This window comes from Muscardinus avellanarius (genome assembly GCF_963383645.1).
Source record: "Muscardinus avellanarius genome assembly, chromosome: 8".
Taxonomy (NCBI): Eukaryota; Metazoa; Chordata; class Mammalia; order Rodentia; family Gliridae; genus Muscardinus; species Muscardinus avellanarius.
Genome location: NC_137794.1, coordinates 34,410,487 through 34,696,528, shown reverse-complemented (window position 1 = coordinate 34,696,528; position 286,042 = coordinate 34,410,487). Strand labels below are relative to the sequence as shown.

The following is a 286,042-nucleotide window of genomic DNA, read 5'->3' as shown; positions in this document are numbered from 1 at the left end:
TTTAATTCCTAACATGTTAAGATTGTATTTCTATTTCAAATACTGTGTATTCTTCTTTGCTTAGTTGTCTGCTGGATGGAAAATCTTGTTTCTCTGGTTCTGGTGTGTATTACCTATTTCTTTTTGGTAGTTACTCTCTTTGAGTGTTTTCTCTAGCACTGGTTTTGAAGACATAAATTCCTGCAGTTTCTGTTTGTCATGGAAGCTTCTTATTTCCCCATCTAATTTGATAGATATTTTTGCTGGGTAGAAAATTTTTGGCTGGAAGTTGTTTTCTTTCAGAGTTTGGAATATGTTACTCCAAGCCCTTCTGGTTTTCATGATTTGGTTTGGGAAGTCTGGAGTGATTCTAATTGGTTTGCCTCTGAATGTCACTTGGTCTTTTGTTTTTGTTGCCTTTAAGATTCTCTGCTTGGCTTCTACATTGGTCATTTTGACAATTATGTGGTGTGGGGGACCTTTTCTCTGATCCTTTCTAAAGGGAGTTCTATAAGTTTCCTGGACCTGTGTATCAACCTCTTGCTCTATGTTTGGAAAATTTTCTGCTATTATTTCTTTGAAGAGATTATTGGTCCCTTTGGTTTCATCTTCTTTTCCCTCCTCTATTCCAATTATTATTAGGTTAGCTCTCTTAAAATGGGCCAATATTTCTTCAATGTCAGATTCCTGCTGTCTGATTTTTTCCCCTAAGTTATAAATTAGTCGTTTTTGGAGTGATCTTCTTTAGGAGCAAGATTCTATTCTCCATATGGTCTAATTGATTGTTTATACTTTTAATTGATGCCTTTACTTCAATGATTGAATCCTTTATGTCTTTTAAACTCTCTCTGAATTCTTTTCGAAGGTTCTGGATTATTTCTACAGTTATATTCTTGATTTGATCTTCTGGAGATCTCTGAATTTCTGTGTTATCAGGTTCTGATATTATGGGGTTTGGGGCATTCATTGCTCTATTGTTGATCCTCTTTCCCATGATATCAGAAGTTTTTGCCTTCTCTGGGCTCTTCCCTGGGTCACCATGACTTCACTTAGGGTACTCTGGATCTCAAGTTTGTGGTAATCTCAGCTGCCACTACTCCTTTACTGGGTTGTATTGCAAAATCTCAGACTCAGAGAGTTAATCGAGGTTGCACGAGACCATGGGGGTGCCGGGCTGGGCGTTTTCCCACAGGAAGCTGCAACTAGGGTGTGGCATCTCTGCCACCGCTACTCCTTCACTGGGTTGGTCTATAAAATTTCAGACCCAGGAGATTATCAAAGCTGTGCAAGTCCCTGGGCATGCAGTGCTGGGATTTCTCCTGTAGGGGCTGCAATTCCACTTACGGTTATTGTGCATCCCGATCTGGAGCTGTCGCGGGCCTAGTGAACTCACTGCCACTGCTGGCAATACGGAGCCGCTGCCACACCCTTGGCTGTGAGGCTGGCATATTTCTTTTCTGGTTTTGAGCTCCGTTCTGAGTCTCTCGGAGGCGTGATGATCTTGTCCACTGGGAGATTTAGACATTCTTAGCTCTGGAAGAACTGGTGAATTACACCTGAATGATCCACAGCTGCTCACTTCAGTTCCTTGTTTACCTTTCTTCTCTGGAGCCTGGTGCTGTGAGGGAAGATGGCGCTGGCGCGGCTCTGCCACCGCATTGCGGGCTGGTTTCTTTTCTGGTCTCTGGTTGTTCTTCTAGTCTTCTTTTTCTCTGTCCTTGTGTTAACATTTTTTATCTCTCTGATGATAGTGTTTTCTGGCTATGAAAAGCGCTGATTTTGTGGCAATAGAGATCAAGTATTAGCAGGACTCATAAACACTGCTTTTCTCAGTCGCCATCTTCCCAGAAGTCCTGACTGTCTCATTTTGCATTCCTCCCAACAGTGAATAAGCATTCCTGTTACTCTTCATTCTCACCAGCATTTGGTATTATGAATGTTTTGAATTTGGGCCATTTTAATGTGTGTAGTGACATCTCATTGTTGTTTTAATTTTCAATTCCCTAATGACATATGAAGTTGGAAATCTCTTCATATGTTTAATTTCAATTCCTATAATATCCTCAGTGAAGTGCCTATTCACATGCCATTTTTAAGTAAGACTTTTATGACATCTATCATCCTATGCTATCTTTGACTCTGCTTTTAAAACTAAAAACAGGCAATTCCAACTCTCTCATTTTACAAACAAGGAAATGAAATCAATAGAGGTAAAAAAAAAAACTGATCCATGAAAGTAGCTATAAACTTAGAAAAAGAAGCAAGCTGAGAAGTCAGCAAAACATACAGAAAAGAAGTGAGTAGAGAAGAAAGTAGAACAAGAGAGTAATAGGAGTCAGGGGTGCTAGGGATGAAGTAGATTTTTGTTGTTGCTGTTGTTATTGTTGTTCATTTGTTCTGAGAAAGAGCTTTGCCTGTAGCAACAGGCCCTTGATATAGTACAAATAATCATTGGTCACTAGGAGGCAGCATGTGAGAGTAGAAAAAAAACAGGCATAAGATTGGCTCTGCCATTAAGCTGGTAAATGAGACTGTTAAAATGTTCTGGGTTCAGCCGGGCATGGTGGCATACACTTGTAATCCCAGCATTCAGGAGGTTGAGATAGGAGGATCACGGTGAGCAGACAGCCTCAGCTACTTAGTGAGGCCCTTTGCAACTCAGTGAGACCCTGTTTCAAAATAAAGAATAAAAATAGGGATAGGGCTGTAGCTCGGAGGGAGGTAGAATGCCCCTGGGTTCCATCTCCAGGACCATAAACAAACAAATAAATAAATAAATAAATAAATAAATAAATAAATATTCTGGGTTCTAGTTCATCTAACTATAAAATGAGACTATGTGTCTTTGAGCTTCCAAATACTATGTTTTGTTTCCTCTGTATTTCCTCCTACTTTACTCATTTTTTTGTATATCATTTTTTTCATTAACAATTTTGCTAATTTATTTAGCATCTATCTCTGTATCCCGGGTAGTTGCCAAATTATTGGTAATCTACCAAGATTTATTTTTTTTTCTACATGCTTAGAGAGTTATAACTACAAAAATCTAAAATATCTAATATAGTATTTGTGAGCAGAAAACATAATTTGTATAAATAATTCTCTCTGATTTGCCACAACTTCACAAAATGCTGTAGTATAAGTTGACTGTTTATTTTATATAAACTCATGAAATTAAATAAGATTCCTTCCCTAAATAATTTATTTACTTGTAATATACTATCAGCTTAAAAATACTAGAATTTGTAATTTAAGTTCTGGAAGTTAAAATATCTAAGGGCAAAGATATCTCTAGCCCATTGCTTTCAAAGAGAGTTAACATCAAAAAGCTGCCTTTACCCAAGTAAGAATTTCACAATTTAAATATGCAAACAAATTGTCAAACATTTCTTATTCTCTTGCATACAAACAGTGTAAATCTGTTAAGATATAATTACAACTAATGATTAAATTATTATTATACTAGCTTCATTTATAAAAAAAATTACTTCTTTCCTAATTAAATGAAACATTCAGTGCTTTGCATAAGCAATTAAAATGTTAAGTAGTTACATTATACAGCAAAAATACATGAAAGCCAAGAATAATAAGCTAGGTAATACAAAAGAAAAAACAGTGACATGAAATTAATTGGGGAGAAATGGAGCAAAGTGAGAAAATAAGCCAAAAGCTTACCTGAAAAATAGAAATGTCCAAGAGGTCAGTCGAGCATGTACATAAAATCAGATGGTATCGAATCCAGTAGCAAAATATAGGGCAGAACAGTCTAACAAGATGATATAGTGGTAAGCTGACTCATGTTTATTTTCCCTCAGAGAGCAGAGATGTACTTGAGAGTACTTTTTCTGGGTGAAGCGGTAACTTTCAAGGTGAAGATGTTATCATTCGACTCAAATTCTGTGTATGTGCAAGGACAGACAAGTAAATAAGCCTGACTGGCAAGTCTCCCTGGTCCACACAGTGCATGCTATGCCGACTATCCTGTCCTACCTACATCATTTAAAGTACCAGAAGATAAATGTCTGAAGCCCAAAAGCAAGCAAGAAGCAAACCTGAAAATAATGAGAAAAGTCAAGGAGAAGAGCTATTTAGAGTGCCTAGGGTATTTGTGAGATAAGATGGGATGTTATCTCACTTCGTTTCTAGAAAGTCTGAATCCAATTACTTTTTCTTTTAAAAAAAAAAAAAACACTGTAGACAATATTAACAAATATTTATCTTTCTCCTTTTTCCAGTCACTCATTTATTTCTTAACCCTTTGAATTCTACTTTAAAGTAAAACTTTTTGAAAAAATCGCTAATAATATGGTCAATATGTCAATAGGCAAGTCTTCAGCCTCAATTTTTTTTACCTGTCTGTATTATTTGACATTATGGATAACTTTTTTTCCAAAAATTTTACAAACTGTGGTTCTACATTGTATTATCTTAGCCTTCTCTTGTCTTTGTGAGCCTTATTTTCTGTTCTGATTTTTATTTTTATTTACTAATATATTTTTATAGATAAGTAACTATAAAATAACAAAATTTAAAGTGATTCAGTACTTTTGGAATTTTTTTTTAGCAAATCAAGGGCTTTAAGATGCTTTCATCAAACTCAATGAATATCATTCCTTCCCTTTTGTTATAATTGTCTAAAATTTTTAATTTCATTTTTTAACCTCTCACACACATATAAAAATTACTTTTGATAAGTAGTTAAGTTAGATCTCTGTGTTTATTTAACAGTTTCTAAGATTGTCATTGCTTATTCTATACCTTGCCTTCCTTTTCAGCTCACAGATATTACAAAGGTATGTATTAGAGTCATAGCTTATGAGAGTCTGCAGGTAGAACACTCCCTCCCATTTTTATATATTCAAAACTGACAGGTCCAGCCCATCAGCGGTGGGGCTGAGAAAGAAGGTGAGTGCCGACAGCCCGAACAGAAGCACATGAGCCGGGAGTCGAGTCAAGTAGGATCTCGTTTATTTTTCTCAGGCAACCCAATTTAAAGCAAATAACCACAAGGGGGATTTCCTACAGGAAACTATTCTAACCTATCATGCTGTAGGTCACTCTTGCATGCGCAAAGCATATAATTTGTAGCCAATCATTATACAATACACGAGGGGTTCATGAGCACGGAAGCATTATATGAGCCAATAAGGCTCAACATTACCAAATTGGGCTAGCGGGGGCAAGGGGAGTAGTTATGCCCTCCATATCCGCCTAGCACTACATGTAGCTGATTCATCAGAAGTTCTTGTGGTTTTGTCAGGTGGTTGTACAGACCCCAATATCTCCCCCTTCCTTTTTATATATGAGGGCGAAATGCATGGTCCCTGTCTTAGGTTGTCTTCTTTTGAGGATCTTACCCATCAATGGGTACTCATGCTTGATAGCCACTCATAAGCCACCCCAGCCCCTGTCTTAGGTTGTCCTCCTCTGAGGATCTTACCCATCATTGGGTACATGGGGAGCAGAGGAGGGATGGTCATGGTCAGAACGCCAGTCATACTGATTGGGCTCTCTGTGAGCTTTTGATATTGGATCTCTACTTGATGTATTTTAATTGCCTACAAACTGAACTAATCTATTGAGGATACAGGGGCCCAGGGTACAAACAATCAGGAGAGACACAAGAGGGCCCAATAGAGGAAAAAAATAAGGCAAAAGCCCATTGAAGCTTGTCCATAATGGGTTGTCTTGTAGATCTTGCCGGCGTTTTTTAATAAAAACAGCATTTTCCCTATAAAAACAAGCATATGCCTCCCTTTACGGGCATTAACAAATTTAATCCTTTCCCGTTTTGTAACACTACATCTGCAAGGGAATCTAAAGGTGGCTTGTAAAATGGATTACTCTGGATAGCCTGTCCATCTACTGGGAAGGTACCCCCTCCACAATCACAGGCCCGCCCCATCCTTTTATTAAGAATCTCTCTTACCTTACCTGGGTCTCCAAATCCTTGTATACTATACCTTATTTGTTCTAATAGGATCAGACTGATGAGGATTTTCGTCTCCATTTTGTATCTTTTTGCAACTAAGAAGAGAGAGCTTATCTCAGGGATCTCTTTCCCTGGAATCACAATTATTAGTACATGGCGGAAAATATTTAATGTCCCTTGCTGGAACCCACAGGGGTCTTTTTTCATCTGGAGGGAAGACACATTCAAATCCCCTTCCAGCCATAATCAATAGGTCTGGCCCTCTCCATATGCCTGTGAGTGGGTCTTTCCATTTCACCAAGACAGATGTATATGTGATTGAGGATGACCAATGTTTCTGGAATGGTGAAAGTTCTGGGCTGTATTTCAAAAAATTTAATATATTTAGAGTAAGTAATGCTTTTCTAAGCTGGTCATGTGGGGGTAATGAGTCCCCCCTTTGTTTTTGTAATTCAACCTTTAAGGTATGATTAAATATTTCTACAATGGCCTGTCCTCTAGTATTATACTGAATGCCCATAGTATGGGAGATATTCCAGGTTTGGCGGAAAACAGCAAAGGCCTTGCCAATAAAACATGGTTTGTTATCCATTTTTATCTGGTTGGGCAACCCGAGGGTGGCAAAACATTGTAGCATATGACTAATAGCATGTTTGGTCTTTTCTCCCATGTGGGCTGAGGCCCAGCATGCTCATAGACTGATACAAAAATGTATATTAATTTACCAAAGTGGGAATAATGGGTTACATCAATTTGCCAAAGATTTTGGGGGTGCAATCCTCGAGGGTTGCTGCCCGAGATTTGTAGGGGGGGGTATTTGAAGGAAGGGTTGGCAGGATCGACAGCTCCGTACAATTTTTTTCAGATCTGTTATTGGTATGTGTGGATACTTGTGTTTTAACCCCCTCCAGTTTGTATGAGTAAGCTTATTAAAATGAGTGGATTTCATTAGGGTAAAGATAGAGGAAGAAAATTTATCAGTAAACTGATTTCCTTTGGAAAGGAGGCCAGGTAAATTTTGATGGCAAGGGAGGTGTTGAACAAAGATTGGGTTACTCTTTTGTTTAAGTAAACATTATGATTGTATCATTAGAGGGGTAATGGGATTGGCATCCAATTTAATGTAAGCTTTCATCAAAAGAGGCAACATGTTGACCACATATAGGCTATCTGAAAATAAATTTATAGGTTTATGTATTGTTTGTAAAATCCTCCTTTAGGTTATCTTGTTTGCGCCTCTATAGGATTTTCTTTTTCAAGAGTTCCTCCTATGACCCATTTCTCCCTAACTCTCACATATTAGGGAAAGCATCTGATTTCTTACTTTTTGTGACTGACTAATCTCACTTAGCATAATGTCCTCCAGTTCCATCCATTTCCCTGAAAATGATGTAAATGAGGTGTTTTTTTTATGGCTGAGTAAAATTCTATTGTGTACATATCCCACAGTTTTGTAATCCATTCATCTGTTAATGGACATCTTGGCTGGTTCCATAGTTTGGCTATGGTGAATTGTGCAGCTATGAACATAGATACACATGCATTAGTTTGGTAGTTTGGTTTCTTTTCTTTTGGATAGATACCCAGAAGTGGCATTGCTGGATCAAATGGTAGATTTGTTTCCATTCTTCTGAGGATTCTCCATACTGTTTGCCAAAGTGGTTGCACTAATTTGCAATCCCACCAACAATGTCTTAGAGTTTCCACTTCTCCACATCCTCGCCAGCATCTGTTGTTGTTGGTGTTTTGAATGATTGCCATTCAGTTGGAGTTAGGTGAAATCTCAGGGTAGTTTTGATTTGCATCTCTCTGATTGCCAGTGATGTTGAGCATTTTTTTTCATGCATTTATTGGCCATTTGAATTTCTTCTTTTGTGAAGTGTCTAGTTCACTTGCCCATTTTGTTATTGGATGCTTTGTTTTCTTAGTGTTGAGTTTCTTGAGTTCTCTGTATATTCTAGATATTATTCCTCTATTGGAGGAGTAGGTGGCAAAAATCTCCCATTCTGTTGACTCTCAATTGAGCTTCTTCACAGTTTCCTTTGCTGAACAGAAGCTCTTCAGTTTCATGCAATCCCATGTATTGATATGTCTTTTAATTTGTTGTGCCTTTGGGATCTTGTTGAGAAAGTGTTTATCTGTGCCTATGTGTTGCAGTGTTGGACCTATGCCCTCTTCAAGAAGCCTCAAGGTCTCTGGTTTGATTTCAAAATCTTTGATCCATCTTGAGTTGACTTTTGTGCAGGGTGAGAAAGTGGGATTAATTTGCAATTTTCTGCATATGGTTAACCAGTTTTGCCAACACCATTTGTTGAAGAGACTGTCTTTTTTCCAGTGTATGTTTTTGGCCCCTTTGTAAAAAATCAATTGGCTGAAAGTGTGTGGACTTGTTTCTGGGTCTTCTATTCTACCATGCTGTGTTTATTACAATGGCTTTGTAGTATAGTTTAAAGTCAGGTATTGTGATTCCTCCAGCATGGTTTTTGTTGCTGAGAACTACCTTGGCTATTCTGGGCTTTTTGTTATTCCAGATAAATTTAAGGACTGATTTTTCTATGTCTGTGAGGAATGATCTTGGTAGTTTAATGGGCATTGCGTTAAATCTGTATATCACTTTTGGAAGTATGGCCATTTTAATGATATTTATTCTGCCATTCCATGAACATGGAAGATCCTTCCATCTTCTAAGATCTTTTCAATTTCTTTTTTCAGTGTTTTATAATTTTCTTTGTAGAGATCTTTTACCTCCTTGGTCAAATTTATTCCTAAGTATTTTATTTTTTTGTGGGAGATCCTGAGTGGAAGCGTTTCCTGAATTTCTTTTCAGTGGATTTATGGTTGGTGTACGGGAAAGCTTCTGATATTTTAATGTTGATTTTGTATCCAGATACTTTGCTGAATTTGTTGATCAGTTCTATAAGCCTTTTGGTTGAGTTTGTTGGGTTTTCTAAATATAGTATCATGTCATCTGAAAATAGTGAAAGCTTGAGTTCTTCTTTTCCTATTTTAACTCCTTTGATGTCCTTGTCTTGCCTTATTGCTCTGGCTAGAGTCTCTAGTACTATATGGAAGAGAAGTGGTGATAATGGACATCCTTGTCTCATTCCAGTTTTTAGGGGGAATTCTTGAAGTTTTTCCCAATTTAATATAATGTTGGCAGTGGGCTTATTGTAGATTGCCTTAATAATGTTGAGATATGTTCCTTCTATTCCAATTCTCTGCAGTGTTTTTATCATAAATGGATGTTGAATTTTATCAAATGCTTTTTCAGAGTCTATTGAAATGATCATGTGATTTTTGTCTTTGGTTCTCTTTATGTGATGAATTACATGAATTGATTTTCATATATTGAACCAGCCTTGCATCCCTGGGATGAACCCTACCTGGTCATGGTGTGGATTTCTGGATGTGGTTTTGAATGCGTGTTGCTAGTATTTTGTTTAATAGTTTTGCATCCAAGTTCATCAGAGATATAGGCATGTAGTTTTCCTTCCTTGAACTGTCTTTATTCGGTTTGGGTATTAGTGTGATATTGGTTCATAGAATGTATTTGGGAGAGTCACGGTTTTTTCTATTTCGTGAAATAGTTTGAGGAGTATTGGGGTTAGCTCTTCTATAAAGGTTTTATAAAATTCACTTGGGAAACCATCTGGTCCTGGGCTTTTCTTTGATGGTAAGCTCTTTATTGCTGTTTCAATCTCTTTGGTTGTTATTGGTTGGTTTAAGTGTTCTATATCTTCTTGACTCAGTTTAGGAAGGTTGTATTTATCTAGGAAGTTGTCGATTTCCTCCAGATTTTCCATTTTGTTGGAGTATAGTTTTTCAAAGTAGTCTCTGATAATCCTCTAGATTTCTACACTGTCAGTAGTAATTTCTCCTTTTTTATCTATTATCTTCATAATTTGGGTTGTTTCTCTCTTTTTTTTAGTTAGATTGGCTAGTGGTTTATCTATCTTGTTAATTTTTTCAAGAAACCAGCTTTTGTATTTTCTGTATTGTTTTTTATTCTCTATTTTGTTAAGTTCTGCTCTAATTTTAATAATTTCCTGTCTTCTGCTGGCTTTGGGGTTCAATTGTTCCTGCTTTTCAAGGTCTTTGAGGTGTGTCATTAGGTTATTTATTTGAACATTTTCTGTTTTTCTTATATGAGCACTCAGTGCTATAAATTTTCCTCTTAATACTGCCTTCAAAGTGTCCCAGAGGTTTTGATATGTTGTATCTTTATTTTCATTTGTTTCTAGAAATTTCTTGATTTCACCTCTTACATCTTCTATGATCCATTCTTCATTCATAAGTGTGGTGTTCAGTCTCCACATGTTTATATTGTTTCTCTGGATCTTCTTATAGTTGATTTCTAGTTTCATACCTTTATGGTCTGAAATGACACAGGGAAGTATGTAACATTTTTTAAAATTTGCTAGTGCTCATTTTGTGTCCCAGGATGTGATATTTTGGAGAAGGTTCTGTGAGCAGCTGAGAAAAATGTAACCTCCGCTGTAGTTGGGTGAAATATTCTGTATGTGTCCAACAGGTCCATTTGGTTAAGGGTGTTCTTTAGTTCTGAGGCATCTTTACTGACCCTTTGTTTGGAAGATTGGTCTAGTGTTGTGAGAGGTGTGTTGAAGTCTCCCAGTATTATTGTGTTGGGATTTATGTGTGATTTCATGTCACAAAGAGTTTGATTTATGAAAGTAGCTGCACCTATGTTTGGGGCATAGATGTTGATTATTGTTATTTCCTCTTGTTGGATTATTCCTTTTACCAGTAAAATATGACCTTCTTTGTCTCTTCTAATAAGTTTGGGTTCAAAGTCTAACTTTTCTGATATCATAGTTGTCTTCGAGTACCATTAGCATGGATTACCTTGCTCCAGCCCTTGAGTTTGTTCCTATCTTTACTTGTCAGGTGTGTTTCTTATAAGCAGCAGATGGATGGATTCTGGTTTTTAATCCATTTTGCCACTAAATGTCTTTTTATTGGGGAGTTGAGGCCGTTTACATTCAGTGTGATTATAGAGAGATAATTTTTAATTCCTATCATGTTAAGATTTTATTTCTGTTTGAGATTCTGTTTATTCTTCTTTGCTTAGTTGTCTGCTGGATGGAAAATCTTGTTTCTTTGGTTCTGGTGTGTATTATCTATTTCTTCTTTGTGGTTAATCTCCTTGAGTATTTTCTCTAGCACTGGTTTTGAAGACATAAATTCCTTCAGTTTCTGTTTGTCATGGACACTTCTTATTTCCCCATCTAGTTTTGTCACATCCCTAAGGCTCCGTCCTGCAGAGCCCTGGGAAAGAACACACAAATGCCGAGTCTGTTGATGATGCTTCCTTCCTTTAATGCGCACAGCAAGCAAATATATATTAGTATCATAACCCCTCCCTCATCACCCCACCAACCCCAAGCTTCCCACAGCTAGGGCATGCACATTTCTAACCCTCTCATAGGTGAGCTGGTGGTAGAATGGGGCGCTGCGTCACTGATCATCCATAGGGTGCCTGATAGGGCACACTGCACAGGTTCAGGGCACCGCCAGCCTCGTGAGCCTTGTGACTTGGCAACATGCCTAGGCACCATCTTGAGCCACCACCCCATCCCGGTCTAGCCGAGTGTTGGGAATCCAGTCCAACAGCGGCGGGGCTTAACGAGATGATGAGTACCGACGACTCGAACACAAACCCACGAGCCGGGAGTCAAGTCAAGCAAGATCTCATTTATTTCTCTCCAAACAATCATATATATAGCACCAAGCCACGAGGGGAATTCCCATGAGAAATAGCCTAGCCTATCCGGGATAAAGATGACTAGCATGTAGTTTACAGCCAATCCCAGGCCAGTACATGAGCCATTCATGTGTGCAGAAAACTCCTTTAAAGGTAGAAAGGGAAAAATCACTCAGTCTCCCCACCCATAATGAATGGGGAAACCACGCCTTCCTAGCTTTCTCTAGGCGCCATCGTTGCCCCTTTTTTGCTGAATCACTTTACTTAAAGTTTTGCCTTAGGCTGTAGGCCACTCAGGCCGAGGAAGGCTGCATCTCCTTAGGCACTGTATGGACACACCCCATCAGCCGAGCGGGGTCCCGACATAGTTTGATCTATAGTTTTACTGGGTAGGAAATTTTTGGCTGGAAGTTGTTTTCTTTCAGAGTTTGAAATATGTTACTCCATGCCCTTCTGGCTTTCATGACTTGGTTTGGGAAGTCTGGAGTGATTCTAATTGATTTGCCTCTGTATATCATTTGTCCTTTTGGTTTTTTTCTTGCCTTTAAGATTCTCTCCTTGGCTTCCACATTAGTCATTTTGACAATTATGTGGTGTGGGTATCCTCTTCTTTGATCCTGTCTAAAGGGAGTTCTATAAGTTTCCTGGACCTGTGTATCGACCTCTTGCTCTATGTTTGGAAAATTTTCTGCTATTACTTCCTTGAAGAGATTATTGATCCCTTTGGTTTCACTTTCTTTTCCCTCCTCTATTCCAATTATTCTTAGGTTAGCTCTCTTAAAATAGCTCTCTTAAAATTAGCCGGGCGTGGTGGCGCACGCTTGTAATCCCCGCGCTTGGGAGGCAGAGACAGGAGGATCGCGCAGGTTCGAAGCCAGCCGCGCACGCTGGCTTAGGAGACCCTGTTTCCAAATAAAAATATAAAAATAGGTCTGGGAGTGTAGCCCGGAGGTAGAAGGGCTTCCAGGAACCCCAGTACCACCAAAAAAAAAAAAAAAAAAAAAAAAATGGGCCCATATTTCTTCAATGTCAGAATCCTGCTGTCGGATTTTTTTTTCTAATTTAGAAACTATGCGTTCATTTTTTGGAGTGATCATCTTCTAGAAGTGAGATTCTATTCTCCGTGTGGTCTAATCTGTTTTTTATACTTTGAATTGAAGCCTTTATTTCAATGATTGCATCCTTTATCTGTTTTTGACTCTCTGAATTCTTTTCGAAAGTCCTCTATTATTTCTACGGTTATTTTCCTGATTTGATCTTCTAGAAATCTCTGAATTTCTGTTTTATCGGGTTCTGATGTTGTGGGGTTGTGGGCATTCATTGCTCCATTGTTATTCCTCTTTCCCATGATTTTGGAAGTTTGTGCCTTCTCTGGGTTCTTCCCTTGGCTCCCTACGACTTCACTTAAGGTGCTCTGGATCTCGAGTCTGTGGTATCTCAGACCCCACTACTCCTTTACTGGGTTGTATCGCAGAGTCTCAGACCCAGGGAGTCGATAGAGGCTGCTTTACACTATGGGGGATGCCAGGTTGCGTGTTCTCCTATGGTGTGATATCTCTGCCACCGCCACTCCCCCACTGGGATGGACTGCAAAATCTCAGACCCAGGAAGACTATCTGCATAAGTCCCTGAGAATACAGTACTGGGATTTCTCCTCTAGGGGCCACAATATGACTCACATTTGTTGAGTGCGCTGATGGAGCTGTAGTGGACTCGGTGAATTCACTGCTGCTGCTGCTGTCAATATGGCACCACTGCCATGTCCTCGGCTGTGAGGCTGCAGTATTTCTTCTCTGGTTTTGAGCTCTGCTCTGAGTCCCTGCAGGATGTGCTCAGCTCGCTGTCCTCCCCTCCTCTCTGGAGCCTGGTGGGTTGTTGAGTGTGTTGGTCTGAAGCCATCTAGTGAACTCGCCGCTGCCGCTGGAAGTAAGGCACTACTGCCACGTCCTCAGCCGTGAGGCCAGCATACCTCCTGTCAGGTTCGGAGCTCTGTTCTGAGTCCTCCTCTTCTCTTTGCAGCTTGGTGGGTTGTTGCTGGAGCAGTCCGGTAAACTCGCCGCTGCCGCCGTCAGTAAGGTGCTGCTGCCGTGTCCTCGGCCATGAGGCTGGCGTACCTCCTGTCAGATTCTGAGCTCCATTCTGAGTCCCCCTCTTCTCTGGAGCCTGGTGCTGCAGGAAAGATGGCATCTGCACAGCTCCGCGCCGCAGCTCTAGCCACAGCACTGCGAGCCGGTTTCTTTCTGGTCTCCCATCTTTCCAGCCCTCTTTTTCTCTGTCCCTTATATTGACAGTTTTTGTTTCTCCGTTGATGGTGTTTTCTGGGTATGAGAGGTACTGATTTTGCGGTAATAGAGATCGATTGTTAGCAGGACTCGTAAGCCCCGCTTTTCTCCGTCGCTATCTTCCCGGAACTCTATAAATTTCTTAAGGCTGAAAGTTTTTCAAGTCCATTTGAATGCTTCATTATCTCTTTTATCAATTAATACTCTTAGTTTTAAGATAACAAAACTGAATCAAGCACCTTGTACAGAAAATAAGGAGAATTTATGGTAAGGATAACAAGAAAATTTTATTAAGCCCAAGGACAGTTATAAAGCCAGGCCTTAAAAAAAAATTCTTAAAGCAGAAACTAGAAATGTATCTGGGCCTCCCCCCTTTTTTTTCAGTTCATCTCTGTTCCTTTCTCAATGTATGCTTTTCTTTTTCTTTCTCACTCTACCCCTACCCCTGCCCCTTTCTTTTTCTCTATACACTCCTTCTCTAGTAGAAATCATATGTGAAAAATGGCCTATCTCAGGGACACATATCATGGTCCAGGTACTTGAAAGATTAAATTTTCAAAATTTAATGTAAATCTAGATTCTCATATCAGAAATTCTAACTGACCCTGATGTCTATTCTTGGTACAACCAACTTGGTAGTCATCTTATTCAGAATGGTTGCTGGGGACTCTGTCTTGACTCTGAGGTTACTGTGAGCTGCCCAAATAGATACACTCAATCATTCTTATTCTTCCCTTAAAACCTCATAAATCAGGTTAGGCATATTTACTTTTATTTACTATACAGTTCTGTCACAAGAACTAATCTACCCTTCTTTTCTTTGAAGATTTAAATGAGTTTATTATTACAAAGATAGAAAAAAAGAAGATAGTTCCAGCCCTATACCATCACAGGATGATATAGGGGTGGCCCAAAACAAAGTCACCCTAATCTTCCCATCTTTAAAACTTACTTTTATCCTTTCTTTGTTCTGATTTTATTAAATGCCAAAATGATGGTTCAAAAGAGATATTCTCTGTGATTAAATTTGCATTTCCTTATTCATGAAAATAAACTTTTTTCATATGATAGGCTATTTGTACTTCTGCTGTTTTGATCTGCAAGAACTGAACTGTGTCCTCTGCAAAATTAATATGCTAGCTGGGCATGGTGGTGCACACTTTTAATTCCAGTATTTGCTAGGCTAAGACAGGAAGATCACAGGGTGAAGACAAGCTTCAGCAATTTAGTTAGGCCCTCAGCAATTTAGAAAGACTCTGCTTCAAAATAAAAATTAAATAGGGTTGGGAGTGTACTCAGCAGTAGACGATCCCTGGGTTCAATTCCTAGTGCCAAAGGAAAAAAATGCTGGGATGTGAACCCCAGTGTGACCATATTTAGAGATAAGGCCTTCAAAGAGGTAAATTCAGTCAAATGAAGTCATAAAAGAAAAGCAAGGCCATATGAAGGTAGTGTTCTGCAAACCAAAACAGAGCAACCTTAGGAGAAACTAAACCTGCTGATATCCTAAACTTCAACTTCTAATCTGAGAAAATAAAGTAGTGTGTTTAAGCCTCAAAGCCTGTGGTAGTTTGTCATGACAGCCCAAGCATACTAAGACAGTTTACCTCTCCATTTCTTGTTTTGATTTGTTTCTTCTGGTAACAGTGCTATAAATATTATAACTTTTGACCTTTACACATGAGAAATGCTATAAATGTTTTTCTAATTTATTTCCCCCTTATTATACACTGTCTTGGTTTTCCTTTGCTTTACTTTTTTTTTAGTGAAGTTAAAATATTCAGACTTTGCTTTATGGTTGTTGCATTTGAAATTATGCTTAAGAAATACCTTCCCATCTCAGAAAAAAAATATGTGTATATATATATATATTCTTTTTTAGTACTGAGGCTTGAACCCAGGGGCATTCTACCTCCAAGCTATACCCCAGCTCTATTTTATTCTTTATTTTCAAACAGAGTCTCACTAAGTTGCTGAGGCTGGCTTCAAATCTGTGATCCTCCTGTCTCAGGCTCCTAAGTACTGGGATTGCAGTCATGTGCGACTATACCTGGCCTTATATTTATTTTCCCAATTTTTTTTCTTGTTTTCTTTTTTCCTTTTTTCCTTTTCTTTTCTTTTTCTTTCTTTGTGTGTGTGTGTGTGTGTGTGTGTGTGTGTGTGTGTGTATGTTGCTGGGGATTGAACCTAGGGGCATTCTACCTCCAAGCTATACATCCAGCCTGATTTTTTAATTTTTTTTTTTTTTGTGTGTGTGTGTGGAATTGGGGTTCCTGGAAGCCCTTCTACCTCCGGGCTACACTCCCAGACCTATTTTTACATTTTTATTTGGAAACAGGGTCTCCTAAGCCAGTGTGTGCGGCTGGCTTCGAACCTGCGCGATCCTCCTGTCTCTGCCTCCCAAGTGGGGGGATTACAAGCGTGCGCCACCATGCCCGGCTTATTCTTTATTTTGAAACAAGGTCTCACTAAGTTGTGGAGGGCCTCACTAAGTAGCTGAGGCTGGCCAAGAACCCAGATCCTCCTGTTTCAGACTCCCAAGTACTAGGTGTACAAATGTGCACCACCATGCCTGGCCTTTCTTCTTGTTTTCAAATGAATGTTATTTTCAGTGTATGATATAAGATACAGATTAATTCTTTTCAATACAGCTAACCAATTAACCCTGTCCTATTTATTCCATAATTTTCCCACTGATTTGATATACTTAAATTTTCTGTTGCTTTTTGCTTATGTTATGGTTTGGGATGTCACTGTGGGTTCTTGTTCTTAGATAGTTTAAAAAAAATAGCTAGTACTACTGCAAGCTTACGCAAAGTTTTATTATTACAGGCAATGAAAGCACCACATCAGAGAATGACACAATGGAGTGCCTTGAAAGTGAGACATTGATGCCTTCGAGAATACAGTGTGTGTGTGTGTGTGTGTGTGTGTGTGTGTGTGTGTGTGTATTTATTTATTTATTTATTTATTTATTTATTTATTTTTTGCAGTACTGAGGATGGAACCCAGGGACATTCTACCTCCAAGCTATACCCCCAGCCTAATTTTTATTCTTTATTTTGAAACAGGGTCTCACTGAGTTTCAAAGGGCCTCACTAACTAGTAGCTGAGGCTGTTCACGAACAGTGATCCTCTTTCCTCAGCCTCCCAAATGTTGGGATTACAAGCGTGTGCCACCATGCCCAGCTGAATAAAGTATTTTTATAGGAATTTATTATCTTATCCCTCCTATCCTGATAGCCAATAGTATTCTTTTACACCAAAATGCAGGTCCTGGCCCGTTAGTTATTTCTGACGTGTAAGCCTTTTTGTGTTGTTCACCTTCTTTGTTAATTCTCATATTACTCTTAAAGTTTAAAGATTCTATTGTCCACCTGTGTTCTTAGCAAGTTCTCAACAGCCTCTTATTTCTATCTGCTAGCTGGGTCACTTACTATGTTAAAAGATTGTTTTATAATAAAAGAGACACAGGACTATAACCTTGTAAAGTATGGGGTTTGGGGGCTATATACATTTTGTGTTATTAATAATTAATATTGGGTTAATACACATTGCTTTTCCATATTTTAAATTTAGTCTAAACTTTTGTGAGTCTGCATAATTCTTTTCTAAATGCAGGCATCTGTAAATTTAGCATGCAGTGTTTGGCGGGACTAACAGCCAACTTTTAGCTGACCAAGGTCAGCATGGCCGGAGCTCTTGACTAATAACTGAGAGACAGAGAAAAGGATCTTATTGTTCTTTCTAAATATGAAAGCTTGTTTTTACTAGCAATTAATACTGCTCTTATTAACAATCAATACAGGCTCAATCCTCATCACTTATAAAAATAATTCATTTAATAATTCATTCTGAGAAATATTGTACCAGGTTAAAGAAACATTTTGGATGACTCAAACTGTTTAAAACAATAAAATTTTTATTTAGTTTTTAAGTTAAAAAAGTACATTTTCATCTAACAGTAACATCAAAAATCAAACAAGATTAGCCACACAGAAAGCAAATAGTTATATTTTATCTCATCTCTCATTTTTTTTCATCTCTTGAAAGCGAAATAGAAAATGGAAAAGAAATCTCAGATAGAAGAGCAGAGATTCCAATGGAGTGATGGAGGGCATTTAGGGGAAGAAGGATGGTGGATAGAGATGTTAAAATTGCATTCTAAATCATGCTGTGTAGATATATAAAATTACAAATGCCAATCTCAATGATATGTACATTGAGAGGGAAGGAGAGGGGTGGGATGGGGGAATGCACCAAGTGTTATGTGCAAGTATTTTGCTCTCTATACCTCGGTATGATGTCTAATGACAATACACTAAGAAAAGTATAAACAAAATATGAGACAAATAAACATACTCTCTGATGTAGATGAATTATCATACTAATGAAAAAAAACAATAATGAAACTACATGATGATTGTTAGTTATCTCATTCAGGTTTTTTTTATTTTTTATTCACTTATTTATTTTTGCGGTACTGGGGATGGAACCCAGGGGCTTTCTACCTCTGAGCTACACCTTTAGCCCTCTTTTTTATTCTTTATTTTGAAACAGGGTCTCACTAAGTTGCAGAGGGCCTCACTAAGTAGCTGAGGTTGGCCGGGAACCCAGGATTCTCCTGTCTCAGCCTCCCAAGTACTGGGATCGCAAGCATGTGCCACTATGCCCGTTGTTCAGGATCTTTTAAGAGAATAGTTCATATTGTTTAAAAAAATTACTAGTTATTCAGCCACTACTCCCCCACATAAGTCTCTTGCTAAAATTACAGTAGTAATGAGGGGCAAGCCAAGAAGGCTATTTTCACAAAGATCACTGTTTAATGGTAAGAGAGCTCTTCTAGTAATGGGCATTGGAAAAGAGGAAAGTTGAGGATAGTGTTATAGACGCTTTTTCAAGAAAAGGGTATAACTAAGAGCTAAGTCCATATTGAATGTGCTTCAATACCACTTGGGCTTCCTGTTTCCACATTCAAGGCCAGAACCCTTCCAAAAATTTTGGAGAAAACTTGAGAGACTGGATAATCATTGCAAAAGCTTTAGTTATTATAAATATCCATTATTGTTTTCCACATGCCAAAAAAAAAAACCACTACATAAAACAGGAACCTTATACCCACGTAGAAAATGTGGAAAAAAACCTTAACATCTCTTTAGAGAAACTAAGATTAAAGGAATTACAAACTGCCCAAATTCAAAGTAGCAAAAAATAGTTCTCCTAACAAGAACTTCTCTCAAGTCAAACAAAAAAATGGAGGTAGGTCAAACTATAAGGCGCGTGTGTGTGTGTGTGTGTGTGTGTTGAAGTGGGCAGTTAAAGAAAGCTGGAGTCCGAGCAGGGCCAGTACTTGGGAGTCTGAGACAGGAGAGTTGCAAGTTCTAGACCAGCCGCAGCAACTTAACTAGGCTTTCTTCAACCTTGTGAGACCCTTTTTCAAAATAAAGTAATAAAATTGGGCTGAAGGTGCAGCTCAGAGGTAAAATGCACCCGGGTTCAACCCCCAGTACCAAAAAAAAAAAAAAAAAAAATGAGAAGGTGAAAGGGAGTAGGAGAAGGAGGAGGAAGAGGAGGAGGAAGGAAAATGAAAGAAAGAAGAGGAAGAAGATGTTGGAGTTCAAGCTAGGTCAGAAAACTCAGCAAAAATGAGGTCGCAGGCAATCGCGGACTCAAACAGAACCAGGAGGTGAGGCTAGTCGAGGCGAGGTGTGGACAGGCAGGCGGACCTCAAGGGGAGCAAAGTCACACAAAGCTGGCTCTGACTCTGGAAGGCCATAAGGTAACACGGAAACTCCAGCTAAGCGCTGGGTTGCCCCCGCAAAGCAAGCTGCTCGGCGTCGCCTGGCGCAGCGCCCCGCCCCCAGCCCGGCTGCGGCCGGTCCCGGCGTGCCCCGCGCCGCCCCGCCCCCGGGCGTTGCTATGGGAACCCCGTGGCCTAGCGATGTCGCTGCAGCGGGCGCCGCCGACCCGGGTGTTCGCAGAGCTGGTGCCCTGGGCGGACCGCGGCCGGGAGAACACCTGGGCGTGCGGCGGCGAGGAGCGGCCCGACCCCGGCCCCCGGGCGCCGGCGGCCACCCGCGAGGTGCGCGTGAGCGGCGCGGCCGAGGTGTCCGCCGCCCCCGACCGGGCGCAGGTGGCCGTGCGGGTCAGCAGCACCAAGGCCGCGGCCGCCGAGGCCAAGGCGAGCGTGGGCCGCCGCCTCGACTACATCACGCAGAGCCTCGGGCAGCAGGGGCTGCCGGTGAGTCGGGCCGGGTGACTCGGCCTCTTAAAATGCCCGCCAGTCGGGCAGGCCACGGTTGTTAAAGTAGAAATAAAGGGGAGAAGTAAATACTTGCCTAAGGAGGATTCCCCACCCTAAGCTGGGGGGGTGGTGTCGTTGTTTGGGTCGTTTTGATTCTACCTGGTGGAATTCTGTGCGTGGTTCTTTGGTACTATTTGCAAACAGTCATGTGAGGATGAAATGGGGGGAGGTAGCATCCACTTTGGGCTTATAACGCTCCCTCAAACTCTTCAACTTTTTAAATTTAGTTTTGGCTCTCATATTGTAGATGTCACACCCATGAAATACTTCCACCTACCAGAGATGGACGTGAGACATATTATTAAATAAATCTTACCGGAAGCCCATTTCTAAGAAAAGAAAAAAGTACTTGCCTTAATTCACACAACCCTGTTAGACATGTCTTAATAATCTCACTTTCAGATATAAAAGGGTAAGTAGTTCTCTGAACTTAGGCAGGACTGTTGCGGGAATATGTTGGGGGGGGAGGTGCATGGTGTGTGTGTGTGGAGAAGTAACCCCCCCCCCATCACACAGACAAACAGAAAAACCGTAGATTCTTGTCCTAAGCTAAGAATAAGTATTCATCGCTTGGACAGCTGCTGAAGATTTAAAGAAGTTTATTAAAAAGATAGAAATATAGAGATAGTTACAGCCCTGTGCCACAGAGGGGGACAGGGGGGCAATTCGAATGAAAATGCCAAGGAACTCCAGTTTACTGAGTTTTTATCCTGTCTAAGTCCAGCAGGTCCCTCTGATTTTTGGAGATCATGTTACCCCTTATCTCCAGCCGCATTTATGGCCTAAAGGGGGAGACATCTCTGTCTCCAAACACAGGCCCAGATTTATGGCCTGAGGGGGAGGCATCTCTGTCTCCAGACACAGGCTTTTACCTTTTGTCTTCTCCCCCAAAATGTGTTAAATTGTTCTTAGGAATGCAAGGACATGTTAGCTAACCCTGGCTTTCTTAGTAAAGAAGACATATTTCAAGATTGGACATCTTTCCCAGTATTGACACATTAATACATTTTAAACCCTCTTCCCAATACCAGTACATTACAGGACAGCCCTTGAGTTCATGTGTCCCTGAAACCAAAATCGAGGTTACTTCCAACTATGCCAGGATCCAGATAATGAAAGAAAATTAGAAACCATTGGACATTAAAATTTTCAGTTTCATCATTTTATAAAGCAGGACCCTAAGGTCAAAGTTGTGAATTATCCAGGGTAACACTGAGTTTGTAAAAATACAGACATTCCACCAATTAAAAAAATACATTCTTGCTTCCGGTGTTTTGCTAGAAATGGCATACACCCAAAACAAATCTTTAATAAGAAAATATGTTTGTATTGCTTTTACAAACATAAGAGTTACTAAAAAGTCATTTGGAAAAATCCTCTAAGTGATTTCACAATTTAGAAGAATTTAAGCCAGGTGTGGTGGCACATGCCTGTAATCCCAGTATCTGGGAGGTTGAAACAGGAGGAACTCAGGTTCTAGGACAGCCTCAATAAGAAGTGAGACTCTCATCAACCTAGTGAGACTTTGTTTCAAAATAAAAATAAAATAGGACTGGGAGTGTAGCTCAGATGTAGAATTCCTATGGGTTTAATCTCCAGTACCAAGTGGAAAAAAAATGCTAATTGTTATTAATGTCACTAAAATGGGTTTAGTATATAGAAAAATATTTTGTGTTGTCCTCCTATTTGAATAATGTAACTAGTTCTTAAGTCATTTATATAAAATGTAGGCTGAGCTCATGTGTCCCTAACTCCTAATATGTGAAACAAAATAAATTCTAAATCCAATTTATAGTAATTACATTGATCCAGTGTTCAAAGCAAGACAAGGGACAATAATCTCCCAATTATCTCTGATAGTGGAGAAAAGCAGTCATGTAGATAATTTGTTCAGTAGATAATATAGAACTCATTTATATTACTTATCAGGATGAATTATGGGTATTTACAAACTTCTTATTCATTTTAAACCTCAGAATATTGGATTTTGAGGTTTATAGACATCACTCCCTGCTTTAAAGAGCTCCTCAGAGTCTAAATTCTTACTATATTGAAACTTCATTTCCTGTCATCTGTCTTCCCAGTTTGTCTTGCTGACCCCTCCTTTAAGAACCAAATTGAGCTCACCTCTTGCATTCTTTTCCTAATATAACAATAATTCCTACCATACCATACTCTGTTCTTCACTTGTAATGACACTTATCACACTGTTATAATTCTTGGTTTACTTGTCTCTCCTGTGTATTCTAAATCTTTGCAGAGCAGAACTCATTCATCTGTTTTGCATTCATGAGTTATGCTCATATATGTAACAATGTATAAGTCAAAAAATTTTTAAAAGCATGAAATTCTAAATGAATAAGCTGTTACTTAGCTATATTATATAGATTTATGAACTACAGAAAGGTATAACTCAGTATTAGCATTGTTTTAATGGGAAATGTTTTAAAGTTCTAAGCAGTATGTACTCATTCAATGAACATTTATTAAGCATTCTCTATCACTGCTCATTTTTAAATAGCACTTGACATAATGTCTTAGTTCACTGCTGCTGTAATTAAATACCATAGACCGAGTAGCTTATAATCATCTTTTCTTATAGTCCTGGAGGCTAAGAAGTTTAAGGCACCAGCATATTTGATGTATGGTGAGGGCTCACTTTCTAATACATAGATGGCACCTTCTTCCTGTGTACTTGATTAGAGGAAGGGACAAGGTAGTTCTCTGGCACCTCTTTGATAAGAACACTAATTTCATTCATGAGAGCCCCACCCTATGACCCAGGCACTTCCCAAAGGCCATCTATTGATATCCCTCACTATAGATCTTTTAACACTTTTACTTCTCTATGCTTACAGTCCAGCTTCTATCTGCCAACATATGTGAATTATTTGCCTAGAAATGAAATCTTTTCCTAGCTGCCAAAATACACCCTGCCTGTATTGGGGTCAGACGATATGCCAGGAAATTAGCACCCCCATTCCCAGCAGCCTTTAGCTAAAAGCTAATGTGGAACTGAAATGACTATGGGGAGTGAATGGAAGGAAGACCCCAGCTTTCTGACCTTTTTAGCAGGAGAATATATATGAGGCATGTTCCACCCCACTCACACTTCCTCTTCAGGATTAAACATGAGCTGCCCATGGTGGTGATTTGCTGAGCACAGCTTCCTTTCCTTCTCTATCTCATTTCCCAGTCTCTTGGGAAATTCCCAGGTGTTTTGGAGGATCCTTATCTCAGGATCTGTTCTAATCAAATTAAGATACAGAACAATAGGAATAGATTGAACCTATGTATTAGCTATTGTTTTTAATTAAGAATAGTTAAAAATGAGCAGGATTGTAGTAATGCATGCCTGTAATCCTAGTACCTGAGAGGTTGAGACAGGAGGATTGCAATGTTCAAAGACAGCCTCAGCAACTTACCAAGACTGTTTCAAAATAAAAATAAAGATGAGGGAGTAGCTCAGAGGTAGAGCAGCCCTGAGTTCAAGCCCCATTCCCTCCAAAAATATTTTAAAATGAGTATCCTTGTAGTTACATATTTATACCAGCCCTTAATGTTCTTTGGAAATTAATTCCTAGGTTATATATATTTAAAGGCTTATAAAAGATTATATATATATATATATATATATATATATATATATATATATATATATATATTTTTTTTTTTTTTTTTTTGGTGGTACTGGGGTTCCTGGAAGCCCTTCTACCTCCGGGCTACACTCCCAGACCTATTTTTTACATTTTCATTTTGGAAACAGGGTCTCCTAAGCCAGGGCGCGCGGCTGGCTTTGAACCTGCACGATCCTCCTGTCTCTGCCTCCCAAGCGCGGGGATTACAAGCGTGCGCCACCACGCCCGGCTAAAATATTATATTTTTAGAAGGTTAAGTTTATACCTTCACCAGTTAAGATTATCATTAGCTGTGTTTGTCATATATTTCGAGAAATTTGTCACAGTTTCTTATTTGCCATGTAACTTAACATTCATAATTTGGAAGTTTTATTTAGTCAAATTCATTAATTTCTATATGTTTTCTGCCTTTAATGTGCTTATTGGGTCTTTCTTAAGCCTAAGGTTATAAGCCATTAGATGATAATTGTGGAATTTGTATGGATCCTTGATAGTACATAAAATATGCTGTGTTGGAATTTACCTTGATACAAAGTACAAGACTTTTGTATTCTTTTAACTAGGTAAATAGCTGAACTGAGACCATTGAAATCTTTTCCTGGCTGCCAAAATACACCCTGCCTGTATTGGGGTCAGACAATATGCCAGGGAATTAGCACCCCCATTCCCAGAAGCCTTTAGCTAAAAGCTAATGTGGAGCCGGGCGTGGTGGCGCACGCTTGTAATCCCCGCGCTTGGGAGGCAGAAACAGGAGGATCGCGCAAGTTTGAAGCCAGCCCCGCGCGCTGGCTTAGGAGACCCTGTTTCCAAATAAAAAAATGTAAAAATAGGTCTGGGAGTGTAGCCCGGAGGTACAAGGGCTTCCAGGAACCCCAGTACCACCAAAAAAAAAAAAAAAAAAAAGCTAATGTGGAACTGAAATGACTACGGGGAGTGAATGGAAGGAAATATGTCTTTTTTTAAATATGTCTTTCTCTTACTACATTTGTAAAAACCTATCTTAACTGCCTTTAGAAATAAGTTATTACTTTACATAACTAAAAAGTCAAGTCATAATATGTGTTATTAGGTATGATAACAGGTTCTATTTTGATGCAGTTCCCTTGGCTTTACCTGCATCTTCCTGCATGTTTCAAAATGGCTATGACAATCTCAAGCCAATATCACATACTGTATCCGAAGAGAAAAACAACAGGGCTAATTTATTGCAATCATATTGTTTAAAAAAATCTTTCATTCACTATAAAGGGTCTATCTAAACTTGTCTGAATGGCCAGGGAAATGCCATAGACTAAATAGCTTAGATCTGAATATCTGCTCATCTTTTAACCTATTCCTGTGGTAAGTCACATGTAATGTCAGGGTAATAAGGACCAATCAGGGTTTACCTTGAACTACAGGATTGCTGCTCCAAGGGAGAGGAGCAGGACATATGAACTGAGTACTTTGTATTGCCTCTTTTGCCTATTGCTTTGAAATATTCCAGGTTATATTTTACAGTTTTCATATGTTCTTGAATCAGTTTCAGAATAATGGTTCATTTTATCCTGATTATATTCCTGTAGTAGTGCCATACTGTTTAAATTATTACATCTTTATAAAAAATTTTCCCTTACCACTGTTCTGTTGAAAAGATTCCCTGTCCATCGGGTGTAGTGGCACACACCTGTAATCCCAGTACTTGGAGGGCTGAGACAGGAGGATCCCAGGTTCATGACTAACCTCAGAAACTTAGAGAACACCTCAGCAACTTAGTGATACCCTGTTTCAAAATAAAAAATGAAAAAATAAAAATAAGGCTGGGGGTATAGCTTGGAGGAATAAGGCCTAGGTTTAACAAACAAATGAATGAATGAACAAAAAATATTTCCAACTGCAAAGAACAGATGGGGATACAGTCAGAAATTCCTGATAGTAGAAATTCTGTAGGACAAATAAAACTCATATTTGGCATTAAGTGAGACACTTTTAAAATTAAAAGGGCAGGGATGTTCTCACCTCACTGTTCAGTAACACACACACACACACACACACACACACACACACACACACCTGCATATATTGAACCTATTCAACTCTAAACAAAGAAAAATGCACAAAAGTTCTGTTCAGACAGTTCATCAAAGTATATATACAGATGAAAAATAAACGCATGAAAAGATATTCAGGGAAACTGAAGCTAAAATCATGAGAGACCATTATGTACCCATTATAATAGCTAAAGTCCAATAACATTGATGATACCACATGCTGTTAAGAATGTAGAGCAATATTAATACTCAATCATTGCTGATAATACTGCAGAATGACACAAATGCTTTGGGAGTCAGTCTTGTGTTTCTTAAAATTTATCATAGAAACCAGTAGCCCTGGGTAGTTTACCCAAGTGAATTAAAGACTTTAAACAAAGTCTCACTAGGTTGCTGAGGCTGGCCTCGAACCTGCTATCCTCTTGTCTCAGCCTCTCAAGTACTGATATTACAGGCATGCACCATCACACTTAGCTTAAATGCATATTTTAAGTAAAAATAGCTAGACCTAAAAGACTTTATTATTCCATTCCTATGACATTCTTAGAGGCAAAACTATAGAGACAGAAATCAAATCAATGGTTGACAGTTGTTGTTGGAGGAGAGAGTGTTTTACTATAAAGGGTGTACAGAAAGGAACCTTTCAGGTGAAAGAACTATTGTTCATGGTGCTGGAGTGGCAAATACATAACTGCATTCATTTATCAAAACTAATCAAGCAGCCGAGCATGGTGGTGCATGCTTGTAATCACCATGCTTGGGAGGCTGAGACAGGAGGATTGCATAGGTTTGAAGCCAGCCTCAGCTACCTAGTGAGGCTCTCAGCAACTTAGTGAGACCCCATTTCCAAATAAAATATAAAATAGGTCTGGGAGTGCTGAAGCCAGCCAGCAAAAGTACAGGTTCTGAAGAGAGGCGTGAGGATGAAGAATTTAACTCTTTAAGAATTTGATTCTCAGAATATTTAATTTATTTTGACATGGGGGAGCCACCAGCCTACTATCTCTACTGGCTGACCCCTGTTCTTGGGTCAATATTTCCTACTGGTCTACGACTATGCTTGGGTCAGTATTCTCTATTGCACCGATGCCTACTTCTGGGTCAATCTCATCTCTATTGTGCTGACGCTGGGCTTGTTTTTCCAGAGGTATTTATACACAGTTACAGGTCAATCAACATTCTCATGCTATCACCACCGGAATACAATACAGACCAATCCAAAGCACATACATTACAGATAGACCAATCAATACCCTCATGCCATCACCACCTGTTCATCTCCTAGACGTTTTTGAACTTTCCATAACCCCAAACCTTGTTGACTCTGGGCAAAGGACAGTCTGTTGAGTCAGAAAATTTAATCTAGGGGAAAGCCTTAATGGCTCCCCACATGGGAGTATAGCCCAGAGGTAGAAAGTCTCTGGGTTCCACCCCTAGTACCACCAAAAAAAAAAAAAAAAATCAGGCTATAAATCACAAAGTGAACATTAACATGTAAACTAGGAAAAACAGGTATCAGGCTGTAAGATCAATCTCAGGATTGAATTCAGACTGACAAATGAACTTAGTTCTCTTACTGACATAACTGAAGGTGATGGGGGAAAAGAAGTGCCTCCAAAACTTTGGAAACTGGTGTTTTACCTGGATGGTGGGGGCCACATTTCTCATTATTGGAGAGGGACATTACAGACAAAAAGGGAAAGTAAGAATGAACTCTCTTGGTTTTGACTTAGAGCTGAAAACATCAGCAGGAACCCATGTTGAGCTTCCTACAGATAGAAGATACAGAAACGATGATGGTCACATATGTATGTGTGAATTAGTATATATTACCTACCTCTTCCACTAAGAGGGTCTAGAAGGAGTGATGCTCAAGTAACTGAGTAGTCTTAGCATGCAGATCTACTTCTAAAAACCAATCTCAAAAGGTGCTATGTTTCTTGGAGAAATGGCTGATTCTAGGGCTGATGCAGGAAAACTACATGAGTCTGACACATTGTACCATAAAGTAAAAAATGCTTAAACCAGTTTTGGTGGTACATGCCTGTGATCCTAATACTTGGGAAGCTGGAACAGGAGGATTGAAGGTCAGCCTCTGCAACTTAGCCTGAGTCTCAGCAACCTACTGAGACTCTGTTTCACAATAAAAACAGAGTCTGGGGTTATTATCAGCGTCTGGCTGGTTTTTAAACAGAGTCTGGCTGGGGTATAACTTAGATGTAGAATGCCTCTGAGTTCAATCTCCAGTACCACACACCCAAAAAAGGGGTGGGGGTGGGAATGTGGAGCCAACCTCAGGGAAATCCCAAGGGCCAAAACTAGGATAATTTGAGCAAACAGTAGTGCTTATTGAGTGAATTAGTGTCTTGCCTCCAGTTAATAAAGTATGAAAAGGGATAAGGAGTAACTAATTACAGTGACTGACAAACACTACCTTCACCAAGTGATCAAGGCTAATATGAGTAATGTCTTGTGGATGTGTTGTGATGAGAACCTCATCACGTCCATAATATTCTTTCCTAAGATGTATAACTTGTCAGTCATGAAAAAGAATCAAACATAATTGAAGTGCATTCTGAAAAGTACATGATCAAAACCTTTTACGGTCATTAAAAACAAGAGAATATTGAGAAACTATCATAAACAAGAGGAGACTATGCAATGAGTTAATGCAGTGCAGTGTCATGGATTTGATCCTGGAAAAGTAAAAAGGATGCTTAGTGTAAAAACTGATGAAATCCAAATACAGTTTGCAGATTAATCACCAAATGGTCCAATGTTGGGTTTTTAGTTTCAACAAATCTATTACAGCAGTTTAAGATGATAACATCAGAGGAGTCTGAAACTCAGGCTGCTTTTCTGTGAATTTATTATTATTTCAAAATAAAAAGCTTATTTTTTTAAAGTTTAGAATAGTATGTATGTTTATGGAAAAAAGTCATACATAAACTTACCTATGTTTATAAGCCTTAGAGATCAGATAGTTTAGTAATATGTTTACTAAAATACTGACTGTAATAGGGCTTGGAGACATTATTACCTATTTGTTCTTTAATCTAGCATTCTATTTTCATTATTTAGAATATTTATATATTCCTTAATATACTTTTATTGGTGCATTTTAATATACACCATAATGAGGTATATATATATATATATATATATATATATATATATAGTCTTAAATTACACCATTAAAAATAAGAGAACTGGGCATGGTAGCACAGGCTTGTAATCCCAACATTTGGGAGGCTGAGACTGGAAGATCCCGATTCGCAGACAGCCTCAGCTACTTAGGCCCTCTGCAACTTAGTGAGACCCTGTATCAAAATAAAGAATAAAAAATAGGACATGGGGTGTAGCTCGGAGGTCGAATGCGTCTGGGTTCCAACCCCAGACCCACTAATAATAATAATAATAATAATAATAATAATAATAATAATACTTTTTTCTAGCTACCTTTCTTAAAACTACTTATATAAAAAAAGTTTTTAAATCAGAAGTTTTATATGTATTTTATTAAATGAAGTAGGGGAAAAATGAAGATGAAACATATAAAAATGTTACTAAAATATATTTACATGTCATAAAAGAATATTAAGGGTTTGAGGATGTAGCTTAGAAAAGTGCCTGCCTATTCTGGGTTAATGTCCTAGCACTGCAAAAATAATAATAATAATAATAATACCAATAATAATAAATGATAGAAAAGTTAAATGTTAAGTGAAAAGAGCTGGTTATAAATTATATATTCAGTATTTTTATGCTTATCTGTACTCTTAAGTTTTGTACAATGAACAAATATTGCTCTTTTAATTTGAAAAATTGTATTGATATTTTTATGGCAGTAGCAGGCATTAGAACTATAATTGGAACTTGAGTTCAAATGCCCAGATTAAAGCTTTTCAGAATTTTTCTAGATAACATAAACTGCTTGTAATTAGTTATACCTTAAGCTTTAGCTGCAACCATAGTCCTTACAACTCTCAATTATTTAGTATAATCATTATGCATTTTAACACATAATTTGAAAGATACAAAAATTTGCAAAATATGTCTTGCCTATCCCCAAGGATAAGAATAGCTGAAGAGTTCATTTCATTGAATTTGAAAATGCTTTTGAAAAGTACACAAGAAATTTAAGCTAGGTATGGTGGTGCACACTAGTAATCCCAGGACTTAGGAAGCTGAGACTGGAGGATCACAGGTTCCAAATCAGCCCTAGTTACTTAGCAAGACCCTGTTTTAAAACTGAAAAAGCCGGGCATGATGGCACACGCTTGTAATCCCCACGCTTGGGAGGCAGAGACAGGAGGATCGCGCAAGTTTGAAGCCAGCCGCGCGAGCTGGCTTAGGAGACTCTGTTCCCAAATAAAAAAAAAGAAAATGTAAAAATAGGTCTGGGAATGTAGCCCGGAGGTAGAAGGGCTTCTAGGAACCCCAGTACCACCAAAAAAAAAAAAAAAAAAAACCACTGAAAAAAAATATTTAATGGCTGGGGAGTGTGTCCCAGAGATAGAGTGCCTCTGGATTCAATCCTCACTACCACAAAAAAAAAGAAATTTAACTTTTTCATAAGAGTAATGTACTCTGTATTTACCTAAAGAATCAAAAAGCATTGAGTACTTTTTTAAGATCAAACTGGCCCAAGTCTAGTGTTTCAGAAACACTAATATTAGTATCTACATTTGCTAAGTAACTTTGTCAAATACTTTATACACAGCTTCTCTTTAAATCCTCATAATAATTCTGTACATGATACTAATTTGATTTAGAAATGTAAAAACTAAGGCTCAAAAAATTGAGTAAGCCAGGCATGGTGGTGCACACTTGTAATCCCTGTGCTTGGGAGACTAAGACCGGAGGATCGCACAGGTTCGAAGCCAGCCTCACCTACTTGGTGAGGCCCTCAGCAACTTAGTGAGACCCTGTTTCCAAATAGGAAATATTTTAAAATAGGCCTGGAAGTGTAGCCTAGAGGTAGAAAGCCCCTGGGTTCTATTCCCAGTACCACCAAAAAAAAAAAAGAAAAAAGAAAAAGAGTAACTTACCCAAAAGTACACCCAATGAGTATTTAGTAAACTTGTATTAAATTATTTATAAATTAAATATTTTTAAAGCTGACACTCCTCTCACATTAAATATTCTGTATATACAGCAATTCATTGTGTACATATATATTTTACTCTATGTTCATACTGAGTTTCTACAAATAGAGTGTTAGTTATCAAATTTTAAGCAAATATTTATAGGTTTCTAATTTTTATGGCACTTTTAGGAGTGTTGTAAAACATCAGGCAAAGCAGAGTATTTTTATATGCACACATATGTCTTCCTGATTTTAATAAGTTCATGTTTCTAATTTTGTTTTAGAGTAATTTCATTTACTAGCCAAACATTTAGTAATCGCCTTTTTGTACTTTGTGTTTCAGGCAGAAAATGTAACAGTGACAAAGGATTTTAAAAGAGTGGAAAATGCTTATCACATGGAAGCAGAGGTATGTGCTTAACAAGTAGTTGGAAATGCTATGATTTTGTGGAGACAGCTTGTGACTTAATTTATTCTTGAACTGAAATGTACCAGAGAAATACTTCTCATAATATCAATAAAAGACTTTTTTCCAAAATCATTTTTGATATTAAATATCTGGTAATCTTTTAAAATAAATTTAATGAGATTTGTTTAAGAGAAATTGTTTAAAATGGAATAAAATAGCAACAGAGAAGTAGCAGTTAAATGCCATCTAAATAAACTTTTAGTCAAATTATTGCCTAAGTGAGCTAGAAACACTACAGGAGAAAAATTTATTTCTCATAGAGAAATGAATAAAGTCATGACATAAAGGATTAAAACACTTTCTAATATTCTCTTATTCCACAATGTGATTTCACAGTGTTTTGATAAGTATTATTTTAAAATAAAAACCACTTAACCAGCCGGGTGTGGTGGTACATGCTAGTAATCCCAGTATTTGAGAGGTTGAGACAGTAGGATTGCAGGCTCGAGGTAAACCTCACTTATTTAATGAGTCCCTCCATAACTTAGTAAGACCCTGTTTGAGAGTAAAAAATAAAATAGGGTTGGGGGTCTGTCTTAGAGGTAGAATGCCACTGATTTCAGTCCCCAGTACCACACACAAAAAAAGACAACCTTTATACAAATTAAAAAGTAGGAGATAGGGATATAGCTCAGTGGTATAGAACTTGTCTAGTATGAGCAAAGCTCTGGGTTCAGTCCCTAATACCACAAGGTAAAAACAAAAGAGAGAAACTATTTTCAGTACACTTGATGAAAGATAACATTTAGGTTCTCAACTGCTGGTACATTTTACTTATCTTTAAAGATTTGATCAGGATGCTTTTTACGAAATCAAAATGTTCTGTTTCTGGTTAAGTTATAGATTGTTATCTGATTATAACCATAAACATTTTGGGGTATGTGCTTAGTCCATGATTACCTTGTTATCACAGGAAATAAGAAAGAGTGGGGTTAGGATATAATCTTGTTTATCTAGTGAAAGACTTTGTCTTTATAAATAGAAAATTCCTCAGGAAATCACCTGGTCCAGTCTTCAGACAGATAGTGTATCATATTTTTCTGATTTCAATACTAAGTGTAGGTTATTTAGACCTAGACTTTTTAAAGGTCATATCACAAGAATTAGAATGAAAAATGGTATACTGGCTTCCTATCCCTTGAGGTAGTAGTTTTTTTTTTTTTCCCTCCCCCCCCCCCCTAGTACTGGGGATGGAATCCAGGGCATTCTGCATCCCCAGCTCTACTTTTTATTTGTTATTTAAAAACAAGATCTCACTAAGAGGGCCTCACTAAGTAGCTGAGGCTGTCCTCAAACCTGTGATCCTCCTGTCTCAGTCTCCCAAGTACTAGGATTACAAACATGCACAACCACACCCGGCTTAAGGTAGTACTTTCAACAATATTATTTGTTGCCCCAATGCTTACTTTAGCCATTTTGTTATTTCTCCATTTAAAATTTAACTTTCTTAAGGAAATTTAAAATTATAATTTTAGGGGTCCATTTGGCAAAAGTTATTTTGTACTACTGGGAATTGAAAAATACCTTTTAAAACAGGATAAAGAACAGTCAGGTAAAATTCCAAATTAAAGCAGTTAAAGTTGAGAGTATGTTATAGCACTCCTCCAGTAGTTATTACCTATTAGGACTTCATATTGTAATGAGCATACATAGTAGCAGGTTATCTTCATTAAGGAGTTTTATCATGAGGGTACACCAAGGAAAATGAAATAGTCCTAGAACTGTACAGCCAGGCTTTCTGAAAAATGTTTTTCAGACCACTGAGTTGTTTTAAGGACTGAGCTTCTAGGTACAGAAAGAATACATTAAAGCTGCTTATTTTAAGACATGGCTAAATGAGGATTTGGCTAAACTCCACTCTTCTTTCCTTCTTTTTAACTTGTCTTTTTAATGTTTTTATAGTCATATTTCTTAAAAGAAGCTCTGATTATATTTTGTATAGGGATCCTTGGCAACCAGAAGTCACATTCCATCATATAGTCCAGTACATGATTGCTTTAGATCAGCACCAGTAGTCAGTAGAGACCAGAATAGTGGAATAACAGGATTCAAAGTGCATCAACCTATATATTAAGAACAGTGTGTAGCTTTATGGTTATGGATATAGTAAACACTAAAACTAATGTATAACATATACCTTATTTCCATGGACTGTTAAAAGACCTGGACTAAGATTAGGTGCTATTTTTTTCTTTTTCAGAGGTATGACTTCAGTTTCTTTAGCCTTTTTTTTTTAATATGACAAACTCTTTAGTTAGCCAGTTTCCTCCTAAAGCATCTACAGCCATAGAGTCCTGCTCATGTTTGATGAGTCCATATTAGAGAAAGATGATTACTGTCCTTATTCTGGAATCTTTTCTCCTAATAACACACGGAAGACTTAATTAGCTCTTTGGTATTTGCATCACATTTTTCTTCATTTCATTTTAGAGCCATAATCAGGAATTACAGACTTTCTCATATGCTGCTTTTAAATCATATTTCTCTCATCTTGCTTTTTAATCCTGTTTGAAAATGAACTGTAGGATATTATATATATATATATCTATAAATTTTTATTCAATATATTTTATCTATATGTCTAGCCTGCAAAGAAATAAAAAGGAGAAAACAATGAGAAAAATAAATTTAAAGCACCCTTGAACTGATACAGATGTTAGAATTGATAGACAAGGCCATTAAAAGTTATTAGATCTGTGTTTCATTGGCTTAAAAGTTAATTAGAGACAGGAAATATATAAAAAAATTAAATTTTCAAAGATGAAAACTGCAGTGTGTGAAATGAAAAATACACCTAATAGGAAATTAGATGTTACACAAGACACACTTTAGTGAATATGAAGACATAGCGATATGAACATCCAAAATAAGGCACAGTAAGAAAAGAGATAAAAATGAATCAGTGGACTGTCAGACAACTTCAAGTAGCCTTGTATACATTTAATTAAAGTTCCAATGGAGAGGAGAGCAGGGAACAAGACAATGGTTGGAGACATAAGAACCAAAAGATTTCCAAACCTGATAAAAAGTATAAAACCACAGATTCAAAAAGTGCAACTAATCCTAAGCACAAGAAAAAAAATACCAATTTACATTATAATCATATTGTTCAAAACCAATCAATGATAAATCTTAAACAGTGAGATGGGGGAAATATTATATACCAAGGAACAAAAATAAGACAATACATTTCTTGTTGAAAATAATACAAGGGAAGAAATAGTGGATCAACATCTTTTAAGTATTAAAAGGAAAAACTTGCCGGGAGTGGTGGCACACGCTTGTAATCCCAGCATTTGGGAGGTTGAGGCTGGAGTATTGCAGATCACGGAGAACCTCAGCTACTTAGTGAGGCCTTCTGCAACTTAGTGAGACCATGTTCAAAATAAAGAATTAAAAAATAGGGCAGGGGGTGTAGCTCATGCCCTGGGTTCCATCCCCAGACCTGCAAAAAAAAAAAAAAAGAGGAAAAACTCAACAGTAAATCTAGAATTCTATCTCCAGCAAATATACAAAAACAAAGACCAATTAAACAGTTTTTAAGCTGATTATATAATATACTCATATATATGTATAAATGTATAAGTAAGAACTGTATATATGTAAGCATATAAATAAGTATGGACTACTGCATATAAAATTAAAACATAATAGCAATAGCATGAAAGTCAGAAAGGAAAAAAAATCTAAGTACAATATTGTTGGGTTTTTATATGTGAAATGATATATCTTTTGAAAATAGATTGTGGTAAATTAAACATGTATTCTATAAACTCTAAAACAAACACTAAAATAACAACATTGTAGTTAATAGCCAATAAAGGAAGATAGAATAATAAAAATACACTCAATCCTAAAGAAAACAAAGTGAGAAAAAGGAAAGCAGAGACAAATATAAATAGAAAGACCACAGATTTAAATGTACCCATATCAGTAATCACATTAAATGTAAATGGTCAGCCCTGTGTGCTGGTGTCCACTTGTAATCCCAGTACTTGGGAGGCTGAGACAAAAGAATTGCAGGATTGTGGCCAGCCTCAGAAACTTAGGCCATCTTCAATTTAGTAAAACCGTGTTTCAAAATAGAGAATAAAAAATAGGTTCTGGGGTATATCTTGGAGTTAGAATGCTCTGACTTCTATCCGCAGTTATACACAAACACACACAAAAAGAAAATGGTCTAAATATCTTCACTAAATAACAGATATTATAGATTATATAAAAAAGTCAATACCTATATGCTGTCTGAGGGAAGTATATTCTAAATATGAAGACACAAATTTGTTAAAAGTGCTAACATAAATCTAAAAAAGCTAGAGTAGAAATAATAATATCAGAAAAAGTAGATTCAGAGCAAAGAATATAACTACAGATAAAAAAGATCACTTGATAATAATAAAAGGGTTAATCAAGAAGACATAATCCTAAGCACTTATTATATCAAAGTTTCAAAATACTTAACACAAAAATGATAGAACTGCAAGAAATTAATAATTCTATAAATTTTTGAAAGGATTCAGTGTCCCCTTTTAACTAATAAAATATAAAAATCAGTATGAGTATAAAAAATTTTAATAATACAAAAGCTTTGAATAATACTATCAACTAGTTTTACCTGCTCAGCATTTATGTATATGGACAAATGAACATTGAACATACCCAGTGGTGTACTCCCTCTGAGATACACTCTCAGCCCTTTCGTTGTTTTGTTTATTTTCTTCTGTTTTGTTTTGAAACACAATCTTGCTAGAGAAGCTCTCTAAATTTCTCAGGCTATCTTCAAACTTGCAATTCTCCTGTCTCAGCCTCCCAAGTCTTGGGGTTACAGTTGTGTACCACCATGCCTAGCTTAACCTGATGGACATTTATAAAACACTCACTCCAAAAACAGCAACCTATACTTTCCTTTCAAGTGCACATAGAGCGTTTTTCAAAACAGTCTATATTTTGTATCAAAGCAACTATCAATAAATTTAAAGTATTTGAATCTACAATATGAGTTATTTGACCACAGTAGAATTAAGAATCGATAACAGAAAGATTTGAGGGGAATTCTTTATAAATCTTTGGAATCTAACACACTTTTGTGGGGGTTTTTTTGTTTTTTTGTTTGTTTTTGGTGGTACTGGGGGTGGAACACAGGGCTTTTCTACCTCCAGGCTATACTCCCAGACCTATTTTATACTTTATTTGGAAACAGGGTCTCACTAAGTTGCTGAGAGCCTTACTAAGTAGCTGAGGCTGGCTTCGAACCTGTGCAATCCTCCTGTCTCAGTCTCTCAAGCGCTGGGATTACAAGTATGCACCACCAAACCCAGCATAACATACTTTTTAATAACCCATCAGTGAAAAAAGTAATTAGAAAGGAAATTGGAAAATAGATAAATTTAAGGAAGAAATTATACCAATTTTATACAAACTTTTCCAGAAAATCAGAAAGGAAGAAATACTTATTAGCTCATTCTTTGGGGCCAGGAAATAACAAAGCCAGAAAAGAAAACATACAAAGAAAACGACAGACAATTTCCAATCATAAACATGTGAAAAAATTATAAACATAGTTTTACCAAATCTAGTTATATACAGGGTACTGCTTAATGGTCGTGTGGTTTATCTCAGACATGAGAGAGATGGGTTTAACATTCAAAATTGGGTCAATCTGAATCGCTGTATTTTTTCTTTAAGAAAGATTTTTTTTTTTTTTTTTTTTTTTTTTTTTGGTGGTACTGGGGTTCCTGGAAGCCCTTCTACCTCTGGGCTACACTCCCAGACCTATTTTATATTTTTGAAACAGGGTCTCTTACGCCAGCGCGGCTGGCTTCGAACCTGCGCAATCCTCCTGTTTCCACCTCCCAAGCGCGGGGATTACAAGCATGTGCCACCACGCCCGGCAAGAAAGAAAAATTTTAATACCATCTTGTAGATTCAGAAGAAGCATTTAAAAATCTATTATCTGTTCCTAATAATAATTCTCAGCAAACTAGAAACAGTAAGGACTTGCCTCAAACAGATAAAGGGGCATCTGTGAAAAACCTACAACTACCATACTTAATGGTGAAATACTGAATACCTAGGTAATAGATGAAGATAGCTACTCATGACTTCTATTTAGCATTATACATGAAATTCTAGCTGGGTATGGTGGTATTTGTCTGTAGTCCCAATACTTGATAGGCTAAGATAGGAGAACTGCAGTTTCAGCCAGCCCCAGCAACTTATATCAAGGCCTTCAGCAACTTAGCAATACCCTGTTTTAAAATAAAAAATAAAATGGAGCTGAAGGTATACCTCAGAGGTAGAATGCCCTTTGTTCAATCCCCAGTACCCCCAACACGCAAACAAAGTAATAGGACTTTATGCTAAAAGTGTAGTATGTGTAGTATATGTAAAGTAAAAAGATAAAGTGTCTTAAGGTTTTAATTTTTAAAGCCAGGTAACTGATGTCTGGGGATTTATTATATAGTTAACTCTACTTCTGTAAACATTTAAAATTTTCCATGTTATGAAATTATAAAGCTAAAAATAAACTATTAGAAGATGTCCACAAGGATCATAGAAATTCAAATACTAAGGATGAGTAGAAACTAAAGAAAATGGAGAAGACTACCTTGGAGCAGAGGAGTTAGAAATGTGGAAGATGGGGATAGACAGAAATAAAGTATTGGCAGCATGAACGGGAAAATATTAGGGAGGATGAGATCATCAATGGTAACTTCATATACTTTCTTGGAGTAGCAAATATAACCAAGTGCTGTGTTCATGTATGTCATTGTCAACATGATTTGCATTATGGTATGAGACTATAATGCACCAATGAAAGCACATTATAAAAATACATATCCAAGTTCACCATCTTTTTTTTTTTTTGAGGGTCTGGGGATGGAACCTGGAGGCATTTGACCTCTGAGCTACACCCCCTGCCCAATTTTTTATTCTTTATTTTGAAACAGGGTCTCACTGAGTTGCAGAGGGCCTAAGTAGCTAAGGCTGTCCGCGAACCGCGATCCTCCAGTCTCGGCCTCCCGAATGCTGGGATTACAAGTGGGCGCCACCATGCCCGGCTAAATTCACCATTTTAAAAAAAGCAATAAGAGATTTAGGAAAAGAGCAAAAATTAGTAATGAAATGGAAGCAGAATGGGCTCTTCCTCAAGAAATTAGTCTTTGAAAGAAGAATGCAAGATTAATAGAAACTAGAGACGAATTCACTTTAAGAAATGTCTTACTTTGGAGTGTCCCAGTCTACTGCAGTTTAAGGTGATGAATTGAATCTTTGCTTTCTTGCCTATTGCTCTGAACAATACTTAGTATTTAAACCAGAGGGAAGATTAGTCTTTAATGGATGATATTTATGATGAAAGCAGCTGTTCTTTGCTGAGCTCAGCAGTGCTCAGGACAATGCGATGAAAAAATGCTCTTGAGACTTTATTTTTTTCTGGTCTACAAGAAGGAGAGGAGAGAAGGTAAGAGAATCAAACTCTAAATGAAAGTTAGCTCTTCCTTTTATTTTGTTTTTTGAGGTTATGATTAGGTCATCAAGTTCTTGTCTGTCTCTATCTATAGAAGTAGGACATTATGTCAGGAATGTCTTAGAAGGTAAGTTTTTGTCTGGCAGTTTGGGAGGAGTCTCAGAGATCATTGCCTTCAGCTTTCTCCTTAGAGTGGTCTTCTGTCCTTCAGCAAAGCAAGCTGAAACAATTACAGAACAGAATGAAATTGCTTAGAGAGCAGAGATGCTTCGAGCTCACTACCTTCATTTCCCTCAAGAAAGACAGCAGCCTTCTGCCAAGGCCAGCAAGAAGCTCATCAGTCCTTTAACTAATCCTTTTTAGACTTAGAACAGTTTCCCACAGTTGTGCATTATGAAAGGTGAGGTTCTTGTACTCTTCTCTCTCTCTTTACTACTAGTACTACTTGTACTTTCTTATTTTATACATTTAGATGGCATAAGGACTCTTTAGAAGAAGAGGTTTAGTCTCCAAAATAACTATTGGAAGAAGAATAACTCAGTGACAATAGCAAAGTGTGACATTAATTGCTGCTAATCTAGAACCTAAGGGTATAGATTAAGGAGTCATGAAAAAAGTTATCATAGTTAGAATTTAGCTAAAGAATAAGGCTGAAGGAGAAATCCTCCAATTTTATAAAAATTAAATCTGAACATGTTTTAAAATACTTTGAAATAAATTTTAAAGTTTTCAAATCAGCATTAGATAAATTGCACATTTCATAAGCAAAGTCTTCAGTAGAAAAACAATTTAGTTGTTATCAAATAGGCTTTGTTATATGTCACATATTATTAATGAACCTTGTAATCAATCTGACTTTAATTTTTACTCACATTTAGAGCAAATTTTGAAACAATAGATCAGGCATGAAAATAATATCAAGTATCATTTTATTTACAGGTCTGCATTACATTTACAGAATTTGGAAAAATGCAAAATATATGTAACTTTCTTGTTGAAAAGCTAGATAGCTCTGTTGTCATCAGCCCACCCCAGTTCTATCATACTCCAAGTTCTGTTGAGAATCTTCGGTAAGTGTAAGCACTCCTTTGACTAAATTATGAATTATTTTTACAAAGCTCTTCAGCCCTGGAACTAATTGAAATGTCATACTAATAATCTCTGCATTTAATTTTTAAGAAGGCAGGCCTGTCTTGTTGCTGTTGAAAATGCATGGCGCAAAGCTCAAGAAGTTTGTCACCTTGTCGGCCAAACCCTAGGAAAACCTTTACTAATCAAGGAAGAAGAAGCAAAAGAATGGGAAGGCCAAATAGACGATCACCCATCATCCAGACTCTCAAGTTTATTAACTGTACAACAGAAAATCAAAGATGCAACAATACATGCTGCTTCGAAAGTTTTTATAACTTTTGAGGTAAAGGGGAAAGAGAAGAAAAAAAAGCATCTCTAAAATTTCAACCAAAATATATTGTATTTGTATCTTTTATCTATTTTTATACTTTTTTAATAATGTTTCCTTTTTTCCAAATATGTATATTATACAATAGATAAACTGTTTATCTGCAAAATTATTTAGTCCTTGCATAAAGTCCTATAGAATGCATTCTCTTTCAGTTTTCAAAAACTGACTCTGGGAAATACTGAGGAAATGTATTATGTGCACTTTTATATACTGAGAATCCATACAAGTACATGTAAAATCTTTTCAATATAGGAAAAAATACTGAGAATTTTATTTAATTCTTCATTTTTTTTTTGTATGTGTGGTACTCGGGATGGAACCCAAGGGCACTCCATCTCTGAGCTACACCCTCAATCCTATTTTTTAATTTATTTTATTTATTTTATTTTTGAAACAGGGTCTCACTAGGTTAATGAGGGTCTCACTTCTGGCTGAGGCTGTCCTTGAACCTGAAATCCTCCAATCTCAGTCTCCCAAATACTGGGTTAACAGGTGTGCACCACCATGCCTGGCTCTTAAAGATTTTAAGCTAACATTTTTCATTTGTGTTTTTGTATGAAACAAATTTTTATGTAAAAACTAGGCTTCAGCAAATGAAAATTTAAAGAATTTGTACATCTCATCAAATCTAGTACTTCTCTACAACTCATGATGAGTATGCATATGCATCGTGTCAGGTCTGAGATTTAATTTTACCCTGTTTACAAAGTAGTGTGTCCTCCTGATGCTGGAGACTCTGGGATAGAAACAGGACTGTTTTTCATGGCACAGCAAGGAGCATGAGCATCAGCACATTTTCATTGGCTCTGCTTGTCCCAGATTCCATGGGAGCAGTACAGTGTGGCCATGCACAATATGGCTACATATACATAGTGGGTCTTCATTGTTCTGAGGAATACTGAGCTAGGGAGTTTTACTGCCTTTAATCATGAACAGACAAACCTCTTTGTCCTGAAAGGAGACTTACCTCATCACTCAAAGATGCTCACTGCCAACCTAGTTCTGAGAAATGGCTCAGGTAGAGTAGTTAATCTTGCATTCTTGCCACACCTAGCAAAACGTGTAGAAAGATGAGATTCATAGAGGACTATCTCTCCCAAAACACCTAATATTTTTCTTACTTGGTCCAGAGAACATTTTGACAAGATACAGACCAACAGTTTTATCACATTAATAAGAAGAATGATAATACATAGTTTTGAAAATATTTTTATGACAAAAATAAAAGCATATGAACTAGACTCTCTTCTACAGTAGGGCTTTTCAGATTAGGTCTATATTTAAATTACTGTGAAGCTAAGAGTAAGAGCTTGAGTCCAGGACTACCATGTTCAAATCCGGGCCTTTCTGCTGGCGTAAACTTGTTGAGAACAGGGACCTTGTCTGTCTTGTTCACAGTTGTTTTTTCAACACTGCAGAATATAAGGGCTCATAACCAGGCATGCTCTCAAATATTTGCTAAACAAATATGTAAAATCGGCAAAGTATTTTAATCTCTTTAAATTTTTCTTTTTCTTACAGGTAAAATGAGGCTTAAAATACCTAACTTGCAGTGTATATTACTAAGATCAGAGTTTATACATATAAGACCATCTTAGCAATGCCTTCCTAGCTCATAGCTGTCACTTAGTAAATAGTAGCCATTATATCAGATGTCTTATGTGATTATCAACCCAGTGATTATTGTCAATCCAAGTAGAAGTTAGTTTTTCCAAGTCTTCTTTTAAGATGAATTTTAAAATAGTCATATTTAAAAAAAAAGTTAACAGAAAACCAATCTGTGTTGAACTTGTATTTCCAAAAAAAGTTAAATGACAAGTTAGTTCTTATTTACCCAGTTATGTAAAAATGTAGAATTAGGGCCATATATCAGGAACAAATTTGTACTGGTGGAACATACTTATAATCCCGATACTTTGGAAGGCTGAGACAAGAGGATTACAAATTCAAGGTTAGAGTGCAGTAACTTTATCAAGACCCTGTTTTAAAATAAAATAGGGCTGGAGACACCCCTGGATTCAATTTCTAGTACCAAAAAAGAAAAATTCTCATGATCCACAAAAATTTAGTCATGTGGCTAAGATTTTTCTTAGGCATGACTTAATAATATTTGATAAAGAAGGCTTTCAACCTATCATGAAATACCTCAAAGAAAAATTCAAGTTAGCAATACTTTTAAATTTTTACAAGAACAAGTATAAGCCCATACCTCTTTCTTTTTCTTTTTCTTTTTTTTTTTTTTTTTTTTTTTTTTGCTGGAACCCAGAGGCATTCAACCTCCGAGCTACACCCCTGGTCCTATTTTTTATTCTTTATTTTGAAAAAGGATCTCACTAAGTTGCAGAGAGCCTCAGTAAGTAGCTGAGGCTGTCTGTGAACCACAATCCTCCCGTCTCAGCCTCCCAAATACTGGGATTACAAGCGTGTGCCACCATGCCCAACCTCTTTTATTTTTTATTTGTTTTAAAGAGGGATAAAAATGTTTTATTGTTGAAAGACATTGGTAAAGTGAGAACTTTAAATTGCAGTCGTAAATACATACACCTGTCATTAGCAAATTAAAAACATTCCAGATATACCAACTCATCATAAATCTTACAGAATCAGCATGATGAGGTGCCAGGATCATACATATAGTGACCAGGATACTCAGAAGCTCTTAAGTATCTTTGACTAAAGAAAATAAGAGTTTAATGAACTTGTTCATAGAGCATGCAAATTTAACTAGTTTATTTTTAAATATTGTTCCTAATAAAAAAAAATTCTGACATTTAAATAAAATTTGAGAGCCAAATAGTAAAAAAGTTGAGATAGTAATAAGAATCCATTTACTAATTTTTTTATTTTTATTTTTATTTTTGGTGGTACTGGGATTCCTGGAAGCCCTTCTACCTTCGGGCTACACTCCCAAACCTATTTTATTTTGGGGAACAGGGTCTCTTAAGCCAGCGCGGCTGGCTTCGAACTTGCACGATCTTCCTATCTCTGCCTCCCAAGCACTGGAATTACAAGTGTGCACCACCACGCCTGGCTCCATTTACTAATTTTACAGCTAAAAAGTAATGTGAAGTAGAAATAGTGAAAGAAACAAATATATTACTTTAGGTTATTTATTTATTTTGATGCTGGAGATTGAACCCAGAGGCATCTACCTTCAAGCTACACCTCCAGCCCTCTTTTATTTCTTATTTGGAAACAGGGTCTTGCTAGGCTTATGAGAATATCACTACTTGCTGAGGCTATCCTCTAAACTGTGATCCTCCTGTCTCAGACTTCCAAGTACAGGGATTACAGGGATGCGCTACCATACTTGGCTTAGGTAATGCATTTATAGTACTGTATTATCAAGTTATAAATCAAATAAGGCTTTTGTTATTTAAAAATTATCAAAAAATAAGCCAGGTATGGTGGTGCACACTTGTAATCCCCATGCTTGGGAGGCTGAGACAGGAGGATTGCACAGATTCAAAGCCAGCCTCTGCTACTTAATTGAAGCTATCAGCAACTTAGTGAGACCCTGTTTCCAAATAAAGTATAAAATAGGTCTGGGAGCATAGCCTAGAGATAGAAAGCCCCTGGGTTCCACCCCCAGTACTAGGAAAAATATATATATATATCAAAAAATAACACTGAAAAGACATGACATCCATGAGCTGTGCTGAATGGCAGGGTAGAACATTGTGCTGCTGACAGCCCGGGCTGGATAACTGTAGCCTCTGGAACAGTCTTGGCTTTCGTAGTGCTACTCCTGTCTCAGCCTCCCAAATACTGGAATTATAGGCATGTTCATGCCCAGCTTCTGTCAGACTTTTTGACAGGAATTTATTAGAATTTCTAGTAACCCATAAAAATGAAAGCATGAATTATGATGTTAAAACCAAGAATTAATCGATAATTATCTACATTACAAAATTTAGTTGAAAGTAGATGCTTTTAACCAATTTCAGAAAATAATACCTAAAGTATCTTAAAATTATATAAGAATATTTACTATTATGCAGCTTATATTTGCAGACAAATAGCTTCTACTGAAAACCTAATATGTCCTAAATTACTTCAGAATGTTCAGGTATCTCAAAAGACTGATTCAAATCAAACACTGCTTTTTTAAGAGGAAGTAAAAGAAGTCTTTCAAGAAGGATTATTCTATTTTATTAGAAAATAATACTCTTTTAAACCTGCTTGTCAGGATGATGTTTCATTTTCTCTACACTTCTGGGGTTCTGGCTTCATCCTAACCTTGCAGATGGCCACATAATTTGTGGGTGACCACCAACTTCACACCAAAATAAACAAATGCTGGCATTGAACTCTGGATGTACATTGGTTATGTTATAATAGTGGGAGGGAAAAGACTAAGTAGGAACATGTATTATTGACTACATAGGGTTGAGGATTTATCAGTTTCTTGAACTAAGTATAATTGACAGGAGACTATAGTTCTGAACCAAAAACCGAAAAACTATACATATAAAGAGATTTTTAAAAAGCCCTGATGGCAAGAGAAAACGCTAATTTGGAATGATCCTGAAACAAGTTGTTACTGATCTCTGAATTAAATATTCCACTGGGCACAGTGGTACACGCCTTTACGTAATCCCAGTGCTTGGGAGGCTGAGGCAGAAGAGTAGCAGATTTGAGCCAACTTTGGCAACTCAGCATGACCCTGTCTCACAATAAAATAGAAAAAGAGCTTGGGTTGTAGCTCAGTGGTAGAGTGCCCCTGGGTTCAATTAAAATAGAAAGGAAGGGAGGGAAAGAGAAAGAAGGTGAAAGAAAGGAAGAGAGAAAGAGGGAAAGAAAAAGGAGAAGGAACGAGAACAAATAAACTAAGAAGATAGATTGAAGGAAAGCTGGCTTGGAAGCACATGCCATGTTGTTTACCATCTGATGTGGGGATGGGGGCATGGAGTATTCTGTCTCAAAACAGAAGTGTCTTTTTACAAATATTCTATCACCTATTCTTTTCCTTCCCTTTGGAAAACAATTTTGGACAGAGTAAAACATTAGCTAAATAGTTTCAGCACTTTCTATTTATCAATTTTATATGAGCACATTAATTACATCCTTTTTTTTTTTTTTCAACTTCTCCCCTCTCCATGACTCAGAATTTCTCAAGAGAAATGCTATTTTGGAGACACTTATTTTTGTGTCTGGCTAATAAATGGAGAGGAAAAGCTGGCAGGTGGCTGTCAGACATTCTACTTTACTCCCAAACAAAAGAGATCACTGACAGCAGAGAGTTGGGATTCCTGTCGATAGGGAAGTGGGAAGGGAAACACAAGATGTTCATTCCAGATTATTTAAAACCATACTTACACATTTTATATCCAGTAGACATGCTATTTCTCCAAAGCTTAGATTTCTCAAAAGGAGTTTGTGAGCTTGGCATAGAGTCCAGTGGTAGTATGCTTGTCTAGCATGGAGGCCCTGGATTCAATCCCCAACATCAGAGAAAGCGAGACAGAGAAAGAGAACCAATATTAATTGGAAGCATCTCACATCAGGTGTAAGCATGAATCCTATCCATTTACCTCTTATTGTCACTGAAAGTGTTTGTCATTTGTATCACATTCTCACCAGCAGGCAGGCCGTAACCAACTGCCAAAAGAAAGTTGCTCTTGGAGTTCTAATTGTAGCCACTATAAAAGATTGCATCTAATAAATTAACTTAAAATGTTTAGTAAACAGATCTTAAATTGAATATTTTCATTGGTCTGTTTTCAGAGCTTATTTTAGAAAATCATATTTGTATTTTATACTAGTAATGAATGTATCCCATTCAAAAGTTATACTTTTTCTATTACATATAGTCTAATTCCATTTAAAAAGTTAATGTAATGATTCAAATCAATTCCAACCCAAGTAGTAAATAGCGTCAAAAAATTTATTTTTTATTCTAAATTAATTATGAAATGTTTAAGGTATTACATTCTGTATGGAGTAGGGAATGAAGTATGATGAACTCAAAGTTGAATAATTTTTAATATACCAAGTACTCATTTGCTTGATTCCTGCAAAGTTAACATTTCTTCAACTTCTGTACCCATTTCTAAAATGATACTGGGTGGTGAAGATTCATGCCATCAGTAACAAAATAAGTTTGAATATGTAGCTGAAACCTTTAAAAATAACTTATTTGCAAACTACAAAAGTCATCATATATTTGGATAACAAGTATATTGGTTCTATTCTTCTGGAATATTGAGAACTCATAGTATCCCAAAATAGTATTCCTCCTAAACATCACATTCATTTTGAATATTTATTTCATACTTAAATAAAAAGAAATAGAGAATTAAACCCAACACTTTAGAAATGTTCTGCCTAAATGATCAGACACTTCATTGACCAACATAAACTAATTATTTGTCAACACTGCTGCAACACCTGCAGCTCTGAGACTTGTATATAATTCAGCCATCACTCTACCACATCACTCTACCTGCCAGGAAGAGAAGAAACTCAACCACTGCTTCTCTGTGTGTAAACTGGAGTATTTAAAAAGGGGTTGATGGGTGCATTGAGGGTGTACTGAGCTTCTTGGAAGATAGCAGCCTCAGCAAGTAGTGAGACTTAGCACCTTCGGGAAACTGTTTCAAAAATAAAAATAAAATAGGGCTTGGGGTGTACTTTGGAGATAGAATACTCCTGGCCTCAATCCCCAGTAAAACACACACACACACACACACACACACACACACACACACACACAATAATTAGCAAAGTCTCATTTGTCGGGTTTTTTTTTTTTAGGAGAGGAAAAAAGGAAATTCTGAATACCCTCCTCCTTTTCCTACCTAGTCTCTCATACAAAGTGGCTGCCATGAATACTCTTTCTCTACTGATACTTAGTCAAGATAAACAGACCAAAAGCTTTCACATAAGTGCAAGATATAATTGAGCTATACCATAACTAAAGCCAGATATCTTTTTCATTTTTGCCACTAAAGAGGTAAACTATTATGGGTAGGTTTGCATTACAGATTTTGGACAAAGCAGATCTGATTTTGTGATGCAAAAGCTTTATCACCAGGCATGGTGGCACACGCTTATAATCCCAGTACTTGGGAGAATGAGACAGAAGCTATCCCAGTAGCCAACCTCATCTGCTTAGTGAGGCCCTCTGCAACTTATTAAGACCCTGTTTCAAAATAAAGAACCAAAAATAGGGCTGGCAGTGTAGCTTGGAGGTATAATGTCCCTGGGTTCAATCTCCAGTACCACAAAAAAGCAACTTTATTATCTTGTCAAGTATATCATGTACAGTCCCATTTTTATACTCTGTTCAAATTATTATTGCCCTTTCTAGCCAAGCCTCAATCTGGAATATTGGAATAACTATCCATTTACATAATTATTTCCTATAGCTTTTTTTCATTCTCACAAAAAATTAAAATCAAATCAGCATGAAAATGTCAAAAATAAGTCATTTTTATATTCAGAGTTTGAAACAGTTTTGGTATTGTCATCTTACATTTGTAGAGTCATCTGTTTCCTAGTGACCTATGGTCAGTAAGTCCCTATGCCAGTAATTATTTTTAGACTACTTTTCACTCCTAAATGGTATTGATGCTTTTAAATTCATGGATTACACTACTATCTCATATAATGTTATCAAATTATAAAAGTATTACTTCTTTGACCTATTTCCATTACTACTTATAATTTAAAGAAATTAAATCTGTAAACTGTCCTTCCCACCCACCCAACCCCATACTGAAGATTTAACTCTAGCTACAGCCTGGCCCTTTTTATTTCTTATTTTGAAGCAGGGTCTTGCTAAGTTGCCTGTGCTTGTATTGAACCTATGATCCTCCTGTGCACTGTGTAACAGGTGTGTGCTGCTGCACCCTGTATTTTTTTTTTTTTTTTTAGGAATCACACCCTATTGCCCACTGGGCTCTGACAATCCTCATCTCAACATCCCAAGTAGCTAGGACTATAGGCATGTACCACTCATGGTACATGAGTGGAGGCCTGACTACCTCCTCTTCTATAACTAGAAAGCAATTATCCCTGCCTCCACTAGCTGGCCTTTAAAATGTTCATGTAGGCCAGGTGTGGTGGTGCATGCCTGTAATCCCAGTATTTGGGAGGATCTGGGTTCACAGACAGCCTCAGCTACTTAGTGAGACCCTGTTTCAAAAATAAAAAAAAAAATAAAAAGTAGGGCTGGGGTGGTAGCTCGGAGGTAGAATTCCTCTGGGTTCCATCTCCAGTACTGAAATAAATAAATAAATAAATAAATAAATAAATAAATAAATAAATAAATAAATAAATAAAATGTTCATGGAGGAATAAATGGATTTAATAAGTATTGGGTAGGCTTCTGAAAGCCTACTGAATCTCTAAAACTACCTTTCCTAATTTTCTTTACCTTAATTCAAAACATACTTTTGAAAGGAAATGTGCAAGTCAGGAATCATATTAGGATTCAAATAAAAATTGAATGCATATTTATATTATATAATTTATACAACCCTGTAGAATTTGTATAAAAGAGAAAATAGACCTCTCCTAGTAACATGTGTATTAAAATATATCAATAGATACATACTTCATATCATGCCCAGTACATTTTCAGTTATCCTTGTAATAGTACAAATTCATATTTTATCATAAGACTATACTCCTTTAATTTGTCTACATAACATTTTTCTGTGTTCCTGTTATTCCTTACAGCCAATTTCTTTTTTCCATGAATTATCCTTTTTTAACTCTATACTTGTTTTAAAGGAATATAAATTGGATAAAATGTATTGTTTGGAAAAATAGGACATAAGTAAAATATGCTTTATAAGTCATTTGCCTCTGGAATACTTTGGGATTTTTTTCCTATGTAGTAAAAAATTGTTCTATTCTAATAGTAAAAAGAATCCTGAGTTTCTATGCCAATATTCAGCATTGAAATGCAATTTTATAGCATTTTAATATGCTTCTCTAATATCCCAGGAGTTTGTAAAATTGCAAATGAAATCTCAGGGTATAATTCAAACTTAGGGAAACCAAAACACTGAACACATGTCTACCTCAACCCCGAAATACATGTCTCCCTCAATGATAGTATCTCAGTGATGTTTTTCTCTCCAAAGTTAAGCAAAATGTATATGATAAAGACCTAGAAGTAAGATTTATGTATACTGGAATTATCTTTAGGTAAGAAGAAGGTTGGGTACTTTTTTTCTGAATTATCTCACTTATTTTCCAGCCCTAAAAGGATATTGCAGTGTACAAAGGACAGACCAAGGGCAGGGGGTGTAGCTCAGAGGTCAAATGCCTCTGGGTTCCATCCCCAAACCCGCAAAAAAAAAAAAAAAAATACGCACACACACACACACACACACACACACACACAAAAACACATATACATATACATATATTAGCTGGGAGTGGTGTCATACCCCAGTAATCCCAGTTCTTAGAGGACTGAGACAGGAGGATTGCAGTTTGGAGGACAATCTCAGCAGTTTAGTGAAGCTCTCAGACAGGGCTTCAAAATAAAAATATACTAAAACAGGGTTGCACTTGCTTTTCCATACATGTATATGTTATGCATTTCCATACATGTATATGTATATGTATATGTATATGTATATGTATATGTATATGTATATGTATGTATATTTCCATACATGTATATGTTATGCATTGGTTGGTCTGTTCACCTTGCAATACTTTTTTTGGTGTGTGTGTGTGTATCACTGGGGATTGAAACCAGGGGTCTTCTACCTCCAGGCTATACCCCCAGCCCTACTTTTTTTTTTTTTCCTTTGGATACAGGGTCTTGCTAAGTTGTTGGGAGCCTCTCTCTAAGTTACTGAGGCTGGCCGCGAACCTGCAATCCTCCTGTCTCAGCCTCCCAAGTACTATGGGTGTGTGCCACCACGCTGGCTCTGCAGTACTTTTTTTAGTCACTCTCTGCTGACTTCAACAGTAGTAGGTAGAAGAAGCTGCTGAGTCATCTGCCTCTCAGCTTCTTTCTCAGCAGCACATTTCTTTTCCTTTCTTTTCTTCTTCCTCTCCTCTCTTCTTTCTTTCCCTTTCTTCCTTTCTCTTTCCCTCCCTCTCTCTTTTCTTTCTTTCTTTTTTTCTTTCTTTTTCTTCTTTCTTTTTTTTCTCTTGTTCTGGGGATTGAATCCAGGAGCATTCTACCTCTGAGCCTCACCTCCAGACCTATTTTATTTTTTATTTTGAAGTGAGGTCTCAGTAAGTTGCTAAGGCTGGTCACAAACCTGCAATCCTAGGCTCTTGAGTACAGAGTTTAGAAGCGTGTGACCATCACACCAAGCACTCTTTCTTCTTCCTTTCTTACTGAACCCAGGGCTGCTCTACGACTGAGCTATATTCTCAGGGTGTGTGTGTGTGTGTGTGTGTGTGTGTGTGTGTGTGTGTGTGTTATAGGGATATAGGGATTTAACCCAGGAGAATTCTACCTCCAGGCTACACCCCCTAGTCTTTTTATTTTTTGTTTTGAAATAGGGACTCACTACATTGCTGAGATTCTTGCTATGTTGCTGGGGCTGTCCTTAAACCTGCAATCCTCCTGTCTCAGCCTCCCAAATTCTGGGATTATAGCCATTCACCACCATGCCTAGCATTGTTTTATTTTTATTTTGAGAGAAAGTCGCTTGAGGTTGCCTAAGGCTGCCCTGAATTTGCAATCCTTCTGATCCAGTAGCTGGGATCACAGGCATGCACTGCCTATTCCGTCTTGCTTGCTTCCTTTCTTTTTTAAAATGATATGATTTATTAGTCGTCATAGTCTCATGTCTTAATGTAGTTTAGAGTGATAGGGACATACATGGCCACAGCACCTGGTGAGCTTTGCCCAGTCTGGTTCATTTCTTGATTTATATGCAGCCCAGGAGCTGAAGCTGCTGAAAGGCGATCCAGGGTACCTTCTACCTAATCCCAAACCTCTTCTACATCATCCTTAGCAATCAGTCAGTCACTCTTTGGCATTAGAACATTAACAACAAACTGAAAGGCCAGTCTTGGGACTAGAGAGAAAATATGAGAGAGGAAAAAATAATAAAAAATATAAAAGAAAAAACACAATATGAGAGAAGGGAAACTGATTTAAGAAGGAAAAGCAAGCAAATAACAGTTTGGCAAGTAACAGCAAACCCCCCCCCCCCTTTACCTGAAATAAAAAGATTTGAATTTAGCTTCTCTTGACAAATGCGCTGTGGATATGTTTATGTGTGCATGTGTTTCATAAAATGCTTTGAGGATGCTCTTGGTTGAAAATATAATTAAAGAGACATGTATTTTTTGTGTGCTCTTTTTCACCCAAAATGCTGAGTTGTTTGTTGTTTTTGTTTTTGTTTTTGTTTTTCGTGGTACTGGGGCTCCTGGAAGCTCTTCTACCTCTGGGCTACACTCCCAGTATGAACCAGGGTCTCTTAAGCCAGAGAACCGGTGCGATCCTCCTGTCTTCGCCTCTCAAGCGCGGGGATTACAAGCATGCGCTGGTTTTAAAGGTATAACAAATACATAATTTCACAACTCTAAATCCGAACATCAGTGGTGGGTCAAACATTTCTCTAAGAGAAGGGGTTAAAAAAGTGGTTGCCCTAGTGGTACATAGGCTGACCTAATGTCCAGTTAGAGGGGGAATCCAAACTTGAGACTTTGCAGCCAGTTGCCTGGTAGTGAGTGTATTCAGATCCTGATTCAAATACACTAAACCAACAAAAACACCAAGAAGATGTTTGATGTTGTTCCTGTGTGTTTAATTTTTTATGCATTTATTTATTTATTTATTTGCAGTACTGGGTATGGAACCCAGGGGCATTCTACCTCCAAGCTACACCCCTAGCCCTATTTTTATTCTTTATTTTGAAACAGGGTCTCACTGAGTTGCAAAGGGCCTCACGAAGTAGCTAAGGCTGTCCACAAACCACGATCCTCTTGTCTCAGTCTCCCAAGTATTGGGATTATAAGCATGTGCCCCCACCAGGTCAGCGATGCATATATTTTTAAATAGCATCTTTTCACTATGATACTGTGTTTCTGAGAAGAATATAAGAAAAAGGTAAAAGGAAACAAAAAAAGCCCAGGTGGGTCACAGAAGATGCATATGAGGACCCTGCAAGGCAAGTGCAAGCCAGCTGGGCTGGGTCCATATCTGAGTGATAGAAAGGACGAGCCTTTGGATTCCACAGGATAGAGTATGCTAGACTGGAAGGGAGACAAACCCAAGTCGGTTGCTGGGTTTTGGGGAGGAGGAAGGCTTGTCAGGACAGTCAACCAGTTATAGGAGAAAGGAGGAAGATAATGGGTTCTCCCTGAGTAAAAATGTGATACATTATCAAGAGCTTATTGCTGGACTACTAATATCCAATACCATCCAGGGTATTCTGGAATATTCAAGAGAAATATCCCCAAAAGAGAACCCAAGTAAACTGGAAAATATTAGCTTAGTGGTTACATTTGACAGGAAAAAAAAAAATCAATTTCCCATAGAACCAGTAGTTCCTGTTTGAAGAATTAGATATGCACAAACGTAGACTTAGGTTGGCAGTCGTGGACCTAAGTTGGCAATCGCTACAACCATTTTAAAAATAGGGTAGGTTGGCTGGGCCAGGCGTGGTGGCACACGCTTGTAATCCCCGCGCTTCGGAGGCGGAGACAGAGGATCACACAGGTTCGTAGCCAGGCTCGCTGGCTTAAGAGACCCTGTTTCCAAATAAAAAAATATATAAAATAGGTCTGGGAGTGTAGCCTGGAGGTCGAAGGTTTTCCGGGAACCCCAGTACCACTAATAAAATAAAATAAGGTAAGTTGTAACAAAGAGAGAAACCATCTCTTTCCAACCCGAAGAGAAGAAGGTGTCGATAAAAGGCACAAACCAAACCTAAAATGGCCTTGAGAAGAGTAGCGCAGTCTCAGTTCCTTGGAGCTGCGGGCCTCACCTGGTGAGACCCGAGCAGCGGAGTTCAGAGTCCCGGGAGATGCCGCCGCCGCAGTCCCGGGGCCCAGGCAGCCTCGAACCTGTCATGGTGGAGGATCCTCCCCAGGCCTTTCAGACTCCGTGCGCCATCCCATCTCCAGGTCGTGGTACATCCCGGTCCCTCCTCTGCCGCCAGAGCCAAGGCCCGGACGCCGGACTCAGCCCTCTCGCCCCTTGTCTTCTTTCACCGCAGACTACTACCCGGTCCTTAAGGCCATCGCCCCGGTTACTGCGCTGCCAAACCAGGTCACCACAAAAACATGGCCAAACGCAGTAGCCAATCTTAATGCAGCTCCAGTGGCAGTCTGCCCAGCGCAAAACGTTGGCGGCAATAGATGGCCAGCATCAAGATCGACCCTTTCTTGTGGTTTCAGGGCGCCTCAGAATCAGCATCAGCTCGCGCTCTTCAAACTCCTCCCTTTTCAGCACTCTGAGAACCGAACACATTGTCTGGATGCGCCTCACGCCTCGGTGCTTCCCCGGCTAATTCACTCACCTTTAGGTTAAAAACGCTAACCTCACATCCTCCACTAGTTACCCCAGTTAATCAGACGTTCCTCTCGTGTTTTCTTCGCATCTTCATGTTTCTCTCCATTGTCCAAGGGACCAAACACTCTTCCAGCAATGTAGTTACCTATTACCGCACTTCACTTGCAGCAACCTGTGGCCTGCACGCCCTGTAGCAGGATGGGGTAAGCCGGAGCCAGGAGGTCTGCCTTGCTGTCTTCATCATACACATACAGCACAGGCTAAGCGAGCTAAGTAGTCATGTCCTGCTTAAAGACAGGGCTGGGATCCTCTCTGAGAAGTACCACTTTAGGAATTTTGTTGTGCAAATATTGTGTAGTATACCTACACAGAGACCTAGATGGTACTGCCCACTGAACACCTAGGCTATATGGGACCACCCTCTTATATGTGGCCTTGTCCTTGAGCAAAATGTCCTTATGCAAGGCATACGTGGATTTGTCTAATTTCACATGACCAGAATGCAGGGAACACAGACGTACAAACAGGCATCCTTTTTATCTTTTGAAAATCATACCTGGGGTAATTATAGAGTGTAGCTAGTATTAAGAACCACTGCTCTAGCCTACAAGCTCCTTTGCTATAGCTAGGGATGATGGTACATGCCCCAAATCCCAGGATTGGGGAGGCTGAGACAGGGGGATTGGAGGTTTGAGGACAACAAGTTAGTGAGACTCTGTTTTAAGAGAGAGAGAGAGAGAAGAAGAAGAAGAAGAAGAAGAAGAAGAAGAAGAAGGAGGAGGAGGAGGAGGAGGAGGAGGAGGAGGAGGAGGAGGAGGAGGAGGAGGAAGGAGGAAGTAGGAAGTGGGGAAGGAGGGAGGGGAGAGAGAGACAAGAGACAAAAGAGCTGGGGGTGTAGAATGTCCCTAAGTTCAATCCTCAGTACCTCTCCCCCAGAGAGACAAAGGGCCATTCACTTTCTGTTTCTTAAATGTTTGTGGACTACATGGAAATTTTAGGGATTACTTTTACCTTTATCTTCTTCCTTTCTTTAACCTTTTTCTTTTAACCTCTTTTTTATTGGTGCATTTAAATTATATATTTTGTTGAAGTTCAAAGTGATAGAGGCATGCATGCACATAGCACTCCCCCAGTTCCCATCACACTCCCTCTTTTTTTTAATTTTTTTTTGGTGCACTGTATTCATACATAATATTGGGATAAAAAAAAAAAAAACTTTTGTAGACATACACGCACACATCGCCCAGTTAGCCCCTACCCGATCCCCACCCAGTTTCTTCCCATGCTTGGCTTATTGGTTGACATCTAGTTTTACAGCAATTTATCCAAAATTAACAAAGATAATCTCACATAACAGTTCCATTTGTCTGATACCAAGCTTTTGATGACTTAAAGATAACATTTCAATATTTCTTTTTGCTTTCTTTCTTACCAGAGAATATTTTTTTCTTTTTTTAGGTGAAACTATCATACATTTATTTATTTATATTTTAGAAAAAAATCTATTCTAATATGGAATATGGACTCTAGATACCCAAAAAGATCTCGAAAAAGAACAAAACTAGAAGATGTATATTTTCTGATTTCAAACCATATAAAGCTACAATAATTGAAACAGTGTAGTACTGTTCTAAAGGCAGATATATAAACCATTGGAGTTAAATAAAATTCTAGAGATAAATTATTCCATATATTGTCAAGTTATTTTTGACAAGGTTTCCACGAACATTTGGTGGAGGAAATAATAATCTTTTAACTAAATATTGTTGAAAAATAATAATTACATGAAAAAGAATAAAATTAGACCCTTACCTAACACCATATACAACTATTAACTCAAAATAGATAAAAGACCTAAATATAAATCTTAAGACTATAAACATTTAGAAGAAAATCTGGGTCATAAAACCTCACAACATTGAAATTGGCAGTGATTTCTTGGGTATGATTTCAATGGCACAGGAAACAGAAGGGTAAACAAACTCCCTAAAAAAATATATATATATATTGTATATCCAAAGACAATGTAAACAGAGTTAAAAGTTACTGATAGAATGGGATAAAATATTTCCAAATGCTATATCTGAAGGTATATTAATATTCCAACTAGAAATCCTAAAAATTAGCACCAATAAAAGCAAACAATACAATTTAGAGATAGGTAAAAGACTAACATAAATAATTAATCCCCACAGATAACCAATCTTAGTTGTCCTTTGGATGGAAAATCTTGTTTCTCTGGTTCTGGTGTGTGTTACCTATTTCTTCTTTGTAGTTAATCTCTGAGTATTTTCTCTAGCGCTGGTTTTGAAGACATAAATTCCTTCAGTTTCTGTTTGTCGTGGAAGCTTCTTATTTCCCCATCTAATTTGATAAAAAGTTTTGCTGGGTAGGAAATTTTTGGCTGGAAGTTGTTTTCTTTCAGAGTTTGGAATATGTTACTCCAAGCCCTTCTGACTCTCATGACTTGGTTTGGGAAGTCTGGAGTGATTCTAATTGGTTTGCCTCTGAATGTCACTTGGCCCTTTGTTTTTGTTGCCTTTAAGATTCTCTGCTTGGCTTCCACATTGGTCATTTTGACAATTATGTGGCGTGGGGATCCTCTTTTCCGATCCTGTCTAAAGGGAGTTCTATAAGTTTCCTGGACCTGTGTATCGACCTCTTGCTCTATGTCTGGAAAATTTTCTGCTATTACTTCCTTGAAGAGATTGTTGATCCCTTTGGTTTCACCTTCTTTTCCCTCCTCTATTCCAATTATTCTTAGGTTAGCTCTCTTAAAATGGGCCCATATTTCTTCAATGTCAGATTCCTGCTGTCGGATTTTTTTTCTAAATTAGAAACTATGCATTCATTTTCTGAATGATCATCTTCTAAGAGCGAGATTCTATTCTCCATTTGGTCTAATCGGTTGTTTGTATTTTAAATTGAGGCCTTTATTTCATTAATTGCATCCTTTATCTCTTTTTGGTGCTCTCTGAATTCTTTTAGAAACACCTCTATTATTTCTACAGTTATTTTCCTGATTTGATCTTCTAGAAATCTCTGAATTTCTGTTTTATCAGGTTCTGATGTTGTGGGGTTGTGGGCATTCATTGCTCCATTGTTATTCCTCTTTCCCATGATTTCGAAAGTTTGTGCCTTCTCTGGGTTCTTCCCTTGGGTCACTACGACTTCACTTAAGGTGCTCTGGATCTCAAGTCTGTGGTATCTTGGTCCCCATTACTCCTTTACTGGGTTGTATTGCAGAGTCTCAGACCCTGGGAGTCAATCGAGGCTGCTTTAGACCATGGGGGGTGCCAGGTTAGGCCTTCTCCTATGGTGTGCTATCTGTGCCACTGCCACTCCCCCACTGGGTCAAGTCCCTGGGAGTGCAGTACTGGGATTTCTCCTCTAGGGGTCGCAATTTAACTCACTGTTGTTGAGTGCGCTGATGGAGCTGTAGTGGACTCGGTGAATTTGCTGCTGCCACCGCTGGTGGCAATATGGTGCCACTGCCACACCCTCAGCCGTGAGGCTGGTGTATTTCTTCTCTGGTTTTGAGCTCTGCTCTGAGTCCCTGCAGGGTGTGCTGAGCCCAGCCTCTGGGAGCTTTAGACGCTCCCTCGCTGAAAAACTGCTGAATTCCACCTGGATTATCTGCAGTGGCTCACCTCGGCTCGCTGTCTGCCGCTCCTCTCTGGAGCCTGGTGGGCTGTTGAGTGCGTTAGTCTGGTGCCATCCGGTGAACTCACCGCTGCTGCGTCCTCGGGCGTGAGGTCAGCGTATCTCCTTTGTGGCTCTAAGCTCCATTCTGAGTCCCCCTCCTCTCTGAAGCCTAGTGCTGCGAGTAAAGATGGCGCCCGCGCAGCTCCACACCATGGTTCCGTCTGCAGCACTGCGGTCTGGTTTCTTTCTGGTGTCTTGTTTTTCCAGTCCTCTTTTTCTGTCCCTTGTATTTACATTTTTTGTTTCTCTGCTGATGGTGTTTTCTGGCTATGAAAGGCACTGATTTTGTGGTAATAGAGATTGGTTGTTAGCGGGGCTCGTAAGCCCCACTTTTCTCTGTCGCCATCTTCCCAGAAGTCCACCCCACTCCCTCTTGATTGGCTCCACAGTGACTGGTTTTGATAAGTTTATGCATGTACATCATGTCCAGTGAGGGGTTTCTCTGCTCAAGGCTCCTCCCATCTCCCTCAGTTAGGTTCCTTCTTCACTTTCTCCTCCTTCTTCTGGAATCCCTTCTGTGTCCCAATTTTCCCTTAGCTTCCATATATGAGGAAGAACATCCGAACTTTCACTTTTTATCTGACAAATCTCACTTACCATAATATTCTTCATCTTTTTCCCTGAAACTAACTTTATTCTTTTTATAGAACATGTGTATATATTCCATAGTTTTGTAATTCATTCATGTGTTGATGGATATCTCAGCTGGTTCCACAGTTTGGCAATTGTGAATTGTGCAGCTGTATACACAGATACATGAGCATTAGTCTGGTAGTTAGGTTTCCATTCTTTTTTTTTTTTTTTTTTTTGCGGGTCTGGTGATGGAACCCAGGGGCATTTGACCTCCGAGCTACACCCCCTGCCCTATTTTTTATTCTTTATTTTGAAACCGGGTCTCACTGAGTTGCAGAGGGCCTCACTAAGTAGCTGAGGCTGTCTGCGAACCGGGATCCTCCAGGTTTCAGCCTCCCGAATGCTGGGATTACAAGCGTGCGCCACCACGCCCGGCTTCCATTCTTTTGGGTAGATGCCCAGAAATGATATTGCTAGGTCTTATGTTAGGTTCATTCCCATTCTTCTGAGGATCTTCCACAGTTTACCAACGTGGTTATACTAATTTGCAATTGCACCAACAATGTGTTAAGAGTTTTTACTTCTCCATATCCTTGCGAGATTTGTTGTTTTATTTAAGTCATTTGCAGGAAAATGGATGGAACTGGGAGAACATTGTGCTAAGTTAGATTAGTCAGTTACAAAAAGTGAAAAGTCGAATGTTCTCCCTAATATGCATAAATTAAGGAGAAAATGGGACATATGGACTTCAGACAACAGAGGAGAAACCTTAGGTGCGTGAAGGCCCTGAGGGTGGTGGAAGGGGAAGAGGGCAACACTTCAGTGGACATGATGTACATACACAAACCTATCGAAGTCAGTCACTTCCCTCACATGGGAAGGAGGAGGAAGTAGGGTAGGAACTGAGGGAGGGCTCAGTGAGTGCTGTGTGCATGTGTGCCTCTATCATCCTGAACCTCATTAAGATGTATGATTACAATTCATCAATTTAAAAAAATTTAAAAAACAAGAAATCAAAAGGGCTGGGGGTGTGGCTAAGAGATAGAATGCCCCTGGGTTTAATCCCTAGTACCAAAACAAGCATAAACACTTTTTGGAAATATTAGAAAAATATTGTTGTGTGACAAAACAAAGTAATCCACCAAAAATGTAGGGGAAAAATATATTAGAGAGCACTCTAATATCTCAGGCCCCTGGTTTGTTGAAGAGAACTGTGATATCCATGTTAACACTTGCATACAATAGAAGCAATTTATTTTACAAATATTTGGATGGTATCATTAAGCACATTTGCATATATGTAAGCATTAATCTGGACTGTTAAAGCATGATTAATTGCACAAAAGCCATCAAAATCCTAGTAGGAGACGTGTACATCCTTTGTGTATGTGTGTGTGGTGCTTGGGATCATTGAACCCAGGGCCTTGTGCATGCTGGGCAAGGACTCTGTCACTGAGGCACAACCATGGCCTAAGTACATCTTTAAAATGTAAAGCTGGGCATGGTGGCGCATGCTTGTAATCCCAGTACTTGGGAGGCTGAGAGAGGAGAATTGCAAAGGTTTGAAGCTACTTAGTGAGGCTCTCAGCAACTTAGTGAGGCCCTATTTCCAAATAAAACATAAAAATAGGTCTGGGAGTATAGCTTGGAGGTAGAAGGTCCTGGGTTCCATCCCCAGTACTGGAAAAAAATGATTACCAAAATATTATGTAGACCAAGGAGTAATGAGAATGAATTAAAAATGTATATTTAAGGTGAACCCTCTACCTTTTTCTTTTGCAATATTTCAATAATTTATGTTAAGTAAATCAAAATGGGCATTGGTTAGGTTCTAGAAAATACTGTTATTGGTTGGGTAAAATAATTAAAATGAGATATGAAGCTGAGTGAGGTGGTACACACTTATAATCCCAGCATTCAGGAGGCTGAGACCTGAGGATAGTGGTCCGCGGACAGCCTCAGCTACTTAGTGAGGTCCTCCACAACTTAGTGAGACCCTGTTTCAAAATAAAGAATAAAACGCAGGGTAGGGGGTATAGCTCAGAGGTTGAATGCCCCTGGTTTCCATCCCCAGACCCGCAAAAGAGAGGGAGGGAGGGAGGGAGGGAGGGAGGGAGGGAGAGAGAGAGAGAGAGAGAGAGAGAGAGAGAGAGAGAGAGAGAGAGAGAGAGAGGTGAATAATGACATATTCACATTTTCTTTTTCTTTTTTTCTTTTTCTTTTTTTTTTGTGGTTCTGGGGAATGAACTCAGGGACATTCTACCTCTGAGATACACTCCCAGTCTGATTATTTTATTTTTTATTTTTGAAACAGAGTCTCACTAAGTTGCAGAGGGCCTAAGTAGCTGAGGCTGGCTGTGAACATGGATCCTCCTGTCTCAGCCTCCCAAGAATTGGGATTATAAGCATGTGCCACCATGTCCAGTGATGACATATTTTTAGACTTTTAAATTTTTCTAGTTGCTCCTTGGTAAACACAAGATTTAAAACCTGTATTTGTAGCCAGGTGGGGTGGTGTAAACTTGTAATCCCAGTACTTGGGAGACTGAGACAGGAGGATCACAAGTTTGTGGCCAGCCTTGGCAACCTAGTGAGGCCCTCTTTCAACTTAGTGAGACCCTGTTTCAAAATAGGGATGGGGGTACAGAGATAGAATGCCCCTGAGTTCAATCCCCAGTACCACAAAAATAAACAAATGAATGAACAAACAAACAAACAAACAAAATACCCTGTGTTTATGGTCATCACAATATCATACTAAGCCAAAATACTTGAGTCCTAAAAAAAAACTCTAAAATAAAAATTCATCTATTATTTAATTTAAACTAAGCTTTTTTTTTTTTTTTTTTTTTTTTTTTTGTAGTACTGGGGATGGAACCCAGGGGATTTCTACCTCCGGGCTACACTCCCAGACTTATGTTTTTGTATTTTATTTGGAAACACGGTCTCACTAATTGCTGAGAGCCTCACTCACTAAGTAGCTGAGGCTGGCTTCAAACCTGTGCAATCCTCCTGTCACAGCCTCCCAAGTGTGGGGATTACAAGCGTGTGCCACCACGCCTAGCTTTAAACTATCCTTCTAAATGAAAAAAAAAAAAAAAAAAACTTGCTTTAAGTGGGGATTGACTAATATATTTACTAACTAACTTCTAGGTAATTGTAATAACTTCTAAGACAAGATTACTTTTTTCTCAAACTTGAAAAAAGAGATGTTTCAAAATTTGCCTCTCAATTGACAAGAATTATGGAAAGGTTAACCCAAAGAATAACCTCTTTTTAAGTCTTGCCTGAAAATTAATCTTAATTTAGAAGATTAGCCATAACTGAGTTTTGGTATCACAATGTCCAGCACATTAAAATTATTTTTGTAATAATTTCATGTTTCAAAAACAAATTATTTTGCTTTTATACACAGGGGCTAATGGTAGGAAGGCATCCAAAATGCGTAGGGAATAAAAATTGAGTGTTTCCCAGACTGCCAAGGCCTATTTATGCAGCTGGAATCTGAAATTCTGGGTTGTCTTTAGTAGAGCTATTTTATCTATATTCCATTTTTTTCTGTCTCTTGGTTCACTGATGACCTCATTCATGTAAAAATTCAATGTAACGCTTCTAACCAATTTCAAAGCCTTCTGTAAAATATGGTATATACATACAAAATTGCACACAAAATGTTCAATAAATTGTCCAGTACCTGTTTAGAGTGATGCAACACATCTTTTCTTATAAATTTTGTAGGTATCAATTAATACTGTTAAGTTATAGATTTTTGTAACTTAGGTATTATAGGTAGAATGCCTCAAATGTGAACATCTGTCTCTATCATGTGGATTGATGTGTATTCGTTTGCATATGATGTATTAAATTGTGAACAGCTGAAATTGGCAGAGAAAATGATTAAAAGGCTGTGAGGTAGGGATGACATGATGCTGCAGTTCAGTTTCCTTTACATATCAGTCGCAAAATGAAACAATTATCACTCTATTTGATAAAGCAATATGGTTCCTCTCACCATGAAAATTTAATGTATAATTGGCCCCTAATAGTAATGCTAGAAAAATGCATCCAATCAATCTTACAAGTAATTTTATTAAGTGAGGGTGGCTGGCTAAGGTAGTGAGAAAATAGGCTGCCAGAGGGATTAGTAAAACTGATAGGCTCATATAATACACAGAATACTCCTCTAGCCAAGAGCAAAATAGTCAACTATCTCCATCATTCATTGGATAAACAGGGTCCACATAGTTGATCTAATAGGGTTTTTATATTTGTAAGAACAGTAGAAAGTTTGACAAAATTATCTGTTTATCAAACTTTTGGGTGTTAAGATTTCAGCTGAGTATATAAGCCGTTTTCCCAAGACTTTAAGATTTTAGTTAAAGGTCCCAGGTTAAGTGCAGTTGCACGTTAACTTGTGCTTTGTTTAATAAAATTAAACATCTTTTCTGCTCAGTGGAGAAGATAGTCACAAAGTTATGGTATTGTTCTATAAAATATTAGTCAGTTTTGTATCTAATCTGGCAATTCTACATTACTATGAATGGGCCATAACTTATTTTCAAAACTCATAATTTATTGTTGAAAACTGGAAAATTTGAATGTTACAATGTATAACTCTGGAAATCAAATTCTTTCCCCTTTGATAGGGTCTGTCATTATTGCTTGTTGTATGTGTAGTTATGGAATTATCTCCTATTAGCCCATTAGCTAACTGATCAGCTAGTAATTTGTGAGATTTCCCTAACTGCTTAGAGTCAAAATAAAAGTAAATAAAGAAGTAGATAAATAAAACAAATCCACCAAAACTCAATTCTTCACTGTTTGCAGACTGGATGTACTGAGCACTACCTCAATGCTTAAGCAGGCTGCTTACAACTCCGCCTTAGCCTTCACTTCTTCTTTTAAAATTTATATTTTTATTGGTGCATTATAGTCTAGCATTCACTTCTATTTGTGTGAAGTCCAAATTTGGACAGAGGTGGAAGCTGAGGGTCTTCTCAGTTTTTTTCTGAATGAGAATTTAGCCCTGAATATGCACATGGCTTTCTAGACTCCCCATTATACATTGTATTTCCATCTATCCAGACTATTCCTGTGAAGAATTTTCAGTCTGTGCTGTTCACCCTGTCTGTTATTCCTTGGCTCAGGGCTGTTGTGGCTAGTGTTTTTGCTTCTAAATGTTCTTCAAGCATCATCTAGGGGGGCATTTTAGCCAGAAAGTTTGAGGAAATCTCCCCAAAAGTAGATTGCTTCTGCCCCACATGCTCAGGAATTCTGGACAACAGGCTAAGTGGTAAAAGTGTTTGGGGCATATCAGAAGGGGCCCCACATAGCTGGGTTGGCCACCATGCTGCATGTTTGGGACACATCAGCCTTCATGGCCACCACGCTCCTCTCTGTAGTGCAGGAGGCCAGGGTGCACAAGGAGCAGCAGAGCCTGCTCTCTGTAGTGAAGCTGTGGACCTCTGCCTTCGAAGGGGAGACAAAATTCATTGCCACCAGGTATTTAGGCTCCCAGCTTTTGCAAAAGACATGTATTTCTTTCTCATATTAAAAAAAAAAAAAAGGAAGAAAAAAGGGAACGTCTGTAGACAAACTGCTCACAGTGACAGAGACCAGAGCCCGCAGCACAGCAAGGCTGGTGCCAGGGCCTCTGAGGCCAGGATAGGAGCCTTCCGGGAGGCAAGGCCGGTGTTGGGGCCAGTGAGGCCAGGATAGGAAATTGGCATGAGGCGAGGCCGGTGCTGGGGCCAGTGAGGCCAGGATCAGAGCCTGCCATGAGGCGAGGCTGGTGTTGGGGCCTCCGAGGCCGGGATTAGAGCCTGCAATGCGGTGAGGCCAGTGCTGGGGCCAGTGTTGCCGGGATAGGAGCCTGCCGTAAGGCAAAACCACTGTTGGGGCCTCCAAAGAACGGGATTGGAGCCTGTTGTGTGGTGAGGCTGGTACCGGGGTCTGAGAGGCTGGGATAAGAGACTGCCATAAGGCAAGGCTGTTGCTGAGGCCTCCGAGGCTGGGTTCGGAGTCTGCCAGGCGGCGAGGCCGGTGCTGGGGCCAGCAAGGCTGGGATTGGAGCCTGCTGTGAGGCGAGGCCAGTGCCGGGGTCTTCGAGAGTGGGATCAGAGACTGAAATGTGGCATCCATAGGGAAATATCACAGAAAATAAAAAATTAGATGCTTCCCCCAATATGCAAAAACTAGGAAGAAATGGGTAATAGGAAGAAATCTAGTTGAAGAAAGGGCCCCATGGAGGAGCAATTAAGATGACCTATCAGAGGGGACGGGAAGGGGGAAGATGGAATCTCTTTAAAGCACATGATGTACTTAAACAAATATATCAAAGCCAATCAGTAAATCAAGCATGGGATCGAGGGAAGGGGAGGGAATGGGATGGGGATTGGATAAAGGCTAATTGGGTGATGTGTGCTTGTATATCCTCACAAATCTTGTATTCCGTTGAGATGTTTGATTACAATGCACCAATAAAAATATATTAAAAATAAATAAAATTACTATTCTGATTTCTCTGTGAAACAGAAGAGTTTACTTTGAGTTAAAATCTGTAAGTTGGGCGTGGTGGTGCACACTTGTAATCCCACTTGGGAGGTGGAGACAGGAAGATCCCGCAAGTTCGAAGCCAGCTGCCCTGGCTTGAGAGACCCTGTTTCCAAAAATAAAAAAGTATAAATTAGGTCTGGGAGGATAGCCCGGAGGTAGAAGGGCTTCCAGGAACCCCAGTACCACCACCAAAAAAAAAAAAAAAAAAAAAAAAAAAAAAATCTGTAACTAATATAGGTAGCTGAGACTATACTAAGAACAATAGTGGCAGGGTAATAAGAGTCCCCCCCCCCCCATGGGCAAAGAGTTTTATCCTTCTGCATGGGGTTGTTCTTAAATATGGACAACTTTAATATTAGAAGTTTTAGGGCATGGTGGCATGCACCTGTATTTGGGAAATCTACATGTTTGAAGCCAGCCTCAGTTAATTTAGAAAGATCATCCTCAGCAACTTAGGGAGAACTTGTTTCAAAATAAAAAAGAGCTGGGTGTATAGCTCAGAGGTAGAATGCCCCAGGTTTAATCCGAATAAGAGAGGGAAGGAAGGGGAATTAAGAAAATATTGTATGATAAAAATTTTACAAAACTTTTTTCTATTTTATGTTACTATGGATTAAACCCAGGGGCATTCTACCTCTGAGCTATACTCCCAGTCCCCCCACCCTTTTTGTTTTCAAACAGGGTCGCCGGGCATGGTGGCGCACACTTGTAATCCCCACGCTTGGGAGGCGAAGACAGGAGGATCGCACAGGTTTGAAGCCAGCCTCAGCTACTTAGTGAGGCTCTTATAGCAACTTAGTTGAGACTCTGCTTCCAAATAAAAATATAAAAAGGTCTGGGAGTATAGCCCGGAGGTAGAAAGTCTCTGGGTTCCACCTCCAGTACCACCAAAAATAAATATAAAACAAACAGGGTCTTGCAAAGTTTGCTGAGTCTTATTATATTGCTGAGTCCTCAAACCTGTAATCCTTCTGTCTCAGTATGCAGTTTTTTGAGTATTGATGTACTTATTCACAAGAAAAGTATGTGAAGAAAGGGAGGTCAGCTTGTGAAACTCTTACTGCTAAGTATTATGCCATAACTAAACTAGAATTTGGTTTTCTTAAAATAATAAATTGTGAGCTGGGTGTGGTGGCGCACGCTTGTAATCCCAGTGCTTGGGAGGGTGAGACAAGAGGTTCTAAGCCAGCCTCAGGTAATGAGGGTTTCAGCAACTTAGTGAGACCCTGTTCCCAAATAAAATACAAAATAGGCCTGAGAGTATAGCCCGGAGGTAGAAAGCCCCTGGGTTCCACCCCCAGTACCAATAAATAAATAAATAAATAAATAAATAAATAAATAAATAGTGGAATGGGGATGTAGTTCAGTGGTAAAACACTTGCCAGGTATGCATGAGACCCTGAGTTTGGTCCCAGCACCACAAAGGAGTCTGAGTTGTTCCTTTGTCTCTGTATAATCTGGTCAAGCAGCAGATTTCATTTAATAAGTTTCCTTTGCTTCTTTCTTATATTCTTGTATATTAAAACATTCCAGTTGTGAAAAATGCTTTCCACTTGTGAAAGATCTAAACCTTTTAAAAATTAATCTGCTGTGCACATTATTTTAAAATATTTTGAGTAAATAGGAAACCAACTCTTATTGGGATCCATGACACTATACTGTGTGTGTGTGTGTGGGGGGGGTACTGGGGATGGAAGCCAGGGGCATTTTGCCCCTGAGCTACACCCTCAGCCCTATTTTTTATTCTTTATTTTCAAACAGGGTCTCACTTAAGTTACGCTCCCAGCTAAGGATGGCCAAAAACCCGTGATTCTCCTGCCTTGGCCTCCAAAATACTGGGATTACAAGCATGTGCCATCACACCTGGCTCATGACAGTATCTTAAGTGATTATTTTTGCTTTCTCAATCAGTAGCAAACACATTTCAAATCAAGTCACAATTTATACTAATACTGAGCTGTAACAGTCAAAACTCCCTCCAAAGGCTCAGCAAATCTCATATTTATTACAATCAGGTCATGGACTTAAGGTGCAACTTGTCTGGAAGCACTGTTAAATAGCATATTTTATTTAGGGAAATAAAAAGCCAAGATTGAACCATGAGTACAGAGGACAAGACACAAAGTAGATTATCATAGGTCATGTGAATTGAACCTTGGAGATAGTAAATTTTTTTAACCTTTACCGATTAACAAAAATGAAGCTCAGCAATGAAATGACTTTGCTGGAGGTGCTACTGTACTTCCTGTCATAATGAAAGCCAAACTCCCATCTTCAAACTCCAAGCCCAGAGCTTTCCATTTCATTGTGCTAGTAACACATCTAAGTAGACAGAAAGGTACAATCAAACAAACGGTGAATATGTTAAATGCAAAGTGTCACAAAGTAGTTATATTGTAAGGACCAGCAATTTAGTGCTTTGGCCTTTACTTTTACTGTCCACTGTAAACAATGGGGAAACGTAGATCATAGTTAATGTCATCACCAGAGAAATCAATAAAAAATGGTTGCTGAAAACAAATTTTTCTTGGCCAGTTCTAAGTATATAGTAGTTATTAGTATGGCATATTTCAGGGGGAGAAAAAAGGTGCCTGGGAAATCATTACTTAGTTTTCTCATCTTAAAAATGTACTTTATACAAAACCATTTTAAACAAAACCTTTTAGGAAGAAATGATCATTAGTATAAAACTAGAAATTACTCCCTATGTGCTTAATTTGAATGATCTGCTAGACTTAACATATTCACGTCTAGTTATATATGTTATACTAAAATTAGGGACTTGCAGTAAGTTTATTAAAAGTATGTCAATTTGAATAAATTTCTAGGAAAACAGCATCAGTTTTATAGATCTCAGAATTTGCACAACTGCTTAACAAGTGACAATTTTCATCACTCTCCCACTTACCTTTTCCCAGAAATTTCATTTTTGAGACAATTACTTATGCAACATGTTCCTTTGACATATATCTCATAAAAATCATCGAGGTGTTTATCATCCAGTTAGTAACTTATAGTAACAAGTCAATAAAATTGTTTTAAGTGGACACATATAAAGGCAAATGGGTTTTTATTCATTTTAATTTTTGAAATTAAATTACATTAGGGTTCTCTTAATAAGAATCTTAATGTTTCAATAAGCAGGGCACTCTAAAGAACCAGCACTTACACATTGGCTTCTGCCACACAGTCACTTGGGTAAACTGCTCATTAAGTACTGAATGATTAATATGTTATAAACAAATAAAATAGCAAATAAATCATGAGGCTTTACAAAATAGCTTAGAAAAACAAGTTTTCTATTTATTTAAAAATAAGTTTATAGTTACTACATTGCAGGGACAGGAATTCTTACACATACATTCTAGTTTGTATAAAAGGATTTAAAGAATTATGCATCAAAACTAACATAGAAAGTGTCCACATAACAGTAAAGAAAGGACCAATCAATATGTACAAAAAGAAAGGGCACTGCTATTGTGGTGCGAGGCTGCTGTTTATAACATGATACTCCAGTCTGGAAGGAAAAAACCCAAAAACCTCAATAAAGCTATCAATTAATTTGCTTTTAACTTTGTGTTACTTATTACATACAACATATTCGCTGTTTAACACTTTTTTCTGTACAAAATAAGCATAATTTTAATTTGAAAATCTGTCAGTTTCAACTTTAACCCTCTAGGTCAGTTACTTTTTTTAAAATGAAGCTACATTCTACACATGTCTAAATATCCTGTGACAGGATTAAACAGTTTTCTAAACGATCTTTTTTAAGACCCCTGTCTTCTTGCAGTTTTTTAATGTGGTCCAAAAATGTAACTTTGTCTTTTGTTTCATCTTACAGTCTATCATTGTGATCAATCAACACACATATTCTTAAAAGTAACCAGTATGTGTATATATCTGCCTTATACGTATGTATAGTATTACAATCTTGAATCTTTCTTAGCTCCTTGAATGTAGAAACTCAGTCACGCTATTTTGTATTTGGTTTGTGCCATATAAGGTTAATTTCCTGATAATTTTATCTGCATTAAAAAAGTACTTCAAAACAGAGCTATCAAAACTAAAAAAAAAAAAAAAAATATATATATATATATATATATATAGCTCAGATTTCCTGCTCACCGTCTACTGCAGTGTGCACAAGGTTTATCACAGGAGTGCTCAGGTGCTAAGCAATTTCCCAACCCCGTGACCCTGTCCTCTACCACTGCACATAGTTCAAAACAACTTTCCATTTGGAACCTTCCTCTCAGAACAAAAATGGTCTCTTAGCAAAATACATTGCTAATTTTAGAGCTAACCACTTGGTAATGGGGAAAATAAGGGTAAGTGCAAGATAAAATGAGGAAATGTGTGTTCTTGCAATAAGAATAGAAAGATAAAACTCTCACTTAGATATAACTAACCATGGCCAACCTATTATGCTGGAAATATTTTCTAGATAAGTTAGGTGTAACGCATGAAAGATGAAAGTAATTCCCATACTGTGACTTTTAAAATCATATATCTCATAATGTGAATATTTATAAGCCCTTTAATCTTGGTCCTTTCAACCTACTAAAAATAAATTTCATGTGAACAGAAACATCCAGAATAATTTTTTGTTAAGATAGAAGAATGAAAAATCAAAATTGCTTCCAGCTTACATTTGAGGAAAATATATAGGTAGCTATGTATAAAGTGGAATGTCAGAATTAAAGTAAACACTGTTAACTGGAGGAACTACTGTTACAAATCATGTCTTATAACCTGTAAATGCTAACATTACACAAGGTAAAAATATTACCTTGATACATGTGCTAGCATCTCTGATTAGTTCACTACATACTCTAGATAGGACAGTTCTAGATGTTAACATATGTTGCATGAGGATCTTTCCTCTGAACTGTGTCTTATGTAGTTCATTTCTTAGTGATAATAAATTCACCTAGATAGATAGTATGATTCTAGTGATACTAGTTTCACTAGTAGGCGATATTATTCTAGATGTGACCTAATAGTACTTCCTTTATGGTTATTCTAAATGTATCTAAAGAAAGAGAGTTTGTAAAAAAGCTATGTAATAAAAACAACAGAAATAAAGCCAATAAAACTTTAGTTCATAAGTATATGCAAAAAAATGTCCAATGCTATAAGAGCAGATTTCAAAGATAAAATTTTAAGAGGTTAGATATCTACTGCCAATGGTTGTGAGATTATAATTGGAGCAAATGTCTACTCAGTGATAATGTTCAAATTTTAAGATTGATTCAGGCTTGAGAATGTCCAGGTAGAAGGAGAAAACATTAGAGTTGGATACTTAGAAATTTGTCAATAATGTTCTATGTTTCATTCATGTAATATGTTTATGAAGCTTTCAGTAATATTGTTTCTTTTTAATTGATCAACTAATACAAGTACCAACATTTCCTTCTGGCCTATAAACAGTATATACATTATGTTACTATCTCAGAAATGATGTTTTTCCAAGTGGTAAAACAAAACAAAAATATGGCGATGACATAAATTTCTTAATTCAACTTTTGTAAGGTTAAAAGCTAAATTATAAAAATATAAATATATCTGGTAATACCAATAGATTTTTTTAAGTGTTTCAGTTACAAATAATTTGATCCAAGACTTTTTGCTTTACTAAGAAACCAGTGTGTGCAAATATGGTTATAAATATACAGTGTCTTTAGAACAGGAATAGTAAATTTTGTTAAAGATGGTAAATATTCATTTCTCTGTTCAAGAGTTGGAACCAATCCATACATCATAATAGAGTATTCCACTCTTAAGACTGTGTATACTCTTTCTTTTTTTGTACATACCTTAAAACTATACATTTTTAAAAAATGGACTTTATAGTCTATTATTTTTCTAACACAATGCAGATAACATCAGGAAATTATGTATTTCAAACAGATTGCCTTCAAAAGCAACTAATTACTTCAAAGATTTAAATTTCAAACATACACGCTATTATTTTCAGTAATGGTGTAACTGACTCATTTTTCTACATAACCAAGCCACCCATTTCTGCATTATGAAGTTCAACTGAGTTTTATATAGTTAAATATATTTGTTAGAAAAAAATAAATATACAAAAAAACCTGAAAAATTTGAAATTATTTTTGAACTGCAAAATCACAGCAATCCAGTCAAGATCCGGAAATGGTTTTACTTAATTTCACAGAAGGATTTCTGTACAAATTTAGTTACAAACAATCTAAAAAGCCCAAATGCATCACTCTTTATTCAAGACAGCTAAATGACATTTATTTTATCAGAAATAAGTAAAGAAATAATTGTATAATTATTTTGCCAAGGTTCAATTAAAGACTTTATTTTTCTACATCAGGGTCATGCTGATACATTTCCCCCCATCCTTGCCTTTTAGAAATGTAGTAGTATCTGGAAATTTTGGTTACATTTTTGTACCTTATCAGTCATCAGAAAATACTACATTCTTTAATTTTTTTAAAAAAATGGACAATAATTTTAAACAATAGAAATGGCATTTATGTTGGTTTTTAAGGTATAAAATAACTAACTGTACCATAAACAAATAAATAACTGCTTTCCTTTTCCATAGCAGTACATATAGCAATACATTCTCCTAAGTCATATAGTTATCATTTACAATAGACAACTTAATTTTACTAATGATGCAAAAAAAAAATAGAGTACAAGGCACAATCATTAAATGGAGTTTTTCTTTAGGGTGTATATTGACATATCAGCGTGATAAGGATACCGTAAAAAGTGCAGAAAAAACACAATGTGCAATGAGACCACTGTATAAAACATGATTGCATAAAAAGTGATTTGGCCTATTTTAACTTTTAATAATTGAAAATAACCAATCTTCCCCTTAAAATTAAACTATAAAGTATGATATTTTAAAATTATTTTTATTCTACCACTATCTAAAAAAATCCTGAAAAAAGGAATTTATACCTGGGTAACAGTATATAAGTATGTGTTTGTATGTATATTTAATTATACCCATTTATCAATATACACACACACACAGACACTTTTCTTTGTAATTTTTGCCTATCAGATATGTCTAAAGTTTAGAAATGACATTAATCCAGATCGTTAAGTAAACATCAAGTCCCATACCTTTTTCCTGTATATTCCTTGAATCCTTTAACCACTTAAACATTTTCGCTAAAACATCTCTGTCAAAGGACCCACCAGTGCATTATTTTCTACTATCAGTACCAAAAAAGATATACTTCAGCATAACTCTTTAATAACTTGCTCTTTAGAATATAAATCCTTTCCAATAATGAAAAGTGTATGCTGTCCCGACAGTCAAAAACAGGCTTTCCACTGCACTGATTCTCAGTCTTTGGCACAATAAACAGAGATTGAGTGATTGATATAAGAATCAAGGTCTGAAAAATTAGACAGTCAAATGTTTTCCAATGTGGATATGCTTCCTTTTCATCAGTACATTTTCTTCTAAGTTTGGCAGAAATAGAATAAAGCAAAAGCCTTCTCTAGATATTTTGTAGATGAACATTCTATAACTAAAATTAGACTTTTTAGGGTGTCAGATGGGAATTTTAGATTTATCTGTAGAGAAAACACATTTCTTAAATTACTGCTACTCTGTTTAACATCTGTCTTCCTAGGGGCATGATTTCTGTGTCAATAAAAATGTACCTTGCTTGGTCAAAAATAATTCATTTTAACATGAATGTTCTATCACTAGGAATATTATGCTCCTTAAGAGGATAGCAGAACTGTCTCTTCCATAAATGAGAAATTCTTTATAGGTCCTCAGTTTTTTTGTTTGTTTGTTTCAAAAAGTGAATGAAATGAATGTGGAAATGCATAACCTACCTAAGGGCAATAAATAGCAAACATTTAAAATATATGTATATATTTATATATATATATATATATATTCATTTAAAGAAGTGAAGTGTCTTCTAAGTATTTTTTTTGTAAGTCAAATTCATAACATTCCCTAATCCACCATAGCAGCAAGGAAGCAGAAGCCTTAGTTCTACTTAATTCCTTACTTGTACCTGTTTTATAGATTTTAAAGAAAAATATTTTGGTTCATGTTACCAACCAATTAAATTAGCTTTTGCTTTTTCAGTCAACTTTCGGACTCGTCCTCTACTAGAAGTTCCAAAAGTCAAAGAGGTGTCTTCAAACAACAGCTGCCTTTGCTCCTCTTCAGAGTCATCCTCATTATAGAAAGCTGTCCTTCGACCTTGGTTTCTAGTTCTCATGTGGGGTTCAGAGCCTTTGAGTTCTTCAAACACTTCGTCTTCATCTATAATAGGATCGTCTGTCTTTTTTCGGTTACTTCTCCTTAGGACTTTAACATTTGCAGGAACTATAAGATCTGAATCTAATTTTTGCATTTTCATCTTCCTTTTGGGTTTTCTGCCTCCGCGGCTCTTTTTCTGTAACAAATCTTCCTTAACAATATTAGTTTCAGGAATAAAATTGCATGTTGAAGAAGGAACTACTTCATCTCTGAGGGGATGCATGTTATTTTGCTCTGAATTTTCTGGCTTTGCAAACTGTAGTTTTTTGGGCTTTCTACCCCTTTTCTTGTGTATAATTTCACCACTATTGGTATTAATGTCTACCTTAGGCTTCCTTCCAGGTCCCCTCTTCACAAATTTTGATGGCTGTCCTCCATGGCCATTTACTTGAATGGCTCCTGGTAGAAGGGAATTGTTCTTACAATCTCCTAAAAGGGAACAACAGGGCACACTTAATCCATGGAATTGATTTTTTGTTTGACACTCAAAGTTCGAGTCAATAAGGTCATTGGGTATAATTACGTGTAATAACATAATCAAATTTTTTTACTAAAATGAGGAAAGAATTGACAAGTGCCTAACTGATGAAGAAAGATTATTAATGAAGTTAGTAATGACCTCATAAGGAAACTAAAGCTCAGAACAAATAATTCAATTAAATGCTATATAAATGACAGCTAGAATTAGCAAAGGTCTTACTCTATCTTTACTATATATTCGAATGTATGAGAGCTTTGTTTTAATTACACAAGATGATCTTAAAGCAATTGTTTAATTAAACACAGGGGTTTTCTATATTTCCACCCTTTAAGAAATTCAATTATGAAAAAAAAGACAGTATAAAATTCATTATAATTTATCAATCTGAATAAGTAATCATTATCTTCTCCACTTTCTTTTAAACATTTGATCAGTGAGAGAAGGAAAAATAAACGATAATCACAACTGGAATAATTCTAACTCGTGTTTGACCTGCTCCCTTTGGAGTGGAATGATAACATCTAGAATATAAGAGTGTACAGTCTAAATATTTCTTTAGATTTCCTAGACTTACATGCTAAGAGTCCTAGATCTTCATGTAAATACTGCCAAATGACTGATTTATGTTAAGAATACTGACTCTAAGTATAAAGTTACGATGTGTATCATTTTACCATGATTAAAAATCCCACTGTAACAAATTCTACAATAAAGGCTTCATTTAAAAAAAAAAAAAGTGAAAATACAATGCTGTAAAAGATGGACTAGGTAGAAAAGATTTTAGAAATTAAATAGCAAGATCAGTTAGGGAACTAAAAGAATACAGTAAAAGCAAGAAATTATGCAGACCTGAATTAAAGTCATGGAAGAAAGAATGGACATGGGAAATACAGTGAAGGCAGAAAACATCCACTTTTGAAAAGATTTGGCTGCTGAAAAGGTTAGGATGATTCCTGATTTTTTCTTTTTCTGTGGTACTGGGGATTTGAATCCATGGACATTCTACCTCCGAGCTACACCTCTAGCCCTATTTGTTTTTATTCTGAAACAGGGTTTCAGTAAGTTGCTCAGGGCCTCACAAAAAGTTGCTGGGGCTGCCCTCGAACTGGTGATTCTCCTGTCCTCCTGTCTCAGCATTCCTAGTACTGGGATTGAAGCAGATGCCACCATCCCCTGCTTATTTTTTATAAATTTAATGGCAATACAGTTTGCTTTTGACACAAAACTGCAAGCCAAAGTATATTTCACTAAATTTATGAACATAGAATGTGACTTTTAAATGAGCAATCAAAAAGTAGATAAACAAAAATATCATTTGTAAGAAAGTTTTACTGTATCTGGATGAATAAAAGTAACATCTTACCTTGCTCAAGGACAGGTGATGACTTTGAAAGAGTGGATGCCTTTGAAAGTACAGATGTCTTCATCTTACGTTTGACTGGCTTTTCCTTTTCCACATTTTCTTTTGTAGAATTATTCCTAGTGCCATGACTAAAGGTGGACTGACCAGGACTTGACAGAGTATTCAAGGCTTTGGAATGTTTCACGGAATTCTCTAGTACTAGGACATAAACATAATAGATTAAAAGCTAAAACTTGTAGAACCTAGAAATGTACAAAAGATTTGGAATTGCTCCTGACTTTCTTGTACTGGCCAAGAGGAGAAAACAGAAAGCATGGTTAAAACTTGCTCAGGAAATCTACTTTCTTATCCTAGTTTTTATTGCAAACCCAGGGCCTCATACATACTAGGCAAGTATTCTACCACCCTAAGCTACACCTGCATAGGAAATCTACTTTCTAATTAGAAAAAGGCACATCCAATGAGAAACTTAATGGATTTTTGGCTTAATGGAAACTTAATGGCTTTTACAAGCTGTCCAGCCAGTTTAAGATTATGAAAATAAAGCCAGGTAGTGGTGCATGCCTATAATCCCAGTACTCAGGAGGCTGCAACAAGGATAGCAAGTTTGAGGCCACTGCAAAACTTGAGTCTCTTACTGAGAAAAAGAGTCTCTTAGACTCTGTTTCACTAAGACTTAGTGAGTCTCTTAGTGAGAAAAACAGTGTCTCTTACTGAGACTGTTTCAAAATAAAAAATAAAGTACGACTGAGTGTGTAGCTCAGAGGCAGACTGCACTGGGTTCCATCCCAAGTATACCACCCTCCAAGGTTATGAAAGCAAGTCTTGGTAAATGCTAGCAAGCACGTCTACATACTAGTATTTAAATTTTGGCATAATGAACCAGTTTGTTATTATTCTTAATAGTATTCTATATTGATATTCATAAACCTTAATTTTTTATTAAAAAGGTATTTTATAAATAGAAAAAACAAGAAAGCAAAAGAGGCATCTGCAGGAAATTACTAAAACCTGTGACAAAGTAAAAACTTGCATTAAAAAAAAGCCATCATCCACACTTCAAATTAAAAACTTAAAGTCTTACTTGTTTTCCCTGGCATTGTAACTGTATTAGCTTTTGAAATAAAAGTCTTTGCAGCTGATGAAGTCGAGGGTTGTTCAGTAGTGATAACTGCATCTACAACTACTCGGTTGCTTCTGGTTCGAACCACAGAACTTGATTCTGTTTTACCGTTAACTTGAGGTGCATTATGCCTTGGTGGTACTGATCTTGGAGGTGTAGAGAATGGAGAGGTAGAGATTTCTGACTTTAGCTGGGGTTTTAAGATTCTTTTTTTCCTTTCAGGGCTGTAAGCAAGATCATATTGTTAATCATTCATATAGCTCTATATGAATCAATGAAATAAAGTTTCATAATACTGTTGGATTCAATATTTGTACTATTATGAAATATGTTAAAATATGAGATTTGTAGTGAATTTCATATGGTTGTGAGCCTTTGAAAAGTGAATATTTAGTGAAGGATCGCCATAAATGCTACAGTTATATGACGGAAAGCATGATGCCACCACTAGCCTAAAAATGCTGTTTTACTGTATAGATTTAGCAGTTTGAATTTAAGCACTTACACTAGTAAAGCTTTAGTTTAAAAGATTAAAAATCCTCCACATCATAGGAACTTGCATGTCAAATATATCATTCTGCAATATAGGGAATAGTAAAGGAAGTATTAAAAAACACCAAGTTCTATCATTTAGATGAAAGTTACAGATCAGTTAATGCTATTTAAAAAATATTAAATACCTGGATGCACCACTACTGGAAACAGAACTGCTTCTATTTCTTTTCTTCCTCCTTTTGGTTATGGTATTTCGTTTATGAAAACGAAGAGCTGATTTATAATCTGATAAAACTGAACTAATGTGTTCTTCAAAGAAAGCAGAGAGGCGCAGACTCATGCTGTAAATCTATGAAGAAAAAAATGCATAAAACTGTTAAGATATTTTTCAGAGAAATGATCAGTGAACATTATAATTTAAATATTTTTCTAGTAAAAATGTTTCAGAACTTAAAATGTTTTTAATTTTTTAAAATCTCTCCTTAAAAAAAACATAAGCTAAGGCTTTTTTAAAAATTATTCAGATTTAAGTTTTATTCTGAATTCAGATGGCTCATATGGACACAACTGAATTCTAGCATATAAAAACTATGCCCAAGGGTTTGAACTTATTCTACACTGCTGCCTAGCATCTATTTCTTCTTATTACACTGTCGTATCTTGTCACTTCATGATGTCTTATTTGGTCTTAAATGTTACTCTTATTTTTATAACATCATTCACAAAAAATGCATATTTCCATTAGTGTGAAAAAACAGCTGGAAAAGCTAGGCCCAGATAGCTATAATACACACAAGACAATATGTATGCATATACTCATCAACCACACTGTGTTGGCAGAAGTAACCACTGCAAACACCAGAGAATGAAGTCAGTATTATTTCACAGAAGGAACCAAGTAGAGGAGTAGGACATTATTGAGAACAAAATACAATGTTATTTTTTGCTCTAAAAAAAGCAACATTTCAGTATTTAATTAGTTAATGAATTTATTTTTGCATTATTGGGGATGAAACCCAACGGCATTCTACCTCAGGGCTAAACTCCTAGCCCTTTTTTTTAATTCTTTATTTTGAAACTGGGTCTCACTGAATTGCAAAGGGCCTAAGTAGCTGAGGCTGTCCATGAACTGAGATCCATCCTCCTATCTCAGCCTCCCAATGCTGGGATTACACCCACCACCACGCCTGGCTTAGGTATTTAATATGCTTTTCTTTATTAAACATAAAAGAAAACAATTTAATTATATACCCTTGATCTTTTGCTTGGTGTATATGCTTTGGAATTACTAAAAATAAGTCTGACATCTTTACACAGCTCCATTGGAGACTCATAATTCCCAGCCTCTAAAGTTTCTCTAACAGTGGCAAAATCCATTGGAGTGTCAATAATGTCTCTGTAGTCCTAGGAGAGAGAAGACAAGTGGCATTATTTGTGCCTCAACATCCATATATAAAGATTCATATAAGCATTTTATGACCAGTGCCTTAAAACTATTATAATCACAATTGCAAAAATAAGCAAATTTTATACTACCTATATAAAGGCTGTTGGCTCATTGAAACACAATTCTAAGTATAACATCCCTAGACCCACAAAAAAAAAAAAAAAAAAAAAAAACACTAATATAGGATTTTAGAGTAAGGACAAAGAATACTGCAAATACTGCAACTTTTCAGTAGCCCTGAATATATAACTCTAGTTTTTAAAAACAATTTGACTTTGTACCATCAAGTTTATATTCTTTTTTTTTTTTTTTTGGTGGTACTGGGGTTCCTGGAAGCCCTTCTATCTCCGGACTACACTCCCAGACCTATTTTTTACATTTTTATCTGGAAACAGGGTCTCCTAAGCCAGCGCGCGCGCGGCTGGCTTCGAACCTGCGCGATCCTCCTGTCTCTGCCTCCCAAGCGCGGGGATTACAAGCGTGCGCCACCACGCCCGGCAAGTTTATATTCTTAATATTTAAGAAAGTAAAGATGGGACTGTTTTGTGTGTGTATGTGTGTGTGTGTGTTTTTTTTTTCCTTATTCCCAATCTTAAGAGGAAAACCACAATTTTCACCATCAAACATTAGCTGTAGAATGATGATTTGTGGCACTGGGGACTGAACCCAGCAGCATTCTATCTCTGAGCTACACCCTGAACCCTATTTCATTTTTTGTCTTGAAACAGGCTCACTCTAGGTTGTTGAGTCTCACTACTTGCTTTCCTCGAACCTGTGATCCTCCTGTATTGGTCTCGTAAGTACTATTACAGGTGTGTGCCACTACACTTAGCTTTTAGGATTCTTAATAGTCTTTATCATGTTGTACATGTTCCCTTTAATTCCTAACTTCTCTTATCAGTTTGTTTTAATCTGCATGTGTCTATTTGGCATCAAATTAATGATAGGGCCAATTACATTAGCTGTATTTTCTGTATTTCTCAGTATCTGGAGGCCCAACAGACCTGAGGAGACTGCTCATGATGAGAACCTATCTTTAGTATGTAAAACAATTAACCCCGAACATGGTGTCCCAACCAACGCCTTTCCTTTTTTTGCGGGTCTGGGGATGGAACCCAGGGGCATTCCACCTCTGAATTACACCCTCGCCCCAATTTTTTATTCTTTATTTTGAAACAGGGTCTCACTATGTTGTGGAGGGCCTCACTAAATAGCTGAGGCTGTCCATGAACTGCGATCCTCTGGTCTCGGCCTCCCGAAGGCTGGGATTACAAGTGTGTGCCACCATGCCCGGCTTCCAACCAACACCTTTTCTAATACTCACATCCAGCCAGTATTTCTCTAGCCCTTAAATCATCCCAGGGGCTAGGATTTGGGACACCTGAATTATTCAAAGCAACCCTAAGCCATATATTTATTTATTTAATTTTTTTTGTGGTACTGGGCTACACTCCCAGACCTATTTTGAAACCTACATATTTTGGACATAAGAATGAACGCTTTAGAAGCGTATTTTATTTAGCAGGACTCGTGCTTTATGGATTGGTGGTGAAAGGGAGGAGCAGTACTGCCTTAGAAGCCAGGTTTTCTTTTGGCCTCCACTGAAATGCAAGGAGTGAGGGGGATCTTGTTACTGCTGGGAAAAGATGAAGTTCAAAAGCCTCTGCAGGCTTTCACTAATAGCACTTAGGTTGGGGTGGGGTTCCTTGGTATTGCATCCCCACATGGCTTTCACTCATTACTTGTGGTGAAAAGTCCTAAATCTCCACCTAACCTCCAATGATAACACCATAAGGTAGGGGAAAGTTATGCAATTACTGCCAGGTGAGGGTGAAGTCTAGGCTCTCCTCATGGTCTCCAATGGTACCTGACAGCAAGAAAGAGTTTGCTTCTCTACTGGTTTTTGTAATTGGGAAGAAAGTAAGTTCAGAGAGTTTTCTATGGTATCTGGCTTAAGTAGAGTTTGTGTCTATCAGTTTTCTATGTTGCTCATCTGTGTCTTTTGATGGTTCTTTGGTGGTGGTGGTGGTGGGATGGAGGGAGTGGCGTGTGTGTCTGCATATGAAAGTTTTCCAAACAGTTTTTTATAGCCAGTGTTCATTACAATTTTTAGGCTAATGGCTTCTCCAGTATCAAATGGGATATATAAAGCAAGAAAGCAAACCCAGGGGAACTCACTACTGTGTTGGTCCTGAAATCCTAGTCTATCTGGGACCTAGTCTACTCTCCAACTTTCAGAGTCTTCCTATGTTTGTTTGATATGTAAGGTCTGTAAATTTTAGATCTACTTAGTAGAACAGGGAAGAGAATGCCTACTGCATTTTCCCAGAAGTCCAACTGCATTGTCTTTTGGCCAAAATATTTTTAAATACCTCAACTATAAGTTACTTCAAAGCCACTTTATAAAGTAACACAACAAAATGAGATTTAGTCTCTTTTGGTAATATTCTGATTTTGACAAAACACTGTACTATGTTCAGTCTACTTCATGTACCAAACATGGTCAAAATGACTTTGCCATGGATAGAAATTACCACTAGAGGAAAACTGTCATTTAAAATAAAGCATTTTAAAAGTTGTACCCTATACTTTTAAGACAGTTGCCCACCAAAATAATAGTTACAAAATTGTTTTATATAATGGTAAAACCAATGAACAACATTTCACCACACTTTTAAGGTAAATACTGTGACCTTAACTTCTATAATTGTTTAGATATCAAAAGCAATGGCTTTATGGGCTTTACAACCTTTGTAGATTTGGGGATAATATAAAAATGATATAAAATTTGTTAGTGGCTTGCAAAAACTTTAAATGCAAAATTTGTTTATGTAGAACATTTCATTTTTCTTGGCTTATATTCTTGGCTTCTAACATTCAATATATAGTTGCTGCTTGACACACCTCTATTCAATAAATAAATGGAACAGAATATTTAGCATGATAATTTCTGTAAAAATAGATTTAAAAAACATCTTGGTTTGAATATCTATTAAAATCAAAATGTGAATATGTTCATAGAAAAGAAGAATTATGAATAGCATGATCTGTCTGAAATACATAATTTAAATAAGGTTGATACTTAATTTATAGTAACTTCTGAAGTATGAAAAGCAGACTATCCAAAAGTTTTCTTATTTCCTCTGTGATGGCAATAAAAAAAACAAAACAAAACAATATGCCCCCATCAAGAGAGTACTACAAGAAAGATGAATTTTTTTTTTTTTTTTTTTTTTTTTTGCTTGCTTGCTTGTGCTATTTCTTGTCTGCTAATACTTTCAGCTGGTTAGAACAGGTCATATTTGCTACTGGTTCTCACCACTTTGAATACTTAAAAAAAAGACGCATTATTGTACATTTCCCTAATTATGAAAGGTAAGCCTATTTTTATAAAAATTCATTTGCTTATGAATATCCCATTTAGCCGTGGTACACTGGATATAGATTTATGTCCTGTACTTAAGAGTAAACAGTCATGTATCTGGGAGAGAGTTGAATCTCAGTTCAACATTAGTGAAATAAGTAAGTTGAACCAGTCTCTTAAAAAAAAAAAAAATTTGTCTCTGAAATTTTGAATTTTTGCTACTATTCTAGGTAAAGATTTGTTCTTGATATATCATGTTCAAGAATTATGCTTGTCAAATATTTATCAATCCTAGAAAATTCTCAGGTCAAATACTGTGCTTCTCCCATTTCCCACTGAAATTTCTATTAGATAAAATTTGAACCTTCTCATTCTACTCACATCTCTTACTCTCAGGGCTTTCATGTCTCTTTTTGTGTGTTGCAGTCTTTATGATTTCTTTAGATCTTTAGTAACCTGTCCAGAAATCTAATCTGTAAAGCTGCTCAATGAGTTTAAGTGATTTTTACATTTCACTTCTAGAATTTTATTTAGTTGGTTCTGTTTTGATATGTCTTACTCCTCTTTCCCCTCAAAATTTTTTTTCTTTTCTTTTTTTTTTTACAGTACTGGGGGATTGAACCCAGGGGCATTCAAACTCTGAGCTACCACTTCAGCCCTATTTTTTATTATTTATTTTGAAACAGGGTCAAAAGTGCAGAGGACCTTACTAAGTTGCTAAGGCTGGCTGTGAACCTACTATCCTCCTGTCTTAGCCTCCCAACACAAGCATGCACCACCACAGCTGGCTCAAATTTCTTTTTTAATGCTTCTTATTCTTTCATTTATCCCTGTAACCAAAATGACATTAACATTTAATGAATTTTTTTTTTCTTGGTGACATATACAATAATAGTCATCTTATATTGAATGCCTTACTCTGATGAAATATATTATTTCAGGATGACCTTAATTTTCTTGAGTTTTGGGAGCAAGGGTGATGATATTTCCATTTGTTGTTGTCATATATGATAGATCACTCTTCCATATATTTATTTCAAGATTGTTTAGGTAAAAATTAGTTGTTTTTCAGAATGGATTTCCATACAACATGATAGTAATAAATTTGTCTTAGGGAGCTCAGACAGTAGAGCCATTGGAAAAAACAATGTCTGTGGAAGGAATTATTCTATTCTTTTCATTCTGGAAATAGTCCAACAGTGCCGGTTTAGAATGGGTCAGTATTCCAAACAAAGGGAAATCCACAAGTTCCAAAAACAGAGAATAAAAAACCAGAGGACTATACAGAAACAGCTTTGTTCTTCTAGAGTTTTTAATACGAGGTGAAGTTCAACTTAGCCCAATTATCACACTGACAGAATTAAGTATTTCTCTTCCACTTTAAGATAATATTTTTCCTTTTTTGTAAATGACAAGTCATTTTATGATGCTTTTCTATTTACAAAATTCCTCTTCTATCATTACAAGTTAGAATGTGTATGTAAAAAGAGATAATGAAGATGCCAGGTGTGGTGGCGCACGCTTGTAATCCCCATGCTTGGGAAGCAGAAACAGTAGTATCGCGCAGGTTCAAAGCCAGCCTCTCTGGCTTAAGAAACCCTGTTTCAAAATAAAAATATAAAAAAGTAGGTGTCTGGTAGTGTAACCCAGAGGTAGAAGGGGTTCCAGGAACCCCAGCACTATAATTAAAAAAAAAAAAAAAAAGATAATGAAGAGATATAATACCATATCTAGGTTATAGCATCTTTTAAATCATTTTTTATTTTCACTTTAAACCATAAATGCTATCCAAATTTTGCAACTTTTAATAAATTATTAAATGACTAAAAATCACTAATCTAAACTTAAATTGCTATGGCTGTATGCAAAAATAAACAGGTGAATCATGTTTACTCTACTCTTTTTACTATGGATTTCATAAAAATCATATATTAGAATGAATAATCTAAATAAGATGTCACTTTACATCTGTATATAAAACTTCACCTATTTCATTTATGGAAACAAAACCAGGGTCTAGTGCATTATAGGAAAGCACTCAACCTCTGAACCATATTCTCAGCCATCAAAATTATTTGTATTTTATTACAGCGCCATAACATGAAGAAAGTATGTATTATTATTTTTGTTTCCTATATAATGGCTATGACAAATTCTTAAAATCTGTACAGTGAAGAATTAGCAAAAATAATATCCAGATGGAAAAACTAATTGACTTGCTTAAAGCTATAAAACTGGTCAGAGTAAACCTAAGACCATAACCCAATTCTCTGAACACTTAAACTCAGGGCTTTCCATTTTATCATATTATTCGGCTTATATTCTCTATAAAACCAAGTAGATAAAAAGAACATGTACAAAATAATGAAGTAACAAGCTAGTCATAAAAATAACCAATTATGTATAGGGTATATAATAAACCAACAAGTAAGACAGTATTTTCAAAAATGCTTACTGGATATTCAAGGAGATCTACTGGCTGTCGGAAAGGCTCCGAGTCTTCACACTGAAATATGAGATTTAACAATTCTTGGCACTGTTTCTTCCATGCTTGAATATCATAAGACTGAGCCCTGTTACGTAATCTTCTTCTAGGCTGATGTTCCTGAAATAAGAACATGCAAATATATCAATAAATTAGCACTTAAGTAATTTTTTTTTTGGGGGGGGCAGTACAGGGATTACAGGGCCTAGGGCATGGTAAATAAGCATACTACCACTGAGATACATCCCCAGCCCTTTTTATTTTTGAGACAGGGTCTTGAAAAATTGTCCAAGCTGGCCTCAAATATATGATCCTATTGACTCACTCTTCCAAGAGAATGTGGGAATATAAGTGTATGCCACAAAACCTGAATTAAATTTGTATTTTTTAATGCAGTCTTAGGTAGTTAGGTATAGGCTGAGCATCTCTTATCTGAAATGCTTGAGACAGAAGTGTTTGGGATTTGGGAAACGTACATAGACTTTACTAGCTGAGCACCCCTAATTTGAAAATCTAAAATCCAAAGATTTTGAGCATCAGTGCTAAAAAGTTTGTTTTGTTTGTGTGTGTGTGTGGTACTGGGGGTAGAACCCAGGAGCATTCTACCTCTGAGCTCTACCTGCAGCCCTATTTTTTATTCTTTATTTTGAAACGGGGCCTCATTGAGTTGCAGAGGGTCTCACTAAGTAGCTGAGGCTGTCTGTGAACCACAATCCACCTGACTCAGCCTCCCAAATGCTGGGTGAGTCACCACACTTGGCTAAATTTCGGGTTTTTGAGCATTCTTAATTTTGGATTTCCAGAATAAGAAATGCTCAAGTTGTAACACATAGTAATTCAAATATAAAATAATACCATTACCTACTTTTGAAAAGCATTCATTTTATGATTAAAACTGACTTTAAAGTCATATGTAATCTGTCTTAAAAAAAAAAAAACTCTTTATAAGTTCTAATTTATATAAGCACCTCTGCAAAAACAAAAACTTTACTACCTTTCTTTTTCGGGTAGAAGTTCCTGGCACATCAGCATCTTTCTCTTCTTCCTTTGAGGCAAGAATGTATCCAATTTAGAAAACATTCTAGATTTTACTACACTCAATACTTACTCCTTTATACTTATACATTTGTTAAAAAATATTAACTACAATATTTTATAAAAAGGTAATTTTCATAACAGCCATTACCTAAAAACTATAATATATAAATTTTTTATATACAACATACCAATATAGAAACAGTACATACCTCAGAGTCAGACAAAACTTTCTTCTTCATTGAATTATAAAGTGGAATTATGTTATAACAAGTCTGATCCCTAAATAACAAGAAAATGTTAATATATATAATTAGAACCATGAAGTTTTTTTTTCTTTAAAATTTGCTTCTAATTTTCAGGTACAAGTTGAGGCTACAGGCTTTCTCCATTTGTTGACTCCAATGCCCTGTTGCACACTCATCTGACCCTCTCTCTCCCTTCACATATCACTTTTATTGTGGTATCAGTGAATAGAGTAATAATCAACTTGGAGAAAAAAGTTTCTTGAAAAATAAGTTCAGTATTCTGACGGACTATGTAAATATTTGTTCATAATATTATTTATTATTCATTAAATATATATTTTAATATTATACGGTCCCTTGAGAGAGATAATAATTTTAATTTTATTACATTAAAATAAAGTTCTCATGCCGGGCATGGTGGCACACGCTTGTAATCCCTGCGCTTGGGAGGCAGAGACAGGAGGATCGCGTAGGTTCGAAGCCAGCCTCACGCGCTGGCTTAGGAGACCCTGTTTCCAAATAAAAATGTAAAAATAGGTCTGGGAGTGTAGCCCGGAGGTAGAAGGGCTTCCAGGAACCCAAGTACCACAAATAAACAAACAAACAAACAAATAAAAATAAAATAAAGTTCTCAGCTCAAATGGCAGACATTCACTTATTATGAAATTTTGGAAGTTGATGCCAAGTCAGTTTATTACTCAATGAGAAATTTTAGATAATGATCTTTCCCACTTGTAAGATTATTTGGCTAAAGAGAGAAAACATTACACGTACAACAAATATTACTATTTACTCAACAATCTAACTGAAAAAAGAATCCACGAAGAATACAACTGTTATGCAATTTTTGTGATTTTATGACTAATACTAGCCAATAAAACTTTTTTGTTCGCTTTAGTTTTTTAGTTCCTTTTTTTAGTGCATGTTTTTGTTTTAGATACAGGCTATTTTGAAAGGAACTATGTTCAAATGACAGCATATAACATTATGCATGCAAACATATAATTATGTAATTGTTTCTCCCCCACCCCCCGGTCTGTGGATGTAACCCAGAGGCATTTGACCTCCGAGCTACACCCCCTGCCTAATTTTTTATTCTTTAATTTTGAAACAGGGTCTCACTCAACAGTTACGGAGGGCCTCACTAAATAGCTGTCCACGAACTGCAATCCTCCAGTCTCAGCCTCCCAAATGCTGGGATTACAAAAGTGTGTCACCATGCCCGGCATGTAATTGTATTTTATAATGGATATTTAAAATTATTTCACATTTTAAAATAGTGTCACTATTACAATTATTATAATATAAATAACTCACTTTACAAAATGTAGAAGAAGATCAGTCACAAATTTAGCAGATTTCACAATTGGGCTTCCCGGCTCATTAAATGTTCGTGTATTATGCTCTATGTACCGAACTTCCCACATTAGGGATGAGACCCGCCTTTAAGAAAACAAATATCATTCATCAAGTTACTTTTCATTTGACATATAAGTGTATTGTGTATATGTGTATGTATAAATAACTATAAAATAAACAAGAAATAAAATAAAATAAAAACAAAATGTAGAAGCCTTAACCTCATATTTAGAAATGTGTACAAATTTAAAACTATGATATTCTGACATTTTTGTTTCAGTCGTAAAATAATCACATCACTCAAATCTTAATATTTTTAAAGAAACTGAAGCCCATTAACGTTAGAGTATGAAAAAAGGAGCAACATTATCTACTTACACAGAAAACATCTGGACTAAGACTCATTGGACTATGAAGAGTGGTCTTTAGTTTTTGTTTTTCCTACTTGTCATCATCATGGTATCTTTTTATATATATATATATGAAACAGTTTTAATATAACTTTTATATATATATGAAACAGTTTTAATATAACTATACCACTAGTAATCAAAGTGAAAAGTAATTGACAGCCTGCTTATGAGACATACAATATACACGAGTGTGTTAGTTTACAAGAAACCTAAATGAGGATTATTTTTCTAAAAACTTTAACAATGTTAAAAAATTCAATGTTAAAAATTCTTGTGTTATATAAAATATTTCTGAAAGTAAAGAAAAATTCAAGGATGACTGCTGAGAATATCATACAATGTGGCACAACTAAATTATATAAATTAATTGTCGATAGAGAAGCATACAAAAAACACCGCTTCCAATAAATTCACAAGGTTCACTCATTATAAGAACAGTAGAATCATAGACAAAGTCTGTGTACCACCTAAAAATATTGTATGTAAAATAAGACACTAGAATAATACTAGCAGGGCAAACTGAGAGTAGTTTAATAAGAAAGCCTAAAAGCACCAGAGGAAAAACAAAATACAAAGAAGAAACAAAGTTTTAAACATTGAAAGACAACATGGGCAAATAATGCAATTCAGGGTTATAATTATATCATGAAGGCTGGAAAAAAGTGAGACACACACACACACACACACACACACACAATTCCTAATTGGGCTAATGCCAAAAAGCTTATTTAAGCTATAACTTATCTTGAAATAAATTGCACTTTAGCAATTACCATGATCAGCAGTGTTTTTGTGAGAAGTATATTCACAGCAATTAGTTGGAGATGCCAGCACCTTATTCTTTTTCTCCCTCTAATCCTCCCATGTCTTGTTCCATCTCTGAGGCACTAGGTATAAATCCTAAGCTTTAGCAATTTAGGTTCTAGGAATACAGTTAAGAATTTCTTCTCTACTTTTTCTTTTAAACTTCTAACACATCATTGTATAGAAAAAGACTTAAAATGGCTGGGTGAAACATGTCACAGGGCATTTTCTTCTTGTCTCTATGCTTTTAATATGTTATCAATAATGAAACAGCAAATACACATACCAAGATCAGAAAAATCTTTTAACGCTGAAGTCTAGTATCTTAGATGTTGCTCAAGTGGTTTACCATCAGGGGTATTCTGCCCCCTCCCTACCCCAGGATATATCTGGTAATGTCCATACACATTTTTGGTTTACAAAAGTATGAGGCAGCTTCGGTAAAGATACAGGATGGCCTGTCACAATAGAGAATTTTCCAACCCCAAATGTCAGTAATGCAGCTGCTGAAAAATCCCGTAACAATAAGAAATGGTGTTTTCAGTGCCAGGCAGAAAAATAAATTTAGTAATAAAAGAACCAAAGACATGTATTATTTAGAAGAGAATGAGTACAGACTAGAAATAAAAATGTTCCCAAGTTAAAACAATGAATAACGGAGAAGACTACAGTATACAAACTGGTCACAAAAAGAAAATAATAACAAATTGTTATAAAAATTAAAATGTTTTTAGTGTACTAGAGCAAAGACATAATTTCAAAATGTGATTTCATTATGTGAAACTAAAAATTTAACAAATATTTTAGGCAATAAAATTACAAAGTGTCCCAACATTATAAACATAATCTTTATCAAAATTGTTAACTGGAGTCAGGCATGGTTGCGCATGCCTGTAATCCCAGTGCTTGGGAGGCTGAGACAGGAGGATCACAGGGGTTCAGAGCCAGTCTCAGCTACTTAGTGAGGCTCTCAGCAACTTAGTGAGACCCTGTTTCCAAATAAAATATAAAATAGGTCTGGGAGTATAGCCCGGAGGTAGAAAGCCCCTGGGTTCAACCCCTAGTATCACCCCCCCCCAAAAAAAGTTAACTAGAAGATGGAAATGAACTGCTATTGTGTCTAGCTTTCTAACTCTAGTTTTATTTCACACTAAACTTCCACTATGAAAAATTGTCTAAGTCATTTCTATTTGTGTTTTTAATAAGCTGAATATATAGAAAATAAGAATAAGATAAACAATTTTTGATACTTTAAGAAAAACCAATGAACGAAGATATTGGTATTTTATCTAGGAGAAAATGAAATACTTTGACTTGCTTTATAAAATATCATGTGAAGAAAGTAAGCACCAAGTTATATCACATGTGGAAAAAAACTGTTATCCAAAGTATAGTTTACAAAAAAGTACCATAAGCATTACAGGCAACTTGTGAGAAAAGCAGACTATCATGTCTAACTCCAAAACTACTGAATCAGATTCTGAATTGTAATATGATCCCCCGGCGATTTGTATGCACATCTGTATACACATAAGGCTGAGAAACACTGCTATGGAAGATCAGCAAATGGGTGAAAGAATCATTGAACACTCCATAGGTAAAAGCAACATCAAATGGTTCTAACCTGTAAAACCTGTTTTCCAGTCTTTGTTTAATTGTACTTAGATCCGTTGGATATGCCACTACAGTGCAGTACATGGGATAAGCCTGTAGATCCACAGGAGCCACAAATGCTGAAGCAATGTCTAAAATTTAAAAAATTTGTAAGTTTATTTTTGTACGTTTAAAAAATCCAAGAATTCTGACTAAAGTCCTAATCTTTATAAATATTAAGTCTGGCACTGTTCTTTCATTAAAAAATATGCAGTTTGACATAAACTGTCATTTTTTATTACCTACATTTACACTGCAAAATTCTAGGCCCAATTTTTATGGCAAGTTGGGCATGGTGGTATGTGCCTATTATTTTGGTACTTGGGAAACAGAGACAAGAGGATCACAGGTTCGAGAAGAGCGTCAGCAACTTAGCAAAACTTGCAGCGACCCAGCGAGACCCTGTTTTGAAACAAAAAATAAATATGCTGGGGGAATAGCCTGGAGGTAGTGCCCCTGGGTTCAATCTCCAGTACAAAAAAAAAAAAAAAAAGTTTGTGTTGGTGGGGGCAATGAGGAACTTAGATGTAAAATACCACTGGGATCAATCCCCAGTACCAAAAAAATAAAAATAAATAAAAAAAGAAAGAAAGAAAGAAATGGCAGATAAAACTGACCTATTAACATACACATACATATACATACATTTCTATAATTGATAGCTGGTCATGTCTTTGATGAAGCCATTCTATCATTACCATATTGTATTCAAACATAACCTCTGACCTCTCTCAAATCTTATCTCATTATTACAACATTATTCTGTGAAGTATCAGGCAACTAGAGAAGAGGAAACAGATCCAAAAGTTTTTGACTCAATATCACTGACTCAAGCACACACAGTAAACTCATAGAATAAAACCCAAAATATAATTAAATCACTCCCCATTATTTTACTAATTCACATATAAAAATACTTCATATATAAAATACACAATTATTATGATAACACTTATAAGGCCATTTTTACAGGGTATTATTTTTTAAGAGTTGGAGGTAGATCTCTGTTATAAAGTGCATTCCTAGTATGCATGAGGACTCAAGTTTAATCCCCAGCACCTCAAAAAATTTTTTTCTTGTAAAATTCTGATTTTAATTTCTTAAGATCTGTTTCTTTCTCTTCATACTCATACTGTTTTCTTGCTTGGCTCTTTAAAGTTGATTCCTACTGCCAGAGTGGGTCTCTAGAAACCATCAGTCTAATTTGTAGTTACTTTGGAAGCTCAGAGTTCAGATAATCAAGTTTTGGGGTCATTGTTTAGTTTTTTGTCCTTTTTCTTTTAATGATGCAAATCAGTTCATACACTTTCTTCTCTCCCCTTAAAAAGATTCTCTTGTGTATGTGTAACAAAGTATAAAAAACAGTATATTCATCATATAATTAAAATTTAGTTTTGAACACTTCCTCCAATTCATATCATGTCAGCTTGAATTCGTTAGAGTTTCCCAAACTGGGTTTTGGAGGTCCCAGATTTTCCACATAATTCTGGCATTTATGGGAGGTAGTTACTTTGATATTCAGCTAGAGTAATCCCATTTTTAACTAGGTAAGTCCTGTGTAAAACTTCATTCAAAAAGAGATTCCAGTTAAAAATGTTTGAAAACCAGATATGATACTGTGGAAAAAAGAATTTTTGTTTGAAAAAGTTAGTTTTCATTTAATTTGCTTTCTGCCAGTTTTTTTTTCCCCTATACTCTTGAGTTGTTATTACTTACCTAGTGTCATCAATTGATTTATTCCTGCAACAATTCTTTCACATTCTTCATCTCTGGGGTTCGTACCCCATTCTCCATCAAGTGGTTTATAGATTAATGACCTGCATTCAATATCAGTTAAAGGAACACTAGTCCCTAGTTCTTCGGGAAATACAGCTGAAATATACATAGAAAAACAGATCAGTGGAAACATCTGTATTTAGATAAAATTTATAAAGTAGGATTGATATTGCCACAAAACTAAAGCATAATTACATAAAGAACTAGTAAATAAATAAAATCCTTTATTTCGTAAGAGGAAAATGTGTTTAGGGTAAATTTTAAATTGTTGTGATGATGACGGCGACCAAGTATTGTAGACTGAACCTGGGGCATTCTACCTCTGAGCCACACCCCTAGCTGCTTTTTTTTTTTTCCCCTTTATTTTTTAAACACAGCCTCACTAAGTTGCAAGTTGCAAAGGGCCTCAACAAGTAGCTGAGGCTGGCCATGAACCCATAATTGTGTTTCACACTCCCAAGTACTGAAATTACAAGTATGCACCAAAATGCCTGGCTCTTTAAGTTATTTTTAAAAGATTAGATTTATAAGCCAAGAGTGATGGAACACTATTGTAATCCCAGTATTTGGGAGGCTGACACAGGAGGGTCTCAGATTTGTAGCCAGCCTTAGCAACTTAGTGAGGCCTTCTTTCAAAATAAAAAATTAAAATGGCTGGGTGTAACTCAGAGGTACACCACTCTGGGACTCAATCTCCATTACCACATACACACAAAAATGTTACATTTATATATCATTTTCTAAGTCAGGTGTGGTGCCACACAATTGTAATCCTAGCATTTGGGAGGCTAAGACAGGAGGATCGTGGTTCATAAACCCTTTGTAACTCAGTGAGACCCTGTTTCAAAATAATAAAGAATAAAAAAATAGGATTGGGGGTGTAGCTCAGAGGTAGAATGTCCTGGGTTCCATCCACAATACAAAAAAAAAAAAAAAAAAAAAAGATGATCATGGTTACTTTTACAAAATCATACCTGAAAATTTGCTCTAGAATCAAGTTATGGGTGAAAGAAAGAATTTCTATAAACAGATACAAATCTCAATGTTTTCAGAATTTACTACTGTTTTCCTACTGTTAATATATTTTATCTTGTAGCAAAAGTAGTATGTTAACCAATATAAAGAAAAATTATAATCCTTTTATGCCACACCCACCTTTTCTCGATATAAAGATGTTACACTCAAAGCATATAGTAAATTCCCAAATCCCGAGTGCATCAAAACACACTATGCAAGATGGTGGTTATGATTAATTATAACTACTCTTCATTGAGTTATTTTATGTCTCAGACTATTAAATTTTTACACATATGTCTTATGAGAAAATATTTGATTTAAATAATCAGAGGCTAATTCCTAAGAAACTGAGGTTTAGAGAACAAGATCATAGAGAAAACAGCAGAAAAAGTATTAAGAATCTATGTCTGACTCAAAGATCTGACTTCTTTTACTCAGGATTGAATCTAGTGGTATTCTCCCATTGAGCTACATCCCTAGCCCCAGTATTCTGCCAGAGTTATAAAATTCTCTCACTCAAATTCTCATTTTAGGATTGAATAATAATGAATAAAACACTTTCAAATTTTGTTGTAGTAAACTAATTTGAATCTTCCTTGTTAGCTATCAATTTTAAGGGGCCTGGAAAATGTCTACCTTGTACATTGATACTGCTCAACCTTTGGGGTTATTGATGCCGCTCAATCTTTGGGGTTTACAATATGTATTTTCTTAATAAAATTTTCTATTTGATCTTTACAACAAGCTTATATAGTATAAAGTTAAATGAGAAAGCAGACCAGTTTTCTTACTGACTTACCATTATTAGGTATAAGCTCCATATCCCAAGGACTCATTTTTTCTGTATCTCCATTGTCCCAGCTTTAAGAAAGAAGAATTCTTATATTTAAAAAAAATCTGAATACTGTACCATAATTTTTATGAAACCACATTATAAAAACGATTGCCTATGTTTAAATTAGGAAGAATTTCAAAGCAAGCCTGATCTAACTAAAAATACAACAAGTATTTACTTACCAAACATTATAGCACTGAAATAAACTATCAGGATATTCAGGTTGAAGAGGTTCTTGGCTTTCAATTGTTCCAAACCACCAGGCATCATCTATAACTGATCTGAAACGGTCACCTGCACAAGAAAAAAAAAGCAATCTTATCACTCCCAAATGTGTCTATTATCTGCTTTTTCCCCAAAGTATGACTATAAGATACAGAAACTGCCTGCAATGATTTCACAAGATAAAAAAGTGACATTTTCTGAAAATAAGGAAATCACATAGTAATAAAAATAAGTAAAATCAGACAGTATTCTTTAACTAAAGAAATACTTGAAGTGTGACTTACCAATTTCTAATTCCATTTCTTAGATTTCATTAGATTGAAGAAATTTACTTTTAGGTATTTCTACCAATCCATCATTTTAAGTTCATCATTTGAACTATATCCAACAAATACTCAAATCTCTCATTATAACTACTTTTTTTTTTTTGGTGGCTGTACTGGCATTCTATCTCTGAGCTAAACCCCCAGCCCAAAGACATTTAAAATAATCCAACTTGCCCTACATCATTTCAATCACCTATTAATATTTTCACTTTCCCTCTTCTGATAAAAAAAATAAAACCGCATCCTTATAAAACAGAAAACACACCTTTTGTCTACTTATCCAACTGCATTCAGCTATTGTCATATTAAACTGCCTTTTCACAAAGATCCTAATAGGCTACAAATGCTATAGCCTTTTCCTATCTAGATCTTCTCAGTGTCCTCTGTATTATATTAAAGCTACAAGGAACTATCTTTTTCTATAGTGTTTTTTTCCCTTCCGTGGCTTTTCACAGTACTTACTGAAAATTTCTTATGGCTAGCATGGGTGAATGTGAAAGACAGGGTTCAAATAAGGTATGCATGCGGCTTAATAAGTTATTTTTTTGAACTCCTTTATCCTATCTGTAAGATAAAAGTATACACCTATAAAGAAGTCAGCCCTAGCAACTTAGTGAGACCCTGTTTAAAAATAAAAAGGGCCAGGAATGTGGCTAAGACATAAAATGCCCCTGGGCTGAATTCCCCAATGCCAAAAATAAACAAATAAATAATTAAATTGAATGAATAACAAAATAAAATGGATGATGTTTACTTATGGTAATTTGAGTAATGCCTTCTATAAAGGTGATTTTACATTTTTCAGCACACAGTTAAGGAAGAATGAGTCAAGTTACCATAATTTGAATCAGATGTATTTTCAGGCCCATAATGAATTTAATTTTTACCAAAAAATTTTAAGTGCATAAAATAATTGAAAAAGTTAGTCAAAGTTAAAAAAAAAAAATGCTAAAGAAAAGTAGAACCAGGAGTTAATAGAACACATTTTGCTTGTTGATACATACACACAAAATTATGTATATAGGCATAAACATGTTTTATATATGTATAAATTTTGAGTGGGTATACAATGGATCTAAGTTTAGATTTATTATGAGATTAAGAGATTTTATTTCTCAGATGGTATATTGGTTATATTGAGCTTATAGAGAAGTTACATTATAATTTAATAAACCATATTCTTGAATCGCACCTTGCTATATAAACATTTATGAGTTTCATATACCTACACTTCTTATATACCCCCACACACTGATGACTTTAGGCTAAAGAGGAAGAATTGGATAATGCATGCTAAACAATAGTAAGACTAACAATAACTGACAAAGAATAGTCTACCTTCAGAATATGCCTTAGAACTTTTCTGAAGAAAGGGTAAAAATTACCATTAATTTAACAGTAAATAACAATTTGCAGGTAATACACTTCTTTTAAGACATTATAGACTAAATATGAACTTTAGTAGAAATATTAACATATGAATATTTCCTAAAATTACAAGATCTGAAGGAAAAAATTCAGAATTTTATCACTTGAAATATCTAATTCTCTCAATTTTGTCATTACTGAACTCTTTCAATATAACTACATAAAAGCTATGGTTGGTGGAACACGCTTGTACACTTTTTTTTTGGTGGTACTAGAGAGAGAACCCAGGGGACTTCTACCTCCGGGATACACTACCAGACCTATTTTATATATTTTTTTAAATTTGGAAACAGGGTCTCTTAAGCCAGCTGAGGCTGGCTTCAAACGCGTGATCCTCCTGTCTCAGCCTCCCAAGTGCGGGGATTACAAGAGTGCACCTCCATGCCCGGCGCTTGTACGCTTTTAATCCCAGCATTTGAGAGGCTGAGAAAGGAGAATCGTGGTTCGCAGTCAGCCTCAGCTACTTAATGAGGCCTTCTGCAACTTAGGTGGACCCTGTTTCAAAATAAAGAACAAAAAATAGGGCTGGGGGTATAGCTTGGAGGTAGAATGCCCCTGAGGAGTTCAACCCCTAGTACCGCAAAAAAAAAAAAAAAAAAAAAAGGTGTTATATCTAATCCATATTGTTTTTCTCATAACTATGTAAATATGATTTACAACTAAGCAAAAATGCATACAATTCTATTTTAGTAGTTATTTTTCCCTAAAATTAATAATTGCTTCATTTTTGTTTGGTTTTCTATGCGTTTACAATTAAATCTTTCTATATTTTTCTAACGGCTCAAGCTGTGAAAAACAACATAATTTTTTACAAAGTCAAATTTGTTTGATGATAGCCAGGCATGGTGGCACCCACTTGTTATCCCAGCACTTGTGATGCTGATACAGGAGGATCGCACAGGTTCGAAGCCAGCCTCAGCTACTTAGTGAGGCACTCAGCAACTGAGAACCTGTTTCCAAATAAAATATAATAGGTCTGGGAGTATAGCCCGGAGGCAGAAGAGCCTCTGGGTTCCAACCCCCAGTAACCCCTACACACACATCAAATTTGATGATTTATGAGCTCCATTCACCGCCCCCCCAAAGATTTCCCTAGTGAAGAATGTATTCTAGACTGTTTATCTCCTAGACTTGATAGAAATCTGTTATCCTGAGACTTCTGTTGACTAGGAATTCTGTCTTTTTCTGAACTGCTTTTTTCTAATTTCTCCCTTCCTTACTTCTGCTAGCCCTTCCTTCCCTCCCAAATTTACAAAAACAACAAAAAAAGATATCACCATGTTAATATCTTCTAATGACACTGGTAGGAAGATGAATTGATTTGAAAACTAATGTAATTTGCCAAATCATATGGGCCATTGATACACCTACACCACACTACTCCAGGATGACAATGGCTTTGTTTGAAAATTTTAAGATACCTACTTAATGAATATCACATCCCTTTATATATAAACTAATGCATCTTAAATACCTGGAAAACTATGAATTTTAAAATATCTTTAACACTTGCTTACAATATTAATGATTATTATAGTTAACAAAAAAGTCAAGTTAGGTCGTATTCCAAATTAAAACTCATTTCTCTGAGAATTCTTTGGCTTTGAATATGAATTTCATTATTAACACTTTTATATAAATACTTAATTCAACATGTAAAACAGCTAAAAGGAAAAATTCTAAATATTCTCATAACAGTTATTAAATATAAAATACTAGAAATTTAAACATCAACTAAATTAATGTATTCAATATTAAGCAATATTTAAAAATACCTGACATAATACCTTTCTTTGCTTAATATATTACAAACAGCAAGAAGACTTACCTGATTATCATTTTCTAATTTATGAAACATAGTAAATCACTTACTAAAGGATAAAAAGACACATTAAACACCCATGGTTTCTGAATAAATTACCCACCTATATTCCACCGCCTGTATTTTGCATCATCAAATTGTTGTCTCAAGACTAGGAAATCTATAACGTCAGGCATATCGTGGTATCTAATTACAAATAAAAACAAATTATTAGCTCACATACCTAAAAATATCTAAAACATGTTCAAATTTATCTAAATCATGAAAAACAATCTAAAATACTAAGAAATCACTGTGCCTTTTAATAATCCTTACTTCATGGTAAATGATCCGCCAGTCAGTTTACCAGTATCAGGATCTAGAAAAGCAAGTTTAAGGCAGCAAAGGGTAGGTAATCCCACTTCATACTTTATGCCAACTATTTTCATCAATTCTTGTTCCTAAGATGTAGAAAATAGGAAATCATCTTTACAAAATAAACCACAAAACAGATTGCTAAACAATAAGGAAAACACAATTCTTGGCCTTAATCATCTTCTGGGTAGTAACTATTCCGCTTCTGAATATAAACATTCAGTGAGCTATGTCCTATTACTTCATAGTCTGTAGGTTGCACTACAATTTAAGAAAAAGTGTAAGTTTTCCAACATTAATTTCAAATACCTCTAGATAATTTTGTACTGCTACTGACAAGCATGGAGATACTCATAGAGTTCACAAATAGAAAATTTACTATAGAGCCAGGCATGGTGGCGCACGCGTGTAATCCCGTGCTTGGGAGGCGGAGACAGGAGGATTGCGCAAATTCAAAGCCAGCCTTGCTGGCTTTAAAGACCCTGTTTCCAAATTAAAAAAAAAAAAAAAATATATATATATATATATATTTATATATATATATATATAAAATAGGTGTCTGGGAGTGTAGACTGGAGGTAAAAGGGTTTCCAGTACCACCAAATAATAAAATAAAATACTATAGACATTAGTGCTATATTATTTCATTATGGTAAAATATTGCACCCAATTCATAACATGTACCAACAAGTATAATCCAATCTCATATTTTTTTTGACTGAAAATTATACCATTCTAATCTAGGACTGCTTATTGATACAGTTTCATATAGTTAAAAAATAGTAATCCTTGATGCAATTTTCTCTCTAACCTACAAATACTTCTTTTGGGTTAAATAATAAATCAATCCCATACCCGCAGTTCCATCTTATGCCACGGCTGTTTTTTAGGATTGATACTGTAAATTTTATTTTTCCGGGCCATTTCAACATATGCTTCATGTCCTTGTCGGAAATAATAAACCTATAAAGAAAATAAAAGCCACCGTTTAAAAACCTGGATTTATTTACAAGATGCAAGGTATCAAATAAAATTCAGGGAAATATATAATGTCCTTTGGGGCAACAGAAATTCTAGGATGATTTTTTCCTTCCATTTTTCAAGTTGTCTTTTCACCATTTAGCTATAATCAAAGTGTTCTAAATAACATTACTTTGGGCATATACTTAGAAATCTAAGATGAAGCACTATTTTTTTATTTCATCATGTTAGTCTTAGATTCAAAATAAATCAATCTGCCAGATGTGGTGCTGCATGTCTATTATCCCAGTACTTGTGAGGCTGAGATGAGAGAATGACAGGCTTGAGTTCAAAATAAAAAAACAGGGCTGGGGTATAGCTCAGAGGTAGAAAATCCCTCTGGGTTCAACCCCAAGTACCCCCCCATCTAATCTATTTGCATAATAAAATCACTTGTAACTAGGGATCATAATAGATTTATATTCACATATTTTTTTTAGCAAGCAATTTATACATACATAGAAACCCCAAAAAATGAAAACGTAGTTAGGCATGTTGGTGCACACTTGTAATCCCAGTACTTGGGAGGGTGAGACAGGAGGATTACAGGTTTGAAGCCAGCCTCAGCTGCTTAGTGAGGCCCTCTGCAACTTAGTGAGACCCTGTTTTGAAATAAAGAATAAAGCTGGGTGTAGTGGTGCAGGTTTGTAATCCCAGCATTTGGGAGGCTGAGACAAGGAGGATCGCGGTTCAAGGACAGCCTCAGCAACTTGGTGAGGCTCTTTGCAAGTCAGTGAGACTCTGCTTCAAAATAAAGAAAACAGGGCTGGGATATAGCTCAGAGGTAGAAGCCCCTGGATTAAATCCCCAGTATCGGAAAAATAATATATATTTTAACATGTATTTTATCCAACTTGATCTTTAAAACACAAGTGTGTGTGTGTGTGTGTGTGTGTGTGTGTGTGTGTGTGTGTGTGTGTGTTGGGGGAGGTACTGGGGTTTGAACACAGGAAAATTGTACCTCTGAGATACATCCTCAGCCCAATTTTTAAATTTTTTATTTAGAAACAGGGTTATACCAAGTTGTAGACTGCTTCACCAAGTAGCTGAGGCTGGTTGTGAGAACCTGTGATCCTCCTGCCTCAGCCTCCCAAGTATTAGAATTACAAACATGTACCATCACAAGGCCTACTTAACACACATATCTATGTGTGTGGTACTGGGGATTAAACCCTCGGCTGTTCTACCTCTGAACACCTTTAGTCCTTCATAATTTTTTTTTTTTTTGAAACAAAGTCTCACTAAATTGTTGAAGGCCTTACTAAGAGTTGCTGAGGCTGGCCTCAAACCAGTGATTCTCCTCTTTTAGCCTCTCAAGTACTGGGATTACAGATGTGTACCACTTTTCTGGGATTTTTTTTTTTATTTTACAATAAATCTTAATAAGGTGTATGCCAAATATTTATCTTCATTTCATGAAGATCAAATTTAATTGACTCTGACAACTGCCTAGTACTTAAGTGCAAAGGTTTGACTTAAGTATAATTCTCATTAGTAAAATTTAGGAAAGCATCTTTAAAAATGCTACTAAGTTTCGTAGAAACATTTCAGGATAGTCCCTATCCTACTATTTTTGCTCTAATCATTACTGTTCCATTTGTTCAGAACTTCTAATGAAGAAATGTTGCTGAATAATGAAGATTTACTTATTTTAGCACTTGGTTAGCAACCAGCAAGACAAATTAAACATCGTGAAAGGGAATAATTCGACCAAAAATTACAAACTTTCTGGCTGTCTTGAAGTACCATAGTAAGTGTGATTTAGTCTCTTCTTGATGCTGTACAATCTGTTAAGACCTATCATTGTACTATACTTAACACTACAACAATGTAGTAATGCTCTAAATTCCTCATCATCGGAGGCAAGCAAGCATCTAAATAAATTAAACCAAGATAATAAAACTTTGTATATAAAATAAGGAGACATAACCCTAAATGAGAAATTCTGATCTAAATTCTTACACCATGCCCAGCTAAAATAAGCCATTTTTAAAATGCCAATGAAACATCAATTATTGCAACATATAGTAGGTTTAAAAAAGATTAGGCTGGCTGTGGTGGCGCACGCTTGTAATACCCGTGCTTGGGAGGCGGAGATAGGAGGACCGTGCAGGTTCGAAGCCAGCCATGCTGGCTTAAGAGATCCAGTTTCTAAAAATAAAAGTATAAAGTAAGTCTGGGAGTGTAGCCCAGAGGCAGAAGAGCTTCCAGGAACCAACCCTAGTAACACCAAAAAAAAAAAAAAAAAAAAAAAAAAAGATTAGATATTCTTCCTAATTGTACTTTTTTCATACACAGCTATAGGCATCCAGAATAGAATACCTTTATGAACCTGTAATAATCTTCTAGAGTTACAAGAGCTATAAAATATACTTAGTGCCATTGTTGAAAATTTAAAATAAGATAAATTTAAAACTTTAATAAAAGTACCTCATCACCCATCTGTGGAACAAATGGACATCTTCGGGGAATAGTATCTGTAATCCATGTTGAAGGTAACCATTCTTCTAATGTCAAACCATTTTCAGTTAGTTCTCCCACAGCCAATCTCTAAGAAAGTTTGGAATAATATAAAGTAATATTATCATAAGAGCACAACAGAGATAGTTTAAAATGAGGGGGGAGGATAACCTTTGTACAAAAATTTCATTCTTTAAGCATTAAAAATCTTATTCTGGAAAAAAACTGAAACAGCAACAATAAAGTTATTCAGTTTTTAAAATCTCTAATAAAAAAATTAGATGGTAAAACCAAAATTTAGACAACATTCATGAAAGTGGGTAAGACATCCCTACAACCCCAAGGTACAAGCTCTGCATTATTTTCCTCCCTTCCAAAATAACTACCAGTTTTATAAACATTCCCTATTATAAACCAAGATATACTTATTTAAATCCTAGTCTTAGTCAGAATTAGATATTTTTCATATGGGTTAATCAGTATTACAAGATATAGAAGGTGAATTACTTTCATGAGGTAGACATTCCATTTCTAAATAGCCTCAGAATGCCACCTGCCCTTCTTAAATATACAGTTCCCTTTTGGCACACATTAGCTTCTTCCTTCACTTCAACTCTCCAAAGATCACATTAAAAAAATAAAATGAAGCTGGGTGTGGTGGTGCACGCTTGTAATCCCTGTGCTTGGGCGGAGACAGGATCACGCAGGCTCGAAGCCAGCTGTGCTGGCTTAAGAGACCCTGTTTCCAAATAAAAGAGTATGAAAATGGGTCTGGGAGTGTAGCAGTGTAGCCCGAAGGTAGAAGGGTTTCCAGGAACACCAGTAACAGCAAAAAAAAAAAAAAAAAAAAAAAAAAAGAAAAAAAAGAAAAAAAAAAAAAAAGGAAATGTTGTCAAGCTACATCCCTCGCTTATGAGTTCTCATCAATAAAACGTTGACTCCTTTTTAACTTGAAGGGCACACTGGAATCCTAAACCTTCTCATTCTCTTTTTGCTTCCCAGCTGCCCTGATGTAAACCATGTTGCTTTACCACATACTCCCCACAAGGTGCTATTCCTCACCACAGGCTCAAGTCCAAAGGGCCAACCAATCATGGACTGAAACTTCTAAAACTGAGCCAAAACAAATCGTTTCTCTTTTGAAGTTAATTATTTCAAAAATTTTGTCACAGCAATGGAAAACCAAGTTGACACATCCTAGCCCAGGAATTTCCATTATGTTTTATTTAGAACAAGCTCTGATTTACCAGTTTTATATAATGACACTGTGTCCAAGTTTGTTTGAAAAAATTTCCTGACTGAAGAAAAAAAAAATGAAGGAAAAATTTAATAGTAATTTTAGCCTAAGTATAGATTATACTAGACAAATATTTCTCCCTATAAACAAAATATCTATGATGACTGATATAACAATAACTCTTATATGAAGACATGTAAGTTGTATATGGAATAAGAATAATCCTATCTACACTACAAGACTTTGCCATCACCAGGAATTATTATAAGGTAAAGTCTCTTTGCCCAGTAATTCTTGAGAAAGCTAGAATTTTTGTTTAAAACACATTTCTGCCATTAAGTTTGTAAGTTCCTATCAGTACTTAGAACCATTAAAAAACAGTGTACATCTCTCAAAAGTTCTAGCTTTGTGATCTGAAATGTTTTCATTTTGGAGGTATATCTAACTAATTTCTTTTTCTTTCTTTCCTTGGGAATGCTTCCAGGTCAAAGTACTCTCAGTCTTATCAGGAAATTTAAGATAAGAAACTTCCATTCAATTTATCTCTAAAAATAATCAAGTAATTAATATTAATAGATCTGGCAGTATTTCCTGCTTTTATCACACTAAGCACCTTGTTAGCCACACATCATTTTACAGAATGAGTACTATGTCTTTTACTTCATTTTAATCTCTCATGTTACTTCATAAACTATAAGCACTTGATAAATATTTATTGACCTAGTTTCATGAGCTAATGACATTATGTGTATATGTAACATATCATCTGAGATGTGTTTACTGCATCTCTGAAGATTTTAATTAGCATGTCCTATACTTACTCTTTTTGTTGCTTAATTATAAGAGAATCATAAGGAATATGTTTTCATTTGTTCACACATGCAGTTGTCTTTACTCCATCTATCATATAAAATAATGGCTCAGACTACATTTATCATTATTTACAAAGTAAAAGAAAAATACCATGTGTTTACTGCATCTCTGAAGATTTTAATTAGCATGTCCTATACTTACTCTTTTTGTTGCTTAATTATAAGAGAATCATAAGGAATATGTTTTCATTTGTTCACACATGCAGTTGTCTTTACTCCATCTATCATATAAAATAATGGCTCAGACTACATTTATCATTATTTACAAAGTAAAAGAAAAATACCATGGGCAAATGTGGGATTCTCTTTGGTAAAACTTCCCCATACAGAAGCAAGGAAAGAGAAAAGTAGCAACAGAGTCTAAAGTAAAGCAAATCATAAAAATAAAGCTGAAAAACCACGAATTCAACCAATGCAGATAAAAGAACACAAAGGATAGATGTACTTTTATGCTTTTTCAAAGCTCTCTGGGACTAAAGACCCTACAGTATGGTACTACTTAATTCTACAAATGGCAATTTATACTTAATTTTAAAAATGGTAGAGATTTTTAAAAAGTCTCCCATTCATTTAAATAAATATGCTTTCCAATTATAATATACTGGACATTGAAAATATGTCTCATACTGCATGTACTTCAGAGAAAAATTAAACCCTTATTTTCTTATTTTCATTCCCTCGTTAAAGAATTTCAACTCCATAAGAACAGACAGACCTTCCTTCTATATATACTTCTTTGTTTGTGTGTGGTACTGGGGATTAAACTCAGGGGCATTCCACCTCCGATCCATATCCCCCAGACCTATTTTTTTTCTTTATTTAGAAACAGGATCTCACTAAGTCATGGATCGCCTCACTAAATAGGTGATCTACGCCTGGAGGTGAACCCGTGATCCTCCCTTCTCAGCCTCCCAACTACTGAGATTATAAGCAAGTGCCACCATGCCCAGCTATATATTTCTTATGTTCTTTCCTCTCAAATTATCCACATCCTTAGAAAAAAGTAAACAAGAACTAACAAGTTTTTTTTTATCCAACAGTGGACTCACATTTGCCCTGTGTTCAACTATGACAAATTTTGTCATTCATCTTATGTGAAAGTATTCTCCCTCTATACATTCCTGTTTTTAGCAGTAACAATTAGGACCATTAAATTAAATGGCAATTAAATAAACAAACTGTTTTGCAGTAGTATGTCCTTTATATAAATCATAAAAAAATTTATTAAAAATCATGTATTATGACTAAATGCTGAATATCTGGACTGTGGTAGTATTGCTAGTAAACATTCTTACATGTTAGACATTTAAAACTTGTGTAACCTAAATGTGTTCTGGTATGCTTTATACTTCTGACCTTTTCCTATACCTGAACAACGTTCACAAAAATGTTCAACTACATGTTAAATATGTATGCTTTAGATCATTTTCATAGGAAAAAATGCTAAATTCACAATTTTAAAAGATCAACCTTTTGCTTTCTTTCTTTGGGTTTCTTTTTCTTTGGTGATAATGGTCCATCTTTTTCTTCATTTACTTTTTTCCTTTCCTTTTTAATATGTTTTTGCTTTTGTTTTTCAGATTCTTCTTCATCATCTGAACTGCTTTCTGCTTTCTTGGTTTTATGCTTAGGAACTTTCTTTGGTGGTTGTAAATTAATCCCTGCATCTGCAGTCCAGTCAGAGTAATCACTGGAATAGTCACTAGAAGAGAAGAAATTTAAAAAAATACATTAAGGATATAATTTTAAGGCTGTTTTATAAAAGTGAAGAGAAAGATCATAATTAAAAGAAAATGGGGCATTCAAAAATAAAAATAAGGAACAAGAGTGTCATCTATTCATAAATGTTTAACATGTTTCATAACAGTAATGAATCTAGTTTATAACTTAGTATTTTAAGTATAACACTCATAAGGCACAATAACAAGTAGACAGATAAATACATCATTTTGTAGATCTAAATGCAGTTTCCAATAAATTCTTTTCAACAGAGAAGACATGCCAGAAAGAAAATTTTGTATATTTTGGAAACAAAGATATTCTGAAATGCTGTTTCTAGTGGAGGGAATAGAGTCAAATCTGCAGCTTTACAGAGATTTCCTATAACATTTGAAGAAATAAAAATTCATCATTTACCTAGAACTGCCATCACTATGCCATGCTCTTTCTTCTTCTTCAGATGTTCCACCACTGACAGCAACCACTTCACCTTCCTAAGAGGACATTAAAGACATTTTATTGTATATATTTTTTAAATAACATCCTATGATTAGAGAAAATATCAGTAATAGCTTATAATACCAAACATATAGGTATATTTAAATTAAAATCCGACTTAAATTAGTTACAAAACTGCTTTTTTAATTAAAAAAAAAAAAGAAAAAGGAAAAGGAAACAATACTAAATTCAGTACTGAATTCAGAGCATCTCTCAGATGGCTAACCATTTTTTGAGTTTTTTTTTTTTTTTGGTGGTGGCACTAAAAATGGAAGTCAAGGGCCTTCTATCTCTGAGCTGTACCCCCAGCCCTAATGTGAATTTTGTTTTGAAAAGGGTCTTGCTAAATTGCTGAAGCCAACTTTAAACCTGTGATCCTCCTGTCTAAGCCTTTCAAGTACTAGAATTCCAAGTGTGTGTCAACATGCCTGGCTCAAATGATTAACATTTTTAAAGCCTCATATTTTTAAATTCTATGATATCAAATTCAAGAGTTAACATTTAAGATTAACTTCCATTCTGGAGACTTTTTAAAAAATTTGTGTTCTTTCTGTACATGAATTCAAAATCTTTAAATTAGGCACATTTATGTTTTACTTATTATTAAAAGTTGTACCATACTAAATAATCCATCTCTAGCCATATTTTATTCAAATAGGAGAAGATAGCAAAACACTGCTTCTCCTTAGTAAATATTTAAGTCAGAGAATATTAGGAGGAAGGTATTTTCTTCATAAAGTAGGGTTTGTCAAAAATCTTATAAATTACGCTCTAATAATAATAATAGCCCTTCACGTTTATTAAGCTTTTACTATATATCAGAAACCACACTATTATACATATATAATAATCTATCTATCTATCTATCTATATATATATATAAAATAATCTTATTTGGTCTTGACAAAGGCTTGTTGGTGATAAGTTTTTTCAATAAAAAAAACAAAAACTGAAGCTTAAAAAGGTTAAGAATTTTCTCAAGGTAGCACAACTAATAAGCAACAATGTTTAATTTGAAACCAGGCCATTTTGGCCAAAAGCCTTAACTTTCTGCAAGAATGGCTCACCATTATTACTTGCTGGGCATATTCAGATTATTCTTCAAGAAAATAACAGTATATATTCCTTTGAAATTTAAATAAAATATTTTGGGGTGAAAAATTTCCCATTTTGATGTCTTAATGTTAATTTTATGACTGTCCCAAAAATTGAAAACTAAGCAAATATGAAATGATCAAAATCTATTACATAATATTTTATTAAGCAAATTTAATCTCTATTCAATATAACCGCAAATAATCAAATGATTATTTCTATAGTTCATATATTACTTCCTCACATGGTGAGAAGCAAAATTACTTCTACACAAAAAATACTGAAGTAACGCCGGGCATGTTGGCACACGCTTGTAATCCCCGCACTTGGGAGATGGAGACAGGAAGATAGCGCAGGTTCGAAACCAGCCTTGCTGGCTTAAGAAACCCAATTTCCAAATAAAATATATAAAATAGGTCTGAAAGTTTAGCATTGAGGCAGAAGGGTTCCATCCCCAGGACCACCAAAAAATATAATAATAATAATAATAATAATAATAATAATAATACCACCAACAACATATTAAGTTCCTAAAAATGGAATCATATTTAAGTATATAAAGATTTAGTATTTAAAAGAATCATACTATATTTCTTTCAATATTAAAAGATTTTGTGTTGTATGTGTCTATCTGAAGTGTCAGTAGCCATTATACACTGGTTTAAATCTATAGTCCCAGTATTTGAGAGGCTGAGGGAGGAACAGAGGAGGCCAGGAGATCAAGGAGATCAGTCTGAGAAAAAGAGTGTCTCATTATGTTACCCAGGCTGGTATTAAACCCCTGGGTCTTTCTGCCCCATGTGACCATGCTTAGCTTGAAAGAATTAATACTGCCCTACCCATAGAGAATGTACTCAGAGCATTCTCATACATGTCTAATACTACAAGATAATATCTAAGATTATTGAATCTCTCACATTATGGGGAAAAGAGTGATGAGGATGAAAGAAAGGGTCTAAAGTGCCAAATAATATTGATTTGTGATTGCTAACCTTTGCTGAAAAATGTATAATTTAGTAGGAATATTTATGAAATTTTATACAGAGAATGTTAAATAATTAAATTGAGAAAGTGGTAAAGTGGTACGAAGATTAAAAACTAACCAAAATTATCAAATACCTATTGATCAGCTGTGCCATGATAGAGCATTGTGGTACCATTTTAAAAGCTTGGCTTTAAAGTAAAATGAACTCACATTTAAATCTGTTTGTTTAGCATTTTTGACCCTCAGATACTTATACTTACACAGAATAATCTATACAGATTTGTTTTACGGTTTTAAGATATGAACATGTACCATGTATTATTATAAGACCCAAAATGACATCTTTCGTTACATTTTTAATTGATAAAAGTCATATGAAAAATAAAGTCAATATAGAAATTTATGAAAGGGTTGAGATCTTACATCTGAAGAACTGGTGCCATTTTCTATCTCCTCCAAAGGCCTAGGAGTCTCTTCCAGTGCTGATCTTGTACGGTAATTGTGCTGATTTGCCTGTTGCTTTTTGGATTCCCCAAGATCTAGGAAATGCTCATGAGCATGATTCTGGAAGGAACAAATTTATTCACAGTATACTAAAGAATAGGTTTAAATTAAAATCTTGCGTATAAAACGTCCTTTATTTTTAAGAATACTTTAACATTATATCACCAGGTATGTTAAATTAACTGATTATGATATATTGAAATTTACTTGCAAACTGATAAAAACTAACTTTCTTTCTTTCTTTCTTTCTTTCTTTCTTTCTTTCTTTCTTTCTTTCTTTCTTTCTTTCAGTGGTACTGGGGTTCCTGGAAGCCCTTCTACCTCCGGGCTACACTCCCAGACCTATTTTTATATTTCTTTATTTGGAAACAGGGTCTCTTAAGCCAGCGAGGCTGGCTCCAAACCAGTGCGATCCTCCTGTCTCTGCCTCCCAAGCGTGGGAATTACATGCATGCACCACCACACCCAGCAACATTTTTTCTAAGTGATATTAGAGATTTATAATAAAAGACTAAGATAAGCACTGAGCTCTTCTGTATTGACACTAAATCCATAATAATGATACATGAATGACATGCTGTGGGTGATGTATAATAGCCAGAGGAAAATTGGAAATTAAAATGGTTATCATGAAACTATCTTGCCACTATGAGGTTAGGATTTTTGCTGGAGAAAATGTCTTCTGCAGCAGATGAGAACACATCCAAAAACCACCACAAAACTGACAAAGTCCAACAGACAGATAAATTCAACAAACATAAGAATATACAACTGAAAAATAAAAACTAATAATGCAATCTCAAAAGTGCGTAAAAGGACATCACATCCATGAAGTTAAGTACAGGGATTTACTATAGAAAACTCTAGACAGTTATGAAAAGACAATGAACTAGAGGGTCCTTAGAATAAAGAGTAACCATTAAATTTGGAGGAAGAAAGAAAGCAGGCTGACCACATAAACAGAAATGTTTGAGTGAACTGGAAGATGAAATAGAGGTTAACCATTACCCCAAGGCTTCAAGCAAAACCAAAATTTACAAAAGAAGCTTTCTGAGCTGAATAGAAAAAATTTTAAAAAAATCCCATATGAGGACATATAATAAAACTTGACGATACAAAAAAGGGAAAAACACTTAAAAGATTTTCTTCAAAGAAACAATAAAATAAACACGACTTTCACACAATAAAAAAGTACGTACTACATCTAACATAAAATAACGTTAACCCGTAATTATATTCTCACTGCTAAACATAAAATAAATATCTACAGACAAGGATACAAGAATTATTCCACATAGATTCTCTCTAAAGGTACTGCTGAAGGGTTTTATAATTTTGCAAAGATTCTGGGAAATATGTAAAGGATAAAAAGTGAGTAATGTTCAATTATAATGTCACAAATTACGAAGACTAATATTTCTTGTTTCTTCTACTTAACATTTCTACCTACTTGAATCCATGTCATTAAAAATTTCTATTTTGCATTTCTAAAGCTTTATCTGTAATGTAATTCTGTAAGATAAATCCCAAATCATAAAACATAAAAATTAAAATATTTTAATAAATGATGCATGAAAGGTAAAGTTGGTTGTCAACCAACAACCGTGTTCTCCTTCCACAACTGTGGATCATGTGACTACATTTTTGCCAGTGGGAAATCTGGCCCAATGTTATTAAGCAATATTAAAGAGCCGTTCTTAGCAGAGTATATATGTCCTTTACATCTTCCTCTTTGATCCTCCATCCCACAACCTTCAATAAGGATGGAATATCTTGAGGCAGGAAGTTAAATCCAGGAGGATCAGAAAAATTAAAAAGTTATGGTCCTCAACACTGAGAGTATTAAACCAGGCCTGGACCACTGACTGAGGACTTTTTATTTTTAACACGTGAAATGAATATATTTCCAAACCTGTTTAAGTCACTGTAACACTGCATCAGAAAACCATGTTTTGTTTATTTGTTTAGACCACAGCATATGTGGTAACTTGGGCCTGAAAAGAAGTTTTATAGGTTTCCTCAGACTCTGAGGCTCTGAAGCTTTCAAGTTAAGCTAGGGTAAGGGGAAAATAAATGAGTGATTTCTTGACATTTAGAATAATAAGTACACATCATTCTCTGATTAGGGCATGACCAATTGAAATCCAACGGACCCAAAAGTTTTGCCAGAATAGGATGACAGAGAAATCAAAAGTTTAAAATTAATAAGGATAAACTATCCCTCTTAATGGAGAAAATTAAAATGTTTATAGCAGTAATAGTTGAAATAATCTGATTATCTATAATAACAAATAAATAAAAAACATAAAAAATACACAGAAAAATATTGTACTAGAATGTGCAACCAATGGCAGAACTAAATAAAGCTCTCGTTTATGTAGATTATGATTTATTAGATTTAAGGAGTAGAGTAAAATTGGCATCTGAGGAAAAGGTTATGTTAGAAGGCAGAAAATGCAGACTAAAAAATTTTTGAATGGTAAATATTAAATTATTCAAAAAGATAACCATAAATTAATTGTAGTAAATTACCCAAATAGGAACATTCAAATTTTAAAGGGGACCATTAAAATGTCTAATATACTTATGGTAGCAAATAACTAAATATCCAAGTAAATAAATTTAAATATTAGTAAACATTATTAATATCCAAGTAATTAATATTTACCTTTGAGACAGTAAGTATTTTAGTCTCTTTTGCAACAGTTAAGTGTTTCCTTTTCTCTTCTGACCTGTAAGTCTTTATTTCTTCTTCTCCCTTTGCAGTTCTCCATTCTTCTTGCCTACTGAAAAAGAATATAATATGCAATATTTGTAAATTTAGAATTTTACAACTGACCCCCACACACAATGGCAGGTATCAGGGAAGGAATATCACTTGTGATGTTTTCTTTCCAAATGAAAACACGTGGTAAAGATTTCTGAGTTTAAATCCTTTGATTTTGGCTTAAGCTATCTAGCATTAAATGTCTGAAATACTGGAAAGATAATTTTTGTCTACTATAACTACTGTTCCTATCTTTGGTAAATCAAGTATTAGATTCTGGAAACACATTTTCCTAGGGTGACTGCTCAAGTTTATATAGTTATTATTATTACTTGTATGTTTGAGTATAGGGTCTATGTTCTAATAATCCCATGTGCCATATAGAAGTGTAGAATCTTTTTATAAGTGAAGCACAACTTTTATTCATTTCTTTTAGTTCTAAGCAAATCAGCAGATAATAAACAGAACATTTTGATCCTTTGTGATACCCATTTAATATTGTATCTTCCTCTTTCCTCCACATATCCCACGCCAATCTCAGCAATCACTTATCTGTTCTCCATCTCTTTAACTGTTAGCATTTAAAAAATATTCTATAAATGGAACCAGTATAGTTTATTTAAAATTTAAGGGGGCTTCACCCTTCAACAGAGTCCCTTCAGTAGAATATTATTCACCAATAGGCTGTTTTTTCTTTTGATTGCAGAATAGTTTCAATTATATGAATATGCCAGTTTGTTTAAGCATACTTAATGACTTCTGGGATTTTTCCTGGCTTTTGACTATTAAAATAAAGTTACTATACATTTGTGTATAGTTTCTTGTATAAATTTACTCTTTCATTTATTTGGGATAAAATCCCAAGAGTGCAATTGTTGGTCACCGGGCTGTTGTGTACTTGGGTTATTAAGAAAGTGCTAAATTTTCAGAGTGGCTATACCATTTTATATTTCAATATTATATTTATATTTTTGTAAAAATCTATGAGAAATCCAGTTTCTCTATATCCTCCCCAACATTTGGTACTGCTACTTATTATTTAGTCATCCAGATAGGTATATAATAACATTTTTCATTATAGTTTTAATTCACATTTCTCTAGTAGCTAATGAGTTTGAATATCTTTTTATGTGTTTATCTGTCATCTTTTTGATTTAGTGTCCATTCCTGTCTTTTGCCCATTTTCTGAATGAATTGTTTTACTTACTGAGTTTTAACAGTTCGTTATGTTAAATATACTGGCTTTTTGTTGAAATATGTGACAGGATTTTAGTTAGTATACTAGTCTCACTCATTTCAGATCCGTTTAGAAGTAAACTTTAAACTACCCACTGGGAGAGATTCCTAGAGAGTCCCAAAGGAAGATTATTACATGTTGCAAAAAAACCTACAGAAAAGCCAAAGTAAGAATAACTTTAAAGGTGATAGTCACAGTCTTTCTTGACCATAGGCTTAATGATTAAGCACAGTGAGGAAGAGATAGAAATGTGAATAGTATTTAAAGAGGAATAAATCTTCCTCATTCCTCAAGTTTATTTCCATGTGCAGCTCTATCAACCACTAACTAGCATACCATCATACCTCTTAATTCATTCTTCTCCAAGAGAGAAGTGAACTAATCAACTGGTATGCTCCAGAAGGAATACCCAGCTTAGTATGGTTGTGCCCCTATACCACTGAGTACAATGTGTACATTCTGCTCTGTACTTTTAAGAAGCAAACTAGATTATCTCACATGAAAAAATATTGTGGTCCAATGCTATCTGTGCATGGGATACATTTTAGGAAGCACAAACTGGTGCAAAAAAAAAAAAGTCTTATCTTCACAATTTTATCAGTAATAAAAAGTAATATTCTCATTTCATATGTGTCTTATTCTTTTCTGTATTATTTTTCAATCAGTTCAGAATGGCACTGAAAAGATGGAAGTTATTAGACCTCCTTCAAATCTTAACATTGGAATTTAACAAGTGGGAAAGAATACAACTAAAAATGTATTATGACCATTCCTAAAATCCAAGTGATTTGGGAGGCTGAAGCAGGAGGATTACAAATTTGAGCCAGCCGGAGCAACTTAGCAAGCAAGACCTTGTCTCAAAATAAAAAAGGCTAAGAATGCAGCTCAGTGGTAGAAGCCCCCTGTGTTCAATCCCAAGTGTTAAAAAGAAGTATTATGAGTTAATTAATTTCTTCTTTCTTATTAGGGATATCCTTAATATTATACAAAGGTCTTGTTTAAATTTGTATTTTAGGTATATATTTAATCCTAAATCCCAACAAAATTCTAATTATTGTCTAACAAAAAGAATAAACTACATAAATATTAAGATTACAAAAAAAATCAGTATTCTAAAAATCCTAAATGGACAGGCTTAGTGGCGCACAGTAGTAATCTTAGTACTTGAGAGGCTTAGTGAGACCCTGCCTCAAACTAAAGGATAAAAAATGGGGATGGAGGTACTGCTCAGAGGCAGAGTGTCCCTGGGTTCAATACCCAGTACCACACACTCACAATAAAAGTCATATAGGTATCCTTTTAAATGTAAAAATCACTTTATTATAGACAAAATATTTCAATATTTGCCAATACATAATTCTTTCTCATTATGCTTTTCTGAATAATATGGTATGGTTAGTAAATCTCATTAAACTTAATATTTCTATGTCATCAAGAATTAAAGACACTTTTCAGATCAGTTTAAAAGAAATTCCAAGGCTGAAAAGGTATTTTGAAGAAAATAAGCAAAAATGAAAACTGTATTACTATATATTATATTCTAATTAATAATTCCCCTACCTGGCTACACCAGCAGACAGCTCAGGTACTACCACCCTTCGACTCCAAGCAACAAGATCCCGCTCTGTGGCTATTTCACTTCTTGGCGCATTGCTGTGCATTTGCCGTACACCTTCAATTTGTCCACTACGCCTTAGTCCTATGTTTGGTGGTGAATGAACCTCTGAGGTAGAACTTACAGAGCCTAAGTGAAAAAATTAGCATGGTAAGTTCTATTTAAAGACACTTCTCCCTTAATTTGTAATGGGAGGGTGTCAGAAACTATACAATCACCCACATGAAACTCTATATTGTGGAAAACAAGTAAATTACTGAATGAGGAACTAAACTGTAGGCAAAAGTTTGATGAAAACAAAACAGGGTTATTGAGTTGATAAGTCAATGAATCATAAATCTGAACTATTAGGCCCAAGTACTGTAAATAAACCATTAGTTTAAAAGAAATGCTAAGTTATTTCTGGGAAAACTTTCTAAGAAGCGATATCAAACCCAATAATTTGTTTTAGCTTCTCTTAGTTTAATAATATAAAAGAGCAGTGATGAGCTGTTAAAAACACAGCTTTGACTATGCTGCATAAATTACTGAATAAATTGACTTTTAAATATTTGTCCGGGCTAGGACACAGCTCAGTAGTGTTTCACTTGTCTAGCATGCGCAAGGCTGTGGGCTAGATCCCCAGCAAAAAAAAAAAAATTAATAATAACAATAATAAATTTGATTTCTAATGCTTACTATAGAAAATTTGGAAGAACATATATCAATTTGTTATTAAACTTGTATTATGAACACTTTTTAGGTCATTAAGGTTTTTCTTCAAACATAATCATGTGGCAGCCTAATGTATCATAATTTGCTTCATCTCTTTTCTACTGTTGGAGGCTTAGAGTATTTCAAATTTTTAAATATTTCACTTAAAACAAAATCTTTGCTTACCTCTACTTAAACGGTTGGTATTACTGATACCTGCTTCACCAGAACGTCTCAGGTCTTGCTCTTGTTGTAGTCTCTGAATCATGCTGTCTAGTGGACTGATTTCCTGGTTTGCTTGCTGACTTAAAACTTGGTTCAATCCTATGTAATAACCACAAAATTACTAAGAATATTTTAATCCTTATCCAAACAATTTTATTCATTAGCCTCTCTTAGGAGTCCATATTTAAACATAAATTTTCCTTGTTTTTAAGACTTGAAATGATTAGCTATAAATAATGGGAGTAAAAAAATAAAAAAACAACCCTTTCATATTAACTTATTAAAAATGATAAAGATGGACACTTCCGGGAAGATGGCGACCAAGAAAAGCGAGGCTTAAGAGCCCCGCTAACAAAAAATTTCCATTACCACAAAATCAGCGCCTTTCATAGCCAGAAAACACCATCACCAGAGGAAAAAAAAAAAAATTACCAGGCTCCAGAGAGAAAGCGGACTGAGAACAAAGCCACAGAGGAGATACACCGGCCTCATGCCCGAGGACGCGGCAGACGCAGCAGCAGCGCCATACTGCCGGCGGCACCGGCGAATTCACGGGACGGCTACAGCAAGCCGAGGTGAGCCACTGCGGAACAGCCAGGCGGGATTTCTCCGCGCAGAGAGCATCTAAAGCTCCCAGTGGCCGAGCTCAGCACACGCTGCAGGGATCCAGAGTAGAAATCAAAACTAAGAAGAAAAATGCCAGCCCCACAGCCGAGGGCATAGCAGCGGCGCCATATTGCCACCGGCGGCAGCAGCACCGAATTCAGCGAGGCCAGTACAGCTACATCTGCGTACTCAAGAACTGTGAGTCAAATTGCGGGCCCCAGAGGAGAAATCCCAGTACTGTACTCCCTGGGACTTGACCCAGTGGGGGAGTGGCAGTGGCAGAGATATCACACCACAGGAGAACGCCCAACCCGGCACCCCCCACAGTCTAAAGCAGCCTCTATCGACTCCCTGGGTCGGAGACTCTGTGATACAACCCAGTAAAGGAGTAGTGGGGTCAGAAATACTACAGACTCAAGATCCAGAGCACCTTAAGCGAAGTCATGGTGACCCAAGGGAAGAACCCAGAGAAGGCACAAACATCCGAAATCATGGGAAAGAGGAATAATACTGGAGCAATAAATGCCCACAACCCCACAACATCAGAACCCGATAAAACAGAAAATCAGAGATTTCTAGAAGATCAAATCAGGAAAATAACTGTAGAAATAATAGAGGTGCTTCGAAAAGAACTCAGAGAGAGCCAAAAAGAGATAAAGGATGCAATTAATGAAGTAAAGGCCTCAATTCAAAGCACAAACAACCGATTAGACCACATGGAGAACAGAATCTCGCTCTTAGAAGATGATCATTCCAAAAATGAACGCATAGTTTCTAATCTAGGAAAAAATATCCGACAGCAGGAATCTGATATTGAAGAAATATGGGCCCATTTTAAGAGAGCTAACCTAAGAATAATTGGAATAGAGGAGGGAAAAGAAAGTGAAACCAAAGGGATCAACAATCTCTTCAAGGAAGTAATAGCAGAAAATTTTCCAGACATAGAGCAAGAGGTTGATACACAGGTCCAGGAAACTTATAGAACTCCCTTTAGACAGGATCGGAGAAGAGGATCCCCACGCCACATAATTGTCAAAATGACCAATGTGGAAGCCAAGCAGAGAATCTTAAAGGCAACAAAAGCAAAGGGCCAAGAGACATTCAGAGGCAAACCAATTAGAATCACTCCAGACTTCCCAAACCAAGTTATGAGAGCCAGAAGGGCTTGGAGTAACATATTCCCAATTCTGAAAGAAAACAACTTCCAGACAAAAATTTCCTACCCAGCAAAACTTTCTATCAAATTAGATGGAGAAATAAGAAGCTTCCATGACAAACAGAAACTGAAGGAATTTATGTCTTCAAAACCAGCACTAGAGAAAATACTCAAAGAGATTAACTACAAAGAAGAAATAGGTAACACACTCCAGAACTAGAGAAACAAGATTTTCCATCCAACAGACAACTAAGATTGGTTATCTGTGGAGATTCATTACTTATGTTAGTCTTTTACCTATCTCTAAAGGGTATTGTTTGCCTTTATTGTTGTTAATTTTTAGGATTTCTAGTTGGAGTATTAATATACCTTCAGATATAGCAATTGGAAATATTTTATCCCATTCTATTAGTAACTGTTAACTCTGTTTACATTGTCTTTGGATATACAATATTTTTTTTATTTTTTAGGGAATTTGTATACTCTTCTGTTGCCTGTGCCATTGAAATCATAACCAAGAAATCACTGCCAATTTCAATGTTGTGAGATTTTATGACCCAGATTTTCTCCTAAAAGTTTATAGTCTTAAGATTTATATTTAGGTCTATTATCTATTTTGAGTTAATATTTGTATATGGGATTAGGTAAGGGTCCAATTTTATTCTTTTCCATGTAATTATTATTTTTAACAATATTTAGTTAAAAGATTAATATTTCCACCACCAAATGTTCGTGGAAACCTTGTCAAAAATAACTTGACAATATAGGGAAGAATTTAGCTCTAGGCTTTTATTTAACTCCAATGGTTTATATATCTGCCTTTAGAATAGTACTACACTGTTTCAATTATTGTAGCTTTATATGGTTTGAAATCAGAAAATATATATCTTCTAGCTTTGTTCTTTTTCAAGATTGTTTCGGGTACCTAGAGTCCATATTCCATATTAGGATAGATTTTTTTCTGAAAAATAAATATATAAATATATTATAGTTTCACCTAAAAAAATAGAAAAAAAAATATTCTCTGGTAAGAAAGCAAAAAGAAATATTGAAATGTTATCTTTAAGTCATCAAAAGCTTGGTATCAGACAAATGAAACTGTTATGTGAGATTATCATTTTTAATTTTAGATAAATTGCCATAATACTAGATGTCAACTACTAAGCCAAGCATGGGAGGGAGGAATAGGGAGAGAATGGGGTGGGGATTGGGTGGGGGCTGACTGGGAAAAGTGTGCATGTATGTCTACAAAGTATGTATCCTACTATGATGTATGAATACAGTGCACCAATAATAAAAAAAGACTATTTCAAAAAAAAAATGATAAAGATGATGATTGATAGCTTGATAGCTTTTACTAAGTTTGCCATGATTCAAGTACTCATAATCCTTAAAGTTGGCTAGGTAAGTATTAATACTAATTTTACTTTAAAGATTAAAAATACCTGCTCAAAGTCATATATTTAGGAAGTAGCAAAAGTAGAATTTTCTACTTAGATCATAGCTTCTTCAAAAACAGGACTGCCTACTTTCTCAAAAACAAAACAAAACAAAAAACTTTACTACCTCATTTCTTAAATTCTTGATCATCTACTATGTGCTAGGAAATATGGCAAGTACTGGGAATACAAGCGTGAATAAGAAATATCAAGACCCTTGCCCTGCAGGATTCTAACATGCTGATGGGGAAAGTAAACAATAAACCAGTAGATAAATGCAGACTGTAAAGACAGTGATAAGAAAGAGAAAGGGAAGAGAGAAGCGTAATGCCTGTGATTGAGCAGCATTTGAGCTGAGATTAGAATTAGCCATGTAAAAAGGTATAAAGATGACACTCTAGACAGTGGACAAGAGGCCCAAAGGCTCTGAGATATAGAAGAATTTTGTGTATTTTAATCCATCCTACTTTTCCAGCATCAACTCTCATCCATGCCAATCATACAGGACCATGTGACTCTTCTGCTTTTCTAAAAGGAAAATACTTTTGTGCTTTGAAACTTTTGACTACAATATCTCTACAGTAAAAGTAAACATGAAAAATTCTAACTCATCCTTCAAACACCAAGGAATATGGCATGTTTGTATTTCTTCTGTGTTTCCTTTCCAAACTTCCTCTGAAAGAATTTAGCTGCTACCCTCTTTCACTTTCACATCAATCTATATATATCTTAGTACTGAGTCCAATATATAATATAAGGCCAACTGTTAAGAATGGACTGTCTTATTTATCTTAATGTCCTCTAAATATAGTATAGTGCTAGCCGGGCGTGGTGGCGCACGCTTGTAATCCCTGTGCTTGGGAGGCAGAGACAGGAGGATCGCGCAGGTTCGAAGCCAGCCGCGCGCGCTGGTTTAGGAGACCCTGTTTCCAAAATGAAAATGTAAAAAATAGGTCTGGGAGTGTAGCCCGGAGGTAGAAGGGCTTCCAGGAACCCCAGTACCACCAAAAAATAAATAAATAAATAAATAAATAAATAAATAAATAAATAAATAAATAAAGTGCTAAAAATAAAATGCTCTATACTGAATACAGATATATGATATATTTATTATTATAATAGCCAACACTTGTTCTAACCAAACTCTATGGAATCTTTCAAAGTAAATTTTACTACAGATCTAGATTTACAAATAGAAATATGGTTCATAATGAAGTTAAAGTTTTTTTAAAAGAATTTTTCTTTTATTCTATTTTTGTACTTAAGAAGTCTAAAATAATGACAGAAATGATTTTATTCTTAATCATGTTATCAGAACACTGAAAAAATTTGTAACTCACTATGAATCCCGTAATTATTGCTAAAGGTTCTCCTGTTACCCAACACTAAAAACAAGTTTCTATTTCATTTTTGAGCTCACACCCAACTAATACTGTAAGAGCAGCTTAGTGTGAAAGAATAAACTGAGAAGCAGTTTGTCATTCTTTATGGTTGAGTAAAATTCCATTGTATGTTTAAACTACATTTTCTTTATCCAATCATTTTTTAATGTACACCTAGTTTGGTCCCATAATTTTGCTACTGTGAATTGTTATTAAACACGGATACTATATATGTATCACTACAGTATTTTGACTTTTAATTCTTTTGAAAAGAATTAAAGGAGTAGTATATTTGGGTCATATGGTGGTTCCATTCCTATTCTTTTAAGAAATCTTCATTCTAATCTCTACAGTGGCCGCACTAATTTATAATCCCATTGGTGTATAAGAGGTTCTATTTCCCCACATCCTTGCCAGCATTTATTATTGCTGTTAATACTGGGGATTGAAGCCTTCTACCTCTGACCTATACATCCCAGCCTTATTTTTTATTTTTAATATCTAACTAAACAGGGTTTTGCTAAGTTGCTGAGGCTGGCCCCCAACCTTCGATCCCTGATCTCAGCCTTCCAAGTACTGAGATTGCAATGTGCTACCATACCCAGTTTGCTTGTATTCTTCTTCTTTTCTTTTTCTTTTTTTTTTTTTTTTTTGTGGGTCTGGTGATGGAACCCAGGGTCATTCACCCTCTGAGCTACACCCCCCTGCCCTATTTTTTATTCTTTATTTTGAAACAGTCTCATTAAGTTGCAGAGGGCCTCACTAAATAGCTGAAGCTGTCCGCGAACGGCAATCTTCTGGTCTCAGCCTCCCGAATGCTGGGATTACAAGCATGCTCCACCATGCCCAGCATTTTATTTATTTATTTATTTTGGTGGTACTGGGGTTCCTGGAAACCCTTCTACCTCCAGGCTACACTCCCAGACACCTATTTTTTTAAATATATTTTTATTTGGAAACAGGGTCTCTTAAGCCAGCGAGGCTTGAGAGATCCTCCTGTCTCCGCCTCCCAAGAGTGAGGATTACAAGCATGCGCCACCATGCCCGGCTTGTTTGTATTCTTAATGATTGCCATTTTACATGGAGTTACATAGAACCTAAGTATAGTTTTGATTAATGTTTCTATGACTGCTAATGAGGTTGAAAACCTAAAATACTTTCAAGAACACTTTTCTAGTTTAAAATATAATTCATTCATAATAACAAAACTGGTTTAATCATCTTTCCAGAGCTTCTCTATTATTTTCATTCAATAAATCATGCTGTACTGGTCAAATAAAGAGAAGTCTGTAGACTATATCTCCAATTTAACTCCCATTCAATTCTTAGCCTAATTTGATTTCATACTCCATTACTTCGCTGAAGTGCTTAACACTTTTTAGCCATATCTTACTTCTTGTAAACCTTTAAAAGTTGATCATTTCTTAAAATGCTTTTCAATATGAATAGGCAATCTAATTTAGCTTTTTTCACATACTAGTATTCCCCTTAGTAACAATCATCATCATATTTAATTATGTATTTGTTTATAACTGTGTTTACTAATCTAGACTACTCCCCAACAGTATGAATCATGTTTGTTTAATTTCCTAGTGAAATTCCCATGACTTAGCAGGTCAGGAAAAGAGGAGACCCTCATTAAATGTAACTGAATTAATAAAATAAGGAACTCATTGCATATCAAATACAGGACAAGTCTATTAGTCCTCAGAGGTTACAAATGGATATAAACCAAAATTAATGCTTTATATCTTCAATGTTTTAATTATCTTATAATTCTTAAGCATTATTCCAAGAAATTTAGAGAGGTATAAAGCACTATTCTTCACTTCTTATCCTCAAAATAAGAGAACACAAAGTTTTATTACTTCAGTGGTAAAAACATAATATGGCTGTTTATGAGGAAAAACAAAAACAAAAAAACAAAACAACAACAAAAAAACACCTACCTGAGGAAGTTACTCCCATCTGAGGGATGAGTTGCTCCTCCCTGCAATTTTCTCGACCAGGAACCAATCTCTGATATCTTGATGGATGAGGGTTACCATCAACATCAACCAAAAAAGGGGGAGGCATGAGATGAGGTGCCTGCTGAGTCTGTTCATCTAATACAAAATTATTGGCATCACGGATAAGAGGCCGATAATCACTATGAAAGAACATCTGATCTGCTATCTGTAAAAAGAAAGGTCCATAAAAGACTGGAAAAATAAAAATTTATATTTATCATTATAGATAAAAGTCTATATTTCTTAGTAAAAACAATACAAATTATAGTACTAAGCAGCAATTTAAAAAAAATTTCTTGGGCTAGGGTATATAATTCAGTGAAAGAGTGCTTGCTTAGCACTCATACACAAGGTCAGGGTCCTTGAATTAATTGTAAGCAAATCTTTGTATTTTCTACATTAAATTTTAGGATCAGAAAAATTGCTACTTTAAATTTTTTCAGAAAGAGAAAGAGACTGAATACATTTTTTAAAATTACCGTTATTCAATAAAAATTTAATGGTAAAAAATCAAAACTAGGCACAAATCATTCAATGGTGCTTTTTCTTTCACAGAGCTATCACATTTTCTCTTATATCCTTAAGCATATAGTAAGCAGCCCTGTTAGTTTAGGGTGCTGAAGACTGAACCCAGATTCCTGTGCATGGTAAGCACACAGCCTACCACTGAGTTACACTTCCAGTGTTTATATAATATTAATATAAAAAAACAATGACAAGATTTTGTAACAGTTTTGTAAGTTTTCAAAGAGCTCTCCAAGACAGTATCATTCATTTCATGCTTACAAATGTCAAGAACTCAAATCTAGTTTTCTCTAACAGATATGTAAAACATTATTATGCAATTACAAAAAAGATTTAAACCATCTTCACTCTTCTTCATAGAATGTAACTCTAGATTATTTTAAATGACTCAAGCTTTATACTAATTTTGAAAATCTTGATTCTTACCCATTTAAAAACACATTCATTCACTTAGCATTCATGCTAATGACGTTTTATTCAGAATAAAATTCCTAAATACCCACAAATTTTAATAAATAATGAGATTATATATGTGTATCATACTCTACCTTGTCATATTTGCTACTGGACCCAAAGCCAAAAATTAAAAGATGTCCATGAGAGTCTGTGCATGCAAAATGCTGCCCATCAGGAGAGCATTTGCAGTCAAATACTGCACCATGTCCTTGGCCTTCAATCTGAAATATATTTAACCAACAATCAGAAAAATCCCACTAAAAATATTAAGAACTTGTTGCTATTATTACTAGAATTTTATGACAAAATATGTATAAGTATATATCCTAATGAAGCGAAGGTTAAACATAAGAGTATGAAATTTGTGAATATTCAAGAAAATTCATGAATATTCAAGAAACATGCCAGATAAACAGCTTGAAAAAACAAAGAACTCCATTTATTCACAAACCAAACAATTCAGCAAATAAAAGAGCACAAGTTTCCCCCACCCACAGAATTTTGCTTCACATTTTAATCCAGACTTAAAATGTAATTGAGCCATACAACATTCCATCTATTTCTACCATATCCTTGTGCAAAGGCTGACATCATGTAGCAACTATAGGAAGTTTTTGGTAACTCTTGGAAGTATTGGTGAGATCACTGCTTATAAAATTTATTCCTTTTGGTAATAAATTCCCTGGTGGTCTGACTCATCTTTTAAATGGTGAATTTCAAAGGTTAAAGAAAAGGTTTTTTTTACCTGATAATTGTTTTCTGTTTTCCAGTTCCATTAATCCAGAACGAATGGGTTTCTCCCTGCAACCTGTCAATCAAACAGAGGTGGCCAATCACCACTCTGAATTTTTTGCTCTCAGTGCTTCTTCAGACTATGTTCCAGTTGAAAACTTCTTTAGCAGTGTTCTGAAAGAGGTAAAAATTCTACCCTATCTAAAGCACATCTAGGGACTGAATTTCAGAAACAACTAAAATAGGGAGTTGACTCCCTAACAAATAAGGATGATTTTCAACAAATGTGACTGGATTTCTGGATTAGCAGAATCGGAACACGCACACATTATCAGGTAAGAAATACCTCCTTTCTGTTCCGGTATCCACTGATCTAGAACAAATTGCGTATTATTAGTAATATCCTAGGAAATGCTCAGATAGAGAAAAGTGGTAATTCTTTTTTTAGTATCAAAAATCTGGCATAAGGATGAATGTTCAGTTCACTAAATACAGAAGTGAGTTAAAAATCAGAAGAAGAACAGCTAGTTTCAAAAGGAATATTTGTACTTTGGTCAAAAGTGAATATATTATGAAAGAAAGAGCTCTGCCTAAGAAGTTAATATACTACTACAAGCTGAAGTGTCTCAAAAAGACAACTTTCTTTAAGCTCACTGAAAAAGTAGAAATGCTAACAATGGTACTTAGTAGTGCTGTTTTGGATGGTGATCATGGGAAAAAAAAATTCTGCTTAAAATGTGATTATACTAAAGAAAATGAATAAGCTTGTCTAATGCCTAATACACACAAAAACATACCATTGAAGAAATAAAATGAACCATAAGTGAAGATTATTCTCTAGTGTGAAGAAAGTTGAAGGATAAGATAGCAGAGGAAGGTAACTCATTATATGTTGTCTACTTTAGAATAATTTAAAAACAAGAAAGAATAGAACTATTTCTCCTTATTAATGTCAGTGTGTTAGTAGCCAAATAGGGCAGCCAAACAGGGCATTTGGAATCGCCTAAAATCAAAGATTACACGTAGAAATGTCAAAATTCAAATTTTGAATTTTCAATGTTTTCCTAGACAAATTAAGTTACAAAAACCTATTTTATATAAAAAATCAAAGTTAAAGAATTGAAATTGCCTTAGCTGTGGGTTCAAAGATTTATCTTAGTTCATTCAAAATTTTACAAATACAAAAAACAACTACTCTGTAAATTCATTCTAAAAAATGCTTGCAAAACTATACTACTACTACAAATACAAGTTTCTAGTTGTAAGTAAAAAAAAAGTATTGTAAACAGAAAGAGATCTGAAAATAGTCCAACTCAACAATACTAATGGAAATTTGATGTAATTTGAAGTATGGTATCCTTTCTTGCTCTTTGTTTTTCTTCTTTTTTTTTTCTTCAACTCTATTATCCAGGCTATCAATGCTGCCACATTTGTATTTAGTTGATTTCTTGAAGAAATCTGGAAAGAGTTGTAACTTACAAAGCTCTTTAAAAAGCCAAGAAAAACAGCAAGGATACTTAAGATCACTGGGTAATCTATATAACATTCCATTTTGAATATGGCAGAATAGTATTTATTTACTTAGTAGAAAGCACCTGTATATTCAATCAGAAAATATTCCTCTGACAAGGATTTCATCTTTAAACTACAGTCTAAGTCTTTGAAAGTAAGAATCTTCAAAGGAATAATTTAATAATAAAGGCACTACTTGAATATGCATGTGTAAATAGAAAACAAGGCTTAAATAATCAAAGGAAATTAAGTATCTTCTATATCTATATGAAAGGTATATGGGCCTAAAATTAAATGTACTGCCTAACAAGATAATGAGTCAACATAAGATTTAATACTGTATATAGGTTATACTATCACTTACTATATTGCCATAGTAAAATAATTTCCAAAAAGAAATTAATGACAAATTTTCAAAATGAATTTTAGAGAAACTATTCTTCTAATAAAAATCAAGTATGCTTACTATACAACATGTGAGACATATGTAAATAAATAATAAAACTCATATTAAATAAAGAATAGCTAAGATAATATGAGATAGTATTTCTCAAGGATGGCAAAAAATGTTAAGAATTTGAGTTAAAAGAAACAAAGCCATATTCTTAGCAATTGTGATAGTTTTTTAAGTAGAAGATGATGAGAAGGTCATATGTTAAAATAATGATCCCTTTATTAGAAAATTCTCATACTGACTAAAGAGTTCTAGAAATATTAACAGAAAATTAGTACAAACTTTGTTAAGTGTTTGGAGATTTATGCTTTACTTTTAAAAATGAATTCAATACCAAAATTTGAGTTCTAAGCTCTGGTGATGACACAACTATTATGACATTACATTGTATATTCTTAAGGATATACAATAATCTTAAGGAAGAACATACAATATAATTTTTGTGAAGCAGAAAGATGATTGAAGGAAACAGAGAAATGAAAGTCTAAGACCAAAGAAATCTCTGAAGCAGTAGTGGGCAACATTTAGGTGATCAAAGTCCTACTCAGTTCTAAAAATCCTTCTATCAGATGTGAAAAAAGAATTCAACAAATCTGAAGATGAAGCAGTAGACTAAAATTGTAAAATCTTAAATTCATGATAGAGAGATGTAGACTGAAAGATAGATGTAAATATGAGAAGTATGCAATTCTTGTGAACCTCAACACAAAACATGTAGATTAAAAATATGAGCTAAGAATAATCCTGTTATAGAGTTATTTCAATTACCTTTCATCCTTTACTGATTAAAGTACTTCTTCCCATACTTGCCCTGAATTTCATCCCTGAAACACTAGTACTAGCAACCAAACTGTTCTCCTAGCATATGGAGTATTCTGTTATTTATTACAAGCACCACAATGTTCACTATTTTTTATGTCAGTGGCTTTAAATGATCTTTTAAGCATAATCTACCTCAAATTATATTTATCACTCATTATTCCAAAATCTATTCCTGTACTTTATAAACATGTCTTATATTTACCTCCATGTTTATATTCCTCTTATTTATAAAAAAAAATCATTATCTTTCTTACTGACTCAATACCTATTTACCTTTAAAGACAAAGTTTCATTTCTTTTTTCTTTTTTTTTTTTTTTGGTGGTACTGGGGTTCCTGGAAACCCTTCTACCTCTGGGCTACACCCCCAGACCTATTTCCTTTGGAAACAGTGTCTCTTAAGCCAGCAAGGCTGGCTTCAAACCTCCTGTCTCCGCCTCCCAAGCTCTGGGATTACAAGCGTGTGCCACCATGCCTGGCCAAAGTTTCCATTTTTCAACCAATCTTTCTCAGACAATCCATACTGAACTAATCCCTACATCTTTATATACAACAATTGTTTATTCTCATTTATCAGGCTACCATTTAAAACTTTTTATCATCTTTATAAGTATGTCGATCTCCCCAACTTAACAGTAAACTGTCTAAAAGCAGTGGTGCTTCTTTTCTTCTTTGTGGTACTTGTATTTTGTGTTCAACATAAAATAAGCACTATAATATTTGCTAATCAAAATGTCTTCATCTGAATGTTTGCCTTCTATGTAATTTCACATACTTTTCCTTATGACAAGCTGGAAAGACAAGCTCTCATGTATGGCAACAAATTCTAAGACAGATTTTTGGTACCAAGATATAGTTAAGAGAGAATCCTGAACCTGAAACTCCAGAGACTAGAAGAATCAGAAGACTAAAGTTAATTCCTTACCTAGAGAAGATGAAACTAAGACTAGAAGCATTAACAGAGCCCTTTTAATACACAAAATGTAGATATATGACGTTATTTTATCAGATGTTGATAGGTAAGAGGGAAAGGCTTGAAATCCTGTTTCATAAGTGATAACATGATATGAGCTATACCTATTTTGAGCTTCTCTTTTTCTTCATTTCTACATATGGCCACAACTGTTCATAAAACTAACATACAGGTCACACTGAGAACATGTTTATGTCAGAAGAAGTATGCATGTGCAGAAATTCTGAGTGGTAGATTGGCAGCCTCTGCTCATTTGGAACGTTGCAAGGAGAAATATATTGTTCTGGATTAGTGGACACTGGAACATTTTTTTTTTTAATCTCTTAAGTAAAAGAAAAGTTAAGAGAACAATTATAAAAATAAGAAAAATATTAATTAAATAAAAATTGTTATTTGGAATTTACCCATGAAACAAAATAAAGCAAAAATCAATTCAGTAAAACCACTTTCTAATAAGAGACATATTATACTCTTTAATTAAAATCAAAACCAGAGAGGAGGCAACAAAGTACAGCTTTGAATAACATGACAGAAATAGAAAGATATGGAGAGAGTCAGATATAGCTAGGACTTCAGAGAAAAGAAACAGAGCAAGAGAGAGAAAGTGCCAGAGACGTGAGATAAAGCTACTAATATGGAGTCTGCGAATTCCACTGCAAATACTTTTACTTACTATCTAATATTCAAATAGACTAATACTAAGAAATATAAAAGTCTCTTCAAATCTATATTCACTTACTTAATTTTGTTGTTACATTTTAGTTGTACTGTTTGATAATTTAATGGGGGAAGCAACAATAACTTTTTATTTAGTAAGCGTTAGGGTTTTAGTAAACTTCTAAATTTGCCTACTTCATTCAGAAAATGCAAACAATATAAGGCCATTAAAATTCCATCCAGAGAGTTTATACATGCTTTTCAAGTTATTGCTGAGAATAATTATCTGCCTTTTGGCATTTAATTGAAGTTTAGGGCCTTTATAGCTTAGAATAATTTTCATCAAAACAAAGCTAATGTTTACCTCTTGTCAATGCAAGACAAAAAGTAAGGGCTTGCTTAAGTATATTCAACTGCTCTGAAATATTCTTAACATACACTATGTGCTTCAATAAAAATATCTCAATATTTATTACTTTTCCCTGACCACTAAAGTTATTTAAGGACCCTTCAGCTGAAACATGAATAAATAGATGTAGGTTTCTAAAATATTTAAATAAAATCTTGAGGCCTAGATTTAAAAAATTTTTTTAAATAAAATTTTCTCTTTTCTTTAGACCAGTTTAGCTTCTGTTCCTGGTTCAGTGAAAGAGACAGAGAGAAAGAAAAAAAGAGGCTTTCTCAAAAATGCTTTTTAAAGTTCAAGATTGTTTTTAAAGATAAGCCAACAGGAGTACAAGAAACATGTACTGTCCATTAAATTTTATGACCCATGATAGCTTCTTTTCAAATATCATCTCAATTTGTCATATATAATATGTCTTATAAATAATAAACACAAACCCCCTTCCCAACTGCTTTTATCCTTTAGATCCTCTAATAAGAGGAAAGATAGCAATAAAAATAATAAATATGATCCCCCCCCAGAAGCTTTTCTGAAGAAAGCCATTAGCAAGTTGATAATTCATTTGTAAGATTTTGAAGTAAATCAGGAACCTCTAAGAACAAAAAAGCTAAATTATCAGGTATAAGTTATGGCTTGAAAAAGAAAAAAGTTTACCTGAACGACTATAAATATGATATTAAAATAGTATTACCATATTTCAAACTGGCATTTAAAATTTTAACTTTTCACTTAAAAGTCTTAGTAAGAGGTTTATATTTTACTATTTCTGATTTCAAAAACGGAATTTTAGTTTTCTTTATAGGCAATAAAAGTATGTAAAATGTTACTTAATCTAAAATACTGAATTATCTATTACATGGATTTCATTATCTTTCACAAAGATATTCTAAATCAGAAATAAAAAAATTACTTAAAAATAAAAATCAATATTAAAGCAGATTCTCAAAGCATACTAAATAAAAATACCTTAAAACATTTGTATGAAGTTTTTTTGTTGTTGTTCTTAAGTTATAATTGATCTTCCTTATTTTCTGAATGAGGGCTTAATGGTGAATTCACTTATTCATTTTATAAGCTCCAATTAAAAAATCTCATGAAATATACTTAATAATACTTCATCTAAATAAGAGTATTCTACAAAAAATATTCATCTTTAAATCACCCAGGGTAGAATGATGATACCCTTTACAGGGTGTTAAAAATATTTACTAAGTTGAATTTGTTACTACAAGTACAATTTCACATCAGAAATTGAATTAAGACGGAAAGTTTTATGGTTTCTAAAAGTAACTAAAAAATGTACTGATTATTTACTTACATAAAGCCAAATAACTCACTTTATCAAAAGCTCAACATTCATGATAATGGACATTGAGAACGTAAGTTCCTACTCCTCCCTCAAATTGTTTTTATTTTCTTAATAGCAAAGTATCTATCTTTCTCTATCTGCCCACAGATAAAATGAGCAATGAAATGAACAAAAGAGTAAAGAGCACTTAGATAACATAAGACAGAGAAAAATAATCATTAACTGAAAGATTAAGATCTCACAGATCCACTCCAAGTTAATACCATTATACTCCCCCCAACATATCACTAACTGTGAATAATTGGAAGTTAGCTATGTAATCACATTGCAAAAATCTCAGAAAATCAATCATGACTAGGTTTAGCATTAAGAATACATGAGCAACTAACATGAAATTAGGTACCAAATGCCCATACAATAACTATGTGACCTAGGTAAACCTGGGCAAAGCACTTTAAAAAACTGCAATATGCAGTTTTTCTCAATTAAAGCAGGAATGAAAAAATCTGTATAAATTATACAAGCTTTCAGGAGAACCATATGAAGTATGTGGAAGCATTTTGGAAACCATTAAAAATCATTCAAAAAATGTTTATTTCAATGAGATGAAGGTAGCACATTTTCTTTTTAATGCAAGATACTTTCTAATCCTTATATGTCGTGTTTTTCTCAGTTTTAAGATTTTGTGGATGCTATCTAATTCTACTTATTACATAAATTTCTACTGCCCTTTAGTAGTTTCTCTATAAAAAGAACAGGAAAAATGTCCTCATCTAAAAATAATTAAATAATGAATAATTTTGAGGTAGATAAGTAATCACTTATCTATTTCTAAAAGATACATATTATGACTGACTTCTGGTTACATTTCTAAGGGTCTATGAGCAAATTATGTAAGTCTCCAGGTGTTACAAATTTTTTTTTATCTGCTGAAGTGTTAAGTATTAGTGTAACCAACTTACCTGACAAAGGTAAATTTACCTTTGTAAGTAAAAGGTGAAAGTAAACTTTCCCTCTGCATACTCTACTACAATAGTGCTCCTTGAAAACATGAAATAACTAATAACCACTAAAGTAATAGCCCACAATTATTTATCTTTGAAGCTATAAAGATGAACTGAAAAACTGGTAATTTCCTTATTCAAGAGATGTTCCCCCCAAAAAACAAACAAACAAAAAAACAAACAAACCAAAAACATAAATAGTAAAGAGAAAAAATTCTTTACCAAATATATGAATTTGCTTTTTAAAAATTTGGTCTATACAATCACAAAGAAAATCCATCCATCACTAACAAGTCAATACTATTCTTTTTGAAAAATAAAAATTACAGAATCCTCCTTATGTATATTAGATCATAACCATGACAGCCAAGGTTAATTCCATCACTATTAATAAATTTCCTTTTAGCCTGTTTACTTACTACATGATAGTTACTTTATCAAGCAAAATATCACTTTCATTTTCTTTTTTTTCTTTTTTTTTTTTTTTTGGTGGTACTGGGGATGGAACCCAGGGGCCTTCTACCTCCGAGCTACACTCTCAGACCTATTTTATGTTTTTTATAGGGAAACAGGGTCACTAAGCCAGCTGAGGCTGGCTTCAAACCTGTGCGATCATCCTATCTCAGCCTTCCATGGGCGGGGATTACAACCGTGCGCCACCATGCGTGGCTTCATGGTATTTTTTTTTAACAAACCATATATCTCAAATGGCTGTTACAGTGAAATAATCTTACTAAATAATTATGACATTATTAGTTGTTATCTTATGATTTACTATTAAAGTTTCTAAAATGAAAATCTAAATAAGTCCAAACAATTGAGACATACATTTCTTTCCTTTGTTGAAAGGTATCCTTAATATATAGAAACTAGATTTTTTTTAAATGTGACTATATTAAATTATCAACTACATTAAAACTAGATCAAAATCAAGAATTGTCAATTTGACTATAATTTAAAAACTAGTATATTTGAATCAAGTTCTGTTCTCTAAGGAGACTGCTAGTGAAGTACAATAATACAATATAAATATTTATTAATAACATATCCACATGATTTTCATAATACTTTTGTCTTCTCTATAGTAAACTTCATACTTGCAAATATCTGGTCAAAGTTTCACTGCTAAAACTAATAAAACTAAAGCATTAATCACAATAGACAGGGGATGTAGTATGTATAATTAATTTTCTTTTAAGTTTAGCATCTCAATAAATATATAGAATAATTTTTATTTACTTATTTGTAGCACTGGGGATTGAACCCAAGAGCATCAAACTCTGAGCTACAACCCTTTTTAATTTTTTTTTTTTTTTTTTTTTTTTTCATTTTGAAACAGGATCTCACTAAGTTCTGGTACACTAGCCTCAAACTTATGATCCTCCTATCTCTGCCTTTCAAGTTCTGGAATTAAAGGCTGCACCGCAATGGCTGGCCTGGACTAAATAACTCTTTATGATGAAATTTAAGAAAATGTGTGAATCAATTTTTAAATGGATTTCCTTTGTGATATGCAGAGTACCTTTGTCTTTTCAAAAAGTCCTCCAAATCAAAGTATAAAACAAAGGCTGATAATTACCATATTGAAATAAGATCGAATTTTGACTCCTCTTGCTAGATCCCACACTATCACATTTCCATCATGACCAGCAGAAAAGAGAACTCTAGGATCAAATGGATGTGGTTCTAAAACAAATACCTCATCTTCATGACCCTGAAACACAGTGACAAAGAATTTTAAGTATCAAAAAAGAGAGACAAAACATGGCTTAAAAAAAAAACACCAACATAAGCAACATTTCTAGAAACTCAGTTTTAAGGATTATTATGCTAAGTGAGATTAGTCAGTCACATACACACAAAAAGAAATCGGATGCTTTCTCTAATATGCAAAAGCTAGGGAGAAATGGTTAACAGGAACTCTATGTGAAGGAGATTCAAAAGAAGAGCAAATAAGGCGACTTGAGGGAATAGAGGTGTGAAGAGGGAATCTCTCTAAAGTTTTAAGGATTATTAAACTGGCAAATGTTTCCAGACTCATCTGTGCATACAAAATGAAATTGAGCTAATATAATAGTATTGGTCAAGACATTGCCATCATTTAGTGAAACAGAACACTATTAATATATCTCCTTACACACACAAGAATCCCCATGTTTTCCTAAACCAAACCTGTTTAACTGCATTTTTAAGTTATTCCTACTTACCCACAATGCCCTGCTATCCTACCAGAGATTTTATCAAACATATTTTGTTCCCTAATGAAAACATTACATTCTACAGTTGGCTTCAATTATTATACCCTGCCAAAAAAGGTTAAAGAAAAAGTGTTTTGCTCACCATTAGGACATGAATAAGCTGACCAGTGTAAGAATTCCAAACTTTCAGAGTCATGTTATTAACTGCAGTTATAACTGTATTGTCATGCCTATCCCAAGCTACCATAGTTACTTTCATTTTTGTGATTTTATCTTCTATTCCTTGAAGACTTTGGCTGAAAGTGAAGACAATATCTGTTTTACATTAATTTTATTAAAATATTGCAATAACAAAAACCAAGATTTTTTTTTTGGTGGTACTGGGGATGGAACCCAGGGGCCTTCTACCTCCGGCTACACTCCCAGCCCTATTTTATATTTTATTTGGAAACAGCATCTCTTAAACCAGCTGAGGCTGACTTCGAACCTGCGCAATCCTCCTGACTCAGCCGCCCAAATACGGGAATTACAAGCATGTGCCACCATGCCTGGCCAAGATGTATTTTCTTAAAATATCACTCTTGGTAATTGAGAATACTTTAAATCAACACAGAATGATAACAAAACCCAAAGTGTTTAGGAAACTTCTATAACTCCAGAAATTATTTGCTATGTTGCTCACTCTCCACCTTTTACTATTACTATCACACTCTCCTGACTGCTCGGTTCTCCACCCATCTGATACAACTACACAACCACTAAGAGAGGAGAAAAACCATCCAAATAAGTTATAATATTTAATAAAATTTATGTTGGGGTCAAAAAAATTAATTGTTATAAAATATCATTGCTATGGAATAGATGAAGCATTATAGTATGTTTTGGTTTCTGAAAAAATGTGAATAGGTACTACTCTTTTTAAATTTTTTCCTGAATTTAGGGGCATTCTACCTCCAATACAGATCCCCATCCCTTTTGACTTATTATTTTGCAACTGGGTCTCTCCAAGTTACTGAGGCTGGCTGGCCTCAAACCTAAAATTCTCCTGTTTCAGCCTTCCAACTCTTCTTACAGTACTATTATAATCCTTATAACAAAACGGGAACTAAAAAAATTAAAAGTCAGCATGTCTTCTCATATATGTTAACAAAATATTTCATAAAAATACTGTTCATCTCCAATACAACTTCATTTATTGCAGAAAAGTAATCTTTTTAATATAGCTTAAAGCTGTAGAGGCAAAACAACACTCCAATCTGCAAGAGAATATATATTAAATAATCTATATATTTCAAGTTTGATTTCTTACCCCGCTGGACGAGTAGCCATATCCAACAAAATGCTCTTCCATTCTCTTCGTTTAAATTGCCAAATACGTGCCGTTCCATCACGACTACCACTTACAAACCTGTAGTAAAAGGAATACAATTCCAAAGAAAAATCACATATGCTTTATCAAATACACCAAAATTTTGTACAATCTTTATTTAAACAGCATTTCAGACTAGTACAACAGAAATCACTCTCAGTCTCAATAAATCTAAGCACTTATAAAATCTAAGAACTTATAAAACTTAATGGGCTTTTATATTTTTATATACAACAATTTACTGTTCATGGCTAGGTCTCAAAAATAACAATGAAAGAATGGGGATATAGATTAGTATGCACTAGGATCAGGGTTTTATTCCCAGCACTAAAAGTATTAAAAAAAAAAAGGCAAACGTGCTCCAAGGCTACCCTAAAAATAGAATTGATGTTTTCCAATGAAAAATAATTAATTTTCCATTATATGAAGTAGTTTTAGTCTATTTATAACAAGAATATGTGAAACTTTAAATAGGTCTATTTCAAATACTACAGTTTGCTACATTTCCAATCTCTCCCAAAAGCTTCTCTACACTTTCATACATATAAAAAAGACATAGAGTAGATGAGCTCCCTCATGAAAGCATTTAAGTTAGAATTTTTACAAATAAGACATAACCACACATGCTTACATGCATATGAAGGCTATATCCACTTTTCAGTATTATTCTTTATTTTGAAACTGGGTCTCACTGAGTTGCAAATAGCCTCACTAAGTAGCTGAGGCTGTCTGTGAACCTTGATCCTCCTGTCTTAGCCTCCCAAATGCTGGGATTACAAGTATGCATCACCACACCTGGCTAAGATCTTTATTTTAGGCAATTAATTCCTATACAACTTAAAATCTGACTATTAGAATTCCCTTTATTTTATTTTAAAGTAGCAATCAAATTAGACAAATATAAATAATTTACCTGTTACTAGTGTTTGAAAACTGGATACTGTCAACTTTGTCCTATATAAAACAGATGAACGAAAAAGCAAGAGCTGAATTTCAAACTGTTAGACTCACTTTATAATTATATACATTTTATAATTAAATGATATGTAATAATTATGTATAATTCTTATAATAATTATACTCATCTAATACTTTTCACCAGTACTTACAGTATGAAACTCCAATTCTGATATTTTCTCCGGCTGACCGGATCCAAAAAAATAAACTCTGATAATATGATCTGTACTTCCTGTGGCCAGAAACATTCCCCCTATGAAGAGTAATGGCAAATATTTGTAAGTGAAACAATCTTAAAATCTCTGAAAATTAAGTAAAATCCAAGCAACATACAACATATAATAAAAATTAAAATTATAAACAATTTAAAAAGGAAATTTGACTAGGATGAAATTTTGATTGAGATGAATTTTTCAATATTTATAGAAGTAGAGCTTTGCTCTAAAAATAATTTTACTAAGTGATTACAAAATCTTACCAAGTTTAAATTATCAGTCATCTTCATTAGAAAACACATCACTCTTAAATCAGACCCTGCTAATATCTTTCCCTAGTTCAATTTCCAATCTACCAAAAATCCCATCAAACTTTTAAGGCCCAACTCCCTAGGTAACTTTTAAAAGCTTTGCAATCAGCAGGCTGTGGTAGCACACACATATAATCCAGTACTTGGGAGACTGAGACAGGAGAATTGGCAGGTTCAAGGACTTCAGCAAGTAGTGAGACTCTCATCAACCTAATGAGACTCCACCTCAAAACAAAAAATAGGGCTAAAGGTGTAGCTCGGAGGTAGAATACCCCTGAGTTTAATCAATATCACTACAAAAAAAAAAAAAAAAAAGATAAAAGAGAGCTTAGCAATCAAATATGTTTGTTTTGCTACAAACCCACCTAAGATTTTACCTTGTAGCACATAAACACTAAAACAATAATCATTTGTATATGAAATTTATTCCCGCTGGGCATGGTGGCATACACTTATAATCCCTGCGCTTGGTAGGCTAAGACAGGAGGATCGCACAGGTTTGAAGTCAGCCTGTGCTGACTACTGTTCATGTACTGTTCATGTACTGTTCATGGCTAGGTCTCAAAAATAACAATGAAAGAATGGGGAACAGCTCAGCTACTTAGTGAGGCTCTCAGCAACTTAATGAGACCCTGTTTTCAAATAAAATAGAAAATAGATCTGGGAGTATAGCCCAGAGGTAGAAAGCCCCTGGGTTCCACCCCCAGTACCACCACCAAAAAAGGAAAAAGAAAAAAGAAAAACAAAGAAAGAAATTTATTCCCTTTTTAAAAGCAAAACTCTGTGTCAAGTCCTTATATATGATGAAAGTTTTACTTTTTTCTAAATGATCTACTCACTGAAACTGTAAAAATATATTATTTTTGAAAGATGAGCATAAACTTAAAATACTATGAACTATATGTATTATTAACAGAAGAAACATTAAAAGGCAGCAAGTACTGAAATTGAAGATGTTTGGATATCATAAAAGCAAAATCAGATTCACTTCCATTTACTACCCTTATCTCAGGTAATACAGCTACCTACAATTATGAAATAAACAGATACAGTAAAACCTAAAATAAAGGTGGAAGAAACAGGTATTCGGAACAATTCTTATTTCAATTTACTGTTAATATTCAGATTACAAAACCCCCAAATATTCACTCAAAATACTGCTGCAGAAACTCAAAACATTTATTAGCAATGCTGTACAGCTTTTGCTTTTTGTTTTCTCTCCTAGTACTGGGGATTGAACCCATGGCCTCACACAGGCCAAGTGCTCTACACATAAGCTACATCCTCAACCCTTATTATTTTGAGACAGAGTCTCACTAAATGGCCCAGGCTGGTCTTGAACTTAATGATCCTCCTGTCTTAGCGTCCTTAAAAATGGTGATTATGAATAGTGCCATCATACCCAGCACTATACAGCTATATTTTGAAGAGTAATTAATAATGTGGAGCAAAATAAACATGTAAAAATATCAAATATTTTACTATGAGACATGTCTAAAAACCATAGAAACATAAATCAGATTTAAAATGCCTTATTTTCAATAAAACAGCCATTTAAAACTTCAATCTTTAATCAAGTCAATTCTGAAAGTATATATTATGTCGTATTACAGTATTATAATCTTAAAAGAAAAATATTAGCCATGTGCCATATTTGTCAATTTATTGCTATTTTCTTCTTAGCTCTTTCATATGCATAAGAATACGATACAGCAGTAAATATTTTCCAAAGTTTTATTTTTCTAGAAACGTTCTAATGCCCAACTTTCGGTAGAAAATGAAGAGAAAACAATCTTACCAGCACTAAAAGAAGAACAGATCATTTGAACTCCAGGTCGAGGGCGCTCTGTAAATTTTGCAGGTCTTGGACTATAACACAAAAAATAAACAAAAATATCTTTCTTTTCTTTCTGTTTTCAGCAGTGGGGATTGAATCCAGAGGTACTCTATCACTGAACTACATCCATGGTTTTTTAATTTATTTTGAGACTGGCCAGGCTGGCCTCAAACTTACTATCCCTCCCGCTTCAGCCTCCCCCCAAATCACTGGGATTACAGTTATGTGCCATGATGTCCAGCACAATTAAAAATATCTCCAAAGAACCAAGAATAACAGAAATAAATGATTTTAAGAAATAGTCACGGAAGGGCAAAATTAAATAAGCAACAGATGCCTCTCTTCTTAAAAACGACTTCAAAATCATTATGTGTCACGATCAACAGATTTTGTAGAAACTCTAAGAAAGTTTTACAGGCGCTCCTGATTACACAACACTGCATATGGAGCAATCACAAAGTACTTGTCATGTAGACATGTGGTTATTAGTTACACTCACTTCAAACTTAACAAGTCCTCAGCTTTTCATACTGATAATCTGAATGCAGATTAGCAACATATAAAATTTATAAGAAAATAAACTGTAAACTTGAACACATTAGCAAAATAGGGGCTGACCATGTGGCTTATGTATACCATCAACAACTACACTTTTTAAATATTTGATATCTAAAGGAGGCTGGCCTGGTGGTGTATGCCTCGAATCTCAGTACTTGGGAGGCGGAAGAGACAAGGAGGGTCGCAGGTTCAAAGCCAGCCTCCCTTTGTGTAGCTCTCAGGAGCTTAGTGAGACCCTGTTTAAAATTTTAAAAAGAGCAAAGGGTGTAACCCGGAGGTAGAATGCCCCTGGGTTCCATCCCTACCTAACACACCACACACAAAAACAGATTATTGTAAAGCTTTTCTCTCCATTTACCTTCTAATGTGATTAAATATGCTTTTTTAAAAAATCTTCTTATCCTCTTAAAAATCTAAAGAGACTCTCATATCAACTATAAAATTCATTCAAAATATTGAACTATGGAAAATAAGTTAGTCAACTATATTTACATTAATATTATTGACATCAAATATTATATTCATTACAATCAACCATATTAACGAGAAAATTACATTAAATATTTTTGTCATGACAATAGCTCCAATACGTATAGCAATGTATAGATAGTGCTCTAGAACATCTCATTATATTTGAAATTGAAACCCTACACTTACTGAGTACATTTTTTTTTTTTTTTTTTTTTTTTTTTGGTGGTACTGGGGTTCCTGGAAGCCCTTCTACCTCTGGGCTACACTCCCAGACCTATCTTATACTTTTTTCTTTTTTTTCCCATTTGGAAACAGGGTCTCTTAAGCCAGCATGGCTGGCTTCGAACCTGAGCGATCCTCCTGTCTCTGCCTCCCAAGTGCGGGGATTACAAGCGTGTGCCACCATGCCCAATTTACTGAGTACATTTTGATTTAGATTTTCTCAGACTAGTAAGAGAGAAAGTGCAGAAACAGGGCCTTAAGCACAAGTGCACCATGTAACTTTCATAACCCATAGTATTAAATCAGTTTTTTTACCAATTAGGGGGAAAAAGGTACATATAAAATACTTCTGTTCTACCTATTATATATTCTAAGTATTGAAGATAGTTTTTCTTTCTGATATGGAATGTACCAGAAAGTATTTGCTATCAACTTTAAAAATAAATTTGTAATAAGTTATTCTAATTTGTTATTCTAAATAAGTTATTCTAAGTTGAATTCATATTAACAAATTACTTTAAACTGACTTTTATGTTTTCTTGATATTCTCAGGCTCTGATAAAGACTAACTTGATAACAAATGTAATGTACTTAGTACTAGATCAGCAGACTAAGTGTATAATAAAATTCACAATTATCATCTTATTTTAGGATTCTTAGTCTCCTTATACCTAGTCTAAATATACTCAAATAACTGTTTTCTATCCAGAGATCCCTTGGGCTAGTTGTGAACTACTCATCCACTCAGATTACCCATCTGAGAAGCAGCATCTTTATTGGTGGGAGTTGTTATCATAAACTGTTATGGTTTTGGTATAGAATGTTCCCAGATCTAATGCAGTAGACAAGGTAACCATGTTGGTGGCAGGACTTGGTTCCCTGGGAGTGTGGCCCAGGAAGAGATTTGCATCTTCCAATTCATCCCTCTCCCCTGCCTCTATGAGCTGAATGCCACAAGCTCTCTACTTCTCTATCTGCCTCCTACCATCATGCTCTAAAGACCTGTATCCTTGGCTCCTGTTTATAAGTTCATTTAACATACACCAAAAATCTCCACACCTGTAAGCAGATCAATCTTTCTCTCCTCCTAAGTTTTGTGTCAGATGTTGGATCACAATAGTGAAAATGCTGACTGAAACAGAAATCCTATTTAAAGTAAATGAACCAATAGATTTAGGTTTCAAAGTTGAATTCTGTCTATTAATACTGACAGATGGGTATATGAAGTCATTTTGCCAGATTATAAAAAAATTATAGCTCAATACAACTTTTGCCTTTCACAATTAAAGCCTGACATAAATACAGAACAATATATATTCTGGCAAATTTTCTGGCAGTTATCAACCATGTATAAATAAAGCAAGAAAAACAGGTGTCTCAAAGTCTATATCCAAGGAAAAATTAATTACTATTATTTTTATGCCTGATTCTGGTATAAAATTTTTAAAGGGATAATTATAATAGCAAATAGAAAAGCATATTACATATAATTCGAAAAAAATTTAATGTTCAAAAATAGAAATACCAAAGACTATGAAACTAAACAGAATATAATGCAGCTACTAAAATTAAAAGAAATGCCTATAAAAAGAGAACTCAGCAGCAGAAAATTACATACATTTCTCTATGTCTAAGTAAAAACCCATGTGAAATCTGTGAAATAATGTGAAAAACTGTGTTCAGATAAGTGAGTTATATGTGATTCTATACAAGGTTCTGGAAAAAAAAATCACTTATATGAGAAAACTCACTTCTAAAGAATCATCAGCATAAAATATTACTGTACTTAGCAATGTAATCTTCAAAACTCATGTCTCAGCCTACCAAGTACTGGAATTACAGGTGTGGGGCATCATGTCTGGCTAAAAAATGTGTTTCTCAACACACTCTTTTTAATGCAACTCAAGCTGCCATACTCTTAATGCCCTCCCATAAGAACCACTGTAGAGAAATATACATACTGAAAATAAATATGTAAACACTAATGTAGAAAATAACAAAGCATACATAAATTATTTTATTAAATAAATCAACTTGGGGTGACTTTATAAACATATAATTATTAAGATATATCTTCTAATCTGGGTGACTTTCTGCCCTGACAATGGAGAACAGGACATTTTAAACATTATGGAATCACTGGAAACACTACTTCCCTATTCAGAGAATACCTCTGGGGGAAGTCCAAACACTTCCTCTCTTCATTACATCTATTTAACAAAATGGTATATAAAGCACAGGACCAAGAGCACAGTGCTATTATCTGGACTATGACATTTTTTTAAAAATTGTTTTAATTTTATACCCATTTTACCTTTCCTCACTTCAGTGTCCTTAATGAAAAGATAACTATCCAGCCAAGTGGTTTTGATAAACCAGAATTTTAACATATGTGAAAGCACAAATGTGAAATGCTAGTATGGTTGGGCGTGGTGGCACAGGCTTGTAATACCAGTATTTGGGAGGCTGAGACAGAAGAAACTCTGGTTTGAGGCCACCCTCACAACTTAGTGAGGCTCTCCACAACTTAGTGAGACCCTGTTTTAAAATCAAAAGACTAAAAAATAGGGCTGGGGATGTAACCTAGAGGTAGAAAGCCCTGGGATCAATCCCCAATAATGCAGAAAAAATTTTTTATATAAAAAATAAGGCTGAGGGTGTTGCTCAGAGGTAGAATGGCCTTGGGTTCAATCTCTAGTAGCACAAGAAAATTTAAAAAAAAATAAAAAAATGCTAATATGAGGTATGTGTATCTACCTTGATATAGTTTAATTAAACATTTTTTCAATTTCCACAGACTTAAAATAAAATCTTCTGTCCATAGATTATTTTAAGTTATTAAAATAATTTTAAAGCATAACATTAACTCTAAAACTATGGTGTAAGCACCAAAAGGATCCACTGTGACAAAACCTATATAACACAAAGACAGAAATATAATTAAACCGGTATGTCCTGAAGGAAAGAATTACAGTTGGGTAACAACAAGAAAAACAATCATGTTACTAAGAAAAATGCACGAAAAATGCATTTCTTTGATGCATGAAAAAAGGGGCTAATATAAAATGAAAGGGGTCAGTGAAGAGCCAAAAAGAATTTCTATTATCAACTCAAGGAAAAATAGTAAACTTATTCCTATTGCTGATTTTATTTCAATGTAAACCATTAAACACACTTATTTTATGAAATAAAATAGCAACTGACTTTATTTTAAGGGTTCCAGCATCCCAGAGCCAAAAACAAATAGTTCCATCTGCCCCAGTAGAAGATAGATATCTCTTTGAGCCACTGCATAATGGTGAGAACTGAAAAACAATCACAGAAAAAAAAATCATTATAGGAAGAATGATACAGTTTAAATAATGAAACCTACTTTTACCAAACAGAAAATACCTAAGAAAGACCAAGAATCATGAGTATCATTATTAATCAAAGTCCATATAATTTATTTATAAAAGCAGAAATATTTATGTTAGTGAAGCACATTTCTTAAAACAATTTATAATTAAAAAGTTTTTAATGGGGATTTAAACAATTACCTGTAGCGATGTAATAGATGCACTATGACCCTGAAGAACAGCCAAAGGTGCACAGGTTCGAAGACACCAGACTCGAATCATTTTATCACAACTTCCAGCTGCTATCATGGTATTCTCGTAGTTTACAGCCATGTCTGATATCTCAGCAGCATGTCCTCTTAATGTAGCTAATAGTCTCCCATCATCTGTTGCCCAAATTTTCACAAGGCAGTCATCAGAACCCTTAAAATAAGAAACATTAGCAAAATTAACCCTATAATTTTAATTCAAATTCTTAATACTCAGAGAAATGATGTTATGTAGATATCCCAACAAATTATTTTTAAGCACTAAAAAGTGGTAAATACTTTTACTAGAAATTTTCTTCTTTTTTTTTTTGAGTGTCTGGGGATAGAACCCAGGGTAATTCAACCTCTGAGCTACACCCCCTGCCCTATTTTTTTATTCTTTATTTTGAAACAGGGTCTCAATGAGTTGCAGAGGGCCTCATTAAGTAGCTGAGGCTGTCCGCAAACCGCGATCCTCTGGTCTGTCTCCCGAATGTTGGGATTACAAGTGTGCGCCACCATGCCCAGCATAAATTTTCTTCTTCATTAAAATTATTTAATTAAATCACATCACTCACTTATTAAAAAAAACACCCCTGTGTACCAATCACAAATAAGAGAAGGATGTTGGCAATAATTTATATTTACCTATGGTCCCCTACCTACCATCCAAGGTTAACCTCTACTTAGAATCTTTTGAAAGAATTTAAGCCTCTGAAGTAATAACACAAAATTATAATTGCAAATTGAATGTAAAATAAGCTGGTACCTAATATATTTATGTTATTTATTTTACAAAAGTAAAAGAATGCTAATTGTGATTGCCTCTCCCAGTAAGTTGAAAATAACATGTATAAGTTTCCTATCATTACTTTTTTGGCTAAAGTATTATGTGATTCTGTCTAAAATCGGTTATCAGAAGAAAGATCAACCTTATATGTATGTACTGTAAGAATTAACAAATTACCTACTCTGCTGTGGTAAATTAAGTTAAATAAGAATCTACAAATAGTTTCCCACTAATACTTTTTTTTTTTTTTTTTTTTTTTTTGTGGTACTGGTGGTGGAACCCAGGGGCCTTCTACTTCCAGGCTACACTCCCAGCCCTATTTTATATTTTATTTGGAAACAGGGTCTCTTAAGCCAGCAAGGCTGGCTTGGAACCTGTGTGATCCTCCTGTCTCAGCCTCCCAAGCGCAGGAATTACAAGCGTGCGCCACCACGCCCCAGCTCACTAATACCTTTTTAAATAAACATTTCAATTTCCTATAACCAAGGTAGAGATTAAAATTTCTAGACTTTATTTTTAGCATTCATAAAACCTACAAATGCAAATGGTTCAGACAAGTTTTCTGCTTCATTATGGCAATCAGGTATCACATATAAATAATCACACACACAATACTAACAGTATATGTTTTATGCTGTCCATTAAACCAGACTCTGCTATCATTGCCTAAAACACTCCCAATTGTCTATAAAACCAGTTCTGACTGATCTTTGAGGCAAGCTAGATGGACTACCAACAACTATAAAGACAAGTAATAAAACCTAATTTTGGTAAACAATTTCTATTAAAATTTGGTATTTCTCATCACATATATATTTAGTCTTAGGTTCTTCTTCTATATAATAAGATTTAGTTACATGATTTCTAAAGCTCCCTGTACCTTTAAAATTTGGTGATTCATGCATTCCTATATTTATTCCCCTCATGATTAAGTAAATATGTGACAACTACTGGAAACAGAAGGATAAAATTCAAAGACTCAGTATTCTTGACTTTGGGAAGCAAAAGTGTAAATACAGTATTAAGTCCCAAGTATATTCTAAGGATCAGCAGTGATTCAAACACAGTAGTTTTTCTTGTGATGAAGAAAGGTCTGAAGAGAAACACAGAAGCAATGACACTAGGACAAGAATCTTAGGCATGGAGAGGAAATGTACTAATAGCTGTGTAAAGCACAGGCCCTAGAATCAAATATTTCAGTTCAGAAAGTGGCATAACTACTTCTTACTTGTATAACCTTGCATATGCTATACATAGTTCCTATGCCTGAGTTTTCTCATCTTTTCCTTTCTTATAGGATTAGCAAATCAGAAACTAAATTAGTGTAACTCTGTCCCCCCCCCACAAAAAAAAACTCGGGTGATTACTACCAGAAGAAAGGGAGAGATGAGAGAAATAAATAAATAAATAAATAAATAAATAAATAAATAAATAAATACAGCTTGAAAATCCAAGAGGAAAAATTCTGAGAGCAACCATGGAAAACTTGCTAAAATTAGATAGCCTGATTTTAGAAGTATCTCAAATGGCATAATTTGTAACAAAGACCCAATGCCCAGGGGAAAACAAAGTACTCATTTCACTAATATCTAGATACTACTAGGGGGAGGACCTAGTAAAGTGAGGCCAATTGGCAAAGTGATGGGAATACTAAGTTTAAGTAGAGATAATAAAATATTAACTTAGAAAAGTGTACTTGAGGAAGATAATACAGGACTTTAAAAGCCACTGAAGGGCTTGAATTTAACCTTTTCAATAATACAAAACTGTTAAAATTACCATAATGAGTGTTCATTAACATTGTTATCATTGGTTGCCATCAAACCTAGGCTAGGTTAGAAAAAAATCACAACAAAAATAAGTGTGGGCAGCTCTTAGCTTTTTTAACATCCCCAAAATGATATGCCAAATTTAAACTTTTTTTTTTATGTCAAGATATCTTGTCAGGGAAGGGATGAAGCCAAAGGAATTATTTATTATAAAAACACCACAGTGTAGATACTATTTGTGGGAAACCATTTTAAGAATGATAAAGCCTAGTAGCACATGCAGCTGTTCTGATGAAGAAAGGTTCTACAAATATCTGCAATATGGTTTTCTATTTTGTCATATAGTGTTTTCAGATTTTCCTCAAAATCCAGGAAAATAAAAACAAGCCTATCTACCAACAAAAAATTTCATGAAATAACTTTTAGAGACAGGGCCACAAATCACTTAAATTTGATCAGAAACCAAAAGAGTACCTAAAATCTATGCCCCCAAAATTTAATAACTTAAGTTTCTACAAGTTTGTTTTTGTGTGTGTGTGGTACTAGGGATTGAAACCAATAGCATTTCTACCTCTGAGCCACATTACCAGCCGAATTTTATTTTTTGTTTTGAAATGGGGTCTCACTAGGTTGCTGAATGTCTCACTAAATTGTCAAAGCTGACCTCAAACCTGCAAATCTTCTGTTTCAGTCTCACAATTAGCACTCCTGGCTTGTAATACAAGTTTAAAGGGCTTAATCAAACTATTTTTTACTTATTTCAAGTAAAGCTAAGTTTTTTTGTTTCTTGTTTTGGTGGTACTGGGGATGCAACCCAGGGGCCTTCTACCTCTGGGCTACACTCTCAGACCTATTTTATATTTATTTGGAAACAGGGTCTCTTAAGCCAGCTGAGGCTGGCTTCAAACCTGTGCGATCCTCCTGTCTCAGCCTCCCAAGTGCAGGGATTACAAGCGTATGCCACCACGCCCAGCTGGAAAGCTAAGTTTAAAACCAACTTCAAAAGATTACTTTACTATGGCTTATTCAGCAGATATTCTCGCAATATAAATAAAAATTCCAACTCCATTATTAATATGCTGTTACAATAGAAAGAACCTAGTATACGAAGAACGAAAAAAATACATTATAGGATATATCAGTTAATGACAAGAAAAGTGGATGTTTCTGCAAGCAGAAAACTACATGTATGTGGAAACAGGATACTTTTGCTCAGATGAATATAAAATTAAAATGTAGATTTTTATTCTCTCCCTGCTAAGAGATGCTTTAATTGTTCAGACCAGATTATTATTTTAACATGAAAATAAAAGAAATTCTGTAATTTTTCACTAAAAAATTAAGAGAATTTGGTGTTTCTTGAAAGCCTAATATTATCTGGCAGAGTCAACAAAGAAAATTCTAATAATTTATGCTGTATTGCATACTTTGAGTCAAGGACCCCACCTATTAATCATTAGGAGTCAGAAATAAAAGTAAAAAAATGCTATGTATAGCTGGGTGTGGTGGTACACGCTTATAATCCCAGCATCAAGAGGCTGAGATAGGAGGATCATGGTTTATGGCCAGCCTCAGCTACTTAGTGAGGTCCTTTGCAACTTAGTGAGACCTTGTTTCAAAATAAAGAATAAAATACAGGGTCGGGGGCTGTAGCTCGAAGGTATAATGCCCCTGGGTTCCATCCCCAGTACCACAAAATAAATAAATTAAAATGCTATGTATATTGTCATGCATACTACAACTTTATTCGTTAGTCAGCTGGTATGGGGTCATACTTCAAGATTATGCCGAGACACTCAAACCAAGATCCTTTGTACCAGTATCTGCCTGTTAATAAAGTGTATATGTGTATGTATATATGTATGTATGTATGTATGTATGTATGTATGTATGTATTTACTTATTTCTTTATTGATACTTATGGATTCAACCTAGGGGTTTTCTACCTTGGAGCTAAAGCCCCAACACTTAAAAAAAATTTTTTAAACAGGATCTCACTTAAATTGCTGAGACTAGCCTCGAACGTGTGATCCTTCTGTCTCAGTCTCACAAATAATGGAATTTCAGGCACAAATCACCTAGTTCCCATGTTTTTTGATCATTAAGTTTTTAGAAAGATTAGTCTACATTAAGTGTATTCAAATTTTAAATTCTTATCATTTCTCAATGCACTGCCATTACTCCAATCCCACTATCTTTTGTCAAGGTCACTGTCTTAGTCTTTTTGAGTTGCTACACCAAAATATTTTAGACTGGATAATTATAAGTAGAAACTTGGTGCCCACAGTTTTGGGGGCTAGGAAATCTGAAGTCATGGCACCACCAATTTCAGTGTTTGGTGAATTCTGATTCATAGAGGCACATTCTAGTTGTGTTTTCACATGACTAAGACAGCAAACAAATCCCCTTGGGCTTCTTTCATAAGGACCCTAATCCCATTCATGAGGGTAGTACTCTTATGACTTAATCATATCTCAAAGGCCCCACCTCTTAACATAGCTACACTGGGAATAAGGTTTCGACATAAGTTTAGAGAGAGGGGGAACAGACACAAATATTCAGATCATATCAGTCATTAGTGATCTTGCCAAATCTACAAGAGGACTTTGATTCTAACTTTGCTTTAAGTTTCTTTCAATAGAATAATAATTTCTTGGCTTTGAGGACACCCCCTACACACACACACACACACACACACACACACACACACACACTCTCTCTCTCTCTCTCTCTCTCTCTCTCTCTCTCTCTCTCTCTCTCTCTCCAGGCCACTCAGGTAGCTCCTCTGTCTCAATTATTGTTCTTTTGTTTGCTTTAAAAGTTAAAGATTCAGTTTTCATAAGCTATTATCATGATTTCTAAACTGAATCTTCTAGCCTGGATCTCTCTTCTGTGTTCCTGCTGTCCAACATTTCTATTTGGTTTTCCACAAAGATCTTTCAAAGAAAATAAACCTGTCCCTCCTTCATAAATTTATACCCTTATGTACATCATAAATAAAAAAAACTTTCTAAGTCAAGCAAGTTAAAAAGATGACACCCCATATTCTTCCTTTTCTATCAGCCTCTCAAGTCCAAGAAATATTATTATTATTATTATTTTTTGTTTTTTGGTGGTACTGGGGGTGGAACCCAGGGCCTTTTTCTACCTCCAGGCTATACTCCCAGGCCTTTTTTATATTTTATTTGGAAACAGGGTCTCACTAAGTTACTGAGAGCCTCACTAAGTAGCTGAGGCTGGCTTCGAACCCAGGTGATCCTCCTGTCTCAGCCTCCCAAGCATGAGGATTACAAGCGTGCGCCACCACGCCCGGCTGAAATCTTATTTTTAATATGTTAATCTCTACAGTAGCAGATAAAACTTAATGATATATTACCTTGATCAGTACTAATTGTATGCAAATTCCTATGTAACCCACAAAAATTGTTAGGTTGATACTATTATCATTTTAAGCCCCACTCTCTTTACTAAGAGAAAAAAAAAAACTATAGATTAAAAGGGTAAACTAATCTGCCAAAGTTACACTATTATAAAGTGGTAAAGCTGATGCTCTTAATCACTAATATACTGCCTCTAGTTGTGCCTGTTCAGAAGATTCAAGAGAATCCATTGGAAAATGCTTTCAAATATATCTACAGAATTGCAGTTATATATCACTTTATTTGTGTATTTCTTAAGCTAACATTTTAGAATCTGTAATTGCAAATCACCAGTAGAAGTGAGACTATGAGCTTGGCACAACTGGCAAATTACATCATATTTTTCATGCTCTTGGTGAGGCCGGTAACAATACTTCTGCTTTCTTCTCTTTATCTATGTGCCTTCAACTAAAGGAAAGAACCTGAGAAAAGCTTGCTCTTCACCTATCATTCTGTTCCCCAAATAGAGTGTCCTTAGAAGCAGGAATCTGGTATCTAGAAAAGGATTACACATCCTTCTGTCCAGGCCCAGATAATAAACATGTCAGGCCATGTGTGTAATGCAGTCTCTGTCACAACAGTTCAGACAGTATATAGTGAACTCAGTATGACTGTTTCAGTCACATCTTATTTATGGGAAGAGGCAAGGGCTGGACTGAGCCAGAGGCAGTGGGCTTGCTAATCTCTCATTCAAAGATCTCTTCTACCTCTGTAATTACTCTACTAAATCTATGAGATAGCACAGAGCACATTATTTCACTGCACTTTCCTTCAAAAAACACTAATGGATTATGCATCAATCAGCGCGCGCGCGCACACACACACACACACACACACACACACACACACACACATCCCTTCAATAAAGTATAATATATACTTACAATCCCAATCATTTTTAAAGAAAGAGTTCCCACAAAGTACTTCTCTAACACAAAGTTTTATAGTTTTATAATCTCAGTGCAATGGCATAACCTTTTAGTCACCAAAATGAAGTACAAACACAATGTAAAGCTTCCTTCTCATTACTTCAGTTATTACTTTTTAAAGATTACTTTCAAATGTTAAAAATATTAAATTTGCTTTGAGTTTTGAGTTCTTTTTGAACCTAATTATATTAAACTTGAATGGCTAAATTAATTTTCAATTATTATTTGAGACCAAATCACCTAGCCAGACACAGTGATACATACTGCTTCTCAACTCTAAAAATAAACTGCCAGAAAGTTTAAAAAATTTCACTTTTGAAAAAAAGATCAAAGCTGGGTATGGTGGTGTACACTTGTAATTCCAGCATTTGGGAGGCTGAGTCAGGAAGATCCAGGTTCGTGGCCAGCCTCAGCTACTTAGTGAGGCCTTTGCAACTCAGTGAGACTCTGTTTCAAAATAAAGAATAAAAAAATAGGGCTGGGGATGTGACTCAAAGGTAGAATGCCCCTGGGTGGCATCCCCAGTACTGCAAAACAAAACAAAACAAAACAAAGATCAAAGGGGGAAATACCGGAGAAAGTGATTTACAAATGCTTAATGGATTAAAACCAGCAATAAAGTATATAAAAATCCATTCTCACATCCTGCTGTTTAACTATTTTACAAATGACTGGGTATATAAGTAGAGAAGTAGTAACTACGATGGGCACAATGGCACATGCCTGTAAGCCCAGTACTTGGGAGAAGTACACTTGGGTTGAGACAGGAGGAAGATAGCATTTTCAAGGCCAGTCTTAGCAAATGAGAGAACATTCAAAACAAAGAATAAAATAGGGCTGGAGGTATAGCACAAAGTTAAAATGACTCTGGGATTCAGTTTCTATTACCAAAACAAACAAACAAAAAGGTATAAATAGGTCTCAGTTTATAAAGAAAGTTACCAAAAAGAAAAATCTATAATCACCATGACTAGTTTGCAACAACTCTCTTCAAAGAAAGAAATGGGAATTCTATTTTAACTTCTACTACCCATTCTCATTTCAAAGGCAACTACAAACTCTGTGGATGAATGCATACCTTCAGTCCACAGAGCAGTGTTTAATAATAGGTATATCTTAGAAGTGTAATAAGGGGTACCCTTAATAATTGTATGCAATAGTTAGGGCACCTGAAAATAAACTGAAATGGTACAAAAGCAATTTTTCAGTTAAAAATTCTGCTTTTCCCCATTCAACAAGTTGAAAGAGTGCTGGGGGTTGACCTCAGTGTTAAAGTATTGGTATAGCATGTACAAATACCTGGACTTGATCCCCAGCACCACAGGGAGGTGGGAAAAAAAAGAGAATTACAAATCCAAAAGCTTCTTTTAATTTTTTTTGGTAAGGACTGAATAAAGGGGTACTCTACCTCCAAGCTACATTCCAAGCCCTTTTAAATTTTAAAACAGGAGTTTTTGTTAAGTTGCTGAGGGATTTGCTCAATTACTGAGGCTAGCCTTGAACCTGCAATCTTACTGTCACAGCCTTCCAAGTACGAGGATTACAAGTGTTCGTCACCACGCCCAGCTTACTATCAGATATGTTAAAAAATGGTATATTAATGATAACAAAATCATTAGCAAAGAGTGTTAGATATGTTCAGAATTTTTTTTCTGTCAGTAAAGAGAAATCTCCCAGACTAGCAATTGATTTTCTACAGATAATATAAAATGGCACATTTAATAATCTCCAAGAATTTGCTTAGTTCATTTGAGAAATGCCTTTGGTTTATAATTAAAAGTATGGCATCAAATTTTATACAATTCCAAACTGTATATTTGATACAATGTTGACTCATGGCCTATAACTATGACTATGCTACAACATGTCATTTAGGAACTTTCCCAACTTGGTTAAAGTCAAAATTGAAATAAAATGTTACCATACATTAAATTCCCTGAATTTCAGTTTCCCATTCAAAGAAAAACAAAGTTTTTATTTTGTCTATAAACACTATTTCTTAAATTCCATATATTACTAAAGATAACACTTTAAAAATTACGTACAGTAAATATCCGTCTGCCAGTCCGATCAAAAGTTACACAGTACACAGATGACAAGTGTCCAAGAATTCGCTTATGCATCTTCATGTGCTGATATACTGCAGTTGGAACAAGTCGCTCAAGTCTGTATTTCCCATTCAGCTTCCTTGAAAACAGAGTATCCGCTAACCAAAAAAATGGAGAAAATAAATACAATACAGAATTGAGTTTTCTTAAATTAATTATTAAGTTTAAGAATTTATGTATTTCAATCTGTTGTATGTTGCTAAAAATGTGTTCTAATATATATGACTCCTATTTAAATAAAAACATATTATTTCACCTGAATTAAGTCAGGTATTAGTCACATTTTATGAATAAGCAAATATAATTAAATGACCTGTCCAAAGTCATACAGTAAGAAATGAACCCAGGCTTAAAAGCCAGATATTACTCTTTGGCTAGAGCTCTTTTAAGAATAAAAAGCACATATTTCTTTTAAAACCTCCAAGGAAGTATTTTTTCTATAAAACACAGTTATAAATGAAACTCAGTGATTTTTACTTTTCATCAACCAGTAATATTTGAATATCCTAAATCTGATGGGCACAATGTTTAAGAAATATGTGCAACAAAGGAAGGCAGAGAATTAAGTCATATTCCTTAATAAAAAATTAAACTGGGTATCTTGCCAAACATCTACATGATTCCTTATTTACAACACATTAGCTCTTGCTTTTCAATTCATTTGCTCATTTCAACTATTCTTAAAAATCTGAATGAAGCTTATTTTCTGCCTCAAAGTCTGATATGCTGACACCAGCCCAAAATTCTATTATAGCTGTTTGTGTATGTACATGCAGGGAGGGGTACTAGGGATCGAACCTAGGATGTTTTAACTCTGATCTACTCCCTCAATCCCATTTTTTATTTTGAAATAGGATTCCACTAAGTTGCTAAGGCTGGCCTTGAACCTGTAATCCTTCTGTCTCGGCCTTTCAAGTATTAGGATTACAGTATGCCACCATTCACAGCTGCCTATAGATTATCTTTTAATCAGTGTTTTTCCCATCCAAGATACCATTTACATTAGACAGTAAGCACTACAATTTATGTGAATTTAGTCCCAAATAAAATTAGATATATACAAAATAAATAAATATATTTAACCCAGGTTTAAAGCCTATCAATTATTCTCTGAAGTTAATGAAACATAAAGATCTCAGGTGTATTGAAAAAAATCTCAGCTGGGTGTAGTTGCACATGTCTGTAATCTCAGTACTTGGGAAACCGAAGCAGGAGGATCAAAGACAGTTTCAGCAATGCATCAGACTCTTGGCAACCTACTGAGAAAGACCGCGTTTCAAAACAAAAAAGGGCTGATGGAGTAGCGCAGAGGTAAAATTCCCCGGGTTCAACCCCCAGTATCATCAAAATAAAAAAAGGAAAAAAGGAAAAAGAATCTTTGTATTTTTTCCCAATTCCAATATATGTTCTGGTTCCCACTACATCATTTGCAAGCCAAAAGAAAAAAAAAATTGTAGCCTAGTGAAGAGGTATGAAGATGGATACCTTAAGGGTTCTAAAGCTACAATATCTCAAAGAAAAGTTATGAGAAAATGTTCTTTTACTACAACGCTCATTTTATATTCTACTAAGAGTGTTTCTCTTAATGTCAGAATATAAATTCTATGCAGCAATGTACTCTAACATCTAGGAATATCTAAGACAAGAGTTGACAGTTGTAAATTGTCGTTTTTAGGTTTAAGCTGGTTATACAAATAGTTTATAGAGACTCAGGAAGTTCTTATCAGTCTAGCCTAACACATTTTCGTTATGCACAGAAAGACATCCTCCAGTGTTTTGGCTCCAAAGTGATTTTGTATAAGAACCACACAAAACCATAGATATAAATTGCTCCACCAAAAGAGAGTTCAAATCATCTTATTCAAATACCAAGGACACTGACATCTCAGATTCACCTATTCTGTAAGAAAATAAGTGATGATATATCACACAGAGTGTTACCAAGATATACTTAAATATTTAACACTGTTTAGGTACTAATATGATTGCTGGAGACAATTAAAATACCAAAACTATGTCTATGATTGTTAAGTTTGGATCTGAATGCCCCTCTACTCTGGCATGCATACACACACATGTGCTGGCAATGCAGCAACATTCAGAGGAGGAATAACTGAGTCTTGTGGGCTCTAACATCATCAGTGGATTAACTGATTTCATGGATTAATAATCTGAATGGATTTGCTGGGCAGTAACTGTAGGTAGGTGGGGCACGGCTAGAGGAAGTGAGCCACTGGAATACAACCTTGGAGACTACTTGTCCTTAGTCTTCTTCCCTCTCCCTCTCACTGAAACCATGAGCCAAATAAACCTCTCCTCCTCTAAGCTGGTGTCAGGTGTTCACAGAAATGAAAAACTGACTAACGTGATGATCAAGCATTAGTGTGCATGTATGTTAAATTTCAGATGAATGTACCATAAAATCTATTTAAAAATCAGAGCTGATAAATTATCTAGACAAAAACTACTTAACATAATAAAATATTAGTGCTACCTTAAACACAGTTTTTACTGAATCTTTTTTTTATCCTCAAACATATATTTATTTGTAAAGGATAGAATAGCATTTTTGCATCAGTAAATTGTATATAATTAAGCACATGTACAAGTTGTAAGCCTTTTATTTTTTTTCTTTTTTTTCATTTTTTTAATACAAAATTTTTACTGAACATAAATGGTATACATTTAAACTATACTTGGTGCCCTCTTCCCCCACCCCCGTTTTCCCTTCCCCCTCCCACCAATGATTGTCCAGGGTAACCATGCCATATTCATAATTTTACACATATTTACTGAATCTTTAAGCTAAACTAAAATCTTTATTCCCATTTTTGGGAGTCAACTGAAAACAAAAGAATATCCTTTCATAAAATAACTTCAGTCAACTTTTTTTTTACTTTTTCTGAAAAGTGAAGCTTTCAATATGTTTCAAAAGTGAAACATTTATAGATGGAACTATAATTTAGACTCCCTTTGTAATGCTTAGCTACCAGTTAATAATTGACACTATGATCGTGTCCTAAGTACCTAGCAGAGTTCTATTTTCAACCAATTTACAAATGTGCAACAGCACTAACACATATCACATACCAATATACTAACAGTCTAGTAACAGTTCCTAGGTACTAAGTTGGCAGTTCAAACTTTATAGCTATAGGAGTTAGAAGACAACAATGTTATATATATATATATATAGTTCAGCAACAGAAATACAATGGTGTAGGCTGAATTTGAGGAAGGCCTAACCAAGTCAAAAACTGGTACATGATTTTTAGAAAAGTAGGGAGGAGAATAATCTAAGACTTAAACCCAATAAACTCACATTATACCATTACCATAATGTATCTTCTCTACTAGGTCTTAACTACCTTAATAAAGAACAGAAATTCTATTGTATTTCTTACAACTGAGTGTAAAGCCTTAACATAAAGATTATATAAGTGAACCTAATTTAATAAGGCACATAAGATGGTTCAATTTATAGTTTTTATAGCAGTAAAGCAAATAGCAATTATTCATTTTGTGATAATATTATACTAATTGGATTGTTGAGTAAAAAGAAAATGTCCCTTGGATTATAGGAATTCCTTAAATTTTATTAAACTAGAATACCTATTTTAAAAATTATTTTAAAATGAGCATGATTAAAGAGATGTAAGAGAACACAAGGAATATAAGTTATTTGTATGGCATTATTTATAGTTTTAACCTTAAGTAGCATATGCAACTGTGACCGGTTTAGAAGTACATTTATTTCCCTAAGTATGGTGATGGGCAATATTCTTCAAAGCCTACCTAAGTAACTCTAATTCCTTTTCACATGACAAATTCTTATCCTCTAGGTCCAGGAAGATACCTAACATCACCCCTCTGTTCAAAACTGCAATGTTCTTCATTTCATTCAGAATAAATACCAACTTCTTTAGCCATTAACTTACCAGAGTCCTGCATAAACTCATTTCTCATTACCTATCTTACCTCATTTGCTCCTTCTCCCTTTGTTCTGCTCTAGCCACTCTATTGCTTTCATTCTTCCAACACATAAGACATACTCCTAACTTAGAGTTGCTGACTTGTCTCTTCCCTCTGCCTACGATGTTAACCCCTTAAGTCTTTTCACAGATATTCATTACCTTCTCAATTACACTTAAATTCATGAGATAATTAAAAATTGTAATGTAGTGTCCACCAACTATAATTCCTGATCCTCTTTTATGTGGCTGTGTATTTGTTATTTATAACCTGATGCTATACATTTACTTATTTTCAGCCTCCTCCCACTACCACAAAACAAACTCCATATAGACTGCATTTTTGTTTTTATCTTAACTATCCCAAGAGCTGAAAAGTGTGGCTACTTAGATGATTTATATATACTTGATGCATTACCAAATAAATTACATAATAATAAAACAATTAGGTTTAGGAATAAAACAAAAATAGAAACTTATCTGATAGAGTAAAAGATTGAAGATATCTGTTACACTTGTAAGTATAATTTGTGGATAAGTGCAAAAGCACAACTTTCTAAAAATATATCAGTAAATTAAATAAAGATTTATAAATCACTGCTATCTACTTAGTAGATAAAAAAGAAGCCAAATACTTAATGTTATTTGTAATAAATCATTCAGGACAGTCTCTAAATCAAAATCTATAAACACCAGTCTATAGAATAAGGCCCACAATTTCTTAAGCATTTTCTTAAATGTTAGCTTAAACTACATACATATCTTATCCGTTACTTCTCTAAGTATTAAGATGATATATCAGACTCCCCCACAAGTCACTTCTGACTAATCCACATCTATTATTTTAAGAACCAATTAAACCAGGCATGGTGGTATATGACTATAATCCCAGTATTTGGGAGGCTGAGACAGGAGAATTACACGTTTAAAACCAACCTCAGCAACTTAGTGGGAGACAGCAATTTAGCAAGTTCCCATTTAGAATCAAAAAGGGCTCGCCGGGCATGGTGGTGCGAGCTTGTAATCCCGTGCGTTAAGAGACGGAGACAGGAGGATCACGCAGGTTCAAAGCCAGCCTCACTGGCTTAAGAGACCCCGTTTCCAAATAAAATATAAAAAATAGGTCTGGGCTGGGTGTGGTGGCACAAGCTTGTAATCCCCACGCTTGGAGGCTGAGACAGGAGGATCATACAGGTTTGAAGTCAGCCTCAGCTGACTTAAGAGACCCTGTTTCCAAATAAAATATAAAATAGGTCTGGGAGTGTAGCCCGGAGGTAGAAGGGTTCCATCCCCAGTACCACCAATAATAATAATGATAATAAAAAAGGGCTAATAATCCAGGCTTAGTGGCACACGCTTGTAATCCCAGTATTTGGGAGGCTGAGACAGAAGGATCGCAGGTTCAGAGCAAGCCTCAACAATTTAACGAGGCTCTCTGCAACTTCATGAGACCCTGTTTCCAAATAAGAAATAAAATTGGCCTGGGAGTTTAGATCAGAGGTAGAATGCCTCTGGGTTCAATCCCCAGTGCCACAAAAAACAAACAAACAAATAAACAAACAAAAAGGCTAGAGATGTAGTATGGAGATAAGAATGCCCCTGGGTTCAATCCCCAGTAAGACAAATAATACTAATCACAATACTGATGGAACTACCACTGAAAGCCATCACTTTATAAACTCTTTAAATATTTTCCTCATTATGAATAACATTTAAAAGTTATAGTGTATTCCTTAATAAGAGACAGGCTAAATTTAACAGATTTGTGTTTAAATCTAACATTGCAAATACTTGAAGCAAGTTACTCTCTCAAAACTTCAATTTCTCTAGCTCTATTACTGAAGAAAACATTTCCATTTTTCCACAATATACTTGGCTTTTATATTTTGCTATTCTTTTACATCCCACGATTTCACAAATTTTACATAATCATTTATGTCAATTTTTTTCCTTTGGGATTTCCTTTGGGAACTCTTGCTTCAATATGAAGAGTTCTACTACTCAAAAAACTGTAAAATAAATATTTATTTAATTTTCCTTATTTTTGTGGTTTAAATTGCTCATTTAATTTTTTAATATGTCTACAATTTTAATACAAATTACCACGTGAGTCTCTAAAGATGTTTTTCTTCCCCAAGATAACCAAATTAATCTCTCTCATTTGTTAAACTGCGATTATGTTGCCATATGTATGTATATATGTAGACTTATGTGTTAGGCCAATGACATGCCTTGGTCTAGTTCTATGCCATTACCAAAATTTTAAATTTTATTAATATTTTAATATTTACCTAAATATTCCTCTTCATTATAAATCCATTTAAAAAGTCTTTAATCTTGTCGTAAGTGGTGGAACATGCTTATAATCCCAGTACTTGGGAAGCTGAGACAGGAGGATCACAGGTTTGCAGCCAGCCTCAACTACTTACTGAGGCCCTCGACAACTTAGTGAGACCCTGTTTCAAAATAAAGAATAAAAGATAGGCACATAAGTATAGCTCAGAGGTAGAATGCCCCTGGTTTCAATCCCCAGTATTGCAAAAAAAGAAAAAAGTCTTAATCTTGATTACTTATTAACTAATTTTTAAGATAATTTAAAAGTTAAATAAAATGCTACTGGAAATGGAAATGTAATAGTATTTGCTAACAACTGATATCTTTTTAATCCAAGATCATGGTGTTTTCTCACTATAGTTGGGCCTAAGTTTTCAATGCAGATGACTTTATAAGAGGAACATAATCAAAGCTGTCCCAGTTTCACTATGCAAGTATGTGCCATTTGAACCAAGTTCATAAAAAATAAAACCATGAGCAGCTGCCATAAAAGAACATCTACAATAATCTTAGAATAGTCATGGTGACTACATTTTTGTAGTAGAAAAGTACATCATAAAAATCAACAAATAAATACTAAAGCAAAAATACCATTATCTCCTGCTACATAGACCTTTTTTCCCCCTTCTGTATTTTGTAAAATGGGCAAAACACATAGGTAAAGCTGCAATACATTATTCATGATCAAAATGAACCCTAATTTTAAAAGAACACTCAGAAAAATCAAATTACTATGAGTTAACAAAAACAAAGTGTTTCATTATTCCTATTTTGTAAATGTTAAGAACAATATCATAGCTGGGCATGGTGGTACAGGCTTGTAATCCCAGCACTTGGGAGGCTGAGACAAGGAGAATAGTGGATTTGTGGACAATCTCAGCTACTTAAGTAGTAAGGCCCTCTGCAACTTAATGAAACCCAGTTTCAAAACAAGAAATAAAACAAGGATGAAGGTATAGCTCAGAGGTAGAATAATCCCGAGTTCAATCTCTAGTACCACACAAAAAAAGAGCAATGTCATATTCTATATGGTACCTATTCCATAAAAAAAAAGTGTAAAAAAAAAAGCTGTTCCCCATTAAATCAGAACCAAAGGGCCTAGAATTGGTGCCTAGAACTTCTGCCAAATTATGAAAACAGCTTTTCTGATAAAATAATACATGCAAGAAGCATGTGGCTATGGATTTCAAAACCTGGAGAAACAATGTTTATGAGGGAAGAATTAGGTAAGGAGGCAAGAGATAATATGTAACTCAAGAGGTTATGTTGGTACAACTTGAACCCTTTTCTTTTCTTTTCTTTTTGGTGGTACTGGGGTTCCTGGAAACCCTTCTACCTCCAGGCTACACTCTCAGACCTATTTTTATACTTTGTATTTGGAAACAGGGTCTCTTAAGCCAGTGCGGCTGGCTTTGAACCAGCACGATCCTCCTGTCTCCGCCTCCCAAGCGTGGGGATTACAAGCGTGCGCCACCACGCCCGGCAAACCCTTTTCTGATACAGAAAAAAGGTTACTCAGATAAGAAATATCGGTATATTTTATCAGAAAGTTGTTTGAAATAGTTTTTATTAATTCATTTTACTGTTTTGAATAATTTATTTCTATCTATGGTTTTGACTAAAGAAAACACTTGGAAGAGAGATTCCCAGGTTTTCTGTCAATAAAAAAATGTTATTATGATGTATAATTAATAAGCAGAGAAAAACATTTCCTAAGACTAAAATACAAAAGAGAGGGAATTCTGGATAACCAATACTTAGGCTTCATTTTATTCTCCACAATCTGTGTTACCACTACATGCTGCCTATGGAAACAAACAATAGGGAAAAAGACTGAAAGAAAAAACCCCAAAGTATTAATACAAAACAACCAGTAACACTGATTTTGGAACTTTTCTCTATTTTTCAATCTTCTGTTACTAGGCATTCTAATTAATTTTTAATTAAATTAAAGTATAGCTCAATCTACCTCAAAGGGGAAAAAGCAATAAAGAAAATCTAAAATGTCTGAAGAAATTTACTTAAATTCAAAGACTAATAAAATAGATCCAAGATAAAGATCCAAAAATGTAACCATAAAAAACACTAAAACTATATTAAAGATATATAAATGTATACTATGCTACATAGTATAATCACTGCCAATTTGACAATAGGTTGAAAAATGATATGCTATAAAAAAAGAATTCACGTCTCTTTTAATGCAGAAGTCCTAAGATCATACAACAGGCCAACAATTTTTTTCGTTAAGTTTTGTACATAAAATCTCTCCTAATGTGGGTTTTTGTTGTTTTGCAGTATGGGGATCGAACCCTGGGCCTCACACTTGATAGAAAAATGCTCTACCACTGAGCTACTGCCCAGCCCGCACACTGAGGTTTTAAAGTGAAAGTAAACATGTCAAAGATAGTTTAGTTTCAGTTTTATTCAAGAGGAAACCATATAAGGAAGAACATACTATTCACTATAGAGCCACAATGGAAAGGGGTTTACCATGAAAGTTCTTCTGAGGTTACTAATACACTAATAGCATTAAATGACAATCAAATAATTAAAAGTCAAGAGCCAGAGATAATCTGGAAAATAATTCAACACAAATTTGGTTTATTTCTATAGCACCATCTGGTCTCTATATCATCTTCCATGAGCAAACTGACCAACAAAGAATGAAACAAATAAATTATAATAGTAACTAATAAAAAACAGTACCAACTTCAGTTAAAGTAAGAATTCCAATATAGAAGGATAATCCTATAATTAGCTTTTTGTCCATAAAAAAAAGGGAGTTGAACAATGAGAAAAAGAAGGAAGGAAACAATCACCTGAGCAACACACATCCACAGGAGCATCTCTCCCTGTTTTATTACTGAAACTAAATTAGTATGCACAGTAGCTAATTTCCAAATCTTCACATATTCAGTTTTATTGTTTAATTACTACTATACCTCCTGTTTCAAAAACATATTTTTAAGATTCTTAAGTACCAATAAAAAAAGATGAATAATGTCAAAAAAGAACATAAACACTAACTAAAATGAAATACAGAAAATGAAGAGATGATGATCCCAAGATTTAAGCAATAAATTTCATGGACCAAGTACATAATAAACACTAAGAAAAAGGTTGGACACTGCAATTACTAGGAATAGTATTTATTCTTCCCCTTCTTTTCTTTCCTAGAAATTATCTGATGCTACTTCAAATAGAAAACACCATAATGGTATAATACTATCACTATTAGATATTTTTAAAAAGTTATTCTAATAAAAGTTCATTTTTTGTAACATAAAAGTAATTTTTTTTTTTTTTTTTGCAGTACTGGGGATGGAACCCAGGGATATTTTACCTCCGAGCTACACTCCCAGCTCTATATTTTAGTCTTTATTATTTCTGAAACAGGGTCTCACTGAGTTGTGAAGGGCCTCGCTAAGTAGTTGAGGCTGTCTGCGAACGGCAATCCTCCAGTCTCTACCTCATGAATGCTGGGATTACAAATCCGTGACACCACACCTGGCTTAACATAAAAGTAACTTTTAGCCAGGTGTGGTGGCACACACTTGTAATCCCCGCACTTGGGAGGCAGAGACAGGAGGATCCCGCAGGTTCGAAGCCAGCAGCACTGGCTTAAGAGACCCTGTTTCCAAATAAAAGAAGTATAAAATAGGTCTGGAAGTATAGCCTGGAGGTAGAAGGGTTTCCAGGAACCCCAGTATCACCAAAAAAAAAAAAAAAAGTAACTTTTAAAAATTAAAGTTTAGCGGGGCGTGGTGGCGCACGCTTGTAATCCCCGCGCTTGGGAGGCGGAGACAGGAAGATCGCGCAGGTTCGAAGCCAGCCGCGCTGGCGTAAGAGACCCTGTTTCAAAAATATAAAATAGGTCTGGGAGTGTAGCCCAGAGGAAGGAGGGCTTCCAGGAACCCCAGTACCACCAAAAAAAAAAAAAAAAAAAATTAAAGTTTAGTTTTGGTGATGCTGGGACAAGGTCTCACATACATTCTAAACATACATTCTACCAGTGAGATATTCCTTCAGTTTCTGTTTTCTTTTAAGGAAAGAAAAATTTAAGTTATCTAATAGTTTTATTTTATTTATTTTTTGCAGTACTGGGGATGGAACCCAGGGGCATTCTATCTCCAAACTATACGCCCAGCCCTATTTTTTAATTCTTTTGTTTTGAAACAAGGTTTTACTAAGCTGCAGAAGGCCTCACTAAGGCCTCTCAGTCTTGTGGCTGAAACTGGCCACAAACCTGCAAATCCTCCTGTCTCAGCCTCCCAAATACTGAGATTTCAAGCATGTGCCACCATGCCCAGATAAGTTATCTAATAGTTTTATGTCAAACAGTTTAGTCATTCAATTTTGAGTCAACAAATACTCATCAAGCACCTATATAAACCAAGTATAGGTGAGACAATGAAACAAGGAAAATGAAAAGACATGTACTTACCCTCATGGAGATTGCAGTCAAGCAGGGAAGAAAGACATGAAACAAACACTTATAACAATGGTAAGTGGAATCCAACAGAAGGGTATAGGAAAATCTTGAAATATAAAGCAAAGGGTTCTAAATATAGGGGGTATATTATATCAGGGAGTCTGGGTAGAATTCTCTGAAAAACTGACACTTAAACTAAGACCTGAAAAATAAACAGCCAAAAAATGTTGATGGAAGAGGAACATATTCCAGATTGAGAACAGCATGTACAATAATGGCCTGAGGTTGGAAAGAACTCAGCATTAAAGCAGCATAAAGAAGTCAAGGAACAAGAAAAGAGGCTGATAACATAGGGGGCAGACTGCAGAGAGCCTTCTAAGCTATCTTAGGCATTTTGACTAAATTCCAGTAATAACAGGTTGGAGGGATTTAGGAAGAAATACTATATAATTTGTTTTGGAATAATTTGTTGCAATTTTCTCTCTTGCTCACAGCCAAGAATGGATCCTATAGGACATAACTAAAATCAAATGCTGATTTATCAAAAGAAATCACGCTGGGTGTGGTAGCACAGGCCTGTAATCCCAGTACTTGGAAGACTGAGACAGGAGGATAGCAGGTTTGACACCAACCTCAGCAATAGAGCAAGAGACTGAGCAACATAATAAGACCCTTTCTCTTTCTCAAAACAAAAAATAAAAAGGGCTAGGAGTGTAGCTCAGAGGTAGAACGCCCCTGGGTTCAATCCCCAGTGTCACAAAGGGGGTGGGGGGTGTTTGACAAATTAGTGTTTTAATATCAAATTTTCATTTTAGATAAAATGTACTCAATTTGACAGCAAGATTCAAGTATCTCCTTTCAAATTTAGGTATTTATCTGGTAACCTATAAAATTGAAAGAGTATACCATGTTTCACTGCTTACACAGTGAGACATAATTCAGAAGACTATAAAACCCAAATCAATAAATGGACACAACTAGTATAACATTAACATACAACAAATTTCACAAAAAAGGCAAAAGGGCTATATAATGTGAAATAAATGCCTAAGATCTAAAGCAAAATAATGCCTAAGATCTAAAGCAAAATAATCAAGAGATCTAACAATTAATTACTGCCCTTCTAAACTTTGGTTTCCTCATTACTAAAGTAGGAGTAGCTTAGAGTTGCTATAAAAAGCAAACAAGACAAAATGTTTCATAAACTCAAAAGTATTTTAATATCAGCATCTATATGAACTGTCCCTCAACCAAATCCTCATCTATAAAATTTAACTGATCATATTTTTTCCTCCTACTTTTCAAAGATTTTTCTGGGATATTATTTTCCCCCTGCAGCTTCCTTAAGGGTTTGTACAAATTACTGCTCTGTTAATATAAATATCTACTCAGTCAAATTACGAGCCCTTAGTTTCAAAGGAAATGTTCAAATCCTTAAATTCAAAAATATCACTGAAAAATTTCAAAATAAAAAATCAGAGGCCTTATGAGAAAATACGGTAATATTCTTTTTATACAAAGATGAAAATTCAACATCAAACAATAATCATTCTGGTAACGTATGTGATACAAAGCTAAAAGAAGAAATGTTGAGTGTTTCCTAGTTATTACTTGCTTGCCAGATATATTACACAAAGTACAAGGGAGTATTCCTCATCATGTCTATAATCTAAACGCAAATCTGAACCTTATTTACAAAAGAAATCAAAACACAACTACAACAGCACTAATTTAAACTCACCTAAGGAAACTGTCATTCTTCAAAGTTTCGCTCCTTTTTTTGGTCAACCATAATTTGGAAAGAAATTTAGGCAAAAGAAAAAATAAAAATAAATGTCTATTTTATAAACTTGATACTTTGGCATAATGAACATTAATTTTATTTCCCTAAAAAAAAAAATACATCTTGGAAGTCTGTTTTTAAAAGGAAAAAAGAAAAAGGAAATGGGCTAGAGAAGAAAGAAATAGAAAACTAAACCTGTGCCAAATGAAAATATAAAGACCATTCAGGGAAAAGATATAAAAACAAAAAGACAAAAAGAAATAAGAATATACCTAATTTGGAAAATAATATCAAATCAAAACAAAATCAAATAATCAAGCTATAACATTAGGATTAGGAATCGAAAAAGCTGAAGAAAATGTGTCCTGAATGAAAAAGATGGCTACTGAGAAAATAAGCTGAGGTAAATCCATTTAAGTAAGTCATAAGTAGATAGCTAACTAGATATATAGAGTATGAACTGAACAGAAGAAATAGGAACAAGACTGAACAGAGAATATTAGAGAGTACTAAGCAAGGGGGAAACAACCTATAAATTTCAAAAATTGTATAATTTGCTGAGCTATATGTAAAATAATGTTAATTACATAATTATATATTAAACTAATATTAAATCTTATACATTTCTAATAATATAACTTCTAATAACTAAGAAATATATAGAAAAAAATAAATCTATGGGTCTCAGGAAAAGATCCCTGAATGAATAAATGAAAATATGGCAAAATGTTAACACTGAAAATGAGAGGGTAATAGACTTCAGAGATCTCTAAGCAATTTTAAATGACTCCTTGTTAATTTGTTCAAACTAGTTTTCTCAAAGAATCTCAAAATTAAAAATATAGTGCCAGGCGTGGTGGCACATGCTTATAATCCCCGCGCTTGGGAGGCAGGGACAGGAGGATTGCACACTTTTGAAGCCAGCTGTGCTGGCTTAAGAGACCCTGTTCCCAAATAAAAAATATAATATACGTAGGTCTGAGAGTGTAGCCCAGAGGTAGAAGGGCTTCCAGGAACCCCAAAAAACAAGATTTTAAGATTTGTTGGCATTAACTGAATATTTGGGTAATAAAGCTATTCTCTAAGGCAAAGCTATTTTCTTACATTTAAACATTTCTAAGAAACAGGTTTTCCAAAAACTCATTATCCTTACCTATGACTACCCAACTTAACAAAAAAATTTGTATATAAGCAATAAATAAAACAATAAAGGGGGCTGGGCATGGTGGTGCATACTTGTAATCCCAGTACTTGGGAGGCTGAGACAGGATCACAGGTTGGAGGCCAGCCTCAGCTACTTAGTGAGGCCCTCTGCACTTATTGAGACCTTGTTTCAAAATAAAGAATGAAAAATCAGGCTGTAGGTGTAGCTCAAAGGTAGAATGCCCCTGGGTTCAATCTCTAGCACAAGGGGGAAAAAACGCGCGCGCGCGCGCACACACACACACACACACACACACACACACACACACACACACACAGGGATATTAAGTACCTAAGATGAGAAATAGCCTAAAGATAGAAGCTTATTTCACTAATACAGTAAATACAGAAAGTTTTAAAAATCAGAAGATTCATGTATTATAATTTTTTCCTTAAAAAAAAAAAAAAGTAAAGCAGGCATGGCACGGTATGCTTGTAATTCCAGTACTCTTAGGAGGCTGAGAAGAGAGGATCATAGGTTCAAGAATAGCCTCAATAAGTAGTGAGACTCTCATGAACCCAATAAGACCCTGTTTCAAAAATAAAAATAAAATAGGGCTGGAGTATATCCCAGAAGTAGAATGCCCCTGTATTTAATCCCTAGTACCACAAAAATAAACAAAATGCATAGAATGAGCCAAGCATGTGATACACGCTTGTAATCTCAGTATTTGGGAGGCTGAGACAGGAGGATCACAGGTTCACAGCCAGTCTCAACTACTTACTGAGGCCCTCTGCAACTCAGTGAGACACTGTTTCAAACTCAAGAATAGAAAAATAGTGCTGGGAGTGCAGCTTGGATGTAGAAATGCCCCTGGGTTCAATCCCCAGTAATGAAAAAAAAAAAAAAATTAAATGAATATACAAATTTAACCTTTAAGACTCTGTATTTGTCTCTTCTTTCCTGATCTCCCTTTTCCTGTATCCATTTATTGCAGAAGTAAGATTGCATATTATACATAAATACAGAATAAATTATCTGGGAACAAGCACAATGTGGGTAAGGAGGTATGAAAAAGGATATTTTTAGAAATTCATTAGTAATCTTTGAGAGTAAATACTGCTATACCAAGTAGATATTGAGTAACAAACTAGTAATAAGAACAGACTGATAGGATCTTTTGGTATTTTTATTGTGTTGCTATTGTGTTTGCTTTTAAAAACTATATTAGGAGGAAGATCTAGAGTGCTAGAAAGTAAGTGACCATGTAGGACTCCTATATTAAGACAGAATTCCAAATCACTTTTCACAATTGAAAAGTGAAGGTACTAGGAGGAGGAGCTATAAAGTAGTAAGGATTTATAAGGACTAGAAGGTATAAAATAGTAAGGACTTATAAGCAGGTAATTAAATAAAGATTTAAAAAAACACAGGTGTGGTTATTAAAATTTAAGCATGGGTTTTAATATTCCAAGTGTAATGAACTAATAACCTAGCTCACTGATTAACCATATCCTAAAAAATCAGTTCTTCCCTTACCTCAAAGCTACCCTCAGATTAAGCCTCTCTTCTTATCATTTTTTACACTATACCCAACTGAACTTTTGTTTCACCCCAATACATCAATTACGTCAATCACTTACTGCCTTTTATTTCATATTTACTAAAGCTGAGGAGTTTTTCCTATGAAGAGTAATAAAACAATTTCTCCAGGATTAATGGTACAGTCGAGAAAACAAAGGTAAATAAAAAACTAAAACCACATGACAAAAGCTATAGTAGCAAATTAACTATCATGACTTAATCCTGCGACGTGACATCTAAGTTTTAAAGAATGAATGTTTATAGAATATTAAAAAATAGGAAAATATCAGCAAAGACAAAATAGGTGAAAAAGAGCATGGTTGGCTGATTTTTTTGGGGTGTGGGTGGGTGGTACTGGAACTTGAACCCAGGGGCATTACTCCAAGCTATACCCCCAGCCATATTTTTTATTCTTTATTTTTGAAACAGGATCTCACTAAGTTGTGGATGGCCTCACTAAGTAGCTGAGGCTGAGAACTGTGATCCTCCTGTCTCAGCCTCCCAAGTACTGGAATTACAAGTGTGCACCAGCACACCTGGCTGGTTGGCTGATTTTAAGAACTGCCAGTGAGTTATATGAAGCTAAAGTACAAGGCACAAGTAAGGGATCAGCAGGAAAAGGTCTGTTTGTGTGTTACATTAAAACAGGTATGACTATTCAAAGTTTGGTGGGGGTGTGGAGGGAAAGGACATGATATGATCACATTTTTTTTTTCAAAGTTCTGATGGGTATACTTTAGACCTATTGATACTGCCAATTTCTGAAGATTTTCCCGATGGTCACAATGAGAACGAGGGTGCTACCAACATTTAATGAGTAGAGACCAGAGATGCTGATAAAACATCCTACAATGCAGAGATCAGCAGCCTATAACAAAAAATTAACTTGTTTCAATAGTCAACAGAGCCAAAGTTAAGAAATCTTGGTTACAGCCAGGGATGGTGGCACACACTTGTAATCCCAGCATTTGGGAGGCTGAGACTGAAGGATAGTGGTTCTCAGACAGCTTTAGTTACTTAGTGAGGCCCTTTGTAACTCAGTCAGACTCTTGTTTCAAAAATAAAAAGACTAAAAAATAGGGCTGGGGGTGTAGCTCAGAGGTACAATGCCCCTGTGTTCCATCCCCAGTACCACAAAAAGAAAAAAAGAAATTATTATATAACCAAGATAATTACATGTTAAAAAAGATGAGCATCCATGATTATCCACCATACAAATATCACACAAAATACTGCCTTTAGAAAAGAGGTCAGAGGAAATGATCCAGAATGCATTACAGAGAAACAGAAAAAAACCAAATAAGGGTAATGAAGAGGCTAAAGTGAGAAAGAGTCTTGTATTTGTTCAATGAAGTTTTGAAGAAAAGAAAGAATGAAGCAGAAAGGTTATTTTAAAAAATAATGGCTAAGAATTTTTCAATAAACATCTATTTAAAAAGCCTAAGAAGGCCGGCGTGGTGGCGCATGCTTGTAATTCCAGCATTTGGGAAGCTGAGACAGGAGGACCTCAGGTTCGCGGACAGCCTCAGCTACTCATGCCCTTTGCAACTCAATGAGACCCTGTTTCAAAATAAAGAATAAAAATAGGGTTGGGGGTGTTGCTTGGAGTTAGAATACCCCTGGGTTCCAACCCTAGCACCGCAAAACAAACAAACAAACAAACAAACAAACATAAAAAGCCTAAGACTAAGAAAAGCCAGGCATGGTGGCACACGCTTGTAATCCCAGCATTTGTGAGGCGGAGACCAGAGGATCACAGTTCTCAGTCAGCCTCAGCTACTTGGCGAGTCCCTTCACAACTCAGTGAGACCCTGTTTCAAAAAGCCAGGTGTGGAGGTGCACGATTGTAATCCCTGCACTTGGGAGGCAGAGACAGGAGGATCGCGCTGGTTCGAAGCCAGCTTTGCTGGCTTAAGAAACCCTGTTTCCAAATTAAAAAAAAAAAAAAAAAAAAAAAAAAAAAAAATATATATATATATATATATATATATATATATATATATATATGGGTCTGGGAGTGTAACCCGGAGGTAGAAGGGTTTCTAGGAACCCCAGTACCACCAAATAAATAAATAAAAGACTAAAAAATAGGACTGGGAGTGTAACTCGGAGGTAGAATGCCCCTGTGTTCCATCCCCAGTACTGCAAAACAAAACAACAACAACAAAAAAAACCATACATACATAAAATAAAAAGCCTAAGAAAGCTCAAACAAGATAAAAAGATATTGATACCAATAAATATCATAGTCCAACTGCAGAAAACCAATGAAAAATTTAAAAGCAACCAGAGAAAAAGAGATCACATTCAAAATACCAACAGTAAGAAGATTTAAATACAAATTTGTATATATGTAAAAGACTAAATGCTTTACATAAAACAAGGAATGTCTACTGTGTTCTTAAAGCAACTTCTTATGCTACTTTTAAGATAAATGGAAAACAGAAGTTCAAAGTAAAACAATGGTAAAAGATTATATATAAACATTAAACAAGTTAAATCAAATTGTATAGTTATCAGTATGTAAGTATCCAGGAAAGGAAAAAAATATTTGAAGAAAGAGCACAACATTCTTGCCTAGGCAAGAGAGTAGAAGTGCAACAATTACTATTAAAATATGAAGGTCTCTGAAAGTCAAGAGTTGACTTAGTGATAGATAAGGTACAACACCATTAAAATGTTATAATCAATCACTTTATACTCCTTGAGCAGAACAATGACACAGCAAAGGTAGAATTGAGTAAGATTAATATTAGTTTTAAACAGTATACTAGAAGGGAGAAAGTTAAAGACAACAGAAACAGTAAGTCTAGTTTAGAGAATGCTATATTAATCCAGATAAGACAAGGATCTAGAAGAAGTAGAGGTGAAAGAGGTGGACCTAGAAAGCAATTATAGAAGAACTACCTGTAATTGTTTTCCTTCTTTCAAACTTTATAGACAAAAATATGCCCATTGCTTCTTAAAAGATGACCCAACTGCTTTTGTTTTCTACCACTGTAATTAATTTGAATTATGATACTGATACTGATACTAACTCAACCTACATTTTAATAGAACAATTTCTGGGGAAAAATAACAATGAGTACAAAGAGAAAAACATATTACCAATAATTACATTATTATGATTTCAATAATGAAAGCTATTAACATTAAAAAATCTGGTAGTTTTTCTTCTATGAATGCTGATAAACATATGAAATTCTATGATATTATAGTAACTAAAATCTGGGGATGGAACCCAGAAGAACTCTACATCTGAGCTACATCCCCAGACTTTTTTTATTTTTTATTTTGAAACAGGTCTCACTAAGTCGCAGAAGGCCTCACTAAGCTGCTGAAGCTGGCCATATACCTGTAAGCCTCTTGTCTCAGCCTCCTAAGTACTAGAATTACAAGCAACCTTATGAGAGATTATCAACTACCTAGTAAATTCAAACAACTCACCAATGCTGGGTGGGCTCCCATAGTTAATTGGAGACTCAGGTGGTCTTCCACAATGTAATGCTGCCAGAGCAGATCCTTTCCACACCACATGCTTGCAGCCTATTAAACACACATATTGTTATGCATACAAAGACAGTACCCAAAAAAAAGTGAGGGAAAAAATGTCTACAACTATTAGAATATTTCATACTTTTATTTGTACGTAGTAGGGACTGTCTTCCAGCTCCTAATAAAGTCTGTACTCCAGGAACACTTTGAGGAATTTCTTGTTCAAGAAGAGGTCCTAGACGATGACATATTTGTAGCAAGTGATCAGGGGCTAGATGTCTGTAATATTTCACCTATTATGTGAAAGACAAAAATACTTGCTATATGAAGTGATATAATTCTTTATGCTAAATAAAAATACTTTCAAAAATGTGCAATCAGCTCTAGCTAGGCAACACTTTGTTGTACTTAGAGGGAAATTTCATATTTTGTGAAACCACATTACTTGACTCACAATTACACTAACAATCATTTAATCCACTGAGGAAGAAAAAAGGTGCTAAAAACTAATGTAATTTAAACATAGCAAGTTAGCCGGGCGTGGTGGCGCAACGCTTGTAATCCCGGCGCTTCAGAGGCGGAGACAGGAAGATCACGCAGGTTCGAAGCCAACCGCACTGGCTTGAGAGACCCTGTTTCCAAATAAAAATATAAAAATGGGTCTGGGAGTGTAGCCCAGAGGTAGAAGGGTTTCCAGAAACCCCAGTACCACCAAAATAAATAAATAAATAAACATAGCAAGTTATAAAAATAAATTCTCGCCAATGTCAAAATTGAAAAATGAAAACGTTTTCAGTTTAGCATTTGAATCATTGGTTCCCAAATGTTTTTGCCTTATTGTCCCTCCTTTCATCAACAAAAATTACTCAGTGAACCCCCTCTTGGAATTTACCTTAATAAGTAGAGAGATGGAATGACAGACAGGCATGGTTACAAACGCTTGTAATCCCAGTACTTGGGAGGCTGAGACAGGAGGATTGTGGTTCGTGGTCAGACTCAGCTATTTAGTGAGGCCTCTGCAACTTAGTGAGACCCTGTTTCAAAATAAAGAATAAAAATAGAGCTGGAGTGTAGCTCAGTGGTAGAATGCCCCTGGGTTTCATCCCTAGTCCCACAAAAAAAAAAAAAAAAAAAAAGAAAAGAAAGAAAGATGCAGTGACAAGACTGCATTCTTTCATTTATCTATATTTTGTTTCAGGGCCCCCCGGGGTCAGTATTTCCCACTTTGTGAATCTATGAATTTACAAAACTCTAAGCACCCCCCAAATTATTTTCATCCAAATATGAAATAGAATAGGTATATCAAGACCCTGATATATAAAAATCTCCAGAATAATTAAGAATTTACTTTTCATTATCTTACCTTTTAGTAAATAGACATTCACATAATCTAAATAGAATTAGATTAAAACAAAAATATACTGCTTTATCACTTTAAATCAAGTTACAAAATATGTCCCGTTGTAGTACCTAATTAATACACTTCGGGTGTTCAAAAAGTATGTTCCAGGAACCCCCGGGAATTCTGTAGGTAAAAACTATGAACAATATTGAGATTTTGTTTGCAGAGGCCACATATGACTACTCAGTGATGGCATAACAGGTTAAATGTAGAAATAGGCATATAGAATTCTATCAGTCTTCCATTAAGCCCGATATTAAAGAAACACAAACATGTAAAATATTGACACACTCCTCATAAATTTATTATATAACATTTGTATTATAAAAATGTTACTTTTATTAAACATTAGTGCTTTGGTTTTTTATTTTTGTGTCAGTGGGGATTAAACCCCAGGGCATTCTGCCTCTGAACTATACCCACAGACCCATTCATTCACTCACTCACTCACTCACTCATTCATTCATTCATTCATTCTTATTTTGAAACAGGGTCAAAGTTGCAGAGGGCCTCACTAACTTGCTGAGGCTAGCAAAGAACCTGAAATCCTAGCATTACACATACCATCATGTCCAGCTAAACAGTATTTAATTAATACTAAACATTAGTATTAATTAGTATTTCTAATGTCTTGAATATTAAGTTTCTAATATGGTAAATACCATTATGTGCGTGCGTATGCATGCGCTCACAAACACACACACACACATTTTGTGGGATGGGGAGATACGGGGGATTGAACCCAGGGGCATTCTACCTCCAAGCTATACCCCCAGGCCTATTTTATTAAGGGTCTTAAGTTGTGGAGGTCCTCAAGAGTTGCTGAGGCTGGCCGTGAATATGAAATCTTGTCTCAGCCTTCCAAGTACTGGGATAAAAGTATGCACCACAATGCCCAGCACCAATTGATTATAATTCTTATTCAGTATAATGGGGTCCTTACAAGTAAGAGTAGAAGGGAGGAGCAGCAGTATGGGGAAGAAAACAGACCAAATTATACACACACACACACACACACACACACACACACACGAATGCACCACTACAACTATTATAAACTACAGTATACCAATTTTTTAAAAAAAAAAGGTTTTAAAGGTGATCCTGAAACTAAGAAGCTTGAAAATTGCTCTCAAGAGTAATGGTGATTTAAGTATAAATCTCCTTATAGACAGATGGGAGACAAGTTAAACAATTTCATTTCATCTTGTACTACCTGTTATATCTATAGAAGATCATGAAAAATATTTGTTCTTAAATATGTAATAATTCACAAATTTGAGTGTCATCCTTGTGGAGAGGCATGTTAATCTTCTCTATATTGTTCCAATTTTAACATATTTGCTGCCAAAGAGAGCTCAATAATCTATTTTTTAAAACTTGGTTAATATACATCCTTCTAAGCTGGAGCCAGTGAGAGAAACTCACCTTACTGCCATAATATGCTTTGGTTGTGGAGATACATCTAGTCATACTGCCATACTTACAGCAAATTGACATAAAAGTGTCTGAGCAATCTAGACCCACAATTTCCCAACCTGCTTAGCTACAGCATCATTTTTCCCTGTCATACTTGCTCAGAACATAGGTTAGAAAACATTAGTATGATCAGTTAAAATAAAAGTGACATTAAAAAGCAGATAGAAGAAGCCGGGCGTGGTGGCGCGCACTTGTAATCCCCGCGCTTGGGAGGCTGAGACAGGAGGATCGCACAGATTCGAAACCAGCCTCAGCTACTTAGTGAGGCTTTCCGCAACTTAGTGAGACCCTGTTTCCAAATAAAATATTTAAAAAAAGGTCTGGGAGTATAGCCCGGAGGTAGAAATCCTCTGGGTTCCACCCCCAGTACCACCAAAAAAAAAAAAAAAAAAAAAAAAAAAAGCAGATAGAAGAACCAGGCATGATGGCACAGGACTGCAGGGCCAGCCTCTGTAATGAAGCAAGATTCTCAGCAACCCAGCAAGACCACGTTTCAAAAAAAGAGAAAAGTTCTGAAGGTGTAGCTCAGAGGTAAAATGCTTCTGGGTGCAATTCCCAGTACCACCAAAACAAAACAAGGAGTTAGAAAAAAAAAAACCAAAATAAGGGTTTTTTATACTCTATTTCCAGCCAGACATGGTGGCTCATTAGTGATCCCAGTACTAGGGAGGCTAAAACATGAGGAATGCAGGTGTTAGGCCATCATGTTATAACTAGCAAGACCCTGTTTCAAAATTTAAAAAAGGGCAGGGCGTGGTGGAGCACACTTGTAATCCCCAGGCTTGGGAGGTGGAGATAGGAGGATCGCACAGGTTCGAAGCCAGCTGTGCTGGCTTAAGAGACCCTGTTTCCAATAAAAATATAAAATAGGTCCGGGAGTATAGCCCGGAGAAGGGTTTCCAGGAACCCCAGTACCAAAAAACAAAAACAAACAAACAAAAAAACCCCAATAATCCTTCTTGAAAGACTTCTTTTACTTCTTCTTAAAAAAGCAGTGTCTGATTTGAATCAGTCTTGAGATACCTGAACATTCTGAAGTAACTTAGGACATATTAGGGTTTGGATAGAAGCTATTTGTCTGCAAATATAAGCTGCATAATAGTAAATGTTATATAATTTTAAGATACTTTAGGTATTATTTTCTGAAATTGAATGGTTAAAAGCTGACTTTTCTATTTCCTAAAATCTCAACATATTTTGTTAGCATCTATCTTAGCACATAATGGGAAGTAGAAAAGTTTTAGTTTATATTTACATAGTCTAACGCCTTATTCAACAGTTTTAATCACTTTTAAAGCCATAGAATCCATCGCCAAACAAAATTCTAAAAAGAAAAAAAAGGATAAAAGTATAGGCATTCTGAAAGTATTCTTACTTTAAGTGGCATCACTCTAAACTGGCTCCCCCTTAGCAGTCCCCAAGATTCTGCCACAAAATGGGTTTCTGGAAAGAATAGTGAAAACAGAGTAACAATGTTCTATATTATCCTCTTTCCCAAAAGATGAACTCATTCTAAGTCAGTCTTCTCCCCCACCCTTCATTCTCACAGCATTAACTTATAGAGAAAAAGTTGAAGCATTTTGTTTTCTACATAAAATTTGTAAAGTTAACTAAATCTGTATTTACTAGTTCCTATTAACGTAATTGTCTCTCTTAATATGAAGGTTCTAATCCCTCTACCTATGCTTTGAATCCTAATTTGACTTGATAAAAATCTTAAAGTAATAAAGTAATCCACGTTCTCTTATGTTCACTAACTCCCTAATCAACTAGCTCCTTCTCACAGAAACATACATTTAAATAAGTTCACTTTACATCCATTATTTAGGAGGGGAAAAAACCTGTCTGGTTTCTATTATCCATCTCTTCTCAAGTTCAATCCCTTGGCTACCACCTTCCCTTTCTTCTCCCATCATCAACTCAATCTATTTCACCGCATGACTTCATGAAAAGGTCCTTACTAAAAGTTTGCCTTAATTGTTGATAAATTCAATAGCATTTAAAAACCTATACCTTACTTACTGTCTCAAGTAATCTCAAACCCGTGGAATACTTCCTTCTTTGCAAACCTTATCGTCCCTTAATATCTGCAATACTCTTTGGTTTTCCTTCTCCCTAACCATTCTTTCTCTTTCTCCTTTATAGGATGCTCTACATCCTAACCATTAAATGAAGTTCCTTAAGATTCTGATCCCAGAAACCAGATCCAGACTTTTTCCTCACCCTGCACCTATCAAACTTTCTTAAAACATCTAGAGTCGTAAAGCCTCGTAAAAACTCAACATTTGCAAAATGGAACACATGGATCCTTTTGTCAATACTCTCTCCCAAATCTTCCCTATTACACAATCTTAAAAGCTAGAACAAGAGTTAGGCATGGTGGCACACGCTTGTAATCCCAGCACTTGGGAGACTGAGACAGGAGGGTGGCACAGGTTCAAAGCCAGCCTCGCCTACTTAGTGAGGCTCTCAGCAACTCAGTGAGACCCTGTTTCCAAATAAAGTATAAAACAGGTCTGGGAGTATAGCCCAAAGGTAGAAAAGCCCATGGGTTCCACCCCACCAAAAAAAAAAAAAAAAAAAAGCTAGAACAAGGAGTCGCATATTACACTGCCCATTCCTCTTATCCCCAATGTTTAGTCAGTTACCAAGTCCAAATGATTTTTCCTTCCTATCCTTAAACTCATCTCCCTCTATCTCTGCAACAGCCTATACAAGTTCAGATCACCTTTGCAATAACTCCTGTCTTCCCCACAATCACCGTAACTTCTCATCCTGATCTATTTTATACAAGTAAAATGCTCCCTCCAAAACACATCCTGACCAAGTTGGCCCTAATTAAAATACTTCAGAGACTTTCCTTGCTCTTTGGAAAAAAGATGCAAATGATTCAAGCAGTCTACAAAGCAGACCTTCTAACTTCTAATTTCATCAGTCATGTTCCCAGCTCTCACATTCCACATTTCAGATAGACTGGCCTTCTTTCAGGCCTTTTCTCCTTCCTGACAGGCTTTCCCCATGTGAAGCACATTCTACGCTTTCCCCAAACTTCTCTTGCCCAGACAACTTTTAAGGGTTTCAGATCTTCCCCCAGTGTGACTTCCTTTGTTCTCCTTTACACTCTTTTCTCAGTTGCACACCTGCTGTGAGTGACTTTTCCTTTTTAATCACATAGCAGTTTATGATTATACATTTAAGAGTTTAAGATTACATACTGGATGCTTTTCTTCTCTATAATAAACTACAAAAGAACATATCTTTTTGCTCTCAACATCACACATACATGAGCACATACAAACACGCATATATCAAGTCATATTTTTTAAAATAAAACTATCTTTTCAGTCAGGTGTGTGTGGTGGCACATGCTTGTAATCACAGTACTTGAGAGACTGAAACAAGAGGATTCCAGGTTTGAGACCAGCTTCAGCAACTTAGTTAGACCCTCTGCAAGTTCAGTAAGACTCTGTTTCAAAACAAAACAAAAAAAAAGAAAGAGCGAGCGAGCGAGCTGAAGTGTAGCTTAGAGACAGAATGCCCCTGGGTTCAATTCCCTGTAACACACACATACAAACACTCTTTTCTACTGCTTTTTTCTAAACATCCCTTATTAACATATTTATCACATTCATATTCTTCATAAATATTAATCTATATCACTATGGGCATCAGTTAAAATGTAAAATTTAAAGAATTAAAGAGTTCATTTATGGCCAAACATGATTTTTAATTTTCAAGTTAGTAAAAACCTACCTTTGATTTTTAACTTGTCTCTTAAATTACCTTTTGTTGTACTAGTGAATAATGAACACTTTAAATGATACTGTAATAAAACTATAATAAAATCATAATCTCTAATGACCAAATTTGGATGATCAGTAATCAAACTGTACAATATTATTAATGGAGGAAAAAATTCCTCAACATTCTCAATTTCTAGTAGTCATCATTTTCTGTGGCCATAGCTGATTTCAAACTCTTAAGATACTCAGCACAAGCCGGGCGTGGTGGGGCACGCTTGTAATCCCCGCACTTGGGAGGCTGAGACAGGAGGATCACAGGGGTTCGAAGCCAGCCTCAGCAACTTAGTAAGGCTTTCAGCAACTTAGTGAGACCTTGTTTCCAAATAAAATATAAGAAAGGTCTGGGAGTATAGCCCGGAGGTAGAAAGCCTCTGGGTTCCACCCCTAGTACCACCACCAAAAAAAAAAAAAAAAAGATACTCAGCACATAAAAAATATGAACAAATTATAAGTCTAAGTGTGATAAATATTAATAACACTAACACCTAACACCTACTGGATGCACAGTAAATGCTAGGCCCTATGGTGAATACAGTTAAAGTGGTGCATACTATTACTGTTCCCATTCCACAAGGAAATTATTATTTTAAAGATACTGCAACCTTCTTATGGTCCATACATAATAACCAGCTGATAGAGATGAAAGTCAATCAGGCAGTCCAAAGCCTACATTCATACTGCCTCAAAAGTCACCTGTTGCCTCAAATATACATAATGGGCAAGAAATACATGAATTATAAAACAGACATTTTAAAGTTTTCAAAAGTTATTTTTCCTGAGCCAGAAAAAGGAATGTTTTACCATCACTACTGAGATAACTAGCATAAAAGCACAAATTCCTCTAGACAAAAGTGGATGCTCTAAAAAAAAAAAAAAAATTTTTTTTAGATAAGCCAGTCAATGTGGCTCATGCTTGTAATTTCAGCATTTGGGAGGCAGAGACCTGAGGATGGTGGTTCACAGACAGCCTCAGCTACTTAGCAAGGCCCTTTGCAACTCAGTGAGACCCCCCCCCTTTTTTTTCTTCCAAAAATGAAAAGACCAAAAAAATAGGGCTGGGGAAATAGCTTGGAGGTAGAATGCCCGTGGGTACAGCCTCAATAACACACACACACACACAAAATATATATATATATATATATATATATATATATATATATATATATATATGTATGTATGTATTTAATACCAATCCTAAATACTCTTTCCAAAATTGGCACAGAAAAACCAATGTGGTCAAGCTTACTTTTCTCAGTATTACTAAGATGAACTTTCGATAAGCCCTTCATTTAAAATCTGTAAGGTAGCCGGGCATGATGGCACACGCTTGTAATCCTGGCGCTTGGGAGGCAAAACACTATTACCATTATCAGAAAGTATTGTTAAAAGGTTGCTTCCTACCATACATACTATTTTTAATAACTTCTTTTCCTAATTTTTATAAAAAAGGTCAGTAGCTTAGAGGAGATCTCAATTCATCCACCCTGAGTTTAAACTTGCTGTGTGGAAAAAAAACATTCTACGCCTCAGTGTCCTCATCTATGACTGAAAATCCAACAGTCACCACCTCAGAAGGTAGTCAAAATTTATTATTTTTTATATTTTTGGGGGTCTGGGGATGGAACCCAGAGGCATTCGACCTCCGAGCTACAGCCCCTGCCCTATTTTTTATTCTTTATTTTGAAACAGGGTCTCACTGAGTTGTAAAGGGCCTAAGTAGTAGCTGAGGCTGTCCTTGAACCGTGATCCTCCGGTCTCAGCCTCTCAAATGCTGGGATTACAAGCGTGCGCCACCACGCCCAGCAAAATTTATTGTTTATAAATAATAAACTTATATCCACCAGCCTTAGAACTGTGCCTGACGTAAGAGTTGGCTGTTACTTTACATTCCATGGCACATACTACGTATTGACTATGTTTAAAAAAAAAAAATCTTTCTTCAAACAGGGAAAAAAGTTTTAGCTATCTTTTCAATGAGCTTTTCAAAGTAAGGTAAGATCAATATATTCATTCCAATTACATGATTTGCCTGTGTTGACCTAGAAATGTCATTCTTCCCTTTAGCATATAATTAAACTCTTATGGAAACAAGGTCCATCTAATGTTTCACACCAGTATAATCTGTTTTAACTAGGCTATTCACTTCATCATTCTTGTTTTCAATACCAGGTTAATCCTGTCAGTTTTTTTATTTTTCCTTTTTCTTTTTTTCTTCTTCCTTTTGCTGTGTTGAGCATCAAACCCAGGGGCCTCGCATATGCTGAGCAAATGCTCTACCACTGGGCTATAGCCCCAGCCAACTCTTCACTTTTTTCTCACAATTTTGTCAGATCTTGAAGATCCGTTTAATGAAATACAGTTGTTTTCATGACTATCCTACAAAACGAAATTACAAATTAATAAAAAACCTATTTTCTATTTAATTACTTGATAGGGTCTATTATTTATAAAACCCAGCCCCTAACATTCTCAAAACTTACAAACACAATTATTATAAATCTATTAACATTATAGCAAAGTGTGGACAAACCTTATATTTGAATTTTTTTTACTGTATATATTCTCTAGAAAAATATTCTTAATTTGTACCAACTGTGTTTAAACTTAAGTTTTCATAAACAAACTGAAAGATTCTACCTATCTCATAAGTAAAAAAGACAAAACAAACAAACAAAAAAAAAAAAAACAGGCAAATCCAGGTCTACTGATCATAAGTTTACTGTCATTTTCATTAATTACTGTTTCCCTCTCAGAACTTTAGTTTTCCCCCATTACCACACAAGTTTTATCATTTAAAACTTATTAAAAGTATGACAGAATACAAAACCTCATTAAGTACCATAATTAATCTTGGTGGACTATTTATTAAGTAATTGTGAGTAAACAAAACACAGCTTGAAAGACTCTTATTTCTAGGATTTAGTCAGCCATTAAAAACTCATTTAGATAAGTCAGTTCATATTATCAATAAAGTTATTGGTAAAAATTTATCATGTAAAGAAAATTATTCATCACAATTTCATCACATCTTGCTTATAACAAAAACCTCTATTCAGAATTAAAGTTTTCATAAATCAATGTATAAATGCTCTATTAAAATTAATTTAAAACATATGCACAAAGACAAAATTTCTTAAAGTAGCAAACACTAAAGTTTTGGTTTTTTGGTTTTAAGTTTTTGTTTATTTGGTGGTACTGGGGATGGAACCCAGGGCCCTTCTACCTCCGGGCTACACTCCCAGACCTATTTTATATTTTATTTGGAAACAGGGTCTCTTAAGCCAGTTGAGGCTGGCTTCGAACCTGCACATCCTCCTGTCTCAGCCTCCCAAGTGCAGAGATTACAAGTGTGCGCCACCACACCCGGCTTAAAGTTTTGTTTTTTAAAGCAAGACATGTTTGGCAAGCAAAAATTGTGCAGTGAGAAATTAATTTTAAAACAGTATTTACTGCCGGGCGTGGTGGCGCACGCTTGTAATCCCCGCGCTTGGAAGGCAGAGACAGGAGCATCGCGTAGGTTCGAAGCCAGCTGCGCGTGCTGGCATAGGAGACCGTTTCTAAATAAAAATGTTAAAATAGGTCTGGGAGTGTAGCCCGGAGGTAGAAGGGCTTCCAGGAACCCCAGTACCACCAAAAAAAAAAAAAAAAAAAAAACCAGTATTTACATAATATAATTTAAAACCCTAATCTATGAATCTGGTAAAAAAGTTATTGTGTAATTTAAAGATGGAAACTTAAATTCTTAAAATATCAATGTAAATAATCTTAAAAGAACAACCAGTTTCATTTTTTGGAATGTTTCAGTTTCAAGCACAGCATTCAAAATAGTGTTAGTTCATATACAATGACACTGAAGTTGTTTCAGACAATGTACCAAGTTGCCTATAATTACTATTTCCATATCCTAGAACTCATTCAGAATCAAACAATACAAGTGAAGGTAGTATTTCTTGCACTAATCTCTACCAATACAAACTATGTTCTTGTTTTCTATAAATGACAGAAACCAAATAGGTCACACAAACGTGACCACAGGACAGAATAACTGATATTTAAAATCCATGGATTTCTTAGTGCTTCCTCTGTAACAGTCTACCAACATCTACAATGTCTAGGGCTTATACTACAAACTTCATAATGATTTAGTTCTAACTTAAGCAGAAATGAGAGATTATGTTGGCTAAATACTCTTAATATCAAACCTTTTAATCCAATGATCCTTTTTCTTACCTGTGCTGCCTAAGCTCAAGTAAAACTGCCTAAGTGTGTGTGGTAAATAACTAAAGATGGATTTGATTCACAACTGATGACTGCCTTCTCTGTAGTGACCAAAGATTCTTTATAATGCATATATATCACTGTTCAATATTATAATTTTTTATTTTAATATCCTACATTCTCAAATTCCATACAGAAAAAAAGATTATCATTTTACTCCAATTTGTTACAGAATACTTAACTCTCCTTTGTACCCTATATGTCCAATAACTTGTTTATTAGTTCCAAAGTAATATACTTCCAATTTATTCCTAACTTCACCAAGACACTGTCATATCACAGTAAAACTAAAAACCTTCAAATTTAAATATTTCTCAAATTTTAAAATTGACCCCTATAGTTTAAGTCCTTCTTTCTTTTAGCTATAATCAGAAAAGCAACTTAAACAACTTCAATAGTTTGCTATTACTTTCCTAATATTATACTCATATAGTGTCTGAAGTCAATGAAAGTAATTAAGATAGAAAGCTATTTTTAAATTTTACTTTAATTTTTTGTAGTACTACAGATTTGACCCAGTGGCACATTGTACCACTGACCAATATCCTCAGCCCTTTTCATGTTTTATTTTGGGTCTCACTAAATTGCCCAGCCTGGCCTAGAACTTGTTATCCTCCTATCTATGCCTTCTGAGTTGCTAGGATTACAGGCATGTATGACTCTCAGTTAAGTTATTGTAAAAAGATTATGGTGAGTACTTGGCTATAAGCCAACTCACTTAATATTACAGCTATTTCTATCAATCTTGAAATATATATAAGGAAACTAATAAAAATGAAATTAACCTGTTTGGTGCTACTTGTCCATAAGAAGTTATGCGGGTTGCAATTTTGTTACAATTCCATAGTATGATGGTAGACAACCACAAAAGTTGAGAAAGGAGCAATTTCCAGATTAAAACAATAACATCAGAAACAAAAACTTGTAATCTATCTTGCAAAGAAACTCTAAATAGATTAAAAATTTATGCCGATAGGTTAGTTTTAGGATAAATGAATCCTAAGAATTAATTTGTCTTTATTATATTGCTTAAACAATCTTTTAACACATTGACAAAACATCTCTCTAAAACAACAATTTCCAAAAGAACACAACCTATTATTATGATGATCTTAAAATCTACAAATTCCTGTATGAAGCTAGATGCAATAGTCAAGCTCCCTTCACATAGCCTGAAAGTTGTATGATCATTACAAAAAGAAAAAAGCTTTATATACTCCCTAATCAATTCATGATACTTTAATCACCCTAATTATTTCTTAATAATCACTGTTTAAGAAAGAAATCATAGTTAGAATTAGCAGCATAATGTTTCTAGGTCTATCTACAATGCCTAAAAGTAATTATTTTTTATATTTACTAATTTTCTTTTTGCTTTCTTAGGCTTAATCATTTCATCCTTGAGTCTAGAAAGTGTACTAAACAGTACCTTCCAATGTTTTAGGTGGCCTTTTTTTATACTGCAGCTCAGCTGCTATCCATGTTCAGAAAGTTAGGCATACACATATGCATATTTTGAAATGTTTTTCTTGAAGAAAACCTTAATACAGCTATAATTGGAACAACTTAACTACCACTAACGTTCTAAACAAAGTAAACCCAAACCCTTACATCATAGAGTACATTTTTCTTGCCAATTATTACTCATAGAACCTTACAAGTTAGAAACTACTAATTCATTTTTCAGATCTGGGATATAGACCCCTTAAATACCAGTTTCCAAACAAATATAAAATACTACCATCTGGCTGGGAAAAGAACAATTCAACTTCCCCTTTATATTCATGCCACTTTGCCATTTGAGTCAAGAGTATTAAAAATCTAATGTGTATTTATTTCATTTGAAAATGTTTGTAAATGCCTCAGAACTTTTTAAATGGTGTAAATGCTAATAATGGGATGTGTGAAGTTTCTTCCCTTCAGCTCCTCAGAATATTCTATTCTTTTCAGAACTAATATTTAGTCATCAGTTTAATTGTGATATCGTAAAGATTTACTTAATAGACTACACCAAGCTAAGTTTACTATTTCATTAATAATCAAGCTTTTTTTTTTTTTGAGGTACTGGAGAAGGAACTCAGGGCATTCTATCTAGCTATACCCCCAGACCTATTTTTTATTCTTTATTTTGAAACAGGGTCTCACTAAGTTATGGGAGGCCTAAGTAGATGAGGCAGGACAAAAAACCGTTGATCCTCCTGTCTCAGCCTCCCAAGTACTAGGATTACAAGTGTACACCACCATACCCAGCTAAAAAGATAGTTTTTAATAAGAGGTAAGCACACACATTTACATCATATGCTCTCTCCCCCCAAAAAAAAGACTTACACTGGTCAAGTCTTGAAAGTAGTTTAACACAGAATGGGAATTCCTGATTTTAAAACATTTAGTATGCTATTTTCCTAAAACTACCTCCTAGCTTGTAGGCTTTAACTTCACATTAATCAGCATACTCCAAATGTATGCCTAAGATATATATGTAAATCCTATTCATCAATTTTGAGAGCAATGATCTATGGAAATTAGTATTTAAACTATGTAGAAAAGATAGTAATTATACATCAACATAAAGAATTCTACAATGTGTTTAGTATCTCTTGAAATTATATTACAATGAAAGGATGACACTAAGCAGCAGCATTTATTCAATTATTTAACCTGCACAATACTCTAGATACATTGTTCTCTATCTTGGCAAATTCAACTCAAAGAATTAAATAAAGTTAAGCACTTAACACACATATTGATATTTCTAATTCAAGATAAGAAAAATTTTAATCCACTTTTAAAAAATAGATAAGGAGAAATTCTATGATTTTTCCAAGATTACCTACAGGCTGTCAGCAGGGCTTAAGACCACAATCCACACATCTCCTGACTTCCAATTGTTTTACTTGAAAAGAATGATTTCTAATACAGTAGAATCGTTTTAAGAAAAACAAGTATCACTATGTAAAAAAAAATCATTTTAACAAATTAACAAAACATTAAACAGTACTAAAAAAGAATAAGGCTTATAAGCAAAAATTTAATAGAATGGTCCAAAATCTGACAAAAGTCCCTAAAATTCTGCCTTAAGATCTCACAAATATGCAGTTGTCACTAAATTAAGGTGGTAACTAGAAAGTAAACTTACTACTTCAACTACTCCAACTAAATGACAAAGTTTCCTTTTGTCCAAAGAAGTTACATTCTTATTCTATAAAGCTTGCCTATAGTTGGTTCAACTTAAGAAATCCAGTCAATGCTTGAAAATGTCCTTTTGCTTTAAAAATAGATTTCATTATTTTAATATGTAATCTAAAAACTAATAATAGTGTCAAAAACAACATCTATCATATTTCAATTTGTTAAAAACATTTTAAATCCTAACATAGATCCTAACAGTCATGGTTTTATAATATCAAAAGCAAAATTAACACATGATGGGCAATTCCCTTTTCAACCACACAAGAAATAAACCAATTTTAGCCGGGCGTGGTGGCGCAGGCTTGTAATCCCCGCGCTTGGGAGGCGGGGACAGGAGGATCCTGCAGGTTCAAAGCCAACCACGCCGGCTGAAGAGACCCTGTTTCCAAATTTTAAAAAAATGATAAAACAGGTCTGGGAGTGTAGCCCGGAGGTAGAAGGGTTTCCAGAAACCCCAGTACCACCAAAAAACAAAAGAAGAAAGAAACCAATTTTTTATTTTTAACCCACCAATACTTTAATATTGCTCTTAAAACTCTATACTCCTCTTGATTGAAATTCAATCACTATCATTCCATCTGTGGCCTGACTACAGATGCTAACCAATACCCATTTTAACTCATATATATTAATATACACTCCCATCCTAAATTTTAACAATTTGAGGTTTTCTAGAAACTGTAATTTGACATTCGAATTTTCCCACTAAAAATATTTTTTGTCAGTTAATACATCAACAAATCATTGCCAGGTATAAGTACAAACTACCAAAACTACAGTTTCACTCACCAAGTAACATCCAAGCCAATGTAAGTAAATTCAATTTGATACATAAGAATAAAACTTGTCTAAGTCATAAGAATAAATTAAGATAATAGAAAATGCTGCACAAGAGATTCTTGTGTATGTGCTCACCTCATGTGCTCAGAAACCTAATCATCCAAAATGATTTTAAAGCTAAGCAAATCACAATTAAAAAGTTAAATAAGTTTTACCCACACCCACACACCCAGATCCATAGTTTGATGAATAAAAAAGCACCTTAAATGCTACTTTGTATTCAGAAGAGTCAGCAATATGTTGAATGAATAAAGAAACTGAATCAAAAAGTCCCAGTACTTATAAGAATTCTTAACATGCCAACATGACTGTTATGCCAAGTTGAAAACTCTGCAAGTAAGAACCACCTCCATCCAAAACAGGTGGATTTTGATATATAACACAATGATAAAGACAATTCTTACTGCACTTCAAATACAAGAAACACACTTAGGAATATGCATTCATTTTACTAGTATGTGAGATGATAAATCCTTCCATACCAAGTTAGATCTAAATCAAAACTAGAACTACTTTTACTGAAGAAAACAAAATTATATCCTAACAAGGATTAAACATTCCCAAAATTTGGCCAGCTATTAACTGTTATATTAAAAAAAAAAAAAAAAACACAGCTGGGCGTGGTGGCGCATTTTTGTAATCCCAGCATTTGGGAGGCTGAGAGGAGGATCCTGGTTCGAGAAAAGGCTCAACTACTAAGTGAGGCCCTTTGCAACTCAGTGAAAGCAGTTTCAAAATAATTTTTTTTAAAAAAAACAGGGCTGGGGGTATAGGTTGGAGGTAGAATGCCCCTAGGTTCCATCCCCAACACTGAAAAAAAAAAAAACAAAACAAAAACAAAACAAAAAAACTTTATAGCATTACCAAAAGTCTCCAAGTAAAGAAAATGCAGCAATTCTCAGTAACATGTGGGTTTTATGGGTTTTTTTTTAAAGAGATGTAAAATTGAGTTTTGCAAAACCTGTCTCAACTTTAAAGTAGAACATTAACACGTTTGTGATAATTTTCTCAAATAGCAAGGGAGCATGGAAATCCTCACAAGACTTGTCAAGTATTTATAAACATAAACACTAACTTCAAGTATTAGTAAATCTTGGAATACTTCAAACTCCATTCATTTTAGCCAAATATTGAATGAAACTAGCCTAAACCACCAATTGAAAACAGACCTCGGTGGCGAAAGGAATAAACTCTAAGTCTCCCTTTGGTTTATTAAACCCAACTACCCTTGCTTATTTTAACAGTTGCGAGAAGTCACTAACAACTTACATTAAATTATAAAACACACTCATCCACACCATCAAAATCATGCCATGCCCTCCCCTCCCCTCACACAAGACAATTCATTCTGTGCTAGCTGAATCTTTATCATCACAGAAGGTCACGTTAGTAAGTATAACCATTTCAAAAGAGTTACAAATGTCTCATAAAATCAATGCATTGCCTAAATTTCGGAGGCTTAGTGTTCCTTGGTGTGACCTCTTTATTCTATAAACACATTCACACAAACAATCTAAATCAGCTTAGGCAACGAAAATGCTATGGGAAATGTATCTCGTTTAAAGGAAACTTTACAGTAACTACTTTTCCATTCATAATACTAAAGAGCTTCACTTGGGAAAGCAATTTTTAGAAACTGCTAAAATATTCACTTTGGAAACTCACAAAATTAGGACACAGGTGTTTTCCAAGCTATTAAAATATGTCCCTGCATAAACAGAAAAACTTTCATTGGCCCAGTTCCATCCCACAATAAATATGGAGATAAAAATCAAGAGTCTCCAGTGCCCACCAGCAACATTTTAATTGAACAGGGAGCATACCAAGAGAATTAACGAAATTAGGAAAAGCCTGTAAAACCTTCTGGTTTTACACTTCAGCAAAAAAAATAAAAAATAAAAAATAAAAAAATGTTCCGGTCAATGCAAAAATGTGCCGCTAGGCAACTATCATCACACATCTGAACTCCGACCCAAAAAAAAAAAAAAAAATCCCCACCTCGGTCTGAATTTTAAAGAAGGCGAAAGAAACGGGAAAGAGGGAAAAATAGAAAAAAGAAAAAAATTGTCTGGCCCAGGTTCCGCGGCGGCTGAATAGCCTGCTTGTGAAATGCTAATGCCACTTCGGAGCAGTTAGTCACCAGCTATTGTGTAGGGCAGGAGAAAGCCGAGCCCGCCGCGCGTGCAGAGCGAGCTGGCGCGCCCGCGCTCCTCGCCGCTCCCGCCGCCGCCGCCGCCTAGCGCGCGCTCCCGCCGCCGCCCGCCCGCGCGGGCGCGCGCCGGCCCCTCCTCCTCCGGCCTTCACTGCACAACACTCATGACGTATCTTTATTTCTAGCACATTAACAAAATATCGCAAATAAATTGTCCGCGGCCCCTGCGGCCCCGGGGTGCGGGTCCCCCCGGCCGCCGCCCCCCGCGGGCCCCGCGCCAGCCCCCCAACCCTCCCCGTGGCCTTTGCAGCTTTCACGTTCTGGGGCCAAGTTTTTGTCTCTGTAAAAAATTGCGGGAAATTCAATTTTTATTCGACTCGGGGAAAAGTTTCTTTGCCGTGCGCCGGGAACGTCTCACCAGATTCTGGTAGGTCCGGGGATGCTCCTTCCCGGTCCAGTCGGTGCGGCGGGGCAGCAGCTGCGGGGAGAGCGCGCCCCGTGAGCCCGGCCCCCGGCCCGCCCGCCGCCGCCCCTCCCCAGCCCGGGACCCCGGCCCGCGCCCGGCCCGCCCGCCCGCCGCCCGCCGCCCCGCCGCCGCCGCCGCCCCGCCGCCGCCGCCGCCCCGCCGCCGCCCCGCCGCCGCCGCCTACCTCCTTCTCCGCCACCTCGCGGATCAGCACCTGCAACAACAAAGCGGGGCGAGCTGAGCCCCGCGCCCCGGCCGCGGCCCCGCGCCGCCGCCGCCGCCGCCGCGGCCCTCCCCCACGCCCGCCGCCCGCCGCGTACCTGAGCCGCCTGCTGGCACGGCCCATCCTCCAGGAACCGGGCGATGAGGAAGTAGAGCTCTGCGCGGGAGGACAAGGGGAGACCGGGCTGAGCGCGCGGCGGGGGCGGGGGCCCGCGGGCCGAGCCCCGGCGCCGCCGGCCGCCAGCCCACTTACCCGATCGCAGCTCCGAGAGGCCTTTCCTCTCGCAAGACATGTTGGCGGGCCGCTGCGGGGCCGCCGGCGGGACAGCCCGCCGCCCGGGGACGCGGGGACGGCGCCGCCGCCCGCCCTGGCGCTGTCAGTGTGTGCTCACGAGCCGAGCCTCGGCTCCACCATTCAAGCGACGGCGGCGGAGGCGGAGGAGGAGGAGGAGGAGGAAACAACAACTCTCGGCAGCCGCTGCGGCGCGCCGCCGCCGCCGCCGCCGCCGGGATCCCTCCGCCGCAGAAAGGAGTCCGCCGCCTGCGCCGCCGCGGCCCCCGCCCCCGGCGCCGCCGCCCGGGCTCGCTGCAGCCCGAGGGGATGGCGGAGCCCGAGCCGCGGGCGGCTGCGAGGCGCCTTCCCGGCTGGGAGGAGGAGGAGGAGGAGAAGGAAGGAGGAGAAGAAGGCGGCGGCGGAGGAGGTGGTGGAGGAGGGAGGGGAGGACGGCGAGGGAGGGACGCGGCGCTCGCGGAGGGATCTGACGCACGCCGAGCCGCAGCACAGGCTCTATTCAGCGCTGGCTGGGGCTGAGATGGAAGTTAGTTTCTATGTAGCAGAAATAGGAAACAAATGAAGCAAAACTGCCCAAAGAGGGGAAATGCCCCGAGGACGGGGCTCGCGCGCACGCACGCCCGCGCGCAGGGCGCTCGCTGCCGCCGGCTCGGGGCCGCGCGCCCGCCCGGCTGGAGGGCCGGTGTTTGGTTGCCGCTCTGGCCATGTGCGTGTGTGGATGCTGCGGGCGGCCCGGCGGCCGGTCCTGCGCGTCCGCAGCCTCCGCGGGCGTTGTGTAATTGAGCGGAGGGCTGTGCATTGAGGGAGGTTCGGGCTGCTTTTTGTTAAGCACTTGGCGTCTTGAAATCCCGTTATTTGCCGAAGCCACCTCCGCTTAGTTCTTTTATTACTACCGTTGCCTTGAGCGTACGCTTAAAAAAAAAAAAATGTTTTTTCTAGTTAAACGGGCAACGCGAACTCCTGATTTATACTTCACATACTGTTTTTCCCGATGACAAAAAGGCTAGTGACGGCTAACGAGGGATTTGGGGTTAAAGAACCTGAAAGGTTTTTTAAAAATGTTTACAGGAAGGGATCGTGTAAACCCGAAAGGAAAGGACGCTAATATTTTATCTTTTACTGAACTGGAGGTAATTTCGTGACAGATCGATATCCTACCGAAGGATATCGAGAGAGTGCACTACACAGTTTAGCCAAGGTGATTAGTGATTAAATAATTTAAATTATCTGTGTATCTTGCAGTCGACTTCGTCATGCTAATTAATGGCTTCTAATTTGAGGTGTAAACCATTCCTGTTTACAGTTAATCACGGAAAGACTTCTTGAAAACTGACGAAAAGAGAAAGAATTAATCTTTCGTAGATCACTATGTAATTACCGATTTTATATGCTAAATCATACATCTGTGTTTTGCTGATGAGGATAAAGGCCTTGTTTTTTTTTTTTTTTTTTTTAGAAAACGAATATGGGTGAAATTAATGGAAACAATAGAAAAGGCCATTTGTTAGAAAACAAGGACACCAAGTGATATTTATCTCCAGATGATTTAAGCACTTTCAAAAAAGACTGAGAGTTCAATTCTTTTTAAGGTTTGCATTTTAAAGGGAATTAGCACAGTCATTCTTTTGTTAACACTTAACAAAAGATCCTCCTTAAAATTTTTAAATGATAAACTGTTTTTATGGGCCTGGCTTTTTTTTTTTTTTTTTTTAAAGGTTATTTGTGAGGAAAGGACCAGCAAGCTGTGTGGTTTTCTGAACTGCTTCCTCGAGCCTTGTACCCTCCTAGCTCCTTACATTCCTAGTGGGAAATACTTGCTGCAGCTGCCTTGGGCTGCACGGCGGGGCTGCACTGTGTGATGCCCTGTGCTAAAACATCCAGAAATCATACATGTGAGGAAGAAGAAAAAAGCCTCTACCCCTTTGGAATAATAGAATGCAGAATCGTCTTTTGCAACTCAATCTTAAAAGGAAAATGGGAGGTTACCACAATTTGTCCTAGTGCAGCCTAGTTATCAAAATAACTGGGGTTTTCATTATTATTAATATTATTGGTATGATTATCCTTGAATTTTGAAAAATGTTTGCACCTTTAAAAACACTTAACTTCATTTTATATTTTTATAGGCAAAGTAGTCTGCTTCTACGTGGTTTAATCTTGAAAAGATATTTTTATATGACTTTTTGCAGTTATATTTATTTCTTTCACCAAAGCTATCAAATCAACTTTTTAAAAAGTATCGTGTTCTTTAATTATGACATCTTACATCATTGTGATATTCTTCAAATAAGCAGATTTTAGGAACTAAAAATTCTAGTTGTTATTTTCTGGTTTTTAAATGCTTATTTAAGTTTAATTCTTACTAATTGATATTTTATTCTTGTGAAGGAAAATAAACCAAAGTATGACATGAAATATAAAATTACCCTGGGTAAAATTTTCCATATATATCTCATGGATATTATGTGAACATGGAATTCTAGTATGATTATCTCATGTATGCTATTCATTTAGAAGTCATGAAAGGTTTTTCCTAAGTATGCTACTAGTACTAGCTTCTAAAACTTATTTTAAGGAAAAGTTTCATTTTTACAACCCTTGACAACATTTTAGTGTCTTTTTAAAATATTTAATTTGAAAATAGTTGTAACCCTTACCTTGAACTAATTGCTATCAGTTTATAATAAGAAAATACAGATTCTTGGCAGAAATTAAAATGTTTCTTCATTCAAATAAACTCTTGGTTTCTTAGCAATGAATGTTTAATTGAATTTTACTATGCCCTTCAAGGTTAAAAAAAATACTTCCTATAACCTTCAGTTTCTTTAAACAGAAAACACATTTCTGAATGCTGGCATCATCAATTAACTGTAGCACTTATTAAGTCATATGTTGCAAATAGGTACACAAAAAGTCTATGCATATCAAATAGAAAATCTTCAAAAGTCCTAAAATCTTCAAAAGCAATGACTTTTGCAAGTTCTTTTCTTCAGTGAACTCTTTTTACATAGAAGGATAGTGTGGCTTCCATCTATAACCCTTTCTATTTAACTTTTTATGTGCTTCAAAAATGAAATCTCAATTTAAAAATATCTCTGTCTTGTGAATAAGAAAGCTAACCAAAAATTAGTGAAAGTTTGGAATGTCAATGATGTTCTTATGTGATATGGTCTCTTTAAGAGAATTATAAGCTCTTTTGAAATATAAGTTCTTGTGAAATTCATTTCTTTTTACTTCGCATCATATGAAATAAAGTAAACATTAAACAAAAACTTTGTCTTCATCTTGATAAGCTATTTTATAATAAAGTAATCAAGTTCTGCCATTTTGATCCTTTCTAGAATAAGTTAGTATAGGATTTATCAATAAAAATAATTATACCTTTATGAAATTTGGTTTGTCTCCATTAGTATGGTGAATAATACATAACTTAAAAACTCTTACAAGTATAGCTTGTTAAATTATATGTTAAATCTTTTCTGTCTTGATATTACAAAGTACAGGAATTCAAAAGTAGAAAACACCCTTCTCCAAAAAAAAAAAAAAAAAAAAAATGCCTTTAAAAGTGTTCATCTGCTCCAGTAAGAACACAGCTGTCAAAAGGGTCTTGTTTAATGAATTGTGTGGCTTGCTCTCCAATATTGTATGTTCCTGTCCGTGACTGTCTTTCCCTCAACACGTGCAAACACATGCATCTTTCTTCACAAAGCATGAATATTTATCAAATAGGAAGCACATGAGTAGGTACACTACTTGGCTCCTACAGAAAAAACAGGTATGGACAACTTTAGCAAGCCATTATTCAGCATTTTTTGTTATTTAATATTATTTAACAATTCTTCATTATATCTCATTGAGAAACTTTTTTTTATTTATTTATTTTTTTTTTGGTGGTGCTGGGGTTCCTGGAAGCCCTTCTACCTCTGGGCTACACTCCCAGACCTATTTTATATTTTTATTTGGACAGGGTCTCCTAAATCAGCACGTGCGGCTGGCTTGGAACCTGCGCGATCCTCCTGTCTCTGCCTCCCAGGCGCGGTGATTACAAGCGTGGCCACCACGCCTGGCGAGAAAAATTTTTACTTAAATTAAAGCACTTTTCAGCCGGGCGTGGTGGCGCACGCTTGTAATCCCCCAGCGCTTGGGAGGCGGAGACCAGAGGATCGTAGCCAGGCTCCGCAGGTTTAGGAGACCCTGTTTCCAAATAAAAATATAAAAAAATAGGTCTGGGAGTGTAGCCCGGAGGTAGAAGGGTTTCCAGGAACCCCAGTACCACCAAATAAATAAATAAATAAATAAGAGCACATTTCCTTTCAATCTGTAACAAAGATTAGCTTGTCCCCAACAATTATGTAATCTCTGTTTAGATTCTTTTTGTAATTCACTCAATCTTTTTTGTTCCAAATTAAATAATCCTAGTTTAGCCGGGCGTGGTGGCGCACGCTTGTAATCCCAGCATTCGGGAGGCTGAGACCTGGAGGATCGCGGTTCGCAGACAGCCTCAGCTACTTAGTGAGGCCCTCTGCAACTCAGTGAGACCCGGTTTCAAAATAAAGAATAAAAAATAGGGCAGCGGGTGTAGCTCGGAGGTCAAATGCCCCTGGGTTCCATCCCCAGACCCGCAAAAAAAAAAAAAAAAAAAAAAAATAATCCTAGTAGTTTAGTTTTATAAGACTTAATTTGCAAAATAAACACATCTTCATGGATTAACTTATATTTTTCCCTAAATCACGAGTTTAGCAGTAGAATTACAAAGATTAAAGGGAAAAAAATTTTAGAACATACTTTCCCAAGATTTGGAGCAACACAGTGGATGAAGTAGAAAAAGCTGTTCCAGATGGCAGGAAACATAAAGGAGAAGTCTGCCAGCACGGTCTATCATGGTATGTTTGATGGATGGAGTAGGGTGGGTTGAAAGAAGTGGAAGAAGAGAAGATAGACATGCTTGGAGGAGAGGTGCAGAGGCTCTGAAGAGTTGCTGATGGTTTTTTAAATAAAGCATACTATTGTGATTTTTAAGAGGGTTTGTGAACCGGAGTTATGTAGTCTCTTTACATGTACCTGAAAAGTCAAGAACCCCAAAGAAGAAAAATCATTTTAGGTATGGAAAGAGATGAGAGAAGCTTGTCTGACAAGTAGTGAGGAATCTGTGTACAATTAGAGTCCTAGGAATCAAGGCCACTAAGTAAACACTGGCGAGGAAGAAGGGTATGAAAGAATAAGACCTGAACTGTTGGAGAGCCCACAAGTCAGACTCTGAGACTCCAAGAAGGAAGGGCCAACTCAAAATCAACAACAGAGTTAACAACTTTAATTGAGTGAAGTCAATTTAAACTGACTTTGAAACAAAATCTTTACATTTTCAGAATTCCTATAAGAAATTTATCTAGCCGGGGGTGGTGGCGCACGCTTGTAATCCTCGCGCTTGAGAGGCTGAGACAGGAGGATCGCACAGGTTTGAAGCCAGCCTCAGCTACTTAGTGAGGCTCTCAGCAACTTAGTGAGACCCTGTTTCCAAATAAGATATTAAAAAAAAAAAATAGGTCTGGGAGTATAGCCCGGAGGTAGAAAGCCTCTGGGTTCCACCCGCAGTACCACCAAAATAGAAAGAAAGAAATTTAATTATTCAACCTTATTTGTAAATTGCTTATGTTTTTCTTTATCGATCTACACACAGACAGATACACACAGACACTTGGCAGAAATCACCTGGACTGTTGCTTTATTCCTTTTAACTAGCTAAATATCAGAGTGGGTTCTATTACATAGTTATGGAATATAGGAGAATATTGATAACACCTTCCAACTGAGATATGCGTGCTAAAATTTAAGAAACGCCTATAATTTGAGTTTGAGATTACACATAAAAATCCCATTGCACTCAATTTTCATTCTTGCATTTGAAGGCATAAAAATATAGATATAGGTGAGTTGGTTATAAGGTATTTTGAAATTCTCATCAAAACTTACCAACTGACTGTGATTTATATATGCTATTTCCCCTCAACAGTTATCAGAAGTAATGTCATTGGACATCACTGGGGACTATCTTTGAATGTTCAGTAAGTGGCATCAAACAAGAAGGAAAAAATATATTTTCTTTTTATTCTGCCATCCTACTCTCTTGGATTTGTACCTGTTGTACTTTATATTTGTGTTTATCTTTCAGTGTTTTGGGTTTTTTTTTTTTTGTAAGTGACTGTATAACATTTTCATCTTTCCCTGACATTCCCACATTTTCAGTTTTTCCAAAAGGCTTAGAAAAATTTTATTCTCTTCCGTCACTGAAACTTTAGTTTCTAATGGTAAAAGAAATATGAAAAATAGAATGTGTAATTAACTACAAAAAAACAATTCCTATTTTATCAGTTTGGATACATCTTAAGATATATATATATATATATATATATATATATGTGTGTGTGTGTGTGTGTGTGTGTGTGTGTGTGTGTGTGGTACTAGGGGTGGAGCCCCAGGGGCTTTCTACCTCCGGGCTACACTCCCAGACCTATTTTATATTTTATTTGGAAACAGGGTCTCACTAAGTTGCTGAGAGCCTCACTAAGTAGCTGAGGCTGACTTGGAACCTGCACGATCTCCCTGTCTCAGCCTCCCAAGCGCGGGGATTACAAGCGTGTGCCACCACGTCCGGCTACATCTTATGAATTCTAAAAATGCAAAGATGAATCTGTTATTCGCTTCTTATAATTGAAACTATCACACATTAAAAACTACGGCATCTCTTATTTTCAGCTGTACTGTTATTACACAAAAGATGAGAAACTATTCAATTGGTGGCAAATGAAAAAATTCTTCCTCCTTTCCTTTGATTTTCAATAAGAAAAAACAAATGAAGTGCTAAGCAGCAAGCAGTTTCTATTTGTGCAGTGTGTATGTTCATTTTTTATTACTACATTTTTCTTATTTCAACATTTTTCTAAGGTCAAGGTAAATGTGTCTTCTTCATATGTTAGATTGTACTGAATTAAAGGAATTGCTGAACTTTTAAGAATTATTTTTGCATAGCCAGGTGTGGTGGCACATACCTGTAATTCTAGTACTTGATGCTGAGACAGGAGTATAGTAGGTTCAAGGACAGCCTCAGCAATGTAACAAAACTCTCAGCAACCTAGAGACACCCTGTTTCAAAACAAAAAAAAAATAGAAAAAAGCTGGGAGTATAGCTCAGAGGTAGAATGCCCCTAGTTCGATATCCAGTATCATAACAAATAAATAAATAAATAAATAACTTGTTTTTGCATTTCTTAAATTCTATACTTTCTAGGACTTGCATTGACTCAAACCTCTCCTTGGCAAATATTGCCTAATTTTACCTCTTTAAGATATTTAAATTGGTACCAGGCTTGGTGGCGCAGGTTTGTAATTCTAGTACTTGGGAAGCTGAGACAAAAGGATCACAAGCTCAAGGCTAGCCTCAGCTACTTATTGAGGCCCTCCACAACTTAGTGAGACCCTGTTTCAAAAAGAAAGAAAGAGAAAAGAAAATAGGGCTGCAGGTGTAGCTGGGAGGTACAATGAACCCAATCCCCAGTACGAAAAAAAAAAAAAAAAAAGGTATTTAAATGAGAAACTCACTTAATATTCAGGTCCAGATCCCCTAGTAATAAATGAATGAATAAATAAATAAATAAACTGTGTTGTACATTTGATAGCAAATTTTTATGGTTTAGTAGTAAAGATATTTTCCCCAAATGCCTACTAACAGGCATGTTTCTATTAGAATAATAATTACAAACATCATTTTCTCTTTCAATTATTTCAATTTGTTTTCTTTTTTATTATTTTACCTTCATTCCCATTTCCCTTTTTATACTAAGAGTGCCTTAAGCTGGATGTGGTTTAATCCCAGTACTTGGGAGGCTGAGACAGGAGGATCACAGTTTCAAAGCCAGTCTTGGCAACTTAGGGGAGCTTCTCAGAAACCTAGTGAAACCCTGTTTCCAATTAAAAAAAAAAATCCGGTTGGGGGTGTCTCTGAGTTTAATCTCTAGTACCAAAAAGAGAGAGAGAGAGAGAGAGAGAGATATTAAGAATAGCTTAATAAAACATTCTTTTTATGTTAAAAATAAGAACCTTTATCACAAATTCTGGTGACCTGTTTTCTTTCTTTCTTTCTTTCTTTCTTTCTTTCTTCCTTCCTTCCTTCCTTCCTTCCTTCCTCCTTTTCTTTCTTTCTTTCCTTTCTTTCTGCTGGTGCATTGTAGTCACACATCTTAATAGGGGACAAGATGGCAGAGGCATGCAAGCGCTCATTTAGCCCTTCCCCACTTCCCACTGCATTCCCTCCCTCTCCCTCCTTCTCACAGTTGACTTACTGATTCACTTTGATATGTTTATGACCTGAACTGTTTCTGTGAAGCTGTTTTTTTGTAATTGAGTTGACATAGAATCTTCAAGTTAGTCACTAACTTCATCCCTTGCCACCAGATACCATTCTTAATATTATGATACCTTCATTGCAACATTCTTACTTTCTCCCCATGTGTCAGCTGAAGAACTATCACTGAAACACTAGCTTACAGTTGGGCGCTCATTATACACTTGACTCCACAGAATTTGGGGATGCACAGCTGACCAGAGGCTGATCAGAGATATGAAAGCTAATCTGAGCAGCACTGTCCCCTGATTGTCTCCAGGCTACACATGGAAAACAAAGGTTTCCATGATTGTCTGGCCAGCCACCAGAAATAATCAATTATTAAAATCTGACTTTAGAAGCAATAACTCAATGTATTGAACAGACTGCAGGAGATATGAGTCAATGGCTATGCATAGCATTCAAATTTAATTACACAGAATTCACATTCTTGAAATAGAAACAATGATTGTGCTTATTACATATTATAGACTGTGTATGTATGTGTGTGTTTGTGTTTTAAATCTTACCTTAATTGCTTTTAGTAAAGCATGTGCAAGTTTACAAATACTAGCAGGAATCATAATAAAAATACATTTTGGAGTAAAGGCAGGAATTTCATATTTTAAAAAGTAATAACTAGCTGGGCATGGTGGCGCATGCTTGTAATCCCAGCGATTGGGAGGCTGAGACAGGAGGATCGCACAGGTTCGAAGCCAGCCTCAGTTACTTAGTGAGGTACTCAGCAACTTAGTGAGACCCTGCTTCCAAATAAAGTATAAAATAGGTCTGGAAGTATAGCCCGGAGGTAGAAAGCCCCTGGGTTCCACCCCCAGCACCATTAAAAAAAAAAAAAAAAAAAAAAAGTAATAACTAATTTCTTTTTTTTCTTTTTTCTATTTATTTATTTATTTATTTATTTATTTTTGCAGTACTGGGGATGGAACCCAAGGGCTTTGTACCTCTGAGCCACACCCCCAGCCCTAATTTTTAGTCTTTTTTTAATTTTTGAAACACGGTCGCACTGAGTTGCAAAGTGTCTCGTTAAGTAGCTGAGGCTGTCCCGAACCAGGATCCTGAGGCTTCCCAAATGGTGGGATTACAAACGTGCACCACCACGCCCAGCTCTAATTTCTAACAAGTTGTTTTCAGTTATCTGATTGAATCTGGAGAGGTTTCAGTCAAGAAGTCCTCTAACCATAATTATACTAAAACTTACAAATTGAAGTTGCATTGACTCAAAAACATTGTATAATTTGCAGAATTTTTTCTTTTAGTTTTTTAAAGTTGCAAACATGTATTGTTATTTTTTAAAAACTTAATCTTGAGCTAAGACTATAGCTCAGTAGTGGAGTACTTGCCTGGCATGTGAAATTCTCTGGATTCAGTCCCCATTACTACAGAAGAAGAAAAAATATTCTTTTGCAGTACTGGGGATGGAACCCAGGGGCATCCTAACTCCAAGCTACACCCCAGCACTATTTTTTATTCTTTATTTTGAAACAAGGTTTCACTGAGATAACTAAGTTTGGCTCCAAACCTGCAATCCTCCTGTCTCAGTCTCCCTAGTACTGGGGTTACAAGCATGCACCACCACGCCTAGCTCTAATGCTTTTATACTAAATTATTTATACTTCTAGAAATCAAGCCACCTTAATTTAGGACAATTTTAAGAGCTATTTGTTAGTCAGGCATGATGACACATGCTTGTAATCCCATGGGGGGGCGGGAGCTGAGACAGAAGGATCACAGGTTCTGTTCAAAGCCAACTTCAGCAATTTAGTGAGACTCTGTTTCAAAATTTAGCATAAAATAGGGGCTGGGAGTATAGCTCAGAGGTAGAACACTCCTGGGTTTAATCCCTGCTACTTCTCCCCAAAAAACTATTAGTTATAAAACCAGATCAAACATTCAAAAAGAAAGTAAAGAGACTAGAAAGATTACTCCCCCAGTGTATGTAATTATTCATATTATATCAATCTGGTTTTATCTACTCCAATTAGCCCCTTTCTTGATGAATATTTTAAAGCAATCTCATTGCCCTTGTTAAAAAAAAGTGTAGTCAATCCAGAAGCAAATTCCTAACCTAGTTCTTTTATCAACTGATGAACTCATTTATTTACTAACTCATATTAAATAAACATTTGTTGAGTGTCTACCATATTCTAGACACTGCCCTCGGCCTTGACAATTGATTGGCTGGTCTAGATTATAAGGGCCCTTTTTAAGAAGTTCTCTGATGACTGGAAATGTAAATTGCTTGCAAATGGAATCATATTACTCAATGCTTAAAGGGATTTAAGCAAGCCATGATGTTCCATCACTCCCAGTCAATCTGAGGTGCAATCCTTCATGACCTGCCCCCCTCAAAATTTTCTTGTTCAGTTCTACTTACTGGACCACAATCCCTTTACAATCATTCTATAAAAGTATTTCATTTTCCAAATATGTTCATATTCTTTTTTGCATGTACTGGTCTCTCTGCCATCTTCACCTCCAAACCAAGCCAATTTCCATGCAGCTTTCAAGACATAGCCAGTCATTTCCCCTCTGGGAAACCTTATACCTCTCCTCCCATGAACAATGAGGTGTTTATCCTTTGTGCTTCCACAGGATGTCCTATGCATCTCTACAGTAATACAGCATTTGGATATATTGTAGTTTTATATTTTTCTGATCCACTAACTAAATTAAGATATTTTAAGAAAAATCCCTTAATTTTGAATTTCTGGATCTTAATTACGTGGAACAATTCAGAATATACAATAGGCACTTAATACATTTAGTGGATTATTTTTTTCTTGGAATATGAGTGTCAAATACATCAAGCATGGTCATTTCTGGAGGTACATTAGGGTAGTTCTTAATGATGATCCTAGTTCGCCATAATTTCACAAGAACAACTAGAGTAAATGGAACCAATGATAATTTTTCCACTCAAAGAAAGGAAACAAAGTATTTGTTGTAGTTATTTATGTATTTATTTTGGTGGTACTGGGGATGGAACCCAGGGGCCTTCTACCTTCGGGTTACACTCCCAGACCTATTTTATATTTTATATGGAAACAGGGTCTCTTAAACCAGCAAGGCTGGCTTCGAACCTGCGTGATCCTCCTGTCTCCGCCTCCCAAGTACAGGGATTACAAGTGTGTGTCACCACGCCTGGCAGCTCTCACATGTCTTTTTTGCTGGTACTGGGGATTGAACCCAGAGACATTCTTCCTCTGAGCTATACTCCCAGCCCTATTTTATTTGGAAACAGGGTCTTGCTAAATTGCTGAGAGACTTGCTAAATTGCTGAGGCTTCGAACCTGTGCTACTCCCATCTCAGCCTCCCAAGTGCTGGGAATACAAGTGTGTAAACCCACCATGCTGGGCTTCTTACAAGTCTTTTATCTTCACCTTTTATCTTTTAAGAATCAGAGGGAAGCTGGGTTCAGTGGCACACAGCTGTAATCCCAGTAGCTGGGAGACTGTGGCAGGAAGATTGCGGATTTGAGGCCAGCCTGGAATTTGAAAAGGCCCTGTTTCAAAATACTATTACTACTACTACTACTACTACTAATAATAATAATAATAATAATAGTAATAATAATAATAATAATAAAGGTCTGGGATGTAGCTCAGTAGTAGTACCCCTTCCACCCCTATACACACACACCCACAAAAAAAAAAAAAAAATCAGAGGGAATGCCAAGAGGTATGTAAATAGAATGTCAAATGGATGGAATGGTTCATCAGTTATTTATTATACCTCTAATTGTGGCAATTCCACACCAAAGATCACAGAGTAGAGCTGGAGAAGGCCCTAGAGATCATCTATTCCAAATCCCCTTTCAGAGAGCTTAGATGACTCGTCCAAACTCTTATCTTCTGCAGTCTTTCTAATATTATTGTTTAAGGTATATGAAAGGTAAGTCATTAAAAGAAAATAACTTATCTTGGAGAAGTCAACATAATTTCTCTACGAGAAATGATGCTTTGTGGTTTCACTGGGGTTTTTTCAGGGAACAAATAAGGAAATCTGGAGAGAAAGTTGATATTTCAACATACAAAAAGCTTTTTTTTTTTTTGGTAGTACTGGGGGTGGAACCCAGAGGCTTTCTACCTCCGGGCTATACTCCCAGACCCATCTTTTTATATTTTTTATTTGGAAACAGTGTCTCACTAAGTTGCTGAGAGCCTCACTAAGTAGCTGAGGCTGGCTTCGAACCTGTGTGATCCTCCTGTCTCAGCCTCCCAAGCGCGGGGATTACAAGCGTGCACCACCACACACGGCTACAAAAAGCTTTGATAGGTTTTCTATATCAGAGGTTATTTAAGCCATCCCCATAAGAAATCAGCTTGGAGAGAAATAAGGAGAAATTTGAGTAGTTAATAACAGACAGATAAGAATCAAGTTCTAATTCTGTTTTACTGAGCAGCCTTGGGGAGACTATGTCACCTTCCTTGCATCATTTTCCCACAAATAATATAAAAATAACATTTTTATCTAACTCATAAGGCCTGGATTAGGATGGAATGAGGTAATTTTATTTATGATAATGGCTAACATAGATTAAGTACGTTGTCCATCCCAGACACTTCTAAGTATCTAATAGATGTTATCTCATTGAATCCTCACAAGCCCCATGAAGATGGTACTGTTGTTATCCTCTCACTTTACAGAGGAGAGAACAGAGGCAGAGAATGGTGAGGTAGCATGTCCTGTGTCCTGAAGCTGGGTTTGTAAAGCCAGGAATCGAACCCAGGAGGGCTGGCTCCAGAGCCTCACTCAGCCGGTCCATATTTTTCATGTGCATGATAAGGACTTTATAATTGTTAGTTTTTGCTATTTTTATACTTTCTCATATAGAAGAAGAAAAGGATGTTTAATGTTGACTGAAGGCCCATCTCACACTGCATTTATTTTTTATAATTGCTTTCCATTAGTCAGGAACACACATCCAGCCTTCTTCATCTTTTATAACATTGATTGCGTCGTGTGTGTGTGTGTGTGTGTGTGTGTGTGTGTGTGTGAGAGAGAGAGAGAGAGAGAGAGAGAGAGAGAGAGAGAGAGAGAGAGAGAGAGAGGGAGGAGACTGGGGAAGCAACCCAGGGGCATTCTATCTCCAAGTTACACCCTCAGCCTTATTTTTATTCTTTATTTTCAAACAGGGTCTCACTGAATTGCAAAGGGCCTCAATAAGTAGCCAAGGCTGTCCTTGAACCAGGATCCTCCTGTCTCAGCCTCCCAGATGCTGGGAATACAAGTGTGCGCCACTAGGCCCTGCCATGATAGCATCTTTTAATTAATTAATTATTTCTTTATTTGATCTATACCCCATCCTTTTTTTTTTTAATTTTTAAACAGGGCTCACTAAGTTGCTGAGGCTGTCCTCCAACCTACCATCCTTCTGTCTCAGCTTCTCAAGTACTGTGATTACCGGTGTACCCCCATTGCAAACCTGGCTGACACATAGTTTTTAAGAATTCTAATTTTTAAGAAATCAGGAAACATGTTATGCAGAACATTACTCAATTTTAATATCTCACTAATTTATTCTTTTCTTCTTTCCTTCTTTCTCTTTCTTCTATTTTTTTTCTCTCAGGGTACCAGGTCTCTCTAAATTGCTGAGGCTGGACTAGAATCTGTGATCCTCCTGTCTTAGTCCTCTAAGTACTGGGATTCAAGGTGTGCACCACCATGCCCAACAATTGTTTCTTCATGAGTCAAATAAGTGTGTGTGTGTGTGTGTGTGTGTGTGTGTGTGTGTGTGTGTGTGTGTGTGTTACTGGAGATTGAACCCAGGGGCATTCTACCTATAAATTACACCTCCAGATTTTTTAGAAAAAAAAAAATTTGTTGTTTTGTTGTTGTTTTGAAACAGTGTCTTACTAGATTGCTAAGAGTCTCACTGTTTTGCTGGATCTTTCCCATGGTATCTGAAACTATCTCCCAAGTACTGAGATTAAAGATGTGTGCCACCACACCCGACACACTTCTTTTTATTTTTTTGGTACTGAGTATTGAACCCAGGGGCGTTCTACCTCTGAGCTACACCCTCAGCTATTTTCATGTTTTGTTTTGAAATGGATCTTGTTAAATTGTTGAGGGTCTTGCTAAGCTGCTGATGCTGCTTCCAACCTGGGATCCTCCTTTCTCAGCCTCGCTGGGACTGGGATTACAGGTGTGTACCCATGTACCCAGCTGTGCAAGTACTTCTTAACACATGAAATAGGAGAGATTTAGAATTGTTGAAGTCCTATTGTATTCAAAAAGATATTTGTTATTTCTGAGAGCAGACAAAAGAAACTGGTTCAAAATATTTAAAATAAGAGGTCTTAATCTGTACAAGTTAAATCTGTTGAGAAATCAAGTATATTTCAGCATACCTCTATTTGCAGGTGACATTATAGGGGTGAGTATGCCTTTCTACAGGTCTCTTGGCATTATTCTCAAGAACAGAATGCTGACTTTGCTATACTAACTTGACTAAAAATGGCATTTTTAATGTCTGTCTCATCACAAAATCAACTCCCAATCTTTAGGCATTTGCAACATTGATTCCAAATGTGCTTTAAGAATGCATGTGAAGAGATTTTAAGATCTTTGAGAGAAGAATTATATATCAACATTGTCTAATCACAAATTACATATTGGTGACCTTGAGTATATAGTTCTTTAACATAACAATTTTTTTTTTTTTGTGGTACTGGGGGTGGAACCCAGGGGCTTTTCTACCTCCGGGCTACACTCCAAGACCTATTTTAACTTTATTTGGAAACAGGATCTCACTAAGTTGCTGAGAGCCTCACTCAGTAGCTAAGGCTGGCTTCAAACCTGTGCGATCCTCCTGGCTCAGCCTCCTAAGCGCTGGATTACAAGAATGCACCACCACGCCCAGCTTAACACAGCAATTTAAAGTCCCCAAAATTTGGAAGTTGGAAAGTACACAAAATGCACAGAGAATCACTAGTTTTCCCAAAACTTCCAAACTGAAATTTACTAATGTTAGTGTTTCATTATAATATGCTATAATAAAATTAACATGGATTTTGAATGCAGGAAGAATTTAAACCCTAACATTCTTATTGTCCATATACTTGCCTATATTTAAGCAATTTGACCCTTTTATGTGTATTTTCCACATCTGTAAAATGGAAATGATAACATCAACATTTCATTATGTAATGTATTATAAATATTGATAAAATCTTATAAAGTGTCAGTTTTATAATTACTGTCAAGAAAAATCTGATTTGACCCAACAACAGAATGGTTCACTGGAACAATCAAACTATGTCTTTGGTATAAACTAACACATTACTTGATCATATTTACTGCTTACTACATTTTCTTCCAAGTAAAAAGTGCCAGACCCACCAACATTCTCCAAATCTCTTATTCTGTTTTTGTTTTGTTTTGTTTTGTTTTTCTTTTTTCTTTGGTGGTACTGGGGTTCCTGGAAGCCCTTCTACCTCCGAGCTACACGCCCAGACCCATTTTATACTTTTTATTTGGAAACAGGGTCTCTTAAGCCAGCGTGGCTGACTTCGAACCTGCACAATCCTCCTGTCTCCACCTCCCAAGCGCGGCGATCGCGGGGATTACAAGCGTGCGCCACCACGCCCAGTTTTCTCTTATTCTGTTTGATAACAAATTCCCAAACCCATATGGAGTGAGACAACACAGGACCCACATAATAACTTCTGTTTACTTAAGATTGACCATGTTTAGTACCTGCCATCTGTAAGCAAAAATATCATAACTAATAGCATCATTTAATACCAGGTTAAGTGTGCCACCTTAATTAACACCAAGGATGGCCAACTGGTGCTAACAGTTTCTTTAACAATCAGCTTCATTTTTTATTATAATTTTCACATGAGAAGATGGGACACTCTTGGGAATCTATGTGATACATATAAAGTATAATACGCAGATACTAAGGGTATAATTTGCTGAATCTTTATCAAGGTATACATTCATGTAACCACCACCCAAATAAAAATACAGCCAATTTACATTGCACACAGAATTTCCTCAATACTTTATCCAAGGAAACCAAATCCTAAACTTTATTATCAGAGATTAATTTTTCTTGTTCTTGATTTTTTTTAATATAATGACTTATAAGTATGATATTCTTTTGTGCCTGGCTTTCCCCCATGTTATTTTTCTATATCACTGTGTAGTATCTATTATTAGATGGTTATTATGTGTAGCTAAATTATATGAATGATTATAACAGTACTTTTTTTGTAGCAATATGAATATGTTTCTCTTGTGTATATGCATATAAGTGGAATTAATTAATTAGAAGGCAGGTATTGAGGGGCATTAGTCAATAATCCTAAATATTTTCAAAGTGATTGTACCATTTTATCCTGGTGCCAACAACTTACAAGTTCCAATTGTTTTATATCCTTGCCAGTATTTAATATTTTCAGCCTTTAATTTTAGCAATATATTTAGATAAATAATGAGATTTTGTTGTGGTTTTAATTTGTATTTCCCTGGTGAGAAATCCATGAGTCAATTCTAAATTTATGTAAAAGTACAAAAGACCTAGAATTCTAATGACAATATTGAAGAATAAAAAGAAAGTTTTGAAGACTTATACTACCGGATTTTAAGATTGACCATAAAGCTACCATCATGAAGACACTTAGTTTTTAATTTTTCCTTTTTTCTTTGATAGTGGAATCCAGAGGCTTTCAACCTCCAGGCTATATTCTCAGACCTATTTTCTATTTTATTTGGAAACAGGGTCTCACTAAGTTGCTGAGAGCCTCACTAAGTAGCTGAGGCTGGCTTTGAACCTATGTGATCCTCCTGTCTCAGCCTCCCAAGCGCGGGGATTACAAGTGTGCGCCACCATGCTTGGCCTATGAAGACACTTTAGAACAGAGCCTCAGCAGTAGACCTATACATATGCAGTCATTTGATTTTCTATTATATCATCAACTATTCAGTACATTAGAGAAAATAAAGTTCTTAATAATAAATGGTCTGGTGTGACCATGTATTCATATTTAAAAATTAATTTTAATTAATTTATTGTTGGGCCTAAATGTGAAAGCAAAATTATAAGTCTTTAAAAAAATATGAGAGCTGGGAGTGGTGGCACATGCTTGTGATCCCCATGCTTGGAAGGCAGAGACAGGAGGATTGTGCTGGTTTGAAGCCAGCCTTGCTGGTTTAAGAGACCCTGTTTCTAAAGAAAAAATATATAAAAATAGGCCTGGGAGTGTAGCCCGGAGGTAGAAGGGTTTCCAGGAACCCCAGTACCAAATATATTATATGTATCTATATCTAGGATAGATATAGATATAGATATATATAGGCATGGTGGCAGACTTGTAATCCCGTACTTGAGAGGCTGAGACAGGAGGACCACAGGTTTCTGGCCAGCCTCATCTACTTAGTGAGGCCCTCTGTAACTTAGTAAGAACCTGTTTCAAATTAAAAAATAAAATAGGGCAGGGGGTGTAGCTTGGAGGTAGTATGCCCCTGGGTTCAATCCCCAATACCTAAAAAATGTATTTGTTTACTTACATATATGTATATAAATAGATATATGTTTGTATATATACATATATATGTGTGTGTGTGTGTATATATATACATACACATATATGTATGTATCAGGCATGGTGGCACATGCCTGTAATCGCAGTACCTAAGAGACTAAGATGGGAGGATTGCAGGCTTAAGCAAGGCCCTCAGCAACTTATTGAGACACTGTTTCACAATAAAAATTAAAATAGGGCTTTAGATGTGGCTCAGAGGTAGAATACCACTGGGTTCAATCTCTAGACCACCAAAACAAACAATAAAACCAAAAAGACCTAACAGGGGTCCTCTTGTTTGTGAGGTAGATGAAAAATACAGAAAGCACTGGTCATAAAAGAAAACATAGGTGAGTCATATTATGGAACTTAAGAACTTTTGTTCATTAAAAAACAAAGGACATAAAGCATGTAAACAGTTTTTGTTTGTTTGTTTGGTTTATTTGGTGGTACTGGGGTTCCTGGAAACCCTTTTACTTCCGGGCTACACTCCCAGACCTATTTTTATATATTTTTTTTAAATTTGGAAACAGGGTCTCTTAAGCCAGCAACGCTGGCTTTGAACTTCCACAATCCTCCTGTCTCTACCTCCCAAGCGCGGAGACTACAAGTGTGCGCCACCACGCCAGGCATAAAGTTGTTTTTTTTTTTTTTTTTTTTTTTTGTTTTTTTAAGCAAGGCACAGACTGGGAGTGTGTGTGTGTGGTACTGGGGATGGATTGAATCCAGGGGGCATTCTAAATTCGAGCTACATGCCCAGCCTTATTTTTTTTAATTTTTTATTTAGAAACTTAGATACAGGGTCACACTAAGTTTCTAAGTAGCCTCACTAAGTTTCTGAGGCTGGCCTCAAACCTATGATCCTCCTGTCTAGCCTCCCAAGTACTGGGATTACAAGCATGTACCACCAAACCTGGTAGGAAAATATATTTTGAAACATACTCATTAGTTCTATAAGTGATAAAGTATTTGTATCCAGCAGAATATATATTTTTTAAAAACTTATAAACAATAATAAAAACTAAACAACCTAATAAAAAGGAGTAAAAGGATTAAACTTATTTTACAAAAGATGATATTCACATGGCAAATAAGCATTAAAAAGCCACATCAAAAGCCGGGTGTGGTAGCACACGCTTGTAATCCCAGCATTTGGGAGTCTGAGACAGGAGGACTGCGGTTCACGAACAATCTCAGCTACTTAGTGAGGCCCTCTGCAACTCGGTGAGACCTGGTTTCAAAATAGGGCAAGGGGCTGTAGCTCAGAGGTCAAATGCCCCTGGGTTCCATTCCCCAGACCCCCCCCCCCCCCAAAAAAAAGAATAAAATATAGGGCTGAGGTATATAGCTCGGAGGTAGAATGTTCCTGGGTTCCATCCCCAGTACCGAAAAAAAAAGGGTACTAGATATTTTTCTCTGTTTTTTAAAATGCTACATATGCTCTTTACTCCCCTTAAATGTGTGGTTCCATCTCCATCCTCACATACTGCTTAAAAGACTAGACCAAACCTTGCCTGGCATGCCCCTGTGGCCTCCATCCTACAGTTTCTGAGCCTTGCTCACAGGGTAGCCAACTATGTGCTAGCCAACTGTCCTCCACAAGAAAGGGAGGCAAGGGCTGGCCGTGTCTCCCCATCAGCAAAGTACTCCACTCATATACAATATAACTTTTTATGTAGAAAGATTAAAAAGATTTGTATATAGACTAAAGAGAATAATCAAGCCATTATTGCATAGCAAAAAGGCTAGAAAAATAAACTGAATTCACTTTAGGTAATTAGGGATAAGAAATTTGGTGCATATCAAATGTGATTCTTATATACATATGTATGTGTATATATGTGTGTGTGTGTGTGTGTGTGTGTGTGTGTGTATTACTGGGAATTGAATCCAGGGATGTTCTACCTCCTAGCTACACCCCCAGCCCTATTTTATTTTGATACAGGGTCTCCTTAAATTGCTAATGCTGGTCTCAAACCTGTAATCCGCCTGTTCAAGTACTGGGATTTCCAGAATACACCACCACACCCAGCTGATGCAATTAAAATTTTAAGAGTGAAATTACTTTAGTCTTATAAACAATACACACGTTATTTCAATAAATTTGTCAGTAGACACACCATGTGAAATAAGCACTCCTTACCCTGCCCCCAGTGGAAGTGGTGATTATTATTATCTGTTCTTTGTTTCTGGTCTCTTAGAATTAGTCATTCATTGCTTGATGACCAGGTTCTTAAAAAACACTTTATTTGGTTTTGATTTGTTTCAGGCAGAAGAGTAAATTCAGTCCCTGCCATTTCATCTTGGCTGGAAACACAGGCCATTTTTCAGTGTTCAAAACATTTATTTTACCCAAATGTGACCAACTTATCTCTTATATTGTGCTTATTTTTTCTTCGTAACATTTAAGACGCTGACACTAAAATAATACAACTTTCCTTCAGGAGAGGTAGGGAGGAAGCTTTCCACTGTTTCACTCAGCTCAATGCTTGACTTATATAATTTTCACCCATCAGCTTCATAAAAGGTCTTCAGTGTAAGCTACTGGGATCAATTTGACAGTAAGACTTTCTGTGATGAATGCGTTCCCTAATTGTTAAAAAAAAAATCTAAGCAAACGACTTAACTGCTGTGCCTAATTCTTCACCACTGTACTTTTCTTTGCAGAAAAGCTTGGAAATTAGCCATATTCTCCTTTGTGTCCTTTTTTTCCCCACCAGAAATAGTTGGAATGTCATAAATATATTTTTAACCATTTAAAAGGGAAAATATAGAAATTCTTCTGTTTTCTTATATAAACTATTTATCAAAAGTAATCTCTAAGCCAAGCATGAGAAGGAGGGAGGGAAGTGAGAATGGGGTGGGAGGTGAGAACGGACTAAATGAGCTATGTGTGCATGCATGCCTCTACCATCTTGTACCCCATTAAGATGTATAACTACGACGCACCACCAAAAATAATTTTAAAAAGAGCAAGTAGTAACTTAAAAAAAGTACTGTACAATCAAGTACTAAAATTTAAGCATTAGATTTTAGTTTTGACTTCTTTAAAGGCTGTCAGTGAAATATACTCTCTAATATCTAGGGCTTGTACATCCTTTTGTGGGGTGGTGTGTGCCCTTTTAGGGTTTCCTATAGCCTGAAAAAGCTCTCTGCTGTTCTATCATCTGGCAGGTATACCTACTGGCAGGTAAGAATATCCTATTATGGTACTTATTTAAACTTCAGTGGTAGGCAGCAAGTTCATGGTGACACTGCAAAATAGTTCCTTAACCCGATATCAGGTACACAAAAACTTTGGACAGTCTGCAAACATCTTGAAACTGTACACAAATGTTTCTACACGTGTCCCCTCTCCCCGCCCCTGCCACCCCATCCGGGAATCCATAGCTTTTATTTGATACTTGCATCACTCACTTCTCACCACTCTAATGAAATTCCTGAGATAATTAACTTATGCAAAGAAGAGGTTTATTTGGGCTTACGATTTTGGAGGTCGCAGTCCATGATCAATTGGCTTCATTGTGTTAGACCTGAGGCAAGTGAGCGCATCATGGTGGGAGCACCTGGAGAGCAAAATCGCTCCTCAGTCAGGAAGCAAAGGAGAAGAAAGAAGAGACCAGAGTCCCACAGGCCCCTTCGGTAGCATCTCCTCAATGACTTAAAGATCTCTCATAAAACTGCGCCTCCTAAAAGTTTCCCCACCTCCCAATAGCACCAGTTAGGGGATCAAGCATTTAACACATGAGTGTTTGGGGGACACTCAGGATTCAGACTATAAAAATGACTCAAAACTTTTTAAATCCCTAAAATAATCCCTTTGTAAAGTAGAGAAACAGTACAACTAGGTGAGTTGTCAAATATTGTAGAATGTTACCCCTTAAGAGTTACCCTTTGAGTGTAAATTAAGAATCAGATCACTCTGGCCTCAGAGTGGACATTTTTTTGGCTCACCATATTCCAAATTATAGCTGATGGTTTACCACCAGGAAAGTAAGCTCTTTTGGTGACTTACAAATATAGCTATTTTGTATTTTGTTTTTATTTCTTTTGTGTTAAAAATAAAAAATACACTCAAGTGAAACTTTTGTTTAAGGCTATAAAATATTTCTAGGAAACTGACATTACAAAATAAACAAAGCAAAACAAAAAGACAAACATGTCTGTTCACAAGGTCAGCTTTTCAAGTAAAAGCAATTAGGCGTTAGTTTACTAGCTGTCTGTACCAAATAGTGAAGCCAACCTGATAAGCTTGATTACACTTTATATCAAGACTAGAATGTTTCTTTAAAAATTCACATTATTCTTTCTCACAGTAGACTGTTTGCTATCTTTCTCTTTCTAGATAAACAGCGCCAGATCTCAGAATGTAGTCTAGTCATTTATACTTTTCTGTAATAATTCACACTATTATGATTCATTTGAGGGCATGTTATAACTTCTGTCATTTCTAACAAATCATAACCTCTAAAACAGCTTATGCTTATGACAGAGTACACTCTTATTTTTGAATAGTTTTTATTAAGTACTATCCTTTTCAGCTTTATTTGTTATAATTCACAAGTAAAATTTATATATATTCAAGGTATACGATGTGATGTTTTCATTATGTAGACATTGTGAAATGATTATCATAATCAGACTAATTATATATCTATCACCTCACATAGTTGCATTTTTTTTGTAGTGAGAATACTTAAGATGGACTTTGTTATCCAATTTACAATATCAAATATATTATTATTGACTATAATAACCATGCTGTACATTAGGTCTCTTGAATTTATCCATTTTATAACTGCAAGTTTTTACTCTTTGACCAACATCTCCCATTTCCTCCACTCTAGCTTCCCTGGTAACAACTCTGAACCCTGTTCTGTTAATTGAACTTCTTTAGAATCCAAGTGAAATGAGGCAGCATTTGTTTTTCTGTGTTTTGCTTATTTCACTTAGCTTAATGTCTTCTAGTTTCATCCATGTGGTTGCAGCAGATGGCAGGATATGCTTCATTTTATGGCTGAATAATATTCCCATGCTTGTGACACGTTATTATCCACTTATCAGACAGACATACAGATTATTTCCATATTTTGACAGTTATAAATAATGTTGCAATGAATATAGAAGTGCAAGTATCTCTGGGATATAGTGATTTTTATTTCCTCTCAGGATATGCCAGAAATGGGATTGCTGGATCATACAGAAGTTCTATTTTTAATTTTTTGAGGAACCTATATGCTGTTTTCCATAGTAACTATACTAATTTATTTTTGCTGATAATATAAAAGCAATTTTCTTCATTTCCTTGCCAATGCTTTTTATCTTTTGAATTTATAATAGTAGCCATCTAAATAGGAGTAAGGTGACACTACATTGTGGTTTTGATTATTATTTGACTTACGACTACCAGTGTTGAGTACTTTTTCATATATCTCTCGACCATTTGTATGTCTTCTTTGAAAAACATTTTTTTCAGGTCCTTTGTCCATTAATTGGGTTATTGCTATGGAGTTATGGGAGTATCTTACATATTTTAGATATTAACCCTTTATTGGATATATAATTTACAGATATTTTCTCCCATTCTGTGAGTTGCCTTTTATTTTTTTTAAATTGTTTCTTTTACTGTGGAGAAACTGCTAGTTTTATGTGCTCCCACTTGTTTAGTTTTGCAATGTTATCTGTACTTTTGGTGATGTATAAGAAAAATCATCACAAATATCAAAGTCATGAAGCTTTTCTTTTATGTTGCCTGCCTGCCTGCCTGCTTGCCTGCTTGCCTGCCTGGCTCTCTCCCTCCCCCCTCCCTCCCTCCCTCCCTCCCTTCCTTCCTTCCTTCCTTCCTTCCTTCCTTCCTTCCTTCCTTCCTTCCTTCCTAGGATCTCTCTGAGTTGTTGAGGCTGGCTTCAAATCTGTGATCCTGTTTCAGTTTCCCAAGTACTGGGGATTATAGGCATCTACCACCATGGCCGGCAAGTACCATCATTTGATATGAATCCTCCTTGAATTCATCTTTGATCCTGAGGATGTTTCATTGGTAAAATAAAGTCATTCTTAAGCTGGGAGTTGTGGCGCATGCTTGTAATCCCCGCGCTTGGGAGGCTGAGACAGGAGGATTGCAGAGGTTCGTAGCCAGCTTCAGCTACTGAGTGAGGCTCTCAGCAACTTAGTGAGACCCTGTTTCCAAATAAAGTTAAAATAGGTCTTGGAGTATAACCCGGAGGTAGAAAAGCACCTGGGTTCCACCCCCAGTACCCACAAAAATAAATAAAAAAATAAAAAAATAAAGTCATTCTTAAAAAAAAAAGTCTTCCATCATCCCTTCATATTCTTTGTTTCATACCATATTTCTGATTCAAATTATACTTAATTTTCATTTTGGCCGTTTCCCATTTCAATTTCTTCTGTGCAAGAATTAAATAATACATATAAAAAGTAGTTCTTAAACTGGGCGTGGTGGCGTATGCTTGTAATCCCCGAGCTTGGGAGGCGGGGACAGGAGAATCGCACTGGTTCGCCAGCGGTGCTGGCTTAAGAGAACCTGTTTCCAAATAAAAATATAGAATAGGTCTGGGAGTGTAGCCCGGAGGTAGAAGGGCTTCCAGGAACCCCAGTACCACCAAAAAATAAAAATAAAATAAAATTTAAAAAGTAGTACTCAAGCCAGGCATAGTGGCATACACTTATAATCCCAGCACTTGGGAAGGCTGAGGCAGGATGATCACACAGGGTTGAAGCCAGCCTCAGCTACTTAAGAGAGTCTCTCAGCAACTTAGTGAGACCCTGTTTCCAAATAAAGTATAAAATTGGTATGGGAGTATATCCCAGAGGTAGAAAAGCCCCTGGGTTCCATCCTCAGTAACACACACACACACACACACACACACACACACACACACACACACTTCTCTCATAAAGGCAATCAATAATGAACCCAAATACAAAAATACTTTAATAAGAAGGTACTTTCTTTGATCACTGAAGCATTTTACAACTTTAATAGCATTTGAAGGTAAATTTGGCAAGACAGTTGTTCAATATACTAGAGCTACTGATTCTGAGTTTTTCTAACAAGTCTTTTGGTGAAAAATTATCCCTCATATTTTTTCTGAACTCATTAATTTGAACCATCATGTAGGTTTATATATTATACTCCATTGTGTCAAGTATTTTTTTCTCCTGGAAAGGAAAGTATCTATGTAATATTGATATAAAATGTCAAGATTCCAAAAGAAGCTTTTGTGTGTTTGGGGGAGGGGTTTCTGGGGATTGAACTCAAAGGTGTTCTGCCACTCCTAGGCCCTTTTGATTTTTTATTTTGCGACAAAGTCTCACTAAGTTGACCAAGCTAGCCTTGAACTTGTGATTCTCCTGCTTCAGCCTTCTGTGTAGCCAAAAGAAGTTGGATTTATTACGGGCAAATATAAATCTCAAAAGTAGTCTATAACTGTAGGACGTTCTCTTAAGTGTTCCTTGACCTATGGGCTATAATAATAAATACAAGACAAAGCAGCCTGGCCATGCTTATGTGTGGCCTCCCTGGCACTGTGATGGGCAGCTGCTGGCACAGGTGATAAAATAAGTTGCAGTGCATTAGCATGATATGACTATTTTTAAGATCCATCTCAGAAAATTAAGGAGTTTAAGGAAATTGAATCTGATCTGTTATTATCTATCTATAACACTCCTCACTCTTTCTTACTAGGGACCTACTAAATAAAGATCTTAAATTATTTTTAAAAAATTAAATGCCTTTATAAAATGAAACTTTGCTTTATAAGAAGCTCGTATTGACATTAATGTACCATGCCTTAAGTATTTGTTAAAAACAAAAATATGAGAAATCCAAGCATACTAAGTACTTTTGACATAGGACAAAAAATTCTACTGAGGCTACTGAATTCAATTAAATTACAGATTTTAAAATAAAAAGTCCCAATAGTATTGCAACTCTGAACTGGACATCACCGACATATTCTCAGTCAGGTCAATATATATTGGAAAAAAAGCAAGGATATGTAAGTGTATGGCTGGCTAATTTTCTAGTGGTATACTAACAATCTTGCCATCTCAGTCATTGGTAGCCTCAAAGCACACAGAGTTTAATCTTTACAAACTGGATCATTTAAATGTATGAAAGTTGGAGATTTATGCTAATTTTGATCCCAATCAATTACCAATCTATAGGAGAGTTTTAAAAGAGTCCCTAAACTGGAAATGAAACTCACTTAATATCAATTTTTTTTTTTTTTTGTGGCACTGGGGACAGAACCTAGAGGCATTGTTCCTCCGAGACACATCCGCAGCCCTATTTTTATTTACTCTTTTTAATTTAATTTAATTTAATTTAATTTATTTATTTACTTATTTACTTTGTGGGTCTGGGGATGGAGCCCAGGGGTATTCTACTTCCGAGCTACACTCCCTGCCTTATTTTTTATTCTTTATTTTGAAACAGGGTCTCATGAAGTTGCAGAGGGCCTAAGTAGTTGAGGCTGCCCACAAACTGTGACCCTTGGTTTCAGCCTCTGGAATGCTGGGATTACAAGTGTGCGCCACCACGCCTGGCTCAATTCCTGGTGGAAACCTTATCATAAAACCTTTTTTCTGAAAAAGATATTTTAAAAATATGGTAATAGCCTGGCTGGTGGCGCATGCTTGTATTCCCCACGCTTGGGAGGTGGAGACAGGAGGATCACGCAGGTTGGAAGCCAGCCTGGCTGGCTTAAGAGACCCTGTTTCCAAATAAAAATATAAAATAGGTCTGGGAGTGTAGCCCAGAGAAGGGTCCCATCCCCAGTACCACCAAATAAATAAATAAATAAATAAATAAATAAATAAATAAATAAATATGGCAGCAGAAACTTACAGAACCTGGCCGGGCATGGCGGTGCACGCTTGTAATCCCAGCATTCAGGAGGCTGAGACGGGAGGATCGTGGTTTGCAGACAGCCTCAGCTACTTAATGAGGCCCTCTGCAACTCAGTGAGACCCTGTTTCAAAATAAAGAATAAAAAATAGGGCAGGGGGTGTAGCTTGGAAGTTGAATACCCCTGGGTTCCATCTGTAAGAGTATTGAGAGGGCCATCCCACTCCCCTTATAAAATTAGGAATATAAGAGTATTGAGAGGGCCATCCCATTCCCCTTATAAAATTAAAATATTAGGATATAGAAGTAAATTAAAGTGTTTGGAACTTGTTTTTCTCTTAAGAATGTTTCCAAAGTGTTTGGAACTTGTTTTTCTGTTAAGAATGTTTCCAAAGTGTCTGGAACTTGTTTTTCTGTTAAGAATGTTTCCAAAGTGTCTGGAACTTAACAGAAAAACAAGATGGCTGCGAAAACAAGATGGCTGCACTTGTTTACTCTGTAAACCTATTGGCTGTATCCCAATGTGATGCCCCTTCTGGGACTATAAAAGTAAGGACTGTTTTGGGCTCGGGGTCGAGCTCAGACCACTTGCCTGCTGTCTAAGAGGCTGAACGTTAGCCTGGCCAGAAGGAAGCATTCCTCTGGTAGCTGCTGGACAATTCCTCCGAATGACAGGCTTGTGAAGGAGACTTGACCCTGGCTTGCCAGTAAGAGCTGCAGCACAATAAACTCTGCTTGTGATTTACATCCTTGGTGTGTTCTTCCTTATTTGGGTAAGGGGGGCGACACTTGGACCCGCAAAAACAAAACAAGACAACAACAAAAAAACTTATAATCAACAATGTGTAACTAATCACCTCCTAAACAAATATAATATTTGTTAAGCAATTCACTTGGTTCTGGATATATTTAATCCAAAATTATTTGGGGGACATTTATCTGTAAAAAAAAAAGATTTTCTAGTCTTAACTAGTTATATGATAGAAGCACATGCACAAAATACACTAATCTCTCAATTAGAAATTTCTAGCAATTTTGAAATACTTTATCCATTTTACAATAGCTTTTGAGAGGGAAAGAACTATCTTAAATGAAGATAATTTATTTTAACTGCCAACAATATTATTCTTTTATCCACATAATTAAACATAGTTTTTTTCCTTCAGCAGCAAATCAGAACTTGAGAGTGAATCTTCTATGTCCAATATCTAAGAATGTTTCAGAATTATGCCAGGCTTTTGTCGATTATGGTTAACACCATGCTCTATTCCATAATATGTGTTCAAACCTCGACCTCTTTAGTACCATTAGGTCTGACAAGAGAATTTCTATGCATATTGAGGAATACTAGTGTGTTTTTTTTTTCCTGTCCTACTTGAGTAAAATGATAGGGGCTTTTTTGTAAATTAAAAATTGTCTTCCTAAAAAGTCAGCTGGAAGCTTTGATGGATGGATGTTCAGTGGTTTAGTGAAAGGCTTTCACTTCACATAAACGAGATCCCAATTTAACTTAAAATTCAAACAGCAAATACTAAGTTGAACAGACTCCTTTTATATACTGATTTTTGCATGTGTAGACAGTGACAACTGACATTTTTCCTTGAAGGCTGATGAGTCTTTAAGAAAATACCACTACAAATATATATATTTCAACTCTACACACATTAACTGCAAAGAGAAATGACCTAGAATTGAGAAAATACATGTATTAATCTTTTTTTTTTTTTTTTTGCGGTACTAGGGATGAAACCCAGGGGCATTCTACCTCTGAGCTACATCCCCAGGCCTATTTTTTATTCTTTATTTTGAAACAGGGTCTCATTAATTTGCAAAGGGCCTCACTAAGTAGCTGAGGCTGTCCATGAACTTCCTCCTGTCTCAACTTCCCAAATGCTAGGATTACAAGCATGTGCCACCACGCCCGGCATGTATTAATCTATTTTTAAATTTCTATTTTGCTTATCAGTCTGAGTCCTCAAGTCTTTTTTTTCCCTTCCTTCCTCCCTCCCTTCCTCCTTTCTCTCTTTTTGTTCTGGGGATTGAACCCAAGGTGTTCTATGTCTGAGCTAGACCCCAAGCCTGACTTTATTTATTTTTTTTAATTTTGAAACAGAATCTGATGGGTTTGCTTAAGCTCTAAGTTGCTGAGACTGGCCTTGAACCTGCCATCCTCCTGTCTCAGCTTTCCAAGTATTGGAATTTCAGGCATGTTTCTATCATCCTTTTAAATGTTATGACTGAGGGAACACAATGATTTAAAGCAACACTAGATAATTATAATACAATCAGTGTCAACCATAGGGTAGTATCTCAAAGTAGCTATAAAAACAGAGGCCTCTATCAGAAAGATCACTTGGTTCTTCTTTTAACACAGTGTTGCTAATGCCTTGACTATATACTCTAATACTCACTAGGTAGAATTCTTGCACCTTTGATTATGAGAAAATTGTTAAAATACCAGCTTAATGTAACTTTTATCAGGCCTTTTACTTTCTAGGATCCCACCTGACTTACTCAGCTCAGCAGCCCCTTTGACAGGCATCACCTCACCGTGAGATCCTCAGTTCTAACAGATATCCATTGGGTTGGGGAAAAGGGATATTAATTTTACCACAGTCAAGAAGAAGGAGAATTAAATTGGTTCACGTAAACCAAAGGAAGTTTTGAACAACCAAACCAAAAGTTTAGGGATGTTAGCTATGTCACTGGAAACTTTGGAAACACCCCTACGTAGCAGAAAACAAAGTGTACTCATTGTTTACCATCTATGAAGACTTTGTGGTATTCCAGGTGGAAAAATCTGGGGTGCAAGTAGTATAATTATGTTCAGTCAACGGAGGCATTGCCAATAGTGGATCACTGACACATTCCAAAATTTTGCTCTCTGATATTAACTTTAAAAGGTTTAAAAAGTCAATATTGACATTTGGGCATGGTGGCCCATGCCTATATTCCCATACTTGGAAGGCTGAGACAAGAGGATCATAAATTAGCATATAGACTCAGCAACTTAGTGAGACCCTGTTTCAAAATAAAAAAAAAACAAAACAGGGAAGGGTGTAGCTCAGAGGTAGAATACCCCTGGGTTCAATCCCCAGAGGCACACAAAAATAAAAATGACCCTGAGTTAAAAACAAATGACCCTGGTTTCAATACCTAGTACCAACTAACAACAAGTCAATAGATGTGCAAAAATTACATTGGGATTAAATGTTTCTTCCTTGTTTCTGTGATCATTTGCTCCATCTGATTGCTTCGAAACCACAGACATAGAGAGTATAGATATCTAATACTTTGCATTTTGTGTTCACTTATCAAAGTGAATATTTTCTGATATTCTTCATTTTGTTAATGAATATCTAAAAAACTAGAATGGCTAATAAATGTTACTCCAGAAGACATATGAAGAAAAACCAGCCAGGCATGGTGGCGCACACTTGTAATCTCCGCACTTGGGAGGCAGAGACAGGAGGATCAGGCAGGTTTGAAGCCAGCCGTGCTGGCTTAAGAAACCCTGTTTCCAAATAAAAAGTATAAAATAGGTGTCTGGGAGTGTACCCTGGAGGCAGAAGGGTTTCCAGGAACCCCAGTACCACCAAAAAAAAAAAAAAAAAGAAAAAACAAACAATTAGTAATAAGAAAGAATATAATTTTGAAAAGAATAAACCGAAGATGTGGAACAGAAAAGACAATGAAAATTATTTTGGAATAAATTTTAAAGTCAGGTGCAATGAACTCATCAAAATGGAAAACATGAAAATCAAAGTATATGGAGTTCAATACACCTTCACCACAATGCTCACATCAACCCTGTTATTATCCTGGCATGGAGAGTCTGAAAGCAAATTCTCCAGCCACACATTATGCTCCTACTCTCTACTGCCTCCCATCCAGGGTCTTTACATGCTTCCTAAATGCTTAGAATGAGAAGTCCTTGGCTATAAGCACATTTCCATAAAGCATTATTTTTTTTGAAATTAGTACACATTAATGATGCAGGATAATAGACTTCATTTTGACATTTCTACATGGACATAGCATATTTTTATCATTTCTGCCACCCCCATTACTTTCTTACCCTCCCCATCCCTGTCCCCTATTCTCCTTCTTTTTCTCTAGTAGTGTCCCCTCTGCTTTTATGTCATTGCTCCTAACCCCCTGCAGTTCCACACATGAGAGAAAACATGTGATAACTGTTTTTCTGAGTCTGGCTTATTTCACTTAGCATGATGATCTCCAGAGCCATTCATTTTCTCTCAAAATGACATGGCTTCATTTTCTTTTATGGCCAAATAAAACTTCACTGTATATATCTATCACATTTTCTTTATCCATTCCTCTATTGACAAGCACCTAGGCTGATTCCGTAATTGGCTATTCTAAGGTGTTCCATGACAAACACGGGTATGCAGGTTCCTTAAAGTATATTAACTTTAATTTCTTGGGTATATACTGAGGAGTATATAGCTAGATCATATGGTAGTTCAATTTTTACTTTTTTGAGGAAACTTCATTCTGATTTCCACAGTAGCTGTACTAATTTACATCCCCACCAACAGTGTCTAAGGAGTTCATTTTCTCTGCATCCTCACTAGAATTTATTATTATTTATATATTTTTTGCTGGTTGTCATTGTAGGTTGAGGTGAGATACAATCTCAATGTAGGTTTTTTAAATTTTATTTTCTTGATGGATAAAGATGTTGAACATTATTTCATGCATATTTTTTTTGCACTGAGGATACAACCCAGGGTCATTCTGCCTCTGAGATACACTCCCAGTTTCTCCTAATTTTCCATTCTTTATTTTGAAACAGGATTTCGCTGAGTTGCATAGGGCCTTGCTAAGTAGCTGAGGCTGTCCGCAAACTGAGATCCTCTGGTCTCAGCCTCCCAAATGTTGGGATTACAAGCGTGTGCCACCATGCCCGGGTCTATATTTTATTTTTTGAAAGAGGGCCTTACAAAATTGCTGAGGATCACTTGTGATCATTCTGTCTCTGCCTGCACCACCATGGTGCACCATGATGCCCAGGTGCAATTATTGGCCATTTATACTTCTTTTGAGACATGTCTATTCAGTTCACTTGCCCATATATTAATTGGGTTAATAGTTATTTTGGCATTTTAAAAAATTATTTATATATTTTGTCAGAAGAGTGTCTGATAAAGAATTTTCTTCCATTCTGTAGACTGTCTCTTTACTTTTATTTCTTTCTTTTTATTTTATTTATTTTTTCTTTTAACAATTTTTTATTTAACATAAATAGTATACATTTAAACTATATTTGGTGCCCTCTCCCCCCGCCCCTGTTTTCTCTTCCCTACTCCCACCAATGGTTGTCCAGGCTAACCATGTCTTATTCATAATTTTACACATATTCAGAGGTAGACCCTCATTAATCAAGATCAGGCTTCCTCCTCTCCTATCTTTCCATTCAAACTTTGCTGATATTTCCCCTCCATTATCTGGAGTCCCATTGGTATCCTCTGTGTTTCCTTGGGAATATTAGAGGAAACATATGTACCTTCTCCTTCTGTGCTTGGCTGATCTCACTTAACATAATGTTCTCCAGGGCTTTCCATCTTCTTGCAAATGATATAATTTTGTTCTTCTTTATGGCTGAATAGAATTCCATTGTATGTATTTCCCACAGTTTTGCTATCCATTCATCTGTTGATGGTGGTCTGGGTTGGTTTCATATTTTGGCTATTACAAATTGTGCTGCTATGAACATAGGTATGCATATGTTGCTGTAGTTCTCTGAATTCAACTCCTTTGGAAAGATACCCAGGAGTGGTATAGCTGGATCATATGGTGGATCTATTCCCACCTTTCTTAGGAATCTCCACACAGATCTCAATAGTGGCTGAACTAGTTTGCATTCCCACCAACAGTGTAAAAGAGTTCCTCTTTCTCCACATCCTCACCAGCATTTGTTGTTATTTGATTTCTTTATGCTTGTCACTCTGACTGGGGTTAGACGGAATTTCAGTGTAGTTTTGATTTGCATCTCCCTGATGGCCAATGATGTAGAACATCTTTTCATGTATCTATTGGCCCTTTGTATCTCTTCTTTTGTGAAGTGTCTATTTAGTTCATTTGCCCATTTCTTTTTTTTTTATTGGTGCACTGTATTCATACATCATAGTAGGATACATACTTTTGTAGACATACATGCACACTTTTCCCAACAGCCCCCACCCAATCCCCACCCCATTCTCTCTCTATCCCTCCCTCCCATGCTTGGCTTAGTAGTTGACATCTAGTATTATGGCAATTTATCTTAAATTAAAAATGATAATCTCACATAACAGTTTCATTTGTCTGATACCAAGCTTTTGATGACTTAAAGATAACATTTCAATATTTCTTTTTGCTTTCTTTCTTACCAGAGAATATTTTTTTTCTATTTTTAGGTGAAACTATCATATATTTATATATTTATTTTTCAGAAAAAAATCTATCCTAATATGGAATATGGACTCTAGGTACCCAAAACGATCTTGAAAAAGAACAAAGCTAGAAGATATATATTTTCTGATTTCAAACCATATAAAGCTACAATAATTGAAACAGTGTAGTACTATTCTAAAGGCAGATATATAAACCATTGGAGTTAAATAAAAGCCTAGAGCTAAATTCTTCCCTATATTGTCAAGTTATTTTTGACAAGGTTTCCACAAACATTTGGTGGTGGAAATAATAATCTTTTAACTAAATATTGTTGAAAAATAACAATTACATGGAAAAGAATAAAATTGGACCCTTACCTAATCCCATATACAAATATTAACTAAAAATAGATAATAGACCTAAATATAAATCTTAAGACTATAAACTTTTAGGAGAAAATCTGGGTCATAAAACCTCACAACATTGAAATTGGCAGTGATTTCTTGGTTATGATTTCAATGGCACAGGCAACAGAAGAGTATACAAACTCCCTAAAAATATAAAAAAAATATTGTATATCCAAAGACAATGTAAACAGAGTTAACAGTTACTAATAGAATAGGAAAAAATATTTCCAATTGCTATATCTGAAGGTATATTAATATTCCAACTAGAAATCCTAAAAATTAACAACAATAAAGGCAAACAATACCCTTTAGAGATAGGTAAAAGACTAACATAAATAATGAATCTCCACAGATAACCAATCTTAGTTGTTTGTTGGATGGAAAATCTTGTTTCTCTAGTTCTGGAGTGTGTTACCTATTTCTTCTTTGTAGTTAATCTCTTTGAGTATTTTCTCTAGTGCTGGTTTTGAAGACATAAATTCCTTCAGTTTCTGTTTGTCATGGAAGCTTCTTATTTCTCCATCTAATTTGATAGAAAGTTTTGCTGGGTAGGAAATTTTTGGCTGGAAGTTGTTTTCTTTCAGAGTTTGGAATATGTTACTCCAAGCCCTTCTGGCTCTCATGACTTGGTTTGGGAAGTCTGGAGTGATTCTAATTGGTTTGCCTCTGAATGTCACTTGGCCCTTTGTTTTTGTTGCCTTTAAGATTATCTGCTTGGCTTCCACATTGGTCATTTTGACAATTATGTGGCGTGGGGATCCTCTTCTCCGATCCTGTCTAAAGGGAGTTCTATAAGTTTCCTGGACCTTTGTATCAACCTCTTGCTCTATGTTTGGAAAATTTTCTGCTATTGCTTCCTTGAAGAGATTGTTGATCCCTTTGGTTTCACTTTCTTTTCTCTCCTCTATTCCAATTATTCTTAGGTTAGCTCTCTTAAAATGGACCCATATTTCTTCAATATCAGATTCCTGCTGTTGGATATTTTTTCCTAGATTAGAAACTATGCGTTCATTTTTGGAATGATCATCTTCTAAGAGCGAGATTCTGTTCTCCATGTGGTCTAATCGGTTGTTTGTGCTTTGAATTGAGGCCTTTACTTCATTATTTGCATCCTTTATCTCTTTTTGGCTCTCTCTGAGTTCTTTTCGAAGCATCTCTATTATTTCTACAGTTATTTTCCTGATTTGATCTTCTAGAAATCTCTGATTTTCAGTTTTATCGGGTTCTGATGTTGTGGGGTTGTGTGCATTCATTGCTCCAGTATTATTCCTCTTTCCCATGATTTCGGATGTTTGTGCCTTCTCTGGGTTCTTCCCTTGGGTCACTATGACTTCACTTAAGGTGTTCTGGATCTCGAGTCAGTAGTATCTCAGACCCCACTACTCCTTTACTGGGTTGTATCACAGAGTCTCTGACCCAGAGAGTCGATAGAGGCTGCTTTAGACTGTGGGGGGTGCCAGGTTGCACGTTCTCCTGTGGTGTGATATCTCTGCCACCGCCCCCCCCCCACTGGGTCAAGTCCCAGGGAGTACAGTACTGGGATTTCTCCTCTGTGGCCCGCAATTTGACTCACTGTTCTTGAGTACGCAGATGTAGCTGTACTGGCCTCGCTGAATTCGGTGCTGCTGCCGCCGGTGGCAATATGGCGCCGCTGCTATGCCCTCGGCTGTGATGTTGGCGCTTTTCTTCTTGGTTTTGATTTCTACTCTGAATCCCTGCAGCGTGTGCTGAGCTCGGCCACTGGGAGCTTTAGATGCCCTCTGCGCGGAGAAATCCCGCCTGGCTGTTCCGTAGTGGCTCACCTCGGCTTGCTGTAGCCATCCCGTGAATTCGCCGGTGCCACCGGCAGTATGGCGCTGCTGCTGCGTCCTCAGGCGCGAGGCCGGTGTATCTCCTCTGTGGCTCTGTTCTCAGTCCGCTTTCTCTCTGGAGTCTGGTGATTTTTTGTTTCACTGGTGATGGTGTTTTCTGGCTATGAAAGGCGCTGATTTTATGGTAATGGAGATTTTTTGTTAGTGGGGCTCTTAAGCCCCGCTTTTCCTGGTCGCCATCTTCTCATTTGCCCATTTCTTGATTGGGTTGTTTGTTTTGCTAGTGTAGAGTCTTTTGAGCTCTTTGTATATTCTGGGTATTAGCCCCCTATCAGAATTCAAAATGGCGACTGAGGGACACAGCACTTCTCAGTAGCTGAAACAAATAAAGTTCACCTACTTAGAAAGCAGTGTCTTAATCAACAAAATAAATACATCCCAGGAACCAAAACAGATCCAGGTACCTCAGTGGAAACCCTGAACTCGAAGAAGAAGAAGAACAAAAATCGGGCACCAGACCTGCTGCAGATACAATCAGGATGCCCGCCAGCGGGCTGCCGGCGAGCTGCCTGCCTGCCAAATCTACACTCCCAAGCCCTGACTGAAATCACTGCGGCAAGAAAATCCGAGACTGAAAACGGACATAGAGCCTCATCTTAAGCAGCGAGCAGCACCCATGTCAGAATTCTGTGTGCTCACCAGTGACTGGATCACAACAGCACAGGGACTCCCACGGACGCTTGGACCAAGGAAGCCAGGTACCTGAGTGCGTCCAGGGAAAGTGCGGGTCATTTTTTTTTTTTTTTTTTTTGGTGGTACTGGGGTTCCTGGAAACAGGGTCTCTTAAGCCAGCACGGCTGGCTTCGAACCTGTGCGATCCTCCTGTCTCCACCTCCCAAGCGCAGGGATTACAAGCGTATGCCACCACGCCAGGCTTTACTTTTATTTCTATCTGTTGTATATAAGCTTTTTAATTTGGTGCAGTTCCATTCATTGATTCTCACTATTAAATCCTGAGCTATAGAAGTCCTAAGCAGGAAGTTGTTGCCTGTACCTTGTAGTATTTCTTGTATTTTTTTTTCTTACCAGTTTCAAAATTTCACATCTTATACTTAGGAATTGGATCTATTTTGAATTGATTTTTGTATAGAGTAAGAGATAGGAATCTAATTTCAAATTTCTACTTATGGATATCCAGTTTTCCCAGCAGCATTTGTTAAAGAGGCAGTCTTTTCTCCAATATATGTTGTTGGCTCCTTTGTCAAAAATCAAATGGATGTAGCAATGTGGGTTTATTTTGGTATTCTCTATTCCACTATGGCTCTGTAGCATATTTTGAAATGGGATATGGTGATACCTCCAGCATAGGGGCATTCTACCTCCAAGCTACACCTACAGCCCTATTTTTTTTTTTTTTTTTGGAATTGGGAATGGAACCCAGGGGCATTTGACCTCTGAGCTACACCCCCTGCCCTACTTTTTATTCTTTATTTTGAAACCGGGTCTCACTGAGTTGCAGGGGGCCTCACTAAGTAGCTGAGGCTGTCCGCGAACCGCGATCCTCCAGGTCTCAGCCTCCCGAATGCTGGGATTACAAGCGTGCGCCACCATGCCCGGCTTCAGCCCTATTTTATTTTTATTTGGAAACAGGGTCTCACTAAGTTGCTGAGGCTGGCTTCAAATCTGCAATCTCCTTTTTCAGCCTCCAAAGTACTGGGATTATAGGCATGGTGACACCATGCCTTGCCTTTCATATGAATTTTAGGATTTTTTTCTAGTTCTATGAAGAATGTTTATATAAATATATAAATATATATATATATATTTTATATATATATATATATATGTGTGTGTGTGTGTGTGTGTGTGTGTGTGTGTGTGTGTATAGGTGTGTGTGTATATATATGTGTGCGTATATATGTGTATGCATGCAAAGACCCTGGATGGAGGACAGTATACTACACTTGATCTTGCCAAAAGGCCGAGAAGCGATGGGGGATAGTACAGACTAAAAGCATAATTTGTAGCTGGAGAATTTGCTTTTAGACTCTTGGCCTGTCACTGGCAGTAGGTGACCATACAACTGGAATAAGAACAAGACTATTTTGGGAGACTTCTTACCAGATCAGGAGGGAGACACAACATTGACCAAGAGTGTCAAGCTGGTTTCTAGAACAAAGGTCAGTTTTATTCATTCAGTGAAGGGTGGTAAGGTGGGTTGGAGTTTAGGGATATTGGTTGGCTTTAGCTATACTTCAAAAAGATAGTTTGTTCTTTTTCTTTAAGGGCACTTTGTCTTTTGAGGAAGGCAAGGTCAGTCAGTCAGCCTGGAGCTAAATGTACATCTTTCCCTGTATAATCATCTTTGTTTTGTGATGAGTTCTGGCCACCATTAAGAGAATATGTAGGTGGGGAGAGGAAGAAAACACAAATCATGCAGGTAATAAATAAGTTAAGGGTCCTAGGAATTTGCTGTTTTGGTGACTCCACAACTGTTTTTTTTTTTTTTTTTTTTTAATGTTGTTTGTCCCAGAAAGTCAAAACAAGGATGTTCTGGCTTTAATGAAGTACCTGGTTTCTGAGGCCAATAAAACTGAGAGTTGATGAGTGAGGGGGTCAGAGGAGGCATATATCATGCTCAACAAGCCATAAATTAAGGTGGGAGAGGAGGGAAAAGCTCATACCATGCTTAGAATAGCTAACAAGGTATGAGCTAAGGCCCAGGAGTGCACTTGCCCTTTGTCTCTATGGTGGTCCCTTAGCTGTCTTATTTCTTACTTCTTGTAAGACTTCTCTCTTCCTCCCTTTCTCTTTAGGAGCAGATCAGATACTCATACTGAACATGAGTAATTACTTTTCCAGACTGTTCTCCAAAGTGACAGCAGCCAGTAGAAAGGAGTTCTCATTTCTCATCAATATTTACCATTACTGAGCTGGGCGATTTCCTTGATCTGACTGGAATAAGGCAGTATCTAACTACTGATTTTCTTCTCTACTTGTGAACATAATATATTTGGTATTTACTAATATATTTTACCACTTATTTCATCTTATCTGTTTGATGTTAGGAGTATTCTCTACAGAACAACAATTATTCCCTTATGCATTCCCCATGTCTATCCCATTCATCTATTTATTCATTAACACTGACATTTAGATTGGGACTGCAGTGAATTTATAGAGTAATTTAGTGGTAGACAATGTCTTTACATTGTTAAGTCACACTATCTAAATGCAGCTATCCATTTATTCAATTTCTCTTTAACATCATTTAGTAAGGTTTTAACTCTTCTCCAGAGGACTTAAGCACTAATGATATCTAAAATGTAGTTACCCTCTACAAGTTGGTACTATTAAATAATTTATTAAATAATTTAATGTACATGCTCAATATTAGCTCTGTTTATGTCCTTTATATATGTAGAGATTATAAATTTCTCAAGAGAAAAAATATATTTAATTTAAGCTATGTCATGCCCACAAAGCTCCATATAAAGGTAGATACCAATATATGCTTCTTTTTCTTTTGGTACTAGAGCTCCAACCCACAGGTACTCTATCTCCAAACTCTACCTCCACCCCTTTTTTGTTTTGAAACAGGATCTCTTTAGGTTGTTAAGAGTCTCCCAAGTTGCTGAGGCTGTCCTCAAATCTGTGATCCTACTGTCTCAGTCTTGAATATTATGATTACAGGCCTGTGTCACCACACCTGGCTGATATATACTCTTTGTGTGCATGTATGTGTGTGTGTGTGTGTGTGTGTGTGTGTGTGTGCATGTATGTGTGTGTGTGTGTGCTTCTGGGGATTGATACCAGGGGTATTCTACCTCTCAACTACATCCCCAGCCCTATTTTATTTTTTATTTTGAAATAGGGTCTCACTAAGTTTAAGAGGGCCTCGCAAAGTAAGAAATTTCCCAATAATTAATAGAATAATCTAGTCCAACATTTTAGTGGCTTCCTACCATGTGTCAGGCTATCATGTATTCTAGTATGATCTAGGGATGCCTAGGATCCCGAGACCCTTGCACAGCATCTGTGAGATACGAACTATATTCACAGTAGTTCTAATATGTTTATTCTTCTTTCATTAGGTTGGCATTTGCATTGATGGTGCAGAAGCAATGATGGTCAAAATGCTGGCATTTTAACAAGAATCCAGGCAGCTACACCAAACGATTCCAAAGAGCCTTCACTGACAAGCACTCACACTAAAAAAAAATAGTTTTATTTGTTAAAAGAATATCTTTGCTGAAGCATTTCAAATGATTAATTTTGTTAAATCTCAACTCTTGATTCTACATATTATTAAGATTTTGTGATAAAATAGAAAATATTCATATAACATGTAATGGTCATCTTAAGGAATATTTGCCATCTGAATTAGCCATTTGTTTTCATGGAATATCATTAATATCATTATTATTTCAGAGAATAATTGGCTAACAAATTATGATTATTCAGACTTGAGTGTTTTGCAGTTTTTGAAAAACTGAAAAAGTGAATCTGTAATTTTAAAAGAGACAACTGACAATACCTGGTGCCGATAAAAGATGAAAGCTTTCAAATAAAAATTAGAATTTTGGGAAATTTTTATCAGTTGCTATGAGCTTGACAGCTTCCCAATATTTAAAAACCTACAGATGAAATAAAAACAAATGTGATTTTTTGATATTGTATAATTAAATGTGTCAACATTTGAAAACTACAAACTAGTGAATCCATATTTTTCAAATGACCAATCCATGAAGCTACAAAATCATGAATAGGTAAAATATCTGTTTAGGTCTCAAAACAGACCAATAAATTTATACACAATAAAAAGTTCACTGAAGTCAGGCGTGGTGGCTCACACTTGTAATCCTAGTACTTGGGAGGCTGAGACAGGGGATGGAAGGTTCACAGCCAGTCTCAGCTACTAGCGAGGCCCTCTACAACTTAGTGAGACCCTGTTTCAAAATAAAGAATAAAAAATGGGGCTGGGGGTGTAGCTTGGAGTTAAATGCCCATAGGTTCAACTCCCAGTGTCCCCCCAAAAAGTTAATTGATAAGGTTTCAGATTCCATATTGCAACTAACCTTTAAGTAAACAGCAATTATTGTGTACTATCAAAGAAGGTAGACAAAATTACCTGAAAAGTCTATTATTCTTCCCTTTCCAATAATATATCACCTTGAAGACAGGCATTCTTTATATACTGTAACCCAAACAACATAGCATAACACATTGAATGTGGAAACAGATATTAGAATTCATACATCTTCTGCTAAGCCAGGCATGAAAGAGATTTGCAAAATAAAGAATAATGCTATTATTCTTTTTCAGTTCTAGAAATCAGAATTATTCTTTCTAAAATATTATCTTAATATATAATTAATAATAATTATTATTGGCACTGAGGATTGAGCCCAGGGGAATTCTACTTTTGAGCTATCCTCCCAGCCCTATTTTTTAATTTTCATTTTCATTTTGAAATAGGGTCTCACTAAGTTTCTGAGAGCCTCGCTAATTTTCTGCTGCTAGTCTCCAACCTATGATCTTCCTGTTCTAGTCTCCCAAATACTGGGATTACAGGCATGTGCCATTGCACCTAACTTTTATTATTTTTAAATGAAGAAATACATCAAGACATAAAGGATGAGCCGGGCATGGTGGCGCACGCTTATAATCCCAGCATTTGGGAGGGTTGCAGTTTGTGGACAGCCTCAGGTACTTAGTGAGGCCCTTTGCAACTCAGTGAGACCCTGTTTCAAAATAAAGAATAAGCCAGGTGTGGTGGCGCACGCTTGTAATCCCTGCGCTTGGGAGGTGGAGACAAGAGGATCACACCAGTTCGAAGCCAGCCTCGCTGGCTTAAGAGACCCTGTTTCCAAATAAAATATAAAATAGGTCTGGGAGTGTAGCCCGGAGGTAGAAGGGTTCTACCCCTAGTACCACCAAAAATAAATAAATATATAAATAAATAAACAAATAAATAAAGAATAAAAAAATAGGGCTGGGGTATAGCTTGGAGGCAGAATGCCCTTGGTTTCCATTCCCAATACCAAAAAAAAAAAAAAAAAAAAGACATAAAGAACCATGGGGAGACCAATCCAGGTAGAGTTGAGAAAAAGAGAAAAGACCAGTGTGTCTGGTAAGCTTTCACACACAGTGTGTCGTGAGAGAAAGCAGCACTAGAGGAGGCTGGGTAAGTGGGCAGAGGAGCAAGGGCTTGGTGCCTGCCATTTGTCTAATAGGAAGCCACTGAGGAGCCGAAGGAAAGGAAAGAGATGGTAAGATGTCAGAAACTCACTCTGGCTGCTCTGCGGAGGATGGATTGCTGAGTGATGAGAGTGGAGACAGAGCAGTCAAATGGCCTAGACTCTGTCAACAAGAAGGGCAAGTGACAAGACCAACATGGTGGTCATGGAGACTGAGTAAAAGGTAATTGATGTCAGATTATTTTGGAGATAGCAATGAGATTTACTGATGGAATGGTTGTGGGGAATGAGGAGGAGTCAAGGATGAAAACCTAGAGCAACCAAGAGATTGAAAGTGTATTTGCTGCACTAGCCCATTACTCTAACAATTCCACATTGCCACACATTCACTTCTTTTGCACATTCCCATCAAACTTTCCTGGAAAAACCCAAGCCTTATCAAATCTGAATCTCCATAGACTCACAGTTATACCTGAGCAATGCAGCTCAGGGGAAGAATCACATATACAAGCTGACTGAACTCTATGACCAAGACTTTAGTGGATGTCAGCTTGCCCATGCAATTCTACTCTAACTTCTTAGTTATACCATCCTGCTCTTCTAGATAACTATTTTATATGTTCTCTCTCTTTTAACCTTCAGCACCTATCCATTCTTCATTTTGTGTGCTAATAATGACCTTGTTTCTTATTTCAACACAATGAGAACTTCTATATCACTGAGCAAATCTGTCAATCTACTGCAATCTCAGCCTCCTGTCTTCGTAATCCATTGGAAAGGATGAATTATCTGGCCTACCGCTTATGAGATCAATCTCCATCTAAACTCCAAATCCCCTCTTTTTTGTCCATTTGTTAACATTACTCCTGCAGATAACTCCAATCTTCCTGAGCCATCAGTTGGTATCTGTGGCACTCCAATTAGCCACTCGCTACTTTTCCTCCACTCAAATTACCTTTGTTGAGATCATCAATTATCTAGTGATCATTTCTTAGATTCATTTTTCTTAACCTTTCATAGCATTTAATAGAGTAAATCTCTTTTACCCTTCTCCTTGGAACACTTCCATCACCAGTCCTTCAGAAACCATCTTCTCTTGGTTCTCCTGTTTTACTGGCCACTGGTCTCTTCAGCTGGTTCTTCTTCATCTTTCCAAACAGTAAATATTAGAGCCCCCTGGAGATTAGTCACTGGACTTTCAATTTTTCCTGCTACTCTCACTCCTTTCTTGATCTAATTCCGTCTTATGGCTTTAAATACCACAATACACTGATAAGTTTTCATTAGCATCATTTGCCTGATTTCTCCCTCAAACCCTGGACTCTTATACTCAATAATTACTTGACGTCACCATCTACTTGTTTAATGGTTTCTCAAACTTAATGTTCAATGGAACTCCTCTGCATTCCTGCCCCCCAAAATCTTTTTCACCTGCAGTGTTTATCATCTCACCAACACTCTAATTCCATTTTGCTCAAGTTGAAACCTTGAACTATGCTTGACTCTTCTTTTGTTCAATCCATCCGTAAAATCTTACTAGCTTTAACTGCAAAGCACATGCAGTATCCTATTGCTTTTCAGCGTACCATTCTAGTTCATAATCATTTCTTGCCTCTCACTGATGCCCCCACTTCTGATTCTCTCTATATTGAGGAACTCACAGAGAGTGATTTATTTAAAATATATTTTAACAATGTCTGCATAAAATCTTCTGAGAGCTCCTCTTTTCACTCTGAGTAAAACTCAAAATTCTCATTGTGTAGCCCAGGAAATGACCTGACCTCCTTCTCTAACAGATTTTCCTTTTCATCCCAAGTCTCAACTCCATTTCAGTAACATTAGACTTGCTGTCCTTGAACACATCACACTCACTCCTAATTTAGGATCTTTTCCACGTACAGCCCCCTCCATATAAAATTCACTCACTCACTTCAGATTTTTGCTTAAACATCATCCTATCATGAAGATTTCCCCTTAACACTCTTCAAGTTCCTGCAAAAGATAGAGAATGGAACACATGCATTTCCTTCAATACTCTCCGCAGACTCCCCTAAATGGCAGTTAATGAATGTATTTTATCCCATAAACTCACAAAAGCAAAGAGAACAAAAGAGGTGATGCCACTGACAAATTTTGAAGTTGGAAAGAAGACATAAAACAGAAAACACACCCCACGCATGTCTGTGCGTTCCTCTTACCTAATTTTTCATTTTTCTTGATGGCACTCAACCTAGGTAAGTGAAAATAAATAGAGATACAAGATATACTTATTCTTTCTTTGTTTGCTGTCCTTCCCCTTTCCCTATGGAATATATGCTCTACAACAGCAGTCTTTTTATTGTGTTAGTGATGTATTCTCAGGCTTTGGAATCATGACAGAATCACATTCAATATAAATTTTTTGTTTGTGGTACTGGGGATGGAACCCAGGGGCTTTCTACCTTGAGGCTATACTCCCAGACCTATTTTTATATTTTATTTAGAGACAGGGTCTCACTAAGTTGCTGAGAGTCTCACTAAGTTGCTGAGGCTGGCTGCGAGCCTATGTGATCCCCTGTCTCAGCCTTCCAAGTGCTGGGATTACAAGTGTGTGCCACCATGCCTGGCTTAATATAAACTTTTGACTGAATAACTGGAGCTAGGGTGAGGTGAAATTTTGGGGGCATCTGGTGGGAGTAAGGGAATCAATATCTCTGTTTGGTATGTTAATTTGAGTTATCTATGAGGTATCCAGTGCTGGAAATCTGAATACCAGAATCTAAATGAAGAGATAAGTATTAAAATTATAAATTTTGAAGTCATCAGCATTTTAACTGTAAGAGATCATCTTAGGGGAGTATGAACACAGAGAAAAAATCCAACCTCTGAGCCATGGCAGAGAACACAATTTAAAAGTTAGGCAGAGCAGTGGTTTTCAACCCTTTATAATCATAAGCTATTATCTACAAGAAGATGAAAAAAGAATTTAAAATGAACAATGTAATATATGGGTATTTATTCATAAATTATATATATGCATCATTGTACAGATATACTATGTACATTACAAAATACACAGACACAGATATCAAAAAGGGATGAGCTGAAGGACTTCCAGTTAAAGAGCAAGTATTGAACACATGCATTTTTCAGTTCCCTCCTGAAGGACCACTACATTGATAGTAAATGGATTTTGTGTGTGTGTGTGTGTGTGTGTGTGTGTGTGTGTGTGTGTGTGTGTTACTGAGGTTCCTGGAAGCCCTTCTACCTCCGGGCTACACTCCCAGACCTATTTTTACATTTTTTTTTTTTTTTAATTTGGAAACAGGTCTCCTAAGCCAGCGCGCGCGGCTGGCTTCAAACCTGCGCGATCCTCCCGTCTCTGCCTCCCAAGCACGGGGATTACAAGCGTGCGCCACCACGCCCGGCGTAGTAAATGGATTTTAAGCATAAGGTCTAAACCCTCTAGGACAAAGAGAAGAGAGCCAAACAATACCACCAGACCAGAAGAAGCTGGAAAGAGCAAAGATGAATCACTAGACCCAGGAAAGCTGAGGTTGCAGTAGAGAAAGGAAGAAACAAAACCTGATTTATAATACAGAATCCCACGCCCAGTGCCTGTGTGCCCTAACCCCAGAAGCTCAGGAATCGATGCCTGGCACCTCTGCAGGTGGAGCAGCAATGATAGGCTCGGCTGAGTGTTTGTTTGAGAAGCAGTTACTCCCATAGACACCTCCACTGCTATGCATTGCTAGGTGTCTAACCCCCCACCACATGGCTGCAGGCTAGAGGCTTATTTTTCTGCGACTGTGAACCAGGGGTCTTGACCAGAGGATGATAAACCACACTTGAAAATGGAAATTTCAAGTGGATAACAGGTAGGTTAAGTCAAAGTCAGTGTCAGATTGCTTAAAACTGAAATATCAAGGAGTTCTGTATGTTACTAAGTGATATAGAGGCAAATAACAACAACAGAAAACATTATTTTGATGTGTAGCAATGATTGCCAATGGAATTCACTTGCATTCAGGGAACTTTAAAATAATGAATGCGATGTAACATTTTCTTATAGCCATTTCAAATATTTATTTCTATTTCTTTTAAAATGTATAGATTGTTTCAACATTGTCTTGGTACATGAATGCAGACATTTTAAAGTAATTGCATTTGTTGTATCCTGGATTGGATATAGGCATAAATATTGATTTCTTCTGTGCTGTGTAACTGATGACAGAGTCTGTTTGGAGTACTGTGGCATGCCCGAAACTTACTTTCACATTTCTCATGATACCTCTGTATGTTTATAGAAACAATCCTTGGAGATGTAATAATAATATGCCTTTATAATATTATACTTTTATGCTTACAACATATTCTACAACATATTCTACACTTTACTCACAGTAAACCTGTCTTTGTTTTTGGAAATCACCATACTTGTACTATGTTTTTCTCCCAGAATGTTCTTTCTCTTCTCAGCTTTCAGAAAAGCTTCCATTATCTTTCAAGAACTATTTTAAATATGACTTCCTCTTTAAGGGTATTCTGGACTCCCCTTAACTGTGATTGCACCATTGTTTATATAATATAACACCTTGTTTATACTTTCATTAGGGAAGTTCCTGCACTGGTTTATGATATTTATAAATCTGTTAATTCTCTTAGCCTAGCTACCATGTCTTATTTACATTTGTAGTCTGCTAAATTACAAGACTGGGCACACAATAGTTATTCAATGAATGTTTAAATGGATGTTTGAAAATGATTTTGTGTTCATTAACTCATTTGATTTTCCCAGATTCAATCAGTTGCTAGATCCTATTGCTCTAAATATTTATTAGATCCATGACTTCCGATCCATGCCAGTGTCTACTGCCAAGAATTTGTGCTCTTGCTGTCTGTTGCTGGGGCTATTAGCATTTTTAACCTGATTTGGGTCTCTAGTCTCACTCTCTTTCAATTAATACTTTGTTTGCCCATCAGAGTGATTTAACTACAAACTTTACTATTTTTTCTCTACCTTAAAACCTGTAAATGGGCTAGATATCTTTCTGCAAATGATAGTATAAAGGTAAGTCATTTAATCTCTTGCTTTAAATAATTAGAAACTGGACAAAACCGTTTTTAGTCATTCAGAAAAAAGGCAGTACAGGACCCTAATCTCTTGAAGAAGGGAAACTAATCGGTGAACCTTTGCCTGCCTCGCCTTATAGCCTGGAAGCTTTTTTACAAGCCATAGCATAATGGAAGGGAACCAAAACAAAGTTTGGAAGTCTTGCTCAGTTGAAGAGACAGAGCATGGAGTTCAGAGAGGTGAAAGCAGCTATACTTTGTGAAACAAATATTAAAAGGTGAGAGGTTTAGAGTGAGAGAAAGAGAAAGAGAAACAGAACTTCAGAGATCTTCCAGGGGTTCCTCAGGAGTCTTGAGGCTGAACTGCTCTGTGAATGCATAGAAGCAACTCCCTAATGCTGAACTGAAACAACCCTTGGGAAGGAATTTGCCATACAACCCTCAAACTCGCAAAGGCAAACAATAGTTTGTATTTCAACTAGTCAGAGTGCAAAAATCTTTTAATACACGGGCATTAAGTGGAGTCTCGGGATAGTGCCTCAGTAATTTTGGGGACAAATTGATGTAGGATAAATGTTACTCTACATCTGCAGCACAAAGCTTAAAAGCAAATCTTAAAACGATCAAACGAATTCTAAGCAACAAAGCCTGATATTTAAATGAGCAAAACAAAATTCAGCCCCTAAAAATATAATATTAATAATGTCACCATCCAAATATTTCCAAGCATGCAAAGGAACAAGAAAATTTAACCCATAATTAGGAGAAAAATCGATCAACAGATTAAGACCCAGAGATGAGAAAGATAATATAATCAGCCGGCAAATCTGCTAAATATCTATTACAAATGTATTTTATATGTTCAAGAAGATAAAGGGATATATGAACATGACGACAAAGATATTTAAAGAACAGACTAAACTTATACATATGAAAAATATGCAATCTGAAACAAAAAGAACTGAATAAGCTTAATAGCACATTACACACTACAGAATGAAAGGATTAGTCACTTGATAACACAGCAATAGAGGCTTTCCAAAGTGAGATGGGATTTCTTGTTTGCTTGTTTGTTTTTGGTAGCAGGGATTGAACCCAGAGGCATTCTACTTCTGAGCTACTTATTTAATTTTCAGTTTTATTTTATTTTGTATTTTGAAACAGTGTCTTACTAAGTTGCAAAAAGTCTTGGTAAGTTTCTGAGACTTACTGTGAACCTGTGATCCTCCTGTCTCAGCCTCCCAAGAACTGGGATTGCAAATGTGTACTACCAGGCCTGGCTGAAAAGGATTTTTTTTAAAAATCCTGGTGCCACTGGCAGGCTTTGGGTGCTGTCCTGTGTCTACTACAATGTTTAAAAGCCATACTCACTGCAGAAGTATGGCCATTATTTTCTAAAATATGTTTTCTATTTGCTTTCTCCTTTCAATGTTATAATTATGCATATATTAAATTTTGATACCATCACACAGCTCATTAGTTTTATGCTAATTAAAAATATTTTCTATCTTACTTACAGATCTAAGAACCTTAAGGAACCACAAGCAGCATAAATATGAAAAAACCCACATCAAGTCACATCACAATCAATGACTAAAAATCAGTAAAAAGACACTATCCTAAACGTACCCAGAGAAAAAAAGATTATATTCAGAGGGATGAGATAAAAATGGCAGCAGACTTCTCATCAGAAATCATGCAAGCCAGAGATAACAAAGGAACTTTATTTAATTATCAAAAGAAAATTAAAGCGCTTAAGCTAGATTAATATGCCCAGAAAGATATCTTCCAATAATGAAGACCAAGTTCCGCGTTCTCTTAGGATGTAGGAAGCTGGAAAGCATGATGCTTTTACCATAACAATGAAAAAAAGGTTGTAACAATGAGCTGTGGACTCATGAATTTTCTTGAACTCATTAGAGAGCTAAGATTACCAGAGGCCTGAAAGTCAAAGCCAGACTGGCCCCTCCAAGGAGGGAGAGGATGTAAAAATTGACTCATCTACAGAGCATGGGAGAAAGAAGAGGAACTCCCTGAAATTGAAAGAAATTTTAAAAAGATGCTGAGTGTGGGCTAGTGGGAGAGTGCAGGGGCCACAAACACCAGGGGAATTTGCACCTGCTCCTTTCTATGGCTCTCCACTGGGAGCAGGACAGGAGACCAGAAAGAGCTTCCTCCCATGGTGCGGACTCACTGAAGGGGCCTGGTGGCAGGCATGTTCCAAGTTTTCTCCAGTCCCGTGAGTCACAGGGGCTACCTTCCTGGAGGGTGCCGTTTAAACCGGTCCAGTTGTATGATAGATTTTTTGATTAGATAAAAAAGCAAGACCATGCCAGGTGCAGTGGTTCGTACCTGTAATCCCAGTACTAGGGAAGCAGAGACAGGAGGATTTCAGGTTTGAGGTGAGCCTCAGCAATTTAGGGAGACGCTCAGCAACCCAGCAAGACCCTGTTTGAAAATAAAAAATAAAAAGTTCTGGAGGTGCAGCTAAGAGGCAGAGTGCCCCTGGGTTCGATCCTCAGTACCAAAAACAAACGAACAGACAAAGCAGCATCTGCTGTTTATAAGAAATCTATTTTAAGCCAGGTGTAGTGGCACATGCTTGTAATCCCAGTGCTTGGGGAGCCGGAGGATCGCAGGTTTGTGGGCAGCCTCAGCAACTTGTGAGGCCTTCGGCAACTTAATGAAGACCCTGTTTAAAAATAAAGAATAATAATAATAAAAAAGGGCGGGGCATGTAGCTTGGAGGTAGACTGCCCCTGGGTTCCATCCCCACTACCACAAAAAAATAAAGAAATCTATTTTAAATATAAAGTCATAGGTAGATTAAAAGTAGAAAAAATTAGCCAGGCATGGTGGTGAATGCTTGTAATCTCAGTACTTGGGAGGCTGAGACAGGAGGACCATAGGATTGCAGTCAGCCTCAGTTGCTTAGTGAGGCCCTCTGCAACTTAGTGAGACCCTGTTTCCAAATAAAAAATAAAAATATGGCTGGGGGTGTAGGTCAGAGGTAGAATGCCCTTGGGTTCAATCCCCAGTATCACAAAATAAATAAATTAAGTAAATAGATAAAATAAAAAAGAAATAAAATTAAAAATAAAAAAGATGGACAAAATATACAGTACTTTGTATTATGGAAACACTAATCAAAGGAAACCTAAATTGGGTATGTTAATATCAGATAAAGAATTCAGAATAAGAAAAAGAAAAATTATATGAAGGGCAAGTTTGCTTACAAAGTCATAGAATAATATGTACGTACTTAATAAGAGATCTTGAAATGTGTAAAATAAAGTGGTAGAGCTGAAAGAAGAAATAGACAAAACCACAATTATTTTTAGATGTATCAACAGTCTTTTTTTTCAAATTTTCATGTTGAACAATTTTTTCTTGATAGAAAAATTAGAGAGTGACTCTACAGATTCAGTGTATTTTCAATCAAAATCTAGCACATTTGTCTTGTAGAAAATGATAAAATTATTCTAAAATGCATTTGAAAATACAAAGCATGTAAAATAACCAAAACAATCTTGAAAGAGATAACAACGTAGAAGGACTTACACTTCTTGATTTCACAATAACCAAGAGTGATAAAGCTGTACGTGGTGGCGCTCGCTTGTAATCCCAGCATTTGTGAGGCTGAGACAGGAGGATTGCAGTTTGTGACCAGCCTCAGCTACTTAGTGAGGCCCTTTGCAACTCAAAAAATAAAAATAAAAAATAGGGCAGGGGGCGTAGCTCAGAGGTCGAATGTCCCTGGGTTCCATCCCTAGACCAGCAATAAATAAATAAATAAATAAATAAATAAATAAATAAAATAAAACAAATAAAAATAGTTAAAAAGAGGACTAAAAGACTAAAAAGAGGACTGGGGTGTAGCTCTGAGGTAGAATGCCCCTGGGTTCCATCTCCAGTAATGCAAAAAAAAAAAAAAAAAAAAAAAAAAAGGTCACTGTTAAGTAAATAAAAAGGCAAGCCATACACTGAGAGAAAATATTTTCAAAACACATTTTCCAATAAAGAACTTATATCCAGAATCTACAAAAATCTCTTATCACTCAGTAATAAGAAAATTAAAAACCCAATTATAAAATTGAGCTATTCGGCTGGGCATGGGGGCGCACGCTTGTAATCCCCGTGCTTGGGAGGCAGAGACAGTAGGATCGCGCAGGTTCGAAGCCAGCTGTGCTGGCTTAAGAGACCCTGTTTTCAAATTTAAAAAGTATAAAAAATAGGTCTGGGAGTGTAGCCCGGAGGTAGAAGGGCTTCCAGGAACCCCAGTACCACCAAAATAATAATAATAATAATAATAATAATAATAATAATAATAATAATAATAATAAAAATAAAATAAAATAAAATTGAGCTATTCGAACAAACACTTCACCCAAGAAGAAATACAGGTGGCAAATAAACACGTAAAAAAGGCTCCACATCATTAGTTATTATGGAAAGGCAAATTAAAATTGTGGTGAGCTATCGCTACACATCTGTTAGAACGGCTCAAATTAAAGATCAACAAGCCCTGGTGAGAAAGTCTCACATCGGGCTGGGGGGAACGTAAAGGAACAGCGCTACTTTGACAAAGAATTTGCAGTTCCTTACAACATTGAACACACACTTCCTCATATGACTCAGCAGTTTTGCCCAGAGAATTTACTCAAGAGACACAAGCATATATCTTCATAAAGATTTGTACAGGAATGTTTCTTAAAAGCTTTATTCAAAACAGCCTCAAAATGGAAACAACAAAAATACCATCAACTTGTGCACTGATGTCACATTCACAGCTCGGCTGGGCCAGAGCGCTGGGGTAGGCTGCAGACACACCAAAGAAACGGGCTCAGAGAGAGCATGAGACACATCTGGCTTCCTGGGAATGCTTTACCAGTGACCGCTCCGAGAAGAGCTGAGGGGTGACAGGCTGACAGACAGGACCTCGTCCCTCAAAGGACTTCCCCAAGCAGCTCCTCCTTCCCTCACAGGGCTTTTTCCTCTGGCAGCTGGCTGGTTGAGTGCCAAGTATCCGCAGAGAGAGGTTTTATATGTTTGGCTATCGTAGTGGTGACAGTATTAGTATTAGCTTGCTTGAATGATCGGCATCTCAAGGAGCAACTGTCCTAGAGTACATGCAAGAAAGCCGCCTTCTACAGATAACACAAGTTGCCCTAGGTCGCAGTGCACATCAGAGAAAGCCAGTGGCCTTCAAGATAATCCGACTCTGGACTTTCAGGCCCCCGCTTACTCTCATTGTTCTCTTAACTTGGCTAGGCTTGGGGAAGCAGAAACTCAGGCATATGGCAGTTTACTGCCCCCCTTTTCTTTAGGGACGATACAATGAATTAACAGGTTGTGGTATATCCATATTGTGAGCTGTTACTCAACACTAGAAAAACAAACTACTGATATACACACCGTCGATGTTTCTATAAAGCATTACAGCTAGGGAAATAAGTCACACACAAAAGACTACATATTGTATTATTTCGTTGTATGAAATTCTAAAACTGGCAAAACTTTAGTATCAGCAAACTAATCAATGTTTTATTTATTTATTTGTTTATTTTGGTGGTACTGGGGTTCCTGGAAACCCTTCTACCTCCGGGCTACACTTCCAGACCTATTTTTTTTTTTTTTTTAATTTGGAAATAGGGTCTCTTAAGCCAGCGAGGCTGGCCTCGAACCTGCGCCATCCTCCTGTCTTCGCCTCCCAAGCGCGGGGATTACAAGTGTGCACCATCACGCCCAGCTAATCAATGTTTTCTAGGTAGTAGAGGGAAGGAATGAGCTGAAAAGAGGGTATCCAGTCATTTTCATGGTGGTAGAAGTTCTGCATTGTGACTGTGGTGGTGTTTATGCAAACTCCATAGCAATTGTCCAAACTCATTGAAGTATACACTGAAATTTGATAAACTTCACTTATGTAAATTATAGCCAAAAAAGGCTTAAGAGAGGTGGGAAGAGAGAGAGAGAGAGAGAGAGAGAGAGAGAGAGAGAGAGAGAGAGAGAGAGAGAGAGAGAGAGAACCTCTTCCAGTGGCTCTACAATACCCATAGTAAGGTTTTCTAAGTCACTCACATTTTGCCTTCTTTTGAGTGTAGTAAAAGAAGGGTTGTCCCATGACTGTGGTGTGGAACAAAGAAAATAAGAGGCTTTATAAAAGACTTGCAAAAGAATAAAATAGTTTTGAAAATAAAGGGTAGCTAAGGAACTGTTGAGGGTGAGGTCCACGCTGAATAGAACTCTCACATTACCTGGCCCTCCATAACCAGTGTCTTGCCCACCTCTCCTCTGTCCATCTTCTCTCACACTGCTTTGTGTGTGTGTGTGGGGTGGGGGCAGCGTACTTGGGATTGAACCCAGGAGCATTTACTTCTGAGACACATCTCTAGTCTTATTTTATTTTTTATTCTGAAACAGGGTTTCACTAAGTTGCTGAGGCTGGGCTCAAACCTGCAGTCTTCTGTCTCAGCCTTCCAAGAGCTGGGTTTGCAGGGTTGTGCAACCATGTTTGGCTTCACACTCTGCTTTACTCTTCCTCCTTGGTCAGCTCTCTCTGCTGGTGCCTGATGCGCCCTCATAGCTCTACACAGGGCCCTGCTCTTTTTGTACTTTACACCCTTTGCTGTCTCCAGGTCAATCATCTACAGCCATGCTTTCAGTTATTATACCAAAGTTGACAATGTCTCAGAGACTATTTCTGTTCTCTATACTGACCAAGTGTTCTTCATAGGCAATGAGACTAGATGACATAACTGAGTTTGGGAATGGAGAAAAGGAAGGATTTATGGAGGAAGGCAAAAATAGGCAAAATGAGAGAGAGGAACATTTGTTAGTATTTCAAATTTATTATCCTTCCAGATGTAGTAACATTGTTTCATAGCACCTTCTTTTATTTCTTCTCTAATTAAACATGCTTGAGATGTGTTTAACATCCGTGTTTTGGGATTACGTGTGACCCCTTGATGGATCTGTCATCTTAAATTCTGGAATCCCTAAAACCAAGCAGGGTGCTTGATTCTTAGTAATATTTCAATAAGTATTTGTTGTCTAACTAGCTACCTTTCAAACTATGTGCTTCATCCAAGCTGAGCAATGTACAGTATGTTATTTTATGCCCCTGGACTTTTTACTTGACTGTTTATTTTGCTTGGAATGCCAATCCACCTAATTTCTTTCTATTCACTTCCCAATCATATTCCATAAGCAAATCCTACCCTGCCCCTCTGGGTACTAGGAATTGAACCAAGGGGCATTTAACCTCCAAGTTACATGTCAGCCCTAGTTTATTTTTAATTTTGAAACAGGGTTTTCTAAACTGCAAATTTTTGAAAGTCTCACTGGCCTTGAACCTGTGATTCTCCCATCTCAACCTCCCAAGTACTCGGATTACAGACGAGTGCCACCATGCCGGCTTCTACTGAGCAAATTTTTACTTTCACTTAACAATCCCACCTTAAATGTCTCTCTAGAAAACTTCCCTGGCTTCAGAGCTTTGTGCCAATTCCACAGCATCTCTATCCTTTCATAGCACCATTGAAATGATGTTTCCATGTCTGTTTTTCCTTCATAGTTAATTCTGACCCTTCCACACTTGCTATAATAAATAGTTGTCACACAGCAGACCCTTAACCAATATTTATAAAATGAATTATTTCTTATCCCACCAATCACATATACAGAACAGTGATATGCCTAGATAATCATTAGGCTTCTGAAGAGAATGATCCCCAAATCCCTTAATGGAAACTCGTTAGAAACTGAATCAACACCTTCCAGGGTAGATGCCAAACCCCAAATCCTTGGAGAAAGTTGTTATTGGAACTTCCAACTACTGCTAAAATGAGATTTAAATAGACAGTAAAGCAACCCAATTTTTGTCAAGAAGTTCTCCAAAGGGAAAATAATAAATTTGTGTCTATGATTCCTTTACAATTAGAGGTTAGCTACATTAGCTGTAAAATTAAATGCAAAGTCATGAAAAGCTTATGTAAAGTAAATTTTCATCTGCCCTAATTCAACCCTGTATGTGGCAAGTGCCTTAGTTAATTCAACTGATTTTCTTTTAAAGTATTTTAATTTTGTTACGTACTTAATTCTAGGAGTTAGGATTAAACTGGGATTGCCAAAAATATAACCATGACAAACAAAATAACTTTGTTAGCATATAGGACAGATAATATGTGGTTATATGTAATTTATAGGTATGTTAGATCTGTAAATGGTGGTTTGGTAGAAATGTAAAGATAGGAAAATAAGTGCACAGATACATCACTTCCTCAACATGCTAGAGAGAAGATGGGGTAGCTCAGACCTGGATCTAAGATCAGTGTATTCAGGCCTGCCAGTGACACTGAGATTTCAAAACAGATGATCTCACTTATGGAAATGAATACAGTCTCAGTTGTTTAAGAAAAGCATGCACAATTTAAAAGCAAAACATTCATCTCCTCCTGCCTGGTTGTATTTAAGATGCACCACCTGAAAATAAGTTTGGTTAAATTATAAGACATAAGCTGGGAATGGTGGCGCATGCTTGTAATCCCCGCGCTTGGGAGGCTGAGAGAGGAGGATCGCACAGGTTCAAAGCCAGCCTCAGCTACTTAGTGAGGCTCTCAGCAACTTAGTGAGACCCTGTTTCCAAATAAAATAGAAAATAGGTCTGGGAGTATATCCCGGAGGTAGTAAGCCCCTGGGTTCTACCCCCAGTACCACCAAAAATATATATAAATAAGTAAAATAATAAGACATATTAAGTATGATAAAGTCCATAGGTAAAGTCGGAATTAACTATGATTTGCTAGTCTTAGGGTGGGAGTGGGCAGGGAAGAATTGGAAAGAGACCTGGGTTTTATATTTTAGCTGTAATACTTATGTCACTCAGAAAATTTTCAGTTTTCTCCTCCTATAAAATATACTCTGCCTACCTGCAGCTCTTTGCACAGAGCTCCTTGTACATTCAGAGGTGGTTAGATGGTGGTCACAAGGATCCTCTTCATTTTTATTTTTCATTTCATTGATCTCAGTGAAGAAAATTCTCCTGGGAACATATGGCCTACCAAATTAGATTATTTCATATCTACTGTGAATTTGATTGCATTCTCTCAAGCCTTTCCTAGAAGCTACATCTAGAATTAGTACTAAGTCGTCATGTGCTTGCATACATGCTACCTTGAAATTATTTCCTTATTATTTTAGTCACTTAATATTCATTCAGCAAAACTTATTGAAAGCCTAGGTCAAGCTGGGCATGATGATACATGCCTATAATCCCAGTTCTTGGGAGGCTGAGACAGAAGGATTGCTGGTTCAAGACCAGCTTGAGAAATTTAGTGAGATTCTCAGCAATCTAATGAGACTCTGCTTCAAAATAAAAAATAAAAAGAGCTGGGGGTGTAGCCTGGAGGCAGAATATACCTGGGTTCAATCTCCAGTATAAAAATGAATGAATCACTAGGACAAGGTTTGTTACTGCTTATTGTTACTGAGCTCATGGAGATTCACTGTAATCCAGTGGAAGAAATATATAAAAATGAACAAGTAAATGATATGATTACAAATTGCAGTAAGTTTGATGTTGAAACTTGAAAAGTGAGAAAAGTATGCATGTGTGTTCCAGGGGAGGGAGATGTATAAAGGCTTGAGGCGGGCAGAAATTAGGCAGATGTGAGAATCTGAAGGGAGACAAGATCACACCGGCAAGAGGAGAAATTGGAAAGGCAGAGGCACAATCATACAGGACCACATGAGACAAAGTAACCAGTCTGGAGTTCTTTGTACTAAAATGAGAAGCAATGACTGAATTTGCAGCAGATAAGTAATGTGAGCCTTTCACTATTTTGTTTATTGAAAAGATTAGAGGGAGCAAGATTAAAAATGGGGCCCAGTTAGGTCTGTCTTCTCTCCTGAAATTAGGCTGTAATAGTGAATAGAGACGGGGCCTGTCCCTGGGTACAGGGAATGTGCCCCATAGATGCTTACTGAATGAATTGATGAATGAATGAATGAACGCAATTTTTATATTTTACCATAAGATGTACCCCTCTCTATTAATACAATTTAATATACTAAGTAAATAAAAGTTAACTGTACTAGAAGACCTTGAATTATGAAACAATGTGTTTTTACTCTTACATCTAGAAATTGGGATAAAATGAAAACTCCATTAAGGCAAGCAAAGAAGATGATGAGCAGAAGGCAGAGAGATGACAAGTTTCTTCCTCCGGCCCATGATTCTATTTCCTCATCTCTCAGGATTCTGTGAATGTCTTTGGCTGATGTAAGGAACCTATTCTTGAATACAGGAACCATATGTTGTTTCTAAATGTTATGCCCTTAGGAACAGCTTACATTTTTCTTTTTTTAGATTATTCATATTTGATCTTTATGAAAATCATCATAATAAACAATCCAAGTAGGACTATGATCTTTTGAATGTTTGATGGAGATAGTGAAATATTTCACTTTTTCTTATTCATGAAAGCCACTATTCAGCTGGATGGAGCTTACCCATAATACCAGGGTCACAGGTTTGAGACCATTTAGCTAGACCTTCACCCACTTGTTTCAAAATTAAAAATTAAGCAAAAAAAGATGAGGGTGTACTTTGGAGGTAGAATACCCCTGAGTTCAATCTCCAGTACCCCCCAACCCACTATTCACTATGCATATGCAATATGACCTGGACTTTCACTCCAGGGCCACACAGTCCTGAACAATGGGTCATTCAAACCCAATCCTGGACAATGGATCATTCAGTTTCATAATTACTTGATTACATATGTAGCCCCACAGCTACGTGTATCAAAAATACAAGATTGTATAAAAATATATTTTATGCTCTATTTTTCCATTTTTCTTTGGCTATGTAGACTTAATTCAAAATATAAAACATGGCTTAAATTGCTTCTTAATGTATTACAGCCAAATCATCTGCCTGTTATTTCTATTTAACTTGTTTTAATTAAAAATTCTTTATTAAATGAACTGACACTGAGCCTTTTGTTTTCAGCACTTATTAGGGGAAATTTCTTGTGGTCCCCATTATGTACAAATCAAAGATGTGGGCTCCAAGCCTCTGTGATATTCACAGGTCAGTAAAGGCTAAGAGTGGAAATGGGAACTAAATAGGTCATCCTTAGGACCCTTGTTCAGCCCCCAGAGAGTCCTATTCTTTTTTTTTTTTTTTTTTGGTGGTGGTACTGGGGTTCCTTGGAAGCCCTTCTACCTCTGGGCTACACTCCCAGACCTATTTTTTATATTTTTATTTGGAAACAGGGGCTCTTAAGCCAGCGAGGCTAGCTTCAAACCTGCGTGATCCTCCTGTCTCCGCCTCTCAAGCACGGGGATTACAAAGCGTGCGCCACCACGCCTGGCTAGAGTCCTATTCTTTTAAACAAACACGTGCTGAGGCCCAGGAAGCTGGCCAATTATGTTTTTGGAATGAAGAATCTTGGGCACAGCCTGTAAGAATCACCATCCGCCTGGTGTGGCCACCACTTTGAAGCCTACAAAATAAGGTTCTTCAGGCAACTGGGAGTATTAAAACCATTATTTTTAAAGAGCAACTTGTTATTTCCAAGAGATTTTGTTATATTTAAATCATTTTTCATAGCAATGATGTCACTGAAGCTACATAACCCTTTTTGGCTGGGAGAACCAGTATTTCTCTCTCTATTTCTTCTGAGAAACTGAGACACATGGAAATTTCCACAAGCAACTAAAAATAAAACTAATACAACAAATGAAAGATTCTGGTTCTTTGTTAGTGGTATTTTCTTAACTGCATTGTTGACTGGTAACTGTAATCCAGGGTTGATGTAGAGCTTTTTCATGGTAATAATAATGATGCTGATAATGTATGACACCCTGGAGTGCTTACAATGTGCAAGCTCTGAGTTGAAGACTTCCTTTACAGCATCTCATTTGCGCCTCACAACGACCCTTTAAGCCAGCTATTACCATTCCCACAGAACTGAGGAGGAAATGGAGGCTTTGTGCTCTTAACTGAAACTTCTAACTCCTTCTTAGCAAGGTACTATCATTGTCTGAAAATTAGTTGTAGACCACACTTCCTCTTCTTGGAGGAAGCAGTGGGATATTTTGGTCATCTTCACAGTCAATCTGTATAGATGTGCCAGGATCTACATTAGATTAATAACAAGGCATTTCTATTTTTCTTGACTGTCGGAGAAACTGAAGCTCTGAGTAAATGTATTACTTGCTCCAGCTGAGAATCGTGACTTTTAAGACCAAAGTGCTGTTTAGTTTAATATTGCACTATTCACTAGCGTCAATACCTTTGTTAGATGTTTTTTATAAACAAACTTTATTTTTTTAGAGCAGTTATAGGTTCACAGTAATATTAAACAGGAGTACAGAGATTTTCCATGTACCCCCTACCCTACACTTGAATTAATCTCCCCCATTATCAGCATCCCCTCCCAGAGTGGGGTATTTGTTGCAATTGATGAACCTACATGGACATATTATTATCACTCAAAGTCCATGGTTTACATTAGAAGTTCTTGGTGTTGTGTATTTTACTGGTTTGAATAAATGTATAATGGCATATATTTGCCATTATGGTATCATCTAGAGTAGTTTCACTGTCCTAAGAACTGTCTGTGTTCCTCTTCTTCATCATCCCTCCCTCCCTCCTACCCCTGACAGCCACTAATCTTACCATTTACATAGTGTTTCCTTTTCAAGAATGTCATGGAGTTGAACTCTTACAGTATTTAGTATTTTTAGATGGCTTCTTTCCCTTACTAATTCCTATTTAAGGCTCCTCCATATCTCTTCATGGCATTGTAGCTCTGTGTGTGTGTGTATGTGGGGGGGTACTGGAGATTTTTTTTTTTTCCAGTACTGGGGATTTAACCCAGGGACATTCAACCTCCGAGCTACACCCCGAGTCCTATATTTTTTATTTTTTATTTTTTTGTGAGTCTGGGGATGGAACCCAGGGGCATTTGACCTCCGAGCTACACCCACTGCCCTGGTTTTTATTCTTTATTTTGAAGCAGGGTCTCACTAAGTTGTGGAGCGCCTCAGTAAGTAGCTGAGGCTGTCTGTGAACCGCAGTCCTCCAGTCTCAGCCTCCCGAATGCTGGGATTACAAGCGTGCACCACCATGCCCAGTTTATTCTTTATTTTAGAACAGGGTCTCACCAAGTTGTGGAAGGCCTCACTAAGTTGATGAGGCTGGTCACGAACCTGTGATCCTCCTATCTCATCCTCCCAAATACTGAGATTAAAGGTATGCATCACTACGCCTGGTGCTCATTTATTTTTAGTGCTGCATAATATTTCTTTTTATGATATACCACAGTTTATGTACTTGTTTATCTATTGAAGGAAATCTTGGTTGGTTCCAAATTTTGGCAATTATAAATAAAGCTGCCTTAAATGTCATTGTGTAGGTTTTTGGGAGTAGATATAGTTTTCAATTCCTTTGATAAATATTAAGAAGCATGACTGCTGGTTCATATGGCAAGAGTATGTTTAGTTCTGTAAAAAGCACATAAACTGTCCTCCAAAGTGTTGGTACCGCTTCGCGTTCCCATTAGCAATGCATGAGAGTTCCTGCTGTGCCACATCCTCACCAGCATTTGCTGTTCGGGTCTTCTGTGTTCTGGGTTTGGCCATTCCAACAGGTGTGTAGTGGTATTTCACTGTAGTTTTAAATCACATTTTCCCAATGCCATACGATGCATGTGGAGCATCCGTTCATATGCTTATTTGCCATCTCTACATCTTCATTTATGAGGTGTCTGTCAAAAGCTTTGGTCCATTTTTAATCAGAATATTTATTTCCATATTGTGGAATTTTTAGTTCTTAGTGTATATCCTCTATCAGCTATGGCTTCTGAAATATTTTCTCCCTGTCTATGGTTTGTCTTTTTATATTCTTTGTAGAGTCTTTCAGGGCAGAAAATTTTGGCTTTAATGAAGTCCAGCTTATCAGTTCTTTCTTTCATGAATTGTGCTTTAAGTTTTATATTAAAAAACTCATAGCTGAACCCAAAGGCATTTATATTTTTCTCTTATGCTGTATTCTAGGAGCTTTATAGTTTTGTGTTTTACATTTAGGTCTACAATCCATTTTGAACTTGTTTCTGTTAGGGGTGTAAGGTCTATGCCTACATAGATTATTTATTTTTCATGTGAATATCCAGTTGATCCAGACCATTTGTTAAAAACTGTTTTCTCTATTTTATTGACTTTATGTCATTATCAAAGATTCTATTTGTGAGTTCATTTCTTGGCTTTTAATTCTTGTTGGTTTTTCTGTTCTTTCACCAATACCACATTGCCTGGATTACTGTACCTTTATAGTGAGTCTGGAGGTCAAATAGTATCAGCCTTTAAACTTTGTTCTTCCTCTTCAATATTGTGTTGAATATTCTGGTCTTTTGCCTCTTCATGTAAACTTTAAAGTCAGTTAGACAGCATCTCTACATGTCTTTCCAGAATTTTGATTGGGATTGAGTTGAATATATAGATTGAATGGTAAAAGCTAGCATCTTGACATTATTGAGATCCTATCCATGAACATGAATTATCTCTGTTATTTAGCTCTTCTTTAATTTCTTTCAGCAGAATTTGAAAGTTGTCCCACATAGGTCTCACACATGTTTTGTTAGACAGCCTAGTGTGTTAGTCAGCTCTGCATCACTGTGACAAAAATACTTGACCCCCAAAAAATTTATAGAAAGAAAAGTTGATTTGGGCTTCTAGTTTCAGAGGGTCCAGTCTATGGCCAGCCAGCTATATGCCCTTGGGCCTTGAGATGAGGCAGAACATCATAGTGGAAAGAGGTGGCAGAGGAAAGCTGCTCTGCTCATTGAGACTGGAAAGCAGAGAGGGGAAGGGGCCAGCAAGGAGATAAACCTTCCACAGCATGCCCCCAGTAACTTACTTCCTCCAGCTAGGTTCCCCCCAAGTAAACCATTCAGCTATCAGTAGATTAATCTATCAAATTGATTAATCCACTCATGAGATCTGAGTCTCTTCACCTCTGAATCTTGCTGCACTGGGTACCATACTTTCAACATATGAGCTTAAGGGGACATGAAAAATCCAAACCATAACACCCAGTATTTAATTTGGGGGTAGTACTAATGTAAATTATACTGTGTTTTTAATGTCAAATTTCACTTTTTCATTGCTAGTATATAATGAAGCAATTTACTTTTGTATATTAACCTTATATTTTTGCAACCTTACCATAATCCTTGTTTCATAAATTTTTCTTTTGCTAAACGTTTAAGCTTCCCTCAAGTTTCTAATGTCTAAATGATGGGGTCATATCAGGACCTTATTGTGAATATGAAAACAAGGGACCAAGTACAAGGCTAGCTACAGAAGAGATATCCAATGAAGGTGGCTGCTATTGCTATTTTAATATGCCAACTTCATACAAAGTACTGATATTTACTTCTCTGCTGGCATTTATAGTTACTGCCTGGGATAGCCTTCACTTTTTATCTAGAGAGGGAATATTCTATGATGGTTATCTCTACTTTTCAAGAACACTTGGCTCCAGGGTCCTCTTGGAAACAAATTGGAAGTTTCAATTTGTCAGGATGACAGCAACTATAAGACACGACCATTAGTTTGTAGCTTTATATGTTCTTTCTTTTAATACAACAACCATCTTATAAAAAAAAATGACAAAATGTTAAATTGCATACTCTCCATTTACTCCTACTAGTAGGAGATGAATTAATCAGCAAGATAAAATAGAGCATACAGAATGACTAACACATTTAGTATATAGATAAAATTTTTAAAAAATGTAGAGAAAAAGGCTTCTGTGAATTTTAAAGACTCCTTTATTAAAAATATTCTTAGTTGCATGTTTTTACCTTTGGATTTTGAAATGTTAAGATCTTTGCTCTTTTTCTTGGAGAAAAGAAAATGTTTGTAGGAGTTAAAATGTCAGAGGCCGTTCTTTGTGCCTTCAAGGCCTGAGATCAAAAACACCAGGATGGGGAGATTAAGAATAAACACATGTAGAAGCAGAGTGAGATGTCCAGCAGAATTCTGAACAGGCACTCTTGCTCCTGGAAAAATCCCTCTGGAACAAATTCATTCCTGATGAATTGTTCCGCTTTCCTTGGTTTTCTCTCTCGCTAATTTTTGTTCACCAGTCTTGGCCGCCTGGCCTTCTTTTGCTTGCTCTTCCCTCTCTCCCTATTCAATGAATCTGCTAGGCTCCAACTTGCCTTTAACTGTTGGCTCTGGCCTTTGGGTTTTTCTGCTTCTATTTTCACCTGGATCAGCTTGGCTCCTTTTGGCTTCTGACTCTCATTTCAGGTCAGTTCCTTGCTGAGTGCTTGTGTGCTTAGTTGCCCCATCTGACTGGTCCCCTGGCTTGTCTCAACTACCTATAAACAGTTCCAGAGTGTTGGCCAGGTTACTTATGAACCAGACAAACCTCTCATTTGGGATATATGTGATAAGCTTAACATATAAAAGAATTCTAGTTTTAGCCGGGCGTGGTGGCACATGCTTGTAATCCAAGCACTTGGAAGGCTGAGACAGGAGGATCACACAGGTTTGAAGCCAGCCTCAGCTACTTAGTGAGGCTCTCAGCAACTTAGTGAGACCCTGTTTCCAAATAAAATATAAAACAGGTCTGGGAGTATAGCCCAGAGGCAGAAAGTCTCTGGGTTCCACCGCTAGTATCACACACACACACACACACACACACACACACACACACACAAAAAAAAAGAATCCTAGTTTTAAACTTGAAAACAAGGTTCACACCAGTTGAATTCTATATAGTATGACTTAGGAACACTTCATGAGGGGTAAATAAAAAACTGGCCAAATAAAGGCCAACTTTCCCTTGTCTACTTAATTATATTTTAGAATGAAAGATTCCAAAGATATTATTTTTGCCGTGTAGTTTAAAAAATGATAGAATGTGACAATCAGGTGAAAAAGCATTAGAGAAACGTCCAAAATTAATGGTTGAAATAATGTCTAAATATTTTATCTTTATTCATAGCCCAAAGTGTCTCATCTATTTCAAGTTTAAAGAACACTGACTAATACTTATGAACTTCCTCAGAATACTTAAAATGACCAATTTTAAACATTTGGCTAACTTTATTATTAGTATTGGTCAACTTTTTTCCAGCATTGATATTATATATTGTAGGGAACATACTGACGTTTAATATCTAAGCCTTCTTAAAAGTCATTCTAGCTAGGTGTGATGCCACATGCATGTAATCCCAGTACCTGGGAGGCTGAGATAGGACTGCAGGTCTGAGGACAGCCTCAGCAATTTAGTGAGACCCTATTTCAGAACAAAAATAGAAAAAGGCTGGGTTTGTAACTCAGACACAAATGCTCCCGGGTTCAATCCCTAGTATCACACACACACACACACACACACACACACACACACACACATACAATCACTTCTCTGTTGTTGATGCTATAATTTTCACTATCATAGGAGATGTGCCAGAGCACCCTGGTTTTTAGGATATATTATAAATATCGAGACATACTTTGGCTCATTGAAAGGGATAGTTTAATATGTATTTTATGCTATGCTATATATATTTAATATATTGTAATAGTATTAATAATTTTTATTTCATACTATTTTGTGCCATTTCTGTTACAAACTAGTTTTTAAATGTAAATGATTGTATATATTTTTCTTTTAATAAGAGTACTCTAATCTAAAAATTGTAACATACAGCCTCCTCTCAGTTTTCAGAACTTTTTTTTTTTTTTTTTTTTTTTGGTGGTACTGGGGTTCCTGGAAACCCTTCTTCCTCCGGGCTACACTCCCAGACCTATTTTTTAATATTTTTTTTATTTGAAAACAGGTTCTTCTAAGCCAGGGAGGCGGGCTTCGAACCTGAGCGATCCTCCTGTCTCCGCCTCCCAAGCACAGGGATTACAAACGTGCACCACCACGCCCGGCCAGAACTTTTACTCTTCATTGATTTATTCAATTACTTATTTTATGAACACTTTACAGGTTGTCTGGGTTTCACTAGCAGTTCTGCCCCTTACTAGCTGTGTGGCATTAGGTAACTTAGTCACCTTTTGTTTTTCCTGTGCCTCAGTCTCCTCATCTCCTCCTTTAACCTACATCAAAGGCATTTTGTGATGACAAAATGAGTAACAGCACATTTTAATGGTAGGATTTATGCACCCATGGGGATGGCTGCTGAGGTGGAATGGAGGAGGAAGTTAAGGATTGTAAGGACCGTAAGGGGGGATTTGGTGTAAGGTTGATGTGGACACTGCTTGTTCTCAAAGACACTAAGGAGATCCAGGGAAAAGGTTATTAGCCAGCACGACCTGCTGAGTGGCACAGTGATGTCATAGGAATAAGCTTCAGGATGGGGGAGGAGAGTGGAGTCACTAATGAATGAAGAGTAAAATCTACCCATTAGTGTCAAGGGTATAAATTTAGAAATCTAGAAAGTTTTTCTAGTGTTGGGGATGTAGCTCAGTGGCAAAGTGCTTGCCTGCCATGCAAAAGGCCCTGGATTCAATTCCCAGTACTGCCAATAAATAAATAAGTACTTTGTGAATGTTTTTCAACCCCCACAACTTGTGGGTGTGACCCAGAAGGAATGAGAAAATGAAAAACCCCTCCTCTCAGGAGTTTCCAGGAGATTTTTAATCAAGATAAAGCCATGTGTTACTCAATGAGGGAGGAGGAGAAGAAAGAAGATACCATCAAGCAAACTCAGTGGATGTCTGTGAGTGAGGAGACGCACAGCTGTGGCATTGACCAAGAGGTTTCATGAAACAAACAGAACCAGGAGAGGACATGAAAATCAAAAAAAGGAAGAAGTTTCCTAAAAGGAGTGGAAGAATATGAACCTTGAGCCATCGGCATGGGATAGGGATGGGGAATTAATTTGTTTTTAATTTTTGCTTAACTCTGCATGTCCATTTTTTTGTTTTTACATTGACCACTTAGATTATTTCTAGAGGGTATGTTATTATTAGTATTATTATTAGTAGTAGTATTATAAGTAGTATCATTTGGTGCTAGGGATTGAACCCAGGGTGTTGTATCTCTGAACTACACACCCAATCCTGTTTTATTTTTTACTTTGAAACAGAGTTTCACTAGATTATTGAGGCTGGCCTTCAACCTACAAACCTCCTGTCTCAGTCTTTAAACTACTGAGATTTCAAATGAGTGCCACTCAGCTCAGTTTTAGAGTTTATATATTCTGTTTCAATTGAGATCTGACTGTAAGACCCCTTCATTATGTAAACAAAATATAAGTACATGTAATCTTTTTTAAGATTATTAAAAAAATAAGTAATTCCAATGCCATTTAAACTATTTAAAATCATACAAATGATGAGTTCAATAATACATTTTATAAAGCTGGATTAATGTTAAAAATAAAACTGGATAATAATAGAAAAATAAGTAATAGCCCACTTTACTTGTAAATATAGACATATGATTCTTAGTAAAAAAAAAAAAAATAGAAAACAAAACCCAGCAGTATATCAGCAACTATCTAGTATGATTTATTGCCAATGTGCAAAGATGATTTTGTGTCAGGAGCTCTTTAAACAACATAATTTATTACACCAGTATTTTAATGGCCTAAAAGATTCATAGATTCTGACAAGACAGTTGGTTAAATTCATCAGCCATTCTTACTAAAACGTTAGTAAAAACTAGGAATAGAAAGAAATCACTTAAATACAATAAATACTACTTGTGCAGAAACCAAGAACAAATGTCACTGGAGACTCCATTTTAGAACTATTTTATCAGAGTTTAGTAACATGCCTGTTATATAAAAATGCCCACTTAACAAGAACGGTGTGGCTCTATACTAGAAATAATTGATAAAATTAGAAGTAAAAATATACTTATAGCATAAAAACTTTAAAATAGCTTGAAGTAAATATAATTAAATTATAGGGCCTATATGAAGAGAAATGAAAATTTTTATTGAAGGATTACATCACGAGCTGGACAAATACACAGTTCTTGCGTGAAAAGACTGCCCAATTTTTTATGCATATTTAGTGAAATTCCATTTAAAATCTCATTGATCTTAAAAAATTGAATTATCAAACATCTTGTATGGAAAAGTATCCAAGAGGAACTAAGGAATATATGAACATAAAAAATAATGAAGGGAATCCTTGCCAGATATTAAAACATATTATGAAGTCAGCATGCTTCAAATGACTGGGTGTTATCTTAGGGTTAGACTAATTAATTAGTAGAGTGAACAGGATTATAAAATACATAGAGACTTAATATAGTACAAGAGTGGTATTTCATGTTAAAGGGGAAAGAATAATGAACTTAGGAAACTATCATGTTTCATTTATATATTAGTAAGTAGCACAATTAATGATGTATTTGAAACATTTCTGCATATATCAGTTACATAAAGATATGACATAAGTTTTAAAAGTTAAAAACTAGCCAGGCGTGGTGGCATGTGCTTGTAATCCCAGAATTTGGGAGGCTGAGACAGGAGGATTGTGATTTGCAGCCAGCCTCAGCTACTTGGTGAGGCCTTTTGCAACTCAGTGAGACCCTGTTTCAAAATAAAGAATAAAAAATAGGGCTGGGGGTTTATCTCAGAGGTAGAATGTCCTTGGGATCCAACCCTAGTACTGCAATAAAATAAAATAAAATACGAAAATTTTAGAAAGATAAAATTTAGATGATCATATATGCAACTATATATTGAGATAGTCTAAATTTTCAATGGTAAAATATTAATTGATATGTAAAAAAAGAATTTTACATATTGATGGGGTTTCATGTGATGTTTTAGTGTATGCATACATTGTATAGTGTTTAAATCAGGGTCCTCAAACATTTATCATTCTTATTAGAGATACTTTTTTAAAGCAAGTTAGTAACCCAGATATTATTTTTCTAAATATATGATAGAATCCAGGCGTGATGGCTCACCCTTGTAATGCCCGCGCTTGGGAGGCAGAAACAGGAGGATCGCGCAGGTTTGAAGCCAGCCGCGCGCGCTGGCTTAGGAGACCCTGTTTCCAAATAAAAATGTAAAAATAGGTCTGGGAGTGTAGCCCGGAGGTAGAAGGGCTTCCAGGAACCCCAGTACCACCAAACAAACAAACAAACAAACAAACAAACAAATAAGTAAATAAATAAATAAATATATGATAGATCCTATACAGATGTTAAGCAAAATTTTTATGGCAAAAAAAAAAAAAACCCACAACAAAAACCCTAAAACAAAAACCTGTGCTACTTACGATACATGCAGATGCAAATACTAAGAAATCTGACTCATCCAAGCCTTAAACAATAAGGAGATGTCTGGGTCCACATAGTTGGAAGTCTAGAAACAGGGTGGCCTAACCCAATATATTTGTATAGTTTATGTTTGGTGATTCTCTCATAGCTCAGATTTTTGAATCGGCTGGCATCAACATGAAGACAGCAGTTTTTCTGAAAGTGGCACCTCACTTGACAATAACCAGGAGAAAAGAAGCTAATTTCCCCCAGGTCCATTCCTGTGAGTGAAGACAGAAGCTTTCGGCAAGTTTCTCCTCACCGCTCACTGGCCCTACCTGGCTGTGCATTTGAATCCCTCAGCCAGGAAGTGAGTTGATCGGCTTAGGCCTAGGGGTATGCATAAAATAATTGCCAGAGAGGCAGAGTTGTGAGAAGGGAGGACAGAGGCAGTGGAAGCTTGTTTTACATGCAGAGGTGGAAATGAGATGGAATTGGATTAAAAAGGGAAAGTTGAGGGGAGAGAGACTATTTTGTGAGAAGTTAGTCAAGACCCAAAGTGAGGCTCTTTAAAAGCTCTGAGAAAGTGGTTAGAAGCCAGGCATGGTGGCGCACGCTTATAATCCCGGCATTTGGGAGGCTGAGACAGGATTGAGGTTCGCGACCAGCCTCAGCTACTACTTAGAGAGGCCTTCGGCAATTCAGTGAGACCCTGTTTCAAAATAAAGAATAAAATATAGGACTGGAGGTGTAGCTTGGAGGTAGAATGCCCCTGGGTTCCATTTTCAGTACACACACACACACACACACACACACACACACACACACACAAGTGGCTAGAAATGAGCATGTACTAGCATTTTTCCAGCCATGAGAATTGAAGCAAATCATTCAGATCTTCCTGAGCCCAATTTTTTTTTAATTTATAAAATGTGAGTATTTAATACCTAGTTCATTAGGTTTTGAGTCAAATGAGTATAAAATACTCAGCATGGTGCCCAAAACACAGGAAACATTTATAGAGACTGACCATATAAATTTGTTTTAATTTCTATGCTCTGAATAAAATTTCTCTATTTTGTTCATAAAAAGGCAATATTTGTTATTCAAACCAATAAGTATCTGGCAAGGGGGACATTGTAGCTCATGATCCTAATGCATGCACGTGCGCGCGCGCACACACACACACACACACACTACAGATGCATTCTTGGTAGCATAATTCATGGTAACAAGGCAATGCTCGAGAGAGTTATTAGACTTACATTACTCAGACACTGTCCACCTCTGTTTTGTAGTTATTAAGCAAAGAGGGGAAACCTTCTGAACTATCATAAATGTGGGTTAAGTGGAGTATGAGTTTGAGGGCAGACCAAAGTAAATCAATTCATCCACTTTAGACACTCTGTCCTAACTAAACGTAATAGATCCCCGGGGCAAAATTAAATAAAGGATAGGTAAATCCATTGATATTAACACAAAGAACAAGGATACACGATGTAGTACATAGGGCCTCCAGTTAATATTTGGCAAACATTATTCATTAAACTTCAATTTAAGGATAGACAAAATTAATATTAAAAATGTAATTGTGTGTTCTAAGCAAAGGCAAAACATCACAGGAGATAATCCTGCACTGTCCACAACTTGTAGACATGGCCTCGAAAATCCTTCTGACTTCCATTAAAATGTAGTGTTACACCAGGCGTGGTGATGCACACCTGTAATCCTAGTACTTGGGAGGCTGAAACAGGAGGATCACAGGCTCAAGGACAGCCTCCACAGCTTTAGTGAAGACCCAAGCAGCTTAGTGAGACCTTATTTCAAAATAAAAAACAGGACTGAAGCCCAGGTGTAGTGGCGCACGCTTGTAATCCCTGCGCTTGGGAGGCAGAGATAAGAGGATCGGGCAGGTTCAAAGCCAGCCCTGTGCACTGGCTTAGGAGACCCTGTTTCCAAATAAAAACCTAAAAATAGGTCTGGGAGTGTAGCCCGGAGGTAGAAAGCCTCTGGGTTCCACCTCCAGTACCACCAAAAGAAAAGTTAATAATTGAATAGTAATGATTAAAATTATTTCTTTCTTGTTGAGTTCAAGCGAGTAAAGAACTTCATTGCACTTGAGCTTCTCAAAGTACGTGCAGGCCCATTTTCAAGTAAGTAGCATCTCCACGTTTGTTATTTACTATAGGCTCTTTCAAAACAAAAATGGACTATACTATTGAGGAAGAAATTCAAGCCGGGCGTGGTGGCGCACGCTTGTAATCCCCGCGCTTGGGAGGCAGGGACAGGAGGATCGCGCAGGTTCGAAGCCAGCTGCGGGCGCTGGCTTAGGAGACCGTTTCTAAATAAAAATGTAAAAATAGGTCTGGGAGTGTAGCCCGGAGGTAGAAGGGCTTCCAGGAACCCCAGTACCACAATAACAACAACAACAAAAAAGCCCAGGACTGAGCAGTGTAGCTCAGAGGTAGAACTATCAACCCCCCACCCCCCCAGGCATCAAAAGAGTAATGTTACCATTCCAGCGTATCGAACATTTTGTTTTTCTCCCCTAAGCTTCTGGTCTCAAGCGATCCTCCTGCCTCAGCCTGAGGAGTAACTGGGAGTGCTACCACAGGCTTTGCCACCATCCTTGGCTGACAACTTGACGTTTTCTTTCAATTTTCTAGTGAAAAGCAATTGAAATAGAAAATCTTAGAATAAATACTTCACAGTTTGCATAACAAACATCAGCTCTGCTCTTCCAGTTGACAAGTTACTGTGTATTTTAGGAAATTTTGGTAAAACTTCATAATTTGTACTTAAAAATTTCTTAAACATTAAGAGAGTTGGAAGAATTTTAGAAGTCATAGATCTTATTTTTAGTTTTCCAGTTCTTTCTTTCTCTCTCTTTTGACCTAGCGTGTGAGATTTTGGGTCTCCATTATCTTCATTCCTCTCCTTGCAACATCCTCATTGACTATACTAACTCTAAAATTAACAGAAATAGGCTGTAATTGTTTCCCCATGTGACTTCTTGAGGGGAGCCTCCAAGCAACCTAAAATTCCTACACTGGTTTTTTTTTTTTTTTTTTTTTGGTGGTACTGGGGTTCCTGGAAGCCCTTCTACCTCCGGGCTACACTCCCAGACCTATTTTTACATTTTTATTTTTTGGAAACAGGGTCTCCTAAACCAGTGCGCGTCGCTGGCTTCGAACCTGCGCGATCCTCCTGTCTCTGCCTCCCAAGCGCGGGCATTACAAGGGTGTGCCACCACGCCCGGTTTTGTTTGATTTTTTTTTTTTTTTTTTTGCGGGTCTGGGGATGGAATTCAGGGGCATTCGACCTCTGAGCTACACCTCCTGCCCTATTTTTTATTCTTTATTTTAAAACAGGGTCTCACTGAGTTGCAAAGAGCCACACTAAGTAGCTGAGGTTGTCCTTGAACCTTGATCTTCCTGTCTCAGCCTCCCAAATGCTGGAATTACAGGTGTGCATCACCGTGCCCAGCTTTACATTGTTTTATTTTTATTTTTGTATTAGAGGTTGAATCCAGAGGCATTTTATCTCCAAGCTACATCCTTAGCCCTATTATTTTGAAACAGGGTCTCTAAGTTGCTGAGGAATCAAGCTAAATTAATGAGGCTGACCTCAAATTTGTGATCCTCCTGTCTCAGCCTCCTGAGTACTGGGATTACAGTTGTGTACTACTGTACACCTGGCTTCCTTCACTGGTTTTAGATTTATGGATCTGAGAAAAGGGTGGATAAAAAAAATGATAGACAGGTGGAGTCAAAGGGTGGCTTCGGAGGACAGGGCTTCTGGGAAGTCGACCACTAGGGAGCAATTTTCACACAGAAGGTTTACTAGGGACTGTTCTTGAGATAAACACTTAGGAGGGAAGGAAGGAAGCAGGGTAGGGCTAAGAAGATGATCTGTGATGTTGTCACAAGACTTCAGCCAAGACTTGGGATTAGGTTAGGGCAAGGGGCCAGCTTTTACTTTGGATCTGAGATGCCTCAGGGAAGAGGCTCAAAACTAGGCAAAACAGCTCTCTTTGGTGAAGGAGAATTCCCAGGCAGAATTCCAGAGTCCTGGGAGACTAAAATCTTGAGTCATAGGGCAGGAATCTGGGTAGTGTGGCACAGTACCCACCACCGCAGTCATGAAGAACAGATGTTCCCCTTCGGCCAAGTGCTGGCTGTAAGTGGGAGGCCGACGTTCAGCTGAGATAGCGTTTGACTGTCCCGCCCCCTGCGTTCTATACCCTTGACTTCTCTGCCATTCCATCTGCCAGTGCCTCGGCAGAGGGCTTGAGACACTAGAACTCTGAGAACAAAGAGATTAATTCTTTGCTTGTGAGTTTCAAAAACTTAGGCCCCAGCAAAGACAAAATATTTTGAAAAAGCTGGAAGTGTAAGAAGAGAAGGTTTCTCAACCCCTCCCAGGCTAAAAGATGCTCTGGGTTTGGGTTAGAAAAGCTGGAGAGAAAGTAAAACGACATTAAGAATTAAGTGGATTTCTGGGTAGGATGTTGGAAGCAAGGTTAAAGGAATGAAGAAGACAAGGAATTATCCCTGCTCCCAAGGAATTTACAGACTAGCTAGAAAGATGGCCAAACCCGGGCATAGTGGTGCCTTCCAGTACTGGTGTAATCCCAGTACTTGGGAAGCTGAGACAGAAGGAGCGTAGGTTCATGGCCAGTCTCAGCACCTTAGCAAGGACCTCTACAACTTAGCGAGACCCTATTTCAAAATTAAAAGTAAAATAGGGTGGGGGTGTAGCTCAGAGGTAGAATGTTTCTGGGTTCAATCCACAGTAGTACCATAAAAAAGAAGGAAAAAAGGAAAATGAAAAAAAAAATTCAATGAATTCACTATTATTATAGGACACGTGGGAATGTGCCCTACTCTGGAAATGGCTCACTAAAAAATGAAATATTTAATTGGGAATCTGAAGCATAAGTAAATACTTTCTACATGGAAAACAGAGTAAAAAAAAGTTTCAGGGAGAAGGATGACATGGAAAATATAAAGGAAGAGAATGTGGCCTGAGTTCGTTATCTATAGGGATCACACATGCCCATAAGTCAGGATTTTTTCTGAATACCTCTGCCTTTGATCTTTCTATTCTTGTGGGTTTATGTATCTTCATAGACCTGGAGAGAGAGAGAGAGAGAGAGAGAGAGAGAGAGAGAGAGAGAGAGAGAGAGAGAGAGCTTCCTCTAAGGAGTTACTTAGGAACTCTGCCATGTGTAGTGGTTTCCTAGAGGAAGGTTAAAATAGGAGGGAAGAAGGGAGAGAGAGGTTTGGAACCTACCTATGGGAGTTTAATTTCCTGGCACTCCAAGCTATCTTTTCTGTTGATCTCCATCTATTGACTGACTCCTTCAAAGTCTTTCATTGAGTATAGTGTGAAGGCGTCATAGCCAGGTGCGGTGGCTCTCATCTGTAATTCTAGTACTTGGGAAGCTAAGACAGGAGGGACGCAGGTTTGAGGTCAGTCTCAGCAACTGTGTGATGACCCTCAACAGCTTAGGGAACTATTTTTCAAAGAAAAAAATAAATTAGCCAGATGTGATGGCACTTCTAATCCCAGTACTTGGAAGGCTGAAACAGGAAGAGGATCGCAGGTTTAAGGATAGTCTTAGCAAGTAGTGAAACTCTGATCAACCTAATGAGACTTTGTTCCCAAATAAAAATAAAATATAGCTGGGGTATAGCTCAGAGGCAGAATGCCTCTGGGTCTAGTTCCCAGTGACACACATACATACACAGAGAGACACGCATACGTGCACACACAAACAAAATAAATAAATAAAAATAAATAAATAAAATAGAGCTGGGAGTGTAGCTTGGAGGTAGAATGCTTCTGGATTTAACCTCCAGTACAAATAGAAGGCACCATGCAAGACCTTGTTGTGAAGGACCTCGGGATGCAAAGAAGCCAGAGGGCAACTCCATTCCACCGGCAGCTCCTCTGGGTTGCCTTGGACCCAGTGGCCCTAAAGGGTCACCCCCAAGGCCCTGATTGCCTTTATCAGCCGTGGAGGAAATGTGTAACTTCTTAAATTAGATCGGAACCTGCCTAATATAACTTTCTTCCACTTATATCTTTTGAGACTCTGCTTTTTTCCAAATGCAAATCTTCCTGCTTCTTGAGGATGCAATCACGATGTCAGCTGCTTCAACTGTTTCACTCTGAGTCCCCAGTCAGCGCGGTTTTGGGGCTCTTTTATTTCTCTTTTGTCCCTTTCTCTGATCACGATAACTACATCACGATAACGACACGGCCATCTCTCACTCTGCCCTGCCTGTGCAGGTCATCATGGGTGTATTTCAGCCAAGACCACCTGTTGTTTCAGACACCTGGACTCCTGTCTCCGATGCCTTTCCCAACAAGTCGCATGGGAGCCATTGACAGCCTTCGGAGGATATGCTCTTGGGTTTGGATAATTTTTTTTCTTTCGATGACACACCATTTGGTCCCTCCTGCTCATTTCTCCACTCATCCCTCTTCTTCCAGTCTTTTCTCTTCCTCTCCTTTGTTTCTCACTAGAGCACACAATTTAGGGGAGCAGAGATTCATAGAGGTCAGAGCTGGGCAGGAGTTGGAGTTGGACTCTGCAACTCTCTACTGAAGATACTTCAGGTCATAGATCACTGAGATTTGGGGAATTCGCTCAGAATAACAGTATACTGCGATTAGGTTGCTTGGCTCTGTGTATGATTTTGGATAAGCTATGTCTCTGGGCTTCAGTTTTTAATATGTATAATCAAACTAATACATGATTAATGAGATTAGAAAGCCTGTGAGACATAAGCTTCAAGGCCTTTCATCTGCCCAGACTTTTTTTCCAAGGCCTTGTGAAGGGCCATAAAAATTCAATATTATTTTCTTGAAAATCCTGCCTTTACTTATAGGGGTTTCTTTTTCTTTTCTTTTTTTTTTCCCCTTTATGCAGTACTGGGGATGGAACCCAGGGGCACTGTACCTTTGAGCCATACCCACAGTCCTATTTTTCAGTCATTTTATTTTGAAACATGGTCTCACTGAGTTGTGAAGGGCCTCGCTAAGTAGTTAAGGCTGTCCACAAACCGTGATCCTATGATCTCTGCCTCCCAAAAGCTGGGATTGCAAGTGTGCCACTATGCCTGGCCTGATAGGGGTTTCTAAGAGTGAAAAAAAAAATATGTAAAGCATTGGACATAAGCCCTGTCTGTAACCATTGTCATTATTAACATTACTAATTGTTCTTCTATTAAAAGGAAGGTCAAAGGCTTAATAAAAAATTTAAAATTCAGAGCTGGGCGTGGTGGCGCACGCATGTAATCCCAGCATTTGGGAGGCTGAGACCAGAGAATCGCGGTTCGCGGACAGCCTCAGTTACTTAGGCCCTCTGCAACTCAGTGAGACCTGGTTTCAAAATAAAGAATAAAAAATAGGGCAGGGGGTGTAGCTCAGAGGTAGAATGCCTCTGGGTTCCATCCCCAGACCCACACACACACAAAAAAATTAAATTCAAACTTCAAAAGCTATATAAATGAAGGCAAAATAGATGTTATATTTTTATAGCATTTGCAGTAGTAACAACATTTTTCAAACATTTTCAATTATAAAAGTAGTGCAGGTTTGTTATAAAAGTTCAAGTAGCACATAAGAAAGTTTTGAATTAAAAATAAAAATTACTTTTCTTTTTCTTTCCTTCCTTGCCACTGCTCCACCCTCTTAAAAAAAAAAAAAAAGAACAGAATTGGAGAAAATTATGCTGTGAGATTAGTCAGTCACAAAAAATAAAAAATTGAATACTCTCCCTAATGTGTGGAAGCTAGGGAGAAAAAGGGTTATAGGAGGAACTCTGGGCGAAGAAGGAGAAACCACAGATGAGCAAATGAGGCGACCTGCCTGAGGAAGATGGGAGGGGGAGAGGAAATCCCTAATGTATATGCCGTACATTCACAACACAGCGGAGTCAATCAGAAGCCAAATGAGAAGGAGGGGGGTAAAGGAAGGGGTGGGAAGTGGGGAAGGGCTGAACAAGTGATGTGTGCTTGTATGCCCCTACCATCTTGTATCCCACTAAGATATATGACTACAATGCACCAATAAAGAAGAAATTAATAAAAAATAAGCTTCTTCTGCATCTAGGGTAACCATAAATTAATAATTTGGTGTATATTTTTCCAAATCATAATGTGTACTTTACATTTAACAGTATCTTGAAAACAGTAAAAGAGTAATTTTTTCTCCCCTTATTTGAAAACAGGCACAGAAGAGAAACACTGAATAAATAACTAAATGGAACACACACACACACACACACACACACACACACATGCGCGCGCGTGCGCGTGCATGTATGTGTATTTATTAATTTCTACATATCAGGAAGTCCAGAATTTAAGAAAAGCAAAACTATTCTCTTAAAGATTTTGCCAATACATGAAACACCTTTTTTTTTTTTTTTGGTACTGGGGTTCCTGGAAACCCTTCTACCTCCGGGCTACATTCCCAGACACCTATTTTATACTTTTTATTTGGAAACAGGGTCTCTTAAGCCAGCGCGGCTGGCTTCGAACCTGTGCGATCCTCCCGTCTCTGCCTCCCAAGCGCGGGGATTACAAGCGTGTGCCACCACACCCGGCACATGAAACACCTTTTTGATAAGTGTCAGCAGAGAGTGCTTGCTGCTAGATAACTACATACATATAACCTGGGTGCCCTGCTTGCTGAAGGTGTGTGTTTCAGCCTCTGCAAGGTCAGGCTGTGAAAGGCAATGGAAAAAACATCTCAAATGAGAAGAGCCACGTGCTTCTTTTATCTTTCTTTGCAAGTATAAATATTTAGTGCAAGTAGCTCCTATACCAAGGAAAATATGAAAATGAAATGTTGCTTTTTTAAAATTTTCTTTAATTCAAGGGTTACCAAGCGTAGAAGAAATCTAATATATTAACTATTAGAAAATTGTTTAGAATTGTATGTACACCAATTATATAAAATGTATATTTCAAGCATTGCAAAGACTTCTTAAAATACAATTTCAGGTAGTCTTTTGCTATCACTCTACATACTTCATTAAAATTATTTCCAGTGTAGCCGGGCGTGGTGGCGCACGCTTGTAATCCCCGCGCTTGGGAGGCGGAGACAGGAGGATCGCGCAGGTTCGAAGCCAGCCGCGCTGGCGTAAGAGACCCTGTTTCAAAAATATAAAATAGGTCTGGGAGTGTAGCCCGGAAGTAGAAGGGCTTCCAGGAACCCCAGTACCACCAAAAAAAAAAAAAAAATTTTCCAGTGTTTGATATAACTGACATTCTCGCTACAAAGTATATTCACTTGAGAAAAGTTAAAGAGGTTACACCTTTTGAAATTTTACAATCCAAAGGAAGGATGAATATTAAAAAGGGAAAGATAGATAAGAAGGAAAAAATCTCTGAATAGTTTTTGAAAATCTTTGTTTCATACCATTCAAAATATAATTTTTCAGAGAACATAGATGATAGTTTTGTGGGTTAATTAATACTTTTTATAAATGTTTTTAAGGGAACACTTTTATGAACTTTATAGTTTAATTTATTAAGTGGAATTGAAAATTAAAGAGCTACTATAGTTCATAGTAAATCCTTATATGATTTACACAAAGTTTTTGTTTCTATCAGTATTTGTGTAATAAAATGTATTTATACCTTAGTGCAATAAATGTGAATGAGTTAATCTATAATTATGTATTTTTTCTGATTTATGAATTTGATCTGCTTTATGGGTTTAGTATTACCTATATAAATAAACTAGTTAATTTAAATATTAAATTGCAAGGGGAATATATATCAGTGCAGTTAATACAGAATCAAAATTTAAAAACGTCTAACTGCAATATAGAATAAATCTTTATAAAAGAGTTATGGCAATTCTGAATATGCAAAGAAAGCTCTCATTTGAATGTTTAACATTCCATATCTTATTACACATATAGATTTCCCTGGTAAAATCAGGTTGCCTGTTTTCCTTTTGTACGCACTGTAGCATCTTGTCTTTTTTGCGTGACTCCTATATACACAGTAGGTAACACACACATGTGAACACACACACACATGCTTTTACCACATTTATTTCTTATTGTGTAACTGTCAGAGCTCCTAAATTAGGGTTTGTGCTCATAAACAATAGCCAGCCAGGTGTGGTGGCTCACGCTTGCAATCCCAGCAGTGGGGAGACTGAGACCGGAGGATCCTGGTTCGCAGCTGGCCTCAGTTATTTAGGGAGGCCCTCCGCAACTTAGTGAGACCTGGTTTCAAAATAAAGAATAAAATTTCTTTTTTCTTTTTTTTTTTTATTGGTGCACTGTATTCATACATCATAGTGGGATACAAACTTTTGTAGACATACATGCACACATCGCCCAGTCAGCCCCCACCCGATCCCCACCCCATTCTCTCCCCATCCCTCCCTCCCATGCTTGGCTTAGTGGTTGACATCTAGTATTATAGCAATTTATCTAAAATTAAAAATGATAATCTTTCATAACAGTTTCATTTGTCTGATACCAAGCTTTTGATGACTTAAAGATAACATTTCAATATTTCTTTTTACTTTCTTAATTACCAGAGAATATTTTTTTCTATTTTTTTAGGTGAAACTATCATATATTTATATATTTATTTTTCAGAAAAAAAAATCTATCCTAATATGGAATATGGACTCTAGATACCCAAACGATCTTGAAAAAGAACAAAGCTAGGAGATATATATTTTCTGATTTCAAACCATATAAAGCTAAAATAATTGAAACAGTGTAGTACTATTCTAAAGGCAGATATATAAACCATTGGAGTTAAATAAAAGCCTAGAGCTAAATTCTTCCCTATATTGTCAAGTTATTTTTGACAAGGTTTCCACGAACATTTGGTGGTGGAAATAATAATCTTTTAACTAAATATTGTTGAAACATAATAATTACATGGAAAAGAATAAAGTTGGACGCTTACCTAATCCCATATACAAATATTAACTCAAAATAGATAAAAGACCTAAATATAAATCTTAAGACTATAAACTTTTAGGAGAAAATCTGGGTCATAAAACCTCACAACATTGAAATTGGCAGTGATTTCTTGGATATGATTTCAATGGCACAGGTAACAGAAGAGTATACAAACTCCCTAAAAAATAAAAAAATATTGTATATCTAAAGACAATGTAAACAGAGTTAAAAGTTACTAATAGAATGGGATAAAATATTTCCAAATGCTATATCTGAAGGCATATAAATATTCCAACTAGACATCCTAAAAATTAACAACAATAAAGGCAAACAATACCATTTAGAGATAGGTAAAAGACTAACATAAATAATGAGTCTCCACAGATAACCAATCTTAGTTGTCTGTTGGATGGAAAATCTTGTTTCTCTGGTTCTGGTGTGTGTTACCTATTTCTTCTTTGTAGTTAATCTCTTTGAGTATTTTCTCTAGTGCTGGTTTTGAAGACATAAATTCCTTCAGTTTCTGTTTGTCATGGAAGCTTCTTATTTCTCCATCTAATTTGATAGAAAGTTTTGCTGGGTAGGAAATTTTTGGCTGAAAGTTGTTTTCTTTCAGAGTTTGGAATATGTTACTCCAAGCCCTTCTGGCTCTCATGACTTGGTTTGGGAAGTCTGGAGTGATTCTAATTGGCTTGCCTCTGAATGTCACTTGGCCCTTTGTTTTTGTTGCCTTTAAGATTCTCTGCTTGGCTTCCACATTGGTCATTTTGACAATTATGTGGCGTGGGGATCCTCTTCTCTGATCCTGTATAAAGGGAGTTCTATAAGTTTCCTGGACCTGTGTATCAACCTCTTGCTCTATGTTTGGAAAATTTTCTGCTATTACTTCCTTGAAAAGATTGTTGATCCCTTTGGTTTCACTTTCTTTTCCCTCCTCTATTCCAATTATTCTTAGGTTAGCTCTCTTAAAATGGGCCCATATTTCTTCAATATCAGATTCCTGCTGTCGGATATTTTTTTCTAGATTAGAAACTATGCGTTCATTTTTGGAATGATCATCTTCTAAGAGCGAGATTCTGTTCTCCATGTGGTCTAATCAGTTGTTTGTGCTTTAAATTGAGGCCTTTACTTCATTAATTGCATCCTTTATCTCTTTTTGGCTCTCTCTGAGTTCTTTTCGAAGCACCTCTATTATTTCTACAGTTATTTTCCTGATTTGATCTTCTAGAAATCTCTGATTTTCTGTTTTATCAGGTTCTGATGTTGTGGGGTTGTGGGCATTCATTGCTCCAGTATTATTCCTCTTTCCCATGATTTAGGAAGTTTGTGCCTTCTCTGGGTTCTTCCCTTGGGTCACTCTGACTTCACTTAAGGTGTTCTGGATCTCGAGTCAGTAGTATCTCAGACCCCACTACTCCTTTACTGGGTTGTATCACAGAGTCTCTGACCCAGAGAGTCGATAGAGGCTGCTTTAGACTGTGGAGGGTGCTAGGTGGCACGTTCTCCTATGGTGTGATATCTGTGCCACCGCCACTCCCCCACTGGGTGAAGTCCCAGGGAGTACAGTACTGGGATTTCTCCTCTGTGGCCCGCAATTTGACTCACTGTTCTTGAGTATGCAGATGTAGCTGTACTGGACTCGGTGAATTCCCTGCTGCTGCCACTGGTGGCAATATGGCGCCACTGCTATGCCCTCGGCCGTGTGGCTGGCGTATTTCTTCTTGGTTTTGAGTTCCACTCTGAATCCCTGCAGCGTGTGCTGAGCTCAGCCACTGGGAGCTTTAGATGCCCTCTGCGCGGAGAAATCCCGCCTGGCTGTTCCGTAGTGGCTCACCTCGGCTTGCTGTAGCCGTCCGGTGAATTCGCCGCTGCCGCCGGCAGTATGGCACTGCTGCTGCGTCCTCGGGCGTGAGGCCGGTGTATCTCCTCTGTGGCTCTGAGCTCTGTTCTCAGTCCGCTTTCTCTCTGGAGCCTGGTGATTTTTTTTTTTCCTCTGGTTATGGTGTTTTCTGGCTATGAAAGGCGCTGATTTTGTGGTAATGGAGATTGGTTGTTAGCGGGGCTTAAGAGCCCTGCTTTTCTCGGTCGCCATCTTCCCGGAAGTAAGAATAAAATTTCATTGTGTACATACACCATATTTCTGTAATCTTCAGCCATAAAAAACACAATTACATCATTTACAGGGAAATGGATGGAACTGGAGGACATTCTTCTAAGTGAGATTAGTCAGTCACAGAAAATAAGAAATCAGATGCTTTCCCTAATACGCGAAAGCTAGGGAGAAATGGGTAACAGGAGGAACTCTAGATGAAGAAAGAGATCCTATAGAGGAGCAAATAGGGTGACCTAACTGAGGGATGGGGGGGGAGAGGGAAACCCTCTAAAGCACATGATGTACTTTAACAAACATATCAATCACTAAGCCAAGCATGAGAAGGAGGGGTGGGGAGGGAATGTGGTGGGGATCGGGTAAGGGCTAATTGGGTGATGTGTGCATGTATGTCTACATAAGTCTTTTATCCCATTATGATGTACGACTACAATGCACCAATTTAAAAAAAAAGAATGAAAAATAGGGCAGGGGGTGTAGCTCGAGAGGTAGAATGCAGAATGCCCCTGGGTTCCATCCTCAGACCCGACAAAAAAAAAAACAAAACAAAAAACAAAAGAACCCAACAATAATAGCCAAAGTGGAACTTGCAAGTTAAACCACTACAGAGTTTGATTGCAAGCAATGAAATCATTCTCTAAGTAAACAGAAATCTGTTGGAAGGGTATGAATTAGCTTACAGAATCAAATCAAAGGGAGAGCAGAAGCATAACCAGCCACAGGACCTGGGTAGGAGGAGTCGGTGGACAGCATTCTCAGAAAGTTCGCTGCAGTCAATCTGCATTGGCCCTTTCTGTTTCAGTGTCACTCTGTTCAGGGTTCACATTTCCAGGAGAGATTCCAGTTAGCCTAGCCAGGGTCACAGGCCACACCCTGACCGGGGCAGGCTGGACATTTTAACTGAAATTATGAATGAAGACTGGCAGTTAGAAAGCAGTAGAGTCTCAGAGGAAAAGTCAAACGTGGCTACCAAACCACATAACAAAACAGAAAAAACAAACAAAAAAAAAAAGGAAAAAAATTGGGGCAGGCAAAAACAGCGCATGCTAGTAGATTCTAAAATGCAGCATACTAGCTGGGCGTGATGGCGCACACTTGTAATCCCAGCATTCAGGAGGCTGAGACTAGAGGATCGCATTTCTTGGACAGCCTCAGCTACTTAGTGAGGCCCTCTGCAACTTAGTGAGACCCTGTTTCAAAATAAAGAATAAAAAAAAAATAGGGCAGGGGATGTAGGTTGGAGGTCAAATGCCCCTGGGTTCCATCCCCAGACCCCCCCCCAAAAAAAAATAAAATAAATAAAATGCAGGATACTGAGATTTCACTACTTTGGAGGCTGAGACAGGAATGGATCACAGGTTCAAAGCCAGTCTCAGCAACTTAGCGAGGTTCTTAGTAACATAGTGAAACCCTGTTTCCTAATAAATAAAATCGGGTTGAGGGTGCAGCTTGGAAGTAGAATGCCCTTGGATTCAATCCTCAGTGCCATAACAATAAATAAATAAATAAATAAATAAATAAATACATAAAATAAATAAAATGTAGATCCCATAACTATAATATTTTATTTGTGATTGCTACATGACTCCAATAATTACTTGTTAAAATATTCATAAATAAGAGCTGAGTGTGGTGGTGCATGCTTGTAATTTCAGCATTCAGGAGGCTAAGACCGGAGGATCGCACTTCACGAACAGCCTCAGCTACTAAGCGAGGCCATTCGCAGCTGAGTGAGGCCCTATTTTGAAATTAGAAAGAATAAAAAAATATAGGGCTGGTGTATTGCTTACCCCTGGGTTCCATCCCCGGTACTGCAAAAAAAAAAAAAAAAAAAAAAAAAAAAATTCATAAGGAAGGATATTATAACCAGCAAGGCTTTCACTAAAAACAATGAACAAGAAAAACAAGGACATTCCTTATTTATAGTATTTCCTTCATCTATCCATTTGTTACTGCTAAGCTTTCAACACAACATACAGGCCTTAGCCAGATAATCTCTTTACACTTGAACGTATATACCACAAGCCAGGAGACTTCCCAGTTCTTTCTCTAATGTGCTAAGAGATCTTGGCTAACTGAACCTTTTTCAGTGTTTAGTTTCTTCATTCATAAAATAAAGAGTGCAGTAAGTCCCAGCCACAGCATTCATCCTGTGGTTTAAGGACAGCAGGCCAAATTCTCCGCTCCGGATTGCTGCCACCCTTTCCCGGGGTCAGGCCATTCTCTTAAGTGTTTACAGTTTCTGCACCCTGGCTGGTGGTAGGAGAATATACAGCCTCTACTGAGAAGTTGGGACGAGTATTTTATTCATCCACTCATTCAGTCGATTCCCAGGCTCACAGTCTGCCAAGCGTTAGGGCTTGTTGGTGAGAGCCACGACATTCAAGAAGTTCCCAGATTCTGGTTCCTAGCAATGCCTGTGAGCCATATAAGATCTCATGATCTACAGAGGTTATTTATATGGGCTTTTGGGAGCAAGGGAGACAGAACACTTTCCACTAGAGGATGGAATAGGAGGGCCAAAAGTGGTCTGGGAGCATGTAAAAGCAAAGGGAAATGCGCACATTTTTTTAATTCAACAGTTATGAATACCTTTGAGAAGCCACGATGCTAGGCGATGGCGAATGGCATGGAAATGAAAGTAGACAGTCCAGGGGATGGGAGGGAGGAAGGGGGAGGGGAGGAGAGAAAAGACAACTTAGATGAAAAAAGAGTCAAATAGCAGCTCCGCGTGGTGGCACACGCTTGTAATCCCAGTTCCTGAGACAGGAGGATCGCAGGCTTGAGACCAACTTCAGCAACTTAGTGAGAACCTGTTTTAAAAAAAGAAAAGAAAAGAAAAGAAAAAGGCTAGGGATGAGCTCAGAGGTAATATGTCCCTGTCCCTGGATTTATCCCTAGTACCAAATAAATAAGTAAAATTTAAGAAGCAGAATAAGCTGGGCGAGGTGGCACATTCTTGTAATCCCTGAGTTTAGGAGGCGGAGACAGGAGGATCGCTCTGGTTTGAAGCCACGGCTTAGAGACCCTGTTTCCAAATAAAAATAAATATATAAAATAGGTCTGGGAGTGTAGCCCGGAGGTAGAAGGGTTTCCAGGAACTCCAGTACCACCAATAAATAAATAAATAAAATAAAAAGCAGAATAATACCAGTGACTAATGTTTATTCTTTGATCTTTGTTAGGCATGATTCTAATTGCTTTCTAGGTACCGATTATTTTTTTTTTATCAAGGATTGAACCCAGGGACATTCTACATCTGAGCTTCATCCTGGACCTTTTTATTTTCTGTTTTTGAAACAGGGTCTTGCTAAGTTGCTGAGGCTGGACTCACACCTGTGATCCTCCTCTTTCAGCCTTGCAAGTACTGGAATTACAGGTGTATGCCACTGTGTCTGGCCTGTTATTGGTTTTATATTACAGTTGAGAAGACAAGAGAAGTTTAGCAATCTGTCTGGGTAATGTAGCGTGTGTGTAGTAGATTTGGTATTGGACCCCAAGTCAGACTCCAAAGTATGAATGTTTAACCACTATGATATACTACCTGTAGGTACATTTGTAATCGTTAAACAATCAGCCAATATGAATTTAGTAGGGTTGCTCTATTTTAGACCAACTCAAAATACTGAGTCAGTTTGAAAGAATAGATTAGTACCCACAGCTATAAATATTCTTCCTAAAATTACTTCATCATTTCCTTTTTATCGTTTCTTTCCCCCAACCCCGGCTCAGTCTGAATTGCCCCCAAATTCAGCCTTTGAAGAAAAATCTTTGGCTAGAAATAAACACTTGGATGGAACTGGAGGAATCTTGAAAATTGAAAAGCATGGTTATTTTGTTTTATGCAAAATGGGGATGCTGGTTCATAATTCCTAAGTGGAGATAGGTGGACGTCAGTGCTCTCTAGTTTCTCAAGAAATAAGAGCGTGTGAAATGAAGAAAATCCAAAGGAAAATATATGAATGAACCACCAAAGGACAACCTGGTGACATTTTCCTCAGATATAATATGTAGAATTGTCATTAAAAGTTAATTTTTTTTTGCAAGTCTGGGGATGGAACCCAGGGGCATTCGACTTCCGAGCTATACTTCCTGCCCTAATTTTTATTCTTTATTTTGAAACCAGTTCTCACTGAGTTGCAGAGAGCCTCACTAAGTAGTTGAGGCTGTCTGCGAACCGCGATCCTCTGGTCTCAGCCTCCCGAATGCTGGGATTACAAGCGTGTGCCACCACGCCCGGCTAAAATTTTTTTCATCTAACTATAGGATCTTTTGTTTTTATAACTCATTTTTATAACTATAAATTTACCTGCATATAGTACCTGGAGACACATTTTTGTGCAGCTAGATTTGGTTTTTAAAAATTATTTTTAAATGGTAACAAAGAATTTAGGAACTAAAATGATTAAAAATTAAACAACATGATATAGCTGTTTATATTTTTATTCTTTTTTAATTAAAACATTTTTATTGGTGCATTATAGTCATACATCTTAATGGGGTACAAAATGGTACAGGCATACATGCACAAATCACTCATTTAGCCCTTCCCCAATTCCCTCCCCATTTCCTCCCCCTCCTTCCTTCTCATGCTTGGTTTAGTGACTGACTTTGCTGTTTGTGATTATACATCATGTATGTTAGGGAATTTCTCTCTCCCCCTCCCCCTACCCCCATTTAGGTCGCCTTATTTACTCATCTGTAGTTTCTTCTTCTTTGTCTAAAGTTCCTCCCATGACCCATAAGAGATATTTTTTATGAGTTTAGAATCATATTCAATTAAATAAGAGAGATCACATAAGAGATACTTTTTTGATGACTTTAGAATTATATTCTATTAAATAATGAAAAATTTGAGTCAAAGACTGAACTTTCTCTCTCAATTCTTTCTAGACTTCCAATACTCAAAATTAATTTTCTCCTCTGAACTTTGATGGAATGCAATCTTTCCTCAGCGTGGTCATAACTGTTGTGACCCTGTTGCAGTATGAAGTCTTCTGAGGAATTGCTGGACTTAAATCACAAGTTATTGTACCTGGCAATGAAAGTGGGACCTAACCCCATCAATCAAGGCTGCTCCATGCTTCCCTTCTCCAAATTTATTGATGGTAAAAGATGGTCAAAACATCTTTTATATAAGCTGGGAGTGGAGGTGTGTGCTTGTAGTTCCAGTATTTGGGAGGCTGAGACAGGAGGATTGTAGGTTTGTGGCCAGCCTCAGCAACTTAGTGAGACCCTGTTTCAAAATAAAAGAATAAAATAGGGCTGAAGGTATAACTCAAGGTAGTCTGCCCCTGGGTTCCATCCCCAGTACCAAAAATTAAAAAAAAAAAAATGTGTGTGTGTGTGTGTGTGTGTGTGTGTGTGTGTGTGTGAGTGAGTGAGAGAGAGAGAGAGAGAGAGAGAGAGAGAGAGAGAGAGACACACACACACACACTACCACACCTGGCTCCAAGATTGTTGAAATTTTAGTGCTTATGAATACTTGAAGATCTATAGTTAGAAAATGATCTTACAAGTGAATTGAATTCTAGGCAAAATCATTAAAATCTGATTTATGTCTTTTAAAAACTGTTCTAAGTCTGATAACAATAACAAAGCATTTTAATTGTAAGAGTAAAAGAGCAATATATATATATATATAAAGTTTAAATAGGACATACTTTTAACAATTTGTTAGAAAACATCATTAAAAAAATTTCAATATTTTAAGTCAGTAAAATGATACCTTTTAAAATTTTATACCCCTCCAGGCGTGGTGGCGCACGCTTGTAATCCCTGCGCTTGGGAGGCGGAGACAGGAGGATCGCTCAGGTTTGAAGCCAGCTGCGCTGGTTTAAGAGACCCTGTTTCCAAATAAAAATATAAAAAATAGGTCTGGGAGTGTAGCCCGGAGGTAGAAGGGCTTCCAGGAACCCCAGTACCACCACCAAAAAAAAATTATATACCCTTAATACCAAGAACGATATTCCTGATTTATAACTGAAACATATTTTTAAACTTTTTTAAATGGTAGTAAAATTTGTAAAATAAAGACCGTTTTGCCCAACTACACTGAGTTGAAGAGACACAAATCCTGTTTCTCAATAATCAGGCATCTTGAATTATATTGGCAACTTCCAAATTTGTGTCTCTGGCTAGATCTCTTTTCAGAACCCAAACAACCAACTGCTTCTCCAGGGTTCCATCGGGAGTTCGTGTGGGGACAGCAGATTTGGCATGCCCCAGCTTCGTCTCAAACACCTGCTCGCTGCCATCAGGCCGACCCTTCAGGTGAGCGGCATGACCAGCTCTCAAGCCAGGACACCCGGACTGGAGCTGAGCTCCTGTTTATCTCCATGAAGCTCACTTGGCATCTTCAACTTCTGCCACTTCTACCTACCAAGTAGCTCTTGCATCCATTCTCTCTCCTCAACCCTGCCCCACTCTGCCTGCTTCAAGTGGTCTCTGCTCACCTCTCCTCATCCCATTGCTCTAACACCAGGCCTCAGGTGGCATTGAGCCATGCCCAGCCCCCACAGGTACATGCTTCTTTGGTTTCTGGCCTTTGTCCCTGTTCTTCCTGAATCTGGGGCACCTTCCTCCACTCATCACCTTGCTGCTGGCCATTCCATCTTGGGGTCAACTTAGATGTTATTATTTTCAGGAGCCTCTTCTGGCACTCACATCTATACAGTCATTTTCCCTTTATAATCTATCCCCTCCCTCGTTATTGCTCATTATTTTAAATGTTCACTGACTTACCTGTTTTCCTACTGGATTGTTAGCAAGGACCTCTTTATTACCTATCAAAGAACCCGGAACCCAGCATGTGCCCATAAATATGAAGGAATTCACATACAGGTCACCAGAATCCTGGACTTTACTTTTCCCCACATTCTTGCAAAGACTTTCCTTAAAGCAAAACTCTGAGGGAGAAAGATGTGTACAAGTTAATTATCCTGATCTCATTTGGTTTCATGATTTAGATGTTTCCTACTTCTCTATCCTGACAAGATAATTCTTAATTTTCATTCAAGGCTCCCTCCACGGGACTTTTAGCCACAGTCTGTTGCAGTTCTTCGGTGAGTCAGTTTTCAGACATTCGGAGTTTTGCGTGTTTATTTAATGAAGGGAAACATCAGATAGTGCCCTGAGTCATTCCTGGAGAATGCAGCCCAGTGTTGCTTCTCCATGTGGGGAGGCTGGGCTCAGCCCTGCTCCTCTGTGGCCACTTGGGTTCCCTTCACAGCTTCTTATCTGAATCTGCTGTTCCTCATTTCTTCTACTTGACACCTCGTAATTGGCCTGATGCTGGCCTCCTGTCTGTACCTCCTGGTTTGGAGCTGCTGAGCCCCAGCCCGCCTGGTCCTAACCCAGCAGACTCAGGGAGGGGCATGTGGCTGCTGCCTTCAGTAGTTGCCATGAGAATTTTTTCTTATTTTTCCTTCTTCTTTACTCTTCTTTTATCCCCCCTTTCTTTCCTTTTTCTTTCTTTCTTTCTTTTTTTTTGTGGTATTGGGTATTAAACCCAGGAGCATTCATATCGCCATGCTACACCCACAGACCTATTTTATTTTAATTTTGAAAAAGGGTCTCATTAGGTTGATGAGCGTCTCACCACTTGCGGAGGCTGTCCTCCAATGTAAATCCTGTCTCAGCCTCCCAAGTACTGGGATTACAGCACCTTCACCTTACAGTGTTGCTTCCCATCAACAGTATCACCTGAGCTCAGGACAGCCTGGAAAAGGAAGGCATTCTCCATCTTCAAATCCTTCCATATTTCTAGTGGGGTGGAAATCTTAATAACTTTGTTTCTTGTACCTGATTGTCTCTTTCTCACTGTTAAGAAAATATTTTAAATTTAAGGGCTCACAATGAGTTTTGTTGTTACATAAACAGTCTCTTTGGGAAGCTTCCGTTTATTTTGGAAAAATCATCATTATTTAAGGTTTTCTCTTTTCTTACTCAATTCCAAGACCCTTTCGTGACCTCGTGTGAGAGGGCTGGGCAGAGCGGAGATGGGAAGGTGACCTTGGGAGCCCCGACTGCTCTCTGGAGGCAAGAGGCTCGTCTGGTTCCTGGTCTGTGACTGTTGGTTGCTGGTGGTTTCTTTGCACCCACCACTGGTCCACTGTCTTGCTTGCCCCACCTGTGAGTCCACCAGACCTTTCTGATCTCCTCTTCCCCCATCGGAGTGCACAGGCATTGTTTAGTCCCCTGTTCACTGCCCACAGGCTAGGCGAGCAAGGAAGCAGACCCTTTGGTCTACAGATTCTTTCCACTAAGTGCTGTTGGGCCACTCACCTCAGGTCTCCCTCCAAGGTTCCACAGAGGGAGCAAAGCAAAGGCTTCTGCTTTCAGAGTTCCCTGATACACCTATGGTACCTCCCATCTGGCAAGGCTTCTGACCAGAGAAGATGGTCAGGTTATGGGGCTTCTTACCTCTCTTCTGTTTGCTGCAAACTCCTCTAAGCAAAAAGGTATAGGTTGGCCTCTCCTCTCCTCCAGTTCTCCACAAGTTACAAAGTCTTCCCTCAGATCTTATCCTGAATTCTGTCTATCCCTGATATTCATGGACAAAGTCTACATGGAGCTAAAACATATTTAGAAATGACTGAGCCCTTTAAACAAAGCCTGGATTATTATTTTTGCAGGACTCAAAGTGCCTTTGTATACTAAAGCTGAATATTAAAACCCTCTTTATTTGCATATTCTACCTAAAATATAATCGTAATGCCTTGGGCAGGATAAGTGAGGTTCACATACTAAAAATGTAAAAAATAAAAGCTCATTAATGTATAATAAAATATTTGCATTATGATATTGATCTGGAAAAACATAGCGAAATTTTACTTATTTGCACTGAATGGTAAAGTCAATCTGAATTAGTAAAATGTTTAAGTTATTAAATATTACTAAAGAAAACAAAGAAAAATATTAAAGATATGAAGAGGACAATTGTTATTAAGTATTTGGAAGAAAATGTTTTATACATATGTTGCTATACATATGTCATAAGTATATTACATATATATGGAGTTGTAGTATATATTACATATATTAATATATGTATGTATTTATATGTAATATATATTAAGTGCCTTACACATATGATCAAATTTATCTAACAGTCAATTTTTAAAAAGAGGGAAAAAAAGAGAAAAATTAACAACTTCCCCAGTGTCAAATACTCAATAAGTTGTTTTTGCAAGGTTTGCCTAATTACAGAGCCTAAGTATAACTTTCACAAAATTCACCCTTAAAAAACAAATTCTATAAAGACATTTTAACCAATAAATGAAAAGAATGTTATCAATATGTTTTATGAAGAAATGATAATCCTTAAAAATATTTTATTTTTTAATATTATATAAAATTTTTTCTTTCTTTTCTCTTTTTTTTTGGGGGGGGAGGGATGCTGGAGGTTGAACCCAGAGGAATTCTACCTTCAAGCTACACTTTCAGCCCTATTTTCTTTTTTTATTTGGAAACATGGTCTCACTAAGTAGCTGAGGCTGGCCGTGAACCTGAGACCCCAAGTACTTGGATTACAAGCATGCACCATCACGCCAAGCTTCCTTTATTTTCTTAATGAGTACTTTATAAATTTTATAAAGAAAATTTTAACCATTGGTTTACCTAGCTATTCAGAAAGTCCACTTTAAAAAGGATTTATCACTGCATTTTCCTGTATTATTTCCATAGAACTAAACACAATAATTCCTTATTATATTTGCCACTTAATCCACTTTCTCTAAGTACTTCATGATTACAAGATGTCAAAATATTTACTCCATCCACTGAAAATTTTAAAAATAGTCAAAGGTCATAGTCATTTAGCATCATTTAGCCAAATAGCCAGTTGAAGCGATTAAATTGATACAATGTAGAAAAATCCAAATTTCCAGACATTGGATTTAATAATAAGGTGTATAGATATAAAATATATGTGAAAAATCACTTGCTTTGGAATAAGAGGCTTAATATTCAACATAGGCAGAAATATGAGACTAAATGTGACTTTTTCATTGATGCTATGTAAATAAAAAATTAAGAGAACTATAACAAAAGCAATTTAAAAACCTCTGAAAACAACAAAATGGCAATAAAGGAATGATTTTAAAATACTTTATTAAACTTAATTCTCAGATCTTTATTTCTAATACCATTCTCCAACAAAAGAAACTAGGGAGAAATGACTGATTCTAGTATTGGGGTAGGAAATATATATGCTGGGCCTGAAGCACCACGTAGTGCCAGAAAAGTAAGGTAGTCCTTAACACACACACACACACACACACACACACACACACACACACACACACACGCACATTCTCTCTGTCTCTTACTCACTCACTCACACATACACAATCATAGAGCTATGACAAAAGACCATAGGAACCAAATAAAAGAGCTAATGGCTATGGCTAAAGCAGGAATAGCTTAGTGTAGGATTACCCCAAAGTATAAAATAAATGTCCATGAGTCCATACTTATATAAATAAATGGGTTAATAAATAAATGCATAGAGGAGAAGGAACATATCTCCCATTCAGAAGAACTCCAAAAAATGTATGTAAATATTTCACCTAAAAGAGGTGGAACATAGCTCCTAGTCCTTACACTGTGTAGGGAGGGGAAACAAGAGTAGCTTCATAATGGAGAAGCTTGACAGACACACCTCTGTTAGGTGATCATCATCAACACTGATAAGGAATGTGTCTTGTATGCCTTTGGTATGATTGGATGGAAGTGGCACTTGATTCTGATCATCCTCCTCAAAACCAGTATCTCCAATCTAACTATGCCAAAAATGTCTGACAGATCTCAATTGAGGTCTCTTCTCCCAAAATACCTCACCAGTACCCTGCAAAACTCTCAAGGTCATCAAAAACAAGGAAAGTCTAAGAAATTGACAGTCATGAGGAGCCTAAGGAGACGTAGCTATTAAATGCAATGGCGTGGAGGCACACGCTGTAATCCCTGTACTGTGGAGGCTGAGACAGGAGGATCACAAGTTTGCAGCCAGTTTCAGCAACTTGGCAAAGACCTCACCAACTTAGTGCAACCCTGTTTTGAAATAAAAAATAAAATAGAAGTAGGGGTAGAATGCTCCTGGGTTCAATCAATTCCTAGCACCCCTCCCCCCACAGATGCAATGTGATGTCCTGGGAGCTAAAAATGACATTAGGTAAGAACTAAAGAATCTAAATAAAGTATGAATTTTAGTTAATAGTAGTGTGTTAATATCTATTTATAAATTGTAACAAATGTGCCAAACTAATTTGTTAATAATGAGGACAAGTGGATGTGAATTCTCTGTATGATCTTCACATTTTCCTAAAAATCTAAAACTATACTAAAAGAAAAGGTTATTTAAAATCAAGCTACATGTGGATATCATATCTTCATATTTTCTTTAAAATGTAAAACTATTCTAAAACAAAAAGGTTCTTTAAAAACCAAGCTATATGTGGATATCAGAGTGAACAGCATAATTCTAGATCCAACTATTAATAATCAGGAAAATAGTACCTTGCATAGTGCCATGCATATAATAAGTGTTTATGCAACTGAAAGATATATGCTATGCCATGCGCTCATTTCACTGACAGCAGCTTTATTTTACTGTTTTCAGTGAAATGCAGGCCATAAAAAAGGCACAGGACAAAAGCCCAGTTTCTTTCACAAATAAAAGGAGGAACTGGAGATTAAAATAGAATTAACAGGCATGTCAACCAATCATACTGTATAGGCTTTCTTTGAATACTGATTGAAGCAAACTGCAAAAAATTATAAAATTATTAAAAAGTTTGAAAATTTAACATACTAAAATATTTGACGATAGTAAGAAAGTATTGCTAATTTTGTTATGGGTGTGAAAATGCCATTGTGGTTATTATTTTGAAAGATCTTTGTACTTTAGAGATACATATTGAAACATTGAAGGATTCAATCATAGATTATATGATATTTACTCCAAAAACTATATGGTAGGACAGGGATGGGTGGGAGTACAGACAAAGCAAGACTCATGGGTCCTTAAATGTGGAAGCTAAGCTGAGCGGGGTGGTGCACGCTTGTAATCTTAGTACTTGGGAGGCTGAGGCAGGAGGATAACACAGGTTCAAAGCCAGCCTCAGCTACTTAGTGAGGCTCTCAGCAACTTAGTGAGACCCTGTTTCCAAATAAAATATAAAAAAATAGGTCTGGGAGTGGAGCCCAAAGGTAGAAAGCTCCTGGGTTTCATCCTCTATACCATTAAAAAAAAAATGTGGAAGCTAAGTTAAGTGTATAGAGAATCATTATATTGTTAAATAAACTTATGCTCATTAAAATTTTTGCCTTACTAATAAACTAAATGTAATAACCTTAGAAAGTGAAAAAAATTATTTAATAAGCCTTGCTGTGTAGTACTCTGTTTCTCAGTAGCAAAGTGTTTCCCACCTATACATCATCAATTCTTTTTTTTTTTTTTCTTTTTTTGATGGTACTAGGGATGGAACTCTTCTATCTCCAGGCTACACTCCCAGACCTATTTTATATTTTATTTGGAAACAGGGTCTCTTAAGTCAGCTGAGGCTGGTTTCAAACCTGCGTGATCCTCCTGTCTCAGCCTCCCAAACGCAGAAATTACAAGCGTGCGCCAGCACGCCCGGCCATCATCAATTCTTAGAAGAGCAACTTGAAGATAGAAAGTGACATTTAAGCTGTGTCTACAGAGAGCCAACATCTATTGCTTGATTCATTAGTTCATAAACTAGACAAAGAACTACTCAGTTTAGAAGAGTAAAAGACAAAATAAAACTCCTCATTTTGCTGATGTTTTACTGAAAAGCATCTTTTATACTAACATGCACAAATAAGTGGTTAATACTGACTGATCCTTAAATCAGTGGATTTGGTATTTGTTCTGGCTTCTTAATGAAAATGCAATTTGTCTGTCAATAACAAATTTAAGAAAACTCAGAAACAAAAGTAAAGGTCATCAGGACTAGTTCTGGGCAAGACAGTGGGGAAGGTAGGATTATTTCCCAAATATTCATGTGTGATGGATACACGGAGACCTAAACTGACAACAAGAACCAGAAAGGGAATCATTAGATTATGTTTTAATAAAACTCTACCAAATGTTATAACAATTTGGTATTCTAATGACTTATATACTACTTTAAGCAAGGACTATATTACTTAAGTAAGGACTCTAATGTATAGAACTTTTCAAAATTTAAAAAGTTACTTTCATGTTGTGGTATATCATGTTACCTCATTTTGTGAATGAGAAAAAAATAGGTAACATTATCTCTGTTTTTCGGGCAGAGAACAGGCTTTGGGAGCCTCCTAGCATTTCTATTGCCAGAAGCAGAGGAGTAGGGCCTGAAACCCAGGTGTTCTGGCACAAGTATTGTATTCTCTATTACATCTAGATGTTCTCAAAGAGAAATATGTAACATATTCTCATGGCTTCTACTTGGGTTGTAATGAGAAGAAAGTGGAGATGAATAAACATCTCTAGTTGAGAAACAGAAATACCCTCTTTTGCAAACCTCTAGTATTTAAATCATGTCCATAAACTGATGCTTCCTTTTAATGACTGTCTATGATAAATAGTCAATATTTTGAGCAAAGTAATGCTCCATTAGTGTAATATCCTGTTTGTTCAATGATGCACGGCTGAAATCCAGAGATTTAGCTCTGGGAGGATGCTGCTAAACTCGTCTCAATATTACTAAATCCTTTGATGTTGAAAAATGGATATGAAGTAAAACATATTAAGTTTTAAGTATATTACTTTATAATGCTAGTTAATACAAAGCTTATCATTTTGTCCATTATTTGGCAAATGGCGTTATTCTTTCACAGGATCTTTTTCCAGGACTTTTCTTCCTCCTCAGTTCATTTATTTTTCACACCTCCACTGATGCTTGAATTCATTTTCCAGCCTATTTTATGTGCAAAGAAAATTATTCCAAATAGTTTATGTGATTATTTCTTACCTCCAGTCAGTGACCATTTCCATTCAAATTATCTTAAACAATGTTTTGGAATAAATCCATCACTTTTCTTTGAATACATTCTCTAATTTTTTTTTATAAGTTCTCCCAAATGACTCACTTTTGCCTTTGTTTTTAATTGAAGTCTCTTTGTATGGTTTCTTCCCGAGTATCCCCTTTGGAACAAGACAAATACTTGGTTTTCCCAGCAGTCTGTCCAGGCAAGAACAAAAATACAGACATGCATTGCAACGAGGTTTAAGTGAACTTAATCAGAATGCAGTTTAACAGTTAAAATATGTCCATATTTAAAGACCACAGTAAAATAACAGTATATGCTCTCTGTTTCAGCTATAAGAATAAACCAAATTGTCAAACACCATACTGGTAAAAAATAAACATACTTCCAAAGTCATTTTCCCCATTCTCTGCAAACAGCTTGATCACACCGCAGAATATGACCCGTGGGGTTGCTAAAGTGTGTTTTGCCACTTTACCTCATGTGGAATAATCAAACTAAGAGGATCTGAAATGTCACTTCACAAACAGAGATGGAAGAAATTGGAAAAAATAAAAGAGAATTCTGGGTTGAAAACAAAATGCCCAGCAGGCCATGTCACAGTGGCAGAGCCTGTGCCTGGGAAAGCAGGGGAAATGCGGGCGAGGGTCAGAGACGCAGGGGTGGTGCTGAGGAGGAGAGCACTCCATCTCCCTGGAGCATCCTCTCTCAACAGGGAGTTGAGGACATCATCTGCACTTGTCACTGGTGACTCATTTCCCTTTTTCCCCAAGTGTAGTCATTTTCTATCGTTACAGGAACCAATTGCCACACGCTTAGTAGCTTAAAACAACACAAATTTATCATCAAGTATTTCTGTGGGTCAGAAGTCCGGTTAGAATCTCGCCAGATGAAAATCAGTGTCAGCAGGCTTGGTTCTTTTCTGGAAGCCAGCTCAGCAGGCCAGTCTCGCCAACTCTTCTCTATCACATCTCTTTCTTGACCCACAGCTGGGAAAGGGTCTGTGTTTCTAGATGAACTGGCTCACCTGGATATTCCAAGCTAACTCCCATCTTAAGGTCTGTAACCTTAATCAGACCTCTAAAGTACGTTTACCATGCAAGGAATATGTTCCCTAATTCTGGAGATTAGAATGTGGATCTTTGGGAGGGGCTAGTCCTGCCTACCACACCAAGAAAAGAGCCCAATGATGGAGCCTTGGGCTGCTGGCTCCTCGTTGCCTTCCACCTTCTAACTTTTCTGTATGTATTAGCACACTGACTGGACCTGAGCCACACACCCCACCCAACGTATTCTAACCCTGAGCCTGTCTTATTGTTGACTTTCAGCTGGCTTGAAAACCATACCATGTATTATTTCCTTCCATTATTGTTAAACATCTTATAAGAAATAAATTGTTTTTTATGTTAACTAGATAATATGTGTTAATCCTTAGTAGAAACTATGCATCTATAGATATCTATATATCAGCTGTCTTTTGGTGGAGAAGTCTTTTTTCCCCCAAATTAAACATACTCATTACAGTAGTCACAGAAAGACTATACTTTCAGGGATCACTTCTACAGGTCATTACAAAAGCACCATGAACCAGCCCATCACACATTTAACAAGGGCAGCCCGTTTGGATTCTCTGAATATATAGAAATGCAAAGAGAAGGATTTCTTCAGCGAAGGACTGCCAAAATTTTCATCTACCTCTTAGTTGTGAGGTGGGAGGCCAGAACATTATCTTATGGTATTCTATAATTAAGACCAACAAATAATCCCTGTTGAAACTGAAGTATTTTATTTTCAATAACAGTTTTAATATAAGTTTTGGAACAGGGGACAAATATTTTGCCACAATTTTATTAATTTATGGAATTACTTTCCGTGGTACTGGGATTGGAACCCAAGGGTACTCTACCACTGAGCTACACCCCAGGCCTTTATTTATTTATTTAGAAACAGGATATCATTAAATTGCTGAGATTGGCCTTGAACGTGTGATCCTCCTTTCTCAGTTTCCAAAGTGCGTGGATTATAGGCATGCACCACTGCACCTGACAGCATTAGAGTTTCTTACATAACAAACTAATGGAAGCAAAATTTAGTTTACCTTAAAGCTCATTAAGCTTATTTTTCAGGCCAATACTTTTGCATTAGTGGCATTTGAGCACATTTTCCTAAAGAGGATCATAAAAATTGCATGTTTCAGATCTCATAAAACTTGGGTCTACTGACCACCAGCTGGAGTTGTTTTCTGTCTAAATTGCCTAAGTGTTTAATAATAATGATATTTTCTTTAAAAAAATACACATTAAGTTGTATTATTTTCTGTTTTCTATATCTTAGGTGTGACAGGCTATTTTATTTGTTGATGATTTTTCATTCCTGTCCATCTTTGCCATGTTCCTTTGTAGTGAAACATACTTCATTGCCCTACTGACTTGGGACTTTCTTTTGCAAACAAAATGTGAGCTTAGAGAAATATGTTCTATCCTGGCAGAAAACTGCAATACCTTGGCATATTTTGGCTCTGTCCCCCTCAACTTCTGCCCTCTGCTACACACACTACATGTCTCAAATACTGGCTGGTGCATCAATCTGGATCCCAGAAGAAGACACACAGAGCCCATGCCAGCTTAGCACAGGCCCAGTCAACCTACAGCCCTGACATCATGTGAACAAGAAAGAAATGTTTATTGAGATTGGCACCATTCTTTGTTACTGTAGCAAAATCCAGGGTGGTCACTATTTTGACCATTCTTCATTTTTTCCTCTATCCACACTAGTGTTTGCTAGTTTGCAATACACACGTTCTACTCTTTGGTTGCCTTTAGCTAGCATACTCTTTGATGGTTGCCAAGGACTGAATCATTAAACACGTAACTTCTCTTCCCTGGAGACAGTTCTTTATTTTTTAAAGTAAATTGGCAGATACATGAAGCAAGGAAGCTTACGTTACTGGGGACTTCAGATCCCTAAGCCTGTACTACATGATTGCCCTTTTCTGAAACTGCAAAATTTAGCTCTGTTTTTTTTTTAAAGTTATTTTATAAAATACGTTTTTGCTATCTAATTATTTTTAATTATGCCCCTATAGAATTAGTGCAAATTTCTTCTACTTGTTTATCAGCAAACACATTGTATGAAGTGAAGTTTTGTTCCCTGATGCACATTATTTACATTTTAAAGCATCTAAGCATGAGTCTCTTTGGTTGATCCTCTCCAGTGTGACCAAATTAATGTCACTCCAATTTTAGCATTTCCACTAAATTTCCCCAACCACAGATTTATTTTTAAAATATTTTGGAATTAACCAGTCGTAGTCATATGAAAGCTTAATGCTACTTAAAACAACTTAAAAATTTAAGCAAACAGCAAAACAAAATTAATATTTAATAAATTGTGTTAAAAATTAACATAATAATTTTAACACAATTGTGTTAAAATTATCCAGGATGAGCTAGGCATGGTGTTGCATTCCAATACCAGTACTTGGGAAGCTGAGACAGGAGAATCACTTCAGTGATTTAGCAAGATCTGTGTCAAAATAAAAAATAGAGGCTGGAGATACAGGACAGAAGTACAGTGCCTTGGGGTCCAATCCCCAATAAGTAACAACCACACACACACACACACACACACACACACACACACACACACACACACACAAATGAATGAATGAATAAAAATTTTAAGTCATTCAGCATGTAGAGAATGCCAACATATCTTTATGCCTTGTGTGTGTGTGTGTGTGTGTGTGTGTGTGTGTCTGTATAGAAGTTCAAATATATTTTTACTCTAAAATAAAAATGTCAGCCAGGCATGGTGGCGCATGCTTGTAATCCTAGCATTCAGGAGTCTGAGACCGGAGGATCATGGTTCGCCGACAGCCTCAGCTATTAAGTGAAGCCCTCTGCAACTTAGTGAGACCCTGTTTCAAATTAAAGAATAAAAACTAGGGCAGGGAGTGTTAGCTCGGAGGTCAAATGCCCCTGGGTTCCATCCCCAGACCCACAAAAATAAGTAAATAAATAAAATAAAAATGCCCAAAACAGTGGAAAAGAATTCAAAAGCTATTTTTATCAAAATTTATAGTAGATATTCAATA

At 36.5% G+C, this 286,042-nt stretch overlaps 2 protein-coding genes across 3 annotated transcripts; one reads left to right on the top strand and one right to left on the bottom strand.

Annotated features, from left to right (window-relative positions):
* Window positions 1-19,856: 19,856 nt before the first annotated feature.
* IRAK1BP1 (interleukin 1 receptor associated kinase 1 binding protein 1) lies at window positions 19,857-40,363 on the top strand (the record flags this gene model as incomplete). Of its 2 annotated transcripts, XM_080700184.1 has the most annotated exons (4): window positions 19,857-20,156; window positions 31,320-31,385; window positions 39,853-39,983; window positions 40,093-40,363. In XM_080700184.1, the coding sequence occupies 4 exons, from the start codon at window positions 19,857-19,859 to the stop codon at window positions 40,361-40,363; spliced, it is 768 nt and encodes a 255-aa protein (XP_080556310.1). The 2 variants fall into 2 exon arrangements, with proteins under 2 accessions (XP_080556310.1, XP_080556311.1); XM_080700185.1 differs by lacking the exon at window positions 31,320-31,385.
* A 32,364-nt stretch (window positions 40,364-72,727) lies between these two features.
* PHIP (PHIP subunit of CUL4-Ring ligase complex) lies at window positions 72,728-186,968 on the bottom strand (the record flags this gene model as incomplete). Its single annotated transcript, XM_080700666.1, has 40 exons — window positions 72,728-73,368; window positions 74,784-74,981; window positions 75,868-76,130; window positions 76,587-76,750; window positions 77,653-77,805; window positions 83,668-83,817; window positions 84,692-84,742; window positions 84,945-85,014; window positions 86,298-86,423; window positions 89,181-89,301; window positions 90,926-91,081; window positions 92,802-92,863; window positions 93,020-93,131; window positions 96,742-96,824; window positions 96,954-97,078; window positions 97,848-97,955; window positions 100,443-100,562; window positions 104,052-104,283; window positions 104,718-104,794; window positions 107,302-107,442; window positions 110,051-110,168; window positions 112,947-113,130; window positions 113,881-114,018; window positions 120,452-120,677; window positions 121,585-121,713; window positions 130,939-131,073; window positions 131,700-131,853; window positions 132,867-132,965; window positions 133,840-133,880; window positions 134,036-134,136; window positions 136,208-136,278; window positions 140,702-140,802; window positions 141,037-141,258; window positions 150,036-150,196; window positions 168,797-168,895; window positions 168,987-169,137; window positions 186,406-186,465; window positions 186,638-186,667; window positions 186,774-186,832; window positions 186,929-186,968. The coding sequence occupies 40 exons, from the start codon at window positions 186,966-186,968 to the stop codon at window positions 72,728-72,730; spliced, it is 5,472 nt and encodes a 1,823-aa protein (XP_080556792.1).
* Between the last annotated feature and the right edge of the window lie 99,074 nt (window positions 186,969-286,042).